At 41.4% G+C, this 288,358-nt stretch overlaps 1 protein-coding gene across 2 annotated transcripts; it reads left to right on the top strand.

Moving 5' to 3' along the window:
- The first annotated feature begins 56,785 nt into the window (after nt 1-56,785).
- slit3 (slit homolog 3 (Drosophila)) lies at nt 56,786-276,209 on the top strand. 2 transcript variants are annotated; one of them, XM_036568481.1, is made up of 36 exons: nt 56,786-57,614; nt 72,262-72,333; nt 75,639-75,710; nt 79,878-79,949; nt 165,131-165,202; nt 176,244-176,315; nt 193,400-193,471; nt 197,000-197,163; nt 197,847-197,991; nt 203,266-203,337; nt 204,207-204,278; nt 207,900-207,971; nt 210,952-211,095; nt 212,256-212,419; nt 216,893-217,043; nt 220,565-220,639; nt 221,341-221,484; nt 225,137-225,280; nt 231,295-231,458; nt 234,393-234,528; nt 236,087-236,155; nt 236,402-236,473; nt 238,848-238,919; nt 241,013-241,084; nt 242,519-242,682; nt 243,379-243,503; nt 246,844-246,941; nt 248,432-248,571; nt 252,589-252,682; nt 253,527-253,664; nt 257,083-257,326; nt 261,118-261,248; nt 272,536-272,690; nt 273,210-273,498; nt 274,003-274,208; nt 274,954-276,209. In XM_036568481.1, the coding sequence occupies exons 1-36, from the start codon at nt 57,421-57,423 to the stop codon at nt 275,193-275,195; spliced, it is 4,584 nt and encodes a 1,527-aa protein (XP_036424374.1). In that variant the 5' UTR covers nt 56,786-57,420; the 3' UTR covers nt 275,196-276,209. The 2 variants fall into 2 exon arrangements, with proteins under 2 accessions (XP_036424374.1, XP_036424375.1); XM_036568482.1 differs by lacking the exons at nt 56,786-57,614; nt 72,262-72,333; nt 75,639-75,710; nt 79,878-79,949; nt 165,131-165,202 and adding an exon at nt 175,556-176,094.
- Nucleotides 276,210-288,358: the final 12,149 nt, after the last annotated feature.

Raw genomic sequence — 288,358 nt, 5'->3', positions numbered from 1 at the left:
CTTTTAAAGTGTGTAGTTCTAGAGGCCTGGAGACAGTTTGGTGATTTCCTTGCTCAAACACACCTGATTCAACTGGGCTTTTAATTAGCAGCTTTGGTAGGTGTGTTTGTGTTTGAACAGGGAAATTAGCAAACTGTGCTCTCCTCCAGTCCCCGAGGACACAGGAGCTGGACTCCGGCTACAAAAAAACAGAATGGTTTTGAGAAGAAAACACTTTTGTTGCTAATAAGATTGTATTTTGAGTGTTTTTCTTGTAGAAGTATTAGAAGAAGTATTTTTGGAAAGTTGTATCACTTAAAAGAACTTACAGATGTTTATGCCTAATAACAGACTTTCAACAGGCAAGAACATTACAAATGATTATGGGTAGTGATAGAAAAACAGTCACTGGCTCAAAATGGGAGAGATTTTAACTCAGTTTCCAGTTCTCTAAATCAAATTAAGCATTAATATCACTTGCTGGATAAGAGTGAGAAACCTCTTAAAACAAACGTTGACTAGAAATGGCTTCTACACATCTGAAAAGGACAGCCTCTGTCTAGTTACTGTAAATAGGGCAATGGTAAATACTACATTATATCCTTGTTTAAAGGGGACTTTTACAAAAAAAAGCATTATTCAATCACTGAAACATAAACAAAGTCATTCAGAGTGGTATGATATGAAATAATTGTAAACTTACCGACTACAATGATGGTCACTAGTTTTTCTTCCGATGCCTTGCATGTATCTCTCTGCCAAGATTGTATTTTTGAAAATATGTTTTAGGCAAAGACTTTATTCAAAACTATTATAAAACAATATCTCAGGCATCATATTCATAGCCATTTCATGTAACCTTATGTGAGGCAGAGGCATTAAACACTTTGGGTGTCTGGTAGGCCTGGGTGATGTAATCGGATATCTTCGGTGATTTACAAAAAATCTGATGACAGTGCTTAACAGGCAATAATCGCTGTGTTAGGAAACTGAATAGAGAGGATTAATTTACCATTAACCAGCTTTCTAAATATCTTGGGAGAGAGAGAGCTTTACCTAGCTCATGGCTCTTCCCATTTTAGTTATTTTACTTTAAGTTTAGCTTGAGTGCTTGGAAAAAATGCCGACTTGCTTTAAAACCTCGGCCCAATCCCATTTCTTCTTTTTACCCCTACCCCTTGTTTTCGAGTGTCACCATAACCCCTTGGAACTGAGTTGCCCTACAAAATGGGACAACCCTCAAAAAAAAAGAACACTGCTTCATTAATAGGCTACTAGCAGTGCTCTGGAACGTTAGGTAACCTGGCCCATCTTCAGCGATAGCAGAGAAGGGAAAAGTTCAGCAACGTTGCCGCTGGGCTTTAGTTACATTTAGAGCATCATATGCTTTCAAACAGGGGTATAAAACAATTATTTATTATCGCCCGCCGCTAATTCTTTGGTGATACGAAGCTGAAGTTACCACCAAGAAGCTATTCACCAGCTTCTTGTTCAAATTTTTCTGTTCCACCTTAAATGGTGCAGAATTTACATTCTGGTGCTTCAGGCATCAGAACTGCTGGACTATTTCGCGTTAAGGTGGAACGGGAAAGTTAGCTAGCTAGCTACTGAGACATGCTATTAGCGATTTTTTATGCTTGCTATGAAGAAAACAACCATAATACAAGATAATACAATGGTTATCGGATTTTTTTAACGGAGAAAATACATTTGTGGGTTTCTGTGGTCGTCGCCATCTTGCCGGTTTTTCTTTTTTTCTCATAACACTCTCTTTGGAGTGTGTCTCTGAAAAACCTCTGTTTGGAGGGCCATGTAGCCCTAACACTTCGCCCTACCCCTCTCTCTCAACAAAAATTGGGACACCCTATCCCTAGACGTGAACGCACAAAACAGAGGGCTAAGGGCTAAGTGGTGGGTCAAGGGGTGAAATGGGATTGGGCCTTCATCTTGCTCCAGTATGACTCGCTGTAGTAAAACAACTGAGCTGAGAGACTGGGTATTACCCTAGAGAAGCTAAGCTAGCTCTGACCCAGGAACTTGTGAGTGAAAGTGCCTCTGATCTCTGTCTATGCCCAGGAATCAGAAAAAGTTAACAAATAATATTAACCTATTTTGTATTATTAAAACATTAGTGTGAATGTATATGTCTGTGTGTTTGCCCTGTGATGCACTGGCGACCTGTCCAGGGTGTTGCCTTCTGCCCAGTGACCTCTGAGATAGGCTCCAGCAGCCTCCACGACCCAGGAGGATAAGCGGCACAGATTGTGTGTGTGTGTGTGTATATGTGTGTGTATGTTTATGTGTATGTGTATCAAAACATTGGGTTATTATGAGGCCTTTAAAACCAGTTAGACTGAATTCCCCGCTGTCTCTGCTGCGCATTTCTTAAGCCCTGTACAGACTGGATTAGATTTACATGGGAAGATGGGGTAATTTAGTACTGCCTTCACTCTAGAAAAGAGTAGAAAACATAAAAACACTTTATTTAGCCATTATTTTTTTTTACCCTCACCATCTTGCTATCTTAAGTGAACACAGTGCATCATTAGCATCAACATTGGTTTAGGAATTCACAACAAACAGTGAACTTCACTGCATCAAATCAAACTTTTTCTCTTATTTTACATGTTCTGAGTTGTACACCTGAGGAAGGACAGTAACCTTACATATAAGCTTGGTTTTAGCCACAGAAAAATAAGCACTTCTTCAAGTGCCTCCATACTTTAGAATCTCTGTTTCCACAGGAAATAATAGCATTTTTACTGACATGTTGACTCGCAGAGGACTAACTTGACCTGAGGTTATTTCTACAGCTCGTATTACGGGAAGTAAAAGGTGCTAGAACCTTTACTGAAGTGGGAGCGCACAGTCTGGAAAAATTGACTCACATGGCTCATTCAAATAGGAATAAAATTACAGAGAAACACCAGTAAAAATGACATTATCTCACCTCCCCATGTAAAAAATAATCCCCTCCGAATAGAGTGTGATTTACTGTCTGAGAAAAATTTGCAATGTTTTCTGTACAACAGTGCCCTGCTGGTTCAGATAAGTTAAGTTCTGAAAATTCTGAAAATATAATACTAAGTGTTTTTTCAAAGGCATCTATAGCTGAATTCCAGATTGACTCTACGGAAAACACCTCTTTTTTTTAATATAAAGCATGTGTGAATGGGTTTGGAAATCACTTGCAGTCTGAAGTAGCAAATCTTAGTATTTGACTTCTGGTGGGGAATTTCTGAAGCATCTTAAAGGAATTGTCTTCAAGGATAAGTTCATATATTATAAAGAAGAGGCAAATAATTGGCTTTAAAAGAGAATCATGACATTCAGTTAAACAGCACCACATATTTCAACAGTTAACTGCTTTCAAGAGGTTAAGCTCTTAGTCTGCCTAGCCACCTAACTGAGGAGATTAACCCATGATGTTATATTTCAAATATGTGCTTTGCTTCTTGGAGACAGAGATTGAGCCATTGAGGGGGAGTTACCAAATGTTAAATCGTGGTTCTCCACAAATTCTGTCTCCTGGCAATGAGATGTATTTCAACATAAGCCTTCCATGCGTGCTTGACTCTCGTCTCCAGTTTGTGTCTGTGGTTTCTGGGTTATTGATGTTGGAGAGGTAAATTGTGGGCCATTCCTTTGGAAGCCATGCATTTTGACACGGCGAGTGGAGCTGTGGGCCCATTTCACATCTCCCATAGCTTCACACTCACACACTACGGCGATGAATTAGAGCCCAACCTGCAAAACAAATGAGAGCAACCAGAAACAAGAGCCTGTCATTTTGCAGCCCACTGAAACCACAAGTGCAGTCATCTCCAGACAAGACCAGCTTGTTAAGAAATTGTTGTCCTCATTTTAAAATCAGCATGCGTTCTTATGCTTTCGAAAGAAAATAATAATCAAATGGACTATGGTATATAATCATAATAATAAGTTTCAGACCAAGAAACAGGCCAGCTGGAGGCCTTTGAAATAAACATATGGTTATAATTTTTCAACCCTGTCTTTTTTTTTTTTTTTAATTGTTGTTTTTTACTTCTTCATCTTCTGCTTATTCAACAACAATATATCTTTGGGATTGTAAATTATAATATACTAACCAACTTTACCGAGCAATCGTAACCCCGTTTCCAAAAAAGTTGGGATGCTGTGCAAAATGTAAATAAAAACAAAATGCAATGATGTGTCAATCTTTTAAACACTATATGTAATTGAAAATAGTACAAAGACAACGTATCAAACATTGATACTGGGAATTTAAATATATGCCCCTATTGAATTTGATGCCTGCAACACGATTCAAAAAAGTTGGCACAGGGGCAACAAAAGACTGGTAAAGTTTTGTAATGTTAAAAAAAAAACACCTGGTTCTTTTGCAACAGATCAGTAACATGGCTAGGTATAGGGATTTCATTATCTATGGTACATAATATCATTAAAATATTTAGAGAATCCAGAAAAATCTCTGCATGCAACAGATAAGGCTGAAAAACAGTATTGGCTGGCTGTAATCTTCGGGCCCTCAGGCAGCACTGCATGATTCTGTAGCGGAAATCACTGCAAAGGGCTCAGCATCACTTCTGAAAACCACTGTCTGTGAACAACGTTCATCGCTGCCTCCACAAATGCAAGTTAAAACTCTACCATGCAAAGTTGAAACCATATATTAACAGGAAAAAGAAACACTGCTGCCTTCTCTGGGCCCAAGCTCATTTAAGATTGACTAAGGCGAAGCAGAAAAGTGTCCTGTAGTCCAACAAATCAAAATATGAAATTCTTTTTGGAAATCATGGATGTTGCATCCTCTGGGCTAAAGAAGAAAGGGACCATACGGCTGCATTAGTTCACATGACATGGGTGACTATGGCACATCTATGAAGGCACCATTAATGTTGAATGATATAAACAGATTTTGGAGCAACATTTGCTGCCATCCAGACAACGTCTTTGTGAGTGACACAACACAGTAGTAAACATGACCGCGTCCCAATTGTTTTGAAATGTGTTGCTGGCACCAAATTTAAAATGGGCATATGTTTTTCAAAAACAATCACATTTCTCAGTTTCAACATTTGCAATGTTGGCTTTGTAGTATTTTCCATTAAATACAGGGTTTGAATGATTTGCACATCATTGCATTCTGTTTTTACTGCAGAAGGAAAATGTTTACACTATATATGAATATTCTTACTTAGGTAGTCTGGAATTTAGAATGGAAAAGAAAATGTATTGGAAGACAACCAGAAACTGTGTAATTCAAAACAATAAATTGGCAGCCCTAGCACATTTAAATGAAAGAGCTTGATGTAGTATATAAGCATTGTTTGTGTTTTGAAATGTGCTGTCTGTACAGTCCGTATGCCAAAAGTAAGCTGCAAAAATACTGTTTTCAATTAGTTATTTTGGTTAACTTACAGCAAGCAATGCATTTACATACATCTGCCTATTCAGCCTATTACAGTTTAACCCCATCTATTCATGTTAACATTATAAGTGCAGATACAGAGCATCCAATTAGAATAGAGTTAATTTACCTATATCAGTTTTAAAGACCTAGAGACAAAACAGCCTGTTTAATTGTAAGGGATAAAGAGAGGTTGGAAAATGATCATGTATTATAAATAATGAATGTTTTTGTCACCGAAAAAAAATGAACAAATGTCAAATGTGGACCTCAAGGAAAAAAATTCAAAACACGAAAAATGTACGATATGAGCCCTTTAAAGGAGTTCCCCAGCTTTTTCAGCCTGATCTCTCTTGCATTTGTAGCATAGGGTCAAATATGTGAAACATACTTTTAATAGACGCTAACTGGCAGAGACTCCAGCAACTACCTATTAGATTCTGTTAGACGTATCTGAGCATGATATCGTATTTGAGCATGATAGCTTATTTTGAGTGTGCATCTTAAATGAAGTGCTTCTATTAAACCTCATTTTATAGCTTAGTAGCTTTTAAAGAAAAAATGGACTGTATTGGACCAGTATTGGACTGGTGTCAGCCAATACTTGTGTTATTGATTACTCCAGATGTTAAAAGAGTACAGACTAAAGGAATTTTTTTTGGGGGGGTGGGGTTTATAGCAGGGCGTACCCTAGTTTGTGGGACAATCCTACACCAAACATTTAACAAGGTATCCCAGACGTGTATTCTCATTGCAAGATCACGTCTGGCCCTGTGAGACTAAGGCCCTGTTTGTGAAAGACTGAGGACTAAAAACACAAAACAATATACAAATAAAGAAGGTAGAGACTTTTCAGATTGAGTTTTTAAAAATATGCTTTATAATATTTCACTATATTTTGTTGCTAAAACACTTCAAAAGTACAGAATTTAAAAGGAAAATAAGAATGTAATAAATTATGTACAACAGATTGCTGCTATCATCAGGGACAGAGTTAGTGTTTCTAAGCATATAACTGACCTGGGGCCCCTGGACGCACATTTTTAAATTAGTTGAGACTCTGGGCTCCTGAGTGGCACAGCCGTCTACACTGCAAAAATATCTTGGAAAGTGAAATCATCTAAAGTCAATATAGCCAATATTTCTCTTTTTGAGTTTGCTATAAGAATATTATGAGATGATTTAATTATTTCTAGATATATGTTTTACATAAGTAATTACTTTAAGTGAAATGGTCTCAACACCACAGACAGACAGATAATTTGGCTTATTTTAATAAATATGTTTTAAACAAGCAAAATTATTTGCCAGTATAGTGAGATATTGTGGTACAGATTAATATAGAAGTAATGACTAATAAGATTACTTCTCCCAGGAAGTAATAAGTAAAGTAATCCCATTGCATTAATTATTAACCTGTAATGGAATATGTTTTTGAGTAATTACCCCAATGCTGAAGCTATCTCTACTATTATTAATTCCAGCGTTGTGTATGCTTTGGGAGGGTAGCAACAAACTTTTTGTGTTTCTCTGCTGTACTTGGACAACTTTATTTGTTTTTGCCTCTCAGCACACAGAAAATCACACTAAAGAACCTCAACTCCAAAATGTAGATTATTGGTTAATTGCTTTGTTCATAACAGTCTGCCTTTATTATGCTGTGTCATCATGTAACAACGTGTAATAGTCCAGTATAACAATAAGTAAGGGGTGGGGCTACATTGCAACTACTGAAAACAATTGCTACAGTTGTAAATAGCAGCTAATATACATTTTCATGGGGCCCGTGGCCCATGACGGCCGTAGGCTTTTGCCTACCTTTGCCTAGTGCAAGGACCACCCCTGGCAGTCGGTACAAAATTTTGTGTCTCTATTTTTATGTGGTTTTTTTTTAGTTTTTTACAGAATTTGAAATCCCAGTAAAAATGAAATGAATTAATGAATGAATGCCAGTGAATAAATGAAAATGAATAGAGCTATTGAAATGTTTCAAAATTACAGAAAAAAACAACAAAGTTAAGAACATTTTTTCCTTCTCCTGTAAAGTTACCATTTTTGAGATATTAAGTTTTGTCACATCAGCTACAATATATTTGTCTTCTCATTAGGTGAGGATGTGGCATTAGGCTAACTTTCTAGCAGGCCAAATCAAGCATCCTATTTCGGTCAACTTTGGGCAGCCCTAAACAAGTGGGGCACCTCCAAGAATCAAAATGAACAGCCCATAAATTCAATGTAAAATGTTAAAGAGTAATAAATAAGTAATGACTACCTGTTCACAGTCTTTTCAAATAGAGATGAAAAGTGAAATATACTATGTTTAACAGTCTACCTCTGTATATTCATCAGTTGGCCAACAGAGGGCAGTACAGGCAAGCGAAACCAGCGACAGTTCTATAACGTTAAACCAAAGAGGCAGTGTAGACGTTATTCATTTCATCAGTTAGCTTGGATTTATGAAAGAAAAAGAAGTCAGGAATATGGCTAAGAATGCCCCATTGATTTTCATACACTGTGACAGGCACAGACTGGAACTCATTCTGTCCTCCTGAATATTTCTGTTTTCTGTGTGAGAGCATGCCAGGTCCAGTGCGTCAAAAGAAACGCGGCTGCATTTGAAGTTCAACTAAAAACGAAGGAACCTGGACTAATGCACTCCAGGGCTGGTTCCAGCTCACACACATGGTTCTGCACTGGTTCACACACGCTCACATACACACATAAATAACACTCGGCCTCCTGCAGTCACTCCAACATAAACACTAACCAGAGTGAGATGCATGTTGGGTCGGTTGTCATTGTTAATATGTATATTTCCTCTTCATATTTGGTTCCGTCAGAGTTTTGTCATAACGTTTGCCCATGCTCATAACTGTTGGCCCCTGGGAGCTTTAGGGTTGGTCGGCTGGTGCCAAGCTGGGAACGCAATGCAAGTAAACAATGAGCTCATGCGTCCTCGGGGTGGCCATTCTGCTTGACTGCTTGGCGCGGCTATATTGGAGCGCAGTGGGCTATGTATTCTTCCTCCTTACCAGGGCATGGTCCATGGTCCGCATCCAGCTGCATCCTCTTGCAGGTACGGTTGAAATGAAAAACAGAGAGAGGGAGATAAAGAAGTGGCGTGCATATCTTAGGCCTTCACGCTTGATCCCCTTACCCCAGTGATGGAATCAGGGTGCATATCTTGTCCTGATAAGGAGCCTGTGTGAATGAAAGAAGTGCCTGAGTGGCAAAGCAAGTAAAAACAAGTGTGTATGCCACCGCAAACTCACCCTCAAGTGTAGGTTTTGGTACTGTAATGAAGTATTGCTTCAAGTACAAAGAAAAGTAGGTATCAAAAAACTATTATAGAATTCACAGCTATTTAAAAAAAGACAGTTTTCACACAAGTTGGTGCTTTATTTTTCAGCTGTTCTTGGCCACAGCTACGTAACCAGAGTTGTCTTTTCTCCTACAGCTCGTTCAATACCCAGCTCATGTCTCCTCATCTCTCACTGGCTGCATCCAGAAACTTTTGCTACTGCTCCTGTGCTCCCCATCCATTCCTACTGCTGCCATCCTATCCAAGAAGAATGTGGAGGGATCCAGGAGGGAAGCAGTAGGAATGGAGAGAACAAACAGAAACTGGAGAAATGGGAAAGCTGACTCCTTCCGGCGTCAATACAGTTGATGTTGACTACTGATGAACTAAGACTCACATTGTTTGCTACAAAGCATGCACCCAATACAGCTGCACAGAGCCAGACAATTTACATCTGTGTGTTTTTCTACTCTGGATCTTTTTATTTTACATCAAGTACAAAGTACACAACACAAAAAATATATAAACACAAACGTAACACAGAATTTAAAGATGGATTGCTCAGTGTTTGTTGTCCTTTCTGGTCATGTCTGTGGTGAATCTCTAAAAGTCTTCCTGGGTAGCATACACTCGTGTTTCCCTTGGCTTAAAGCCACTTCGGCAGGTATTTTAAGCAGCTTCTGTTGTCTCCTCCGGCATTCAGACATATTCATGTATTCATTATTCCTGCCCCCGCCCTCTTCATTAAGAGTCCTTAGCAAAAATATCAGGGAATATAATCCAGGGAAAACTTGCTGAAGAATACACAACCTAAAACTAAATGTAAATATTTCCTGAACATGCTACAGTATTGAGTAAGAATAAATGAATAAATTGCACTTTTGAGGTACCGAGTTCTCTGTAGAATAGCAGTGAAACTTCTTAATACATCCACATCTATCAGCATAGGAAGTGAAGTTTGTTAGATGCTATTATTCCTTTTTGGGGGTTTCCTGGGGGGTCTGAAATAAAAAAGCTGAAGCCCAAAAAGAGGTGTGAGCAACAATTAAGCAGTTAAGCAGAGTGTGTCATATAACGTGCTGTACAATAAAAACAGGCAATTTCAAACAGAAGTAAAAATAATTTAATGAAACCAATGAATAATAAATGAGTGAATAAAACAATAAAATGGAGTAACAGATAAAAAGACAAGACAGACCAACAAATCACGATTCTGCAGACCTTAAAAACACTCAAATGCCTGAAAGAGTAGATATGTTTATAAACTGCAGTTAAAATCGTTTATTGCAGGGGATGATCTTACTAAAAAATGATAGGCTGTTTTATAATTTGGAGAAAAAGCCAGATAGCCTTTTACTCTCAGCCAAGACTGTGGAATAATTAAGAGTAACTAGATAGATCTTAAAGCTCTAGAGGTGTAAAGTGGACAGAGGAGGTCAGAAACTTGGTGCTATGGATTTGAAAACAAATAATAAAACTTTAAACTCTACTCTGTATGAGACTGGTAACCAGTGGAGGGAGGCCAGAACAGGAGAGTTGCTAACCCTTTTTCTGGTACCAGTCAGAAGCCTAGCAGCTGCATTTTAGTCCAGCTGTAGGCCAGACAGGTTTGACTGACATCGACTGAGTCCCAAGTTGAGGGAATTACAATAATCAATATGTGAGGAGATAAAAGGATGAATCACAGTTTTCAGGTCAGTGAAGGGCAAAATGCATTTTCGTTTAGCAGTAGCTGTTAGTTGGAAAAGCTACTCTCACAGCTTAGAGCAGAGAGAAAGGACACTGCAAGATTTTCTGCTTAGCTGTATATGTTATTTAGTGGTTGCCTCAATTTGTTAGCTACAGCTTTTGTAGAGTCAGGATTCCCCAAAAAAGGAATTAAGAACTAAATATGAATAACTAAAACATTCCAGATTAAAATGTACATTTATTTCTTCACAAATTCACAAGGTATGTTTGTTGTTTGGTTGTTACCCAATTTTCTCCCAGTTTAGTCACTGCCAGTTCACACTCTACTTGGGTCTCTAGCATAATGCTCCAAGGTGAGGGCCAACACATGCTTCCTTCCTCTGAGCCACGCAAAGCCTGCCACTAACCACATCATCGGACAGCTGAACGTGCTGAGAGCACTCACAGCCCAATTCTGTCAGTTAACAGATGCTCGCGATTGGATAGTTTGTTTTTGGGAGAAACAAACTTAGTTTAGTCTCAGAGATAACATAAAATAAAGAGCAGCACAATACAGTCAGATTAAAGCCAAAAAGTTTATATATCTTTTATGTTCATTAAAGTTTCATCATACCAACTGTCTTTGTAGTTTACATGGACATACATTAACAACAAAGCAAGAGTAGTTAGCTTCAGGGTGGGCTGAAACCATAACAACAAACAAAAAGCAAAACTAGCCACCCTGCGATACTCCCTTCTCTAATCATAAACAGAACAAAGTACAAACCTCTTCTCTCATTGCCTAGATGTAAAACAGAAGAAACTGAGGTATCAAAAATAAACAGCATCCATTCCTACAACCCCTGTAAATTTTAGTTAAGACTAACCAAGCTGATTGAGCCATATAGCACATGGGCCATCCCAAAACTGGAAGATGTCAACTGGGACAAAAAGATACAGAGCAGTGAAAAAAAAAGCAAGACCAGATCACAATTATCACATCACATCTTATGTTTAAATGTAACTTAGATGGATCAATGAAGAATACGTCCTGGAATGTAAATGTAGTTATGTTATAACTGAAGTTTGGGGGAGGAACATGCCTGAAACCCCTTCTTCTTCCAATCTAACGCCCTATAAATTCACATCCTCACCTTTCGTTTCTGTGACAAAGTGTTCACAATTCCCACCACCACCCCATCCTCTCCCTGTTCCTCAGTCCTACATCAGTCTTACTCCAGCTATGAGGGGGGTCTGGCCTTCTAGCTGCAGGCAGAAGCTGCCCAGAACCCCAGACCAAGTTCTCAGAGTTCTCCCCCTCCCTCAATCAGTCTTCTCTCATACTACCACCACCATGTTGAAGGCATGGTCTGAACTCACAAACAATAGTATTACCCTGAATGATAGAGGGAGGGGGAGTCAGGGCCAGATATACTCTCCTATACTCTCTAGTTTGGGCTAGCTGTCTCCTGATGATAGGATACAACCTTTGACAGTTTTGCTTAGACAGTTATCAGTTGAAAATAGGCCCACTCCAAAAAAGTTCAACTCCATATAACTGTAACTGAGTGTCTGTAACTAAAGGGTAAAGGCTCCAGTGCACATCAGCACCAAACCAGAAAAGGCTGGTAATATCTGTGGAATGGTGTATGTCAAGCCATGAGGCCCCACTGTTTCTGGATCAGACCGCATTGATCAGCTGCTAATCCTGGGAAATGGTGGGTCACATTTGCCTAGCTGTTCTTCCTAGTTACTAGTCGTTCTGCAGCAATCTCTGTTGAGAGATGGTGGTCGTCACTCAGGGCCGAAGAGAGCCAGTTGTGGTCTGTTTGCAACCAAAGGGGATCAAATCCCCCTCTTGCTTGCTTGCCAGCAGGGTTTTTGCTTATATACGGCAAGTTGCACGTTTATTACCTTGACTAATTGTATGATGGATGTTCAGTGTCGCAATCAGTGTCTGTGTCCAGATTTAGCTTGAAGGGAAATGTGGCTTTTACGTTATTATACCGCAGCTTGGCAGCTGTAATGATTATGCCGCTCCTAATCATAACTCTCATATACTGTACGAGCTGCCCCCTAAAACCAGAAAAAGGAAATTGAGAAAAAATGCAAATGAAAGAAAAGGATATTTGAACATCATGGATGGATGATATAAATGTTTTAACCAGTCCCATGTACCGTATGAATAAAGTGTGTCCGCTTTTATTTCAGCCTCATAAACATCTAAATTGAAAATAAATTGAAGCTGTTCTGATGGTGTTTAAAGGCTGGACGGTCAGTTGCGACACGGTATATTCATTTGGTGGAGGAAATAGCCATGTTGGAGTGTTGGGCAAGTTTGTGCGAATGAGGCCAGCCGTTTATGAAAGAATTCAGTCATTTCTGCTGTGGTTTGGGTCCTGCTCATATTTTACAGGATTTTTAGGGCACAAATAATCGAAAGCGGCTGCCTGCACACTTTTTTTCCTTTCAGAAACCCAGAGTCATAAGCGTCAGAGACATTTCTCAGAGAGCGGCGTTTGACCTTAGCCACCCTGACAACAGTGCTGTGAAAATGGGTTTGCTGAGCGCGGGCTTGCTGAAAGCCCAAAACGCTGTCCTCTACTGTTCCCCCAATGCATCTGGAGTCGGGCATGCTAATGCCAGGTACCCTCGGAGGCTTTAGTCCTGCGAGACCAGAGGGGCTTGTTAAGAGAGCGGGAGACATTTAGCATGGGCTGGGGAATAAACCTGTATCAAAATGTAATGGGCCAGGTTGTAAAAGTATTAAATAGTACACGATTTAGCCAGGGGGTACCTTGGCCGACCCTGGAATGAGTGCGTGCGGCCATGCGTTGTTAACTGTTTCAATGAGCAGTCAGGCTTGCTGTAATCACAACCGTGTGGGTTTCATAGTCCCAGCTGAAACACCATGCCACATGTAGCTCTCACTTTCTCCCCAATTCCTCTCCTGCATTACACAGTGTCTGCACATGAAGTAATGCAACATAGCAGGACTGATATGTCTCATAAGGGTGGCCCTCGTGGTGTTACTGTGTCAAGTCTACGATAAATATGATGAGGTATTGCATACGCCATCTAGTACAGGCCTATTTTTAGGTGTAACTGGACCTGGCTCAAGAACTTCCCATTCTTCTGAACATGGCTCCCCCAGGACACCCTGCTGAGAGCGGTGATGGCTATTTACACATCCTAATGGTGCGTGGACTGGGCCCTGATGAGTCACTCTCAACTACAGCACTGAAGTCACTCCCTTCACTTAATGCAATAGTTCAGCAAAAAAACGAATTTATACTTCAAATGTCGTCGGTCAGCCAAGACATGCCTGGTGTCCAGCATTTGTTTCTTTAGTTGTGCACTGGTGTTACAAGGCGAATGTACCTGCAGTACTGTAAAAAGTAAGAATTCACTCTTTTGATTGCTTCATTTCCAGTGAAAATGGCCATCAAGTACAAGTTATTCCATTTTCAGTGTCAGGACCAAAGCAGAAAACATGTATTTAACAGAATATTACACAGAAGCCTCACTAGCTAAATGTTTTCAGTATTTAGTGTGTCCACCCTTTGCTTTAATTACAGCTTCCACTCTTTTCAGGAGACTTTCAGTTCTGCAAAGAAATCTGCAGGGATATTTTTCCACACCTTCAAAGTTCAGTGTTAGAGGTTGGTTGCATTTTTTAGCTTCTCTTTATCCAATAAACTCAAACACATTCAATGATAAATTCTTTTTTTTGTATTTCCTTTTTTCAGCAATGGCTTTTCTCAGTTTCTCAGTGATTTCTGAAATATCTCCTGAAATATGAACATCTGAAACTGCACGTCTCTACCATCGCATGCTTGAATCGTACCACAGCCATTTGTTAAATAATCTCAGATAGATTTGCAAATGCAGCTTCTGACATGGTATAACCAGAAACAGTGGTTGAAATATGAACGGGATAACTCATAACGCTCACCATGTTGGCTGTATTACAGGATGTCTCACTCAGGGGTAATCACCTTGTCGATTAAGACCTTAGAGTTAAAAGCCCCACTTGTTGTGGAGATATGCCCATGAGTAGTAGCCAGATCAACCTACATTTTTTACATTATTCGAGCCAAACTATTAACTACTTTTTGTCAAATTGTACCAGTGATTTCAAACATGTTCTTGAATTGTTATTATGGCTGTCATTTCTGGGGTTATAGTTCTCTCCCTACTTAAAGAGATAGAAGCCTGACCTTGTATGACTGAAAAAAAAAACAGCCGAAGTTCTTTGCAAAGTTTGCCGCAGAGTGGAGACTTTCCAATAAGGACATCTGTATCATATACCGCTGTCTAACAAAACATCTAAAGTAGTACTAAAACAGTAGTAGGCACTTGAAGCTTGAACTTTGTCCTTCCTTTTGTCCATTTTAGAAATAACAGTGTCAGAAACCACATACACAAGTGCATTTCAAGGTTCACAACTGTACATGCTTTGGGGTAAATGTGTGATAATTTAGGCCTACAGTTTGCATGATGTGCATTAATGGCTATCAGCTTCCATTACTTGTTAGCTACATTAGTCTTGCAGCTCCAGTCCGAAACTGAAGGAGCGAACTTCAGATACCAAACATGTCTAATCAGATACAATCCCTGTCAGATGCTTTCGGAATTCTTAGCCGCTAAGAAATGTTTCCACATAGCCTTGATTTAAAGAGAGGCCACAGAGACAAAGGTTTACTCTAAGCACTGAGGTCACTCACTCAGGCCAGTCTGTGTTTTTTTATAAGTGCTTAAACTTACACCAACATCAGGTTGAGTGACCTCATTCTTTACTCACTTTCTGTCTTCTTGCTGTAGTCTTAGCATGCTCCTATCAGCTGGGCCTGCCAGGACGCCCTGGAACACTTCTGCTTCTCACACTCGTAAAGATTATGTTTACCAAAACACTCCACTTAAGCAAGTGTACAGTTCATTAATTATAACACAGAGGCCAACCACATCAGTATTCCCATACTAAGCACATGTGTATAAATGGAAAAGGAGAAAATAAATACACATATAAATCCGTTCCAAGTGTAACGGGGTCAAACTGCACGGCTCTGCCAGTGTTTTGTGTGCAGTGGTTGGAGCAAAAGCAGTGGAGAGGTTGCATTGAAGATTTATAGCTGTGCCCTTGTCTAGTTACACCCATCCAGTTGGTTGAATGGATAAATGCATGCTACTTTTATGATAGAAAAATTCAAAGAAAAACATACTAACCACTCCTGAGCTTAAAATTGTCAAAGGCTGCTCAGCATTATTAGAAATAGAAAAGCCATTTGTCACAACATGCTTGTTTTCTGACAGTTTGCATCATGCAAACAGGAAGAAATAGGAAAGAAATTTGGATTTCTGATGCGAAAGCTGCCTTTTCCTCCCTCATTTCTTGTTACAAGGACGTTACAAGCAGCCTGAATCATCTGTCATAATACATATTTATCCTCAGAGTAAAATGTGAATTATTTCTTAGCTGTGAGTGCTGCCTCGCTTCGGATGCATTCCACAGACATGGCGTATCCTTGACTTATAGGCCATTACTTTTTAACATGCTTTATTATTGTACAGGCTCAGCTGCTGATTTAAAGCACTCTCATTTTAAAGATACATTTATGCTCCCTGATGTGAGATTAGTTTCCTTATGTTCTTTATCTTTTATAGGGCAATTTAGGCAAAGAGCAGTGCCCTACAGCGTGCTAAACTTAGTCTCTTACCTGGAATTGAAACCAATAAACCTCTGTTAGCTGCAAAATCTGAGGCATTTGCATTAGTGTCGAACCTCCCAGTCAATGGAGTATATATAAACTTCCCACAGGCCAGGCTACAGCCTGTATGATTATCATATCTGCTTTTTCCTGCTTTTTCCTGACAACACAGATACGACAAGAGTGGCTCCTAGACGCCATCGGCTCCGCTGATGCTGCACGATAGAACAGACTGGAGATTAAAAAGAAAAAAGAAGGAGGCGTTCGCCTAATGTTCAGAATTAATATATACAGTGGGGTCCAAAGGTGTAAGACCACTTTGAAAATCTAGGATTGTTTTCATTTAATCCTGCAAATAACAAAAAAAACAGATATTTTTAAAAATTTAAAACAAAGAGTTGTAAAAGGAAAGAGAAATAGTCAGAATTCTGCACTATATCAAGGTCACTATTAAAAATGTTAGCAAATTTGTGATCGTGACAATGATCACAAGACCAGGCTTTTTATTTTACTGTTCTGTTTTAAAACATTAGGTTATGAAAAGGTACACAATTGGACCTTAAAACCACTGTTGTACCTTTGAGGGTACATTTACATAGTTTGAACCTTGATGAATTGACTTGAAACTTGACTTGCACTCACATGAAGAGATCTCTTCCGTATAAAGAAGGTTTAGTTGTGCTTGGTTTTGTAGTGGAGCTGAACTATCATCATCTTCATTATCATCATCACTGATGTTCACTTTCTTCCTCCTCCTCCTCCTCTGCCTGGCAGGACAGCTCAGTTCCCCTGACTGAACTCCACAGGACTCAGCAGGGAGATCCCACCACAGACTCTCTCTCTTTCTCTCTCTCTCTGTTGTGGTCAGATGCCTGGCAGTGATAGACACCAGCTCGTTGAAAGAGCCGCTTCTGTTCCACGACACCTCCAACAAAAAAGTTCTTTCCTCTGCTGGTGATTGTTGCTAAGTAGCGGGCAGGATAAACATCCTCAGTGGCATTTGTGGGCAGAGCAGCTGACAGCGGTGTGTGCGGCACTGATGAAGGAGATTCACACAGTGGTGGAGATAAGAGCAGAGAGAGCCCTCTGCCCACTGATAAGAGGCCTCTGTTTGCTGCTGTTGCCGTGTCCTGGTCTCTTTGATGCACCCAGGATGCTGATTTATTTTCCCTGCTCTAAAGTCATCTATCCACTGTCACCCAGCCACCTCTGTTTACCCCGTTGCTATCACAGCTGTTGTTGTTGTTGTTGTCGTTGTTGTCTTGCATTTTAAAAGCTCCACATTGTGAATGAATGCATACTTCAAGATTCTTATAAGATTACGAGTGCTGGCATGCACTGCCTCAGTATTCCAGAGCAGAATCCAGTCTGTGTTATAAGAGGTGTGATGGCTTTTCATCATTTTTCCTTATAAGCTAGCATTTTCAAATGCTGAAAACAGCAAAAGTGACAGTATTGTAGCATGCACTGCTTTTAAAGAAGATACAGCTTTTGCACAAGACATTTTGCTTTATTAAAGGACTGTAGATGCCCACAGCCACACCGTACAATAAGCAAGGCCTTTGGCTAACAGCTTGCTCTATACTCAGCACTCACGTCTGCACTCTCTCGCTTCCAGCTCTCAACTGACACCCAGATCCTGTCTGTTCTGACACACAGACCACTGAAGGCGAACAAGCCCACATTAAAAGTCTTTATCAGAATAAACCCAGAGAATAACTGCAGGAGAACAATATCCAACAAAACATGCAGAACACTTCTCAAACACACTACAGTATATTCAAAATATATATATATATATATATATATATATATATATATATATATATATATATATATATATATATATCAGTGCTGGAGCGGGTAATCAGGAAAGTCAGGAGAATTCCCGGGGAGCCAGTAGCATTTGGGGCTGGTGACTGTGAGCTAATGTATACACTCATGCATACACTCACACACTCAAGCCCAAGAACAAATTATAAGTGTTATATCTAAGTGTATATCTGTAGGAATTTAGGGGTTAAACCAGCAGCCCCCACCTCAAGTGGTACAGCCCCGGTAATTGAGTCTCGTACAATGAATGGAGGAAACTGAAGTTAGCTTCCTGTTCTCGTTTCCCATTCCATCTTAAATGATGCAGCAGTTACGTTAAGATGCCTGTATGGGCACTAGCATGTAAATGCTACACTATTTAAGGTGGAATGGAAATTCAAATAGGAGCTACTATTACTCTCGAGAAGTTAGCTTATCAAAGTGAAAACACATCCTCTACAGGGAACAAACATAATAATGGTATTGTCCTGCAAATTTAAGTGCATAATTTATTTTCATTTGATATTAAAATAAAACAAAATAATAATAATAATAATAATAATAATAATAATAATAACTTTTGCACAGGCCACATTTTATGTTTTTTCCCCCGAATATGTTCAATTTGGTGAATAATCAGTGATTTAGCATTAAAATGTGCAGAAGTGTGTTCCCTGTGGAGGATGTGGCAACTTATTTTCACTTAGAAAATCAGCAAAAAGTAATTTGAACAAACTTTTGCATGCAGCTGTATAACCAGGTTGAGGCGTGTAGCACTAGGTGGTAATGATCAAAGTCAACATCATGATATTTTTTAAATATGTTTAATGGTATCATGTTCTCCAGCAAGGAAACTTACTGTTTATTTAGTCTTTGAAATGTTCTTTCAATGTGAGAGACACAACAGAGAACATACATTGCAATCATCTGCGTTTTTTGTTATGATAATATCGCTGACACTGAAAATCAGCATCGTTATCGGACAGTACCAGTGTACTTGTATCTCCAAGCACCATCAACACATGTTAATATTTATCACAATATTTATGAAAAAAAAAACCACTGTCTATTCATTTCCTTCATACAATCAGTCAGTGGGGACCAACACCACTGTTTACTTCATAAATGCATCATAAGTGCCATGCTTTCCTCAGCGTGGTGCTTCTGATCTTCAGTATGTCGTGCAGATTTTTATGGAAGTTCATTTTTCTTCCAAATGAATTGGTCATCGGTTTGGTCTGATTTCTTATCAGTCTGAACTTTCCTATCAGTCTTTTCAAGAAAAACACAACTCCTTCTCTGCCTCACGTTAGATATTTTCCAGACAGCCTCACTGCACTCAGTGCTAAACCCTCCACCCCACCCTCGCACTCAGACCTGCCAGCTGCAATCTTTTAGGATCAGGTAATTCACGCTGGTTTACACCCAATGATAATAAAAATCATACAGTACTAAACCCAAAGCCCTGAAGGAACATACATACCACTTGTGGTCTTCAGTCTTTGCTTCGTCAGTATTTACATTAAACATATTACTTAAAGGTCTCAAAAGTATGAATCTTCTGCCACAAAAAGGATCAAACTAGTTAGTTATAGTATTTACTAATATTTTACATTGTTGCAGTCAGTGTTTGTTTAAAATCTCTGTACTACAGCTATAAGGACGTGATCATGGGATTTATGACACATCCAAACCAGGAGCATAGCTGCAGGGCTGAGGGGGCTCTGACGGCTCAAAACAAAGTCCTCTGTTAGCAATAAAAATATTCCAAAATGTAATTTGTCTTTTGCTCTTCTAATACAAGAAAAAAACTAAGAGCGCTAACTCCTTGCATTCTTATGTCTTTTTACACCTTTGCTGAGCTTTAATAGCTCCTGGCGTAAGCTACTATGTACAGGTAGTGAGCTGGGTAAGTGGTTGACTGTGTAGAAAACAAAAAGTTTTATACTCCAGAATAAAAAAATGACAAAAAATCAGTCTTCAGCCATTCATCTACACTAGTGTTGTAAAAGGTAGGACTCCAGTTAATTAGCTTATACCCAGCCTGGTATCCTGTTATGCCTTAATGCTGCACAATGCCTTGAAACAAATAGAAAAGAGGAAAAAACAGGCAAATATATGCTGCTGCGGGTCACCCTGTAAAGCCTGAAATAGGCATTTAAACATCAGATGCATCGGGTTGGATTTTGTAGGAGTTTTCTGGACAACATCAGCTATCTTTACATATGAACTAATGATGATATAATGACCATAGTAGATAATTCACTTACATCCTCAGAAGATGTGTCTTTCTCTTTGAATTCTCTGTCAATGCACTTACGATCATCAGATTTATCCACTCAGAGATGGGCTCTGAAGTGAAACTGATGTTACAAAATGCTCTTAAACATAATTACACATTTCCACCAGAGAGGTCTCCAAATCCCTAAAACATATGTAGTGTAGCTTTAAATTCAAGTTCTTCAATTATTTTGTGTTTAAAATTTTCATTTTTTTCTCTCTGGTTGTGGTGATAGGAAGTGCTTTTCTAACAAGCTACAGTGAAGTAAGCTAGTTGGTTTTCAGCTTAACTACTAGCTTACTAGCTTAATGATGGTTCTTCAAGGGTTCTTTAGTAAAGAAAATGGTTCTGTGTAGAACTATTAACACGCAAAGAACCTTTTGCATGATTAAAGATTGCATTCTTAAATGGTTCTTCAAATTGATGGAGAATATGCTGTAGATGGTTCTTTATAGAAACTTTTTGAAAAGGGCTCTATATAGCACCAAAAAGTGTGTTCATATTAAGTTAATATAAATATCCATGTTTATAGTCTGCAGCATAATTATGAGCAGCCATGGCTGAAATTGTAAGAGAATAAGTCAGCTTGCATTTAATAATAGGAATGATTATATATATATATATATATATATATATATATATATATATATATATATATATATATATATTTATATATACATAATGTGTGTGTGTGTGTGTGTGTGTGTATGTATGTCAACAAACCAACCAGGACCTAAAAAGTTTCAAATACTGGTTTATGTCAATGGTTTAAATAGGCTTGTGTAATTGTAGTTGATTTTGCACTGAAAAATTTCCATCATATAGCGGTTTAGAAAGTGGAGGTGCATTCAAATCCACCTTAATGCGGCTCTGTATCTAGAACTATCCATAGGGGGTGCCAATACCAGGCAAAAATATATATTTTTTTTTATCAAAGTGGTTTATGTGTCATATTTTCCCCACAGTAAATTGAAACTGGTCGGGTGCTGTAATATATTTGACTCTGTTTGCAAATATTATGACAAGAATGTAATTTTTTCACCTTTTCATGCTTAGAATGTATTAAATATTCCTCCTGCATGAAGATAAGCAGTTTGTATAAGCTGCATATTTGATAACATGCCAAATTCTTTTACTGCCTTTCTTTCACTCGTCCCCAAAAAATACCACAATTATTTTTTCTCCCGCTGGAATCCAAGTCGTTAATCAATCCTGGACTGCAGCCGCCGTCTCTTAGAAACCCACCGCAAAAGGAGTCTGCAATGTTTCAAGTCGTCCAAACTTCTGAAACTTTTAATGGTCAGTCTGAAGAAAGGGCTAAAGGTTTCAGTGGCCTGAATTCCACGGAATCTTTCACAGTGACTGTACAAATGGGAATATAGCAGTTACACAGCTTAAGTTTGACAGCTCAGGTCTGCAATGTTTAGTGACTGTTCATCATTATGTCAAATGAAGCTGATTAGTAATGAGGAAACCGCATGTATTGTGCAACCGTCTGATGCCTATCAGGTTCTGATTGCATCTAAAGTTTAAGTAGATCCAGAAATTATCTACTGCTAATCTGACAGATATGACAACATAGAAATATTTCTCTGAATAGAAGGTCCATAAAGAAATGTTTGCTCTATCCATGCTCTGACAAGAATTTCTGATGAGCCTTTTGAACATGATTCATTCCGATTGATTTACAAAGTAAATGTGCCAGGTGATAACATGAGTTATAAATCAAATCCGCATTTTATATGGGAGCGTCGGAATTACGTGCAACCAAAACAGCTTTGTCAACTTGAGCTTCCCAATAAACCAAGGCTTCATTCCAAAATGGTGAGAGAGATTGATGACTACACTGGAGATGGGATGGGGGAGTGCAAGAGGCTTTTTGGAATACTCCAGATTACTGGGCTGCTGGGAAGGGCCTGAGGAAACACTTTGTGTGCTAAGTGCCAGACTCCATGGCCTGTAAAACTGCTGACCTGGTCGACTTTTTCCAGGCCAGCGTGGGTAAGGAGTGGCAGGGGGGCTGGAAGAGGTGACATCCTGGCCCCAGCATGTCCCTTCATTGCAGCCCAGTGCAGGCCCAGCCTCTGTTTCCATAGGCCTTTTATCTCCTGTCCACTTCTGTCCATTGTAGTTTGAGGGAAGCTGTTTAAGTAATCTCAGACAGGGCCGAACTGCCCTAAAAACAACAGTATGGCAGATAACAAGCATCTGGACACAACAAGCTATGTGAATAATGGGCAGTCCAAGAATTCCTAAAATCTATTTTGAACAGCAGTGTTTTTAAGGAATACTACACCTAAAAATGCTAAAGTGTCTAGAAAAAGTGTCTAGCATGTTTTGTTTTAGATGTAAGTATGCCAGTCAACAAGGATGACCATGCTGGGTGACAGGCTAGACCAGCACCAGACTAGTATAAACTAGAATAAACGAGCTTAGATCAGCATGGAATTGTCTTTTAGATGGGCTATTCTACACAAAACAGTGATTTTTAAGGAATATAGAAAACCGATTCTGGACAAAAGAGTGTTCTTAGAGAACTATTAGGCCTACAAATGAGAAAATGCTAAGGCAGCTAACAATGAATCAATGCTAGTAGGAACAAATTAGCATCTGGACACAGTGATTAATTGGCACTCTTAACAAATCCTAAAACATTTTCTGGACTAAACAGTGTTTTTAGAGAAATATTAGGCCTGCAAATAAGAAAATTATAAAGCTGAAAACAGTGACTGAATGCTGTCAGGGACCAGTGAGCATTATCTCATTTGTATTTGCTGACACAGTCCTGCTAGCTTTCATTTATGTGGACCTTATTATTATTATTTTTTAGAAGGACCTTTACCATCTAAGGTTTAGCCTTTAAGCCTGTGCCTGTGTCTGGCCAGATAATAATGTCCAAATACCAATGGAGTGCCTATAAAAACATAATGTCCAAACACCAATGAGGTGCCAATAAAAACATAATGTCCAAACACCACTGAGGTGCCCATGAAAACATAACGTCCAAACACCAATGGCGTACCCATTAAGACCACAAGAGGGCAGTATAACCAGTTATGGTAAGACAACATGATACTTGCACCTAGCATACCGACCGGATCTCATCAGTGTCTGATTATCCAGAATATATCCCAGGTTTCTCCCGAAGGTAATCAGTGCTACAGCACATGACACCCTATATGCATAATCTTCTGTCAGATTACTTCATGTAATGTTTGCAAAGACCTTTGTTTTACATTTTAAAGTGATGAGCTCTTCTAACTGTGCTATAGACATTTCATAAACAAACACGCACACATATGGATCTCCTCACAATCTCATGGTCACAGACAAAGAAACAAACACAGCAAACCCTCGTCTCCTACAGTGCAGTCCAGTCGGGGGGCTAGAACTCATGATTTTGGGTTCCACCCAAATCTCAGTTAGGATAGGGTCATGCAATCTAGCGCTTCACAGAGGGAGAAAACTCCACAGGTTTACATAAAGTCTGATCCCGGGGCTTTGCCTTGTTTAGCTCCTCGCTCACAGATGTGCTCCTGCGCATCATCTTGATCGTTCCTCGACTCCGTCCACTGCACATTAGTCTACCTCAAGAAACACGATGGGGAATTTAGCAAAGTGACATAGTTTATGTTGGACCACTCTTCTGAAATTAGAGAAGCTGGACGTGACTGGGGGCAAATAACTCATGGCCAGGAGATTGCACACTGAGACAAATAAGCACTGTTTACAAAATTGCATTTTGATCCAAAGATATTCGGCGGATCCAAAAATGACAAAATCATGTCAGCTACTCTTTAAGTGAATTTATAGCGATGGCTTGCATTGCGAGTCATGCTGTATCATTATGTGGTTAGTGGTTAGGTTTATGCCCTCCAGGCAGCTGCGCCAGCCCCATTCTGTTTAAACAAAGCCTGATTTTCTCAGAGGCTGCGGCCCTCGACCTGCCCGTTCACGCAGGCCGACGCTACCAGAGGCAGCCGGCCAGAGAAGTTTAAACAGTTTAAACAAAGCTATTGTGTCTCAATGAGAGGCCATGACATGAGCCAACACTTTTCTCTGTCCATTCATCTTAAACATGACCAGCTCAAGCCCTCATGATTGTGGCCACGAGTTGAAGCATTTTTTTTCTGTTTTCTGAATGCGCCGTTCTTCTTCACCCATTTTTTATTACTCTCATTTTTCTGTTTTTTCCATGTGCTCTAAGTGTTAAAGAATGTTTTACTGCATTTAAATGCTTTGTTATTGTGCCAGGTGGACACGATTATTTTTTTATTTTATGAAAGCTGCAGTTGTCATGTCTATTTTATTTCGGCATGAATGTCTTGTGTGGCTCTGTTTTTTTTTTCACAGCAGGTTCTCAGTCCTCTCCTTTTACCACTCATTGCTCGTTAGCAGCTCGACACAGTCACAACATTTCACACACAGAGAGCCTACAGTGTACTAGTTAGTCTGATAACATACTGATTAAAAATATTGTTGTTGATTATATTGATGAAAAATATCAGAGTTGATTTCTAATCCACCATATTCTTAAAAAAGGTGGTTCTTTAGTAAGTAAGGGGTTCTATATAGAATCATGAAAACTTAAAGAATCCTTTGCATGCTTAAAGGGTTTCTTTGCATTGTGAAAGGATTCTTCAGATTGATGGAGATGGTTCTATATAGAACCATTTTGAAAAGGGTTCTATAAAGCACCAAAAAGGGTCTGACTTCGTAACAATAGGAGAACCCTTTTTGGTGCTGTATAGAACCATCTACAGCACATTCTCCATCAATGTGAAGAATGCTTTCACAATGCAAAGAACCCTTTAATCAGAGTTCTTTGAGTGTTCATGGTTCTATATAGAACTGTTTTCTTTACTAAAGAACCCTTGAAGAACCATCACTTTAAGTGTGCAGTGAAATGGCCACTAGGGGGTCTTCCTGTGTTTTCCATATTGGAAAAAATGAAACATAACACATAAAATAATGCCATAATTTTTGCACAGACCACATTTTATGTTTTAAGTTTTCTTCTAGTATGTTAATTTATGCAATCAAGCAGTAATTGTGCATTAACGTGCTATGAAAATAAAAATGTGTTGACTTATTTTCACTTAGAAAATCAATGAAAACATGTCACTTAACTTTGGTGCCCAAACTTTTGCATACAACTGTACAAACTTTAAAAAGATGCTTCTCACTTGCACATCTCATACACAAAAAATGGTTCTACAGAACCAAAAACGGTTCTCCTAAGGCATAAGTCCAAAGAACATTTGTCAGTTTTATTTTTAAGAGTGTATGATGTGTCTCTTCCTGTGCTGGCGCAGTCCTGATCCCCAGGGGTTAATATTAATGCACATATGACACACCTGATGACATGGTATGACAAGTCTACTCAAATATAATAATAAACTAGCAGAACAAAATGCTAGTAATAGAAATTACAACTTGCATTTACAACTTCCAGAACATTTATAACTAAGATGGAAACACTCCTAATATAAATGTATGTGACATGTTGTGATATAAACTGTTAAAGCAGAACAGCACTGTCAACACTGCAACTCTGTCATCTCCCCATTTTTTTTTGCTCTCTTTCCACATGGCGGTGTGAACTCTCCTCGCTGATAAGCTCCAGATGTTGTCTGCCTCAGTGAAGGTGCTGGAGTGAAATTCACTCTCCCTCCTCCCAATAAATGCCTGCTCTCCACTGACCAGGTCAGAGTGCCTTGACTGATCGTTCATTAAGAGATGGCTGAGCCAGACAAGTAAAACAGACTAATCACCTGTAGAACCGACACTTTGAAGGCATGTAATAAACCAAGTTGTGTCTGGCATACATAAAATTGTTTCTCTTAGTCTCAGTTAACATATACTGTCAAGATGCACATTTTAAATGGGCAGTGTTCTTCGTTGTAAGTATTTTTTAGTTTTAAATCTTAGAACATTTGTGTGGTTTGGTTTTAAAATCCATTTTCACATGACCATGACTTCTTTTGTTACTGTACCTTTAAGACTGGTAAATGTAGAAGAGCTCTGTTCTCATTGGCTGCCCTGTTTTTCCCCACTAACATCTTTCACTGCAATTACTCTGCAGTAGCACCACTCCTTTCCACTTCAGAGTTAATGAGTGGCTAATGTGCTGTTTACTGATTGGCTGGTCATATGTAAATGTGTTCGTGCTTGTGACATCACAACCTTGAGGAGTCCAAAAAGGGCTGTTTTTGCAGCATAGTTTCCACATATGGACTGTGTGGATTGGGGAGTGAATGGTACGTTTGCATCAAACTCATAACACAAAGCTAATATTGGATTTTCCATTATGCTTCCTCTTTAAGAAAAGAGCATAAGTGTAAAGACAAGAAACTAATATGTCTTTGCAATAAATTACGTGGTTCTGTTTTTGTTGAGTGATGGACTCGCTAACCTGTGACAGATGTTCTTGCATGGTCACTTGCCTCCTGAAGCACCTCTCCTTCAGCCTTTCCTTGTTCACACTGCTTTGCTCTCTTTCTTTTCTCCACGGCCCAGAGTTCACTGTGTCTGCAGCCATGAGATCCATCACTCCGTTCAGTTATCTTGCCTGTGGTTAGGATTGACAGCAGCTGGCTCAACCCTTCACCTAAATGCGCTCATATGTGGAGCTCTCAAACTAATGGCACAGAGGCCAAACCAATCAGTGGCCTCAGCGATGGCCTCCATGATGCCCTCCGTCGACTCACTCTCACTCTCCACTGGCAGTCCTCCAATTTTAAATGGTTTGAGCAATGTAAATCTCTGATCTCTCCTGCAGCACAAATACATATGCAAATAATAGACTTCTATCTGAGCACAGGCTATAGCAAAATTGATTCCAGAGATTTTTGACAACTTCACCTCTGAATAACTCTGATTAAGTGAGTATGCTTAACTGTAAAATATGACAAGAATGAGCCAAGAAGCTAGTATTTTTATGGTAAAGGTACCAACATACTAAGTGGGGGAAGAAGGTAAAGGATGTGGACATGTGAGCAGGAATTGCAGGTGAATATGTAGCAATTATTAATAATTTATTTTGTTTTTGTTATCATCTACTTTTGTAGAAGTTATAAAGTGATGGCACCTCCTCACTGTTACATTGCATACTGGCGAGAGACCACCCGTTGGACTTGGCACGTCAGTTCAGGTTCAGCTTTGGCAGGTAGCCTGCTTTCACGGGTCTGCCCGCTGTTTACTTTTACTCTGATAAACTTCATTTTTAGTTCAGCTGCAGCTTTGTCTCCCTCATTATTCATCATTTTGATCAGCTTAAATCAAAACTCCAAGAAACAAATAGAGTAATTCATAGTATATCTCATTCATCTCATTCGTCTTCTAAAGGAGTGCTCATAAACTACCAGAAAAATCAAGAGATAACTAAGATAACATGATCGCAAGACAATAAAACACAAAATGAACTCAACTATTACGTATTCTGTACTGGTGTTATTGCTTGCCATATAAGACCAGTGTGCCAGCTGAATACAGGAAAAGACCCAGCAAGGACAACAAGTGTGTCCAACAAGTCATATATGTACCTGAAGAAACAGCAGTTTTTCTGGTTGCCATAGCATCTCTGCATGCTTTAAATCCCTACTGTCTTCCAACAGTTCAATGCAGTTTCACTATTGCGACTATTCTCAGACCGTTCTATGCATTTTTGCACTAGGATTGGGAGGGCATTGCTCCTCCATCTTTAGTTTTGGAGGAGCAAATGACCCAGTGAGTATTTGGCACCTATGGCTGAATAAATCGAGCAGTTCTTAGCAGCGTTCCAAAGCCTAGGCTGCAGCTGAGGAAGGGCGGGTCCTTGGTTGCACTGTCCTATGAAGACTCCTCCTTAGTAGCCTATTGGTGACATGAATAGAACAGTCCTAACGAGGCTGCGTGGTGACGTCACCAGAAAGGCCTTGTCTCTTGCAATTGCGGCGCAAAACTTGTGAGGGAACTGGTGAGAGAAACGGAGCCCGTTGCACTGTGTTTGTTACTGTGGTGGCTAATACGCCAACAAGCTTCTGTAGTAAGATAAATTATATATATACAAACACTTCTGATTAAAACACAATATATGGGCAAATGCTTTAAGTAATTAATCATGTTACACTTTATAAGGTAATGAAGACAAATTCAAGGACGTGAACAACTTACATTTTAAAACAAGCTCTGCACTAATGGGTGCGTTTTCTGCCATTTTCGTGATGCTGTTTTTTCTTCGCATCGTTTGTGCACAGAGAACTGTGGGTAAGGTCTGGAAGGATACATCAGTTGCGTCCTTGAAATCACTCAGAACATAGGCTGCATTTCTAGGCTGTCTATGAAGGGTTCTTCACTTTGGCCAGCCTTCTATGAAGTACCGGCCGGGAAAGGCAGCCTACCTCGCCTGAAGCCTAGACTTTGGAATGCAACTATTGAGTGCTGATTTCAAGTTGAATGATGGGTCTTTAGATTTATCCTGGTCATACGTTGTGCATATTTTGCACAGTGTTGCAAGTTTATACTACTGTATGTCTTCAGATTTTGACATATTTTTACACTGACATAATAATTCAACATTAACCTGTTCTGGTGTCCAGCGAAACCTATTTTGAACTGTGTAACACCTAATTTGAAGTGTGATTAATGTAACTGATCCACCTCTATGTAAACCAAAGACTTAGGAGTACTTTCTATTTCTCTTAGAGTGAAGCATGCCCATCCAACCCCTTCCTTTTAGAAGAATCAGTGCTAGGACTGCTATTATGTTATATAAAATCCTTAATTTAATATGCATCAGGTTCAGCTGACATGGCACTTGCAGTAAATATGGTCATTTTTGGTACTGGAGTGGTAATCGAAAGATCTTATGTTTCATATTCAATGGAATTTTATTTCATATTCAATGGAGTTTTATTTAGTTACATTATAGCTGTTGCAAAGACAGGGTTTCTGTAGGATTCAAACATTTTTATGGTTATGACTCATGAAGGCAACCCACCAGTTGCCAGCACAACTGCAGTGTTATAGTCACTGTTATAGAGAGGTAGCACTGACTTGAGACTAACTGTTGCATCATATTGAGCTCTGACAATAGATTCAAGCAGTGAGATCTCCTCTGGTTATCTGTGGCATTAAACTCTAGACTTGAGACTTGAGCCTGTCTTTGTGAGAGTCTGGAAACAAAACAGCCAAAATTGACATTTCAGCATCAACTCTGCATCCGATTTAGAGACAATATAAAATGTTGTCTGACATTTAGTAGGGCCTTAAATAATCCATCCACTGACTGCAAGTCATGCATTTATGTGGCTTAACAGAATACAGTGGCAGTCAGGTCTTTTAGATAAGCACAGATTTTTTGATAAAAGAAAGGCTAATAGCTGTTCCAATACAGTAGCCTGGAAATCAACATTATTAGCCTTAAACAACCCTGCCTTATAGATAAGCCTTTTAAGATTTACCAAATGTTGTATTTCCAATTGTCTGCAGACACCACCTGACTTTACTGACCTAAATCTGAAACAAAACACAGCATATTCATTTCACATTCTATTACTGAATGGGATTTAAAAGCAGTTCAGTACAAAATGCATCTCTGTTTTCTGCTTTTTCCTCTGGGCTGAAAGTGCTGTGGCATCCTGCGCTGGTTAACAGCGAGTGGAAGCTGCATGCGTTCGCTTTTCATGCCACTTCTCTCCTAACTCAAACCAGGCCACCGCTCTTGCCAAAAAGCATTTTAGAAGTGGTTATGGTCCTCTGAATGGACCAGAAGTGCTGGACCTCATGGAGTCTACAGGAAGAGAGTTCTAAAATAGTCCTCAGGAGCATCTTAAAACATTTTTATTGTCATTTTAGGGAGTGTCTGTTTTTCACCATCAATGTGTTTTGGCATCCTATGTCCCTGTAACACCACTGAGCAATTAAATGGGTAAGAAAATGTTTGGGATGTTACAGGAGCAGAGAAGTAGTAGAAGAGGGCAACAGCATTGGTTGTTTACAATAGAAAACAAGTACAATAAAAAAAAATGTTCTAACCTCATTTTAATTTACACAGCTAAACAGGCAGATAAATGTAGGCCTTTTCAATGTGTCATTTAGTTGAAGCAAAGCCAGTTGAGTAGGCAGGCGGCTGTTTGTCGGGTGCCTGAGCGTCACAGTGTCTTATTCGGGAGTGGACCATTAGAGAGCTTTAATGTGGGCCCCATACTGAGAGGCTTCTGGGAACGCTCAGCAGGTGTGGCACTGATTATGATCTGACACCCCTGTTGGGGCTAACGGGAATCATACCAGGCAGTGCCATGAGACAGTCCTTGCAGCATGTTCCATATGCTCCTGCATTCTTACTACCACTCTTGCATAGTTGCTTGCCATGGTTATCCTTCACAGGCCAGTGTCGTTGGGCCTAGGTTATAAGGTTGACTGTATTTTTATTTAATCTGTGCCATTAATCAGAAGTGAGATGGATCCACATTGCCTCCTTCATCAAACTACTACTGTAAACACAGTGTACACATTCTGTATGCCACATAGGACATTAACTACTGTTTGATGGTGATCAAAATAGTTCAAAGCCTTATTCCTTTCACATACTGCATTTAACCCCCTCCACTGAGCCGTCAATCTCTCTCTGTTGTCTGCCATCAGATAAGGTCAGGCAGTTACACCCATTCTGCATATCGCAGCACAGTGGCAGTCTTTTATCCTTGTTCTTAGATTCCACACGCCAGAATCTGGAAAAGGCTAGTGTGATATACTATCACGCAGTTGCAGACACTTTGATTTTGTAGTTAAATGGCATGATATGTCACTGTCTGACCCACTGCACCACTGTAACACTGTCATATCAACTAAGAAACATCAGGAAACAAGATTCGTTTGGAAAAGATACCTCAACAAACAAAATGGGTAGAAATAGCTCCTGAATCTGTAACTCAGGCCAGATGAAGGCACTGAGAGAAGAAAGTGGTTAGTCCTGATGGATTTAAGAGCCGTTTACCCGTGATATCGCCTGTCGTTTGAGTGAGCCGAAATCAAATTTACCCATCTTATCTGTAGCGAGCTGTTTCTCTTTGATCGGATTTCAGCTGTAGTGCAGCCCCTCCCTTCTCAGGACAATAATACCACCCTTTCTGCCCCCTGGCATAATTCTGAAGTGTAACCCACCCATTCTTATGAGCTCTCGCCCTAAATCTTGCTAGGTGAACTGGCATCCCCAGCTCCCAAGCCTGACGTGCACATCTGAAAGCAATTCCAGGTCTGCGTGTGGGGGCTGCCGGATTCCAGTGAGACCCCCTCACCGGGAAAGTGGAGGGAGGTAAAGCGTTGGGAAAAGTGGGAATGGCAATTAAACAATCCCTGGCCTTTTGATGGAATTCCCGGCGGAGTTTGTCAAAGCAGGATTAATCACTAGCCTGATCCTGGTGATCCTGCATCTCTGTCTCTGCCCTCTTTTTTCTCTTTCTTTCTTTCTTTTTTTTTACAAGCTTGTGTCATTTCCTCATTAATATCCTGGGAAAGGAAATCTACAGCAGGCCTCCAAAACTTAAACATTTTCAAAGCTCAAATGGCTTTTTAATGTCTGAGTGTGATAAAGCTGTATGTCAGTCTCTTAAAGATCTCAATCAACAAATCAACCAGAAATGATTGTTCACATAAACTTGATCAAAAACCAGAAAGGACTGCATGAACAACCACAAGAAACTTCACTATTACCAGCACATGTCATTGTATTACAACCAGCAATTTAGTTTACATTAAGTCCTGGCAAATGGATAATTATAGAGATTTATATTCAGAATGACTACTTTCTTCTTTGCAAAGTTAAATACATTTTTTCCTCCACTAAGCTGAACATATTCTCCTAACTGCACTTTTGAACATATAATTTTACCCTGAAGATCCTCTATTTTATGTAACTGAAATCTAATAAACCTAAATGATAAGGTTATATTATATTCTTCTTTGCAAGTATTTTTCTGCTGTACCCTTGAAGACAATGCACATTTGTAGGTGCCAGTTTTGTCAAAGCGACAGACGGGCAAACACATATAGCTGCAAACACATGCCTGTGCTTCATCAATGGATTAATGGGGCTATGATTCAGCCAGCACTGCTGATGGTTTATTATATAAACGCTGCACAACCAGGCCTGGCACAAGAAGAGAAAGAACCACACTCGGGATGAATGCTTTACATCATGGGCTTTACAGGCTCATTTGCAGACAACGGCTTGTGGCATGACCTCAAGACAAACACGACTCCAGAGGCTCGAAAACAAGAGAGAGATTAAGAGAGAGGAGGCCCAGATAAAAAAATTACCACACAAAGGGTTGGGATGCTCAACGCCGGTCTCTAATTCCTCTATCGGACTGTTAGAATACACAAGGTTACCTTTGGGCACCTTGAACGCGTCTGTAACTTGAAGCAGGTGGTGAGAGGTAGTAGCCCAGTGCTGGGAGCCCTCACTGTCATGGTGTGGGACAGTTTAATTGGATAAAAGGGGTTGGAGATTAAAGAGGACCTGAATGGAGATCTTGCAAAGGCAGGCCCTGATTTATGAAGGCAGCAGACAGAGGTGGCAGCATGACGAATGGCCTGCGGAGGAATAGGAATGTCATTTCTCTTCTACAGGAGAATGGGTGAATTCAGAATGAGACTTTTTCAGATGGGACTGCAGAGAGGGGTTCTAGAGGACAGCAGGGCAATGTGGGTAAAGCATCAACTCTGTGTTCATGTGTCTATGGTGAAGGTGGAGAGTTTGATGTTTTATGTTTGAGCGAGGGTCTTAGTCATTGTAGGACTGCGCAAAAGAGCAGCAACTAAATGTCATTTTCAGGACATTTTCAGGACAAAAATGGCCTGACTATTTTGAATAAACAGAATAAAACAGGGCTGACCTGCAAAATCATGAGCTGATAAAATGTTTCTTTAAGTGCTTTTTCACAGAAGCGTTGATACTGTGCAAAAGTCTGAGTCCATCCTTGATTTATTTATCTTCCAACAAAACAGCCATTAATTACAAGCTATTCATTTTTCAGGAAAGGACAAGATATGAGGTAATTTGTAGAAGAAAGGGACAAAGTAAATGAAAATTAAGCAAGTGAAAACTGTCACCATCTGGTAAACAGTTCTTAAAGCTTCCATCTTAAAGAGAGAGGAGAAAATCAAACTTCAGATCTGGAAAAAATCCACAGGTGTTTCTGTTCATCCTTCCAATATGAGAAGACAAATCAATGCTATGAGTCTGAAATGATGTGTAGCTGTCAAGAAGCCCTTACTGAGAAAAGGAAATGGGCAACAAGAAAACAAATAGGCAAATAGGCTGCTGGTGTTCCAATGACAATGGACTGACCACTCCAGTGTCCAGACCTCAACATCTTTGAATGAGTTTGGGATTATGTGGATCATGAGGAACGGAAAATGCAACCAACTTAGACTAAAAACATATCTCTGAAGGTTACTTTAAAAAACTGAAAGCAAGTCTCCCGATAAGATTAAAGCTTTTATAATGGCAAAAGGTGGACACACTAAATGCTGAAAACTTGAGTCATATGCAAAAATATGGGTGCCCCTGGCCAAAATAGGTTTTGTTTATGTTAACTTGTTTTCACTTAGAAAATCAACAAAACATAGTTTCACTGTATGTTTATTTGTTGAGGCTTCTGTTTAGGTTTCTGTTCAATGTGTATGTCCAGCTTTTTTCCTCATGCTGAAAAATTAATAACTTTTACTTTATGGCAGTTTTGTCTGGAAGCTAAATGAATAAAGGATGTTTAGGTAAATACAAAGATGTGATACATATGAGACATTTGTATGACCCCATGTCCTGACATGGTATAAAAACAAATGTGGATATGTTTTGTGTGTGAGAGCATGGGGGGTGGTGGGGGGTTCAGTCTGTGTGTGAGGGCGGGTATGAAAGAGCAGAAGTTTGATCACAATCCAACATCTCCCCTCAGCTAACCCCTAATCAAATCTACACTGCGATGGTGGCCAGACTACTGCAGGTGCACACTGCTCAGTCCCACACAGAACACACACATGTTCAGTATCAGTCAAGTCAGCTCAGTGTTTGGGCTGAAGTCCTTCGACATTCCGGCCTGACAGAGCGCATTAGACTCAGCTGAACTGCTCCCATTTTTTCACCATGCCTTCCAGTCGAGGAATCTAGTGGAAACTTTTCCCTGTTTAGGTCGGACATGCGGGCGCGTGTATGACGTGTACAGTTAGTATTTGACATGTGTGTGTGTCAGTCACCATTCACGAGTGCACGTGCGTGTGTATGTGTTAGGGGATGTGTGTGTCGAGCCTAAATGGAGGTGGGGGTGGGCTGCTGTAAGGCGTCTGGCAGGCCCTGTTGGCTACATTCTTTCCCATCTGATAGAGGCCCTTATCGGCCTGAGACGGAGGTGCTGAATAGGAGATGCGTGTTGGGCTTTACAGTAACATCAACACATTCCTGCACACATTCTTCATGGCCAGTGAAAACACTGCCGGCCCGATAACAGAAGGGCAATCAAAACAACGATAAATCGCGCCGGATATAAAGCGCAGCTAACCAAAACGCCGGCGCTTCAAACAAATACTTTCCCTGCCAGTGCTAACTGCCTGTAATACCCACGGATGGAGCCATTTCAGCTCCACTGGCTGTATTGTCATGGCTCTTTGTCCCCTGGCCGCCAGCACCCTGCGTCCTGCAGCAACACCTCCAGCAAGGAGCTTCCAAACACCTGGGTGGACCATTGCACCATATGCTGCCCATCAAATGTTTAGGGACACCAAGTTGTTCTTTTTTTTCGGAATGTTTAAATACAAATTATTTGCAGTAGTTTGGACACACCCGGTCAAATCACATGTTTAGCTGATTTTCTTTAAAAAAAGTTAAAAAAAGTTATGTTAGTCCAACTAATGAAACACTTGCAGATGTAAAAGTTCAAAGAGCATTTATTAACAAAGAGCAGCTTAACAAAAGGAGTTTCAAAGCCAGCCCAGGTCAGAACAGTGAAGAGCAGAAATACTAACATGGGCAGTAATCGAAAAAAGAAGGTTAAATACTTGCATGGGTCAAAGCCAAAACAGTACCCAGTCCGAGACAAAAATTCCAAAAAGGGGAATCCAAAGACACAAAACGAGAACCAAGGAAAAGGTCATAAACACGGGAAGATCAGACATAAAAGGTAGGCAATACTTCATAAAGAACACTACAAACAGACAGGTATTGATACATAAGGTAACAGGGCACAGGTGACAACAGTTCAATAATCAGGCGATGTGGATCCTGGAAGCTGTCCATGATTGGTCGAGTCCATGGTGTGAGAGTCCAGAGAATCATGGGAATTGTAGTGTGTGGAGTCAAAAGAGGTGTGACATGAACAAACTTAATTATGGCATTTTTCTGCAAATTTTAGTGCACAATTTCTACTTATTTGCTGAGTTTAACATATTGGAAAAAATTAAATAGAAACAAAGTTAAAACTTATCAGACCACACATGGTTCCCTCCCCAAAAAATACTAAATTTTAGCAAATAAACAGTGCATTAAAATGTGCAGACATTCTCTGTAGAGGATAAGTACTTATTTTCACTTACAAAATCAACAAAACACATAATTTGACCAGGGTTGTGTAAATTTAGCATACAATGGTAAATATTTGTGGAAATATCACTCATCAGCACTTAAACTTTTCAGGTGTGTAAATAACTCTTGAGACTTCAATATGTGCATTTGGAAAATAACTGTTAATTCACTATTATAACAATTCACTATTGTAAGAATTTACTAGTATAACAATAATGAACCAAGCACCATAAGCCATTCTGTGAATTTGGTGATTATGGTGTATGTGTGTCCACACTGTGCATTGTGAAGCATATTGGTATTGTTTATTTTGGTATTAGTGTAGAATATGAACTTTCTGTGTGTTCCTTTGTTTTCTATCACTGTGTAAAAGAAGCATGAGGCTTCCTTCATTATTAGATGCACTGTGATTTTTATCCGAGTGACCGTGAGCTCACTCAGACCACAATTTGGATTAGTAAGAGCTTATTATTTGCTGGTTTTATCAGACTTCTGAAAAGATGCTTCTGTGACTTATATTCCTATCCGTGTGTTTGCTTATCCAAAATGTACATATTTTAAAATGATGGTTCTTTAGTAAAGGAAAGGATTCTTCAGTAAAGTTAATGGTTCAATATAGAACCACAATCAGTCAAAGAACCTTTTCCATGGGTTCTTTGCATCATGAAAGGGTTCCTCAAATTGATGGAGAATGTGCTGTAGATGGTTCTATATAGAGATATGTATTTGTCTCTTACTTAACTGAACAATTACAGTGAAAGTCAAACGTTAGAAAAGAAAGCACACACTCAGCCAGTGTTCCTCCCTGCATTGCACGGCCAGCTAATCAATGATGACTTTTACATTCTATTTTTTGTGGAAAACTGGCATCCCTGATGGTTGGAAATTGACGAGGTATGGATTTAGAGTTTTTCGACTAAAGACATTTAATCAATCAGCGTAGCCTCTGAAATATGTGCTTTCCTTGAGGTGCTGTGTCACTGTGTGCTCATTGTGGTTGGCGCTTAACCTAAGGCAACAATCAGGGCTTGCAGAACAACAAAGTGGCCCCAGCAATGAATTTTGTAAAACACCAGAGAAACGGTTGTAGGGCATTTTCCTTGAGTCATGGTGCAGCAATTTAGCCATTTAGCTGATTAAATTACTTTGACTTTTCTCCTCTGAGGCCTGAACTCTTAATGCGAAGACTAAGAGCCACTGGCTTAAAGAAAACATTACAGTCAAAACTGTCTGTTTTGACTCAGATTCGGAAGTCATTTTGAGGAGTTCTTTATAAGCACTACACATGTTGTCAGAAAAGTTAGTTTCTTAAACTGTCTTCAGCTTTTGCCAAAGGTCTCATATTTTTTTTCAGTCTCTCTGGCCTCAGTTTCCCAGCAGCAATATAACCTAGGCATTCAGAGCCATAGCAATGGAATCAGGATGAAATAGGGGACCACGTTTCAGAGGCAAACAAGTTTCTTAGAAGGTTGCTATCAAACTGTCATAGATGTACTACAGGCCGAATGTTTGGATGCATCATTGAAATAAAAAAATATTTTTTTTCAGGAGATCAGCAGACAGCAATGTATTTACTTACATAGAACAGAGGTGTTTAATGAAACATCTGCAGCAACAGTGTATAACGAACAGATTTGTAGTTTATTGTGAGTTTTATTGCAATTCTAATCATCTCCACCTGATTCCCCCATTCTGAAGGCTTGAACTTGAACAGGTGGGTTAAATTAGGACTCAGTAAGTAGAAACTGGACAATATGAGAGTCTCTATAAGCTATGAAAGCTTTTCACATGCTTTCTTCATTTGCACACTTGCTCTTTTTAGTGCAGCAGTGAAATTGACGATACTTGTCATTACTACTGTCCCTCTATTTTTCACTGTGGGAAGCTTTCATTTCCTTATTCCATCATGTCACATTAAGAACATTTGCTGTTAGGCCACTTTGGCCAGTTACAGAGTGTCTGCAGAATGTTGGGTAAATTGTTCCAATTTGACTTCATGTACCACATATTAAATGGTGTAGAAGTTCACCATCCATCTCCATATTTTTTAACCTATTCTAGTGATCTCATGCTGTGTGTCAAAACTCTGAGTAAACACCAAGCTAAACCATAGCTAAAGAAGAGTCATAGTAAGACTGACCATTTACTGTCACTATTTCTCATCAGCATGCAGGTCAAAACTGTAAATAAACAATACAAAACTTGTTCGGTGCCTGTATTCTTAATTATACATTGTACATAGTTGTGAACATTGCCATACACATTGCTGTGCTATATTGTAGGTAGAAGTTAGCATGGCTGCTAATGTATCTATTAGCTTATACCAACTGTAAACAAACCATTTTTTTCTCTTTTGTAAACTAACTTAACATTGTTTTTAACATCATCATTGTTAATATATAAACTGTAATATGTAAGATGTTTCACATGGGTGCAAGGAGACTACTTTCAGATCGTGTACTCATGTCTGCCTCGTTATGATTTTTCTGCAGAACCCCCGGAAAACCCGGAAGTGAAAACCAGAAGTGACGTTACCGTGCATTTTGACCAGAAACTAATTTTACAAATAAGCTTGTTAAACTAAAGATTAGTTATTTAGGTCCCTTTTTTACTTAAGACAAAAATATAGATGACAACAAATTGTTAAGTACAAGAAAGAAAAAGGAAAAATTCAAAGATTAACTAAATGACTTAAGGGCATCACACCTATCTTACCTAATGTCACTGGTGATACATTCACAGACTTTATCTTTGCCCCCTTGACCTCATTAAAATTTGCCTTTAGTGCAGTTCAGCTGTGTACATGTATGTATGTGTGTCACTGTTTAAAATAAGCACAATGCTGCCTTTGTTGTCGGATGTATGGTGATAGTTTCTGAGTAAGCGTGCTCATACATCCAGAATGGAATAAAACCACTAAGTGCTTTTTATTGATTTATCAGTAAAACAAAGGCAAATAAAGCATGAACTGTATTCCTATGTATATGTTTGCTTACTCATAGTGCTCATAATGAAAAGAAATAGCTAGATCATGCTTTTCACATATCAAACAGCATTTAAAAAAGTTATTTAAGCAGAACAGTAGATGAAAGGGCAGAAATAGATTCTTTTGGGCTTTGGCCTTAAGGGGTTAATGAAGTGCAGGAGGCCTGTGCTGCTCTTGCGTTTCCTGTGCGCTCTGCTCTGCGCAGTGCCACGCTGGTAATGTGGATGATTGGGGAAAAAGCTCTGTGGCAGGAGAGGGCAAGCTTATCTCTGATCCGCCATCTCCCATCCCCGCCTCTCTCACTTCAAAGCCCCATAATGAGAAGCACCTGTCCTCGTTGGGCCGGAGGAAGTCTTTAGTGAGAGAGGGAGATGGAGATAAAGAAAGGGAAATGCAGAGAACTAGGAGCTTTATATGGGGCTCAGTGGCTGGACGGGGCCTTGGCGGGATGGGGTGGCTCAGAGAGCGCGTGCAGCCCCAGCTGAGGCCCAGCATAGACTCAGCGGAGGACCGTCTTGCATTAGCTCAGCCTGGCTCTGGCTCAGGCTCCCACTGAGCTCTCTGATCCCCCCGTTCAGTCCGTGAGGGGCATGCGTTATCTGCGGCTAATCTCCACAAACTCACTCTCTCCTGCTTTCTCTCTGATCTCCCGCTCTAATCAAAAACAACTCGCCCTTCCACTCAGCTGTTTTCTTTCCCTCAGACAGAGATTATAAAGGAAACATGAATCTCGCAGGGATATAATATGAATTTCATCATATTTACTATCATAATATTCCTCATTTAGGATTTAATCACTGAATAGCATTCAGTAGCATACATGGCAAGTTACACTGCACCTTATCTTGTGGAAATTAGTGTTTGAAGTGAGGTAGTACTCAGCAGGAGGAAGTATTACGCTTTGCTGCTTGCCGTACAGTACATTTTCTTGCATACTGACACTTCTCATAAGCTCCTAATAGTCTGGTTTACTCTGCCAAATCATATTCTCTGACGTGCAGTCTCCTCAGCAAAAAGTAGTGTAATATCTTTAAAAATTGTGCTCGCTAAACTCTATTACCCAGTGTGCTTGTTACCTCAATCGACTTCTAGTGTTTCCTACAGCACATTTACCTCTCTTGCTATCTTTGTCTTTGTTTTGTGTTAATGACTACCCTACTAAATAAAGTACATTTTCTATCTTTGGCTACAAAACAGCCTCCATGGAAGTAGCAGAGGAACAAGATCTGCAAACGGCAGTTATGTACCTTTTTTAAGTATGAACTGGCCTTTTTTAACAATTTTCTAACTTTTTTTAAAACAGTTTTCTGACTGGAATTTCTTAATATTTTAAAGTTAATGTATGCTGTTTTCACTAAATACGACTTACAGTTTCATTCTGTTTAAACGTTTTCCTAGTCTGCCCTCACCTCTTCCCCCGCCACCTCCCAGGTCCGCTCACCAAGAACTGCAAAAACAAGAGCCAATGGTATTTCACTTACATTAAACCTGCATAAGTTAGCAGAACTCAAAATATTTACCTCTAAGTTCATAATATCAAAAGTGAGAAGTCTAAAGAACTCATGGTTAGTTATACTCATAATTTCATAATACGTAAATTATTCACACAATCTAATTATCTCAATGTTATTAAACAACTCAAAGTAATTACAGCTCAAGATTATATGAGTGACTGCACAAATATTTTGTGGCAACTTGTTGCCTTAAAGATATATTTCACCCATTTTTCTAAATTTCTGCATAATTAAATTGTTAAGATGTAAACAAAGTCATTCAGAACAGTTTAATGTGAAATGCTCTATTCTAGAGGAACTTGCCAAGTCAAAAAATTTCACAGCGGTGGTGACAGGAACCAGATGTCTGAAGAGTCTAATGCCTCTAAAAGAAAAACTTATTACATGAAATGGTTATGAATAAACTATCTACATTACACTGTATACACTCTATTTCTTAAAAATCCATTCACCATGGAGGGGTTTTAAAGCAAAATAGTCCCCAAAGAAAACTTTTTTTTAATATTTATCACAATTTTACTGTTATCAACATTACATGTCAAACTCTGAATAAACATGTAGGTTCACTGGTCATTTTGGGTACTAAATAAAATGTCTATATTTGAATTGTAGACATTGCTTTGTAGATCCCCATTTCCTCATAACACCACTGTAAAGAAATCTCAGTTTGTAAGTTTCTTTACATTGAACCATTTCACATCAAACCACTCAGCACTACTTGAACATTGATATGTAAGAAAACATTTGGACTACTCCATAAGTAACAAACCATCAAAACTCTATGTCGACCAGTGCCAAGCCAAAACAGAGGTTTTCCAAATAATCATTCTTTCAAAGGTTCTTTACGGAACCAAAAATAGTTCTTCTGTGGAGGAACAAGTTTAATCTGATGTCACGCTAAAGCCAGTTTGGTCTAATACAAGACGCTAAACTCAGTGCAGCTCACATGAAATAATAACTCTGTAATGAGATATTGTGGCGTTGACATGTAAGGAGATGCGGGAGACGCCATTATTTTTGCTATGAGAGGTGCTGTTTTATTGAAACCAAGCAGAAAATGCGCATAATACCGCTAACCCAACAGGGGAAGGTCACCATGAGCCGTATACCTCCTCTCTACATTAGACCCTCAACCCACCTAACTAAAGGTACCCCTAAGACAATGACACTCAATAAACCCATACACTCGCCTTCACCCAACAAACAACAACAGCAACAAGTGTGCCTTTAAGGACGGGAGGCATATTATAGATCCAGTCTGCAAACTGGAGCAAGCTGCACCAATATGTTGATTTGTAGTATGTCTGTTGTTGTCCACTGTGATTAGATGGTCACTGATGTTTAGAATTTACCCACCTTTTTTAACATTACATTCCTACATTTTTTTGGACAACAGAACATCGACACAGAAATGTATCAGCACCTGTTTTTTTCCACATTAAGCACTGGTGAAATTAATGACAACATGCTAAAATCACCTTTCTCTGAGTATGTATTTGAGACTGGTGTGCGTTTTTTTTATTTTACACATTAATTATTTCCTGCTCTGGCTTTTCTTGCTCTACATCCTTGTTGAAGGGGAGAGAACATGAGTGACAGAGAAACAGATAGAGGGAGAAGGAGAGAAATGGAGAGAAATTACAACCCAGCATTAGGGCAAAGAATGGTGCCCTCCTGCTTTGATCTGTGTAAACGCTGTGGTTATCAGCTCCCATGACCGGGCAGTTTAAGCTAAGCAAGAACCCAGACTGCCATGGTCCTGCAGCTTGGAACTACTATAATGCTGCATTTAATGCATCATTTTCAAAGAACTGAAGAGTCTAATGGACAGAGTAATTGTTTTGCATGGCATGTAACCCCTTAACCCCTTAAACTGTGGACTCATTCAGCTATTAATCATAAGACTTCAGTAGCCGTTGTAAATTCTAATGACTATGAAGCTAATATGTAGGTTATGTAGTTATGAGGGTGAAAAATTGAAACATGGCAAAATATGTGGGTCCTTTGGTGTTTAAGGGGTTAAAGGGCAAGAATATTATTCAGTTATTATTAAGACTTCAGTACCTTTTAATGACTATTATGATTTTTTAGTAACTACCATTAAACTAACTTACGTGAATGAGAAATGTAAGTGTGGGTCAACATACAGGTACTTGCAATATGAATCTAGGCCTTCAGAAGAATGATTTCTGAGGTGGGAACAATTTTCTGAGGAAAAACATAACTCTAGGCCTTCTGGAAGTCCGAAAAACACCATATGGCAAAAAGGTAAGTGGACAACACTGCTAATTATTGAATTTGGAAGTTTCAGCCACACCCACTGCTAAAGGGTGTATAAAATTAAGCACATAGCTTTGCAATGTCCTTAGACAAACATTGGCATTGAATAGGTCATTCTGAAGAGCTCAGTGACTTCAACCGTGGCGCTATCATAAGATGCCATCTTTGCCAGTCAGTTTGTGAAATTTCTGCCCTGCTAAATTTGCCCCTGTCAACTGTAAGTGCCATTATTGTGAAATGGAAGCATCTAGGAGCAACAACAGTTCAGCCACAAAGCACTAGACCATGCAAATTCACAAAGTGACAATTATATACTTCTAACTTTGTGGCATCAGCTTGACAAAAGCCTGTTCCTGTTGAAGCATCACTGTGCCCCTGTGCAAAGCTAGGTCCACAAAGACATGGTTTGGTGAGTTTGGTGTGAAGAAACTTCAGTGGCTTGCAAAGAACCCTGACCTCAATCCCACTGACCACCTTTGGGATGAATTGGAAGGTTGATTGCAAGTCAGGCCTTCTCGTCCAACATCAGAAATGCTCTTTTGACTGATTGGGCACAAATTCCCACAGACACACTCCAAAATCTTGTGAAAAGCCTTCCAAGAAGAGTGGAGGCTGTTATAGCCACAAAGGGATCAACTGCATGTTAACGCCCATGTTTTTGGAATGAGTTGCCCAACAAGCTCATATAGGTGTGATGTCCATATAGTTTTGGCCATACAGTGTACATCGCTGATTGTGAACATGAGCAGTAGTCTACATAGATTACAGTCACTTGTTAGAAATTAAGAATAGCAGCAGCGGCTTAAAACTAGATAGATGCTACTGCAAGTTTAAAGAAATAAAATAATTGAAAAGAAACATGAGGGAGTGAAAGAATGGTCAAAACCTTTAAACGCTGTGAAAAAATCATGCTGTTACACAAAGCAGTCAGTAGCCTCTTGTTATTTTTTCCGCCTGCCCAGCACTAGCCTTCTGTTCATGTCCCACTGTGTCGCTGATTTATCATCTTCTGGATGTGCAGTGATGTTGGTTCGTTAAAGCCTTCACTTCTTCCAGCGTCATGGGGCAGCGCCCCGCGCTCAGACCGTGCTGGTGGAGGATGGCCAAGACACATTAACATGACACTAACCTTGACCAGACTGCACTGTAAATCACTGATGTCATCACACATGGGGGTTCCAGCATGTAATACAGCAGCGACTGCACACGCCGCAGCAGTTACATGAACAGTAATGTACCGTAATTCAGGGGATTTGCTTGCGCTGTGTGACAAACATGTCTGAATGTGTCTGACTTTAACACACGATTAAATGAGTTGTTAAAGCCAGAATTCCATTCTGACATAGCAGACCTCCCAGAGGTGTTATTACACATTTAATATTTACATAAGTGAACGTTTTGACTTTAACATACAGGAGGAAACGCAGCCGCCAGGGAGGAGGTGAGGTGTTTTTTCTTGGCATGAACATCATTTATGATGAAGACCTTTTACTTTACAGACTGCTCCCATCAGCAGAGCAGTCTTATCTGAGCAGCTGGTGATAAGATAGCTAATCTAAGGCGAGCAGAACAGTGGGCTGGCTCCTTCTTCACGGCTACAGCAGCTTCACCCTTGTCACTCTGACCCACTTCTGGTGCCATCGCCGTGGCGTGTGTTTCCGAGGCCTCCCCGATAAGCGTGGGAGGCTAATTGCTGCTGCCGGTCACCGTGCCTGAGTCTGCTGTGGATGTGTGCGCTGTGTAAATACACAAAATACCAGCCCCACACTCCATCACTGCCCACTACATACATAAACTCACCGGCTAGTTAAACACATTTAAAATGTCGAGCGGGTAAATGGGCCCAAGCAACAGAGTCTTATAAAGGCATTTCGGAGACATTTCCCAAATGCTCTCACAGCAATGCTGCAAGATATGGCTCTTTCACTGAACCTGATGCTCCTGGCTGGACTTAGTCAAGAGAAGTCAAGGGCTACAAATACAGATCCTGTCAGCCTGATCTGCTTAGTCTACAGCTGTGGTACTTTTTCCCAGGCAACAGTTTTTTGTTTTTCCCTGTTTCTAACGTCCCTCAGGAAAGACTTCATAATTCATGTGCTGTATTCAGACTTAGTAAAACGTTAAACAGTGCAGTGCAAGTGGTCTTTGTGCATGTGGGCACATATAGTACTGTGCAAAAGTCACAGACCACCCTGCATTTATTTAATTTACAGTCACAATGGCCATTAAGTACGAATGATTCATTTTTCAGGAGAAATTTCTGAGGGGATTAGACATACGATAACTCAAAACTGGAATTTAAAAATGATAAAAAGATGAAGAGAAAATGAGATGCAAGACCTGATAGACCACCAAAACTGTCCTCATCAGATAAACAGTACTTCAAACTTTGAGAGATAGGTGGTAATTAAGCTTTTGAGCCGGATTTTGCTTCAGAAAAAAATTCCACAGGTTTTTCTGTCCATCCTTCCACTGTGAGAAGACAACTCAATGCTGTGGGTCTGGAAAGACGTGTAGCTGTTACTGAGAAAAGAAAATAGACCTAAAGGGGGGGAGAATTTGCAAATTGAAGAGGCTGCTGGTGTTCTTAGAAAAATGACCACCCCAGAGTCCAGACCTCAAAATCACTGAATGTGTTTGGGAAGTAGAAAATGCAACCAACTTCTCAACTTTGAGAAAGACTCAACTTTGGAGATGTGGAAAAATATCCCTGCAGATTTCCTTGAAAAACTGAAAGCAAGTCTCCTGAAAAGAATGGAAGCTGTAAAAAAGAAAAAATTTGATATTACATTTAGTTGTTGAAGCTTCTGTGAAATTTTCTATTAAATATTTGCTTTCTGCTTTTTTCTGGTGCTAAAAAAATAAGTTGTACCGAATGGCCTGTGGGGAAAAAAATGAACAAATAGTCAGTTAATGTTTTAAATAACAACAAAATTATGAACTCCACAACTTAATTGTATTTACCATCTCAAGGTATAATGTCTCTTTATGTTTGATCTCCTTGAGCTCCTCATTATCTAGAAAACAATAGCAAATAGAAAAACAATAGCTAAGTTAGCCTAATTAGTTACAGTAGCCCAGTAGCCCTATCCATAGAGAGTACTAAGTAAAAGGCAACATACCTTTAGGCTAGCAACAATAGAGAAGTTTTATTTGTAGAAGTTTTATTTTGCACCATATTGGTTAAAAATTATAATTAATGTAAAAAGGCCCAGCAAATATTTGTGAAATACTGCTATAAAAATTCAAAGTGCACTACTAAATAAAGGTAAAGTATTATAGCCTATTAAATAATAAATAAATGAAGAAATGTCAATCAATTCAAAAGCCCATTGCCTGACAGACAGACATGAGGCTGAGGTCTCATTGTAAAAATATCATGCAGTCCATTGTCATAGAATCTTAACTGACGTACTGAAAGATTGTGCTGGGCATTTTGCACAGCACGGCTCCTTGTTTTGGTGAAAACCTCATTTACCCTCACCACGATTAGCTCCCACATGACTTCAAGTCCTCTCCGCAGTCTCAGTCAGGCATCACTCAGTGCAGTGCTGTGGGGAGTAATGCTCTTTAAGCCATCAAGGCCTCTCAGTAGAGTTGCACATGGTGCTGTTATTTCAGGTCCGTGTGAGTGACAGTGCAGGACTAAAGCGGAGGCTCAGGTCTCCGGAGGATTTGAGTCCCTCAGTGGCTCGGCCATCAAACTGGCCGGGGCCTGAGTGGAGCTGGCAGGTCTAACATGGAAAGAACCACTTTGCACTGACCCCTCATTCAACTTGGACATAGTGACATGTGGAAACGCGGTATTAGGCCCTCCGTTTCCATTCTGTCCTGCCCACTCTGTCCCACTGTCACTCCTTTGCTCAGTTGATGGAAGAAACAAGATAGAATGAATGCATGAATGAAATAATGAAAGAAAGAAAGAAAGAAACAAAGAGAAAGAAAGAAAGAAAGAAAGAAAGAAAGAAAGAAAGAAAGAAAGAAAGAAAAGGGCAAAAAGGTAAGAGATGTTGTAATGTTTCCAGTCATGCTTGTCATGTTTAAGGTCCTGCTCAGACCTCACAAACATGATCCAGCTCTTCCCCATCCAACTTGAATAAAACTCCTGCGAGAGCTCGAAACTGCGAGAGGAGAATTTATTTTCATTATAAATCATTCAAATTGATTGAAGGTGGTGGTACCACTCTGGAGGTTGGGAGAAGGGGAGGATCCTGGCAGCACAGCCAGTCTATTCTCAGAGTGTTTGTTGATGCACTTTAAATCCAACCGTAATGCATCCCGACAAGCCAAGGCTGCCATAGATAATCATTTCCTTCGCTTTACCACCACATCCAGGATGCCTCCCATATCACACAAGCCCTTTCGCCGTCAAAGGCCGAGAGTGAACTGCAGCAGTAGCAAAATATACCGTAGCCTGCAACAACCATTTGGGCAGGTGGAGTAAATTAATGAAATGAGACCTGTGGATCTCACCAACAATAATCAAAAGCATATAGCCCAATCTAGGTCTGCGGGGCTCATTTTATAGGCCACATTTTGAGCACCCGCAGAGAATTGGCACATTTAACATCTCATGGAATCCTGTCAAATTCCTATTTCCACATTTCATCCTGCAACACTAGCACCATTGTTAAAGCGCAGCGTTCGGTGGTAATCGCCATTAGAGTTTCCAAAGAAAGTTGCAAAAGTGCTGAGATCTCCACGCGGTGTCTCGAAGTAGGCCAAGCGATCCAGTCCAATCAGCCTCAAGACTATTGCTCCAGTGAAGCACAATTGTGGTTTTATGGACTGGAGTGCTTCCCTATTCATTTGATTCACCACACAGCACAGCGTTTGCTCAGCTCAGCCCTTTCCTGTCCTCCGTTTTCCTCTTCTTTGTACAGTGGAGCCGCTGTAAACATAATAAGGCCTGATTTAGCGAAGGCCTCGGTGCCCATGTCAGACCGCGGCCGACTTGCTTACTGAGGGATAGAGTTCCCACTGCCAGTCAGCCTGGAACATTGTTTTCCTTGGGCCAGGGCCACTCGGGGCATTTCCACCCCATTCAAAGCAAACAGCACCACAGCTGCTAAACTCGCTCATCAATGAGTGCGCTCTTGGCATTCGACCTTCACCTTGCAGGGTCCTCCTCATAAAGCCCAGCATTTCTAATTTTCTCATGTTGACAAAAGTCCATGCGAGAAAAGGAGGTCATTGTTTGGCCTTGTTGAGTCTCCGTGTGATTTCACCCTCTCTGCGTCGTGAGGCTTTCTCCACCAACCTCTCTCGACTTCCCAAAGAGACCCCCTACCCTTTTTGCCCCTGTGCCATTCTCTCACAGACAAAAATCACTTTGTCAGGTCGGGTTAATTAAAATGCCTTGCTGGAGATTTTGAACTTTGCTGTTTTCAATGTCTAGCTAAGCACACCCCCCACTCCGTCCCCCAGAAAAACTTCAAGTTTCTTTGATTTAAATCTGTGAAACCCTCCGAGGGTCCACTTGTGTTGCAGTTGGCTTGCATTTGCCTCCCTGAGACCAGTGGGGGAGAACGGAGAGGCCGGCCAAGCGCGAAAGTGACAGACTTAGCAGAGGTTTGACAATTAATAAAAATTTCTAGTCAGCCAGACTTTCAGAGGTGAGAAAAAAAGAGACGGAGAGGCACTCACAGCTCTGTGTGGAGATGGACGGTGGCCAGAACGAGGTCAGCCTTGTCGACCGCAGCCTCGTGAAGACTGAAGGCTGCAATGTCTACGGGGTCTGGCTGTGATGGCTACGAATGACTCTCTAACGGCCAATCGCTAACGGCAGCTCCCGGCCAAACTGTTTCAGCAGAGCGAGCTGGATCGCAAGTTTCCGAGATTCGTCCCAGCGGAGGCCCATGATGAATGCTCATAGGACATCCTAATGTAAATAGCTCAGAGCTGTGAGCTGGAGGTGGAGGGCAGTGCAGATGGCCTGCATGTGCTGGCCCCAATCAACGGTCTGATTTCAGAGGTTAGTGTTAATTACAGATTATTGCTGAACCGTAAATGCATCCAGGGTAGACCAGTCGGGCCGGGGAGACTCAGAATCGTTTGTGATGGCTCCATTCCGTGTTTGTGCTTGTCCGTCAGCCGTGCCGAATTACAGAGAGTGCTGTGAAAATTCAGGTTCTCCTGGTTTGTTGTTGTTTTTGGCCATCTGAAGGTGAGCGGTGGTGAAAAAAGGCACTGCAGAGCTCAGAACTTCTCTCTTTTTCTGCATATAGTGTGCGCAAGTGGTCACGGAGTCAACCCATTGCAGAGCAACAGTGCACATCACTCAAAACCCTGGAACCGAAGCACTAACACCCCGGGAGGGTGTTACAGTAAGTTTATCCCACTGTGCTGGAGAATAGAACCTGACCACACCGGCATCACTCCTGTCTCTCTGCGTACAGATTAAATCCTGGCCCTTGGAAAAATTGTGGCAAAGGAGCAAGCAGCCGGCTGCCCCATGCAGCCGTTTGTATTTAGGTGCATGATAACTCCCTAGTAAATTGGATCATCAATCATCCGGCCGTACCGGGAAACAAAAGTCTTACATTGTAATGTCAGGGTTAGCCCCACATATGGAACTGTTTATAGCCTAATCCTGATAGAAGCATGGGGAGCGCAAGGGCACAAGATAAACCCCCACCCCAACAGAAAAAACATGAGCAATCATATCCACCACTCCATCATCATATAAACCTTCCCACCATAGTAATGTGCCCAGCTAATTGTTCTACCTACAGCAGGAAAGCGAATATAGTTTGGTGATGGCAATTATAGGTGCCTTCAGTCATTAGTTTATATTAAAGTTGTTACAATGCCAATTTTGACTCTGATACTGATGCCAAGTATCACCATGCTCAATATCACAATGGTATTAACAATATTAACGATAATTAAAATTTCTACAATCAAATACAATATAGTAATTCCGCACACTGTGTTTATATACTGTATATTAAATTACATGGTTGAAATGGGTTATACAGTGTTGAATGTTTCTAGGAGCAGAGTGTGGAATGGTAATAAATAAAATTGGGTAACACTTTAAGAAAGGGCAGTATTTATTAGATTGCACGACACCTACAAAAGGCTTTCATGAGAACTGACATAACCCTATATAAACATTTATGAAGGCTTATTCCAACAAGCATTAGTTGTCATAAGACTTACTGATGTGAAATGACATCAACATTGACAAAAGCAGCCTTCATGAAAACTGATGTTTGTTAGAATGAGCCTTTATAAATGTTCATACAGGTTTATGCCTTTGTAGGTGTTATGTAGCCCTACAAATGCTGCCCTTTAGTAGTGTTACCTTAAATTCTTTATCTACATGTTTTTTGTGGGGCCCTCAGGGCCTTCTAGGCCTTCAGAGAAGACCTAATGATTTCTGTGACCTAAACTTAAGGTAGATAATTCAGTGGAATTATGCTTTTGCTTGTGTTATAGTACTACTTGTGTATTTTTATGTTTTGGAAGGAAACACAAGGGTTAAATTCTTGAAATGGCCCATGATAAATTGGCCAATCACGGAAGCGAGATCTGCTATTGGTTGGTCTACAGAAAGAGTGACTGTGAAACTGCTACAATGCAGGCAAGTATGTCTGTCACAATCTTCGATTAGAAAATGGAATGTCTTTAACAAGCTTCTAATGTCTGTGTGTCATCTAGAATGGGCAAAATGTTCATGCAAATCTCCGTTAGCTTGGCGCTAACAAACAACTAGAATCCCAAAAGGATGCTGGTAAAAACATTACTGTAAAGATTTGTTTTTCCTCATGTTTTGGTCAAGTTTTCAGACTTATGGCTCAACTTCAAGGCCTAGCTCGAATAGTGATGGTTCACCACTGCATTCTAGACATCCTAATGTGTCACAAGTCAAGTTAGCATGTGCAGTTTGCTTCGTCTATAGACCAAATACAACATTAAAGTAGTATTAGCCTGTTTAAATAAAGAATCAAAAGTATCAGAAATTAGAGTGTTGAACTGTTTACCATGTTTTACTACTGACAGAACACTGAACTTTTGATACATCCTGCAACACTGGTTTCTATGGCTATTATTACTGGTCTACAAAATGCAGGCCACTGACAAAGCGACTGGCCCTGCATGCCAAATGTACTGTTCAACACATGATAAACATGCCTCCCCAAATGGCTGCGCCTGCCAGGCGGGAGCAGAGAAAGAGAGAGTGAGAGATTCTGCAGGAATGCACGTGTCTAGAGGCTGGACATCAAACAGAGCAAGCCCCGGCATCAGAGCCAGAGCAGAGGTCAAGCCCGTTAAAGAAGCCGCCTCAGGTTGACCATAACCGATGGTGTCCGGAGGGGCTCCTGCAAATGGAATGCAAGCTTGTAGAATTACAAATAAATCAAACTACAAGGGCTGTGGCAACATCTGGCCATGGAGTTTGCTTTTTTTCTTTCTTTTATACATTTGTTCGCCATAACCAAAGGGGAGGACAAACATCGAAAATAGCCCACTTTGCACACCCGCAAAGATCTGCCACTTATTTTTGGACTGCCCTTGAGCTGAAAAAGGACGGGACACATTGAGCCAAGTGGTTCTAGCCGGCTGAAACTGTCCCAGGGGTCTTTGTGACAATGTGTGTCCAGGGAGGCTGGGGGCTGTTTTTTGCCAGAATTTTTTCCCTTCAACCACAACTCTCCACCTCCTCCAAAGCTTCTTTCCCCCACCCCCTGCCTGCCCCTCTCTTTACAAGCCGGGACAATGTGCTGGTAATTAACAGTTCTCTGTGGCAGTGGCGGCTCGTGGGCACACATGGCCCTGGCTTTGGTGGGTCTGGAGCCTTTCAGACCAGAAGCCTTCATGGAATCCTGTATCCAGAACATTGCAGAGGAAGGCCTCATTTCACTTATCACTTCACTTCAGAGGTGCTACAGATCCTGGAAAGAAAGGGTTCTTCAAGGGTTCTTTAATAAAGCCAATGATTCTACAGTTGTATGCAACAGTTTGAACACAATCCTGGACAAATTACATGTTTTGTTGATTTTTTAAGTGAGAATAAGTTAATATATCCGCTGGGAACAGATTTAAATGTGGCATTTTTCTGCAAATATTAGTGCATGATTTCTATTTATTTGCTGACTTTGATACATTGGGGGAAAAATAAAATATAAAATATAAATTGTGTCATAACTTTATTTATTTATTTATTTATTTTATTTTTTTTACATGTTAAATTAAGCAAATAAATAGTTATTGAACATTCAAATGTGCAGAAGTGTGTTCTCTATTGAGAATGTTCATTTTTTTATGTAGAAACTCAACAAAACACGTAAATTAACCAGGGGTGCCAAAGTTTTTGCATGTACAGAACAATTCGAATGCTTCCATGACCCACTGCCATTCAGAAAATTGTTCCCTTTTTATGTGTGCCAATTATTGCACAGTTGCCTTCAAAACTGTAGGAGGTTAATTATCAAAATCTTTATTGGGCCTCTTATAATTATTATCATATGTAAAATCCATGTTTGTATCCATTTTTTCACTTTTAAAAATGCTTCCATATAGCACCAAAAAAAGGGTTCCACTATTGTTATTGCTAAAAGTCAAAGAACCCTTTTTGCTATCAGTGTAAACAACAATACAAGCCTATCCTGTGAAAAACAGGTTATTTCCAATTCATGTTCCAATTGGCTAACACTTGTAGGAACCCCTGTGGCAGCAAACTAGAATCAAATAATGTGCACTGCCAACTGTTGGTTCAGTAAGGAGGAAGAAATCAGTCGAAATCTACAGGCCGTAAAACAAATGTCGCAGTGGCATTTTACGTTCGAAGACTGATTTTCCCAGCCGGGCCTGAGCACAAAGGGAGAAATCATTTTCCGCCCCGGGAAAATGAGAAATCCGTTTCTGTTCTCAGTTACCGAGCCACATAACAGAACGACAATCCTCGACACACACAAACTGACACAGAGAGAGAATATATGGGCTGAGAGGAAATCTATATGAGACAGCTCTCCCACTTGCTCTTGCAGCAAAGAGATAGGCTGAAAGATTGACGTAACTGCTGGAAAAGTTTGAATTTCTCTTTATGTTTGAAGCGCTCCGTTAAAAAGGGCCTCTCATGTCTAATGCTATGCTAATGGCTCTTTTTCTCAGACAGGTCTTTGGCCAGGCTGCTCTCTGCGCTGCCCCGGGCCCCTGTCCGCCCCGGTCATGCCAAGTTTCCCCACGTAGCCTTCTGCCCACTCACCTCCCATAGGGTGTGGGACGCCCAGCACTGAGAGCTGGGTTTAACGTTGACCTGCTGAACCGATAAAACTCACTCTTTCGTGCTATTCGTTTCAATTACTCTAACAGGGCATTTTATAGGTTGGAAAGAACAAGTAAATGTGGACAATACAATGTCTGGTAAATGATTATGATTCACCAAAGGCTGCAATGGACGTTTCCAACTCTGTTAGTCAGAGTGACCGAGGCCTAGCAGAATGGCTTTATTATGGTGGTGAGGATGGCTTCTTTCTTAGTTTCTTTCTTTCTTTCTTTCTTTCTTGCTTGCTGTCTTTCTTTCCTTCTTTCTTGCTTGCTTGCTGTCTTTCTTTCTTTCTTTCTCGTTCTAGAAGGGATGTTTCCCTCCATTTACGCAAGTACAATTGTGATTGATTTATATTTCTTTCTTTGTTTATTTGACTGTTTTCAAATGATCACACTTTTACTTTAACTCAAACTGTTTGTGAGTAAACAAAACGACACTTCAAAAAAACCCAAAAAGGTACTATATAGGGCTCTTTAGTTTGATGCCATAGAAGAATCACTTTTGGTTTCCTAAACAAACTTTTAGCAAAGTCCTTTAAAGGGGAATTCCACCCATTTCTCCCCATATTTTTAAATTCCATTCATGGTGGAGAGGTACATGCAGGGCATTGTAAGGCAAAAAAAAAAAGAAAAACATAATTTTTTACCACTGTTTACACTATTTTACCATGATCAACATTACATATTAAAATTCAGATGATGCGTGTAGGTTCACTGGTGGTTTAGGATAGTAAATAAAATGACTATATTTGTGTTGTAGATGTTTCTGTCAAAGAAATCTGAGTTGGCAAGTTTCTCTACACTATTTCACACCAAACCAATCTGAATAACTTTGTTTAGATCTCAAGCACTGAATTATGAAGAAATTTTGGTGGAATTCCCCTTCAAAAAACAGTTTCTTACTGAGATGTGTGATTGAGGAAACTTTTTAAAGTATAAAGAACATCCACATATTATAAATGTTCTATACCAATGAAAGGCTTTTTACTAGAACCCTTGAACCAAGTCAAGAACAATTAAGGAACCGTAATTTTTTAAAAGAATACTTTTTCTGTAAGTTCACTTTAACCATTCACATTAATTCATTTTAATGAACTGAATTAGTTTAAATTAGTTACTAAGTCATATCTTGTGATTAATTTCATTCAGCATAGGGCCTGATTTACTTTTGTTCACATCTTGGCACTTTAGCATTTATTTCAGCCCAAATATCTCATGAAAAAGGAAGAGTGGCCCCTAACACACTCCCTGTGTTAATAGATGCTGGGTGTTGTAAAAGGTTCCACTACAGTTCTGTTGGTAGTGTTTTCTGCAGTAATTTTGACCTGACACTTTTCAAGACTCAAGATATTATTTGCAAGGCTGCTTTAACTTGTACTTAAGTCATATTTATCCTCACTAAAATTATACTTTTACTCAAGTGTGGATTTTGTTAACCTACCTCTGGTGTTGATGTTCTAGCATGTTCTGTCTGGGGACCACTTCCTCACTCCTGACAGCAGAAGAAGAACAGAGACAACTAAATTGTTCAGGCTGTAATGAAGACACATCTTTATTGAGCACAGGAACTGGGCTGTGCTATGGCTCGATCGTGCCCGAGAGTGTGGCACGGCTGTTCAGAGGTCAGGCCTGGTTGCTGGATCTGACACATGTTGAGCAGCGCCCCTCCTGGCATGTTCATTCTCCACACCGCGGCGCAGGTGGAGCCGGGCATTCCTCACTCCTAACGTAGACAAGTGAAAAGAATAAAAGCACTCGGTGAAGCCAGCACATCAGCCTTATTGACACCCGCTCTGGATTTATGAGGCCGTGGTCATGTGTGTGGGTTAGAGAAAGCGTGAAGCACATGGTTCACAGCTTAGCCTCACTCTTCTACCGGCAACGTTTAAAGACAACAGCTTACTGCAGGGAAGAGCGGCTGGAGCTTCCAGATGGAGCTACAGCTTCCAGAGAGAGAGAGAGAGAGAGAGAGAGAGAGAAAAGAGAAAGACTGAAGGAGAGAGATACACTGAAAGAAAAGAGAAAGAAAGAGAGAGGGACTGAAAGAGGGAGAGGGAGACTAAGGGGGGAGCAGAGAAAGAGAACAAGAAACTGATGGACAGAAAGAGAAAGAGAGCGCAAAAGACTGAAGGAGGAGAAAAAGAAAAAGAGTAATGAGGGAGAAATGGGAGAGAAAAAATGTGCAAAAGATTCAAGGATAGAGAAAGAGAGAGAGAGAGAGAAAAAGAGACTTAAGAAAAAAGAAAAATGAAAAAGAGACTGAAAAAAGGAGAAAGAGAGACACTGAAAAAGGTACAGAGAGCAAGAGGCTGAAGAAAAAGGAGAGAGATTGAAGGAGAGATAGACAGAGGGAGAGAGAGAAAGGCTAATGGAGAAAGAGAGACAGGGAGACTAAGTAGAGAGCAGAGAGAGAGAACAACATAGTGAAGGATAGAGAGAGAAAAGAGAGGGCAACAGATCGAGGGAGGGATAGGGGAAACATTCAAGGAGAGAAAGAAAGAAAGACACTTAAGAAAAAGGAGAAAGACAGAAGGAGAGAGAGTAAACGAAAAGAAAAGACAAGACTGAAGGAGGGCGAGAGAGCAGGAGACTGAAGAAAAAAGAGAAAGACTAGAGAGAGAGACAGAGGGAGAGAGAGCAAGAAACTGAAGGATAGAGATAGAAAAGAGAGGGCAACAGTCTGAGGGAGAGATGGAGGCAAAAGATTCAAGGAGAGAAAGACAGAAAGACTTAAGAAAAAGTGAAAGACTGAATGAGAGAGACAGACTGAAAGAAATGAGAACGTAAGAGAGAGACTGAAGGAAGGAGAGAGCAGGAGACTGAAGAAAAAATAGAAAGACTGAAGGAGAGAGAGATAGAGGTAGCCTAAAGGAGAAAAAGAAGGAAAGAGAGAGAGAGAGAGAGAGAGAGAGAGAGAGAGAGAGAACAGAAAAGTCCTGAAGGTCCAAACTTGTGCTTGTATTTGTTTGCTTCTATAGAGATAATGTAAGTGAATTAGTCTGGCAGGCGGCTGCTGATTCAGTCTGTCCAGCATGTTAAGCGTGTCTCCTCTGAGAGCCGTACAGGGAGAGACAGGCACTGTCTAATGAAGCCATTTCCATCCAATCAATCTCTTCTGAGCTTCTGAGCTAAATCAGTCAGTTTCTTCCACTTCCCAGTTTTTATTATCAGCTTTCTCCATCACACTGAATTGATCTGTGAGAACACTGAAGCTTTTCTGGAGATTAAAAACCTTCATCCACTGTGTTTGAGAACATCTGCCACATGTAAATGGTATATAGACATGTACCCTGTTGGCTGTGCGGAGTACCACACCGTGCTTATCTTTGTATCAGTCTCAAAATCGCTTGTTTACTCTCTGACCAGACGGGGGCACTGCAACTGCAAAATGCAGCCCACCGGGGGAAACGAGTGGAGAGGGGCAGAGAGAGGACTCAATCACCACAACAGAACTTTGCCTTGAATAGCTGTTTATGGTTGCAAATAAAAAGGGATTCGTCTTGTTTATTATGACACGTATTATGGTCTCATGTGAAGAAAGCAGCCTGCTTATTAAATATGGTTATTAACATAGTGAATTAAAGTGAACATGTGGCCCTCATATGAAGAAAATGTGCTAATTATGGAGAAATAAGGACCCACAAAGAGTCATAGAGGCAATATGATAATTCTCAACATTTTTCTCTATATGTGCCCAAAATTTGGCTAATAAACAAAATATTCTCTCTTTCAAACTTAAGCTATCAGATATTTCTCATGCACTGAATTGTTTTCATTCATATTTCCACATAAGTGAAAAACAGGCCTATTACGTCAACATTTTTGCTGCCAAACAAGCAATTCACGTGTGTTGGTGCATTTTATTGTTATAGAATTTGAATTAAGCAAATGCAGCGCATCACCTTTCACTGTATCTGAGTCTCTGATTAAGAAAAACAGGGTGTATCCAGAAAAGTGCCCGAGCACCAACTACAGCCATCCCAAACTTCTCAGCGCCTCGGAGAGCCCAAATGTGGGTGAATGACATCAGCAGAGCAGTGAGCCAGTAAGAGTGTGGCTCCGGGTTTGGGGGGCTGGAAACTCGCTGGAGAACTTCTCGCCTGAAAGCCCCGCAAAGCGCTGCAACTTTTGGGCTCGTGTTCTTCTGCTGAACTTCTGTGAACGAGGAGGATTTCTGAGAGAACCGAGCGGAGGGATTGTGAGGAGGGCGAGTGGAGCTCTATCAGGACGTGTGCTGTCTTTCTTTTTTTCTTTTTGGAAACTTTTTAGGCTAAAAAAGAGAGCAGGAGTATCACGAGAGCCTTTATGAGAGAATTCTCACAGTGATGTGCACATGGACATTTACGCACGCGCCTGTTTGGTTGGTCCGGTGCGGACGCGGCTAAATGGAAGTTTAACTTTGGATGACTTTGGCTTTGCACACTTTCGGCAGGAGTTTGTAAAGTTGACGCCGCTTGTCGCGCGCGCCCGGCTCTGAGAGGCTCCAGCTGGACACTCAAACTCTGCGCGTTGCACTTCTCTGGCTTAAAACGAGCGGAGGATATATTTCACAGCTGTCAGGAATTTCCTCTTTTTTCCAGTCTTTTTTGTTTGTTTGTTTGTTTGTTTGTTGACCCGCGAGCTCGTTTACGTGTTGCGGATAGGATGCGAGCGCGCGCGCAGCAGAAGCGCTGGCCGGCCGGTGGCGGAGTGCTCGCGCTGCTCTGCGCGCTGCTGCTAACCGTCGCAGCCGTGCGCGGCTGCCCGGCCAAGTGCAGCTGCTCGGGATCGCACGTGGAGTGCCAGCAGCAGGGCTTCCGGTCAGTGCCGAGAGGAATCCCGAGGAACGCGGAGCGACTGTGAGTATTCCAGGATGGATTCGTTTTAGTAGTGGGCGCGTGCGGTGAAAAACACTAGCTCTGGCACGAGCTACCTGCATGCGTTGTTGTAGACTGCTGGACAGGCAATTGATTGCCACGCAGGGTCAGCAAACTGAGGTTAGAAAGGTAGTCTCCAGTAGTAATAGCAGACTGCTCTCTGTTACATGTAGCTTGTAATGTGTGATGTAACCAGTCACACTTGCTGAATATGCACAAAATTTAGAACCTCCGTTCCATACAGAACAACTTCAATGGTTCTTTGCATGGTGAAATGGTGCTACACATTGGTGGAGAATGTGTTGTACATGGTTCTATACAGAACCTTTTAGAAAAAGGCTCCATATAGCACCAAAAAGCGTTTTTCTATTGTTACATCAAACTTGCATCCTCTTCTGAAGCCCTGCTAGAACTTGCAAACATGCAGATTCAAACTGACAGCATCTCTGCTTTTGCTCTGTCACAGTCAAATCGAGCAAGCACCCTCGAGTTTACACTTTTGCTGCAAGGAGACGCATCAGCACTGACATTTCAGAGTCATGAACCAGACAGGCTTTATGTTCCTCTGCTTTCTCTGACATTAGGAACGTGCCACGGCTGAATTATGCATTTCTCATTTTGGCTTTGAGAACCATCAGTGTTCAAAAAGTAGGCTGCTCGTATTTGCTGAACGCTGAGTGTCTTGAGGCATACATTCATTTAAATTTTTTGGGTTTAGATCCAGCATATCAGTTACCGCACAGCTTTGAGTGATTGTGTTAATTGGTGTAGGGAATAGAGGCATGCACTCATTAGGATGATTAATGGAGGTGTAGGGTGTGTGTGTGTACCTTGGCACCTTGGGTAGAGGAACAAACTGTAAGCGCGTTTAGGGGCACACGCTCTGGCAGCACACGGGATTTCATTCGTTTTCTTCTCACAAGCCGCAGGGCTGGTGTGTGTTTGAGAAATGTTTGGTTTCTGGGTTAAAAATATGCTCGGCCACAGTGCCACCTACGCATGGACGTGTAAGGCAACCCATAACATGCCTTAAGTAACCAACTCAAGGAGCATTGGGTTACCATATGGCTTAGATAGAACAACGGCGATCGGCTGTTTGCTCTGGTTGTGGTAGGACAGCAAAAATGCACAGGCGTTGGCTGGAGTGTTACTTGACCCTTGCGACCTTTCTAACCGAGAGCTTTTCTTGGGGAAGAGAGTGCATTTAGGTGAGCCGTTAATACCCTGCAGAAAAAAAATACTCTTTGTATGAAGTTGATTTAATTATGCCACAGATTTCCATTCAAATAGACCTGTGCTGGACTTTCCCAGAGGAAATTTTAAATCTTGCTGATATGTAGATCTTCAGTGGCTTGGGAGACTTCATGGTTCCTTAGGAGAAGTATTATTAGATTAAAAGTAGAGGTGAGACATTTCTGGCCCAAAGTAAAAAATTGTAATAGTTACTCAAAGCATCAGAACTGAGAAGTGTTGGATGAAAAACGTCTGTAGTTCAGATGCAGATAAACATGAACGTTATTATATTAGCAAATCTGAGCACAGTGTGTGATTTTACTGAGATATGAACTGCAGCAGGAGGCTTAAAAGTCTCCTTTGTCTTTCCATCCGATCTCTTTGCCATTTAGGTGAACACTAAAAACACTACAGAGATGTCTTTTTTGATTTTTCTTTGATGTGTAGTTACCTCAGCAAACAATTAAAGTTCAGTTCATTTTGGACGCTGTGTGTTTTTCCAGTGTACTGCCTCAGATTTGTCCCTCTGTAAAGAGCCGCAGATGGTGAAGAACAGCAATTCTTGCTCATTCTTAGCTGAGTATTTCATCATTGACTGTGTAGGCAAATTATTGATGCAGGATTAAGCAAGTTTGTCGCCAGAACTAAGCCATAATTCCTTCTGTAACGCATGTTTTCAGGACCAGTTAAAGTTCAGATGCTGCTGGCCCTGTGTCTCTGGGGTGCGCTTAACACACTGCCACTGTTCTCATAACACCCCGGAGTGTTGATTTAAGTGTAATGGGCGCACTGCCGCCCCATGCAAGGCTTTCGTCCCGCCAGTTCGAAACTCAAGTAACCACAAAAACAATGAACGAAGGAGACTGTTTGACTCACAAACTGGAAATATCACATTTTATAATTACATTTTATATTGAGATAACAAGATCCGTTATTGTTGGCTCTGCTCTCTTTGATTGATAGGAATAATAAGGCGTAATTAAATTTCTACATTTTGAGTGACACATCCCTCCTAATAAACGAGTATTCGCTGTGAATTCTTCTCTCTCCTTGACAGCTTGTATGATTTTTCACTCATTCGTTAGTTCTCACTCTTAAATACGCACATACACACACTCTCTGTCACTTTCTCACTCTCACACACTCTCTTGCACATGCACACACTCACACACACGCTCAAACTCTCAGCTCTGGCTTGGGCACTCTGAAGCGTTTAACAGCGCCTTCTCTCCAGCAGAGTTTTCGCAGTGGCCAGCCACTCTTGCACTTCACACTTCAGGAACAATGTGGCACATTGTGGCTGGTGTAGCACGCTCTCTGTCTCCTGAAAAGAGAAGGAGAGGAAGAGAGGGAGAGAAAGAATGGCAGCATTTTCTACCCCCTGTACTCCCTGTCTGCCTCAATTAGGCAACATGGGAATAGGCAAGATCTGCATCATTTCTTAAGCACTGTTTAGACTGGAGTTCTGTAATGTAATTTGTAAAGCATTTGATTGGCTGATTTGTAAAGGATAAAATACCTGTGTGATTTTTCCAAATTATCAGTCTGCATTGAAATGTTATAACTCATATAGACTCACACTCAATAACAATAACAACACAGAGCAAAGCCATGGCTACTAGCCGGTTTTGTTATTCCCTTAGTATGAGGCTAATGTGAATTGTCCTACTATTACTCAGGGAGCTTTGAACAGCCCATAACAAAAAGCCATTCAGTCTGGAATTGTTACTGTTTGACTTCACATACAAAATTACAAAATTACATGCATTGAAGATTTGCACTTGATTAAAATCTCCTAATCACTTAAATTATACACTACAAGAATGATATTTTTGGAAGTGTCAATATATTGTCCGTAGCTAATATATCTATATTTCTTATAATAAGATTATTGTATAATTATGATGAGGTCAGTTAATCTATTTCTAGACATTTTTGCAGATTTTAAGTAGTGAAATCCAAGTGAAATGATCTTATTCTACTGGCAGATAGTTTTGCTCATTTCAGGAACTAATGCCTGAAGGAAGTAAACTGATCTGTCAGCTCACCTGATATGATTACTTAAAATAAGAAAAAAATGCAACTGATTTAATAACCCAATAAAATAAGATATTAAATATATTTTATGCATTCAAGACTTTTCACTTCCTGAAATATAGTTTTTTGCAGAGTAGTATCTCCCCAGGTAATACTAATCCAGCTCAAGCTGGTCTTTACTTTAACATTGTGCAGGTTCCGTAGAGGCCTGGGAAAGCCACACTGCTGCTCATGTACAGCCTTAAATGGGCACCTGTTTGCTCACTGTCTCAGGTGTCTGGGCTGTTTTGGTTATGAGTAAGCACAGCGGAGGGCCAGTCAGCATGTGTGTTTGTTGTGTTGGGGTTTGAGCTAACACTCAGCGGGTCTGGAGGTTGGTTTGCGGTCTCCGGTGCCCTGCTGACCTTTATAAGCATAAGAGCAGCACATGTGAAATTTGGGTAAATGTCTGTGGAGCTGGCTGCCAGGCGGTTGGCTGCTGGGCACAGGCTTCAGGGAAACATCAGCCACCCAACCTCTGTAAAAGTGCAAAAAATAAAACTTTTACATGAATGGAAAACATTTAAGGTGCTTAGTTTTAGCCAACACTTCAAAGCCCAGCACTGGCAGAGAGGGCTGTACGCCTTCAGCTTAGGGCAAGGATAGCGGTGAGTCCAAGTCACGAACGTCCTAGATGGGGTCCCACCAAAAAGTAGGGCCACTGACATCTGTTCAGCTTCCAAGTGTGTGTCATGCTTTAAAGCAAGGCTAGAAAGGAGTCGTTGCAGGTTTACAAGCTTTTGTCACCATAGTAACACAGCAAGGATCCTTGTTTGGCCAAAAATACCAATAGTGCTTTTTCAACACTATAATATGGTAAACAATTCAATACCATTAGTAACGTGAGCATTTTGTATTTTATGTTAAACGCTACAATTGTTATGCAATATTGTATGTCCTTGTCTCTATGTTGAATGAAGCCATGCTTAAATTAACTGAGTTACTTATTTGATTTATATGAAGAGTATTATATAGCTAAAACGGGAGATTGAATTTGCTGCAACAGTTTGAATATTTTTTTCAGTCTAGTATACATTGGCTGTTAAAACCATGATTAAAACTATTTTGCTATACTATCACTTGGGCATCAAGCATCTTGACACTATGCTTGGTATCGTTATCAAAGCCAAATTCTGATATCGTGACAACCCATGCCTTATATTGTCCAGTATAGTTTTGGCTGAGAGCAACTGGATGTGATAGTGTTTATTCCAATCTCAGAAATATGAATAAATCTTTGCATGTTTCATGCCTTTGTCACTGTGATGTAAGCAGAATCAGGGGCCCAAACACTGGGTTGCAGTTAGCAACCCAGTAAACAGAAGGAACAAGCCAGAACTCCTTATTAATCAAACAGGATTGCAGCGCCTGTGGCGTTTGCATCCTGAAAGTAACTGTCCCTCTGGATCCAGGAGTCGGCCTTTTTGAGCTTTGATGAGATTTACATGAGCCACCCGTTGAACCAGGAGCTGGCCTGGTTTTAAACAAGCCTCCCGCTGAATAAACAGAAGCTGTGGAGGTCTGGCGGAGCAGCTATTCTTAAATATGGTCAGGACACTCAGGATTTATTTTGCTTCTGCTGTCCCCCCCCTACAATGACGTCCATAGAGGTATGCCGCTCCTGGCGGCCTTTATTGGTTCCTGTTGGTGTCTCTTGGTTTTGCACTTGGCTGCATCAGTGCTCCACGGGTGCTGTGTTATGGATGGGTCCTCTGTGGCCTGGCTGTCATGTTGACTTTAGCAGAGAAGCATCGGAAATGCCCATGTCACCTCTCAGCCGCTCGCTCCTGTTGTAATTTAAGAAGTCATACACTGTGCGAGAGCAAACACTGAGCCGCCTGAGCTATCAGCTGCCAGCGCTTTGAAAATAAACGTTCTTGAGAGCAAACAGACACAAAGGAAATATGAAATAATTCATTTTTGTCTGCTCTGCTTAGCGTGAAGTGAGCGTCCTTCGGCCCGGGAACGCATCCAGACGGCGCGGTAATGAAAATATTTACTAAACAAAAGCCTCCCTGAGACAGACCCCACCAGCACAGCCCAGAAACAGAGAAGAGCAGCACGGCCTTTTACTGGCACCTTCACTCTCTCCCTCTCCATCTGCCAAAGACTCTGATGACGTTGCTGCTTTTGTCTTTGGAATCAGTTAAGCTCTGATCTGTCATAGCAGTGATTTAGAGGGAGTCCTGCACTCCAGCGTTTCTCAGAAATGCTGAGAGTAGTCATCAGTAACTGAATTGAGCAAACAGTTGGGTATTACTCAATAGATTTGGTTTGGATTCAAATGTCAGAATCTCGCTCGTACAAAGTTGCAGTCAGTTGTACTTCATAGGTAACTGCATGACTTTGTTTAAACACTGGTCCTGGTATCTTACACTACCCATCAAAAGTTTAGGGACACAGTGTTTCAAAATATTTTTAACTAATAAGTCTATTGTCTGTCTTGGTTTGCAGTAACAATATATTTAATAGCAGTTACATCCTTCCATTTTTTCCTTACAACAGTAAAACTGAAGGAATAGCTAACAAAGCCCTTCCTCTGGAACAGTCCTGCATCTCACATGTTTAGTCCACTGCAAAATATACCCAAAGTATTAACTAATAGCTGTTTCATGTTAACAAAACCTTTGTGGTACACATCCAATGCTAGATATTGGAAGAAAATGCTGGCTCAGATATCAGCGGGAGAAAAAGAATTCAATAAATCCAGTCCTGTAACAAATCTGTCCTGAAATTGCCCTTAGTAAAACTATGTTGTGATGTTGTAAGTTGTGTAGCTGTGTAGCCTTTTGTATTGTCATCTTAAGCACCCTAGGCAAATTTTGTGTGTCTGTTTTTGGTATTTTGGTCAATCTTGATTACAATTACATAGTATTTACTTGAGACAATCACACATGCTTTTTTATTCTGAGGGACCCTAGATATGATAGTTTGATATCGTTTTTAATCAATGTACTTAGTGACTTCAGATTTTGTATTTATTGATATTATTTTTTTATGAACACGTCTGTTTAGAAAGTGTTAGACTAGAGTGTCTGTAAATAATTTAGACAATAATTTAGATGGCTTATTATTTTGAAAAGTTTGTTTAATAGTTTAGAGCATGATGGGCATCTTTTCTCCTCTTGGATCCATGTTTAGTGCTATAACTCTGAAAGCTGGCAAAGCAGGCCTTATAATAGTTTCCTCAGACCCAACATAAATACTTTTGAAATGAATTTTACTATTTATATTGATGTGGATATTTACTATCAGCTGTTTATGATACTTGAAGTCACTGGAAATTGAAGTTGATTATTAGTTTCTTTATTATTATTGTTATTAATTATTGTTAGTTTAGTAAATGTTATTATGAGCTGTTGGATTGAAACAGACCCAGTCTTACTGGAACACAGCCTGCTGTCACCTAAGTGGAATGCTTATATTAAAAATAGCTCTATTTTAAATGTAATAGTTTTTAAACAAAAATATTGGATAAATTTCAGTTCTGGCCAGTGAAGATTTTAAATATCAGTATCTGTATCAGGAAAGAAAAGGTGGTATCATGCCATCTCCACTTTCCAGGTATTGTTTCTTACTTAATTGAAAAGTAACACTGAAATTTAAACATTGTATGAGAAATTTCATAAGAAAGACAAAGTTTCCTCATTGCATGTTGTTCAGGTGATACTGCACATCATAGTACAAGGAAAACTGAAACCTGCCAGTGCAGACACATCACTGATACAGTGTAGGACAGAGAGGTTGGCAGTGGACACTCCTCTTCAGGCCTGCATGGGTCTAACAGGGATGTGTGGTGACCACATGGCAGTCGGCTCCTGGCTCCAAGGAGATGAAAGACAAGCAGGCCATCTTTTATTCCTCTGACGCATACATGGTGAGGCAACAAAGCGCTCCATTTGATCTTGCACAAGTGCAAACGAAAGCTGAATGCCTTCCAGTGAACTAACAGGGGCCGTAATGCAGAGTGTGCTGGGAAATCTGCGGTAGGGACGGCACAGTGGGCCATGTTACATTGTGGAACGTAGCAAAATATCTGATAAGAGTCATATAAAAACACAGCAGCACACACCCTACGTAACCCCACAGCTCCTGTGTCCACTTTGTGATTGTTTTTTTAATGATCACTGGCACTGTTATGCCTCGTGGAATCAGCCCAGTGAAGGAGACGTGGATTAATTGATACAGTCATTCAGCAGGGCTGTAGTAGACAGCGGAAATTACAGTATCCAAGCACTGACAATTACAGCAGCGAACCCTTGTTAATCTAAATGCAAAGGCAGACATGTTTTCCTAGCAGTTATGCTCGCACTTGTAATTAATCAGTGGAGATGAGCAATTTAATTTGCTTTTATTGATAATTTCACTACCTGTTCATTTTAGGATGACTCACCTCAGCAGTATGTGTTCAGAATATTAATATGTAGTGGAGGAAAGCTTAGGCTGCAGTACAGTATGACACAATTTTGCTGTGCAAGGGGATGATTCAGTATTTCAAATGTTAATATGGCGTTATACATTTCCCCTCAGTAATATACAACCAATTTGACTGATGTATCAGCAACTAATTTAATGTTTCTTTTTAAACTCACAACCACAATCAGGTGAATGATAAACCTTTATGAGCTAATGAAAGCTAGAGATGTGTGTTCTGACTAATTTTGGGATTGGAGTATCTGTAAGAGATATGTCCAGTTAGCTGCAAGGAAAGAAAAAGCAAGGACAAACAGTTGAAAGAAATGACTAGCACTGTAGGCTCACTTTTTAGATGGCAACACTGTTGTTAGGAGGCTAAAATTAGAAAGCATGTTTTATTCTTCAAAAATAGCCGAGGGAAATCCATGGGATTTGATGAGTAGCTGCCTCTACAGATGAGCTAATGAGCTAGCACTACAGCTAGTACAACACTGGATGCTAATAAGGACTCATCATCTTCTTCATGAGGTATTTTCTCCTTAGTGGACAATGTGTCAACATTAGTTTGTCAGAGAAATACATTTTCACTATTTCTGGACCTGGCTAACTTGAGGTAAAGTAGTTAGCAAAAACGCCATGCCAGAGTTGGACGAAGCTGCGTTTTTCGGTCACGTCTTTAACAACACATCCTCAACGCTCAAAAAGCAAAGCAGTCCTGTTTACATATAAAATTGCTAAATTGTTAGCATGTTTATTGAAACGCAGCAAAACCTGAGTAGTGATTTCAGTACTAAAATGATTAGCTTGACACAAAATGAGGACAAAAGGACATTTCATTGCAAAGTTTACAAAATTTTTGTATATTGCCTTTAGAATTGACGCTGTATTCAGAATCAATGTACTGTTGCACCCCTAACAAATATGTGATGCTTGTTGAGTTGAGTTTACTCAACAATACTTTAAAGAAATATGATAGCCTTGAATCAATTTAGCAGTCTTAAAGATGCAATAAGGAAAATGTAAGTAAGCCGGTGGAACTGAAAAGACCAGACCAAATGAAATTCCTAAAATGATTTGAATGAACTCAACTGTGCATGTTTTACAGTGTGGTTAGGTTGCATCTTGCCAGCATGTGAATATTCCAGAGATGAAATCCACCCGTCAGAACAGTCCAAGCCCAAGCTCAAGACGAGGAACTCAATTAAGATTCCAAACAGCGTTCCGAAGCTTTGCAGAGGAAATGGAGCATACCTATCTGCTTTTGCGGACCAGACGAATTGGCTTTAAGGAAAATAACAGGAGATTAGGACAGGAAACGTATTGTGAAGCGAAACGTCGTATGCAGAGCGACGAGGCCTCTTTATGTGTTTTCAGAAACATTCTTCTCCCATGACTTTGAGGGTTTAGCGGACCTCGTGAACTAATCACCTGCCGCGTCACTATTGCAACAGTGAGCTTTGTGATGCAGTCAAAATATCCTCCAGCGCATTGCAGGGCTGCTTCCTTTTGTATAGTTCTGCTCTGAAGCACTCCTGTGAGATTTAAAGCAGACTTTAGCCTTGCACTGTGCAGACTTGTGATGGCTTGGAGCGGGTGGGCCAGTTTAATGCCCCCTGTGTGTGGGTGTGAGGCCCGGGGGGATGCATTGTTAAAGCGGAGCACCTGCCGTTTGGATTGTCACTTTATCCCTGCAAGAAATTAACACAAACAATGGCCAGCGGGGGGGCTGCTCTATCTGTGACCTCCACCTTGTCAGTGTGACCGCAGGCTTAATTGAGTTTCAGAGGCAACATTTCTCACTTAACTCCCTGAGCTGTTAGCACATACTGGAGCGTAGTGGCAGGAAGAAAGATGGCTGGATTAAAGGAGAGGTGAGGAGGGCAGAGCGGAAAAGGAGGCAAGAAAGATAGAGTTAGTATGATCACTTTTAACCAGACAGATGCTGAGAGATTAATGATATAGGTCAAAAATATTTCTATAATTTCTATAAAACAAAACACAAATAAATTTAAAAAAAGCTAGACTGATGATTATAAGTCTTGGCTGAACTGTCTACTTACGGTTAACAGGTGTGATCACAGCAAGAGTTCATGTGAGAAAGCAGTAAAAAGTGAATGAGAAATTTCTCAATGGGCCCTGAGTCAATTTCTCTATTTATCATCATAAAACGATTGTCCAGTGTGTTTCTGCTAGGTCACTCAGCTCATCAAGAAGAAATTTGCTGGTCATTCCAGAAACTGGAGAGCTTTCAGTTACCATATTAATGGAAAATGAATCTATGTAGCCCCAAAAAGAGCTTTTCTATTGTTACAATCTTGACATCATAACAATAGCACAACCTTTTTGGTGCTATATAGAACCATTTTCAAAAAGCTTCTACGTAGAACCATATACAGCACATTCTGAAGAACCATTTCACCATGCAAAGAACCATTTAATCATAATATGGTTCTATATTGAACTCATGGTTCTGTATAGAACCATTGCCTTTACTAAAGAACCCTTGAAGAACCATCTTTTTTAAGTGTGTAGAAGTAAAGCTTTAGGGCTGCAGAGTTCTAAAGCTTTCGTCAGCTAACAGACGTCCACTTTGGCTACCACTGCACTGCGTGATGGGGGGAGAAGGAGGCCAATCATAAATAATTGGCCTCACCCAGAGAGAGCGAGGCCAGCTATGCTGTTTTGGACTCCAAGCCACAGATGGCTGTGATCCTCCGATGATCAGGCCAACTTTTAAATGCCTTTGTATTTTAACTTAATTTAAACTTTAGTCTACCAGAACTTAATTTGTGTTGTCCTTTACTTTAGTGTCAGTTTTTATTGTCTATGTTTACAGGCTTGTGTTTTTCATAGTGTGTCTTGATTTTCCTGTGTTGTGGAACGGATTTTATTGTCATTATATAAGTACAACAGTATTTTGTTTGCAGCAGAATATCTGTTTTTCAAGTATGGTGCTTAGTGTTAATCAGTAATGCAGAACATTAATCATACTAGCTAAGCTCAAGAGATCTAATAGCTAATCCTAGAGGACACTTTGCAATAATGCAGTAATACAGACTGAATAAAAGACATAATACCACAGCCAAAATAAGGCCTGGGCATGTATTAATGTGGTATAGAAGTGAAGCTGTAGAACTGAGCTCAGTATTACAGATTACAGAATTTATTGTGACCCTTCAAGTTTTTTCAAGTATAGCATTATAATTGTTAATAGTTAACAATCCTTGTTTTTATCTATGCCTCGCATGTTAAAGCCCATATTGAAAGAAGAGGCATAGATTTAAGCCAGCAAAAGTACAATAGAAGTGATAGTTGTATAAGAGCAAAGAAAGCATATGAAAGAGCAAGAGCATATGTGGCTGTCTTTTCAGTGCCTCTCCGCTATAATATGTCTACAATATGGCTCATATTAGTGCTCCTGATGTGCGTTTTGTGGTGCGGGGGAAGTCTTTTGAAATTCAATACGTCCTTAAATCAGATTTATAAATGTTTATGTATGTTATGAGAAACACACTCGCTGGAGGTAGGCTTGTGTGTGCGTGTGTGTTCTGGAGTTTTAATCCTACCAGTGTGGAATACAGTAACTTCAGTAAACAGTGTTTAGAGGAAGTTAGTTAGTGTGTATTGGCGTATACACACATTATCTGCAGAGTATACATTTGTAGAGTCAGTGTGTACAGGGTAACAGCCTGGAAACAAGATAACTGATGGAGTCCTGTGGTGCATCGATCAGTTTGGTATAATGTGGCCGTTCAGATGCGTCGGGAATGGTTTTCCCAAACAGAGCTGTCTCTGTGCAATCTGTCTCTCTTATGCTGGAGGCATGCTTTGTGTTTAGCCTCATGTGCTGCGCTGCTGCAGTAATGCACGCTGGGCCTTCTGTAATCCCCGAACAAAGACATTAAAGTGAAATTTGGAGAAATCTGCTACCTGCTTTATGTCCTGTAATCTAAAACAAAGACGAGCGAGAAAGTGATGTGATGTTGTACCGTAGATCTTTTCAAATGATTTCTGTTGTATGACAGGCAAACAGGCTGTTATATTTTTGCTTAAATGTACATTTGAGGGAATTTGAGGTGTAACAATTTGTTGTATCATATTGTCGAAACAAGGCTCTTAATTTGAAGTGCCACAGGCCTCGAGCAATACATCCAACAGCCTGGAGCAAATAAGGTTATAAAATACTGCTTATTTTGTGTGAGCTATAATGAAAAATTTAAATAAGTGAACTCACAGAGATGTCAAACCATCCTTACTCTGTGAAAGTGCTCGCTTTTTACCTCAAAAACTTGATAGACAGAAGGAAAAAAACATGCCTCTGGTAAACAAGCTTAGAAAAGCAGCTAGCATATTAGCTCAAGTTATTAGCGCATTAGAAAATCAACTCAAAGATTCCCCCTGAAATCCTTAAATTCTTGTTTTTTGGGAGTAGTTTGTCTTCCTGTTAAGTCACAGTGCTGTCCAATGATGTGTGTAAAATATGCAGTGGCGCTTCACAGGTCTCGGAGGAAGCCTGTGCTAGCTTTGCCCTCCTAGCAGTGGTGGTATCGTGTGACTCGGGGTGGAATTAGATATGACAAAATTGGGGAGAAAATTGGGGTTACAGTGCTGATGGCTAATAAAAGGTAGTCCAAAAAGTTACAGTGTGCCAATCTGCCAAATTATAGTGACCACTGCTAGTATCTCAAACCTGTCTGCTCGTTATAGACGTCATCCATGTGAAAAATCGGTGTAAAAAGTGCAATTCAGTTCAGTGCTGTGATTGTTGAGCTGAGACAACTTCTGTATCACATTTAATTTAGTTTTATTTAGTGGACCAGTCTGAACCACCAAGTTTCAAGTACGGTACCTTTACAGTCTTGAATGTTCTAATAAATTGAAAATGGGCACCCAGGACAGGTTTTCAGGCACTCTTAAGATTTGTTGTATGGGAAAATGCTTTGATATGAGACACCACTGTATAGAATGGTAATGAGCTGTGCATTGTGTGATTGTTATAGCCCCTAGTATGAATGCATGTATGGGATTATTTAAAGGCTCAGTGGCTGCAGTAGTGTAGGTGCAGGGCAGACAGCGAGGGCTGGTTTCTCCGTCCTCTGAGGTCCAGGCCTCCACATTAGGGCACTAATGCGCCCTGGCAGACGCTGGCCTTCAAAGCAGCAGCCCTGTGGGCATCTGGAGCAGGTACTGAGTTAGGCCTGCTGGACTGCAGCCAGCCAGGAACTTTCACATTCATGCTGACTCCTTACTGAACACAAGCATTTTAACATTTTCTATTTGAATATTCACATTTGTAAACTAACTGTATTCAATTAATTCCAAAAAGAAAAAAATACAATGATTATGAATAAGAAACAGAGACACTGGAGGGTTAAAGCTCATTTATTGTGTACTGTTAGCTTAAGATGTGATCTGTACCTGATTATTCAGTTGATTTAGTGAGTGTGTTTTTGTGATTTAGCACACCGTACAGAACATGTTCTACAGAGCACTAGAACTTACACTGTCACAGTTTTGATATATGAAATTATCAGTTATACTCCCTCTCTCTCTCTCCCTCTCTCTGTCTCTTCTGTCTCTATTTCTCTCTCTTATTTTTTGTCTCCCTTTCTTTGTTTCGTTCTTTTCCTCTTTTTTCCGTCTTTATCTCTCTCGTTCTTTCTCTTTCTCCTTTCATCACTCTCTTTTTTTATATTTCTTTCTCTTCTTCCTTAAGTCTTTCTGTCTCTTACTTTTCTCTCTCTCTTTCACTTTTTCTCTTTCGCTTTCTCTCTTTTTCTTATGCTCTGTTTCTCTTTCTCTGTCTCTTGCTCATCTCTCTCTCTCTATCTTTATCTCTCGCTCTTCCTTTCTCTCTTTCTCTTTCCGTCTTTCTCTTTTTTCTTTTTTCTCTGCTCTTTAACTCTTTCTCATGTCTCTCGCTCTTACTTTCCAACTCTTTCTCTTGCTCTCTCTTTCTTTCTCTTTCTCTCTCTCACTTATTATTCTCTTTTTTCTCTTTTTCTTTCTCTCCCTTTCTGTCTCTCTCTCTCTGTCTCTCTCTCTCTCTGTCTCTCTCTCTCTCTCTCTGTGCTCTCTGTGTGTGTGTAGAGAGTATTAGAGAGGAGATCTTTTAAGGAAATTGTGCAACTGTTTTATTGCTGTTGTAAAATCTGGATCTGGAGTTTAATTGTTTCAGTGATATTGAAGACTTTTAATGGTGCTGTGAAGATATTTTTGCACTTTGGTAGAGAGAGCATTGACCTTTGTTTGTCCATGGAGTTGACATAGCTGAGGTTTAGAGCTGGGTGATACTGATAAATTTCAGTGTCCTCATATTTTTTCAAATATATCACAATATAACAGTATCAGATGATAACTAGGTGTGTATTAATGAAGTTAATGAGAGTATTTTTCATGAGTACTGGTATGCTATGCTAAAAGAATGTCCTAAACACCTGACAGAGCATGTTTAGATTGGATAGTTATACTGTGGATACCAAAGAGGACATTAAACACTATTGTTAACGTGAACCAGAGAGAAAGGAAATTTACTGTTTATTTCATTTTATGGAATTTAAACTCACTTTTAAAACAATATACTGTCAGTTAATATGATGAGTAAAGCACAGAGTACAATTAAAAAACTAAACACTACTAGGCAATAGATGCCACTTTTTTTATTGGGATTAACTTATGGATATAATGGTTATTATGTACCATTTATAGTGCTATATATAGTTAAAACTGAAAACCAGTATCACAGTATGTGGATATCACGATATAGCAGTATAGATGATATTTCACTCAGCTGTACTTGAAGTATGTTATGTTTGGAGCTTATGAACTAAAGTTCATCATAGTTCATATGGTGAATGAATAAATGTCTTATTAAAAAATCAAACACACTCTCTCTGTCTAACAGGGACCTGGACAGGAATAACATCACTCGGATCACCAAGGTGGACTTTTCTGGGCTCAAGAACCTCCGAGTTTTGTAAGTAACCCCTCAGCGTCTCTCCCGCTGAAAAGTCCTTTTCAATCCCAAAAGCCCCCCCTTCACCTCTCTGTTGTCTTAGCAGTCAAAGCCATCAAAGTGTTTCAGTTGTGGAGCAGAGAGGATTACTGTAAGACACGAGTCATAATAAAACACACAGACACTTAATCTGAGTAAATCCGACATATTTAACATGACCCCTCTGACTGAGCAGAGCAGTGAAGTCACTGGCTCATGTTCAGTCAACCTTCAAACTCGCTCAGAAGTTTGAGGAACATGGAAGTGTATTCTTCACAGAGCGGCCGCGCTGAACGAAAATAAACAGATGGCGGTCGGCCTCTCCGGGCCGCGCGGCCTGCTCGAGTTCAGCTAGCGAGCTGCGCACTGCCAGAACAAGTGTGTTAGGAGCTTAATGACTGTAATCATGGAGTCCTCTGTACTGTTTACCTCCCGAGGAAGAGCCTGTAAAGAGAGAAAGGCGTGCAGATAAAAATAAACGAGTCAAAAAAAGGAAAATAACCAAGTGGGTGGTGAGAAGCGGAGGCGGTGGCCAGTGGGTTTCATGGTGTGTGCCACATAAGAATGCGTGATATGATAAAGATAAATTATGTCACTATACGATTTTCTGAGCATATTATAGATGTCGTCAGTACTTAAAGAACATCAATCAATGGTGTGTGTTCCAGTAGCCTCGTTCTACAGGCCAAGATATAATCAAATAAAACGTGTTTCCTTATTACTTTGTTATCAAATTAACAAAGACATTGTTGGCTCTCTGTTGTGACTCTGTGATGAGCTGTTAGAGAGCAATGAGAGGCAATAAGGGAGGGGTACAGTGCATAGCTCAACTGAGCGACGTCCTCTAAAACAAGTGGAAACTACATTTTATGGCTAATGTGAAAAGGGTTTAAAATAGGTTTAACAGGGGCTCCCAAGTAGTAAAGCTGTTAAAAATCTCGTCCAGTTAATAGAACCTAAGGCATGCTCAAAAAAATATTTTTTACATGAACTTAATCGAACTATGGAGCTTATTTCCACACAATTAAAGCAATTCAACATGTTTTTCTATAATTGGCTAAACCTAATCTGCTCTCACATCTCCACCTCAACTAATTAAAGTTCATTGAACTTGATTTACTAGTGTTGATTTAACTTATGTTGGTCCAACTTATCTTACTACAGTTTGTTTATAAGTGGTTACTATAGTGCCCAGTCAGTTTAGAGCCTCACTCAGCAGTAGAAAATATGATAACACCAACAATAACAAGGCTAGGAATTAACTCACATGAAAGCAAATACCCAAGAAAAGCCTAGGAGGAAAACAACGCAGAGATGATGAGTAAAACAATAGAAAATACATGCCTGATATGCAAACAGATGGAGCCAGGAACCAATGAAATCTTTGTATACAAGAAATAATCAAAGACGTTCGACTAATTCAAAATAGTTGAGTAATGTGGGTTACATCCTGTTTTAAGTACAACAGACTTAACTTATTTCAGTGTGCGTCTGGTGATACCATGTGGAAATCCCTTGAGAACACAATTCATTCTCTTTATGTGACTTGATAGGCTTTGGCTGATTTAATGGGATAATTACATTCTTTCAGCACTATTACTTTAAGTACATTTTTTAAAAAATGAGTCAGTTAAATTAATATCCACTTGATTTGTTTTCTTAATAACACAAGAGCCTGTCTTATATTTTTGAAGCAAGTGGAATTGATCCTGCCTAATTGGATTGAATAAAAAAGTACTCATTATTTTATACTATTTTGCATGTTTTTTAGAGTTCAAATGAAAAATGAAATATCGTGATACTTAGTTCGTACCAAAAAAATGTCTTCAAGATCGTGATATATTTTTTCCATATTGCCCACCCCCAGAGCCTTACAATGAAAACCCCAAAGCGGGCCGCCCTTTTGCCCCTAGTAACCTGCACCGGACCCCTTTATCTCTCCGGAGTGCTGGTACTGTGATCCCCTCCATCTGATAACATAAGACAAGCCTCCCCACACACCTCAGCACACCGAAAGCGCAGCTCACGGACACCCTATCTCACTCTCATGGCTCGATCCTTAAGGAAACGCCAGCTGCGCTGACCTGAGCTATCCTATAAGCCTCACGTCTAGTTAGTGCTTAGGGCAAGAACAACAGAGAGTACATTTCAAATGCCATGCGCGCTACTTCAGCCTCCAGTGGAGATAGCTTTTGCTCTCTTCCTCAGCTCTGTGAAATCATAGGTGTTTGCCTGTGCCCCATATGTTTCTATAGAACACTTCAAAAAACATTGAGTGAAAAGCGAAGAAAAAAGAACAGCTATTATTCCCCACCACACACCAAAGCCCATCTGGAGGGGATTGAATAAGATTACTTTTAATGCCAATACATAAACCAGCATGGGACTGATCCCCCCATTTGTATGAATAAGCCAGATTGTTATTCAGTCCTAGATTGATGTAAGGCATAGGCTATAGGATATGTTTGTTATCAGCAAAGAATGTGATTGTTGCAAATGATTCAACACAGGCTCTGCCTATCTGGAGCAAAAGCCAACTAGTTTGCGTTTTTGGCTTCACCGTGCTGGATCTGGGTTAGAAAATCTGTGGTATTCTCATACTGCGTCTTATCCAAAGCCTCTCTGTAGTGCATAGCCAAGTGTGTCATCTCTTTTGGACAAAAAAAAATGACAAAGCATGGATTAATGGCAGTAATACAGACCCATGTACAAACATTTGCTTTAAAAGGCAATTTATGGCCCTGACAGAGCTGCCAAAGCAGAGTTCCACATTACAGGCCCCGGATATTTTAGTCCAGTCATTCCATTTTTTTTCTTTGGCCTGTATCATCTAGCACTGGAGTATCCGTCAGTGGCAGTCTGGTTGGCTTCCCATGAATGTCACTGCATGTTGGCTCTAATTCAGAGAGACACAACTCTAAACATGAAATGTCCACAGAGATGTAGTCCCTTTGTAATGCATCTGGAAAACCTTAGGGGCCCTGAAACGTGTTCAGAGCAGAGGGGAGAGCCGAATGTACCCACTAGGACCTCACAGGCATGTCCAACACGAACGCCGTCCTTCCGGGGGCCGACCACACGCTCTGGAGAATCAGAGAGGGAAATCGTCTCTGGTTTTAATGTATCAAAATCAGCTAATCGTTAACTGTTGTGACATGATGAATTCACGTTGGGGGAGGCTCCACTTCGGAGTTTGCTTTAACCAATCAGGCTGAGTAATCAGTGTCAGGGAGTAGTTGTGGCAGTGAATCTGATCAGATAATGAAGCTGTGCTTCTTTCTCCACAGGCATTTGGAGAACAATCAGATCAGTGTGATTGAGAGAGGAGCTTTTCAGGACCTCAAGCAGCTGGAAAGATTGTAAGTATCAGCACCATAAAACGTTAATATACAGTACTGTACAAAAGTTCAGAACACTAACATTAGAATAAACATGGGAGTAAATAATTAAACATTACATTGTGACTTTATGTCTGTCAGTGTTCTTAGATGAACTATTGTATTTACAGTCATCCATCAATACCTAGTTTCTCTAATCAATTCCTCATTAAGTTAAATAAGTGCTGCTGATGAACCAAACCTGTTCTTCTAACTGTATTGTTCTAACCTAAAAGCAAGAGATACTGTAGTTGTGTTTATCGTTATGTATGTTATATCATGTTTGCACTGGCAAAAAACACACTTAGTGCCAAGATTGTCACGGCTGTCTAACACTCTTGCACAGTACACTGTCTGCAAAAAGAATGGGGGACCCATTGCCTTCTTTTGAAATCTTTTTTTCAAAGGCAATTTTCAATATTTTTTTCAATTAAGGCAAGACACTACAGGCAAAAATGAATGAATAATAAATTACATCTATAACAACTCTTCTCTTAAACTGTAATCTTAAAAATATCAAAACTCTTCATGAATGTGTTTTTTTTCCAGCGTGTTTCCTCAGTTCTTTCCAAAAGTCCAACTTTCCAAAAGTAAACAACCTTAATGAAGACTTTTCATGTCATGTTTTCTTTCTTGTTTGCCTATTTCCTTTGAAATACTGCATGCTTTGTGAGATATCACCTCCTAGTGCGTTTCTAAGGCCTGTTCTTTAAAAACATCTTCTCTTAAAAAAATAGTTTTCTCTACATTAAGTGTGTAGAGTACCTGCATTCATTACATTTTACCTGTTCTTTTCTGAAGGTTAATACAGAATGTGAGATTTTTTAAATATGCAAATTTAAGCATATTTAATTAGATAACATCGCATTTTCATGTCTAAATGTTATGGATTTTTTTGGAAAACGTCTAATACAAAAATACTTATCTTAGTAAAATACTGAATCTTAGTAATTGGCAAGGATTCATCTGGAGTGTCTTGCATATAACAGCTTTCTAATTCATTTTACATTAAACCTGCCCATTTATCATAAACAGCTAGGTGTCCCCAAATTTTAAAGGCAAGTGTGTCTCTTTTCAACTCTTTTCATTCCACCATCTAGTGAAGACAGATCTTTCAGGCATGTTAGCATGTGCGTGTGACTCGTTGTGCAGAGAGTTCATTTTTATGACCACTAACTTTGTCTGTCTCACTCTAAAAGACACCTCAGATGGTTGAAAGGAGCTTTTAAAAATCTGAAGGTGACTTCAAAAACTTCAATTTCATGGGCTGCAGGTTGCCATCCTCATTTGCTCCCTGCCATGAGACAGACATCCATTTGTCCTTCGCTGGTGAGAATCTTAACACCTCTGAGCAAAGTTGACCAGTGGGTTAAGGCAAACAAGCAGGCCATTGCTATATATGGGCAAGGTCAGGCACAGACTGCACAGCTGGCTGAGGACTGACTTTGTCAGAGACTCTGAGTTTGTGTGTGAATTGTTTGAGTTTTTTCTCTTGTCTGTGAAGATGTGTGTGGTTCTGTCGGAATTTGACCAAATCCGCTGCCCGATGACAGCGTGTTAAGAAAAGAAAAGCAAATTTAGAGGCCATCTGCCTTCACTGGTGTGAGACGATATGTGTGTGTTTGTTACCACCCCTGAAAACTTTTAGTCAACATCTGCCTCATAGGGCTTGTATTTGCCAGGGTCTTATGCTGTGCATTCCTCTGCCTGTCACTCACATTAGGAATTTCACAGTGTTTTAGCCCTGCTTGTCCCCAGTGACCCAGTACGACCAGTGTGACTGTGACTCAGCCTCATGCCCAACATGCCCATTTATATTCCCTTCAGTGCTGGGGTGGTCACTCAAAAAAGTACACCATTATAAATGAGTAATATATCTCTCAATTCTCATTTCCTGGGAAAAGTAATCTCACCATGTCGTTGCTTTACATCTATGTTACTCTATACCTATAAAAATCTCTACTAAATGTCAAGTAGATGGAAAAAACCTGGTAATCATTTTAGGACCATATTTAGAAAGAAACAGCCAATCACAGTAAACATCATTTAAACGGCCTGTCACTATCCCTGCCTTTGAACAAGACTCGGTCAGTTACACTTGATTAAAATTAACAGCTGAAGTTACACAGTCAGCTAAAGCAGGTAGATCATATGCAAATTGCACACAAGGACCATCATGGATAATAATATATTAATATTACAAACTATATAATAGATATTTAATACTTCTTTTTTTAAAAATAAGATTAATTGCATGTATAACCACACATACTCTGTTTTTTACACTGCTGTTGTTAATTTACGGAAACAGAATGTAAATTCACTAAAACAAATGATCGCCTTTATTTCACAGACATTTGCATTTACTTTAATGGTGATTACTGCTATTATTATAGTAAAATACTGTATGTGAGAATAACAAGCTGAACTAGTGTAACGGCTTTTCTACAGTAAAAGGCGGTATTTCTAAGAAATTAAATGATTGGAATTTTACAGATTTTTACCATCGTTGAGAAAAATGACTTTTACTGTTAATTATCTTTTTTTTTCACTATGTACGACATGGTCCTTAGGGTCTAATTGTATACCTTAAATTAAATTTAAAGATCTACTACCTTCTCTTTCCAAGGGGAAAGGTGCATATTTTTATATGTTCTGAACTTTTTCAAGCAGAAAAATAAAATTAAAAAGCAAGACGTGACTTAAAACCTTAAAACAAAGAAATGCAGTGGAATATGGTACAATTATGTTCCTGAATAAAGGTGTTGAAAACGTACCCTTGAGGATATCACCGCAGTAACAGCTTTTATACCCAAAAAAGTACAGTTTACAGTCCCTTGCTTGCTCAAGATGATAGTTCATGACAAACATGTATAGATTTTCAGCTTTGTTAAATCATTGTCTCCTCATTTAAAAATAAGCACAGTGACAGCATTTAGAGATTCCATTACTTAATATGAAGACTAGCCTAAAAGGCAGAATTAGCGATTTTTCTTCTTCATAAAGGGGTTATTCATATGGACGTCTCTGCCTTGTATATCACTGGGTAATAATATGTTGGTAAAGTGCTGCAGAAGCAGTGTTAATCTCTCCTTTTTAGAACATAATCTGTTAGAAAGACCAAAACCAAGGGAAGAGACATTTCTAAGAGCTTGAGGTTTTTAGATTGCATATTCTTCACATGATGCCCAAAATAGAGCAGGCTCTCATTTATGGGACATAACTACAGTTCAGCAAGGGGCAAAAGTCTAGACTGAGCGGGCCTAATTTCAGTCTATGAGTCTGACATCAAAGCTTTGCAAAACAGCATCAAATTTGTCTTCTGCTGCTAAAAACTCTACAGCTACAAAAAAAGCAAGCTGCTGTCTCTTCTGGGTAAGACTGGCTAGGGAGTCGAGGCTATCAGCTCTAACTGATCGTGACTCTCGGGGCTCTGTGCTGAAAGCTGATACTGCTCGGAGAATCCCTTTCCTCAGCGCCTGCTGATGTCATGAAGGTGAATGGAGTAAAACAGAGGGAGATGACAGAAGCGCTCCTCCACCACATGCCTTCAGCCTGGCCCGTGACCCATGGGGTCACCATTATCCCCTCATCCTCTGATTAAAACCCTCTGCTCCCATGGTTAAGGGTCAGCCCATGAAAGCCCTCAGCCAGTCTGGGGAGGCTCATGCGAGGGATAACAGCCTTTAACAGCTTTCTGTGGGAGATAACCTAGGCCATCTTCAGAGGAAGTCAACGTCTTTCCCAGCGGCCAAGGCACAGCTGTAACCCTTGACCCCAGGACACCGTCTCCATGTTCCTGGGCCCGATGGTCAGGTCGACCTGGCCGATTGCCCTAATCAGAAAGATTGATTGGCTTCTTTGTGTGCTGTTCGTGTTTGCCCTGTCTTACCATCAATCTCTGTTCTCTGTGCCAGGACAGATGTTTGCGTGCGTCAGCTTTCTGTCAACGTGTAAAGTCAAACAGTCCTAAGCTCTGTCTCTCTGCCTCGCACGCTCATGTTCCACTATCTCTCCAACGAGCATGCTTTAATGTTCGTCTTGCATTTCACTGCTCCTCTTGTGACTGGGGTTGTTTTGACCACTCTAATTCTCGTCCTTCCCCTGCCCTCTCTCTCTCTCTCTCTCTCTCTCTCTCTTTCCTCACAGGCGTCTGAACCGGAACCGGCTGCAGGTTCTGCCGGAGCTGCTGTTCCAGTCCACACCCAAGCTGGGTCGTCTGTAAGTCCCTGTGCTTCTCTTTGATATCCCAGCTCGGAAAAAAAGAAAACGTGGAAAAAAATGAGCAGTCAAACTTTCCCCGCTGTTTTAATTTTGATCATTGTCCTGGAAGGGAGCTTGGTCAAATATTTGGCTTTCCCCAAAAAACGCTGTTTAAAGAGGACACTGTCAGCGCGGCGTCGTGCGCCGTGTTATTCCTCCTCCAGATGTGGCTCTTTTATATGGGCCGAGGGCCTGGGCCGGCGTAAGGTGACACAGCCTGCGCTCTGTGCTCCTGACAGTGAGGTGAAGGTGTGCTACGGGGAATGTTTTCCTTGGACAGACTGGATTCCTGTTCCCGAATATCGTTTCCCTGCTCCGGCTTTGAGATGGGGGCCAGGCCACGGAGCCTTTTCTGGCCTAGCTGCTGGGGAAGGCTTCATTTATGAGTTTACAGTCTTAGTGAAACAAGCCCTCTCAGGTTAGCCTCGAGTCGGACCAGGGGTTAAGCTTTATTAGTGTTGATTTTGGGGTGCTCTGTGCAAGGAGAGGTAAATGTGACACGGACAGGAGCCACTCTGGGGCTTTTTAACGTCTCGTGTAACCTCACTGCACGGCTTCTGAATGGTTTCCACAAGGCCGGCAGAGGTTAAGCTGTCGCTCCTGGGAAGATCCAGCAGATGTGTTCGCACGCCACAGAGCTTGATTTTTGCACTGATGTTTGATACATGGCTGATGGCAGCTATTAGGACGTAGTTTACAGACGTGAAATTCTCCTTTTATGTCAGCCACGGCTCACGGAGCAGACTTTAATATTTCCTCGCTGGATATCCGAGCCTTCGCAGAAACAATCAGCAGGAATGATGGTTTCATTTCCTCCCCGTTGCCAGCAGTTTCATAAAAGCATTATTGGCAATGATATCCTTATTTATCACAACTTAATAAGCGTTCTCTTGGGTCGTAGACAGTTGCGAAGGAGTGGAAAAGATGAGGGAAAGCCAGACATACACACTAAATCCACCATTCTTATCCCCTCACCATCATTTTAAATTATAGTGTTTGATATTTTTTTCCCCTTTTCTTTGGCATTTGTTAAATCTAAACTAGAGTCTCGGTAATAAGGGTTGTGCAGGGCGGGGGTGGCTTATGGTGAGGCTTGTAACCTTGCCTTGTCAGAATTGGTTATACTCAGTGATGATAGTGTGATATGAATGGCCTCACCCCTAACCCTCCCATTAAAAGCCTCAGGTCTGGCCAGCTGGACATAGCAGTCTGAGCACGTCCCACTCTGGTTAGGGCTAGCCAGACCTAGACCTGCCCTGACCAAAAGGGTGGAAACACTGACAGGGGTCAGGGAAAGGTAACGAGTGCTTTCACTCTGAGGAAGACCCAGCAGGGAAGGGTGTGCTTACTTGAATATGCAGACATCCATGTTCATCTTAGTTTTTTTTTATATTCAGACATTCCAATAAGACGTAACCACAGAGAATGTTGTGTAACTCTGAGGTTGTTCTGTAGGTCAAATGGTATAAAATCCAAAGATAAATCACTAAGTCGGTTGAATAAGTGGCTTCAGATCTCCTCTTATGCTAGATAGCTGCACTTAAAGGGATGTTTCAGCTGAAAACTAGCATTTAATATGCTATATGTTATATAATGTAGTATGCTATAGTGCAGCATTGCACCCCTCAGTCTCATCAATTTGACAGAATTCATTATTTTGTACCATTTTTGTGTTCCAATATTGTTCTCTTACTACAGTACCCAGCATGCATTACGCAAGTACATCACACAACCATTAGGGAACAATGCGAAGCAAATCCAGACTCCTAGCCACTGATGTAAAGGCTAAATATCAGCATTGCTAACCTTAAAATTTTTCTTTGTTAAAGGAACAAATCAATTGTAGCACTTCTGAGCTTTCAAATTTGACTTCCACCTTCAAGATGCATCATTAGAAGTGGGGTGTCCTAGACTTAAACTAGGACTACCACTGGAGGATGTGAGCAGGCATGTTTACAACAAAAATGATGGGGTACATTTTCCATTTTGCCCAGAAAGTCCCTTTAATAAACAAATGTTAAACCATCTGTCTCATTGGCATATTCAAATACTATCGGTTTAAAAAGTGCTGATATTTGCACAGCCAAACTGGTCAAAATGCCTGGCTGGGACAGAGATGATTTAAGGGTAAAGAGCCTGGAAGGATGATAGCGAAAGCAGAGAGGCTGCGGGCAGAGCAGACATGACCCCACTGTGGCAGGCCCAGGTGTGGGGAGACGGACCGGGCCGTGTGGGTCTGTGGGCCAGTGGCTGAAAGCAGAGCGGGCGGGCACGGGTGCTGCTGTAAAAGGGCCGTGATGAGGGACGTAGGCCGTTTGTGGTCAGTGATCTGTGTGTGTGTGTGTGTAGCCCTACACTGCCTGGAAGGAAAGAATGTGGTTGCAGTTACAGACCTTACCCTGCTGCTCCGTGTGGGCCAAGAAACATGCACGCACTCACAAACACGGACACACACACTCATGCAATCCGAGGGGATGGTTTGATTCAGCTTCCTCCTCCCTCTCCCCACTCTCCAATCTCCATGCCGATGGATAATGGAAAGCAAATGAAGAATTAGAGAGAGGCCATGAATATGCCTGCTCCTATTTATTAATGGTGGCGCTGAGTGGGCCTCCATATTAAGTCCGCTTCCTGTGCACAGTCGGGCCCCAGCATTAAAGCAGAGGGTATTTTTCTCAGTGATAGCCACGGAGCTCCACCACTCCCTGCCATTACGCTGAGCTCAGATTGCATGTGATTGGTGTGATTTAGGGGAAAATGGGGAGCACAGTGCAGGATATCGCTTCTCTCTCGGCCAATTCTGGGCTCTTTCTCTCTCTCTTTAATTTTCTGAAGACAATAATGCTGGCAGAGGCACGCTGTTGGTCTGTCAGGGTGTGATGGTGGCCTGTCATGACCGCTTTGATGGATCAGGCCTGCAGTTTGCCTGACGCCTGCCACGGGTGTAAAAGGCTGGGGCCAGGCCAGGCTCCCCTCTGGCTCGTGTGTGCCTCTCCTTCTGAGAATGTGCAGAATTGTTTGCCCACGGTTTGTTTATGCATCATGAAGCACTCCTTTGTTTTGCGCTCCGCACCCCCACTTTGCTGAGTTTGTTTTCTTTTCACAGCACTTATTTATTAGAAGCAAATCACCCTCCTCACATGAGGCACCGTGTTCTGCTCCCGATAGCCTGATGTGCTGGAGCTCTGAGCTCCAGATGGGAGGCAGCCCTGGCCCTGGCCCTCGCAGCCCAACAAACCCAAACCGTGACGCTCCAGCCTACATCACAAATGTGTGACTCCAGCGCTTTCTGAGACAGCTCTGACGCAGCTGGTTGGCTAGCGCAGTGAAGCGCTTGGCAACGCTTTCCAAAACTCTTCCGTGCAACTGTAGTTTTTACTCAGTCCCCTGTAATATGCATTGTAATTACCTCTTAACACACTCTTGTAACTTTAGGGCAATAACCAGATGCGCCGATGGCACTAGCATTTGCATGATAATTACGGTAATTGTACATTGCTGTGTAAAGTGGTGCATTTTTTTGCAGGCCGCAATAGCTGGCTAATAGTTCAGCGTGTCTCCAGCGTATAAACCATGGAGCTGTGGCTCAGCGCTGGAGCAGCGGCCCACTGATTGTTTTCAGAGAAACGAAGCCTCCCAGAATCCAGCCAAGCTTCTTCCAAAATAGGGCTGGGCTCAGCCAGTTTCAAAAGGCCAGACAGCTTTGTGATTTACTCCAAAGACATATTTAGATAAATATAAGCTACAAAGACTTCGGAGCACTGACGGAGAGCCAGCTCCATCCGGAGAGCTCAACAGAAAAGCTGAACTTGTTTTTTTCTTTAATAGCGCTGGTTTTCTCAGCAGTGAGCAGCCTTGTTTGCATGCAGCGGGGGAGTTGGAAAACACTCAGGGCAATGCAGGTAGAGAGTGGGAGATGTGCTGTCCCACAGGAGCAGATCAAACGGCGAAATCTAACACTCTCAATTAAGCTCCAGCAGGAACACTGTCAATTAGCAAGACCTCGTCCCCCCCCCGACATTCACGCAGGTGTTCATCGCTAGCTGCTTAACTTTGTCAGATTGTGGAAAACCAAGTCTGTATAGACCGAAACGTACATTATCCGCCCTTCTTTTCCCCACCATCCCCCAAGATTCTGCTCGCATGTGCAGAATTTTTTTGTTTCCGCTGACAGAAGGCAGGAATAAATAAAGCTGTTTACACGTACACAAGTTTGATGTTTTGGCACGAGATGGCTGTTTCTTCACCTTCTCACAGAGCTCACGCGCATAGAGAGAAAATCAGTGTTAAAGGCTGCATGCAGATGTGAGCGGCCAGGTTAGAAAGCCAAGTTTTGTAATGCTTTAACAACAGAAACACCTCGGCCTGCAGTTAACAGCTGAAGGCAAACTGCACCGGAACATTGCCAGGGTTTTGGCCATATATTTTATAGAGCAAAGAATTTATGTGTATGTAGTGTGCACTGAAATAGCAAGCAACACATGGAAGCAATTTAGGTTTCCAAATAAAGGTAAAGCATTTAAGGTAGAGTGTTTAGGTAGTACATTTGAATATCATTAATATCTCTTGCTTGTTTTATTTCAGTTGGCAGGAATGTGTGTGCAGATGAGCCTGGTCTCAGACCAATCTGTAAAAAAGTTGGAATTTTTCTGTGCGTGTGTACTTTGCGTCAGGTTTTGGAACAAGATGTAATCTCATCCAGCATTGTCTTTGTGTACAAGGGGGGTCCTATGCACCAAGAGTGATGAAACATAGTGGAAAAAGTAGTTTTTTCAGTGTGGTTGTCTTTTTTTCTCTTCCATTAAGGGTTGCTGGCCCAGATTTTGTTATACATTCCTCAAATATGTTAAATCGTATCCTCTGTCTGAACTTTCTGGAAGATTTGATGGGCTTCTGTAGTTCTTTTTGAGCTGTAGGAAGCTGGGTGGAGGTGGCCGCTCTCTGTTATGTATGGATAGACAGGACAGGACGGCTGTAGGTTGCGTTTTGGTGGCCTCTGGGAACATGTTTTGCTTTATTTATGAGTGGGATTGGAGCGTATATAAATCTGAAGCATGGTGTGGGGCCCACAGAGCCACCCAGTGTTCTAAACGCTGCACTGCTCATAGAGCTGGACCTCCACGTTTGCATACTAACGTCCTACAGTGCAGTGCTGTGAGTTCTCATGTGAGGGCTACACAAGCCCAAAGACCTATCTGAGAGAGAGCAAAAACATGTAAGAGACAAAAGGAAGGAGGGAAGAAAAAGCTCTCACGGGTCATCGGATTTCTCAGGCTAAACCAGTGATTTAATTTGTTTAAGCAAAGTCTGATTGTTACAAATTAACTGGACATTTTTTATCACTCTTGTAATTACTTACCCAGATGCTCATTTTCAAACACACATCTGCGCTCGGCCAAACAGTTATTATCAGAGATAGACATCTAGTTCTGTGGAGTCACTGGAGCCTTTTTTATGACTTTTCTACCATTTAAATAGAAGTCAATTTAACTTCCCTTTTTGGAAACTTCATAAGACTTGTTCAGTGCCACATGCAGTTTTTCATCACTTGCACTTTTACAGTACTGTGTAAAAGTCAGAGATCGCTCTTCATTTATATAATCTCCGGTCAAAACAGCCATTAAGAACAAGTTATTACTTTTTTAACATTAGAAAAAAATCTGAAAATGTATATTTAACAGAGAATTTCACAGAAACATCAACAACGAAATAGAATATCGTTTTTTCAGTTTTTAGTGTGTCCACACTTTGCCTTCATTACAGCTTCCATTCTTTTTGGGAGACTTGCTCAGTTTTTTAAGAAATCTGCAGGGACATTTTCTGCTTCCCACAATCAAAGTACTCCCAGACACATTCCGTGTTGTGGAGCTCTGGACTCTGGGATGGTCAGTTCATTGTCAGATCTGAAGGAAGAGTGGAGATTGATTAGTTCTGTCTCTCAAAGATGAAAGCTTTAAGTGCTGTTTATCTGATGGTGGTAGTTTTGGTGGTCTACCAGGTCTTGCACAGTTGTTAGAAGTCCAGTTTTCTCTGTATCTTTTAACTCTAGTTTTAGAAACTCCTGTTTTTTTCCTGACTTTCCCTTTTCTAATGCTATTTTATATCTAACCTCCATAGAAATATTCATATATATATATGGTACATTTGTAACATTATTTTTAGCTGTCTAGAAAGGGTAAAAACACAAAGCACTATTTTTGTCAGAGCAGGTAGGCCTATGGTGCGTTATTTGGTTGGTAAATATTGGGCTATGGTAATTACATCCAAGAAAAGGGGATTTCATTACATGAAGTGTTTCAGCCTCAGGAAGCAGATGGGGTGTGTTTACAAAGATCAGTTTGGAGGTTGGATGTCAGTTCTTTGAAGAAAAGAGAGCTTATGCTGATCTACATGTTTGAACAGTATGTTCAGTAACAGTCTGAGGCGCTACAGATCATCATCTAAGAGACAGAAAGGGCTGAAAAGGACAAAAGAGTAAAATTTCCCCTTTCAATCTTCCTCTATCTCACTGTAGTACCTGAATACTGTGTGGATCTACAGCATTTTTGTAGTGGATAAGTGGGATTGTGGAAATGCCTGCAGTGGCTTCTGTGGAGAGAGAGAGGCTGGTTTGAGAGAGGTTCATGTCTCGGGGAGTATATTAAAAGCACAGTAATGTCCCTAATGCTCCATTAAAGGATTATCTTCAAGCGTGGGATTTTAGCCGGGTACCCCTTTCCAGAGGTTGTACAATGACATTATATGTAGGAACAAAAATGAACAGTGCTTACAAATCGGAAAAAAGTCTTTTGTGTCTCTGTGTTGAATAGATGTCGGTGTAGCAGTGTTATAAGGTACGTAGAGAGGTGGTTTGGTGTGCAGATAGCAGCACTTGTTCTGAAAGCTGTTTACAGTGAGTGCATTTGAGTCAGACCCTGCTCAGAAATACAGTGGACTGAGGCTTCTGAGACAGAGGGGTGGGGGTGGCAATCTGCAGATAGAGTGTCCCCTGTCCCCTTCAGGGCCAAGAGAGAGCTGAGGCCTAATGCAGCGTGTTGATTGAGGGCGCCTGTAATTTGGAAAATAGTTCGGGGCCATTATGCACCAGGGTGTTTATCACAGGTGGTTCCCATGACAACCAGTCAAGATCGTAATTGGATTTAAATGGGCAGAACTGCTTGCACATGTTTCAGAGGGCCAGGAGGAATGCACTGTAATTGACGTGCGACGAACTTTCTCTATCTGTGTCATTCTATCCTCTCTCTCTCTCTCTCGACCAAGCACTTAGTCCAGTGTTTTGTCATCACAGTGGATTTTTTATCACCTAAACACAGAGCAGTCCAGAGTAAGAGGTAGATCCAATCAGTTCAGAAGAGGTCAGTAATACGTTGCACCGTGGCTCTGGAATGGTGGGGTAAAACTGTAGTTTATTCATGTTTGACACGCTGCATGGCAGTCTCTGTATCTAAAGCATGCATGCTGTAAACCCCTGCTCAGCATGGAAAGGGCTGAACAGGTTGAAGGCTGAACGTAGCATTGCAATTGTAACGTTAAACCTTCTAATTCAGGCACCGAGACACATTTAGAGGAGCGAACAAGGATTGTGTATGTTGAACTTCGGAGTCAAGGTTTTGTTTAGGTTTAGGATTTCCTGAGGATTGGTAAACCGTTCAACCTATCCCACTCTCCAGCAACCTTACTGGAACTCTTGGCCACGCTGATTGTTTTTGCAAGTGTGAACTAAGCACAAAAGTGAGAGTCAGGAATGTGCTTTTTGCGTATGAAATTGCGCATCTAGGAACAAGGCAAGAAAAACAAACAAAGCCATGTTAGACCTGCAGCACTCGCCCCTGACTGGTTTGCCCTGCCAGCAGTGCTGTTGCCCTTCACTCAAGGCTGAGGAGGAATTCTGACAGGCCAGCACATTTGCAGTGTGCTGCTATGTTTGCAAGAACATCTTGAGTCCGAGGCGCTCAGTGCCTGGATATCACCGTCTTCTCTTGGAAGGCTGATTTATACTTCTGTGAAGACGTGCATATGTATTTGCATAGCGATGCAAAGAAGAGATTTATGGATGATCAAAGCTCACAGAGGCACAAACGCACACACTTCCAAAATCTCAACTACACATCATGCATAACTGCGGTTTGGACAACAGAAAAATTTTAATAAAAAAACAAGATTCTGTTTTTTTCACATACACTTTTGTCATTCTTTTTTCTCATTTCTACTAATATGCACTTTCCTAGTATTGAATACAGATTGCTGTTTCTAGCTTTCTTCTTCATTTTCTGTACATTCTTTACACAAACCTATGTGAACATTTGTGCACAATGCCCACAACAGAGGTCTGCTACACAATTGGGGCCCAACAAAATATCAGATTTTGGGCTGGGTTTGAGCCAACTTTTCCCATTCGACACATCAGGCTCAGATGATGTTTTTTGTACACACTCTTAAAAGTAAAGGTGACGGAAAGAGTTCTTTGTGTGATGCCATAGAAGCACCTTTGGTTCCCTAAAAACCTTTCAATGGATGGTTCTTCAGAAAACCCCTTTTGTAAATGAGAAGTGTGATTGAATAACATTTTTAAAGTTTAAAGAACTTGCATATGATGTCATGTTTTAGGAAGAGCTCTTAAATTAGTAACAAATGTTTACATTGTGTGAATGTTCTTTACATTAATAAATCTTTTTCTTCAGGGAACCAAAAGTAGTTCTACTGTAGCAACGTGCAAAAACTCTTGCAGAATAACTCCAGAGTTTGAGGAGCAGGTGAACATACCCCTGAATTTTTGGCCCAGGGAGAAGCACTCACAGTGCTGGTGTACTAGATGGTCATCATAATCACTGTCCTCTCCAACCACCATCGTCCATCTGCAGACCCAGAGAATCAACAGCAGTTCAAGTCCTGCAGTTTCAGACGTGAAGCATGTATGATTATGGGCAGGCTGTAGTTTTAGGTTTGCGCCCTGTAGCAGTTGGAGTTACTTAGGCATCTATCTTTTGTAACTATTATTGTCTTGCTATGTCAAGGTAGACAACTTTATTATGAACTATTATTATATTCTTATAGCTCATTTTATTCACCATCATCAACATGTTATGTTGACATGTTATGATGTAAATACACATTATACATGTTACATACACGTTAATGAGCCACTCATGCCCTGAAACTGCAAGACTGAAAGTGAAATGCTAGAACTGCTGCTGCCTTTTCAGGTCTGCAAATCAGGATGCATCTCACTCCACCAGCAGGCCTGTGGTCAGGTGCCAGGTCTCTTTTTGTCATTTTTCAACTAGAACAAAGTGACACAGTTCAGCAAGCCACTCCGCAATGGTAAGCTGACTGCGGTGAAAGTACGATTATGGGCACGTTAGTCAGCGCCCTGGCCACCCGGCATGGGCCGCGTGGAAAGGACGGTTTACGGCTGGGGCAGCATGTAGAGCGAGACACTCTGGTCACTTTATGAGAGAGAGAGGGAGAGAGAAAGCTGGCTGTTAAGGTTCACTTCCAGACTGCCCTGCCTTTAGTGCGCACACAGTTGTCACTTAGCTAATTACAGCTTCTTTTTATGGCCCGAATCCTTGCCCACAGCCAGTCTCCTTCAGGCAACAATGGGAAGGTTGTGGGACTAAGTGGAAACAGGCCCCTCTTCTCGGCTTCTTCGTTGTTGTTTTTCGCTTTTATCTTCCTGTGCGTCTCCAGAAAGAGAGTTCAGATATTCAAGCCTCTATTAGTCATTCCGGCCACCGCATGGTGAGGAGTTACTTGGCTGAACTCTGGAGCTGGGTGGTTGGATGTTATGCATCCAGAATGCATGGCTCGGCACTCCCAGGCGGCCGCTTGAATATGCATGGCTCATTGCTATAGATACCGACGTACATGGGAACTGCAGCATGTCTTCATGAAATGAAAAGCTGGGAAATATGCGGATAAATTGTTACATTATGTCTTTTTTTTTCCTCTCCCGGTCTTGGCTTCGTTTCGCTCGGCACGGCGTATCAAACTGTGTCCCAGAAGGAGTTCATCTTAGATTGTGATGTATGTGTGTGCAATTGTGTGTGTGTGGTAATTTTTTTTTTGTTATTATTGGGAAGAACAGGATGAGCTTTGTGAATGAGTGCGCGTGATGTGCTTTCAGTGTTTACTTATGGATGGATAGGGACTGGTCGAATTAAAGAAACAGAAGAAAGAGCTGAGTTTGTGGACCAGCTGGTCTGGCTGTAATGAAATGATCAATGCTGTCATACTCATGAGACTGGCCATGTTATATGTTGCGCTCGCTGGCCTTTGTCAAAGAAATGATTTGACGAAAAATCCAATTTACACAATTTACCCCATATGTAGTTGATCGGCCAAGACATGTTTGGAGTCCAAATTTTGCTTCTTTGGTTTAGAACTGGAGCAGCAGGCTAGCATTGCTAATAAACACTAGAACTCAATAGTCACCCAAATAGCTCAAACTGTTTTTGTAAAAATGCATCACCAAAACATCTTTCAACCACTCAGACTGCATCCAGGTCTTCAATAAGACAATGAACAAGCCTCTTTAGACAAGGTTCTGTATTCACTAAACATCTCAAGAGTAGGAGTGCTGATCTGGAACCAGTATTTCTGACAATGTATATAATAAATACAGATGAATCTGATCCAAGATTGATGCTGCTTTGTGAATACCAGCCCTACTGTTGTCTGAAATGGTTGCCCGTAGTGGTGAAGGTTCTTTTGTGTAGTTTGTAGCTTGTTGTTGTAGTAAGGATGTGGTTTGAGCAGGTTGAGAAAAGTTTTGGGGATTTATTTTCACAGAAACAATTTGGGCTGTTTTGGTGACTATTGAATTCTAGTGTTTGTTAGCAATGTTAGCTTGTGTTAAACTAAGGAAGCAAAATTTGGACTGCAAAATGTCTCAGCAGATCAACTACATCTGGAGTAAGTGGAAAATTGGGCAAATTAGATTTTTTGCCGACGTATTCCTATAACGCTTTTTACAGATATTTCATTACAAGGATTTCTGCTCGAGGGCACTACTTAATACAACAGACATTGTAAAACAACACCAGAGCATTATGTGTGTTCATCTGTCCAGCCAAGCTCACACAGGTGACCCTGTGATTTCTGCCCAGGAAAACAAAATGGGAGCTCATTCACATTCAACGGCCAGAAAAGCCCAGGGATTAATGGAGTTTACCGCGTTGGTCTACACTTTGCGGCCAAACAATGTGAGAATCACTTCGGGGTGACAGCCACATACGAAGCAGGCCTGAGGGCCCAGGGTCCACTATAGTTTATTATAGCATGGGTCGCTGAGGCAGCAGACTTCACATCGCTTCGCACGGAAGGAATAACAGAAACAGAATAACACAGGCCTATATTAGCTGCGGGAATCTTTATCAACAGTGGCTTAGAGCAATATACATACAACATGGACGGAAAACACAGTGGGACGAGGGGGAAATGAACAGAATCCGTGTAGAGGTGGATAATCCCCACCGCAGCTGTGACGCCAAAGCCAAGATCATTCTCACACTCAAATGACCGCTGCTGCCTTGTGGGCTCCAAGCAGAAAAACAGGAGAATTGCATTTCTGGCAAAAGCGTTTGGTTTAAGAGGACCACATTTAAGAACGACAACATTGCTTTCGTGAGGGAGCGAATGAGAGAAAGTGGAAGGGAATGAGAAACACAACACGTCGCGTTACGTGCCAGTGCCATGTCCAATCCAGTATACGTCTTATTTACAGAGGCCAGCACTGTATCACGCCAAGGAAGTAATGGGAAAAACACACTAGTCAGTTGTGGAAAAGGTTCAGCAGAATCCTTTGCACCCAGAGACTCTGAGCAGGGGGGCATGTGCTACCACAAAGAATAGGCTGCCAGGGGAATGCAGCGTTCCAGAACGACTTGTCTCTTATTTGACTTGGGCACACATGACCACATTATTTTTTCTCCTATTCTTTTTTTCTTCACTCAAACGATTTTTGAAAATTGGATTTACTTGTAGCTATTAATCACAGAGAGGGGGGGGCAGTAATGTGAAGGGGAAACAGAGTTTGCTAATTTCCAATTCCCTCTGATGGCAGCGCTGTAACCTTACAAGCCAAAGAAAATGGGTTTTAGGCATCATTTGATTTTTCTATAAGCCATGAGGAAGTATTGTTCTGGGAGCTCCTTTCACAGGCCACACCCACTGAGGATGATAATTGGTAGAGGCTTGCAATGGAGAGAAACTGTGCGATCTGTGACAGTACATTACAGAGTCCAGTGTGAACTGAGGGCAAGCTGGATGAGCAACCCATTTCACTCACTTTGGAGTGAAAGGACAGGTAGTCAAAACCATTCCAATTCACGCCATTTTCCCTCTACCCCAAATGTAGTCATTATCTCTAAAATGGACACAAAGATGAACAAAATTCAGGCAATTCAGGTTTTGAAATGGCCACAACTGCTGCTTTTTGTTAGCCATGCGGTGTGCAGTGCTGTGCAAAAGTCAGAAACCAACCATTTATTTAGTTTCCAGACAAAATGGCCATTAATAAAAATGATCAATTTTTCAGGAGATATTTCTGAGGATGTTATATGTAAGATAATCCACAAAAGGAAGACGAAAGTCAAAGATAATTAAGCTAAAAAACAGGAGTTTCAAAATATATATAAAAGGTAAAGAGAAACTAGGACTCCTAATAACTGTGCAAGACCTGCTGGAACACAAAAACTGTCACCATCAGATAAACAGTACTTAAAGAGGAACTCCACTGATTTAGCAAAATTACTTAATCGTTTAATGGTTTAGATGTAAACAAAATCATTCAGAGTGGTTTGGTGTGAACTGCGCCTTTCTAGAGAAATTTACTAGGATTCAGACGTCCGAAGCATTTAATAGCTCCAAAAGCTACATCCCGTTAAGTTATTACACAAAATGGTTATGAATGTGTTGCTTAATACCTGAGACACCGATTTGTGATAGTTTTGTTATAAAGTTTTGGCCTAAAACGTATCTTAGTGTAAACTATAGCAGATAAAATGGTGATATTTGTAGTGTAGACATAACAACATCTGGTTCCTAATACTACAATGGTGAACAATTTTGACTCAGCAAGTTTCTCTAGAAAGGTACATTTCACACCAAACCACTCAGAATAATTTGTTTATATCTAAACCTTTAAACGATTAAGTAATTTTGTAAAATCGGTGGAGTTTTAAAACTTCCATCTTTCAGAGAGAGAACTTCAGGCTCCACTCTTGCTTCTGATTCTGTGTATTTTTTAAATGTATGTTTTTTTTATTTTGAAAATGAATAACTTGTACTCAGTGGATGTTTTGATTGGAAATGAACTAATATCACATGGTCTTTTGCACAGTACAGTGATTCACTCATTTTAGTGTCTAAAGCACAGCAAATTAAAGCACTAGTTCAGTTCCAGTATACACAGTTTTACCTGTACCCCAAATGTGGCCATTATCTGTAAAAGAATAAACAAGTATGAACAAAAATCAGGTTTCAATATGGCCACAACTACTGCTTTTTCTTAGCCATGCAAGGTAATTTTGTCCAAAGCCACTTCAGCAAATGTATTTGAAATGTATTAACTACTCAGAATGGTTTGAGGCAAGTATGTGATGATTTAGACTTAGTCTTAACTGAAGAACTACATTTGGCTCAAGGAGAAAGCAGTTTGGCAATGTTTTGCCAAACTATCACTTTACATTAGAAGCAGAAGCTGATCCTGGTTTGGGGGAAAAGACCTTTGATTGAAGGGGTGTGCATACCTTACAACTGCCCCTGCCATAGTGTTATCTTCCTCCTAAGACCCCCCTAAACCCGAAAAGTATGTGCATGAGAGTTTTATTAGGTGAAGTTCAGCGTTGAGTAACTGTGGTGTGAGGAAAGTGTACAGCCCCCCACCCTACTGATGGGGCGTCCTGTGACCCGAACATCATGCGTGTCACTCCACATCCCCACCCAAATATTTACAGTGCTATCTAAAGGTGGGGGTCAATTACGCTCTGTTTTTCCTCCCCTTTAATCCTCGCAGTGTTGGCCAGTGGAGGCTTTGACGTGTACACTTTTCGCTCATTTAGTGTGTTCGTGCTCCTCTGAGTTTTTCTCCTGAATGGGTGAAGGCATTTTTTGAATCGCTCCCATTTTTACCAGCAATGCGTCGGCTCTGACTCACATAAAGGAGCATGTGAGATTGATTAAAGCGCCTTTGTAGCCTCGTCCGGCCTTGTCCGCAACAACTCTCATATGGTCGTACTGTTTTACGAAAGGTGTCTGGGCACTGTCATTTGAGTGGATGTTTGTGAATGTGTGCATGTGGAAAGTGTGTGTGTGTGTGTGTGTGTGTGTGTGTGTGTGTGCTTTTGTTTTCACACATTTTCAGAACATGTAGGAAAACCCGAAAAAACAGGATTATCTGTTTAGTTTATTAAAACTGTGAAGTATTTCTTTTTGGTTACAAAGGTAAAGGTTAGGACTAGGTTTAGGGCTGAGCTTAAAAATACTTTGCAGAAGTCAGACCACGCTTCATTCGATTTTCCATTCAAAATTGCTATTAAGTTTTTAAAAAAGTCGTTTATCTTTCAAAAACTCTACCATTTGCTTTTCCACCAGCTTCCATTCTTCTCTTAGGAAACAGAAGAAATCCGCAGGGATATTTTTCCACACCTCCAAAGTTCAGTCTTGGAAGTTCGTTGCATTTTCTGCTTCTCACAATCCAAATAATCCCAAACATATTCATTGTTGTTGAGGTCTGTACTCAAGTCAGTCCACTGTTACGAGAACAACAGCAGCTTCTTTGTTTGATTTGCAAATTTTCTTCTTTTTTGTCTGTTTCCTTTTCTTAGTAACAGCTTCCTGACAGCTACACATCCTTTCAGTCTCATAGCTTTGTGTTGTCTTCTCACAGTGGAAGGATGGAAGCAAGATTGGAACTTCATTTTCTGCTTTGTACAGATCTACTTTGTTTGTACTTTTGTACTGTTTATGTGACGGTGACATTTTTTTGTGGTCTTCCAGGTTTGTTAAGAATACAGTTTTCTCTATGTCTTTAAAAGAATTTACTTTAATTTGGAAACCCCTGTTTTTTAGCCTTATTTTCCATTGACTTCTTTTTTTATCATTACAATGAATAACTTGTGCTTAATGACTTTTTTAATTTCAAATTAAGTGTGTTCTCTGACTTTTGCATAGATGTGTTTATATAATAAATGGGGTATGTGTATGACTTCATGTCCAGACAAGGTATAAAAATAAATGTGTGTGTGTGTGTGTGTGTGTGTGTGTGTGAGTGTGAACACCTTTGCGGAGTTTGGAGAACGCAGTCCATGTGTCTTTAATGGCGCGTGGAAGAGTGTCTGGGCCGCAGGCTCTATAATCATGGCTGACCCTGATCCCTGAAAGTGTTTTCACTTCTTGTGGTTCAGCTGACCTGTAAAAACGCAGACGCGGCTCGTCCGTTAGACCCCATGCATTTGTTTCTGTTTGGAATTCTGTAAGTATTAATAATTGCCCTCGATTAGCGCCAGCCGCTAGCCATTTGTGATGTGTATTTGCTCTGCGGGAATGGACCTGGCCTTTTGCTTGTCTCAGTGCTTGGTCACCTTGGTCTTCACTGCTTCCTGTGGCCTCTGCCATTAACCCTTTAGATTCTGGGGCTGCTAATTGACTCCATGCTCTGCTGGTGAGGGTCTCCTAACAAAGTCTAAACATGGCGCCTGCGAGCCGGCTGGTGCACGTGTGTCTGATTCATTTCCAGGATCTGTGTGAGTTGGACTGCTACATGTGAGCGCTGAGAGTTATAGGCTCTGCTGAGATTTTCAGAGCTAAGTAGTGGCAAAGGCTTTTTACCCTGGTTTTTTAACAGCATGCCAATGGAGCAGTAGATGGAGGGTTTGGGGGGCCCTTGTTTCTCCACCCTTAAAATCAGACAGATGCTCAGGTCATGAATTGTTTAATCCTGCTTGAGGACTTCAGCCCTTGCACTAATAGGCTTCTTAATGGTTCTTAACTTTGGGCAAGTAGTTCTAGGAAAAGCCTTTTATTGGTACAGAAGCTTTACATTATGTGGAGGTTCTTCAAAGTTATGTTCTCCACTCTCACATCTTATTTACAAAATTGGTCCTTTAAAGAACCATCCACTGGAAGGTTTTTTTAAGGAACAAACAAATGGTTCTTCTTTATCATCGCTCCAGAGAACCTTTCTGGTAACTGTGGCTGCAGAAGCCACTGTTGGAGATCCATCCTCACTCTTGAAGCCCACAAAGGGCTCTTTGTGTGTTGCCTAAAGAACCATGTTTGAAAAAGAGATTTGTCAGTGTTAAGAACCTTTTAAAGGTTTAAAGAACATTCACATATGTAAAAGTCCAATACCAATTTAGGAGATTTTCCTAGAGCTCATCTCATTTACAAAAATAGTTCTCTTAGGGACCATTCATTGAAACGTTCTTTAGGGAAACAAAAATGGTTCTTTAATGGCGTCACGCTACATTTTTGTGACTTTTATTTTGAAGAGTGGCAGCCAAAGCCACTTTTGGAAGTCCATCTTTACTCTTAAAAAATTAGGTGCCACAAGTTCTCCCTGTGTTCGCTAAAGATCCATGTTTGAAAAAGAGATCTGTCAATGTGAAGAACCTTCATATTCATAATGTTCCATACCAATTTAAGGGGTTTTCCTAGAACCTCTATGCTAACTTCGCAAAGGTTCTTCACACTCACACATCTCATTTACAAAAACAGTTCTCCTAAGAACCATTCTTAGAAACATTCTTTAGCACCTTTATTTGTTAAGAGAGCTCCTCTGGAGTCAGGCATGTCGTTCTGGATTGAAGAGCTCTGCGGGACACTGCTTCACAGGAAGTGGGAGCTAAGGGCGTACAGACACTTGGGGAGGTGGGAGCCATGTAGTGCAATAACAGTGACAGACACAAAGGCAGAGGGGTGGCGAGCGACGCCCCGTCCCAGTGACTCACTATACTGCAAACCGCACTGGGCAGAAAGCAGGCCTCCTCAGGATAAACAAGTCAAATTACATGGTGTGATGCCTCAGATTTTGAGCATAGCTGAGCAAAGGCTTCTCTGATTCTAATTATGACATTCATTAACGAATTAACACCAGAATTACTGGAATAGGGACTCTATTTCTGACATAGCCCCCCAATCAGCTTTGATTCTATGGCCAGCAGACTGCTCCAGTTCTTCTTGCCCCAACACCGTCAGCATCTGCGGGAATTCAGCAACATGTGGAGAAGACTTGAGACCGTAGCACATTTGCCCTGTGAGTGATTTGGATTCCAGTTGGAGGTCCCAGCAGCTTTATTTATGTCTAACACTGGTAATAGGTAGCAGATTAGTGCAATAAACCACTAGTTTGATCTCACACCAACACAAGGCATTTGCAGTCTCTCATCACATTCTAAGACAGTGTGATGGCTCTGCACTAGAAGCTGGAAAATTAATTTTGCAGTGTGAAGATATATTTAAAGTCCCTTTGTATCCTGAGAAAATTCTGCGCTCTAATCACTAAGCAGTGTAATGTGGCGAAGTTGATGTCTCGAGCAAACCAAAGCAGCGCCATAAATCTCCAGAGAAGAATCTGTATGGCTGTAAATATGTCAGCCCCATACATTTCTGCACGCTCTTTGTGTGAAGTGTCTCCCATGGCCCCGGGATACTCAAACATGGTTGCCAGGGGAACCCAGAAGAACGCTTAGCTTGCGCTTGGTTGTTGGCTCTGGTGGCTAAAACCATCGCCTCATTTTTATGATGACTCGTCCACTTCATAATTTGCTGCAGCATTCCAGAGCTGGAGGAATGGCTCATAAATTCGTTTCCCCATTTTTGTAAAGCTTATGGGGGGCATTCTTCTAATTCTGCAGCGAATGGCCTCCTGCGGCGCATTGGACATTCAGCAAATGCTTTTGGAGGAAGCCAGGTTTGCGAGGGCATTAACTCCAGCACTGTGTGACATCATTTGCTTAGCTTAGCCTGAAATATGGCATAGCCGGTCATCTGCCTTGTTATTTTATAGCTAAGCGTATACCAGTCGAAGAGAACTAGGCGGCTTTTGTTTGTAAGGATGTTTTCACAGAGGTCGAGTAGTGTTTTTCATTTTCGCAATGGATAATTTACTGACATGGAGATGAAGTGCCGTGCTCGAGCCGTTTGATTGGCACTTGTGGCCACTGGACGTAAACGCTTGAATAGGTGGAGTGGTAGCGCATGTGTTTTACGGAGTGCCAGTCCTCATTTGAAGCTCAAGGCCTCATTACCTTCAATTAGCCTTCTGAGTGGCCTGGGCCAGTCTGCTCGCAGATGAGATACATCACAGGCTAGAGCCTATAGCACTTCAATCCATCAGGCCACGAACCATTTCTCACTCGCAGAGCCCATTAGCAGGCGCGGAGAGTGACTGCAGCTATAAGTACTTATCCGCAAGAATTATTCTACCTGATGCTAATACTTTGTCCTTCACACACACATGCATATCTACAGACACACAGACATTAATCACCTGAAAAAATGCCTTGGGTTCCAGCAATAACCAAACACTGACCTTAAGTAGCACAGGCCCGCTTCACAGTAAATGAGACCACTCAGGCCGGAAGAGCTTTTGGCTGCAGAGATGAAAGGCCCTTTGGGGAGCCTTTATTAATGAAATTTGCTGAGTGAAAGCTGAGTTGCCCCAGCCAGGCCCCGCCAGCCCCTCACCTGCTCAGACTCACTCCTGGCCCAAGGTCACAGAGCCACAGCCCAGCAACACTTCCACCCATCCTCACCTCCATTACACACACACATATGCTAACACACATGACCACGGACACAAACCTCGCTCATCAAAATGTAATCCTACACCGCTCACTCAAGCCCGGCAGTAAAAGCAGAGCTAGCTTCATTGTTTAAGTGGGGAACTGATAGTTGTAATCCAATATTTGGAACCATGCATCCTTTTTATCTCCATGTCCTGACTGATTATGCTCAATTCTGCTGGCCTCCAGAAAAAAATGAATACTGAGAAATAAAGAACAGGTTGCCTCCTTTAAAAATGCTTATACATTTCTGGTTAAAAATAACAATAATAAATATAGCATAATTTACCTTTGTTTAAAGGGCCCATATCTTCCGTCTGCTTATGATGTTTGTGTGGGTTTATATACCCAAAACAGCCATAATACATTTTTACTTGACTGTTTTCCAACCTCTTTTTACCCCTTAGAATTAAACACTGCTTTTGTTGCTGTTTGAAAGCGGACCTCCAGTGTTTCAAAAGTTCTGCGTAATTAAATGTTTAAGACATAGACAAAGCCATAACTTCTTAGATGCCTTAAAGGGAAATTCCACCAATTTTATGTAAACAAAGTCAGAGATGTAAAATGCTGTCCTAGAGAGACTCACTGAGTCAGAATTGTTTACAGTGGTGGTGATAACCAGATGTCCGAAGCATTTCATACCTCTAAAAGCTGCAACACAGAATGTTATTACATGAAATAGTTACCAATACACTGCCTGATGCCTGAAACATTGTTTTACGATAGTTTTGAGATAAGCTTTGGCCTAAAATGTGTATTTTTAAAATGCATATATGGCGCTGTAAGGCACAATAGATTAGAAGGTTCATTGGCCACTTTGGATAGTAAATAAAATTGCTATATTTGCATTGTAGACACTGTGATTCCATCATTACTACTGTAAAGAAGTCAGTGAGTTTCTCTACAATAAACCATTTCACATATACATATATATTTATATACATATATATATATATATATATATATATATATATATATGTATATATGTATATAAATGAGCTCTTTTCTGATTGGCTGCCTTATATTGTGCCTCATTCAAAGAGCAATTCAGGCAGAAATGTGGGCTATATTTGCAGCTTAGTTTCCATATATTGACTGTATGGAGGTAAGTTTTGGTAAGTTTTGAAACAATATTTCTATACTACCTCTAGCTATTTTAATGCAAAAAAAAACATACAAGAAAAATCCTAACATGAAAACATTTAACATAAAAATCAATTCTTATGCACATTAAACCAACATTCAAGCAAATTATGCTAGTTCTGTTTGATTTTTTTAAATATACTCCAAAACAGTTTAGCCAGGAACTTGAGGATCACTCTGTTTTTCCAGCTGATGTGGAAGTCCATAACGCCCTGGTGGTAATGCTTGGATTTTCCTGCAGAGCAGGAACTAGATTGCACTCACATGCGCCCCAAGCAGTGGGAGACTATAAAAGCATTTGGTTATAAATATATCCTATAATCAGAAAGGGCAATTATCCTGGAAGCCTAATTATCTAAATCATAACTTGCAGTTTGTTGTAGTGACAGTCACTACGTTCGTGAAGTGGCACACGGCCCCGCTTACTGTTATGCTAATTGTGTTTGGTTTTGTTTTATTCATTCGGTGAAAGATGCAAAACATCACAAGCTGTTTGGAAGTCTCCAGCGGCTTCCCTTCTGCAGCATGCACAATTCATGACCACCGCACTCACCGAGGCTTTTTCCGCTTGTGTGAACTCCCTGTAAAGGTCAGCGTGTGCCAAGCGCGCCCCCTCTCTCTGTGGGCAGGTGTGGTCTCAATTGGCTAGTGGTGCTAGACAAATGCGTGAGGGCAATTAGAAACCTAATACCCGGCACATGAAACTTTCTCAGAATCTTAGCGTGTGGTTCAGTACATTCGCTTTGTACTGTTTTCATGAACCATGGGACACTAAGCCAGAAAAAAATCATATTACCTTGTGTAGAATGTATTAAATAGCCTGACTAGCTTGTATAATTGTTTTCTTCATAGTCTGAGGCAAGTATATAATGTATATACTCCATTGTTAGCAACATTAGCCTTGTAGCTCCAGCGCAAAACTAAAGAAGCATGCTTCCAGTACTAAGCATGTCCTGGCTGACTATGTCTGAGGTTTCGGGAGAAACTGTGTACATTTTTCACCAAACTGCTTCTTTAACCACATCAGGTTTTGCCTCCTACTCTGAGTGGATGTTGTCGGTTATTGAACATGAAGTGCTTTTAGAGATGCAGCCATAAAGCCTGTACTCTGACTCTGCTATTTAAGGCAGGGATGACAAAACATCTCCTGCTCTCCCTCTGGAAGCGTGACCGTTCCGCCAAAGCGGCCGACAAGCTGGCAGTGCTGAAAGCTAAACAGGGCCATTGGAAATGGAGCTCCAGGTGCCGTACCTTGGGCCTCCTCTGCTTGGCCCCGGGAGGGCTGTGGAGGAGAGCAGAGCTGTTGAAAAGTCCCAGGAGGTGAATTTCCTCAAAGGGGCGTGGGTCAGCCATGCAGAAAGGCTGGAGTGCTGTTTTAGGAGCAGGGTCAAGCACAGGCGCTGGGAGATTTGACAGTGAGTAAAATAGGAGCCCCACAGAGGCCGTTCTCAGCCGTGACCCACAGAGACATTTGTATAGAATCTGAGTCTGTATGTGTGTGTTTGTGTGAACATTTACTTGTTTTCATACATTTTCAGGACAAAAATACCCTGAGATTATGGTTAGGTGCAGAAAATTATGTTTAGGTAATTGCCAATATGTGTTATATGTTAACTTACCAGTCAAAACAGCCATTAAGTATCGGAGTTGTGGAAAAATATCCAGATTTCTTTGAAAAACTGAAAGCAAGTCTATTGAAAAGAAAGGAAGCTGTAGTAAAGGCTGGATACACTACATTTAGTTGTTGAGTCTTCTGTGTAATTTTGTGTTAAATATTTTCTGCTGTTTTCCTGACACTGAAAAATGAACAACTAACAACCCTTAAATGATTTAGTGCAATAAAACCCTTAAATAACCTAAGAATAGCTCAGCCAGTTTGCATTGAAGTCCTTGTCGTTACTGAATAATGAGCCTTAGTCTGTAATAATCCTGAGATTTTAAGGGGTTAATGGCTGTTTTGACTGGAAATGAAATAACTGAAAAAATAAATCTTAAGCGGCTGAGCATATTGTTTAAAACCTTTTATCTTGGCAATAAGTGTGTTTGTACTTGTAAAGACTTGCAATATTGAATATTGAAAATTGAATAATTGCATATAAATATAAATACAAGAAAAAAGTTACAAGAATTTCTTATTAAGGAAAAAGTAGTTGATCTTCTGAGCTAGTTTAAGGACAAAGTTTGGTTTGAGATGTCTCCTGGACACCTCTAGCCATTGCAGAGATTTGTTAAATTCCATCACCAGCATGCTTGATTTAACATAATGAAGTATTGATTGGCCAAACCAGGAACTGGATGCTAACTACAAATAAAACTTGGAAATGGTTAATTGCCCAGATAAAAAGCTTTATAACCCTAAAACCTTTGCATAGTACTGTATGTATCATACAAATGTGCAGCCACATGTCCTGATATTGTGTAGAAGTAGGTTTATGTGTGCAGCATGTGTGTTTTAGACACGATTGAGTTGAGTTGTCCCATTTTGTTGCACGTGGCCGGCCAGACAATGTACGGTGCGAGAGAAAGAGAGGCTGTCTTTAGCGTGTTTACTTCTGGCTCTGGTGGAAGCTACTTGTGGTTGTTAAGTTGTGAAATGTTTGCGCGAGAGGAGCTTTTTTGGTTTTGCTGTTGTGTTATTTTGGGAATCCTTTGTGTATTTTACCAGGTGAGCACTGCTATTGTCCACACCCTCAATTACTGTCTGTCACTGCACTGGAGCTCACTTCACTGTAAACACTTCTGATTCTGCGGAGAAGCTAAAATGTGTGCCAAACACAAACACACACACACATACACACACACAGACACACGCACACATGCACTTATTGCAAACGTCCTGTCTCTATTTTACTCAGGCTGTGAGAAACTTCATCCTCTTCCCAGCCAAACCCATCTCCCTTGACATTTGTTTCCAATCAAAACTCCAATTCCGTGTTTTTTCCAGTTCAGAACCCTGCAATAATAGAGTTAACCTTTTGATACGTTTCCCCCGCCCTCACCAGCTCTGGCTTAATGCTGAACCTTACCTGACATCAGCTCCTGCTAACCAATTTACTCAGCTCTAAGCCTGCTGTATTACTCTTGAAGGGCACTGCTCCGGCTCTTTCCTGTCCTTTGTGTCTTTCTTTTGACCGGCTCTTTGATAAGTGACATTGTTGTCCTCCAATTATGCCTTCCCAGTAGCCAAAGAGTCATTTGGAAGAAAAGGTTCGGTCAAATTTCGGATTTGAGGACTAATTTCCGATTCTAAGGGGGTTTTCCGTTTCCCGTCTCAGAGTCTTCCACTGTAACCTGTGCTGTAATCAGTCTTTAAGGACTGAATGGCTTGGCATCACTGTGTCACATTCAAGTCTTCATATTTATAAAGTGGCTCTAGGAGAAGGATGGTTTTAATTATTCCAATAACTTTTATCGGCATCGCTGTCAGCCGAGCACACCGTGCGGCTGGGTCACTTGTGGTCAGGCGTATGCATTTGGATGGCTATAAATTTGACCAAACGTAATCCAAACCCCCCCAATTAATTTCCTCCCGGAGTATAACTGTCAGGGAGGATTAATCTGATGTTCCGCCGTGCCGTTGTGAGTTTAAAATATGCTGTTTTCATTCCGGCTGGCTGCTGATTTACAGGGACTTCCTGTTCGTTTGTTCGAAACTGTGCTGTTTGTTATATGGACGTTAGGGATGGGATGATTATCCATTTTAATGGTAAACTGCAATATAAAATGCTGATATTAATCAATTCAAATTTTGATAATCCCGTTTAACTGTGTACGATTACGATCTTTTTAAAAAGTCGAAAAAATGATGGAATAGCCAATTGCTACAGTCTCCCTGCAAAGGTTGTAGTTGATTTTCTGTCATTATAAAGAAATATAAGAGATTCAATACAGATCTATCAGTATACTAGACACAGTGAAATTATTTCAATGTGTATTAGTGCAACATTTAAACATTTTAAGTTTTGGTTAGTGATAAAGTTTTCATCCCCTCCCATCCCTAATAAAGGCTTTGCATTGGCTGTGCTGGTGTGACTGCTATTAAGAAGCTGAAGACCATGTTCGTTTTATAGCCTCATTGTTTTGGAACATGAGGAACAGGGATGTTTTTGTGTCTCTGTCTTTGGGCTCAGTGGGCATGAGGTGGCTGTGGTCCAGAGACGGACAAAGCCCTGCAGGCTAAACGCGTTGTGCTAGGAGGTCTCAGTGTGTGGGATTTTGGGGTAAATGAAGGCTCGGCCGCCTTCAGCTGCTGAAATATGGTGCCCTGTGGCTTCAGGGAAAGACGCTGTACTTCGTTTAGAAGCTTCCAGATGACAAGGCTGTGTGTTTAGCTCTGCAAAAGTACAAGCTATCCTCATTTGACTTCTAGCATGTGTGTAAATGTGTGTGTGAATTCATGCATGTGCCGTATCTGAGGGGCTATGTATAAAGAAATGAAGCTCCTTGCCCCTTAGAACCAGCAATAACGAAAGCATTGCTGGGATAATTTGATATTAATTATTTCATATTGAAACAAATGGAGAAACTATGGAGGAAAGAGTTTATGTTGAGTTTGATCAGTTGGTATGTCTTGCTTTCTAGAAAGAATACCCATTTAGCTAGCCACTGCGAGTGTGTTAGAACAAAATTGGCAGTTAATGTTCTCCTCCAAGTGTGTTGAACTTTTCAAGTGATGTTGCAGTAGCAGCAGTTTAAAAGGATGTAGTGGCGCTTCACATGTTTCAGAGGTTGGGAAGCACATACTAGCCTTCACTCTCCCAGCTGGGTAGCATGATGTGAAGGGGAAGACCTATTTAGCAGGTTGGAATTAACAACTGAATTGGAAAGAAAAATGAGAAAAAAGAATAAAAAAGGAAAGAAAATCTAGTCTCAAATCTGTTGATGCAGAATGAAAACTGAATGTAAATGTAGTTGATGAAATGCTTTGTAATTTATTATGTAATTATGCAGTGTATTGTTGATGTCAGAACAAAACATTGGATCTCCAAGAAGGTAACTTTACAGGAGAACGAAAAAAAGCATTCTTAACTTGCAATGATAGTTAATGTAAACGAGTTTTTTTCAAGTATTTTTTGGACCATTTCTGTTGGTTTTAACACCAAAGGGTAAAAAGAAAAATTGAACACAGGACAAATGATAATAATAATAGTGTGGCATTTTCACCATCTGAAAGATCATGTTTGGTAGGGGTGCGGGAAAAAATGTATTCTTAGATGCATCGCAATGCAAACGTGAACGATTCTGAATCGATTCACAAATGTCAAAAATCAATTTTCTAAATATTTAATTTATAACGTAATGTTGACGGAACGCAAAAGGCGGAACTTGGACGTGCGGAAGTGCAGCGCCCGGACAGCCTGTGGCGGCACATAAGAAAAACACAACTGGATGATCGAGAAATCCGACCGGTTCCCTCTGCATTAAAAGCCAGGTTAGGTCAAGAGTCAAATCCAAATGACAAGAGCCAATCAAACCACCTTGGGAGCCACAACATCTAATGTCCAGTATGTCTCAGTATGTGATAATGTCCTAGTGTCGACTAAACAATATAAACGAGAGCGCAGATTTACTTGGCCCTGTTTTGAGCTTTAGCTACAGCCGCTTTCCTCCCATCTCCGCCAGAAAACTTTTCCTCAGAAGTTGATCAGTTAAACGTCTCTCAACATTCGACTGTTTTACAAGGCTGAAGTCGCTTCTTATTCTCCAGCTTCTTGTTCAAATTTACCCGTTCCACCTTAAATTCTAACTGAGGCGCCGAATGTAAATGCGGCACCATTTAAGGTGGAATGGGAGAATTCGAAAGAGAAGCGACTTCAGCTTCACCACTTTTTAGTGTTTGACAGTCTCTCGTTGCAGATTTAACGTACCAGGAAACCAACTGCAGTGCTTATGAATGCGAATAACGCATCACTGCTATGTGACCTGCAGTCTGCGCGCTGAAACAGGGCTTTCGCGCTATGTTTCACACATCCCGTCTTAAAGATACTTTATTGACACAGCGATCCCCCCCGTCTCGAGACCAAAACCGAAGTTATAAAATCACTAAAGAAAACGGGTAGAATAGCTGTAACATGTGCTGCGTGGACATCCATCACCACTGGATCTTATTTCACCGTAACTGCGCATTTTATCGCAGATGAGTAGCAGCAGCTTCTCGTGCTCCAAACAAGAGCAGTGAATGAGAGTCTTCTACTTCAGTTGCCACATCACTTCCATTTGTTTTATTAAAAAAGATACTGGAAGTAAATTCGTTATGGATCATTACAAATACTTTGCTTTAAAAGTACCAAGTCACTTTAAATAACAACACTGAGTTACTTAGTCACTTTGAAATGTATATTGTCTTAATATACTGTGTATATTAACTGTATATTTTGTGTATATTTAATATACTTCAGTTGGTTTTTCTTGTATTTTTATTTTTACTTATTTAGTTTCTGTAGAGTGATTAACTGAGCCTCACCACAAGCATTTCAATGCATAAATGTCCTGACATGTTGTGCAAGTGACACATAAACTTGAAACTTGAACTCGAAACTTGAGCTCACACAGTGAGAAAATATAAATGCTATATAGAAAAAAAAGATGCATCAAGAAGCATCGATAATCATTTTATAATCGCATCGCGGCCCTCTCAATCGTAATCGAATCGAATCGTGAGGTGCCTAGAGATTCCCACCCCTAATGTTTGGTGTACAGTATGTTATCAGCTATACGTGTGTTCAAATTCAGTGATTGATGTCTGAACTGAAAAAGAAACATTGCTATTCTGTCATTTATTAATGTGTGAGTAAATGTGCTTTTCCCTCTGTGAGTGGATGTGTGTTAGTGGACTGCTCCACTGGCCACACTGAGCATCTGAGCATGTTCATTAACTCAGCAGTTCAGCCTCTCCTCCAGTCTTTTAACAGCATACAGCATATCCTCTCTCCTCTCTCTCCCTCTTTCTTCCTCCCTCACTCACTCTCTCTGCAGTAATCACAGCTCTGTGCAGGTCATAATGGAGGGGTAGTGTAGGGAGGAACACTGCGGTCCTGCGCTGGACTCCCCAGCCCGGCCCGGCCCGTAATGCTCACTTAACTCTGCAAACCCCATGTGCTTCTACACACAAACACAGAGCCTGGCAGACACACATGCACGTACTCACACACACAAAGGCCCAAATAAGGAAACACACACATGCAAAGACCAACAGTAACACACCCCTCATCTGCAGCTGCATATAAATGCATATACATAAAGATACAGTCACTTAACTATTACCTAACATACAGTACACTGCCCATGCACTCAAAAACAGAAGTGCTCAGTGTGCTGTAACACTTATACACACACACATGCACACTTACGTAGACTAACAATGAGATGCCCCTCATTTACAGCACAGTACGGTGCTAAAGTCAGTGACCGTTCTAGTCAAACGGGCCATTAAATACAAGTGATCAGTGTTTAGTGTGGTCATCTTTTGCCTTTATTATAGCTGTCCATTCTTCACAGTAGAAGGATGGACAGAAACACTTGTGGATGTTTTCACATCTGAAGCAAGAGTAGAGTTTGATTTTCTCCTCTTTCTCATAACAAAAGCTTTAAATACTGTTTATCTGATGGGGACAGTTGTAGTGGTCTACCAGGTCTTGCATGGTTATTAGGGGTCCCATTTTCTCTTTTTTTAAAACATTTTTGCTTCTAGTTTTGGAAACTCCTGTTTTTTCTCTAATTTTCCTTTGGCTTTCCTCTTCTATATGTAAGTGGATTATCTTCTATCTAATCTCCTCAGAGAAACTTGTACTTAATGACTGTTTGGGTGTAAATTCAGTACAGTACACACTGTACTGTATTTACAGTACTGTACATACTTATATACATAAACACAGTCATTTACATATTAAATAACATGCAAAGCTCATAAATGCAAACATAAAGGTGATTGAAAGCCACACAGCAAGAAAAGACAGGACGCGTGTACAGCTTAAGTACACACACACTCGCCCACTGCTTCCTCCGCTGAAGACCGCATGCTGAGAGGGCCTCTGATTGGATAGCCTCCTCTTGGCTCCAAATCAGAGCCAGGGGACAGGCAGGGTGACCGGCAGCGGAGTTCAGGATCTCAGAGAGAACAGGAATGCTCTGTTTTACACATACTCTGAGAAAAAGGACAAAATTCAGTACAAACGGCTGCAGTAAATCTGCAGCAGGAAACGCAGCCGTAGTGGCCAGGATTAGCCCTGGGTTTGCTAGTGGCTTAGTGGACGCTGCCTTTGGAAGCTGTCTTGGTGCTGTCGTTGGAAGGCATCTGCATCTAAGACTACATGGCACATTACTGTCTTTGTTAAAGGATCTATCGAAGAAAAGGTTCTGGATTATGTCAATATGAAAATCAAATTTACACAGCTTTCCACTTACCCAGAAGACATGTTTGTTTCTCTGGAGCTATAAGGCTAATGTAGCTAGCAGCTAATAGAGGCTTATATCCCACAGTTAGCATCACAGGCACCAACCAGCATTGAGTTGTTAGGTAATCTCCAATAGGTCCCATTCACACCAGACATGAACATATGTCTTGGATGAGCTGACAGTGGACAGCGCTAAACAGAGTTATGAACAGGGTCCAGAGCGTCTTGGACATGCATTCACTTAAGCCACCTGTGGATGTGGTCAGGGAATAACAAAATAATGCGTATAACAAAATAATGTTGTCTTGACAAGTCCGCAACAGCATTGAAAGGTCTTCTAATCGACTGAGTCATCACAGCAGAGATGAAAAGAGCTGTGTAGCTTCTTTCTTTGTCTCCTTTTTGTCTCCTGAGACTTTTTGCTATAGCATATAGAGCTCCAATTGATCTACAAAATGATATGAATATTGTTTATCTGCGTGATGCTTATGACACAATATTTATGGACGTTTTGAGGTGGTTTTCTGAGAATGACTCATGATGATATAGGCATGAAGTTTGCATGATGCCCATTGATGATTTCTTTTTCTTGCTAGCAACAAATTAGCTTCGTACCTCATTTTTTGTTGCACTACAACACTTCGTTCATGAGAGAGAATAGAAATGGAAAGAACAGAGACAGAGAGAAAGAAAACAATGACACACAGGCAGGGCAGAGCTTTCTGCTGTCCGGTTTCCTGCATGCCACGTCTGACATGTCTTCCTCTGGCTGCTGTGGAAACGCAGGCAGGTCCGCAAGCATCTGCGTCTGATTCACTTAGGCCCGAAACACACCTGCTACTCATCAGCCCAGGCTAATAGAGAGTGGTCAATCAGGCTTCATTTAATATCATCTGGCTGTAGCTCTGTAATGACTGACACTGGTCTTCTCCATATGTCTGAAACCTCAGTTTAAAGCCTCCGTCTCACTTCTCCTCCTAACGAATCTGAGTCATCTGCGGCCCAGAAGAGTGAGATGATGGAACAGGAGATAATATTGTCATCAAGAGATGAGAAGTGATGAAAAGGTTATGAAAACCAGCCAGTGATTCTCATTTCCCCCAACCGTGGCAGGAATGTTAATACCAGCATGGATTTTTACCTGGTTCCTGCAGTTTAGCGCTGACTAAATGCTCCAAACGCTCAAGGGACAACCATAGGAGCTCAGCATGATGGAAGCCAATAACAGCACAAGCAAAAAAGGGCCTGCATGCTGTGAGGGAGAGTTATTGGATCCTCAGAAAGGCATTCGATTGAACTTTACTCTTAACACCCTTTTGTTCGAGGCTTTGCGTCCACCCTCCAGTGACGGCAGGGTGCTTGTTACACAGCTAGAGGACAAATCCGCAAGCTAGAGGACGGGCGGCTTCATGTCTGCAGCTGTGTCCACGCTAGGACCTGAAAGAAGGACCTGTATGTATACTGAAGAGGGGAAAACAACATTGCCCGTTGAAGGGTGGGGGAAGTTAAGTGGCTCCTTTGGTGGCTGCCTTTTTTAGGTTTCTTCTTCTCTCCCACTTGTTTGTTTTTGGGCTTTGGTGCTATAGAGAGGCTGGCAGGCCTGTTTGAGTTTTCCCAGCTCTAATGAGTCGGGGGAAAAAAGGCCGTCTCAGGGCCCGGCAAAAAGAGCTGCTCACCTTGCCACTCAACCCTGCAAAAATGTGCATTGTTTCTTTGCCCCCCAAAAGTGTCTGGCCCTCAATGGCTGGGCTTTTAATCTTCGAGTAAACATGCCCCCCGTGCAAATGATTTTTTCCAGGGAGGAGAGGCGCGCGAGAGAGGGAAAGAGCAGGAAACCTATGCAGAGATAGAGATGAGGGGGGTGGGCAGAAGACAGAAAAAGCAGGAGAGAGATAAAGAAAAAAAGAGAAAAAGAGAGAAAGAGAGAGAAAGAAAAGAGGGATAGAGAGGGTAGAAAAGGAAAGGGAGAGAAAGAAAGTGAGAGAGGGAAATGGAAAGACAGAGAGAGAGAGCCTTGACAAGGAGAAGGGAGAGACAGAAAGATAGAGACAAACAGAGTGTAAGAGAGAAAAGGAGAAGGAGAGAGGGAGAAAGATAGAGAACAGGAGAGATAGAGTGAGAGAGACAAGGAAAAAGAAGGAGAGAGAGATTGATAGCGAGAAGGACATAGTAGGGAAGAACAGGGAGGGAGGGAAAATAGAAATGGAGGGCGGAGAAGGAATGGAGAGAACGAGCAAACAGAGGGAAAAAGAAAGAAAAGGAGACAGAGTAAGCAGTAGAGAGAATAAGTGAGTGACAGACAGAGGAAAATAAAAAAGGAAAAGGAGTAATAGAAGATGAGAGATTGATATAAAAGGACTGAGAGAAAGATAGAACTTGGAGATAGGAAAAGAGAAAGAGAGAAGGGGAGAAAAGAGAAGGAGAGAGAGAAATAGGAGAAAGTAATAGGAAAAAAGAAAGAGAGAGGGAGAAAAGAGAAGGAGAGAGATAGAAATGGGAGAAAGGGATAGGAAGAGAGAAAGGGAGAAAAGAGAAGAAGAGAGAAATATAAAAGGAGGGTGGGGAAGAAAAGTAGAAAAGAAAGAGAGAGTGAGGGGGAGGGCAGGAAAAGAAAGCGAGAGAAACTGATTGATATAGAAGGAGGAGAGGGGAGAACAGGAGGCAGAGGGAGAGAGAATAAACCAATGAGAGAAAAAATGAGAATGAGAAAGACAGAGAAAGTGAGCAAGTGACACAGAGAGAGAAAGATAGAAAGGGAGAGAGAACAAAAGAGAAGGAGAGAAAAGAGAAGGAGAGATGAAAACAGACACAGATAGGAAGAGAGAGAAAGAGGGGAAGAGATGAGAGAGGGAGAAAATGAGGGGGAGAGAGAAAAAGAAAGAATGGGAGAAAGTGAGCAAGTGACATAGAAAGAAAGGGAGAAAGAATGATAGAAAAGGAGAGAGATAAAAATAGAAATAGAGGTTGAGAGAGAGGTAGAAAAGGATTGAGGGGAAGAGAGAGAGAGCGAGTGAGAGAGAAAGAGAATGGAAGAGGGAACAACATTGAGAGAGAAAGAGAAAAGGGGTGAGAGAGGGAGAGAATGAGCAGGAGACAGAGAGAGAGAGCCATTGCACTTGCTTGGTCCACTAAACCTTTCGGCCTCATTGCGGTGGGCATGCCTCAACAGTGACTGACTGCGTCTCATAAATACTGATTGTGTTAAAGCAGTGTGGCCCAGGTGTGTTTATTGTGGCAGTAAGCCTGCAGAGCAGAACCCTGTTGTTTTGCTCCGGTATCGATTTGCCTCATACAAAACATGCACACACTGCGGTTAGGTCACAAAAAACGGCCGAGTCTGTGTGAGGGAGCGTGGCACAGTGAGCTCCTCTGATGTATGATCCGTTTTCCTTTAATGCACTAAGCAGCCACACATACACACGCCTTTCCTTTCATAACCTCCAGAGTGTGAGGGAAAATAAGGGCAGCCTTTTTGTGTCTCATTATTCATCTGCTCTAATACACCCAGTGACATGAAGTCCTTGAAAAGACACATGCAATGAACTTCCATTATCTCTGATACTATTGTGAGTCAGAGGCATGTGTAAGTGCATGTGGTTTTGTGTGCAGTGCTTGTATGTGCAAATAATGCAGTAGTGCTGGGTTGGAGAGCTGCTGAGTCGTCAGTGTTTGGTACAGTGGTGGAGCAGGGCGGAGGCAGTGGGTGGCCTGACAGTGCTCTTCCATTGACCTCAGCTGCAGCATTTTCTGCCAGTAACCTGCAGGACTGTTGTCCTTTTGACCAGCACCTGCAGCTATTTTCAGCATGCTAGTGGTCAGGAAAGATCGAATGACTGAGATAAAGAGAATTGCTGGCATTGTTCTGCTATGATTTGCTCACCTGAAGACAGTTTTTCCCCCTCACACCAAGCGTAGTAAATCAGCCAAGACATGTTTGGTGTCCAAAGTTTGCTTCTTTAACTGCATGCTGGAGCTATGAGGCTACTGAGGCTAATTGATGCTGATAGCCTTGCAATATGCAAATCCTCATGCACTTCCCTCAAATCAGGCCCAATTCCAGAAGAATCACTGAGGGTGCATCAGAAATAAATAGAGGTATTCAAAAATATGATTGTATGACCAAAAATAAAAGTACACTACTACGTAAATGTTAGCACAAGTTCAAAAAGGACCAGTGGTGTAATGGAAGAGTGGTGCTTCTCATGAATAACCCAATATAATAGTATAGTATAGAAACACTGGTGCAAATCTATGTTTGTAAGCCTACTTGCCAGCTACATTTGAATAATCTCCATGACATTAGCGAACATACAGTATGCTAATGACAGCAGATGCTAACAACAGCACAATACACTGTTTTCAGTGATCACATGCAGGTTTTAGGCTTGATCAGCTGTATGCTATGATTAATCTTTCATACTACAGTCCCTGAGCTGCTCCATGTATCTAAAAAGTTTTCTGCAGTGGTTTTTGTTAGGAGTCAGGCAGCCTGTCTATATGTTATTTCACCTGTTAAGGCTGCAATGCATGTGTTTACACCCCTGTGGAACTGGGCCTGCCTCAAATCATGTCAGTTTGTTAATAGACTTGCTTATGTGGTTTCTGATACCCTGTGACGTTCTGTTCTCTAAAACGGGCAAAATTGCAATGCATAGCTAAAACCAATAGAAGGAACAATCTTGAGAATAGCTTAATTTTTTGTACTTTTGCCATTTTGAGAGAAAAAATATGTAAATTTGACTTTTTTTGGCTGAACTATCTCTACAAAGCAGTATTATTTGTGCTATATTTTAAGGGTGGGCGATAGGGCAAAAAATAACATCACAATACTTTTTTCACAATGTTGGTCACGACATTTCATTTTACTCAAGTTTGAATATACAAAAACAAATCCAGTGGTGCCACAATGAAAAATATCACTTAATGCTTTAAATAATAAGTGTCATTATATTTCCCACCTCTACTGTGGTTCATATTCTAGATCTGCAGACAGGAAGTAGTGGTGTGACATGTCCATAGAAGGCTGAGCTTTGAGAAGCCCAGGAAGAAGCCGTTCGCAGAATGTGGTATCATGGGAAGTGTCAAAGGTTTTAACATGAACTGTACCAGCTTTTAGAAAGCTCAGAGGTTTTAGGATGCAGTGGGATTCTGGGATTTGGGGCTGGATTGTGTGGATGGGTTGTGCCCAGCGGTGCGTGGCGTAGGCAGCTGACCCCAGGTGCCCTGCAGGTGTGCTGGGGACGGGCTGACTGGAATGTGGCCCCACGCTGAGAGATTCCCATCAGCCACGGCATTCCACACCCAGCTAGAGGGACAAAGGCCACTTCTGTGTGAAGCTGAGGTGGGACGCTCCTGGTTGAAGCCCCCTACCCACCTTGACTGACTGTAGATTATTGGTCTGCGCTGAGGAGAGACAGGGGCATTTCCCCTCAGCCCTGTTTCCACAACAGTCAAAGTGGAAACAGGTGTCTTCTTTCACGGAGCGCTGTGTGGCATCTGAAAGGCAAGCGATGATCCGTGACCTTTTTTTTGGTCGACTGTCGAAAGCTATTTGTTGGCGCTAGCTATGCTAACAGCGCGCCTAAAGCTAACAGGGTCCGAAGACAGAAGTACAATGGAATACGATATTATCTTGAGCAAATTCCTCACCAATTATAAATAACTGCACGCAGCTACGAGGTTACGGGACTCCGAGGGGAAACTATATGTAATTTATGTATTTGTGTGTCAGAGTTATTTATGCTATCTCTAATGAGATTATCATACCGGGTGTTTCTGTTCTGCTGTCATACAGAGCAGCAGGACAGCATGAGGCTGAGGCACACTGGTGCATCCAGCCAAAAAGATGAGCTGCCCAGCTTTTCAAGCACGGCTCAAGTGGCCCCTTGTCTCCTGTTAAAATTAGTGGCTGCTCTCTTCTTGCCAAGAGTGCGCTCATTCAAATAGCATTTGCGTATTCATTCTGGAGTTGTCCTTCTGTAAAATGATTTGAGAGGTGTTCTGCATGAAAAAAAAAGAAAAGAAAGAAATCTCCCACGGTGGCAACGCTGGCCTGAATTAAAAGCAAGTGGATCTCGGAAACTATGCTTCACTCCTTTTTTTCGCAAGTCCTCGGTATTCTCCTGAAAGGTCAGGAGTCTGTGGAGCAGGATTTTGCCGTTCCGGTCATGCAGATTGCATCTGGCTTTAAAACAGCAGGAAGTCTGCCTGCTAAGCAGCATTTGATTCGGTCAGGTAGGAGTGACGCCCCCTCCGTATCCAGAATGCAGATCACGTCTCCTAAGGCAGCACAGGAGCCTTTCGCTTCGTCATTTCTGTTTGACTGGGCTGACTTGGAGCCATTTTCCTTCGCCAGAGTTTCTTATTTAAGTGGCGAGGCAGCCTTGTTCAATTTGCCCTCGAGCAGTGTGAATGCCTGCTGTGCCACCCGTACACCTCTCCTCCAACAACAAAAGAGTTCAAAGGAATGCGAGCAATGTGGGTTAGGGCATTGTTTTACAGCTGCTTGCGCTCGTATCCCCACTGTTTGTGGAAAAAGGAAAAAAGGAACATAAACCAGAAGTGGTTGGTAGGGGGGGAACAGCCAGAACATTCATTAAGTTAATGAATAAACCATGATGTATTTGTGAAGCACATGCGTGATCTTGCAGAGGAGTGTAAATAATAAATAGGCCTCCCTCAAGGCCTCGAAGCAGACACTGAAAGCTTGTCGTTAAATACAAACACATATCGTGAAGGCAGAGAGAGCAGTCGCCTAGTCATGAGTAATCGCAGGGTCTCGTTGCCAGATCCCCTAATTTTAACGCAAAATCTAAACATTGGGGTTTTTCCAGAATGGATTTGGATTTGTGTGCAATATGTAGGAGATACCCACACATGATCTCCCGTTATTTCTCCAAGGGCTCCGTTTAAATATTAGCTTTGTGCAAAAACAAACGCGGTGTCGGAGAAACAGGCCCCCTGTTGACTGCGGAGATGGGCGGCTTTGTAAAGACGCAAATATTTTGGCGGATGGTTTATTTTCCTGTGAGAAAATAAATACGGCGCGGTGTTGCTACGGTGAGCAGCCCTGGGTGAAGCGCGCTGGCAGCAGACCCAGCGGCTGGAACAAAAACACCATGAGAGTTTTTCATTACTTCAGGGGTGGGAAGGGGAGAATGAGTGTGTCTTGACCGGAGCACGGTACTGAATCACACCGCCGGAGCACTCGCATTGAATGCTAATAGGCAGCAGGAACCCATAAAGGTGTTAGACTCGCAGCCCTTCCAAGAGGGTTAATGGTTTCATGCTTAGAGGTGTAATATGTATACCACGGTGGTCATATGGCATCAGAATTTGATATATTGCATGGTGAGTCTGCCTGTGTAGTCACTCCCTATCGTTTCAGTCTCCCCCTGTCAAATGCGTTCCCATTGTCTGGTTAATGTTCCGTTTTCCTCCAAATAAACTATTGTTACTCAGGGGCCCTGCAGACATCTCTGTTCCCACAAATCAGCTTGTCTATTTCTCACCCAGAACCACCATCATTGCCAGTTTTGCAGGTGCCACTACAGCCCAGCCAGGGCATTAGTCATTACAACCAGTTCTAAAGTGTCAGCTAGCACATTTATTTTTTATTGTGACAGGATATCAGTGCCAATTTTCTGCCTGTGGTAAGTCATTTTTCCACCCTTTTGTGGTTGACCGAGTGAACTGGTTTTGTGCAAAAGACAGAGATGGAGCCTAACATTAACAATCTGGGCAATTAAAAATGGAGAATAAGCTATCTTTGGCTTGTTGCATTGTTAGAAGCTTGAGAGAATCAGGGGTTTTACCATGTTTCGGTTATTTAAATGTACTTTAACCGCAGTCTGGAGAGAACTATTGTCTGACCAGGGTGAGTCAGATCAAAATACCAGCATGAACGTCTCCCATAATACTGTTATCTATCCAAAAACATTAAGGGTTTTTCAAAACATGCCTCTCAAACATTCAGTTTTTTCCATCCCCTTCGCACACTAGTTTTGTGTCTTGAGAATATTATGTGATTCAGTTTCCCTGACTTGGACTGTTTCCATGGCACCTGGTTCTTTGGAAAGGACCTCTGCATATAGATAGTTAATCACAATAGGGGTCTTACTGAGAGAGATGTGATTTAATAGAAATTCTAGCCAGGGTAAACGTTCAAATCGATACAATTAAAGCTTAATTTGACCCTGGATTACCTTTAAAGTCAGTCAGCTGAACACCACACAGTTTGCCACTTTGAGATGACTATAAAAAGCCTTTGCTGTTCTGGCTGAGGCACGGCCTAGCATACAGCACTGCCCAGGAGCGTACCTAGGATAAAAATTTTAGTGATGTCGACACTGTAGAAATGTGACCTAGTTCACACTTGATGCTAAAAGAGGAGAAACGCCTGCTCTGAGGGTTTTTGGTGGACCGTGGTTTAGTTCTTTGGTGGTCAAGTATGAGTGTCAAAATAAACTGAACTAAAGAAAAAGTTTATTAGGTCTGCACCAAACAAGTTATGTGTTAAAGGAGCCTAGAATGCAAGCTGTTTCACAGTAGGCTGTGCTTTGCCAACACATTACCGGGCCGCTGTTTCCACAGTGAATGTCATAATGATGATACAAGAAAAAAACACAAAGCTTTGGAAACTACCAAGGTCCAGACCTCATGTCCTCATAGCTTGTTACAGCCATTGTGCTGCTCTAAATTTAAAGACATTACATTCCAGTTGGTAACCAGCTTAGCTCTTAGCAGTTAATCATTAGCTAGCCGCATTAGCTTCTGGCTTTATTAAGGGTATAAAGCATGGAAGGGAGGCTCCTTTCTGAGTTATATCAGCCTTTTGAACTTCATGATGGAGAGCAGATGTTAGCCACGAAACATAAATACAGCATTTCGAGTTTAGTAGTGTCTACATTGATAAGATATACAGCCCGCACAGGGATATCGTGAGAGCTCTGTGTGAAAAAGTTGGCAAAAGACAAAATCTTGTTCTAATCCAAAATGCTTTGTTCCCAGTAGAGCCTTATTGATTTATTCAAGCCCAAGATAGGAGTTGAAGAGGGTGCATAGTTCGATAACAGATCTTGCAGACAATAAATGCCTTTAAACTTTCACTAAATCTGTTCGTTTGAATTATGCTCCACAGATTCATGTTGCACGATGCCTCATGCTATCTGTGCTCTGTGCTCCTGAGCCTTTGTGTGCACAAACACATCCTGCTAGCTCGAGGATGTGTGTGCGAATCCTTTGGGATGGATGTGTGCTTAGGTGCCGGCATGCACACGCTAGATCCTCTTCCATCAACACGTTTCTGCGTGCTCTTTGGAAACACTGATTACATTTGCAGATTGGACATCTTGGCTTCGCTTCTCAGTCTAAGCAAAGCTGACCATTCAAAGACTTCAACCAGTGAAGAAAAACATTTGACTATACAAGCAAAGATCTGTTTTACATTCCTGTAATTAAATGTCAACGGTCATAAACAGATAGATCAGATTGGATTGACTTTTTTATGGTATTTGAGAGCACATAGATTTGGCATAAAATTATCTAAGAAATAGAATGTAACGTGTGAAATACCTTATGTTGGGCATAAAATGAGATGGACATTTTTGTTTTGCAAGTACAGTACTGGGAAAAAAAGAAGGGGCCCTTCATGGATTGAATTTCTACAAGTCAACACATAAATATAATAGCATATTTTTCATTGTTTAGTGTGTCCATACTTTGCTTTTCTTACAGCTTCCTGTCTTTATTGAGAGTCTTGCTTTCAGGTTTTCTAAAAATTTGCAGAGATATTATTCCACACCTCCGAAGTTCAGTCATACAATTTGCTTGAATTTCCTGTTTATCGCAATCCAAGTAATCCTAAGCACATTCAATGTTATTGAGGTCTGGACTCTGGAGTGGCTAGTCCATTGTTCTGAGAACACCAGCTTGATTTGCACATACTTTTTTATTCCTTATTCTCAGTAACGGCTTCTTGAAAGCTACAAATCATTTCAGAGCCGTAGCGTTAAGTTGTCCTCTCACAGTGGAAGAATGTACAGAAACACCTGTGGATCTTTTCAGATCTGAAGCATGAATGGAACTTGACTTTCTTTCATCTCTCAAAGAAGAAAGCTTATCTGATGGCTTATCTTTTCCCTTCCTTATGCAAGTGAATTATTTTATATCTAATCTCTTCAGAAATATCTCATTAAAAAAGAATAACTTGCACTCTATGGCCATTTTGACTAGAAATTACACAATTGAAGGACTGTTTAATACTCAATACAGCACAAGTGTGAGCTCACTAAGGACTGCATAGGCAGTTAAGAAGCCCCTCTTATCTCTGGGAGTGTACATTAGCCCGTTGTTTAATGAGAATGGCTGGAAGTGAGATTTGACTGACGGGGGGAAGATAATAGAGCAGGAGGGGCTTTGAAGCTGCACTGACGGCTGCCTGACGAGTGTCTTTGCTCTGTGTTGGTGACCCTTGACCTTCCAGGCCCAGCTCAGGCATAGCTGAGCGTCACTGGGCGACCTGTTGCCAGAGACACTCTCTGGTATTCGTATGAATGAGAACAAACGGGTTTGACCCTCAGCCAAAGGATTATGCTGGGTTTCGTGACTAATGTTAGGTTAGATTTTACTGCCTTAATCTGCGGTTAAGTGGTTCATGGTCTGCGGAACATTTCTACCAGGGTTTGTTTATCTTATCCGTTAGATACCACCCAAAATGATATTTCCTTGACTGGCATGGGCTTAATTAATCTTCAGTTCAACCAACAACAAAGAAAAACCTACTTTGAGCCGTAACAACCTTGTTCAGATGTTTTGCATTTAGGAGGCTGAGCGTGCCGCTCGAATCATGTTTGTTTTTCTTCTTTACCTGATCGAATTTGTTTGTTTAGACAGTCAGCATGTGAGCATTTACTGAAATGGCCATAGTGGAATGGGAACATGGGTTGAAATTGAAAGGATCTGTGTGATTTTTTCTATGTTTGGATTTTGGGATAGGATATCATGTATGTTTTTAGATGGTGGGGGGAGTCTGTATTTGACAGGCTGTCAGCCACAGTGTGGCATTGCTGAGGTACAGCACTGACAGTGACTGCTTACAATCTCTTATTCATTTCATGGGGGAAGTTCCCCTCATTCTGTCAATTCCATGTTGTGTCATCTGATATATCATAGTTTTGCTTTAGCTGGAGCCCTGTGTCAGCCTGATGTTGATAAGAGGCTCTCAGCAGCAGTAGCTATGGCAGTTCAGATCGATGGCTGAAACTTACTGCAGCATCTTCAGCCCCTGACGCCTCAGCCGGCTGAGAGCCGATAGAAATGTCTACCACTGCGCCGACACATGTAGCACAGGGATCTTTGGGACTACTTGGTGTGCTGCTTGGCTGACTGACAGTCAGTTTGATGGCAACAGCTAATCAGCAGCCCTGGTGATCTCTGTTCATCTACTCTTTTAAAAATAAAAGTACCAAAATCGAGTTATGAAATAACCAAAGTCTAGGAGCAGGATCCTGCCTTCCAATCTATCATCCTAAGAATGTCCATCTCTCTTCTTTTTCCTGTGAAAAAGTTTTCATACCCTTCCATGACTGCATCTCTGTTCATCAAAGAGGGGGTCGGGGCCTTCTAGGTCAAAGAAGAAGCTGCCCAGAATTCCAGCCCAGGTTCTCAAGAGTTCTTGCCCCTCATACAGTCTCTTCTACTACAACCATATGTTGAAAGCATGGTCTGAACTAGCTAAATGGATCTTGGCTTCAACATACGGCTCTAGGAAAAATCTTTGAAAGCTTACATTATGTGGAGGTTCTTAAACTTTAAAAGCCTCTTCGTACTCACACGTCTTACAGCAGTGGGTCGTCAAACAAGTAGCAATTGTAAGAGTCTTCAAGGAATCAAAAGAAGCTCTTCCAAAAGTGGCCCCTTACTTTTTAAGAGTCTGCTCATCTCCTACAGCTTTTTTCCTGGAACAACGGTTTAGCTTCCGTTTTTCCTTCCTTTGCCCCCTGCTTTTACATCTCCAGGTGAGCACCTCCAACATGTGTTTGAGCTGTAGCTTATAGCCGCTTTGATTACAGCAGCAGAGGCTGTGCTCATGTGTGCATTGGGGCTGGAAACGGCATGCCTGGGGGACCGCTGCTGAATGCGCCCATCTTTGACAAGCAGACATGCTTATAATGACAAGTAGATTTACATAATTGCCTTTCCAGATCCAGGGGAAGGAGAGCTGCTGTGCAAAACCTACAGTGGCAGGGTTAGGGAATTAAGCTTCTCTCTCGAAACTCTGCAGAGTGATCAGCAGCACCTGGCCGGCTGGCCGGTAACATGGCCTCACCTGCAGCCCACTGTGATTCTTCCAAGCAGGGAGATGGGAGAATGCACCCACTTAATTAAGAATTTTAATGAGCTTAATCACTTGTTCTTGGAAGCACGCAGTCCTCTGCCTGGCTCTCATTAAATCCACCATAATCACCATGGCCCAGCATCTACATGGCAGTGCCTTCCTGCATCTTTCATCTCTTAATAAGGGGATAACACATGGAAATTGATTCATCTCCTTTCGCGCCGTGAAGTATTAAGCAGATTATTATTGTTGTGATAATTACTTCACTGTACCACTTGCACTTCTTTCTCATAGCAAGTTTTGATAGATGTGAACCCCCCCTTACTACTACTTAATGATAATGAGATACATCCCATGTGTAATTTAATAAAAGATAGCAGAGAATTTCTCCCCACAAGATATGAAACAAACGGTTAAATGTTTTTTTTGTTCAATGTTTAATTAGATGTATTGATGTTTTATTCAATTGAAAGAAAGAGGAATCGTTGGGATCCCTTATCAACATTCCATATTGCTATGCATACCACAGAAATGGGCCAGTGGAAATGAACAAAAGCTGTGACCTATTTTGATACATAAACCATGGTTGCTCAATTATGTGGTGTTTATTTCCTTTCTTGTAAACATATCAACTTTTTTGGCTTTCGGAGATCGGTGGGTTTGATATTTCCCACAGAAAAGAGAGAGCATATTTCACTCTGCAGTTTTTGTGGAGTTCGTTTGGGTTATATTTGTACTTGATGTGTATCAAATGGAGACAATGTATACCTTATTCTGAGATCTGAAAAATCCCCCACACACACACTTTTTAAGTGATGGGACGGCCCCTTGCAGCCTAATGTTTCACTGGCAGGCGCAGGCTGGTGGCAGACGAGGACGTTTTGAGTGGGAGCAGGCTACTTTGATTCCTAAACACCTTGTCTGGGAGCGTGCTGCTCCTGTCACATCTCAGCAGCTGCTGCTTGTTCACACCACTCTGTGGCTCAGAAGCTGACCTCCCTGGGTCCAGCCAGCAACGCCACACCTGAGCGGCGCTCCATATCCAGCCAGGAGGGCCGGCTGATTTGTTATGTGTGAGAATAGAATCAGAGACAGCTTATTTCCGTAGCGCTATTCTCAGCCCCAGTCACTGGCCGGGAACAGCTCCTTACATTGCCCTGAACGGCCCTCCAATAAGGCTTGTGGGACCGCTCACTGTAAAATGCATATGTAGCTGAACATTTCAACGTATGGTTCCATTTCTCTTTTGTCACTCCTCAGGGCTCCTCACGATTTGCGAGGTTTTGTCTGGCATGCTGACATTAGTCACTGTTTCAGGTCTGTTGCAAAACATGCCAGGAGCATGATGAAATATTTGTGTTGAATTTTTTTTTTCTTACATTGAAATGCTCAAGTGTATATCAAGGAATGAGAAACATATGGGCCCTAAAACGTACTCAGAAACAAATGTTCGCTTTAAGCTGTCGCGGGGTACCTACTTTTATGGGGTAATAATTTACAAAATAATGGGAGCTGGGTGCTAATATTTGGCATTTCGTACTAAAACAACTCAGGGTAACACCTGAGGCAACAGCAGTGGAATTTACAAAGGTGAGCTAGAGGACCACCCAGGGATAGAAGCTGCACCTGTGTGAAGGTGCTTATGCTGGCCAGATGGATAAGAAGTACCTGGATGAATCTCTAATCCTGCATCAAACACCTCTGCTGTCTGACATGTTCTCTAACTCTGTTGAGTTGATCCAGACACATCCTCGACCACCCTAGTCCACTTTTAAAAGCTAATTCTGAAGTTCTTCCAGGAGTCTGGTGCCACCTAATTCTACGCAGACAGGGATGTTGGTGGGACATGCCCAAGCAGGGAGTCTGCAGATGGGAGCCACTTTTGATTGCTTCCAACTCCAAGAGCCGTTGACCCCTGACCCGGAGCGGAAGGTCTTTGGTGCTCTTCCAGTCACCATTCCATCCCCAGAGGCAGGGACAACAGAGCCACTTGTCAGTGTGGATGGGTCAGGTCTGAGCGTGTGGGGTTAAAGAAACTTACAGCTGCTTGGCTTTGGCTTTTGATCTTAGCCACGGGTGTCAAAGACAGGGGTGTTCCTGGGTCTTATCAGGGTCTCTTGTCTGGTTTCGATGTACCAGACCAACAACAAAAGCGTGGTCTTCTTGTGTTCTGCAAACCAGGAGGGTCATATTGCTGGCACACTTAGCTCCCTCGTTTATGAGTTCTCATTTAAATGTTGCCACTGAGTCTGGGTTTACGTCAACGCCTTATCAAAGAGGGCTGCAAAATATGAAAAATGTGAGTCGTGTTTACAACAATATTTGCAGCCTGATACATATGGTGGTGTTTACAGACTGTCTGGGAGGCATACATCAAAGGAATGAGTATTATTTAACTTTGCAGTTTTAGAATCGCCCTAATAGAGCTGCTCTGCCAAGCTGCTGAGATGCTTGGAGACACCGTCCCCGATTAGCCGTTCCCATTTGATCTTACGATTTTTTAAACAGGGAAGACAAGCAAGCATAATTTCTAAATTGAAAAAATTTATCCAGAAGCAAGACAGCAAAAAGACTTACATGAACATGACTCCTCAGCACATTGTGAAGAAGTGCTTTTGAGAATTTTTTGAGAATAACTACGTTATAGGTGATGAAATGAAATGAAGTATTACTGAAGTAGGTGCAAACCCCTGTAAAAATCATGAGAATGTGAATTTGAAGTTGAAATGCTTGTCCTGGTGGACAGTCATCTCTCCCTAGAACACTGTAATTGGACATTTGTCAGCACTAATGTGTCAATTACTTGCTTTCACCTCACTCCGAGCTCTCAACGGGTGAATTACGTATGAACCCAGAGATTAACTTTCTGAGTGGAGATAACCTGGGAGATTTGAGTCAAGAAGGGAACTCTGTTGCCCCTGAAAGAAAACCTTGAGACACATCACCCACATAGTGAGTAACATGTGTTCGGGAGCACTGCCAAAAACAACACGTCTCTAAACTATGTGGTGCCCCTGGGAGCGTGTTAGAGGAACAGAGGTGAAGGAGGGAAACTGAGCCCTCTGTATGCTTCATAATTACTGCAGAACTCCACTATTTTCCTCAGCCGTAATAAGTTTAGTGCCAGTGGATGATCCAATGGCTTACCCTCCATTGCCCTTATCCCTGTCAACCCCACTATTCTCAGTGAAAAGTTGAGAAATAGAGCACTAAAGGAGCTTCTGTAAGTTGTTTAGCTTTGTTGGCTTCCCTAGAATTCCTTTCGTCTTGCAGTTTACGTGCATGTTGGCTCAGTCCGCTCTTCCTCAACCTGCTTAGCCGGCTACTGTGCAGGCTACTCTGCTTGATGCAGTACCTGTGTAAGAAACTGGAGAGCTCTGTTCTTACTGGTGCTTAATTGAGAGAGCTTGGAGGTATACTGGCCCTGTCACTTCAGATAACTCAAGCTGGGCAATCCCAGAACCCAGCTGCACTGCTCTGCCCATCTTTTCTCTCTTTCTCTCTCTCTCTCTTCCTTAGGGGGTATTCTTGGGTATAGGCCCTCTGAATAGGGCCCATAAATGCTGTGCAGCAGCTTGCATCCAGATGTTATTCAGCCAAAGGCACTTGACAAGTCCCATCAGTCTGCTCTCGTTTTGATTAAGGGTGCTCTGCAGTCCAGCAGCAAAATCAGACCATCTCTCATTGCCCCTATCTTCTCCTTCACCTTCACTATCTGTGCTCTGATGGACGATTAATGTAAGGCCATCTCCTAGCCCCACCTTTGTCATTACTTCGTGTGCTCAAACAGTCCACCTTCATGCTGAATTAAGACAAATGAGATGCCATGTAAATAGGCCCCCGTTCAACTGGGCTGGGTGGACAGGGCGACTCTCTGTCCCTGCTGGAATCCTCATTTCCTGATCCTGTAATGCTAATCAGAGCTAGCCTGGTCTTGATAATGGGCACTGATCATTTCAAAATGGCTGGAACTAATGTGGACCAGAACAATTGGTAATCCACTACTCAATAGAGGGAAAGGTACTTCATTCAGAGCTCTGATGTATTTTCCCTTGTTGCTGTAGTTTGGACAAAAAAAAGTAATAATCCAAATGTTTCAAAGATCGGGAGGTATTGAGAAAGCAAAGCATTCGGGCATTTTGATTGAGCAGGCGGTTCTCATTTCATGTACAATAGAGAACATCTGTGGCTAGGTTACAGCACAAATACCACCCTCCCCCCATCCAACCTTGTACCAACTCCCCCTCCAGCTAACCACCACTGATGTCCCTTTTCAAATTTCTTTTCCTTTTTTGAACATAATCATGATTAAGTGGCATGTTATATGTGAAATTAACATAGATATCAGATATTTTTCCATATTTGAGCACATATGGAGGCAGCTCATCTGAAGTACTGTGGAAAAGACATTTTGCACAATGAGCTAGATTCCCCCTGCCAGATTTCATTGTTTTACCTTTAGGAATACCTTTTTCCTTTTATGTGCTCTCTTTTTAATGTTCTGTATTACAAAGATGTAAATCCTGCTCTGGCAACCTGTTTGCTCTGTCCAACAGGGATTACCCGTGCGCACTACTGCACATTGCCTGAGTGGGTTTAAAGAGTGAAATTCTTCGGCAGGAGCTGTCCGTCTCATTCCCCTTTTTTCTGAACACTCATGAAGCTGTGTTTCAGAAGCATACTGCTCAGTCTTGGCTTTATACATTTGCATTTCTTCCCCAAATGCCTTAATTCATCCCTCCTTGAAATTCTTTTGATGGTTTCGCTGCAAACCTCTCCATTCACCCCATTTCAATTACCCCAGTGTTGTGGGTAGAAGCGAATCACGCCACTGCCCCCCTCTTTCACAAACCGCCAGAAAGGTTGCTGATTAGGCTGTCTGTCTCACTGTAAGCAGGATCAAAAGATGAAGGTTTGAAAGAACCCCACAATAATGTTGGCTTTCTTTTTTAATGGAGAACCAAGCAAATCCCCACTGATCCATCATCATCTGATTTCCGTCCCCCAAACCAGGATTAGCAATGCCGAAGAGAATAGGTCTAACTGGCTGGGGGAGGGGGGCACTCCCTTACTAAAATATTAACACGTCACCACTGCTAAGCTTTTGCTATTGATGGTGATTAGGAGCAGGTGTTGGTGTGCAACTTGAGAAAACAGAGGGCCTGCCACTGCATGGCCGCAACCCTTACCACATGATGGAGGGCTGCTCAGTTGATTTATGGCCCTGAGACCCCAGTGTTTTCACAGCATACTCAGCCAGATAACATATATCAAAGGCAAAGCAACAAAGGCCATGAAGATGACCAGGCCTGGGCCTCATGAAATGTACTGAACTTTTCAGGACCATCCAAAAGACCATGAAGAAGGAGTCTTTTGAATGGTGCCTTTGCTTGTTGTTCAAATCATAATATGCTACAAAGCAAAACTGCAACAAGCAACAAACCTGGAGTAATTAGAACTGACCAGAATTTTTTCACAAATTCAATTAGCAGTGGCCTTGATTACAGGGTCTTATTACTCTAGCCCAGCACTTCTTGTCTCACTAAGGCCCACCACCTTTTAAGAAGCTTTGGCTTTGGCTTGATTAATTACTCCATAATACTCAAGAAAACAAAAATCAGCCCTGTGTAAATGTTTTTTAATCAGCAGTGGACTTCAACTCGCAATTAAAAGCCCTTCACCTCCAAGCGCATTTCTCCTTCCCCTACACTGAAATGCTAGCTGGTTGCTCAGAGAGTCACGTGGGATGGTTTATTGTCCAGGTGCTATTGCCTCTATCCTGCTGCATTTAAACCTGTGTGGAAGATTGGAAGAAACTGTTGCTTTGCTTCTGTAAGAAGTAGTCATTTTTTTCCAAGCGCAGATATATTTTTATGAATGCCATGGCAGGCCCACCCCCAAGCCTATATAGCGTGTCTCTCCTGTCAAGAAAGCTAGAGTAAAGCTGGTTCGACCAGATGATTAAAGCACTGGATCATGTCATTTGTTTGCTGGGCTCTCTGGGGGAGCTTTTGAAACACTCGCGGCTGTCACATCCCCTTGTCCCGGTGCCCAAGGCTCGGAGCCCAGGGGAGCATGTCTGAGAATCTGCCTCCAGGGGGCTCAATCTACTGGCAGCATTCCGCACATACCCTCAGCTGTCAGAAGAGTGTTTCCCAATTCCTCCACTGTCACTACTGGCCTCCTGAAGGACAGCCAAGGGAGGAAACCACAAGTTCCGCTCTGTAAGACAATTGGACAACTAACAATCACGGACATGTTTATATTCATGATTCCCTAGGTAGGTTTCTTACTAGCAAATTCTGTTACTCCTTTTTTCCAAAAAATGTACTGTGTGTGATGTATCTGTGTCATGCGAACTTGAACTAAAATAGATTAAATGGAAAATGTTCAGAGTATATCACCAGTAAATGTGTTATTATTGAGACATCCCTATGCTGGTCTGAAGAATCTCTAACTGGTTCTAGTTTGATTGGATAGCGGGGCTACGATGGAGGGCGTGTTTAGGTTTGCGCTGATGAATTGAAGCCACCTTCGTCTGTAAATGAATGTATTTACCTTCGGAGTTGGCCTAATGAGCAGGAGAAGGGCCTGGAGACGTGCTGACGTCTACAGTAATTCAAACAGCCTGGCTGCTAGGGAAAGCAGCCACACGCTCATGAAGGGAGCTCAGTTAGACCCTGTATCACAACAGCACTACAATACAGTGCCAGGAGTAGACAACTTTCGAAAGAGTAAACAGCAGTCTACCATTTCGAGTCATGCAGCCTATATGCCAAGATCAGCGTGCAGATCTACAAACCAAGAACCAAGTTGCTTCATCAAAGGAACACTTTTGACGGAAATCAAGCATTTGTTCCACATTTTTCGTCCTTCATGCAAAGAGAAAATAAAGCTTCTCGAGAATAAAGCTCGGAAATTTCTATTTGGGACAATTAGCTGTGCTAATGAGGCCCTCCATTTGTTTGCTACTATGTGTGCATAATTTACAGGTCATTAATTCTTGACTATGTGGATCAGATTGTGTAGTAAATGTAAGCCTTTTGATGTCAGCGTCTTGATAAAACGTTGCCACTTGGCTTGTTTGGAATGGAAATTACAAATTATTTCTCAACATGCATTACACACTTCTTTCCCGTCAGGTCCCTGAAGTCACTGCCAGAATGATTATTTTACCAGTGTGCACTTTTTTTGTACTGTATGAAGCAGTTTGGATGCAGACATAATGAGGGCAGGACATGTAGAAAGATGGAAGCCCAGGAACTTTAATGATGGTATAATACCCTATTGAAGCCTCTTGTGTGCCGTATAGTTAATAGATGTAAAACCCTTTTTTTTGCGCAGTTTTGTTTCTGCTAGGCCACTCATGCTTCTGTGTGCCAAAGGGACATGCCCTGCCCGCCAGCGCATCATGACCTTCCTGCTTTAAAAAGTATGGCATCAGAGGTTGCGCAGAAGTTAAGCACATAAAGTGTCCAGAAGGGACAGATCGGCCACTGTTGTAATTCATGAGCAGACCTCGGTGCGTGCCACGTCAGGCTTTTGGGGAGAATACGGATGAGGAAGCCAGTCACTTTGGGATCGGCCCCAGTCACTGCTTGTTTTTAGCAGCCATCTCCATCAGATTAACAGGTTTAGCCATTCTGCTTGTTTTGCAAGCTGTGGTTCTAAAAGGAGAAATATATTCTTTTAATGAGCCTTGACTAGCGTGCGCCCTCACTCTCAGCTGCTTACAGAGCACTCTCCTTGGATTGGACAGCTTGTTTTGCTTCCCCGTTGCCTGCGCCCCCCTGGTGTGTCTGGCTTGAGTGGAGGAACGGTGCCAGACCTCAGCCAGGTACTCCACAGGGAAGAGAGAGTGAGGCCTGGCGTCTCAGTCTCCCTGATAAATGAGGGATGAGGGGTCTAGTGTAATCTCCCTACTACTGTCAAGTTTATGAAGATTACTTGAGGAAAGCCAATCTAGGCCCACCACATGGCTCGTGGAGACTGGGGCTGAGAGCCAAGGTACATTCTACAGCATGGGCGGCTGTCCTGTAAGCCAGTCCTGCCCCGGCTTACGATCACAGTTGCTCCTGATCAGCCTCTTGGTACCTTTGTGATTCGTTTAGACATTCAGAAAGCTCAGTGTTGCCCAGTACCCAAATGTCTGTACAGACCCCTATAGTTTAGTCTAATTGCTACTCAGGAACTCAGGATATGCTATCAAAAACTAAGCAACTGTTTACTAGTCCAGTGTTTTCTGATACTATGTTGTAGGTGTGGGGAAATATGATGATATTTAGCCCTATCATGATAAACCATGTCACATTACATCACAATATTCTTTCCTGAGCATAATATGTGTGTCATCACTACTTAAAGAATGCTGACCAAGAGCATGTTTCATTACAAAGAGAGCATAATTAAGCATGTTTAATTTAGTTATACATTTTGAAAGTATAGCCAGGCTCGGAGCAGCAGAGTAGCAACACAGGAGGCAGTGAGGGGTTAAGTGCCTTGTCTAAAGGCACAACGAGGAATACCCAGTCAATCCTAGAATTTAGACCCGTGACCTTATACACTATGCCAGGCATGTCAAACTGGGGACCTTCCGGGCCAAAAAGCTGCAGAGATTAGCGTTTGCCCTCATCTAATGCTCTGAATTCAGTTCATGAAGGCTTTGCTAATTAGTTGAATCATATGTGTTTAATGAGGCAGCCTGCTGAAGTCTGCAGTGTTTTGGCCCACCAGGACTGAAGGTTGACACATGTGCACTGTGCAAAACGTTGAATAAAAATCATTGTTTTCATACATTTTTATAGTATTTCCTGAAATGTAGCTCTGCTGGTACTTTGTTCTCCATTACAAATGATCAAATCTTAGAAAAATAAAATATTGTAATACTTGCCGTATCACCTGCCCCTACAATGTTGTTTATCAGCCTTTATTTTTAGTGCCATGATTAGTCAGATTTTAGCAACACTCCTTTACTGTTTACCTTTTATTGACCTGTGAATACATGCTAGAGTTTTGAAAGTGTATTTATGTAATAATAATCCCTTCTTAATTTTAGTTTCACAAGTGTTCTTTTCGTGTCATGCTGAGAATAATTTCACATTTGGAGATTTTTTGGATTGTGTATAGCACAAGCAATGTTTGTTGTGCTTTAGTTGTTGACAGTCATGTTGTCAAGACCACAAGACCAGCACATTTTGGGTGCCTTTGCCCCGCATCAAACATCTGTGTAATCTCACTGCTAAAGCCATAGTTATGATCAGTGTCACGCACTCTGGTTCTTCTTCAGACCCGATGACTGGGCTCGTGGTGCCACACGCACGCCTCTGGGCTCTGTGTATTCAAATCAGCTGTCTAGATAAATATTTTTGGAGCGTGGATGCAGATGCCATGGATTTCCTTCCAGAGTTTGGTGTGTGTGTTATATGTGAGGGAGCCAACTGGCCACAGGGGATGACTCGCAGATGTTTGTGAGGCTTTTTCAGAGACCTTACTCCGCCCTTTCTTTGCCCACAACTAATTCATTGCATGAATCCATTCTCATTGCAGTGTTTTCTGTGCACCAGGTGGTCCAGTTTGGACCAACGATGCTGATCAACCTCACATACGTCACTGCAATTCCACAGTGTTTCTATAGGATGTCTGTAGTCAATGGCAAGAGCCTGCAGATTGAGCAAAGACAGCACCCTGGCTAAAGCCACCTTAATTGGCTTCCGGCAACTTGATTACCTGTCGCATCTTAATTAACCTGCTGCTGGATTGAGCAGACATAATGGTTCACAGATGTTGCAACTGCGCTGACACCAAAGACTGTCCTCTGTTTCAGCGGAGAACAAACATATGGAAAGTAGCATTAATTATGCGACGATATACGTTGTCACTACGGGACCCCTATTGACGATCTCCAGAGTTCCCCAGAGGCGACGCGAGACGTTACTCATGTTGATGCTATAAAAAGACGTAATCATTCAGGCATGATCCTAGTCCACAGCTTTTGGTGTGCTGGCGAGAGAAAAGGCTTTCTATGCCACTGACACGTCAGAAGTTGTTACAGGAGGCGTTAGGAGAGCTCTTGAGTTGGCCATGTTGATATCGTCACTGAGCACAAACTGGACCAGATTGCAGCCTCTGGTCTGGGCCTGAGGAAAAGCAGAAAGCCTTTTCCTGCATTTGCCTGTGTTTGGGGACTTTAATTCAAAGAGGACAGTTTGATGAGCTAGGCTCAAAACAGACTCCAGCATTGCAGCTAAGCCCAGCATGGGACTCTTTAACATGCTGCAGTGCCAAATTACAAAGAATGATATCCAGTGCAATGATTTATTTAGCCTTATACCCCTTATAGTTCAAAGCTACCACAGGCAAAAGGGAGACAGTTATAAAACATCTGTAGCTATTGCACATGGGTTTCCCATCATCCTAAGGCTTTTCCAATTATTTTATTATCAGGTGCTCCATTCCTGTAAAAGGGGCCAAGGTCTTACTTGACCAGAGAAGTTTATAAAGATCCTGGAGGAACAGAATGAAGCAGAAGCTCCTCTGAGGCCCAGTTAGCAAAGGCCATTGCTTTTGGATTAGAACTTCAGAGGATGCCAGTAAACGTACTTAGTCTAAACTTTGACCTAACAGCTCTCAAGGGCCTAGCCAATTACGGTGGTCCGGTCCAGACATCAGAGGATCCGTGCTCTTACAGTGCTCTTAGGATGTCAAAGTGTATCACCAGGAATATTTGTCTGAGTGTCTTTACCCATTTTAAAGTCCATCTGTCTCTTTAGTTGAAGGAGTAAGCCAAGCCTATTATTGCACATCCTTTCTCATATCACGTTTGCAGATTTTCCACTTACTCAGATTGTTCTCTGGTCCGGACTTTGCCCAGAAGTCTTTAATGAAAGTTCCTTTGGCAGTGGCAGTTACTGACCACACTAACCCAGCACTAAATGTTGTAGTTTGCCTAAAGTAACATACTGCAGTTTGATTTGGGAAAAGAACAGATAGAAGAGCGTTTGTGCGTTGGGGATTGTTACACTAGTTAGTTTATTCCTGTGATATAATGAGGGACTTTCGTAGCCTAGTAAGGGAGAGAGAGCCAGTGGATGTGGCTGGAGTTGATTGTCAAATTGCTGTGATGGTGTGGCTGGGCTTGTTTCCTTTCATAAACAGCTATAATGGAAGTCATGCCTACCCTTCACTTTCTTATTGGCAGTTGGCAGAGCATCCTGTTATGTGGTCCCTCTATTGCATACACATTGCGTGCACAATTACAAATCCTCTGCCTTATTGTAATCACTTATCTTTGGTTCTAATTTGACAGCAGCCAGCTTAGTGAAGACAATCAAAGATGGAATGTTATTGTAGAATGAAAGACTGTACACAAATCTTGACTGCCTAATCGAGTTAGAGCTTTATAAACGATAGGAAACAAAAGCACAAACGGGATTGGTCAAGGTCAAGGGAACACCAAAGTAGTTCTTCCATTTTGCTCACAGATGTTAAGCAAGCTATTGCTATGTAGGACTTCTCAGTTTATGTAGATTCACGTTCGTACATCCTTGCTCCAAAGGTTTCAGTGAAAAAGATGAAAATGGAGAGGTGCTGACGTGGCGTCCTGTGCTACTTTAGAGAAGAGGTGCCTCTGTCTGATGATGACATTATCTGCTTCCTCTTCCACCCCCCTCTGGCTCTCCCGACATGTGGGACGGGGTCTTGGGGAAAGGTGTCGGACAGGTCGAGATGAGATGCTCCACTGGGACAGCAGCATTGATGAGAAACAGGAGGCTTCAAACAAACATTTTCATCCTGCCTGTCAAGGCCACCAGGGCACTGAGACATGGGGTGCAGGGATCACATCTGGCAAAGAGAGCAGTGCATAGCCCGGCCACTTTGAACATGCCTCCTTTATTCTGAGACGCCAGGAGATGTCTCGTAAAAGGACTGTGATTGAAGTGGGGGAAATTTACATTTAATTTACATTAATATAATTTTGTTTTGCACAAATGTAACATGTATCTTGCAAAGATACACACTGCATCTCCATTATTTGTTCATTATGCAGGAAAATGAAACTCGTTCTGGTTACCTTATTTCCATGACAGTTCTGGTTTTCTGAAGTGCATCCTATATTGTTTTTTGTTCTTTGTTGGCAAAGAATGAGTGGCCTCCCTAAGCCTGTTTAAAGAACAGCCTTAAGAGCAGCTTTAAAGATGGAAAGTAATGCTGAAATCCTATAGCGTGGTGCTTAATTAAACAAACGTGCCTTTGCTGTGCAGCCAGGCCTTGCTGAATTTACTTTTGTAATGTTATACAGACCGGCTTCCAAACCCAGTGCCTTACAAAGCACGCTCGGTTTGATTATTATTATTAAGTGCATATTTGCAACATGTTTGTGGTTCCCTAGTTCTTTCTTTGTCCATACTTGACCCTCTTTTTTTATTTTATCTATAGTTTTTAGGAATTTGCTGCCTTTTTCTTTTATGTGTAGGATAGATTTACGTCATGCTTGACATTGAGAACTGTTTTATATGAACCTCGTATTTTCTTTTAGAACTCCTTTATATGACCCACTCTTTTTTTCTTTTTGTTATAAGGCTTAAATCTTTCCTCTCTAAAGCTTTCTTGCTGCATCCCATCCTCAGAGCTCGAAGTCTGGGGATACTGCAGCTTTCCGCTGTGCCCTAGAAGAATTCCATAGATCCTTTTGTTATATTGAAGATTTAAAACAAAGCATACTGATTGAATCAATGTGAAATTGACCAGTGACAGATGGAGGGCTGATATTAAACTGGGCAGAACCTCCCCTAATCCGGTATGCCTGTCCCTACCTCTTCCCCCACGAGACCATAAAAGCATCTCAGCAGCAGATAAATCAGCCAGCCCAGCAGGCCAGCACTCTCCCAGCTCCTCATCACCCAAATATTGTTTGGCATGAGAAAGCCACTTGGACAAGTGGTCTGAATAAAAACTGAAATGGTGCCGTGAATCTTAATTGCTGCAGGTGTATGTCAGCTTGAGTTAGCAGGCCAACCTCAATAAGAGTTTGCAGCGTGAATAAATCGACCCAGTATTTCCCTGTTGCAAGCAATCAAGCTCTTCAGGGAATTTGCAGGTCAAACGTAGAGCGTTTAGGGCCTAGCAAGGAAAGTTCATGCAATGTGGTTTAATCCTGTATTCAGGTGATGCTGTGACAGCCATGCAGCTTGCACAGACACTGTGTTCAAGTCTAACTCAAGTCTAGATCTCATATTAATTTTCTTCAGTTAAAGCAGAGTGTTGTGTCCATCAGACACTTTTTTGTCAAGAAAAAGACCAACAATGGTCAAAACCCTCTCCCTCCCTTTTTAATATCCTTCGTCATAAAGCGGGCATTTTCATAGGCCCGGAGTTCTTCAAAACACACAGAGGGCTTTGAAAATCACACATAATAAAGATGCTGTGAGAGGAGAGGCTGCTGTGCTGCCAAAGAGTTTGAAAGGCCTCTTTCCGGCCAGCCCAGATGAACGTGCCTCTTCACATACTGCCTGACAGGGCCAGGCAAGCGCTGTTAAAATGCCTTCACAAGTGCTGCTGATCTCAGAACACTGGAACACTATCAGAGTTCAGTGTTATCGTCTGCTCCGCACTACAATTAGCAGCATTAGCATTCATGCAAAGCTCAGACCCATAATACACTGCAGTGTAGGAGCAAGTCACACGGGGCCTAAGGCTGGTGGGCCACTTGATTCTTATCAGGTATTAGGTTCCAACTTGAAGAAACCCCAGTGGCACAAGTTAATTTGCAGAAATTAGACTCAATAGCCCTGAGCGCTGGCATTTACTGACAGACACACATGCTAGTGTGTAATTGGAGGAAGTGGAGGCAAGTCAGAGGACTTGAGCAAGCATTTGTAGCTTTCCTACAGTGCCCCTGTGTACCTCTGTTCAACAGGTATATTAGAATTGATTTCCTACACGTGTATAAAATGTCCAGGTGAGCAGGAACCTGTGTGGCAATACAAAAGACATTTGTTTGAGAATATGTGTACCTTTTCATTTGGTAACCAAGTAAACAACCTTCCCAAAGAGGCCTTTCAATAGTTGGCCTTCAGAGTTCCCTCCACTCTGAGTTTGATTAAGGATAACAGAGAGCACAGTCTCCGGCACACAGCCTCAGCCATCACCTTAAGTACACCAGCTGGGTGCTATCCTGCACACATCAAACAGCGAGGGAAACAGGTCACAGGATGTGTTTATGGGTGTTCCGTCGGGCAGCTGCACCACGCACAGCCGTTGCCTTGACTACTGGCATTGACAGCACGGAGAGCTGGGATAGCGGACCGAATTTTGGCAGATGGAGAAGCACCGGCATGAAGGCAGGTTCGTGAGCCTGGCTAATTTGTTCAAAGGATCAGCTGATCGATGATTGGATTTAATTAGGTTTTGTTCTAGGCAGAGCTCCTAAGTCTTCCAGCTCCTTTGACGCTGCCGATAAATCCACAGACCTGTTTTTCATTACAGCTCCATGCCGGTGTCTCTACCTTGAGGGACTTCAGAGGCAAAGAGAAAAGCAGCTCCTCTTGCTGAGATCCCACTGCTTGGAATCATGTGGCCAGGCCTCTGATGAGCGTGAGTGCGTGTTAATACAGTCCAGGCAAAGCTTGTCTATCATTGTGGGCTTCCTCTGCCGAGCGGAAGGCTCAGCCTGTGTGTTCCTGCCATGGCCCTGAGAGACCATCAGCCCAGGAATTTGTGTGCTCTCCACCATGTGCCTCAATGCCATTAGCAGAACTCATTATGCTAATATACTCCCCACGTCTAGACTGTGGGGCCTGGATTAGCACACATCCGCGGGTCCGTTCATCTCCGCAGCCGAGAGGATGGAGGCTGCCCCTGCTCCTGGATTTCACACCCTCATGCAGTGCGCTTATCTCTTCTATTGATTCCCGGATGCCCGCAGTCCTTGCAGTTTGGGATCGCAGATAACTTCATGGCACACTAACCATGCCCTCCGCACTCCATTTCCACTAAGTCAAACCAGCTTTCACTCTCCATTAAGACAACAAAGAACCTAGTTGCACCAGTGTGGAGGATGAGCAGAGTAAGGCAGGGGTTGAGTCTGAGTCCAGACTACGTGCTTGCAGGCAGGGGGCCAGGGCGCCACCATCTCCACCGGAGACGACCGCAGTGCAGCCTTCCAGCTGCCTGGAATGTAAACACCTTGACACGTTTTGCACTGGAGAAGGAAATCAGGGGCTGGAACTGAAAACTGAAGCATGCCTTTGTGTTCCTAATGCCCTCTCTGATTTTGTTGTGTTGGGTGTTTTGTTTCAGTCGCGGGCACTGATAACATCTTTTGGAACCTCTCCAGCTCAAATGCCTTCTTTAGCTCTCTCATTCTCTCTCTCTCTTGCTCTCCTCACCCCTCCCCATGTGCATTTTGGGAAAATGGTTGCAGGTCCACACTTTCTTCTCCTGCTGAGCTCCCCTCGGCCCTTTTAATGTGCTGTGAGGAAAACTAATGACTGAGGCTTTATGTATGATCACCATAATTTACCAAAGTCACATCCACTGGGGATGCTGCTTCGCATAATGCTGCACTATTCTTACCGGTGCCATCCATCAATGCACTTGGCAGCTTTTGGTGTATTGCTCTCTACATTACAGTGGAGAAGTGCAGTCCCTGAGCCAGGCTAAATGACAGGAGTGGGGACCCAGGGACGGAGCATCCAGGTATCAGCATTAAAAGCGATAGTTTGGCAAAAAATCACAATGTCACAGTGTTCCTCTGACCCCAGATGTTGTCAGTCAACCAAGATTTGCCTTTTGTCCAAAGTTTGCTTCTTTAGTTTTGTACTGGAGACACTATATCTCACCAATAAGCATCATATAAACTGCATGCCTAAAGCAAAACTGTATCAAGATGTTAAGAAGTCTCAAATAAACATACTTTCTGTACAACTGTCCATCTTTAAAAATGGACAAAGTACAGACAAAATTCCAAACTATCTCTTTCTCTAGGATGAAGTTTAGCTAGATGAAGAACATAATTATAATGGGATTTGCATTTGCAGAGGCCTGTCAGGACTTTTCTTGACCTGTTTCAGTGGTGGCATCTTGACTGAAGTGGACACTGCTGAACTATTCACATAAAGTATCGTTCTTTGTCTCTGTCTCTTTCTCTTTATCTCTTTTTCTCATTCTCCATGTTTTCCTTTCTCTCTCATGCACCTACCCACACAGCCCTGAGCTCATTAAACTGTTTGTCCTGAGCACCTAGCGGGGGCTCTTTCCTCTGACCGGTGGAGCTGGCGCCACTGCTACAGGAGCCTCCTGCTCATTTAGTGGCCACACACACACAGCAGAGCTCTGCTGACCTCACACAGAGGTCACTAGCGGAGAGAAACACCACACTCCTCAGCGGCCCTTTGGCAAAGTCTCACAAGCGACATCTGAGGGGTTTGGCTGTAAATCCCTCACCCGGTCTAATGGAGGGAAACCCCCACCCACATACACACACACGCTCGGACACACAGCCTTTGCACCTGAGCACTCCACCAGGCATGCCACCCACTCTCTGGAAAGCCACAGGCCCGTGCCACATAACGGCCTGCAGCCGGGCGAAACCGGCAGGACATTAACACCCTGCTGGCAGAGGGCATTGATTTATTTATTTCGCTTTCCAGTAAAAACTCAGTGTTGTTTGAATTGGCTTCTCAGGCTCTCAGGTCTGCTTCCAGGGCAGATTACTCATCCTTTGGAGAGAAAGAGTGACCTGTGGCGGTTTGTTTCAGCAGCACGGGGACAGGCTGACAGGGTGATTGATGGAGCGACGAGGCCTGGACAATGGGGCGGCGGTGGGGAAAGGGTTTTGAACCATGTCGTGTAAGCATTGAGAGGATTTACCAACAGGATAATGGCTCCATGTTCAGAATGCTGCAGATGACTGCTGTCAGAAAGGTTACCACCCTTTTCTCCCTTGTTTTCTTAGCTTGTTCTGCTCCATAAAATAATCAGCACACTGTCGCAGCCTGTAATTTAGCTAATGTGTAGCTTAAGGGCAAAGGTGACCCTCCCAGCCAATCAGAGTGGTGACTTTGGGTGCTGGGTTAAATCAGTTAAGGTGTTCTGGCTTGCCTGAGGTCCTCAGTGAAATACAACATGTGTCGTAAACATAGCAGACATTGTGGTATATGCACAAATGTTTACACATACTCGCACACATTTTGTGGCATATGGGCCGAGATGCTCACACATACATATGCACACCCTCATATACTCGCCAGACAGAAGGCACCACACAGCACAGATCATCTCAATCATTGGAGACCCACTGACTCTAATCTCGCTCCTAATGAGACAAGGCCGAATGGCTCAATTTTCCAATGGCCTGGAAAGACTATGAAAATGAGCCGAGTGTTTCTCTGGCACAATCTCTCATTATATTTGCTGGGCAGGAGAGCAAGTGAGAGAGAGTGAGAGAGAGAGAGAGAGGGAAAGGTGGGGGGGACAGCTAGGAAAGAAGCACACAGTCTTGCAGGGACAGCACGACAGCGTGCCTGTTAGCATGCTGCCATTTTAATCACATCTTGTCATGGTTCATTTTTCCTTGAATATAAAGTCGCTCTCCCAAACAAACATAAGGAAATAAATAAATAAATAAAAACAGGTTCATAATTGGCAGGACGGAGAACACCAGGCAGATATAATCAGTCCATTGGCCACCCTAGTCACATTCAGACACTGCCTTATTAGTACAGTCTCCATAGTTAACAGTGTTACTAAAACAAGGCAGGTTTTCATCACGACCAGTAAAATGACTAACATTGTGTTCTAAAAGAAATATGAAAACCTATAACGCAAGCTTCACTCGCAATCAAAGGAATTCTGATGTTGAAAGCATTGTCGGACTATTACAGTACATCCCAGGACTTTAGAATAAGCCCAGCAATCTGGCGCCTTTGAAATATGAGAACACATGATCAAATGTTTGGCAGCTGTGTTGCCTAGATCACAGAGAAACAAATTAGTTTAATGGTTTTGAGGTTGAAGTTTACAATGTTGTGTAATAAAACTAGCAACCTCACACTGCAAGATGCAGTCGTGGTTGAAAGGTTTATCCAGCTATGTGCACAGACACATATGCTGACATAGAACCAGCTGTGACCAGTGACCAGATGAGAACATTAGGATATAATATATAAAGCAGTCATTTAAAGCACCTGTATCTTAGAACCACTTCGTCAAAATAAAAGAGTTTAAAGTAGACATTGTTACAGTTCCAAAGTATACTATTCACTCCCCGGTCCATACAGTCCATATGTAAACTAAGCTGCACAAACATCCAGTTTTGAATGTATTGCTTTTGGGATGTTTTGTGACTTATTTACATATATACACCTACTCTGCTTACAGCAGTTCAGCTCTGTCTGTTCACATTGAAGTTAAAGAAGTGTTTAAGGCCAAACTGCTGTTTAATTTTAAGGGTCTAGGGCATATGTGTGAAGCTCCAGCCCTGGTGGGCTAAAGCATTGCAGGCTTCAGCACACTGCCTCATCAAACATACCTGATTCAGCTCATCAGCTAATTAGCAAGGCCTTCATGAACTGAATTCAGTGCATTAGATTAGGGTGAACGCTGATCTCCGCTGGCCCAGAAGGTACTGAGTTTGACATACCTGGTCTAAGGGATACAGAGAGGTGGCAAAATGGTCATGTAAAATGATTTTTTTGGTACATAAACCCACACAAATTTTATAGGCAGGCCTCAGAGCAAAAAATAAAATACAAGAAAAGGGTAGGAAGTGGCCCCTTTTAGATTGCATCATGTTGTTATAATGAGCTATTTTAAACGCATTGCAAGAAAACAGGTTTATCATTGCCCATCTATATAAGCAATGGCCACTAGAACATTATGTAGTTATTGAGCAGAGATAAGCTGGACTGTACTCCAGTTCCACTGTTTAACTGGCCTTCATCCAAACCAATCCTGCACTGGCAGCTGAGGTGGTGCATTAGTGAAAATGGCCAAAAATTGGCTGACTGGTGCTCTCCAGCCAAGACAGAAGGTCTTTTGGAGGAGATTGACTCTTTTGTGAGGAATTAGAAGAGCTAATCCTCTGGTTTGGCTTAATCAGCAGTCTCTATGGCACCACTAGGAGAGTGTCCAACTCATCTCTCTCTCAGCAGCCATTGTACAAACCTGCGAGAGCTCATAGATGTCTGTGAATGTGACTCTTTTACTCTTTCCCTTATTAGCCGGTTTTGCTGCGATTCAGGGATGTCGGAATGGGTGTAGTTTGTGGAAGATGTAATTGGGGGGATGATCAATGCTGTATTCTCATAAATGTCAGGAGAGTTCTGGGATCACTTGTGCTAATGTTGTCTTACGAAAGAGTCAGTATGTGGCTGTAATGCGGTGATGAGTATTAGGAGTTGTATTAGTCTGGTCTATGGTAAATCTGTCCGTCAGGCTGCCTCTCTCTGTCATCATAGTGCAGATGAGTGAATGGCTCTTGGCAGAGGGTGCTTTCCCACATGTGCTTTCCAGACTGGCCACACTGCGATTTCAGGGAAGATAACGTTCATAGTGCAGACGGCATCGCTCAGCCGGCTCGCTGCCAGTCAGCCTTCATTGATACGCACACCAACAGAGGGCCGTGGGGCCTCTCGATGAAAACAATTAAATAATCATAATACCACAGGCAGACTGTGCGATGAAGGCTTAGCGAAGCCTATCATCCTTAACACCCCTGACACGTTGTCATAAGAACGCTTGCGTTCGCCCTTTGGGCGTTCAGCGCAGAAATGAATTCATACCTTGATAATAGGCTTATCATAGCAATTTTGTCAAACATGATTTACTCTCACAAAAGATGTGAGGGATTTATTCCACTCATTCACAAAGCTCCAAAGAATACCCCTCAATTCTTCCCCCTAGTCTTCTTCAATAGCCTGGAATATCTGGCAATATTTGCTACAGAAAATTGAAAAAAGAAAAGGAGGGGCTTCTAGCGTTTGGGGGCTATGGAGCTCATCAGCGGAGCCGCACTCAGGGTTCGTGAAGGAGGAGGGAGCATTCCTTAACATTGAGCAGATGCCAGCACTTCTAGCCCTCTCCAAACTGTAACCATGTGATGAGGAGGGAGAAAGAGGGAGGTGGAGGACAAACCTTCCAGATGAGGTGATGGTAGTGATTCACAGCTCTCTGTGGGGCTGTAGGTCACGTCTGTCAGGCAGGTCCAGGCCAGGATAATGGGAGCCTCATGAGGAGAGGTGATAGGATAATGAATAGGTTGATCAGGTCTTCAGCTTCATGGCAGGTCTTGCCGTTGGAGAGCCAGTGCTGTAGGGGAGTGGGCTGGTGGAAACTATTACACCCTCCTAGGTTTCCCATGGCATATACACCTTCAAATGCCTCTTCTTATGTTTTGTTTAATTATTTCTCACTCAGCGCTCAGTGAAAGAAAGAAATTCTGTCGAAAACTTGAAAAAATGGAGTTCTGTCAAAACTTTCAGTTGATGCCACATTTGGGAAAAGATAAAAAACATCCTTGGCATATCAGAAGCCTCTTGGTGAGCAGTTAGGGCTACTCCAGGGAATCAGACGAGACTCTTTCACAAGGATAAGGTTTGTGAGGTTGCTAGGCCTAGGGCTATTTCAGGGGTGAGTACTCTTTAACTCATTATGGGTGTCAGGAAAGTTTTAGCTCCACCTTCCAGTGATCAACAAAGAGTAGCCCTTGCTCACATCTTGCAGTGATCTGCTGGTTTGAAACCGCTCCGAGGTGGCCCCTCAGCACCAGTTACCATGTACACCCTTGTACATCACCCTGAGATGAAAGCGCTGGCAAGGGTCGGGCTTTGTAACCCCAAAATATTACCACTTGAACAGCACCTATTGTTCCCGCAAGAGTTTTCATTCAGAGGCGATTAGTAGCACATGCAAGAGGGCCTGCATTAACTGAGTGCCATGCACCGACTTCATTACGCGAGCCACGGCAGTCGTAGGCCAAGCGAGCGAATGTGTCATTTCCTACGCTTACCTCATAGATTTACTGGAGTGCTCGTCTGTAATTGCCTATAAATATGTCCAGTCGGGCCGGGGAAAACAAGAGTCATTTGGGTATTATTGCTCTTCGGAATGTTATGATTCTTGTAACCCTTAATGTTAACCATCTCTGTTTGTGCAGCCTGGGGTATTACTGTCACCTCCCGCAGCAGCAAAATGATCTCCCTCCACCACATCAATGGGCCTCTCCAGCATATAATCCATCCATCCATCCATTCCTGTGTGTTTCATTATCATTTCAAAGTGGCTTTAAAAAAACGACGCTTCGGGCTCGGACCCGCTGCCAAACTTGGCTAGAGTTAAACGACTGGAAGACCCCAATTACCTCAGGTTTAAACTGCCGCTTTTGTTTTAATTATTGACTACCAAACACCCCCCCAATTACCACACACACTAATGCACAGGTCAACTCTGCAAAAGCCAGGCAGCGATGGCAGGCAAGAGAACTCAGCTAGCCAGCTCGTTTATAGCGACAGGCCAATTACTAGCTCCATATCAGAGCCTCCTGCGCCCAGCAGTTACATAAAAAAATAAACTTATTTATGCTCATGTATTAAATATGAGACTAGAAAGAGAGAGTGGAAGAAGAACGAGAGGCTCTGTAAAAATGATATAAAAACTCGGCGAAGGTTTGTTCTTTTATTTATAAGCATCAGCTGCTTCACATTTCCTAAATTGAATGGCCAAACACATGAGAGGCAGAAACTCAAAACAGATTGTGTTACGGGGCGGAGCCTTGCGGTGCTTAGGAGAATGAACACAAAGACATGGATTTCAAGGTTGCGGTGTCTGTTTCAGATCTGCCACACTTAACTTGCTGGAAAGTGTTCTTAACAAATTCTGTGGTGTGAAGGGACTACAAAGGATGGAACCAAACAGCCAGCTAATGTCTGACTAATGCAAACTTCCTGATTTGATCTCTGATTTGTCTGTTGTTTAATCCAAAATTTTTACGGCGGAATCTGAGCGATGGCGTGCCAGTAATTGACTCCGTTTCACACCCTGTGAGGCCTGTCTGCTATGCAGCATCAGAGTGTGTGGCTCAAGTAGTGCCAGTGAGTTCTTAATGGCAGTCAGAAGCGCTTGATTTACATCGGTGCTAAATAAGCGTGATCCAGACATTAAGGGCGCATTCTTTTATGTGAAAGCTTTGGTTTTAATCATGCTTCGCCATTGATGTGGCTGTATGATTAAAATGTTTACCCAGCACTGCCACATGGGCTAGACATTTTTGTCAATAGTTCATGCTGATAGAGTTTGAGAAGCGTGCTGCTTGCATGCGCTCATGATGGAATTCTCCCATAAAGAAACCAGTGCGAGTAGTCTGAAAACTCCTGTTAACTGTTAACAGGGAAACCTCAAGGAGCGGATTAACGGAACACTTTTTCTCAACTGGGCTTTTGTGCTGTCGTATGTGAGGTACTTTTTCTCCCAATCGGAGAACAGTAGCTGTAGAAGGGGGGAATCTGGCCTTGTAAACGGTGTGGTGAGATCGTCTTGGCTGAAACCGTCATGAGCTAGCAGAGCTGCGGTTGACCAAGCAGCAGGAAAGGAAGAGAGAAACCTCCCTTCTTTTTTTTTTGTCTTGTTGGACGACATGAGACCTCTCTGGTTCTTCGCTGTCTGTCAGCTCTCAGAGCGTAAACAGAGCCCCATTTTGACTCTGTGGCGGCCATGTTGTTTTCGCGCTATTATAGACACGCTTGTCTTCGTGAGGTTATTCTCGGTGGACGTTCACTTTCAGGGTGGGTGTGTACGCATGCGTGTATGTGTGTGAGAGCGCAGCATGTGTGAAGAGACATGGAACGAGATTTGTCTTGGCCAAAATTGAAATTAAATGAGGCGTTTTAATGACTTTGTTAGCAAAACTCCACAAAGCCATCTGGCAAGGGGCAGGCAGTCCTGGAGGCACTACAGAGGGAGGCTATTCAAAGTGCCTCAAGGAAAAATCAGGATACGGGGAAATGTCTGCAGATGTAAATTTAAATTAATGGGCACTCTTTCAGACTGCTGTTCTTGAATGTGGAGAGTGAAGACTAAGTAGATAAAGTAAAGACAAAGTAAGATCAAGCAGCACCACAGAAGGGAGAAAATATGCCATGCAGTCATAGGAGTGAGTGTTACATAATTACAAAGCTTATTGGCTAGTCTTAATACTTTCTTAACATAGACAACATGTCATTTCTGTATAATGTCATCTGCACTGGTTATAACTATAAACTCCTTGGGAAGACCACCAGCATCAAATTACGTCCTATAGGTAGTAACGGTATAATTGCTCTGTGAGAAGAGAACTCAATGCTGAATGGTGTGAAAGTGTGCAACCAACTTCTAAGACTGAATTTTGGAGTAGTGGGGAAAAAAAAAGCTGAAAGCAAGTCAAATATGATCACATCTTTCAACACTGTAGAAATACTCTTGTATAGCTGCAATCCTGTAGATTTACGTGTCTGTCTATGTTGTATGGTTGTCAGTAAGCATCTGGAAGGCTTCTACATATGGTATGTGGAAGGTTTCCACATGTCATCAGTGTCATATCAAGACCTGTATGAAAAAGTGAGCTGCACTTTACTTTGTATGAACATTTCAAGATAAAAGGACCAATAACAATGGCCGAAAGTTTGAATATATATAAATTCTCATTACATTATACCTAGTTGGAGTCTCCTAATGTATCCATGTTGGAGATAAAAAGTTTATCGTGACAGTCATGCACCAAGTAACTTCTGCGGCACTATGATAAACCCTTAATGAATCTTTAAATCATTCAACACTCAGCATTGCTTCGGTCTTTTCTAGGATAATGTGTTCATCCATGCTGAAGGGTTGTCAGTAAGCATCTGGGGGGGCTCCTAGCTGTTTGGGCTTTCTGTGTTCAGGGGAGTGTGAGGAGAGAGTGTGAGGGGACAGATGGCAGTACAGGGGCCTGGTGGAGCTGGAGAGTGTGTGTTGAGGGCTCCTGGCTGGGAGGTGAGCTTTGACCTTTGTGGCACAGCAGGAAGTTGGTGTTCTGATCACAGATAACCTTGAGCTTCAACTAGAACCCTCAAGGGGGCTGACACCAAGGGGACGTGTGCTCCATCTGCCACAGCACCAGCATGCTTCAGAGACTGATTATAAATCAAAGGGTCTCCCATATTTATGTATTTATAGCTATTCTCTATGGGCACGCATGAAGTATTCATTGCCCTCCAGAGTCGCTGTTCTGTAGTTCAGGCCGCTACAATCCCATGTGTGAACACAAAGCGCACTGCGTGCCCTCCCACATAGAGTTGCATACCCTCTGTGCCCTTTCATTATTTACTTATGTATACAGACACTCCTTTCTCATTATTTATACACTCAAATTACCCTGCCGCCCCAGGTTCATTATTCAAACGCAACGGTTGCCCACTGGAGCTGGATTACAACAGAGCGGGCCTATTCCTTTAGCAGTCAAGGAAAGCATAATTCCCTGAGCAGTGTAATCACTGGCTCTCTCCTCCACTCTCCCTTTCTCTCCTCTTTAAAAAGCCTGGCCCTGAGGCTATGATTAACTTAATTCCCATATTTGCTCACCGTGAGAAAACGTATATAAAAGCTCACTCTCGGCCTGGTCAGAGCAGAGCACAGCCCCCACCAGCCAAGCTGCTTTCTCTCGCCCACAGCACGACCAGATGTCCTTCAGGAGCCTGGACCAGCAGTAAAACAGAACCTGTATCTCCTTTAGTGTCTCACACTGGGGATGCAATAAGAGTCAGTGTATTGTAGATAATCTACTAGAACTGCAGAAAAAGGAAGAGTGAAATGCTGCTCAGCATTCAGGCTGCCATATACAGTGGATGGAGAAGAGCCATCAGAGGATGCTGCTAGCTAATATTAGCTAACGTCTAGCCTAGATGTGAGGGTCATGTGTGATAATTTATCATTTTTGTTTAGTAAAAAGCATTAGAGTTTTATTCAAGATGATATTTAAGATAATGCAAAGATCCAGGTACTACGTCAGGTTGTCAAACTCGTTCCTTGGTGGGCCACTACTCCGCAGAGATTAGTGCTTTCCTGCGTTTAACAGGCCAGAAACATACTTAATGCTTGTACTTAAACGTACTTAAAGTTTGCAAATGCAAATGACAACACCTGGCCAACTCTTTGCAAACACACAGCCCTGCTGTGTAAGCTCAACTCAAGGGGGCGATAGAGGACAAACCTGATCATCTCTGAACAGGATCTACTGTTAGTCTAATAGCCATAACAACTGAAAATGTTGACAGTAGAGGAGTGTGTAGTGCTTTTCTTGTTCTATTGAAATGAGGAGACGATGATGTATCATATGCTTATACGAAACCAGTTCTGTCAAAATGCTGCTTAGTCATGACAGTTGACTAAATAAAAGTATACTGATGGAACAAGATCACTCGTCTAATGAAAACCATGCTAAAATCATCACAGCTCTCAGAATCTGATCTCACGCCAATCCAGGCCCTCATGAACCACTTTCATCAGTCTGATAGGAAACAAACTACTGTTTATCAAGCTGAATGTTAGTAGCAAGCAACTGTCCTCTCTGCACAGGAATTAGTAAAGAGCCTCTCAGAGCAAGATATAGTTACCAAACTGGGTAAAAAGGTTCACGCTATCCCATTTTTGAGAAATATTGAAGAATTGTGTTTGAAGCCATTAGTAAGTAAACAAGTAAACAAGACATCCTCAGTGTTTGACCACCTGTGTACCATGTTATTTAAAGCAATTTTTTGTCTTTGTTGCGCACAAATACTTCATGATTGGTTGTGTCAGTCAAAGTACCTTTTCTTATCAAAGTTGTCAGTTCTCGAAACGTACGTAGTCTGGCTTGCAAGACTGTATTTCAGCCAGACCACATATGTCAACTAATAAAGTATTTTATTCTTTGTGTTTAGAAGAAAAAAATGGTTTCTGTTCTCTCCTCCTGTCTACTCACTACTATTTTTACCTCCGCTATATTTCAGGCACTGTCCTTGACTAGTTAACTGCTGCTCACAGTGTTGACTGGTAGATTTATTAGTCGACTAGTCCATGCGACCCTTATGTAGCTTGCACCTGCATTGCCTTCTAGCATGTTTCTGGCCTAGCAATTCATATAGGCCTTGCTAGTTAGCTGATGAGCTGAATCAAGTTGGTTTAATAAAGTAGTATGCTCAACTCTGCAGTGCTGTGACCTGCCAGGACTCGAGCCTGAGACATGTACCTACTGTATAATGTAAGAATATGGAATGCAGTGTTAGAATTGAGACATAGCCAAGCCTCTCTATTGATAGTTGGGCTAATGCTACTTTTGTAGCTGCTCATGATTTGTGGCTGTTGAACTGCTTTGGGGACACTTAGATACTTGTTGTAACGTTCCTACAGTAGGTCCCCATGGCCCAGCCCCTCTGCCCCCGGAAAGTTAGAATATGTAGGAGCTAATGGGGTCTCAGGAAGGTGGAAATGTGGCCCGAGGGCCTGCAGCCGGCACGAAGGATGCTGATTTATGATCCCGCACGTAAAAGCGCTCAGCAGTGCCACGCTGCAGCTGAACCCAATTTCAGCCCAGGCCTGGGTGTTAACAAGGGCAGACAAGCCGTTTAGCACGGCTTCGACACCACCGGTGGCTGTTGTTCCTCCCCTCTGATCTGCATACGCAATTCCACAGATTCCCTGCACACATACCACGACTGCGCTGAGACAGGTCACTGAGCGACTTTCTTTCTTTTTTTTCCTAAAGCAGGGGGCAAAGTGTTAAAATCATTGACTTGTTCCTTGCCGACAAATAAATCAGCTCTACTTTCCCCAAACCCCAAACCCCAACAGACAGGCTGTTTGTGAGCCCCCTGGGGGGCTGTTCCTTTAGCTCTGGAAAGGATGCTGGTGTTTATTTAAATACGGCTTCATCAGTGGGCCCTAATAAATCAACCTGACCCTTATGATGCTGTAATCAGTGAGATCACATCCCCACTAAGAGGTAGAGTGCAGCATCCACAAAAATATTCCACTTTTATTGCAGAAAACATGAGTGCAGACCAAATGCTGGACTAATGATACCACTACGCTATATACACACACTGCTACACAACTGCACACACTGATCAACCACAGACTGTGAAATCAGAGCCTAGAACGCAGCGTTGGAGGGCAATAGGATACATGTTACGGAATTGCACACTGGATACACAAAAAAATAACTGTAATCAATTACAGTTATGAAAATAGACAGAAATCAGATTACAGAGAAGGCATGTTTGAAATGTAAGGTGATTACTTTCTAAGATTACACTGAAACGTTTCATCGGAAAAGAAACAGCACAAGATTTTCTAGCAAGAGGAAATGTAAACGGAAGAAAATTAAAAATAACAGTGAAATGAGACACACTGATGCTAACCATGACCTCTAGCAGAAAGGCCTCCATCTGATGGAAATACAGCCAGTGCTTTTTGCTTTATGGTTCAATACATGGAATTTTAAATGGGAAAACTAATGGAATGCAGTCTTCTACATTGCAGTTCTAAGCAAGTAGCCAACATGTCTTTTGGAAGCAAAAAAAATTTAAAGTATCCTTCTCAGCCAACTTTAAATGTGAACGCTGTCATAGTTAAATGTCATACAGTATTCTCTTGTCAAACTCTTCTGGATGAAGGATGGGTCTTATATGGCAGGGGCACGCTGTCACAGTGAAGTGCTGAGATATTTTCATCAGTTACAACAAAACAAACCTCAGGAAAAAAGTACAGGACACCAAAATGACAAGGTTTGCCAGTTTCCTTACATTTTTGCAATGTTTAAATGTTACATGTATTTATTGACATTTAGATAGTCTTCAGCAAACCCAGAGAACTTCTATGCTTTATAAAAGAACGAGTAATGATCTATTCTCTGTTCAGAGTAGATTTCCTCTTCATCACAGCAGTAATGGAGGGCTCCAGTCAGACTCCAGTCAGTGAGGTTTCAGCCAAGCTCATACTAAGGCTGACCAAACAGGGAGATCCACATCACCCAAGGTTATATTTCATCAGTGCTGTAGAGGAGCTGTGTGGTGTGTGATACCTTTTGGTTTATATGTTTAGTTGCTCAGGGTCCAGGTAGAGCGCCTAGCCTTTCTTTCCACTCCACATTCTTCTCTCATATGGCGACAGTCAGGGAATGGTAAGTTATTGTTGGAATGCATCGAGTTGGAAAGAGATAGTGTTGGCCCATGAGCGCTGCTTTGAAAACAAGCAACAAACCAGATATAACAGGAAAGAGAAAGCAGTGATGCAACGATAGCATATCTCGGGACAGACCCCCGGACAGACGGGAGCTGAAGAAGAAAAAAACAAAGATGGAGGTAGAGGAAATGTGCTGTTTACACTGCTGTTTTCAAAAGCAAAAGCTCAGATTCACCTTTCAGAAGTTTGGAATCAGTGTTTTCAGTAATATAAAGCAGCTTTTCTTGCAGGTGGTGGCTGCATGAATAAAATGATTATAAAGTGACGCTAGTGCCATATAGTTTAATATGTTTCCAACTTGTAGAAAAATGAAAAAAAAAAAAAATAGATGATTAAAAAAATAGATGAGCTGTAGATGATTCCATAACTGATAACGCTGTATAACAATGAGATCGAAAGTACAATAACATTAATGTCAGAATGCCTTATATTTCAAAGGTGGTGATCAAATCTTGAGGTAGGTGACTCCACAACTATATTCAAAAGTATATGCAAAATATTTGACGATACTGCATAGATGACATTGTTTTAAATGTTGCAGATAGATAGATAGATAGATAGATAGATAGATAGATCGATAGATAGATAGATACCAGTCAAAAGTTTGAACACTCCTGCTCATAGAAGAGCTTTTTTTCCTTCTTCCTCAATTATTTTCACAATATTCCTTTTTAGAATAAAACTGAAGACTTCAAAACTACAAAATAGTTCATATAGAATGACTCCAGTAAGAATTACTGACCTTCAAACAAATATGTTGTTTAGACCCTGCCCTCCCTCATCACAGCACCACATTTCATTGGCTGAAATACATTAACAAAGACAGACATTCCAGTACTTAACTTTTAATATAGCGAACATAGCGAATGATATAATGAGTGTGCTTCAAACTCCAAATTTCACTAAAATCTTACATGAAAACTAGACATTTAAAATATATATATATTGTTAAAAAAAATTTTGGACATATATAGATAGTTGAATATTTCAATTTTGAAACTGTTAAGCGGATGAACAGACAGACAGATAGAAAAACAACAAAAAAAGCACCCTCATTAAGTCTCAGGACTGGGAAATATTAGGAAGTCAGCAGATTTAAAAGTTTACAAATACTTACTTGGACATGCAGGAGAATATTTAGATAGCTTGCGGTAGAACTTAATGACATTTAAAAAACATGTAAGCAAATATGTACAGTTCTGGTTGAGATAATGGGCAGAAAAACAACACTATGTGTAATTTAAAAAGTTAATTGCACACTATTTTTTACCAGTAATCAAGTGGCCATGTTACATGTTACACATATATTGTAAGTGTCATATACGTTATAGTTCACATGACAAAAGATTCTAACCTTTTCAATGGTAGTATGTGTGCTTTGTCAAATGCGGGGAAGCGGACAGTCAGTGAAGGGCCTGTGAGGTGATGTTGAATGCAGCCTGAGAGGCAGCAGTAGCAGTAATGGGCGTGAGTAGAGCTGCTGAAGCGTGCCTAGAGCCCCGCTGCCTCACACAACACTGAGTGATGCAGATACAATCAGCAGGCCAAATAGGAAGCGGCAGGGAGTGACGTGTGGGATAATGCCCCTCGACTAGGTGTGGAGGCCCATTAGATTTCCTCACCTCGTACAACAATGGAGATTGGAGGGAGCGGGCCAGATGTGGGAGGGCCAGCTGGGCAGTTTGATTTTGAGTTTTTAGTCGTTGGAATGGCTGGTCTGAGTGTGTGTGGCTCCACGTGCCTCCACTTTCACAGGAAAAAGCGACATGCAGCAGGCAGCGCTGCTGATTTGATTAGGGGAAGGGGGACGGGGGCACTGGGGGTAAATTGAGTTTCGACACTAATCTCAGGAAGCAGTTTACACACCACAGCTAGACAACTGAGGCAACATTTGGGCGCCTATAACGGAAACAACACCCAGCATGGCAATTTCTGTCACCCACCACCTCATCTGTATGTGTGTGTGTGTGGATGAACCTGTCACGAATGAAATGAGCCAGCCGTACATGCCGCACATCTCAATCCAATATGATATCATATGATAGGAATCTCCTCAGCTCTGTCACTCTTTCATACTCGCCTCCTGGTGGAGCACAGCGACCTACACAGCACTAGCATGGCCCAGCGGTGCTTGGATATTTTAATTCTGGGCTGGGCAATGAGGCGTTCTTCCCTGCCGATATCTTATTTCCAGCGGCCCGATAGTGGACAGACAGCAGCATCTTTGTCTATGGGTAAATTGGTGAGGAAATGAGAGGGCTTCTCCTGCCATCCCCCCGCTGCTATCCTATTATCCCCATCCAGTAGAGGCCGAGCAGAAAGGACACAGCCACTCTGGGAGACCAGAACTAGCACAAAAAAGGCAAAAGCACAAAAAAAAACTTACAAGCAGCACACAAAATAGGTTTGTTGGAAGAGTTTGTCTTGTTGTCCTTGACGCTGAGGTTGCTATCATCATTTTGTCTCTGAAACACTTCAGAGAAAACACTAAAAACACTTGTAACTTTTAATAGTCAATGTAAAAAGTTCTGTTGGTATGTGAAAATCATGAAATTTTCACACAATGTAAAGTCCAGCTGAGTTTTCAAATCATGTAAAAAGAAGTTAAAATGACAAACATGGAGATATACAAGCTTTTGTCCTAACATGACTTAGACTGTAGACTAAAATTTTATTTTACTTTGAATGAGTCTATAACTTAGTGTGTTTGTTTTATTGAAACAAACAATGAAACATTTCATTTTGTCACCAAAATGATCATAACACTACCAAAACTTTACAGTAGTGACTGTTTAAGTAGTGAATTTTAGCTAATTTTGAGCATTCAAAAATGCTTGTCAGTGCATGACTAGCAAACACAGCTTTGAAGAGTTCTACAGATGTAAAAAAGTATAATATTTTTCATTAAAACATAAAAATGTTTACTTTATTGCACACAATATGTGATTTGGTGGTGACAATTCTTAATGTTACACTCTGATTTTCAATGTATTTCTATATATAAAAATCTGAAGGAAAATACGAAGAGTAATAACAAATAAAAGAAAAATTATTGTACTAATTTATTGTCAGGGACAGTGCCTATTAATGAACAATGTCAATAGGACTGTAAATTTGTTAATGTTAGCCCAAGGGGCTAATTTTCCTAGTCTCTGGCCAGTTGTTACATTAATATTTAAAGTTGGACTTTCCTATTAACTGTTATAGCATGTTTGTTTCCAGCGACACTGTTTTCATTTTTGGGTGTCACAAACTGACTTTTATCCCTTTTGGGAAGTTGTATGTGCTTTACTAAGGTGTGTCACCCTTTGGTTTGCTGTATTTGCGCTGGAGCCTCCTGCAGACGGCCTCACATGTCCTGCTTCTCTCCAGTGTGTGTGGTTAGCAGAGCAGTTCCAGGCTCCACGGCAGATACCAGTCATCATAATTGCCACTCTCTCGTTGGCCCTTCTGTGCGTTAATGTGCTCGCATGTAAACATGTGGGGAAATATTATGGCTCTCAGGGCGCTGAGCCTGCTCTCGGCCTTCTGAAGCGCTCTGCCAGCCCACGAAGAGATGAACTTATTGATTGGTTGGCTTGAATAGGTTGAGAGAAGCCAGGGGGCTCCATCTTGTGGTTGAGGAGGCGCCTGCAGTTTGTATACATCACCTCTCCTTCTCTCTCTCTCTGTCTGGCTGTTCTATCCATTTCCAACTCCACTCTAGCATCTCTGACCCCGATTTTTTTGTTAGAAGACAGATACAGGGGTCAAGAAACTTTTGCATAAAACAGGAAATAAATTTCATTCTTTCATTCTTGACCTCAGAGCGAATGCTTGTTTGAAATGACACACGTGGTTGAAAGTTTAAGTGGGCCTAGTATGGAACCCTAAATAGGAAATAGGAAGTAGCCTGGAAAAGCTTACAGTAACAGCGCAGGTCTTTTTCCACCACATTAGAGCCTGAGGCAATTATTCCTAAATGAGAACCTGCGTGTTTGTCTTTCTCCATTACGGGCCTATGTTTGGGTGGCCGCTGTTGGAAAAGTAGAGTGGGGATTTTCTAACATGCGATAAAAGCACCGAGGGCTGATTGGGGCCTCCTGGGTCTCAGCCCCGAGTTCTCTCCTCAGGTTGTTTTTTTTACTCCCCTTTCCTTTCTCTGGATGCAATTAGACTTTTCTCAGGTTAGGTTACATGTTAATTACCTTGCTGTGTTGACCTTCGTAGACTCGCATGTAGAGTAATTACAGAGCTAGAAAAACTCTTTTGACACTGGAGGCCCACTTTTACTTGGCTCTGCTGGTGCTGTGGCCAGTTGGATCATGGTCGGTTCGAATTTGGTGAAGTCCTCCAAGTAGTCCAACCACACCTCCACATTTTCAAGGTCTCTTTATTAGATTTAGGTGCAGTACTACTGGGTACAATGGATTACACCATGTCATTTTAACGTAAACCACGTTATTATACATATTATACGGAATACATTCCAAGACTTTGGGCCAGAGGAGTTGGGCCGCATGCATGCCAACATTGGACAAAATGTATCAGCATGTGTAATTGGAACCCGTTGTGTGCTACTGTGTTTTATACTACTTATTACTGGATTGTAAAAAAATCCAAATTTGGGCCAAATCAAGGTTGGCCCAGCGTAAGAGCTTATTCTTGGTTTGTTTAATCAGACTAACAATAAAGGATGGCTTGAACTTACTAGTAGATTGTAATGAAAACAAAATAAAAATCTGTGAATTTTCAGCTTTATTAGATCATATTCTTCATATATCATATTAAATGTGACAACAGCTGATTAATAACATTATTAAAGGAGAAATTAGATTCAAATGCAAGAAGAGGTGGTACATTAAAGGGTTCAAATACACCATTTATGCTCAAATACACCATTTATGCAGAACCATTGTTGATTCCACCCTTTTATGCTAATGCCTTAGAACAGGGAAGGCCCTCTGATTTGTGATACCAAGACAGATTCGGTCATTTCTGTAACAGAACACCAGCAGATGTTATCCTGGTATAGATTAACTTGGTCATCACTGTTTCACAGGTGGGCGTTCGCTCCTGGTGATCGTCCTGAAAGCAACGATCAGGCACAGAAATTGAATTGCATGGCAAATGCATCCATCATTAGTCTCCATTGACAAGGTGCAGGTTGCATTGCAGGTTTAGCTTGGCCACAGAGGGCTGCGGCTCTTCCACACACACAGCTAGTTTTGGCTCTTATTCAATTAGCCTGACGTTAGCCATTTACTGAGTCTAACTGGATTACTCTCATTATAAAGAGATTAGGCTTATTTGCCAACCAAGCAGCAAGCAAACCGCCCTCCGTCTATGCGGTCTCCAACACACCACATTCTGGGAAGTTGTTTACAGAATGTGATTTCTCCAGATGCTTCAGAAGTGTTCGATAGAGCTGTTTGAAATGGGCCATGGCGTGTGCTATCGGGTGGCTTCCTCTTGTTGTTTGTGATCGTGTCGATCAAAGGACGGCGGCTTGTTTTTTTCGCTTCAAAGGTGGCATGTCCACCCGTGCTGTTCTCTACACAGAGACGAGAAGAGAGGCGGAGTGACAGCGGGGGGCCGGGAAACAGAGGTGATGTGGGTGGTTGTGGACAGGCCATGGTCATTCAGAATACACAAACAGAATGGCACACACACTCGCACTCATAAACACACACAAGCACGGTCTCTTTTTCACCCACGCCGAGTGTGTCACCGTACAGGACAGTGGTGTATTGTTTCTGAGCAATCACACTGTCTGCTCACCCGCCTACCTCAGCATGCTTGCTCTTTTCAGAGGCTTTCCTGAGACTGCCTCTTCATAGTGCATCAGAGAGAGCCTTCAGAGATTAGTTCGTACAACCACTGTGTAGAACTTGGCAGTTTATACCACATAGTCGCCTTATGGCTGTGGAGTTACTGACCTCTTGGATAGTGAATTTGCTAACCTGGGTAATAAGGATGCTTTATTGGTTAATAATAATCTGCAGTGACCATAGTACGTCTTTAGTTACACTAATGTTGTCATTCAGCCATTATCTCAACTAGAGCAATACATACATGTCAGGGGTATATACATTGGGGCCTCAGGGGAGGGGCCTAGGCCCTTTCACTTGGAAGCCATATCCTCCCCAGCTGTCTGAGTGTTAAAGTAAAAAAATTGCCTGAGTAAAGTGTCTGAGTAAAAAAATTGCCCTGATGCCAATGAAAATGTTATACATTGCAATTTATAACGCAGGATGAATCCAAAGGAGCTGAGTTGCTGCATACTCAAAGATTTTTTTTACACCTTAAATAAAAGAAAGAGGCTGGCTGCTCTCGTTAAGTCTTCACCAGTTTTCAGCAGATGCAATTGGTCAAGTATCACTGCTGTTTTACACAAATTCAGCAATAAGGAGGGGCACTCTAGACAAAGACTGGCATCTGCCTAGGGCCCCTATGAGCCAAGGGTCCCATGTTGATGTTCAATAACCTGTTCCAAAGGTATATCTATATCGCTGCTGTCGGAACAAAACTTCATATCTCCGTTTTTGCCATTTTTCTATTTTTGGCATGATTTCAAAATGCCTGTTGTCCTTTACACTAAGTGTAAATTTCATGATGATTGGACGAAAAAAAACAGCACAAAAATGCTTGGAAAAAAGTCTGGTACCAATGACTTACATTAAAAGAAAGTAGGTTTTTTCCTTCTCCTGTAAAGTTACCATTTTGGAGATATGGGATTTTGCTCCAACAGAAGTAATAGATTGATATTATATTATATATAATATTAATAAAATGGAAGTTTTATTATGGCAGTGACAATATTAGTTTAGTAGTTACTGATTTATAGTATTTATTGAGTAATAAGTGTTAAAGTTACTAACTGAAGAGTAAGTCAGCATCTCAGTCTGTCTGTATCTCTCTCTCTCTCTCTCTCTCTCTGCACACACACAGCATCCTGTAGAAACCCCACCAAATCACACACATGCTCTCGCCGCACTACCACCTGCACCTGCACAACCAGGCTACGAGTTAATTGGACAGCATGGCTCCTGGTCTCCCTGGCAACCGTGACCTGCCGCGAGATGAATTGAAACTCTGCAGATGCACACAACACCTTACCCCCACCCACCCCCAAGCCAATCTCTTAATCTCTTCAGTATTATTTATGGCTGCTGAGGGGGCCCAGATGTGAACAGAGAGACGGAGAGCGCGCTGAGCTCAGGCGTCCGGCCCACTCCTTTTAAATGCTCCTCAAATCCCATTGTCTGATTAGCAGGTTCATCCTTTCAACCACGTTTTTTCCCCCCGTTTTCTTGAGGCTTTTAGCTTGTAGGAGCTTTTGCTGGCGAAGACTGATACAAGGTATCGTACACAATCTCTCTGCCCCCATCTTTCTGAAGCGTTCCTATCTCGAAAGCACTCTGGCGTATCAGACAGGCCGACGGATCTGCTGTCCGTGTGCACTCTTGTCATGCCTTATAACTGACATTTTATTGCCACTATAAATGTTCCTAAAAGCCCACTCTGTCGCTCAGGCCCCCGTCCAGGGGAAGAGACGCCGCAGAAGAAAGAGAATTAAACCAAATGACAGAAGAGGAATAAAAGTGAATTAACCAATAACAAATCACCCTGTGTGCCCAACCTCTCCAACTATTCCTCTTTTTTTTCCCCACTGCCTCCAACTCATCTAAATTTGTTCGACATTTCTTGGGACAGGAGCCAAAAAGGCTTTTATAACCATAAAGGGTATGGATCAGGGTAAATCACATTAAGCTGTCCAATTTAATTAAAGTATCGACAAAACATAATAGATACTTACACTGGGAAAAAACTATTTCCATTTATAATTTCCATACACGGACGCTTTCTTGGGAGCGGTAGAGGAATGTTGAAGCTAGAGCAGAGAGCTTTAAGCACCCAAGGGAGCATTTGAGCCCATTTACCATGATTTAGAAGCTGCCTCCTTCTCTTTTTTTCTTGCCCTCTGCTACCAGCAGAAAAAAACGCAGGGCAGCGTAATGAAGCGAATGACTGTCCCAGTTTAGCCTGCGTCAGCTCTCAGGATGATCAATACTGGAATATTTTTATTCATAAAGCACTGAGTTAATTAAATCAAGGAGTCTTTGGGCTAGATGTAAGACACTAAGCAAGGGCACCGAGTTAAACGGCTGGAGCAGAATACAAAGCCAAATGCCGCCAAGCTTTGATCGGGACAAGAGAAACTAATGTGTGGGATGTTCGCTCTCTCTCTCTCTCTCTCTCTCTCTCTCTCTCTCTCTCTCTCTCTCTCTGTGTCTCTCTGTCTCTCTCTCTCTCTGTGTCTCTCTGTCTCCTTCTCTGCCTCTCTCTCTCTGTCTGTCTCTCTCTCTCTCTCTCTCTCTCTCACTCTCTCTCTTTCTGTCTCTTCCCCTCTCTTTCTCTCTCTTTTTCTATGTCTCTCTGTCTCTTCCTCTCTCTCTCTCTCTTTCTTCTCTCTCTCTTTCTCTCTCTCTCTCTCTGTCTGATTCTCCCTTGATTTTATTCTCCCACTCTTTTTCTCTCTTTCATTCTCCCTCTCTCTTTCCCTCTGTTTCTCTTTCCCTTTTGCTCTTTCTCGTTTTCATTCTCTCCCTTACTCTTTTCTTTTTCATTCCCTCTTTCATTTTCCTTTCATTTTCTCCTTCTTTCTCCGTCTTTCTCTGCTCCTCTTCTGTCTCTCTTTCTTTCTCGCTTTTTCTTTTTCTCTCTTTCTCTTTCTCTCTATCTCTTTATTTCTCTGTCATTCTCTCTCTTTCATTTTTTCCCCCTCTCTGCCTCAATCTCTCTACTTTTCTCTATACCCTCTCTCTCTTTCCGTCCATCCTTTCTTTCTTTCTTTCTTTTTTCTTTTTTCATCATTATCTGTTTTCTCTCTTACTTTCTCTCTTTCATTCTCTGTCTTTTGATTCGCCCTACTTTATTCTTTTTCTTTCTCTCTTTGTCTTTTGTCATTCTGTTTCTTTTTCTCTCTTTCTCTCTGTTTCTCTCTCTCTTCACCTTTACCTTTGTGTTTTTTATCCTCTCTCTGTCCCTCTCTTCCTTTCTTTTTTCCTCTATTTTTAATGCTCTCTCTCATTTTTCTCTTAGTTTTTCTCTCTTCCCCCCTCTCTATCTCTCTCATTTTTCTCCTTCTCTCTCCCCCCTCTCTGTCTCTGTCTCTCTCTCTCTCTCTCTCTCTCTCTCTCTCTCTCTCTCTCCCTCTCCTTCTCCTCTGTATCCTCTCCTAGGCATTATTCAAATCTCAGTAGTTTCATTGGCATTGCTTTCTCTGCAAGGTTGAGCATAGTTAGTGTAGCTCAGCTTATTTCTCCCCAGCGCCTTCATTTAAGCCCTCATCTGCCTGCTGCCTTTTACACGTCCAAATGTAGTGCAAGTTGTACTATTTGAGTTTAACAAGCCGACGAGTATTAACCTACACCGCCATGCTGTCTTTTCCATCAAGCCTGACGGAGGGCAGTAACCTCCAGCTAAAGAGCTGTAACACGATGATGCTGCGCTGCTCTTCATGAAGAACGGAGCTTCATATCCAAAGCCAGCATGTGGTTCTTCGCTGGTTCCCTGCCACCTGCCAGATTATAACATTTGCCTCCACTTCTTCTCTGTTTTGGAGATATATTTCAGCAGAGAAACCGCAATCATAACTCGAATTAATGGAGAACGTGGGCTGACTCTGCAGGCTGGCGTTTTACTGAGAGACAGAGAGAGAGAGAGAGTCAGAGAGTCAGTTACCATTCCTCAAAGAGATAGCAACTTATGGCTTCTGTTTTCTCTCTACCCCTCATGTGAGCCAATGAAAACGTTCCTCTATTCTCTGCTTTAATTAAGAGCTACAGTCATCCAGAAAGCCAATTACACTTTAGAGTCTTTCAAGGCCAGGAATCCATAGTGGTTTAATTTGCCTCCATTTTTAAAAGCCGCCATAAACCAAGATGGAGACCTCCACTAACTGCGGGAGAATCCTACACCGCTGTCCTCCGCCCATCATAGCCATAAGCAGGGCTGTAAAGGGCTGAAATACGAGCCGGCGAAGGGGTCAGTATTTATTATGCACCTTTCTATATATCTTTATCGAATAAGCGTTAAATGAATTGCTGCCCCGGTGTAGGAGTGTCCTGACAATATCACAGCAGAGGAGGATGAGGATTGACAGAGAGAGAGTAAGAGCGAAAGAGAGAGATGAATGAGAGAGAGAGAGAGAGAGCAGTCAGATGCATCAGCTGGAATGGGAATGCGCAGAGATTGCAGTGGGGAGAAGTCGTCCATTGAAGGCATCTTCGGTTTCATAAAACAAAGCGCTTATGGAGCCCTCAGGGGGTCCTCTTTCCCCTCTGGTTCTGGCTGTGTCTTTAATGAAAGAAATCAGAAATGTGCATCTCATAACCCATGCACCCTGTGTCTGTGTAAGTATGTACTTGTTTTTGTACATTTTCAGGACACAAATCTCATACACCTTTTTTTTTGAAAGGGTAGAATAGAGAGGTCTTGTTGCATGATGCACAATACATATGTACAGCACTGAGAAAAACTCTTTGTTTTCTTGTATTATTTTTGATACATTTTCTGTCAAAACAGCCATTAAATACATGTTTTTTTGTTAAATGTCCAATGAAAATAAGTGAAGATTTTCCAAAAGTGGAGTTCAAAAAATGTTTAAAGGTTGTGGAGAAAATGGGGCTCAAAACAACCATGCAAGACCTGGTAGACCACCAAACCTGCCCCCATCAGATAACCAGTACTTGAAGCTGTCTTCTTTGAGAGAGAGGAGAAAATCAAGCTCCACTCTCACTTCAGATTTGAAAAAATCCACAGATGTTTCTGTCCATCCTTCCGCTGTGAGAAGACAACTCAACATGAGTCTGAAAGGATGTAGCTGACAAGAAGCCATTACTGAGAAAAGGAAATAGGCAAAAAAGAAGAAAATTTGGAATTGAAACAAAGAAGCTGCTAGTTTTCTTAGAACAGTGGAGAAAATCATTGTTATCTCGACTTGGTGATTTTTCTTTCTCCTGTTTAGTCACAGCCAAGATACATTTTCTGCTTTTTCCCTGAAACTAAAAAATTAACTTGTACTGTTAATTTTTAACTTGGCTGTTTTGACTAGAAATTAAATAAGTGAAGGGTGGTCTTTGATTTTCTGTATGAGATATGTATCTGACCCCACATCCTGACATTGTACAAAAACAAGTCTTCATGTGTGAGAGGGCACAGTGCCTGACCGGGCTCAGCCGCTGTCTTAACCCTGTCGGTTCTTCAAGCCATCTCTAGCGCCTGATTCCCCTTGACACACTGATGAAAAACAAATATGTCTGAAATCCCGAGCCTGTGGTGCTTTTGTAATTCTTTGGGCCTGTCTGTATGTCCTGGGCTCCTCATTCTGTAACCCACCGTGCTGGACAGCACCATGTATATGGCCTCTAGCGCACACCCATGAAAAACTCTCAGTTTACGCTCTGTCAGTGGGAGCTGCCCTTCCCTGAAGCTGTGAACGCTCCTTAGATGTAATATGAAGGCAATGTGATTGGCCTCCGTTATGAAGGCCTGCTTTAAATTAATAATGTAATGCAATATTCCTGATAGGAATGGCCGCGGGTCTTCCGTAACCTCTCACCTGCATGTGCTGGAGGGCTGGGGTGGACAGTGAGGTTTAGCTGTGATGTATAGATGTTGATGTGAGAAAGGTACAGTGAGCATATGGTACAGAATAGGAGCTTGTAGTGAGCATCTAAGTACAGCTGGGACAAGACAATGTGTGTACAAACGGGGGGAGGCAGAGGGCTGTAGAGTGTGGACAAGTTGGTTATAGTGAGTTACAGTTAGAGTGTATGGGTGTCTGGAAAGCAGATATCAAATAGGAGTAAGAAATTTGATTTCAGTGCATGCAACAAGACCACAAGGGGTGCGAAATTACTAGGATTAGGCATTTTCAGTACTTATCATTAAGCAAAAAGTAATTTTTGGATTTGGATTTGGGATTTGGAGACCTCTCTGGTGGAAATGTGTAACTGCACGCAATGTGCGGATGTTGGTTCTGCTTCAGAACCCTTCCCTGAACATGATTTGGATGATTGCGGGTGTGTTCAAGACAACTTCAGCCAAAACTTGATGTGCCTTCTGAGGATGTAAGTGAACTTGACACCTTAAACATTGAGCGGGATCTCCTTTTTGAAGCTGTACATGTGACATTAGCATGTGAAGACATATGATGTTGTTTGAAAAACCTTTACATTGTCTCTCGCAGAAGTGCATGGACAGCGTATTTTAACATGTTTTTTCCTCCTGACTTTAACAAAAAACACTTATGTAGTGCAGCTTTAAACTTTCAAATGTCATGTCAACACAGCCAATGATGGCCAAGAAAGGCAAATAAGTGTCACAAGCAGCCACTGTATTAAAAACTACTCAAAGTCAACGTGAATCAAAAATCACAGCACATTTTCCGTAATTCTTGGTGAAACATGGCATCAAGGTGGGTCTCTGAGTTAGCTGAGTATTTTGCTCAGTGATTGGTTCAGGTGGTGGGAGAGGGAGATGAATCATAATATAATTGGTTAATATAATTTTATGATGTAATCAAAACGCAGATGACATTTTTAGACTGTGCAAGACTCACTACACTTCAGTGAAGGATTGCAAGAGAACAAGATTTTTGTCTTTTAGGTAGAATGGTATGATGAATCATGCTTAGCATGACCAGAGACATGAGATTTGACGTTAGCAAAATGTCAAAGATAGCTCCACAGGACTTTCTATGGCAAGTGTATAGGCATGGTTTTGGGTGTACAGGTGATGTATTTAGGTGGAACAGAGTTATAAGGAGTGTGTAGGTGCACAGTGAGTTCTCCATTGTGAACAGAGACCAGTGACAGGTTTCAGTGCCTCTGACAGGATCTCCCACCCTAGATTCAATTTGGCATGCAGATAACAGGCCTGCCAAAACCAAGACCAGCAAGCAGGACGCGCTTGATAGATAGCAGGAGAGGCACGGACAAGGCAGGAGACGAATCAGCAGCCCAGTCTACAGCCTCTGCTGCAGTGAGCTCTTGATAAGCTGGAGAGAGACTGATGCTTGTTTTGACTTTGCAACATTAGAAGACTTGCATTGGAAGCAGAGAGAGAGACAGTGATTTGATCTGTGGAAAAAATTCTGGAGGCAGCTTTCAGTATTCTGTCTGTCCCTGTTACAGTAATACACTCTTTATACTTGCTCGTCTTTGACAATCATACTTTGCCTCTGCGCCTTTCGCTCCATTTCCTGCGGAGAGAGGAAGAAAACATCGGGAAGAAAACGCAGGGCAAATAATCCAGCTCTAAAACGCTTTATTCCATTTTTCAAGGAAACAGATAAAGGATGACATTTGTGAAGTGTGATAAGAAAAAGAATTGACCAAAACACATCCTGAATATTTCCCAAGCTCTTCTTGCGTGCGGCTTGTGTATGTGCTGTGCGCTGGAGGACGGATTCTCCTTGCACTCCCGCTCCGTTATCCTTGTGTGTTGTACAGCTTTTATCAGTAATATGTTTTGCCGCTGCCAGGTTGTCTGGACATGGGAGGCTTTAATGGAATCAATAGGAGATTTATGGCAGCCGTCCTGTGAGTCAGGAGGAGGAGGGCGAAAGGAAAATAAAATTAATGAAATTTGCAAGCAGATTGTCAGAGAAGGGAGACGGATGCGCTCCCCCCTGCACACATGTTATCTGCATGTGAGAGATTCAGCAACGTCCTCTTTTAGTTTGAAGCTGACCTCTGCAGGCCGCAGCGCCGAATGATCTTGTGTAGGCCTACGCGCAACCATGAATAGTTCATGGAGTATGAATATTGAATAGAGCCACGAGGAAAATGTTTACATTGGCTCTTTGCACTTTATTTAGAAGTCTGACCAAAGAAGATGAATACTGTGCGTGTCGCTATTTTTCCTGGCACAAAGATTCACTCTCATAAACCTTCATTATCTCTTTACAGCCACAGCTTCGAGTTTCCAGTCGTTATTCATTAAGCGTCACCTAATGCAGCTTATTGCTGTGGCGTGTTCCCTGCTCGCCTACAAGTTCATCTCACTGTCACTCTGCAAAAGGAGCTGCGAGTTGTTCGCCGCCGCAGAGAGTGATAGTTCCTCATAACTGCTCTTATTTGGCTGGGACAATTTGCCTTTTTGTCAGAATGATGGGAGGGAAAAATTCCACTGAGTAAACAAAACAATAAAACATTTATTAGCCGTGGAAGTGCAGTGCTGCGCTCTTGGCGCTTAGATTGGATAGTGAGATCTAGGGCTGGCTTGTTGTGTCCTGTGCCCTGGACTAGAATTGGCTAGTAGCATCTTGCAGTTTGGGTTTGGAATGGCTAGTAGCATCACATGTCTTGTGCTACAGTTGGCTAGTTGCTTTATGTTTTCTGTGTTTGGATTGGCTAGTAGCATTATAAGCCCTGTGCTAGGAATGGTGGGTGGTATCACATATCTTATGCTAAGATTGGCTAGTAGCATCACATCTTCTTCACTTGGATTGGATAGTAGCATCATATCTCCACTGCTAGAAGTGGCTAGTAGCATCCTGTGTCCTGGACTGGAATTGGCTAGTAGCGGTCTGGGCCAAGATGGGCTAGAAACATTTGCTCTCCTTTGCTAGGATTGGCTAGTAGCGCTAGGATTTCTATTAGCATCACATCCTTTGCCTCAAAATTGGATATTAACGTCACAACTCTTGCCTTAAGATTGTCTATTAGCATCACATCTCTTGCCTCAAAACTAGAGTTATAAGGAGTGTGTAGGCGCACAGGGAGTTCTCCATTGTGAATTAGCATCACATCTCTTGCCTTAGGATTGGCTATTAGCATCACATCTCCTGCCTGAATACTGGGTATTAGCATCTCCTGCACTAGCGATGACTAGGAACATCACATGTCCTATGCTAGGACTGGCTAGTAGATTTTTAAAATTCTGGTAGGTAAAAGTGACCACAAGTATGCTCTCTTTTCTTCCACACACTTGTCTCTATGTCTGCTTTGCATTTGTACCATGAAAGTCAGCAGGCGAGTATGTGGAGGCCACAGTGAGGCACGTTTGCTCAGGCTTATTTCGTTTCTCTGTAGCCATTATGGCTAATGCAGTTTGCCTCCACAGTGCATGGAGCTCAAAGCGTTTTTGAGGGAAGCATACACAAAAGAGCACGCTGTTCACATCAAGACGACCTAAGCACTTGCAAACAAAGACAGGCAATCCAAGAAAACACAAGGCTATTGAACATGTCAGAACCAATCAAAAGCAGCCAGAGCCCCAAACCCTATGTTCTCTCCATGCAGAGCATAACAGAGTTATTAAGATTTTTTTTTTTTGCACTAATAAAAGTTGATTGATTCCTAAAAAACACGTCCATATCCAGTTTTAGTGGGAAGCAGGGAGGAGGGGGAAGCTGATAAATGCTGTTTGTATAATGCTCCTAAGAGGAAATTGCTGGCAGTCCGATAGGTGATGCATGATTAGGGAGAACGCAGGGAGCCTGGCAGAAGGCCTCCGAGTGTTTGGAGCCGTGCCTGATTGTTTATCAGTGAAATTGGTTGTAGCAAGGGCAGGCGTTTTGACCCAAGCTCAGAGCTCTCCATGTTGTGTGTTGCAGGCATGACTGCGAGGCAGACGCTCCGATTAGCTGGCCAGATATTCCATATCTCATTTGTTTCCTCTCTGGCCAGTAATTGCATTCTGGTTTTCAAATTATATTTGCTGGCATGAGCCTACAAACAAACAAGCTTAATAAAGTTAAGCAAAACCATTGTGACATGTCAAAAATCATTTGGCTCATAACCGCGCTTAAAAAAACGACGACAAATAAATAAATAAAAACTGCTGGCCATTAATATGCTGATGTCTTTGTGTAGAGATGGTTGTTTTTTTTTCTTTCTTCCAGCTTACATTCTCATGTTACATAAACTAAATGTAATTTCTCTATTTTTTTTTCCTGAGAATAATAAAAGGCTCGTGGAGTATGCTCCGAAGGAAATGTTTTAGAAATGTTTTACATTAAAGGCACACACACGCGCACATTCACGGTGATGGAGGGCCAAAAGAAAAAAGGAAGATGTGACATTTATGGTCTGTTGAACAATTTGGTTTTGGACTTCAAAGCGGAGTCATATCATTCAGAGAGGCTGGAGCGTCTCAATGCCCATCTGGCCTCAGATGCTTCTTCTGAAATGTGAAGTGGCTTCAAACATTCTCCTAACATTTCATCTCTCTCTCTCTCTCTCTCTCTCTCTCCAGGGACCTCAGTGAGAACCAGATTCAGGCCATTCCTCGTAAGGCTTTCCGCGGAATCACAAACGTCAAGAACCTGTAAGTACAGTGCTGCTTGCGCTTTCGTCTAAACAGCTGTCACCCTAAAAAAGATTTAAAGTCTCGCTCCATTATGCCAGAATAAATGAAAAACTTGTCCACTCTATTTAGCACAGGCTGTGAAGTATTACACTATCTACCCAATAGAAAGGGAACAAATTTTCCCCAAGAGCTGCAGCTGTGGTCTGTGTCCTTTGGCTCATTTGTCTTAATACTTGATAAGCTTAGCAATCATGAGAAATCAATTAATCAGTATAGCTCAATAAGATAGATGTCCTCAGGATATTGCAGTGAGTAATGTTCCCCAACCACTCGCAATTACACTAATGGACTTTGACAAATTTATGCTCTCAATAGCACACCTAGGAACCGTTCTTACCATTTTGTTCATGGCGTGTTGTGCAGCTAGTGCCCTAGTTCAGACGATGCCTTTACAGACTCTCTCAAATGCACATCTTTTTTCATTGTTGTCTATGAAGCAACAACAGTCAGCACAACAATTACCAGGATCAAAATGTGAAAAAAGGGTTACTGTTTATTAATATTTGTGTCAGTTTTGAAATATTAGTCAGTCAATTGGTTAGTCTGCCACGAGACACAGCATGCCTGAATGACCCCCTAATTCTGTGGTTGCTTAACCCATCAACTGTTTTTCGATCAGCTAATCCCTCTAGTATGCTATTCCAAGTTCCATGTATGCTACAAGCAATTTATCCTTTCACAGCGCAGCTAAACAATAGAAGTCATGCTGCCTCCAACACTTCCTGTAGTGTCTTGAAATCTGTCGAAATGACTGCATTATCAGATGAACATTATCGAGCCTCATTGAGCGCCTTTTTTTCAAGTAAATGACACATCAAAAGTCCGCATTTGCTTTTCTTCCTAATGGACATTGACAACTTTATTGACTAATCGTTGCAGCCCTGTAGACAACCAACAAATTGACCAAAAATGGACACAAAGCACGCACAGATGGGCCCTATCTAGAGCCAAACCATGCTCTTTGACCTAGAGAAGAAATATCCATGTTCAAAAGCTCAGCACTTCTCCTGCGTGGAAGGAGTGGAGGCTCTGGAAGCCAACATCCTTCGTCTCTTGCCTACAACAATAAACGGCACATTCCCCAGCTCCAGTGTGCATCTCCAGGTCAGGGCTGGAGCCCAAGCCCAGCTTATCGATAATTCGTCCTAATGAATGGGAGAGTGCGATTGTTAAGGTTACAATTAATGGGCCACTTGCTCTGTTTGTAGTTAAAGATCAGCCGTGGTATGCGGCCTCGGCTGCTGTGCGCATTCCCAGGCTTGGGTGTGCGGTGCAGTTCTGGAAGGTTTCCTGCTTTATCTGATGGAAGTCGTGTTCAAGAGGCAGTTCAAGGGTCAGTTCAGTCCTGCTGTGTGCTGGAAGCCTGTACTTGGTGTCATGAAGCAGACTTCTTCCTGCTTCTCCAGCCTCAGTGCTGCATATTAGGATGTTTATTTTTTCTTATTAAGGACATCCCAATCTGATCTGTATCAGGATGGAACCAATTGATGCATATTTTATGGATCAGTATCAACAATGTTAAACTCAATCCAGTTCCAATTCTTAGTTAAGGCTATTTTTTCTCATTGAGTGGAGTTTTATTTGTGCCACTGTAATAGAGGTGACATGAGGACATTATAAACGACGTGCAGCAGGGAGGCACATTTTCAGAAGCTAACAGCAGTTGAGGGACTACTTTAATGGGGGAAATAGCCACTTGTATTACCTGCAAAGGTAGTGGTTAAGCTAGCCACCTTTCATCAAAACACGGTTAAACTAGCCTCACACAAAATGTGCACTTAGTAGTAAGACTAACAGTGCGTTCAAATCCAAGAGAAAGCAATGCTTCACTTACGCTAGTGCAGACTGAGATAAGAAAGTTATGCATTTAAGACACCATGAAGTGGTCATTTTGAAAAAGTAGCGCATAAACATTCAGTGGAGACTTTATTATGAGTTTGACAATCGTAAATCACACTCAGGAGAGAATCAACAGGACAGCCACATTAACAGCAAATCGCCAAAAGCCTACTCATTTAGGAAATCTGTCTGCTAATTTATTTTCCCTCAACAAAAACCACATCCCTTAAATGAAACGAACACAGAATGGTCATGCAAACCCTCCTATGTTAATCACTGTTCTTATGGGGTGTGTAATGCAGCAACACACGAGATACAGCTATACTTCGATTCACAGCATGCCACTCTAGAAGCATGTGCAAAATAATAGGTTTAGTGGGGCATGATGATTGGTTAGAGGGATATTACCCCACTAAATGACCCCCTGACTCTGTGTCTGCATTATGCACATACTAAAAATAAAGTGATGTTATTATAGCTAATTCATGTGGCCTAGTATATGTTACTTAAATTGAATTGTTTTTACTAACTATAATGTTTGCATGCAGCTGTATTATATACAAGAATATAAATATCAGATACTCAACAATTAAAGACTTGGACTGAGATTGGGGGCAAAAAAACTTGATCAGAACATAGTATTTGTTATTATAGGAGTAGGACTGTGTACTTAGATCTAGAGATATAGCCTGTCTGGGGAGTTTGACAGCCTAAACAGTCCCAGCTCTGTGCTGGTATTGACAGTTTGAGTTTAGAGAAACTGACTGGTTTCATATTAGGAGAATAGAGGAAAGCGATTCCCCACTGTCTGAGATTCATGGGTAAGACGATCGTTTTCATTAGCTGATGGTGAGCTTGTGCAAGGTAATTGCATTTGTGTGTGTGTGTGTGTGTGTGTGTGTGTGTGTGAGAGAGAGAGTGTGTGTGTGTGAGCGAGCCCTGGTCTGGTCAGATTCAGTTAACAAAGTGTCACTCCCAACTCTGACCTCGCTGACCTCCGTCAAATGATTCCTTGCCTGCAGGCGCATCCTCACTCATCTACATGAGTCAACGGGTCTCTGCGGGCATACATGCAGACACACTCTCTCGCTTCAGCAGGCGACTAAAGACTGCAGTCAGTCCACACACACACACACATATGTATTTCACAAAATCCCTCCTTCTGTTACATTTTGTCCACAAGACAGTTGTCACTCAGAAGTCAATTCTGATTGGATGTAGTGTGGGTGGAAGAGCTTGTCTTTCACTGAACATCATGTGTATAGATACACATGGGTGGCCAGAAGTTTTAGATGACTTTTAAAGATGTAGTTTAATGAAAAAAATATAATTTACACAGATATACTCCAAATATAGTGGATCAGCAAAGACATACCGATGGCCAATTTATTGCCTATCATGCATAGTAGCTAATGTAGGCTAATGTAGTTATCATCCGAGCTATATGACTTGCCTCAAATCATGTTTTAAGTAAATAACATGGTTAATAGACTAGTATCTCACATTATATGATATACTGTGATCTGTAAAAATAGAGAACAGTGCATAATGTAACTGCAAACAGAAAAACAGATAGCATCTTGAAGAGCGAATTTTGCTAATTTCTTTAGATACATATTAGCCTCCATTACTTGTTAGCTACATTAGCCATGTGGCTCCAGTGCAGAAATACAGAAGCAAAACCTTGGACACTAGGCATATCTTGGCTGATGGACTACATTTCTGTTAATGGGGAGACTGTGTAAATTTGATTTTTTGCTGGGCTAAGCAAAGGTAGGTTAGCACGTTTTTCTAATAGCAGCTCAGGAAGGAGAGGAGAGAGGAATTAAAGAGGAGTTAGAGGAAAGAGAGAGTTGTATCCCACTTACTACTCCCACCCACTAACCCCCCCTCAATACACAGCAAGGTGACTCCTGATTTAATTCCTGAAATAGTCCAGCCTTTGGTTTTTTTAACTGGGGAGCGGAGAATAAAAAGCGGACCGGCTCTGGTCCAGGGGAGCATTGATTTTCTCAAATGCTTTCTGTGTCTTAATGCCCTCCTGGTATACTAGCATATAGTGGCCAACAGCGACTGTGGAAGCAGAGTTGATTCTCTTTCTCTGTCTCTCTCTCTCTCTCTCTCTCTCTCTCTCTCTTTCTTTCTCTCTCTCTCTCTCTCATAACCTTCTTTGCATCTCCTCAGCCCCTAGGATGCTTGAGTCAGCATCCTAGGTCCTCTCTTCACCGAGTGGCCATCTGGCTAATGTGGCCGTCAAGATGCCTTTTGCGGCTAACGAGCTTGCATGGAGCGCTCTACATTTACCCCAAGATGGTATCTTTGTCTGTGTTTACAGTCGTACAGTCAGTCTTTCTGCACATCTGCCCGAGGCACTATACTAGTTTAACCCCTTAAATGGCCAGGGCCCATGGGCGGGCCCAAAGTTTCATTACAACTTCTGTAACCTAAGAATAGCTCAACTAGCCCCTGTAGTTACTGAATAATAAGCCTTAGTATGTAATAAGCCTGGGATTTTAAGGATTTAAGTCAGTCTGCAAACTGAAAGCGAGCTGCGTTCAGATTTAACTGCTACAACAAAAGCAGCCCCAAGTATTTCGTCATATGCAGCGCAGTGAAGTGATAATAGGCAGAAAGCTGTGTGATGAGCACTATGTCACTATTATATGTGTGTCCTTGCTGTATGGAGAGCATTGCATTATGTTTTCTGTGAGTTTGTGATTAATAGTGAACGAGGCCCTGGTGCATCCATCCCATTGACATTGTTATTCATAGAGTGCGAATGGAGCATAGAGCCGCATGAATTGCCTGCTCGCCGTGGGCTGAGGATGCTCTATCACCTGCAGCAGAGGTGTGATTGAGAGAGCCCTGGTGGAGAAAAGAACGCATGGGTATAACTCAAGCAATGGCAGAGTCCGCCTTATTAAATCTCCATGTACACACACACACAAGCGCCCACATGTGCCTTTTTGTGCCATTATATGAAGCGTTCATCTGGGTGCTCATAAAGAACAAAAAAGGCCCTCAGTGCCCTACCCAGAATGCTGTGCTAGTAATGTGTCTATGTGTGGTGTGTGTGTGCATGTGTATGTGTGAAGGTGGGGGTGTTAGGGTGAGTTACGAGCAAAAGGGTGAGGGGCAGTCATGGCCGGCTTTACGAGCGGCCACACCTGCTGGATGTGTCACTGCGGATGGCTCGGCTCAGCATTTTACACACTGCTACACACTCCACACACTCGCCACAGGGAGCCGAACACTAGAATCTCACTCTTCTCCTACCCCACCATGATAAAAGCAACAGAATGCAGCTTGTACATTGTACTATGGATGTGCTGATCAAGTTCTTTTGCCCAGATCCAAGTCATTTAGTTCTGAATCTGCCAATATCAGTGTGATCCAATACATTTATTTTGCACATAGCACAGCCATTTTTTATACAAATTCAAATTTATACAATTTTCCACCTATCCCAGATATAGTTGATCAGTCAAGAAATGTTTGACTTGAAAAAGTTGTTTCTTTCACTCAGCATTGGAGCTACAAGGCTAATGTTGGTAACAAACACTAGAAGTCAGTAGTCACCCAGATATTTTCTGTAAATACATTTTTCTGTAAATAAACTTTTCTTAAACTGCATCCAGGTCTTCATTAAGTCACACAGACTGTGGTTCAAAGTGGTTCAGGATGCAGTATGACTTACTGTGAATAATAAAAATGAACAGAACTTCTCCGTGTGGCTAAACACAGTAAGCCAACTGTTCTAACTACCTCACAGATTCTGACTCCCCTTCGTATGTTTGCGTCACGTATAGCATATGGAAGCTAGATGCAATATCTGTTGCTTCTTTTTATAAACGTATATTTTTAGTTTGAACATCTCAGGAATGACCATTTTTTAACTACATGTGAAGTTTTGTTCATTTTTATAGTTTTTTTATAGACACAGTAAGTCAAAGTACGTCCTAAATCACATGATCCTAATGAAGAGCTGGATCCAGTTTGAGCAGGTTAAGAGGCGTTTTGAGGATGTATGCTGATGTATGGGTGGCTGTTGATTTCTAATGTTTGTTAGTGACGTTAGCCTCATAGCTCCAGCGCTAAAATAAAGAAGCAAAATTTGGACCCCAAACTTGTCTTGACTGATGCACTACATCTAGCATAAGTGGAAAAATGTATACATTTGATTTTTTTAACAAACTATGCATTTAAAGGTAAATGATTCCAGTTTAGTTAAAGGGGAATTCCACTGATTTTTCTAAATTCCTGCATAATTCAAAAATAATTTCTTCAGGGATTATTTTGTCCAAGACCAACCTTCTTGTATCCTTCCACCATGAATGGATTAAAATAAACTGATTAAAATACATTCTAGAGCAAAAACCTTTTACAAAGCTACTGTAAAACGATGTCTCAGACATCAGGAGGTGTATTCATCACCATTTCATATAATAACTGTGTGAGGTAGCTTTTAGAGGCATTAAACCTTACAGACGTCTGGTTCCTATCACAAACGCTGTTAACAGTTTTGGCTCAGTAAGTTTCTGTAGAATGAAGCATTTTACATCAAACCACTCTGAATGTTTTTGTGGTCATGTTAACCATTTCATTGTGCAGAAATTTGAAAAATCGGTGGAATTCCACTTTAAGATATGTTAATTTCTGGATGACCTGAAAATATTGTTTTGAATATGCCAGGCCTGCTTCCATATTTAAAACACAGCTTCAAGTGTACTAACCTCACACTCCCATTGTATGTGCGTCTAGTTCAACCATGTGTTGATGAAACGCGGATAGCTTAACTGCAGATGGGGCACTGATCTCACATCTAACCCATTCATTTCAGAGGAGCTGCTGGGCTGTTTTCTTTTTTCCTCTTCTCTTCTCAACTTCTTGTTAATTTCCAAAACTCTGCCTCATCATGTGCGTACTGTCCTTTTACATCACCTCTATGACAGTGGCGTAATGGTGTAAAATGGCCATGATTAAAAATTTTGATTGGGATTAATACAGCCAATAGCAAATTGTTCAAATGTGCTTTGATTGGCTCTTTTGTATTGGATTGGGACATTCCTACATAGAAACCAGATCTGGAAGTCTGAACAGAACGCCAGATATTGCTCTGCTTCATGACTTCAGCCCTGCCTCGCTAGCCTTCAGAATCAGCCATGCTGCACGAGGGCTGAGGTCTCATCTCCGTTTTGCTGCCTCTGCTGATGGACGTTGATGGCGGCAGCCCCGAATGAGTTAGGAGGTGCCGGACTGCTGGTTAGCATCAGGAATCTTTGACAGATTGATGGTGGGGTGCTGGGAGCGGGGGCCCGGGACGGCTTCCTCTCTCGCCCCCTCTCTCGACCCTCTCCAGATGGGCCACTGGCAATGCAGGAGCATCAAACTGCCAATACGGCTCATGCCTGCGATGATTAAAGGCCAATGTAATTAGAGTGAAGGAAATTAAATTTGGGACTTCCATTCCCACCATGTCCCACCTCACACACAGACACTGTACATCCATACACATATGTACACACACCAGGCCATCAGCCACGCATGTGTGAACGATGATTATTATCTTTGTTAAATATGGAAATGGCCTTGTATTACTCTTGTGAGCATTTTGGCCTTATTCCAGAAAACGATGACACCGGAGTATTACAACAGTTTCTTAGATAAACGCTCTTGAATGTTTCTTTACTTGGGTATATATACAATACAGTACTGTGCAAAGTCAGAGACCACCCTTCATGTGTTTAGTTTTTAGTCAAAATGCACAAAATGCAATGCATTAAGTTCATTATTTTTCAGAATCAGATAAAAAGTGAAAAACATATTTAACAGAAAAACTAAATATATTTAAAATATATTTTTTCAGTGTTTAGTGTACACCGTTAGAAACAAAGGTGCTGTGCAGGTACATTTTTTGTGCATCAAGGTACAATGTAAATGTACCCTCAAAGGTAAAACAGTGGTTTTAAGGTCCAACTGTGCACCTTAAATGAGTTTTTCTCAGGTGAAAAGTATGCATTTGTACTTTTTCATAACCTAATGTTTTAAAACAAAACAGTAAAATGAAAAGCCTGGAGACGAGACGAGACGGGGTGTGTGGCGTCAATACAACTTAGAAAATATTATATATTATGGTACAATTATGTTCCCTGGCTAAAGGTACCGAGATTTACCCTTGAGGGTTCCACCCCAGTGACATGTGGGGTACTGCCCCAGTGACAGTTTCGTACCTTTTTTTTCTGAGAGTGTAACAGCCCTTTGCTTTTATTACAGCTTCCATTCTTTTCAGGAGTCTTGCTTTCAGTTTTTCAAAGAAATCTGCACAGAGATTTTTGGCACATCTCCAAAGTTCAGTCTTAGAAGTTGGTTTTCTGCTTCAACCCAAGTAATGCCTATTACAAATTTACACTCATCTGTCTATAAACCTTAATCCACACCTCAGATGTCCAGTTTGGTGCACATTTCTAGTGCAAATTTCTTCTTTTTGTCTGTTTCCTTTTCTCAGTAACAGCTTCTTGACTGCTACACATCCTTTCAGGCTCATAGTGTTGAGTTGTTTTCTCACAGTGGCAGGATTTACACCTGGGGATTTTTCACATCTGGAGCAAGAGTGGAGTTTGATTTCATCTCTCTAAGCTGAAAGTACTGTTTATCTGATGGGGACAGTTTTGGTGGTCTACCAGGTCTGGCATGGTTGTTATGAGTCCCATTTTCTCTATAACTTTTAGGGATTATTTGAACTCCAGTTTTGGAAGCTCTGTTTTTGTTTCACTTTTTTCATTTGACTTCCCTTTTACTTGTGCATGTGTATTATTTTCATAATGTCATAAATGAATGATGGTCAGACTTTTGCACGGTTCTGTATGACTCTAAAACACTTTTACCCTATGTGGAGGTTCTTTAAACCATAAAAGGTTGCACATCTCATTTATAAAAAGGGTTCTTTAATAAATAGTCCATTGAAAAGCACTTTAGGTAACCAAAAGTGGTTCTTCTGTGGCATCACTCGAGGACTCTCTTTGGCACCTTTATGTTTAAGCGTGTTAAGAGTGGTGTTATAGGGAGATACAACAGATGCCATTCACTCCAAGCCGGCAGTCTTCATGCAAGGCCTTGAAGACTGGCTTGAGGGTCTTCATAGACTCAGTTAAAGACCACTGCTCTAAGTCAAGTGTCTTTTGATGTGCAATTTCAGACGCTCATTTTACTCAAGTGGGGCGATTACCTAGAAGTATCGGTCTGCCCTGAATGGAATTATAGCAGACATTACGGCAGACTGCTGTTTTAATTCAGCTCCTACTTATTTCATTTTCACCGTGATAGATAACGTTCTTGTCGTAAGTGGTACCATTTGAATCGTCTCTGAGAAACTCGTGCCGTCCCCTCTTCTCTTATAGAGACAGATGGGCATCTTTTCAGGGGAAAAAAGAAGGAGAATGAAAGCAGGAAGGAGTGGTATTGGGGGGGCACTGTTCTGTTTTATTACCCCTATCTCTAAAGAGGCAAAGGCACTGGGTCTATAGCAGGTCAGATGTCACTGTTGCCTTTGAGCTGAATAAATGACTCAGGAAAAGCATTCAGAAGACTCGTTTTTTTTGTCTCAAACTATCCATTTCGTCTTTTTTGGCTGGAGACGAGGGGCTGGGTGATCATCCAGAGGGGGTTGAGGGGGGGGTGAACACTTAGGCCTGCAAATTAAAGTAAAAGGAAAGAGAAGGGAAGAGGAACGAGTGTGCGAGTCCAGCGTCGTGACCCAGTCTGATTTACCAACCCCCCTCTCCTTTAATGAAATTGTTTCAGTGACAGAGCCGGTAAAAGCTCGTAATGGATTGGGTGCTCTAATGTAATGAAATTACTCCCTTTCTGACTTAAAAAAAAGAAAGTGAAAGAGAGGGGGAGGATGGATGGAGAGAACGAGGGAGAGGGAGGAGAGAGTGGGGGAGAAAATGCAATTAATATTTACAGAGAGTTGACAGACGGGGTGGGCTGCACTATAGCCAGCCTGCTGTTCACTCTCCTTCTGTCTCACTGTCTTTCTACTTCTCTCTCTCTCCCTCTCTCCCTCTTTCTTTCTCCTGCATCCCATGCTCTCTCCCTCTTTCCTTCTCCTCCTTCTCCCTCTTTATCCCTGCCTTCTTTCTTTTTCTTCTACTTGTCTCTCTTCCTTCTTTTACTTTTTTGCCCCATTCCTTCTTACAGCAGGATAAATAGAGCAGCATGATGACTCTCCTTCTGTCTCACTGTCTTTCCACATCTCTCTCTCTTTCACACTCTCTCTCTCTTTTCACTACTTTCTCCTTTTCTCCCTCTCTCTATCTTCCTTATTCCTCTTTTACTTCTCCTTCCTTCTCTTTGCCATTCTTTCTTTGTCCCACTTTTACTTTTTTGACCCATTCCCTCTTACAGCAGGACAAATAGAGCACTCTCCTTCTCTCTGTCTTTCTACATCTCTCTCTTTCTCTTTTTCCTTCTCTCTCTGTCTTTTCTCTATGCGAAGTCCCTCTCTTTTTTCTCTATCTACCTTTCTTTCTCTTTCCTTTCCTCTTTTCCCCTTGTTCCTACCCTCTTGCAGCCATTTAAATGGCTCTTTCTGTCTAATGCTCTCTCTCTCACTCTTTCTTTCTACTACTTTCCCCTTTCATCTCCTCTCCATCTGTCTTCTGTCTTTTCCCCTCTAGTCCCTCCATCTATGTTTCTGTCAATATATTCCCTCTTTTACCTTTTTGCCCCATGCTGTCATAGAGCACTGTCTTTCTACTGGCTCTCTGCCTCTCTGTCTCTCTCTTTCTCTCTCTCTCTCTCTCGGTTCCTCTCTTTCTCGCTTTACCTTTTTGCCCCCATACCTTCTTAGAGCAGGATAAATAGAGTGTGGTGATAAGATGAGGAGAGAGAGAAAGATAAGAACGAGAGAGGTAGAGAGAGAGGGGAGGGGGGTATGGTGGGCTGTAGCCACAGACAGGCCACTTCTAGTCATTTGGTCCTTGTCCCTGACTGCGGGGAGGAGAGTGGAGGTGAGAGCTCAGCTGTGTGTGTGTGCGTGTACCTCCCTCCTGCAGCCCCCCCCACGCTCCTCCACCCCCTCCTCCCCTCTCCCTCACTCCCCCTCTCCCCCACCCGCTTGTCTGCAGACCTGCTGCTGACTCCTGTCTCTCATCTGCAGGCAACTGGACAGCAACCACATCAGCTGCATCGAAGATGGAGCCTTCCGAGCCCTGCGCGATCTGGAGATCCTGTAAGTCCCCCTCCCTTCTTCACTCCTCTCTTCCCTTCATCTCTTCTCCTCTCTCCTCTCATCTCTTGTCTTTATCCCTCCTCTCTTCTTTTATCCTCTCCTTTTCTCTTCTCACTTCTTGCTCTCTGTCTGTGGCTATGCGTGTAGTGTTTGTGCGTGCACGTTTAGCCCTGACCGCTCTCGAAGGACAAAGTGTGTTGCATTTGAAAGTGCAGTCTACCTGCGGCGCAGTGGCAGCGCCGGAGTCACCCTGGCCAATCTGTTGCCGCCGCCTGCGCGTCTGTGCGTGAGAGAAAAGAGAGCCGTAATGACTGTGCGACAGTGAAAGTTGCTCGTTTGTCATCCCGTGCTGCATCGTGCTTGCATTGTCGCCTCCGCTGAAGATGTTATGTGCTCCTGTTGACTTTTCTCTTGTCGTATCTGTGTGCATAGTGTACTTCTTTGCTAAAAAGAAAAGTGAGGCTCTACTCCTGTTAGTGCATGTGTAGTGCAGTTTTCCTACTTCAAATCCTGAGTTGTAGTCACTCAGATGCTGAGCATTGACGGTTAGCATCAGTTCTCCCTGTTGCACTGCTAATATGCTAACAGTGCTGCTAGCATGGAACTTCTCAGTCTATGAGCTTATCATCATTGAACCAAAAAAGTCTCCAAAATGGTAACATTACAAGAGAAAGCAAAACGTTCTTAACTTTAAATGAGTTAACGTGAAAAGATTTCATACAAGAGCCATTTTTGGAGTATTTCTATTGGTCCATTCTTCATGAATGCAGTGTTCTAATCATGTAGAAAAACTTACATTTTTTGTGCGGGGTGGTGTGTTAATGACCTCATCACATAACCTTTATAACCTCAGTCACCTTCAAAACTCAGAATCTTTCCTATTGTATGCTGTGAATAAATCCTTGCATAGGGCTGCTGCTTAGCCAAGCATAAGGACAAAACAGCAAAGAACTGTGCAGTAAGATGGAAGATTGCATGTTAAAAGCCACAGCATGTGAGATAGAGAGAGAGAGAGGGGGCGAGAGAACAGTAGGCAGTGAACGCCGCAGCCCCATCCATCAGGCCAGTGGCATAGTGCTAAGTGCCAGCCTCATCCCCCAAACGAGCAGCCCTCAGTGGACGGGGGGGAGTCCAGCCTCCGTGTCCATTTATCCCCAGCAATAGAGCAGACAGCAGCACGATGGCACAGCACTACATCACTATTAGGCTGCGAGAAGTTTTTGAGGCGTTATTGAGGAGCAACAGAATTAGGAGAGACTGAGTGGAGACGGGACGAGAGGGAGGGAGAGCGAGAGACCTGACCTAAGACTGTCTCTCCTTTTGAGGGCTGTAAGACTATTAGTGATTGAAGTAATTTACTGCGTCTGCTATATTGATCTATAATCAATGATTGTTTTGATAAGTACATGAGTAATTGGTTTAAAAAAATAAGCACAAGCTATAAAATTGGACAGCACCAAAACCATGAATAGTCTTTCAAAGCTACTACAATGCCTTAATGCCAAAGAATAAACTTGGAGGCCTTCAAAAAGGCCACTATATGGAAAAAATGCATACGTAGGTGTGTCTTCTGTAAGCAAAACCTGTGGAAGAATTTAATACCTGCATTATTATCAACTGCTAAATGCCAACTCATAGAGAAGTTACCTTTAAATCTGTGATATTTAGACGTTCAATCAATTCATCATGACAGGCCCTCTTATTTTGTCCTCAGTCCCACACTCAAAGCATAAAATGACCTGATCAGTGAAAAAAAAAACAGCAGTACATGAGCAGAAAAGTGCGAGTGAGTCAGGAATCAATTTTCATTAATAATACAGAATATCCTCCGATTCCACCAAAGCCCATTACCAAATGCTTAGCCATGGAGAACAGGAGAATATGAATACGTGCCGCTCCCCTGCTGATTGAGCCGTACATACAGTGCGTATCGGTGAGGGGGGTGGAATATATCGCTTAGCCAATCATGATGTGTTAACCAAGTGCATTGTAATCACTATCCTCCACGCTATATAGCCTTTATGCATAATTTCAGGCTCTCCTGGCCCGCAGTCGCCTCTGACATCTACTTAAGCGAATGCTGGGAAGTGTGGTGCTGGGGACACTTCTTTGAGCGTGTCATATATCTAGTTTAGCGGTGTTGGAAATGAGGGACGGCTCGTGCCGGTGCACAACGTTCAGAGTTTTATCTTCGAGATTAATGCAGCGGTGTATCTCTCTGAGGAAGCTTAATGAGTCCTTCCTTTGCCCTATGCCATGAGCGCAGCTCTAGTGCAGCTAAAGCTAACCTACCCTAAAGATAGAGTTATCTACAGGCTGGCCTTAGCCGATATATTAAAGGCCTTATTCAGAAACAATTCAGAAATAGCAAGGCGTTTGGGAGACGTCTTGCGTTAATATTAATATGCGGGATGAACAGGTTCTGTTGTGGTGATAAATAGGTGTTTTTAAATGTTTCCAGCCTAATCTCTAGTCTCTAATCTGCCACATACGTAGCATACTGTTGATTGCAGTGGGCAATCATTTTGACATATTCCCTGTAAAAATAAAGAACCTGTTCACTCAAATAGCTAAGAATAAAAGCCAATGGGTAGCTGTCAAATGCTACAGATGAGGAAGATAGAAATTAGGTTGAAAACCACTGGAATAAGTATAATAATGAATGTGGCTTTTTGTCTATTATATTACATCTTTCTGGCATCTAGAGCAGCATTAATCTATGATATACAAAAATGGAAAAAGATATAATAACGCTAAGCTAATACAAGAACCCACTGCTGATGAGTATATGAGTTTCAGAGGCCATGAACTGCTTGAACTCACAGTGAACTTCATCAGAAGGGTCATGTTAGCCATGCAAAGGGTCTCCTTTGAAATGTGAGGCCTGAAAGGCTAAACACTTCCAACTAATCACAGCCATCATTAAAGATCTGGTTAAATAGATGACGCACTGCAGCACAATCCAGGCATTTCACAAGGCCTTTGTACTGAGGTGCCGGAGAGCGAGCCGTGTGATCATTCAAAAACGACAAACAGCACACCGAGCCAGGCCGCTTTAAAGATGCTAAGCAGTCGTGAGTTGATCAGAAGAGAGCCCTGATCAAGCGGGAGCGGCACTTGTCAAATCTCTTCTCGGCTGGCGGGGCCCACACCCAGCGCCCGCACGTGATTTAACGCCTGCCAAGCCACACAAAATAAATGATTGGCTCTTTCTGGTGATGAATTGTAATGTATATTTAACATAACTGCGCTAATGACTGAACTAATGACTTCAAAGCTATCTCGGACCAAACCCCCACCCCACACCCCACCATAAGACATGCCTTGCATCCTAATGAGGTGGAGAAAGTGCTGTGGCCAGCACAGTGATGAGTATAATACTTCATCTGCAGGGAGAGAGCCTTCCAGAGGCTTAACCTATGTAAGAGGGAGCAGCTATGTCGATAATTATTCATTACGTATTGGTCTACGAATAGATGAGCAGATTCATATTATGCTGAATTTCACGTTGCACCAATTTTTGGATTTTCTGATATGTTCTTAAATATAAGGTTCCTAAATGCTTCCAGGTTTGGATGTACAGTTCTACAATGAATGTTATTTGATACAGAACATCTGCATCACTCAGATCTAGATCTTTAAACTAAAACATCTTCACACATTACATATGTAATTTATGAATATGGTTCTTTAAAGAACTGTCCATTGAAAGGCTGTTTAAAGTAGTGCTTCTCATGCCAGTCCTCAGAGACCCCCAGTCGGTGCAGATTTTTGCTCCACCCAATCTCAACACATAGGAATAAAGTAAAAATATGGTCTTTCTGGGGATCCCTGAGGATCGGCTTGATAATCACTGCTTTAGGGACCCGAAAGTTGTTCTTCATCACTCCAGAGAACCTTTTTCAACACCTTTATATTCAAAAATGTAGATTTGGAATCTTGTGTTATATGCAATCTAAAAAATAAAGTTCTTTGCGCAATGCCATAGAAGAACCGCTTTTGACTCCCTTTTGATGCGTTCTTTGAAGAACCGTTTTCGTAAATGAAATTTTAGTTTAGTTTAGGTTTAAAGCACCTCCACATAGTGTAAAGGTTCTAGGAAGAACCCTTACATTGGCAAAGAAACTGTTCAGCATATGAAGGTTCTTTAAACCTTTAAAAGGTCCTTCACAATAGCAAATCTCTTCTATAAACATTTTTATAGGGAACCAAAAGTGGCTGTGGTGTTGCTCAAAGAACCTTTTGTGGTACCTTTTTTTAAAGAATGCTCTTCCACATTTCCCATTACATCCAATTATTCACCCTGTAAAAATTGTTCTTCAAGGGTTCTTTAGTAAAGGATATATACAGTATATAGAACTGCAGAAATTCAAAGATTCATTTGAATGCATGTGGTGTTTGGTTCTTTCAAGAACCTTTTAAAAATGATTTTACATGTAGTGCCAAAAATGGCATTGCATTGTTACTTGTGTTGCTACAAGTGATAGAACCCTTTTTTGGTACTATGTATAACCTTTTTTTTGCTAGTAGTACAGGTATGTTAATGATTTTTTTTGTCAGAAAATCAAAATTCATGTTTCTGTTCCCCTTCCTGCTGAGTGCTTCTGAATGAATGACCATGCTCTTTATCTATGCCCTTCCGACCCTGAATGAAAAATGATTTGACCATCTCAAATGGTCAAAAACCACAAAAATTATAGACCTATTTGGCAATGTAAAATATGCTGGGTCAGAACAGGATAGGGGCAATGCAAGACCTTCCTAGCGTTTACTTTACAAACAACAGGCCTGTAACACAGAAATTGACTTACAGACTTTTATGCAAAATATTAATATTTGGCATTATTATAGGCTTGTTATTTCAGAGAAAGAGGGCCTGACAGCACTGACAGCAGTGGAATATGAAACAGAGTTGAATATGAAACAGAGGGAGTATATTTTGTTGCTAGTGATGTTATTATATAGGATTATGATGAGCTTGTAATGGACATGTTATTAGAAACTGTAGTCATTACTCTGCTATATTGAGCTCTATTGCTGATGTGCTTTCTGCATGTGTGTACATCTTCATGTCACTTTTAGAGGCCAAAGACGTTAAAAGACTGGGCTTTTTTAAGAAGAGAAATGACAGCATTTCTAGTGCTGTGGGTAACTGCCCCCAGGTTTCCGCCCTGCTTGTACACACGCACACATGCACACGCACTTGCGCGCACACTCACCACTCTGCAGAGCTCTGGGACCGCTGCATATTTTATAAGCACTTTTGTACAGAAAACTCTGGCTCTGAATCAAATGTCAAATCATGTGAATTTTTTTGCCAGGCTGTGTCATTTTTTATGAGGAGGAAAGTGCAGAGACGTTTCCACACCCGTATGCTGAAGGTGACTTTCCCCCCTCCACCACCACGCATTGATAAGAGGCACCAAATTTTCACATTACAGTGATCCTCCGCGTCCTGCCAAATGCTGTCATTTGTCAACGTGTGTGCGATGCATTTTCTTGACAGCTTGGCATGGTGCGCCCTGTTCAAACCAGGGTGAGTTTATTGTGATAGCGCGGGCTCCGGGCCCAACGGGACGTCTCTAAGTCCTGAGCAGCTCCACACCATGCGTCATATTCACCAAAGGCATTCCTCTGCTTTTGATTCCGCAGATGCACTCTGAACTGTGAGTGTACTTTAACGATGTTTTCACCCTCTTTGTTTAGAGCTCGCTCACACGCACACCAAATTATGCCAAGCAGGGTGGCCTGCTCTTTCTGTCATTCTCCAAGAATTTGAAGTATACCACTGAGGATTGTTAAAGCAAATTGTTGCAGTTGTAAGAAAAGCTTGCATCCCTGAAACTTTATAGGAGTTCTTAAATAGGAATTTGACTAATTTTTTTTGTAAGTTCTGCATAATTCAGTGGTCAAGCCGTAAACAGGGTCATTCAGAGTGGTTTGACATGAAGTGGTGCATTGTAGAGAACATATCGCTGTTGTTGGAGCAAAAGCTTGTATCTCCAAAAACCTACTCCACTTCTAATGTAAGTCAATGGAACCAGACCTTTTTTCCAAGTCATTTTGGGTCATTTCTTTTGGTCCATTCATCATGATTTACACACAGCATAAAGGACAATGGGTCCTTTCAAATTATGCCAAAAACTGAAAAATGACAAAATTGGAGATGTGAGGTTTTGTTCCAACAGCAGCGCTATTGATTTTACAATGGTGGTGATAGGGACCAGGGTTATCAGATAAAGCCCTTTAATTTGCTATCCAACCTACATGAGTTTTTATATGTAATGTTGATGATGGTAAAATAGCAGTAAATCTGAACAAGAAAGATGTTCTATTTGGTACTGTTTTGCTTTACAACACTCTGCATGTAAATCTCCATCATGACTGAATTTTAAAGATTCATTCCAGACCAAAACGTTATCTCAAAATTGTCATCAAACAGAGTTATCAGACAGTGTATTAATAACCGTTTCAGGTAACAGCTTTCTGTGAAGTCTTATATGGTGAATATCTGGTTCCTATCACCACCACTGTGAACAATTCTGACTCAGCGAGATTCTCTAGAACTGAGCATTTCACATCAACCACACTGAATGACTTGGTTTACATCTTAATGATCTAATTATGCTGAAATTTTGAAAAGCCAGAGTAACTCCCCTTTAACAGAACATTATGTAGTGTATAAAATGTAATGTAAGAGCGCAATGTAAAAACTTGCTTTTCAAAATCTCTGTTGGTCATCACAAAATGTTCACACACTGTGAAGGGCAGCAGAAAAAAATGGAAAAAATGGAGTTACAAAGTTTTGTGTGTGAACGTCTGCAGGCGTGGAGATTAATGCTGGTGAGAAAAATGCCCAGCCGTTGACCTCTCAAAGCTGACGTGTGGTGATGAGGAGAAGCTATCGCGTTTCTGTGGTCGTGCTGAAGTCTTGGACCGTTCTGGGGACAGACAAGTAGGCGTTAGATCGAAACCTAAATGCATTAGCCATGAAGTGTGCTGTGTTTCTGATGGAGAGGCCAGAAAAATATGATGCTCTGTTATTCAGGTTTGGCTGTTTTCGTTTGTTTTGTTTTTTTTTCACTCCAGAAAAGCCTCAGAGTGTGACCTTTTGAATGCTCTCCCAGGCAACAGCGGAAGTGGACCTTGCTCTTTTTTCTTTTTTTTGGTCCTGCGCCCTTTTATCCTAATCATTTCTAACCTCAGAGCCCATGTAAAAAACATTAGGCCTGTTCTGCTCTGCCTAATGCCCTCTCCGCTGGTAGTTAGAGAGTGATGGCCCCACTGCGGTTAAAGGAGAGGGAGAGAGAGGAAGAGGGGAAGAGAGAGACGGAGAGGGTGAGAGAGAGAGAGAGAGAGAGGAGCCGGGATTCGTCGCAAATCAGATATTCCATGCATCTTTAATTTCTAACACCAGTTCGCCTCCCACAGGACAAATCAATCTTACTTTCTGCCTGGCCTGATTGAAAGGTTGCCTTTCAGTCAATAGAAGGCTTTATGTGACAGACAACAGGCAGGCGAGTGGCGGGAGCAGGCCGGTGGCTAAATGAGGGAATGGATTAGAGGAGCGGGGGTGGGGGTGGGTGGGGGGTTGCTGAGGGAGGGGTAGACCCGTCATTAGCTCCCAAACAGCACTTTCCTGCACAGGAAATTGCCTTGCCAACACTCGCGCTCGTGTTGCCTTATCTTTGCTCAGTCTGCGCCAAAGCATGGGTGGGAGGGGAGGGGGTGATGATGGTGGTGGACCGGCAGCATCTCAGCAGTCGGACCCCTGTGCACAATTAATCATTCGCTCCTGGGCGGCCAGCAAGAGCTGGGGGGGTGGGGGAGAGCGAGGGAGGGAACAGCTTAGATTCAATCTGTCCTCATTTAAGCTGTAATGGCCTCATCAAGGGCCGGAGCAGCACGTCTGTCTTTGCTGTAGTACCTGTTCCTCTACCAACATGAATGCACCGCTCACCCTCCTACAGCCCTTCCTCCATATTCCATAGGATGGATTTTCTGCAGCCTGGAATCTTTAAACTAGACTTATTATTTAGTTATGAATGCTCTAGTGTTTTCAGTGTTACCTCTACCTGCCACATCTGTAGCATACGGTCAGTAATAATTTCTCTGTGCTTAGAAAAGAGCATTAAACTTGTTGAGTCAGAACATGTTTATAATAGAAGCCAATAGTGGCAGGTACTTCATCCTCTCCTCAATAGCTTCTATTATAAGTGTGACTCAAGTCAACAAGGTCTTTGTCCTCTTGTTAGGTACAGAAATGGGTTGATATTAGTGTCCATGGGAAACAACCTAAAGATGCAGCAGTTAGGGATTTAAAGATTAAAAAAGGTAGGAGTATTCCTCTGAGGTGTGTTGTCCACAAATTGCACAGTAATTACAATGTAAATACTATGTAAGGTAGTTAGGAAAGTGAGGAATGGAATTAGACATATTGATAGGCCCATGGGAGTTAAGAGTTTAAGCTTTAGGCTTATTGTTCAGCTATTAATCTTAAAGGAATAAGTGTTTTTCAGTGTAATCTCTATTTGCAACACGTGGTATTCGGTCAGTTACCCCAGACAGTACTTTCCCTGTGCTTGGAAAAAAGCATTAAACCTGTTGAGTCAAAACACATTTAATAACAATCAAAATTTCTGTTCCTGGTAGTCAGCTGTGCTACAGATACCTCAGATGGAGATTAGGGTGGAAAACTTTTTTCCTTTAAGACTTATTATGCAATAACTACATCAAGTCACCCAGTCACTACAATGTAACTGCTATGTAAGGTATGTAGTTATGAAAGTGTGGAATGAAGTCCACAGAGGTCCATAGAGTTTAAGGGGTTAAACTCCTGGCTTATTATTCAGTCATTAATCTTTAAGGAATTTGCCAGTGTTTTTTAAAGTAATCTCTTTCTACCACATCTGTAGCACATGGTCAGTTACCACAGACAGTAAATTTCCTGTGCTTAGAAAGAGCTTTAAACCTGTTGAGTTAAAACACACTTATAATAGAAGCCAATGGACAGGCACTTGAGCATCTTCCCAGGTTTGGCTTCTGTTATAAATGTGAATCAATTCAACAGGTTTTTGTTCTCTTGGTAGGTACAGGAAAGTGTGGTGAAATCAACTTAGGAGTATTCCTTTAAATCTTAATATACAAAAACTACTACAAATAACTATGTAATTACAATGTAACTACGATCTAAAGTATGTAATTACAATAGACATCCATAGATTTAAAGAGGTGAAACTCCAGGCTTATTACTCACTTCAGTCATTAATCTAAATCTTGGTTATTAATCTTTCTAGCTACAGTAAAACTAACAAGTTACATAGTTATAAGAGTGTGAGCCCACATAGAGGGCTTTGCACTTTAAAGGGTTGAAGCATGCCTATTGAATGAGAACCGGGGCTTTTCTTTTCTTTTTTTTCATTTTGAAATGCCAAGAGTGAGTGTTGTTTCAGTTTTTTTCCGTTAATAAGCCTGCACTTAGACGCAAACCACATGCGCAGGATTTTGCGCGGCGGATCATGTTATTTCTCTGTTTACTCTCACCCTGGTTTATTTGAATTAGCGCAGTGACATCTGATTGCGGCTTTGCGCTGTTGCTGAACCCTCGACGCTTAGCAAAACAAAGGCAAACATTTCCATCCCCGGCCGGACGGATTCCGTCACGCCGCAACAAGTAAAGGAGCCCGGGCCCTCATAATGAAATTAGCTTCCATCTGGAGTCACTCCGCTCATTCAGTTTGGCTTAAAGGGCCGACACGGGCGCACACACCGCACCGCCACTCTGGGCACACACCCGCCGTTGTGCAGCGGCAGCAGTGGCGGCTCGTTTGGAGCCATGGCAACATTCTGGAAATGTCACCTCGCGTCTCAGACACTGCATCCTTATCCCCTGCTCATTAACCCTCTGAGGGGCATTAAAGGCAGTCTCCCTGCACACATATACTCACTCACATTAGGACTGAGTACAATGATGGTGAAGAGGATGATAATCCCCCTGTGTGCCCATCAGAAGGAAGGGGGTTCTTTAACCCTTAGAAATCTTGAGTTATTACTGCTTTTTGCTGCACTATTTAAACATAGATATGTAATTACATAGGTATTACATAGTTATATCATGACAATGATGGTTTGTTTGCAAAATGAGATAACAATAATAATCAATAGCATCAATGTTCTACAAGTGAGAAATGAATAAACAAAGTAGGAATAGGCATTAAGACTATTGGACCATGTAAGATGTAGAAGAGCTAATGAAAATCAACAGCATGAAACTGCAGCTGAGAGAATTGTTTTAGTTTGTTATATTGGCAAAAAACATTGAAACTATGCTTAAATATAGACTAATGAGCCTTAGAACTTCAGGGGAGTTTAACTAGATCTCTAAATTATTGGGAACAATTTCAAACCTTTTAAAAAGGCCCACAGACAGCTGTAAAAGTCTAGCTGACACTAAGAGCTTAAGAGATTTTACAAACATACAAACACAAATATGGCATCAATCAAAAGTTTTAAAATCCATGATTCTGATTGCATTTCTACAAGTAAGAAACAATAGTAAGACTCTATTTGAAAGTTACCTAATAGGAGCTTTATAACACATGCATAAAATTTTAATAACATATTTATAAGACATTACAGAAAAGATCTATTATTTCAGAAAAATGCTTCATCACAGTGTCATCACTTTATGTCAGTACAATGTCATTTACCTCTTTAAACATGAGATTACAAGCATAAGCTGTCTATAAATATTCCGGTATTACTTTATGAATATGTTATTCACTGATTATATCTGTATTTTGAAGCCCCTGTGTAGGTAGCCTTTAAATAAAATGTTACCCAAATAATCAATATAAAAATTAAGGCTAAAATAATTGTGATTATTCACATGGTTTTGTGTAGTTTATTGCAGTTAACCTAATTTGTCTTATTTGCTCAAATTTCACCCTAAAGGGTGAAGGAATTTATTGTTGTGAAATGTACGGTGTTGTGTGTGTATGTGCAGAAGTTGTATTTTAGGCTGCCTATTGTTGTCTTTCTCGTTATATGGTCATGTCTGTCACACCTGTCACTTGTCATGTATAAACTGAGTCTAATCTTGGCATCAGTCCAGCTATAAATCTGTGACAGTCCATTGTCTTACGGGCTGGCTGGCTGTCTGGAACCTGTGCGCACAATGAATAAACTTCATTTGTCCAGACAACAGACCTAGTTCCCTGGTTCGTTGGGGTTTAGATTCTATCAAGGGTGATATTTTCCATTATAAAGGCAGTTTTTCTGTTATAGCTATATGACTGGACAAAATAGGCTCCATCAGAATGTATTTCTTTCAATAATTTGCAGATTTAATCTTATTTTCACTTGAAGGTTTCAGATGAAACTGAACGTGAAAATGATATGAATGCAAAACAGACCATAAAAACAGGCTGAATGCAGTTTCCAATTTTCATCACTGACATCCAGTGAGAGCAACAGCAGCTGCACGTTCCAGCTCCTCTTGCTCTCAGACTGCTACATTGTATCTTGTTTTGAGGAGAATTGGAGATATCTAGTTTGCTGCTTGTTCAGCAGTTTATCTAGTTCTCCCAGTAACACTGTCCAGCTTCGTCTAGCCATTGTGATTTAAAGGCTGTATTTGTATAAGATGTGTTAATGGCATATTAAAATGTGCTAATAGTGTTAAAAAATTAGTGGTGTTAGTAGTTATTAACATGTTAACTGTGACACCACTGATACAATACAACTTATTGCTGGCAATAACTGCGACTTCTAATGCTGCGTTTACATGTTGGCAGTTGATGGATGACAGCAAACCCAATATTCTGTTGTTTTTAGTGTTCTGCTGACTGCAGCGCTAAGTGGACCACTCTGTCGAGAGTTCAGTTTTCCCAACTTTTGCCGACTGCTGCGGCGGTGGAACGAATCAGAGATTTTTCTGGAAACACAAGCGCTGAAGCCCAGGTGCACCCGTCAAAGATCCAGTCAAAATATCAAAACTTAAATTTCGACAAAAACCACAATTAGAAACATTAAAAACACACCGTCTCCCACGCACAAGCAGCAATGCCACCGTTCCATGAGCCGTCACCAATCCTGCTATGAGGCATGAAATTATGGTTTTCAGTGGCAATATGTAAATGCTACATAAGGGTTAAACATGCACCCTTCACCTTTTATGGCCGGTCTGTATTGTATGAGAGAAAGTGGGCCAGTCCGAGACCCGTGGGAAACTTCACCTTTGGACAAAACAAGTGACTCTTGACCTTCTTCCTTTGAGGGAAGTCAACAGGGTATACATGTGAACACAGAACAGTGGTGGTCCGCCCTCACCCAGCCACAAGCACACGCACAAAGGAGGACCAGTGCACTATCATGTCGCATTGCGTGTCTCTGTGGCTTGTCTCAGCTGTGTGCATGTGTGTGTGTGTCAGCAGTGAAGGGATGGCTGCAGAGGGCTCTGGTGCTCTCTCTCTCTCTCTTTCTTTCTCTCCCTCTCTCTCTCTCTCTCCCTGTCCCCCCAGTAGCCCCTGCTTCCACCCCCTCTCTTATTTCACCCTCCTTCAAAAGGGAAGTGTCCCGGACCCTTTCCAAACCTCCTCTAATGAGAAATGCTGAGGGCCCTCCAGACCCCAGCCCCAGCCTTTCTGCGACTGTGGGAAAGCTTTCTTGACATAGCCGAGAAAGGAAAAGAAGGAACAGAAAAAGAAAGAAGGTGTCCCATCTAGACGGTCCCAGCGTCCAGGCGAGGCTAGGTGAATGAGTGGCTAATAGCTACTCAATCCCATTGACCGCTGCGTCAATAAAGCCTTAAATAAAATCATAAAGTTACATTGTTAAGCTTCGGCAGCGTGTTATTAGTGAGGAGCCAGTATCGATTTGATTCGGTTTAAGCTTGAATGCACATTCTCAGGTGACACGGAGGATCCATCAGTTCTTCCCTGCAGCGGTCGGCTTTCCCCTTCAAAATTTTGATTCATAATCGGCCTCTGGGAGACACTTAGGAGAGACTCTGTCACCCACAGTATTTCACAGAGTGGCAGAGACCACTCTTCATTTATTTAATATCCAGTCAAAGCGGCAATTATGTATTAGTGTTATTAATAATCATTAAGTCATTACTTTTTCAGTAAAAGAAAAAAAATGAAAGCATTTAGTTAACAGAAAATTACACAGAAACCTAAACAACTAAATAGAATTTAATGTTTTTCACTATTTAGTATGTTCATGCTTTGCATTTACTACAACATTTTCATTATTTTGGGTGGGTTTGCACCCACCTGGGTGGATATTTTTCCACACTTCCAATGTTCAGTCTTAGAAGTTGGTTGCATTTTCTGCTTCTCACAGTCCACATAATCCCAAACATATTCAGTGATGTTGAGGTCTGGACTCTGAGATGGTCAGTCTATTGTTCTGAGAACCCCAGCTTCTTTGTTGATTTGCAAATTCCTTTTGTCTATGTCCTTTTCTCAGTAAGAGCTTCTTAACAGCTACACATTCTTTCAGACTCATAGCATTGAGTTGTCTTCTCACAGTGGAAGGATGGACAGAAACACCTGTGGATTTTTTCAGATCTGAGGCGAGAGTAGAGCTTGATTTTCTCCTCTCTCTCAAAGATGATGGTGACAGTTTTAGTGGTCTACTGGGTATTGCACGCTTGAAGTCTCATTGTCTCTATAGCTTTTAATATGATTTTGAATTCCAGTTTTGGAAAATTGTCACTTATTTTCCTTTGACTTTCCCCTTCCTTATGCATGTGGATTACTTTATAGCTAATCTCCTCAGAAATATCTCCTGAAAATAACTCATTTGTACTTAATGGCCACCTTTACTAGAAAGCAAATGAATAAAGGGTGGCCTTGGATTTTTCCACAGTGCTGTATATTACACATCCCAAATATAGATAAGAGATAAGCACATGTGTATTGTGCTCATTTGCCCAGAACTGAAGCATGTATATGCCATTAGCATTGCATTTTTAGTCAGCGGAGCCATTTAGAGATTCATGAAATAAGATTTTTGTGATAGACATTGTGTAAAGCCATTGTCCACTCTGACAGATTCTGTAATACCTGCCTAGACTTACTCTCATTACTGCTTGGACATGTGGTCAAGATTTCCCAAACTACGCCTTGGAGGATGAAAATCCATATACGATTATTTTTAACCAGGTTTTTTATAGCTGGAAACTGGACGGTTGAAATATAGATGAGTTAGAGAGCATTCCCTCTATTAGCACAACCCGTTAGGTGCACTTTGGGGCGGGTGGGGTGAGGGGGTAAGGGGGGCTGTCTTGTTTTTTTTTTTTTGTTTTTTTCTCGCATTACTCTCCAACTGCATATATCCATTCCTCTGTACTTTTTCTGTGTAATAGCTAAAGTTACTGGGGAAACTTCTTTTGTGCTTTTGCTTGCTCACCTCAGTCTATCACTGCTCAAAAAATAAATAACACTGTCCCGAAGGAGCTCAGAGGATGGTAGATAAGTGCCGGTCCTTCATGCGCAGAGGCAACTTCTTTTCACCCCGCAGATGGTCTGGTATTACAGGCTTTTACCAGGGCGTTCCTCCTTAGGTTCTTGCCTCCGAAACTCTGCAAGGAAATGGCAGCGGCCTTGAGGAGCAGATCATGTTCTCCTTTTTGGGACAAGAGAGTTTTCGCTCAGCCTCTTGCAAGGGTGATTCCTCCTCCCTGTGTGTAATATTTTTGTGGAATAACAATAATTTTCCATGCCATTGAGATGTTTTTTTCTCTCTCTCTTTCTTTCCCTCTGTCTTAATAAAGTGTTCCCCCACAGATCCACGCCAAAACAAATATTAAGATTGTCATTAAACGCTCCGCAAGAATTTGATGTTTTGGAGGGATTCTCTTTTTCTCGTATTTGTGCAGTTCTTTTTGTCTGTTGGGTCTTTAAGCGTGGCTGTTGCTGAGGATGGGGATTTTCCACAGCTGGAGTTATGAGTCGGCTCGCAGAAATACTGAAACGTATTATCCTGTGGTCATATCCATCTTCCTCCCTTGTTTATGAGGAGGTTTAGATTGAATTAGCTGCTTGTGAGTGAAAAGTGAAGTACTGGGCTTGGTGGGCTCACTAGCGCACTGAGTTGGCGTCACGTCTCGCGCCGCAATGCTTCCCCAAGCAGGCCCGAACTGTAAAACTAGAGTCTTTTACTGAGGAGCTTTCCCAGCACTGTGTGCCCCTCAAAACCCTTTATTGAGCAGCATGGTCCGACCCCAATTTTTGGCTGTAAGCTGAGCAGCTTCACCAGCTTGACCATACAGGAATTAGACTCTAAATAATTAAGGTGCCAAAAAGAGTTTTTTTGGGAAAGAGAAGAACCAGTTTTGGTTCTCTAAAGAGCTTTTCAGGGGATGATTTCTTGAAGAATTGGCAGTGAGCAGAGTTAGTGAGTTAGTAGCTTGATAGCTGATCTAGACTATTTTAATACCGGTGTAACTCACATTATTAAAGAATTATTTTGGATAGTACATATACAGTGTCATATAAGAACATTCATAGGCTTAACTCTTGCCACTAAAATGTTAATAAACTAATTGTATGCCATTTTAAACATATCAGCTTAAATCATGTCTCTGTATGGCCTTGTGCATATATGTAGGTTGATGTTGCCTGCTTTCAGTTAGTGGCTAGCATAAGTGAAGAAGTAAAAACAGACAACATTAACAAAAAAAAAATGGAAGACAAATGAAAATGATACCTAGGCCCAATCCCATTTCTTATTTTTACTAATTCATTTTAATTAATTTTACTAATATTTTTTCAAATTATTTTATTATCGCTCACCCCTAATTCTTTGGTGATGTGAAGCTGCAGTCAGCTATTCGCCAGCTTCTTATTCAGATTTTCCCATTCCACCTTAAATGGAGCAGCAGTTACATGCTGTCGCCTCAGGCATCAGAACAGCTGTACCATTTAATGTGGAACGGGAAATTTAGCTAGGTAGCTACCGAGACGTCAACATACTAGTTAGCGATTTTTATGCTTGTTATGAAGAAAAGGGCCATGCATAAGCATAGCAAAGCACACCATACTATATCAATGAGTCCTTGGACAGGACTCCTAAAGCTATATTCACCTAGCGCTGTAACAGGTTTAACTTGTGAGTCACTCTGGATAAGAACATCTGCCATGTAAAATGTGATGACAGCTATATAAAATATGGTTAATCACCATTGGGGGTGCTGTTGCCCAAAATATTGTGTGTGGTATGTGGAGAGAAGCTAGCAAATGAGGCTATGAAGCTGTCCAGATTATCATTCTTCAACAAAGCCAAACCATAGGCTGATCACCTGAGTTGCTTCACCACCCCCTTCCAGTCTGTGAAAACTACTGTGGGCTGCTGTTTGGTCCATGCTGTTAAAAAGGTTGGGAACACTTGTTTTAAATAATCTCCTCCTAATGTAAAGGGCCAGTAAAAATGATTTTTCCCTAGAAGAACTAGACATAGGAGCCATCATTATAGTCTCAATTGAGAAGTCCCAGGCCCTCAGAGGGAAGGACAGGGTACAGGATGGGTTTGGACCTTGCAAGCGTGGGACGGCTTTATTACAAGATTAAGGTGGCTAACTAACGCTAATGAGGAGGGCTGCTGCTCTGGCAGGAAGCAGAAGAGCCTGCTGGCCATGCTTACAGCTGCACACGCCGACCATGATTCTTTAAAGCCGATTACACGCTGCTGTGGACACACACCGATCATGCATTATATGCAGCACAGCAGCGCTGAGAATCTCACACACACACACGCACACATACACATAATGCATTAGCAGGGCAGCGGAGTGGAGGATTAGTCCAAATTATGCTGATCTAATTTTAGGATTTTGTTTAGTTTAAAGATAACATCTTCATATCTTTCCCAGCTCCTCCTAATCTACTGAGCCGTAGTCAATACAGACATACAACAAATCTGCCTTGATACTTCCTTTAGCAAAACTCTTGATTTGTGCCTTTGTTTCCAACACTTCTTCTTCCACTAAAACGTGCTCCCGCTACTCAGTCTTTGTGTGAAGCTGCATCGGATCAATACAATTGTCTGATCTTCTCTGTCTGTGTTCTGCCTTCCAGCACTCTCAACAACAACAACATCACCCTCATCCCGCTGTCCAGCTTCAACCACATGCCCAAGCTGCGCACTCTGTGAGTATTAGGGTTTTCTTTGGGTTAGCGGGGGGAAAAGACATCACTCAGAAGCTGCATGTCTGCTGTGGTGTAACCACCACATGCTGGGTCATTACTCTGTTATAGCTGCAAGGCAGAGTCTATTCTGAAAGATTTCTGCCAAAAGCTTCTTAAAATACATGAAGGACATAATAGTTACTGTTGGGGTTCATAGAGAAATCCACACATGCATATATGCTGTCAAAAGTTTGGGGACACCTCGCTTTCTGTTGAGATTTTCATTGGGGGTTCTTTTCTCAGTTGTTCTTTCTCAGAAAAAATTGAACTTTCTATGTATAATGTCATGTTATTACAGTCCAACAAAGTTTTTTGATGTCCCCAAACTTTTGACTGGTGCTGTAAATATACACACAGACAGTCAAGCACTGAATCTTTCATCTAGCTCTGGGATTTGGTGCTCAGCGTGCATCATGTAGTCTTCAGGGATCTGTTTGCGCAGGAGTTAGATGAGTTTGGTGAGACGACTCGGACGAGCCCGTGTCGCTACACCACTTTTCCACCACTGGACTCAAACCACAATCGATACGAATAATTCCAAAGCGACCAAACCAGGCCTGTATGGATCCCATCTGTGGCTGCGTCTGCGTTTTAGCAGGGGATCAAGCTAGCTTTTCTTACGATTAGCATGTGGTGGAGCACCAGGCTCCAGAAGACATAAATAAAGTGGGGATGTCAGCGGTAAACGCTAGATGTGCTCTAACATTCAGGGGGCTGTCTTTATACCCCGGGCCCCTAAACCCCCTGGACTGAGGCGCTCTGTGGCTGTCTAGAGGCTGGAAGCCTTCTACAGCCCTCCGGAGCCCTAGCTCCTCTCTCATTCTCCAGAGGCCTCTGGCTCCATCAGTGGTCAGCTCCCCGGTCAGGAAGTCTGGCCACGGTCCCATCCGTCAGGGCCTTCAGACAGGCCTGCCCCCTCGCGCTGGATTGAATTTGCTGACGCTGGGCTGGCAGGGCGCGCCTCTCCCTCAGCCGTATTGAATTATCCACAGCAGAGGCCGCCCCTACTACCCCGGTTCCTTTGTATTGAATTTTCGGCCCTCTAATATCCCTGAGATCCTGGTATTGAATTTGTCGCTCGTAAAAAACAACTTATTAAATCAAATGTTTAGAGATGTCTGTAATCCCTTTAGCAGGACGGGGATGGGGGGTGGCTCCAGGTCTCTGATGAAATAGTTCAGCTTACCTCCTCCTCCTTTTCCTCCCTCCACTACCCCTCCATCCCTTTGTCCTCTCCTCCCCTCCTCCAGACCTGCTATCTTCGTGCAGCAACCATTCAATTAGATCAAATGATATCACCCCATGGCGCTTGCCATTCAATAACTCAGCCAAATAAAAAGAGCGAGGAGACTCCCGCCGCTAGACGAGGAGTCATTTTCCACGGACACCGGTCGATACGCTAGGTGTGCTGAGCTACCCTTTTGTGGGCTTTTTTTGCGCTCGCCTCACCTCACGTCCACCTCAGACCACTAGGGACCCCGGTGTCCTCGTCCCTCCATCTCCGTAATCCCGCTCGTCCATAATTAATCCGCAACAACAAGGAAGCAGTAAACTGGATTTATAATGGGAAAGGCTCCATGAGCACCCTTGTCCCCGCTGTTATCCTCAATGAGCAATTTCGTAGCCCCCCTAGCTGGATTCTACCTTATTATTTCACTTGCAGGCCTTTGTAAAGGGTACAGCCGCCCTTTGTGATTTGCTGACGCCACTCTTTCCATGCCTCTCGTCCCCCTCCCCACTGCGTAATGATCCGTGAGAGGTAGATATTAAGCTGGGTGTCTGCATTGGGAGCGATGCCATATTGGTGGAGACCTTGACAAAATGAAGGTGTTGGCAGAAGGGAGCACTTTCACCCAGGGAGTCGTGGGTGTTCTGCCATGGTCACAAACAAATCACTGAGTTACGTTGATCCTGTTAATTCATTTTAACCCTTAGAGTCTAGAATTATCGTTGATTTGCTGTGCATTCTATTTGCAATACTTATCTATTCATTGTATTTATGTAATTACCTTAGTCACGGGTCGGCAACATGTGGCTCTGGAGCCACATGCGACTCTTTTACTGCCCTGTTGCTGCTCTACAGCAGAATTCGATTTTTAGGTAAAAGTAAAATAATCCTCCTTTGCAGTAGAATAAAGCTCTGCTGATCGTTCTAACACAGTTTTAACAATAAATGGTCTGAAGTCAGTTTGTCGTTTGCCAGCTTCTCGTTTGAATTTTCACGTCCCACCTTAAATGGTGCAGCAGTTACATTCTGGCACCTCAGGCACCATTTAAGGTGGAACAGGAAAGTTCGAACGAGAAGCTGGCGAATGAAAAGCTGACTTCAGCCTTATGAAAATCACATGTTGAGAGACATTTTACAAGAAACTATTCTACTTTTGTGGAAATGTTTCCTGCTGGAGATGTGCGAAAAGCAGCTATAGCTGAGCTTTTGAGCTTTTGTTGAAAGGACAAAATGGCTCTTCTTAACATTTAGGTTGCCAACCCCTGACCTAAGTAGTTACATAGTTAGTTACATATGACCTTTGTTAATTTACATTCAGTGTTGAAAGATTTGAATCTGCTCTTCTATCTTTTTTCCAATTTTTTTGATGTGATCAAATTAAAATCATATTAAAATATCTCCTCTTCTTCTTACAAACACAAACACATGGTACCAACTGAAAGTTTAGAATCTGCATTTTTGACAGTAGGCACGAGTGAGAAATAAATTAGTTTCAAATCACAGTAATAGTGATAAATGACATAGAGATTCCTTACATTTCTCGACTGAAGAGTGACTGAACAACAATTTGTCATTGTGATTAGTGAAGCTATGTCATATTTTCTTTGGCTTCATCACGATTATGTTAACAGACCAACGAGAACACATTCCAACTGAGAGTGAATTGGTGTATTAAAATGCAGGGCTCAGTGTGCGTTAGCATTAGAGAACTGTATTTCAGTCATTACCCGCTGCTCACTGATCCCTCGGTCTCCAGATAGATGGCCCCAGAAATAAGAATCTCCTCTGAGGCGTTTCACATCTTTATCTGTTTTTATCTGACTTACATTTATATTCTCTCTCTTTCATTTATATTCTCTCTCTTTCATTTCAATCTCTCTCTCCATCATTCTGTCCCTCTCTTATCCATCTCTTTTATCCATCTGCATCTCTACCTCTCCTTCTCTCTCTTTAACCTATCCATCTCCCTCTCGCTCTCTTCATCACTCCCGATGTCTGTCTCTCTTTTCTCATCTGTCCCTCTCTCCTTCTCAATCTCTTTTTCCGTCTCTATTTCTTTATCTGTCTGCATGTCCCTTCTGTCTATTCATCTACCTATCTCTCTCTGTTCTCTCTCTCTCTTTATCTTTCTGTCTCTCTCTCATCCATCTTTTTATCCATCTACCTGTCTCTCCATTTATCACTCTCTTCCTTCTCTCTCTCTCTCTCTCACTCTCTCTCTCTCTCTCTCTCTCTATCTATCTGTATCTCTCTCTTTCCAGTCGTCTGCACTCCAACAACCTGCACTGCGACTGCCACCTGTCCTGGCTCTCTGATTGGCTGCGGCAAAGGAGGGGGTTGGCCCACTTTACTCAGTGCATGTCGCCTGCCCACATGAGAGGGCTCAGTGTCCCTGATGTGCAGAAGAGAGAGTTCGTCTGTACAGGTGCAGCACACACACACACACACACACACACACACACACGCACAACATCATTGAGGGTGAACGAAAACTGCTGTTTAGCAGTCAATAATCTTCACACTCTCTGAAATTATTGCTTGCCTTGCACTATCCTGGAATGTACATTAAACTATGCATAATGTGCCTTCATTAGCATCAGAGCAGGATAAATGTAAGCAAATATGTCTTTCCTTGCAATGTTGTGAGCGTTCTAATAGACCTCATCGTTTAATTGGTGAAAATATTCACGTCCAAGTCTTGTTAATTAAGCCCCCTTTGCTTCCCCCTTCTAATTAATCAACTGAGGAATATACGCTAAATCACTAAACAACACTGTACAACTCTCTAAGAAAAAAAGTCATTTCTTAATTATGCTGCAAGGAAAAACAATAAAACGACAGAAGCTCAGTGCATTCCGATTATGTTACTTTATTGGCTGCAAGAATGAGCTTTCTGCACATATGTTACTCATTTGTGCAAATGTCATGTCGACTTGTCATTCTTATGACTCGCTTTCTGATGCAGCTGTTTGTTATGTGTTCAGTTCCGTAATGGAACTCTATTATCTCTATGTTACACATTTCCCCTGTTTTTCTTGCTGTGTTTATCACTGAATTAGATCTTTCTTGAACTTTTGCTGATTTTCCGCATGTTTCCTGGCCCGCCAGGCCCCACTCAGTCAGAGCCAAGGTCCTGCGCTCCTCAAGCGTCCGTCTGTCCTGCCAGCTGCTCCTGCAACAACAACATCGTGGACTGCAGGAAAAAAGGCCTGACCGAAATCCCGGCCAACCTGCCCGAGGGCATCGTGGAAATGTGAGTCATCCCATCGGTCACACTCACACCATTGACCTCCCACCTTTCATTTTTCATGCCTCTGTATCTCTGTCTCTGTGTCCTTATCTCGCCTTCCTTCTGGGGTGGACAATGTGGCGATATGTTATCAGGACAAATTACATCACAATATGCTTTGAGTATCATTAGTACTTCTTGAATAATGGAAACCTAGATCGAAACTAGTTTTAGAGAACCTGTGAACAACAACAACCAGTGTGTAGTACTACTACATAGTAACAAGAAGTTGATGGGACGTCAGCAATTTATGTCATTATCTCATTTCATTCATTTAATTTTCATTTGTAGCTGTTGGCAAAGCAAGTGTTTAACACTGTTGCTCACCATGCAGCTGACCGGGTTTGATTCCTCACTCCAGAAAGAACTTTGGAGAACTTAATGTTGAGTTTAAAAAGTTCTGCTTAGAATGTGCTAGTTTTCTCTGTACCACTTTAGAATAAGACCACCATTATAAAGCATTTATGGATAAAGAATTTAAAATGAGTTTGTTAATGGTGATCAGGTCATGAACACTTTAAAAAAGCATTAATAAGCTGTTATAACACATTAATAAAAAGGGCAATAGTGAGCTGTTCTATCTAATGAAAATGAATATGTGATGAAGCTGACAGGTTTAATGCTGACTAAATATCACTAAATAAAACTAAGTACTGTGTGTCATGTCCTCAAGTGTCCTTATATAAGTACACGTAGTTCCTTCACACTCTTATCTCATTCTCTCTCTCTCTTTCTCTTGATCTCTTTGTCTCTCGCCCCCTCTCTCTCTCCCAGTGTGGTAAATACATAAAGCCTCTCTGATATTACAAGGTGTTCAGCTCTCCGTCTCTCCTCCTGTCGCATAGCGAAGGCCCATTAGCGCTGCAGTTCGCAGCCTCATTAGCAGCAGTGTCAGAGCTCTGCTGGAGCTAGGGGCACCTCTGTCTTGGGCTGCTGGGGGTCCTCCAGTTTTTTTCCTCATGAGCTCACCACAATTATACAGACAGCCAAGGAGCCAGAGTCAGGCAAATGAGATCACGCCTGAGCCCCGTTCTAATCTGCAGCGCCGCAGTGGCCTTAACTCAATCACATGCGCAGGCTGGCGACGTCCTCCGCTCTGATCCACTGTAGACCACAGCACTGCATATGCTGAACTGCATGCAGGCAGTGATACAGGAAAGCATTATGTACTATCGCTGTTATAACAAAACCTCATATCTACAACATCTTTAGACACAAGAAGGAAAAATAATGAAGGGTTTCATTCAAACACGCATTATAGAAAACATACAAGAATTTTCTTGAATACAAGAAATATCAGTGCTATATTATAATTAATACCACCTTTATTAGAGAAATTAAAATGTGTTTTCCGTTATACTTCAGCTGATATTCTTTTTGTTATATCTCAGTCTGTTACAAATGGATACACAATATTTTAGAATAAAACTCTTCAGATGTTCTTAAAGTCAATCTGAAGTTAAAATTGTTTTTTTTGTATGTTGTTAGTTAATGTCTGCGATCGTATTGAAATTGATTCATTCATTTTATTATTTCATTGTATCATCATTTTTAAAACCTTTCTTTAAAACCTTTAAAACATCATCTTCTCAGTTTTAATGACATCACAATGCGCCAGCTGGTGAGGAAAACGATATTAACCTATACACTGCAAAAAAAGTAAAATGATCTGAAATCTATTGAAATTATAAGATTTTCTAGCTTATTTCTAGACACTTTCACTTTAAGTAATATATATATATATATAGTAATTACTATACTGTCAGAAAATTTGTCTTAAAACAAGTAAAACGTGTCTTGAAATAAGTAAATAATCTTATATTAAGCTAACAACTATCTGCAGAATGATATATTTCTTATACCTCTAATATTTTGTAAGACATAAATGATTCTATTCAAATAATATGTTAGGATATGTATGTCATACAGCAGGCATTCTCAGGAATCTGTGTGTAACCTCTTAATTTGGGCAGTGGCATGTCAGACAGCTAAGTATGATGTATAATTATTCCAAATAGATAATCTAACATAAACATTTAGGTGAACATTAGATGTCAATGGGGTAACAGTTTACTTGAACCCTGCTACATAACATTGACACAATCATGACTTAAACATATCATGGCAGATATGCTGTGATGAGTTGTTGTAACACATTTTGTTCAGTAATGTAACAGTGTCATGTCACCATTACCGGTAACTTTCATTGTATATGATTGATGTCATAAAAGCTTATGTCACATGCTAAATTTTGCTCTGTGCTCTAGTTTGACATCAAACATTGTGACATCTGCCATGACAACGGTAATGGTAACATGTCATTGTTGTGTTAGTGAACATAATCGGTCAAGACAACTTGATACAGCACCTAACATGTGCCTTTACATGGTTATAGCATGGTTTTGTCAGTGTTTTGGAGCAGGGTTCAAACAAAATGTTAGCATTCAGTGGATTTTTTGTCATTTGAGACATAACAGTAGTGAGCAAACAAGCTAATCATATATATATTTTTGTTTTGGACGCTCATGAACTCTTTTTGTACTGGAGCCCATAAGATCCCACTTACACAACTAGTTATTTTGTTCTCTCCACTCTTATTCAAAATAAAGAAAGAGTACTATGTGTGTCGAAAGCTTTATTAGAAAGAGTTGTATTATACGCAAAAAGAATGATATCAACGGATATCATTGTCCTTACAATGCAGCGTATAATCTAGACATACACACGACAATCACTAGACTCTACAGCACTAGTGGAGGTGGAGGTGGTGTATATATGTGTGTAACTCTTGCCACAGGCTGATTGGGTTTCCGCTGGCTTCAGAGTATCTCAGCGCCTCCTCAGAGCGGGTATTTGATATACATATCGATCGTCAGGCCCTTGTTTGTACTAAAGGACAGGTGCGTAATTGCCCTGATATGTGCCGTTCCTCGTCCCGCTCCTTCTGCCAATAGTGTATGACCTTTGCATAATAAACGGCTACCTCGGGCTGGATACATTACTCCAGCAGTGCCTGTGGCCAGAAACAAATAGCACTAATTAAATGATGTATAGGCCGAACGGTGCCGGGGGTTTATACTCATTTCAGCAGGGACCCATTTCCAGTGGCAGCTGCCAGGGCTGAGTCACAGTGAGCTCCAGAGCAGATTGAAAACTCAAAACCATCTCCTCTCAATCTGCAGCATGGCTATCAAATCACTGGATGGCTCTCTCAGTAATTCCCCCTGCAGGAGCTCTAACTACCATACAGAAATGAGCCTAGAGAGTGTGTGTGTGTGTGTGTGTGTGTATGTGTGTGGGTGTGTGTGTATGTGTGTGTGTGTGCATGTGTTGTGAGTTTGTGGGGTGTGTGTGTACATAGATTCCAACTATGTGGCACTTGGCCATTGACTTCCTAAAACTCATGTTAGAGGGTGCGATACCCCTCCAATCCTAGCACTAAACCCATGGTAGCCATGGTAGTGAAATTGTTCAGAACAGTCTAAAATAGCCGTGATTTTACTGGAAAACCTGTAGAGCTTTTAAGCATGCAGGGATGCTACAGCAACCAGAAAACCTGCTGTTTTCTATATACATGCATTTGGCTGGCTCTTGCTCTCTTAGACCAATAGCCTAACATGCTGCTCTTCTGGCACACTGCAGAAATTGTATCTTGGCAAGTGAAATGTTCTGAAATCTAGTTGATGTATCTCATATTTCTCATGTTGAGACTTTCATAAGAATATTGTTTTTAAGTCATCGTTTTACTTGTTTTCAGTAATTTTATCAAGTATAATTATCTCACTATATTGGTAGATAATTTTGCTTCATTTGAAAAGTATACTTGAAACAAGCAAAATATGTGGCAATACAGTGAGATAATTTTACTTTATAAAATAGTTTTAAAGGCTTATAATAATTTGAAAATGAGAAATATTAGATATATTAACTACATTTAAGATTTTTTTTTATTGCATTTTATTATTAGAATTTATAATTGATATAATTGATAATGAAATGGAGTGGCATGGTGGTGCAGTGGGTAGCACTGTCGTCTAACAGCAAGAAGGGTTTGATTCCCATCCAGGCGACCAGGGTCCTTTCTGTGTGCATGTTCTCCCCGTGTCTGCGTGGGTTTCCTCCCCACAGTCCGAAGACAGGCAGCCAGGCCAATTGGACATGCTATATTGCCCCTAGGTATGAATGTGTGATTGTATATGTCTGTGTGTCTGCCTTGTGATGGACTGGTGACCTGTCCAGGGTGCTTCCTGCCTTCCACCCAATGACCGCTGGGAGAGGCTCTAGCACCCCCTCGACCCAGAAGGATAAGCCACTTAGAAAATATGTGCGATAATGAAACTATCATTTCAATGAATTCAGAGCACATTTTTGCCTTATGATCTGCTCATAATATTACGAGAGACAACACTAGTGCAAAAAAAATAATGATTCCTGCTGCTTTACATTAACATTAACAATGTGTTCCCTAAAGCCGTCAAAGCTTGAAGTCCCTTTTGTAGCCAAGATGGCGAGTGATGAGGGAGATGAAGCTACAGCTGAACTAAAAACTGTGCTGTTTATTAGAGTAAAGGTGCGCAGCGTGGCCACCTGCCAAATCTGAACCTGAACTGATGTGCCAAGTTCAACAGTCCCTTCCTTACATGCACAGAGAGCTGACATCACTATACACCTTCTACAGAAGTGTATGATAACAAAAACTGAATAATGATTAATAATTGTACAATATTAATCTGCAGTGCTCATATTTCCACATCTTTTATTGGATTAGGACAGAAATTCAAAACACTCAGCATGCATGTGTGTGTTTGTGTGTGTTCAGCCTGGTGTGTGTGTGTCTCTATGCAGTCATCTCTCCAGTGGCGAGGATGGATTGCAGAGAGTGAAAGGGACAGTGGTGGTCAGGGGAAGGGAGGGAGGGGCAGCGAGCGCTCCAGCCGGACCCATTTCTCACACAGACTAATGACTCTGTCCATGACTTACTGTGGCCTTGCCATGCTCCACATCACCGGGGCAACACGCCACCACACACACACACACACACACACACACACACACACTCACGCATGTACACACAGGCGTAAACACACATACACAGATTGCGATGGAGCGCGGAGAGAGTTTACTCTGATAACACGTGCTGTACTCTGTGTATCGCTGTACATGAACATGATGTTGATTTAGTTTTGTTGGACAGTGTGTAACGGCTGCATGTAACATATTATCTTGTTTCTTCTGCAGTCGTCTGGAGCAAAACCTGATTAAGAGCATTCCGCCAGGAGCTTTCTCTCCATATAAGAAGCTGAAGAGGATGTGAGTATTAGCCTCTGTTTCCAGAAACATTATTACAACCATTCAAAGCTCGTTCATGAAGAGCCATGCAAAGTTCTGCTCTAAGCACACTGCAGATCCATCAGGTCTGTTCTCAGGTTCAGTCACTGTCTTCATGTTCTACCTACCTCAATTGCACGCTCATTCTCAATTCATTTGAATGTACTGATACTAGGCATTGTTGTTTTTATCTGTCTAATCTATCAAATTTTATCTATTCATAAACTTAAGATTTTTGAAGAAGGATAACATGCTATCAAAAAGAGACATTTCTGTTGGTATTCCAATAGATATATTTCTGAGTATCCCTTAACTTAAAGCACAAAAAATAATCTTTGTTGAAGAAAATATTGTTAAATTTGTTTATATATTATTGTTATGCTGTTTCCAAACCCAACCCATCCCCCCATTTCTCTACACTGCAGTAGCTTACTACCAGCTACTAGAACAGCACCACATGGATTGCACCACATTTGAGAGTTTATTAGAAAGATTTGGAATATAAATTTGACACTGTTGATCTTAAATACCAACAGTATTTATTTATTTTAGCTAACAGCTTACTACACAGTCCAGACAATTTAAGCAAGTAAACTACGTCAGTGCAGGCATGTTCTGTAGCTCTAAACAAGTTTCCTGTTGTCAGTATATGAGTATATATACTAGTATATTTCAGTATTCACTTATTCAGGCCATGCAAAACTAAGCTGCTACACGTCACCCAATGAGTCACTTTGTACAGAAGTACTGAGAAAGCTTGTGTTTACATTCGAAAAATGTGAATTAACCATTTAAATAGCATGGTTTTAAGTGCATGTCTCTAATGTTTGTACCATCTGTGTTTTTTTCAGAGATCTGAGTAAGAATCAAATCTCAGATATCGCAGATGATGCCTTCAGTGGCCTCCGTTCCCTCACCTCACTGTAAGTGTGTGTGTCAGTAATAAACACACACATACACACACAAATACGGTCCCAGTGAAAAGTTTGGACACACCTGATTAGGCCTAAACACTTATGCTGAAATGCCTGAGATGTATTTCTAAATGGTGAAGTTGATGCTTTTGTTTTCAATACAAAAAGTTTAAATTTATATGTATGTTCTTCAGTCCTATTAGAAAAGCATCTCAGGTGGCTCCTCATGAAGCTGCTTGAGTGAATACCAAGAGTGTATAAGCAAGGCAAAGTGCAACTACTTTCAAGAATCTAAAATAGAAGATGGATTTGATCTGATTTGTTACTTTGTGTAGTCTCATCTGTATCGATTTAAAGTTTCACTCTTATTCTAAAAGGTGAAAACTAGTAAAAATAAGCAGGTATATCCAAACTTTTGACCGGTACTGCACTTTCATACACAAACCCACTGACACCCACTCACCTGCACGAATCAAAATCATGTTCTTTTTCACACTTCAACACTTCATAATCAGTGCCTTTGGTCAGAAACGCGCTGCTGCAGTTTTGGCTCTGGATTAACCCGCGGCGCTGGAGGCTGACAGTGACGCGACAGCTGTCAGCTGAGAGAAATAAATTAGCGTGAAGGGTGACACAACAGCGGCAACACACAGTACAAATAGTCTCCATCTATGCATGTGTGCGTTTGTATGTGTGCTGACATCTGCTGTGGTGTGAACACACAAGAAGGCTTTCATTTACATCACCTGAACATTTCTGAAAGAGACAGTAGCTCCGTCCTGTGCATATTAATTCCATTAGATCCATCTCCCTGCGCCCAGCCCGCACAGCTGGGCCAATGACAGGCCTCAGCCTCGCAGCACTCAGCTCATTTACACATGCTGCAATTAAAGAGCCACTCACACGCAATGGCAACAGAACAATAGGGCACATGAGATGGCAGGCACACTCATAATAAAGGAATAATCCAGCATTCTTTCAACCTAATCTCTGTCTGCTGCATCTGCAGCATATGGTTGATTACCACAGACAATCATTTCCCTTCACTTAGAAAAGAACAGAAAACCTGTTAAGTCAAAACACACTTATAAGAGAAGGCAATGGGCAGGTGCTTCATCTTGAGTGTTTTGAGTAAATAGGTTTTTTGTTCTTTTGTAAGTACAGGGGAACGGGTGGAAATTATTGTCTGTGCCTATCAACCCATGAGGTACATATTCAGAAGATGAAGATTAGGGCTGTTTGGTGGGATCAGAAATCAAATCTGATTTGATTTTACCCCATTTGTTTGTCAAATGTACAAATATATTTCAATGTTAAATAAATGATTACAAATTCTGCTTATTTTACAAAAAAGATGAATAGGTACAGTCATATGCAAAGGTTGTACACCCCTGGTTAAATTACATGTTGTGTTTTCTAAGTGAAAACAAGTTCCTCTACAGGGAACGAACTCAAATATGGCATTTTTCTGCTAATTTTAAGGCACCATTTCTATTTATTTGCTGAGTTCAACATACTGGAAAAAATAAAATGTAAAATATACAATGTCCCATAACATAACTTTGTGCCATAACCACATATGATCTTTTTTATGCTAAATTCAGCAAATAAACAGTAATTGTGCATTAAAATGTGTAGAAGTGTCTTCTCTGTAGACAATGTATTAACTTAGTTTCACTTAGAAAATCAACAAAACATGTCATTTAAGCACATAAGTGTAATAGGATATATAGCTGCGCTCAATGGCTATGTAGCAGCGTAGCCAAGCAGCTTAGCCACGCTACCTTATAAATATTACATGATTATTAGCTTACTGTACTACTTACTGTACTACAAAGCATCTGAAGCAGATCATTTGGTCACTTTACACAACATATTTCTGGTCATTTGCATTATTCAGCTTGTAACACTTATTCAGAGTTACTGGATTGTTAAAATCCATTGTATGTTTGCAAAAATCTCCATACAATTTTAAACACCATGCAACTGCAGTTAAAGGCTAAATAATTAGTTCATGAAAATTCTATATAAATCATTATTATTTTGTTCATAGTCAGTGCTCTTTTCTCCATTTGGTACTTATGTGTGATAATGTTGTTCACTAATTGGCCTGCAGTGTACAAGGAGTCACAGTACAAGCTTTAACCATTCAGATTTACATGTTCTATAATTGAATGTGCTTTTTTGTCACCGGATTTAATGAATATTTAAATGTGGACTCTTATTTTGACAGCTCCAATAAAGATTAGGTTGAAGAAGTACTGGAGTATTCACACTGTGGGGACAAAGGCCACAAAAATTATGAGCTGAAAACAGATCAAATAAATACATTCATTCATCAAAAGTTTGGGGACATCTAGCTTTTCAAAATGTATTCTCTGAAATGGGCATTTTTTTCTTTTGTCAGTTTGCAATGACTTAACACAGTAAATACTGACTAGGTTGTATTTATACATGAATATTTGTGTCAGCATAAGTGAGAATGCTATCTTGGTGACAGTGCTGTCTCATCAGCACTCAAACCTCCCAGCTATTTAAACCTACTTTAGGCAAAAAGCGAGTGCTTTTAACAGTAGCTTGACAACAACAACTGTCAAGTAATTGTTAAGGCAAAATATAGTCCGTGATGAACGTTGCAGGATGTGCCCAAAGCTTCACAGCGCTCTACCTACAAACGTTGCCCAGCTTAGATGAGAAGAAATAGCTTTCCAACATTTTTGCGATATGCCCACAGCTTTGAGTAAAAAGCTGTTTTGGAGTAAAAAATGTCTATTATCTGTTAAATTATCTGCTCAATCAAATGTAAAGATGCAATAAATTCAGAAAATCCAGTACACATCTGTTTGTTGCTGTAGTAGTGTGATATAGCGGTGTGTGCGGAGAGCTGGTTTGTGACGGAGGAGCAGCATGTAGCTCTTCTTGTCACAGCAGGTTTTAATCACAGAATTTTTAGGTCGTTATAGAAACAAAGTTCTGCTGCAAACTGAAATGTTAGCTTTGGGTGGTTGAATTGAAAGTTGATGTACAATAAATAATAAAAAAAGTGAAACTTTTTGCTGTTTTACTGAAGCGTAAAATCATCAAGAGTCCTCTCTTCTAGATTTTTTCAGACATAAGCACTCAAATTCTTATAGCATTCTTCAATCTCTAATAATCAATCTGTTGGGGCTTTCTTATGGACTTCATAATCTAAACAGTATTTATTGCTGATTTAAGGAACTATTAACAATATTCTTATGCATTTCTATAGAATATGTGAAAGCTACTCTTTGGGCTATTTTAAAACACTATAAAACATTCACTCGCACATGAATTCTTCTGATATAAACTGACTGTAAACAAACTCTTAATCACACAATTGTACATCTTTATAATAAATGTAGACAAGGCCTGAAAAAGGTTTAGGGGACACACTGTGTTAAGTAGTTGCTTTATGGTAAGCAACGATTTGCAGATGTTTTTTGTTATTTAATTTTAAAATGTGAAAAGTACGCAAAAATCTAACTTCTGTACAAGGCAAGGTGTACCCAAACCTTTGATGAGCAGTGTACACACGCACACACAAACTCAGTGATCGTATTGACGTGATTTACTGCCCTTTCTTTGGGCTGCATCTGTTCCTGCCTGCAGGGTCCTGTATGGAAACAAAATTGCAGAGATACCCAAGGGGCTGTTTGATGGCCTGGTCTCCCTGCAACTGCTGTGAGTACTGTTCCCTCTGTAAATGTGTGTGTGTGTTTGCGTGTTTGTGTGTGTACTGACGCATGCTCACCACTGGAGGAAGAGCTATTTCATTTCTCCCACCTTTCCCCATTAAAAGAACTCAAGCAAAAAAGAACAAAAAGAAAAGAGCATCTTGAAGCCCGAAACCTCTTCCAGCTCTCAAATGGACCATTTAGACGACTCGTTGGAGGAAGACGTAGCAAGACTTCTCTCTGTTTTCTTCTCTCTTTTTCAGGGGTGTGCCTAACATCATTAGCATTTAAATTGGACGTGATTACGAGGCATATCTCTCACACCTAGTTATATTGATGTAGACACAGAAACATTGCTCAAACATAATGCCTGTGTTTAGTGGTCTAATTTGAGGAAATCTGTGGGCTTTAATGGGCCTGTTTGTGCTGCCTCTAATGATTTGTGGAGATGGGGAAATTTTGATAGTCCGGCAGCTTCCTCGCTCCCACGTCAATGGATCCGAATCAAGCCGAGCAAGCGCACGTCAGCAAGTTATTATCGGGCCTAAAGCGTGCTGGCTCCGGTGGCACAGCACTGCACTTTCCAACGTTTGCCTTGTCAACTGCCTTAATGAGTCAAATTACCTATGTTTTTACCAATTACAGTTTTCTCCCTCTAATGGGTTTAGTTAGTAAGTGCCCTTCCGAAGGAACGCCTTAACAGCATTCCGAAAGGCAGCCACAAGCCTTCGTGGATGTTGTTTTTGAGCCACTTTGTTGTGAATGGGGTTCCTTTGTTTTGCCTCTTTTTTGAAATCCCCAAACCTAATTAGTTCTCCCTGTGAGCAGGCTAACGATGCGTGCGCTCGCTCCGAGACAAAAGCTCATTAGAATGGCTTTCAGTAATTAAGCACAGGCCCTGCGTTAGTCAATTGTCAGGCGAGCTAAGCAAGAGAGACACAGAGGTGGCAGGGTGGGGACGAGGAAGAGGAGGGCCAACTCCAGAACAGCACTGTACTACTCCAGGGCATCAAAAAGAAAGCAAGAATGCAAAGAGCCATTGATATGAAGCACCACTCTTGCACTACACTCCTGGTGCCTTTTTCCGCTGTGGTCACTCTAGCTGAAGTATGGTGAACGAGTAAACATTTCTCAAGGCCATCATCATACAGCAGTGGCAGCACACTGAAAAAAATGAACTGAATTTAGTTGATTCACGTGTGTACATCATTTCATTTGATTTGAAGAAATAAATGACATTAGCGCAACTATTGCCAAAGACAAGATTGCGCAATATTTTAATCATACACATCTGAATCAAGTATAGACATGCTATGTATCACCTTTTCTAGTGCAACATTGAATGTCTCTTGCATTAGAAAAGGATAAAAGAAGGGAAAACAGGAATGTAGCCTCACTCATGTACTAAACTATGTGTAGTACTCATAAAATTAAGTATTCAGACCTTTGACATTTACAAGGACTGTGTTATCATCTATTTATACTCATTGCATTAATTAAGAAAGTATTTACAAAAACGTACATCATTTATAGGGTACTTCATGTTGGGAGGTGGCTGTCTCAAACCCTAACCCCTAAATTTCAACTAGTGAAAATACTACTTTTTTATATTTTTATTTTTTATTTATTTTTTAAAGTGAAGTTGAAATATTTAGATTTATCATGAGTTTAATTTTTAACTTAAAACCTTTTCATGTCAAATCCAAAGTACAAAGAGTTTTAGTCCTTAGAGCCTTACTTCAGCCTCACCCCTGCATTTTAGAGCAGGAAGTGAGACTGCATCCCTGTCCCTCATGGCCACATGGTGAGCAGTTAGATCCCATTGTTTTGAATTAAATGTATGCCAAAGTCTGAAAATCATTGTGTGACCTTATTAATTGTCACTATAGAAACACATTTTCTGCAATTGAGGCTTTTTTGTGTTTTACTGAAAAAAAAATATGATTTTACGTGTGTAGAATTGTTCAAAGGTGTGTTTGCTAGCCATGTGCCAGCTAGCATTTCTGACTTATGCTAAAAATTGGCCGTTTCTTTTCAATGATGCACAAAAAAGCTATTTAAGTGCTAAGAGCTCCCCTTGTGGAGAACCTTTAGCCTGAAAAGTGTGAGTGAATGAGTTACAAATGAGGTCCATGTGGCTTAAAACTACAAAGACAAACATGCAAACAACAATCCAAAGATTTCTGATTGTACTGGGCTGTACTGTTTCTCATCTAAGCAATATTGCCCACTATATGTTTGAAATCAAATGCTGTGACTAAAGGTGAAAACACTGTGTTTTTTGCATTATTAAAATCTCAGCAAACCAAAACATTGCCTGTGATTTTCTGATGTTTACGGAAATAACTTATGACACAGGGTTGTGCATTTCTAAGTCCTGTTCAGCATTCTGATGGCATCTGGATCAGGAAGGAGACGCCATCATGAATTTACAGCATTTCTGATGCTGTTCAAGGCGCAGAAGTGAGACATAAAACCAGTCAGAGTGAGTGGCGCGCTTTTCAGTCAGGCAAAGGAAAAATAAAATGTTTGCGTCCTTAAAGTTGTGAAAGACTGGGGGAAAAAGTCAGGAAAAAGAGGCCTTGGAGGTGCTAGACTGACTCAAAGACTGGACTGTTTCACTCAGCATGGGCAGCAACTCTCTATCTACTGATCTCCAGATCTGGACCTCAGTGCATCCAAAGGAATTATCTAAAAATAGAGTTAAATAAAGCAAACTTCACTTTTTGTATTTGTTTAGAAGCAAGTTTCAAATATGTAAGCATAAAGGTTAAGTGTTTAAATCAAAATGCCTTTGAGATTAAGAAAAACACATTAGATTACATGTGTCCAAACTTTTGACTGGCACTTCATAACCCAACTCTGAAGAGAATACAATGTATGATGACAGATTGGAATGTAGGATCCATTGATATAATGTATCCAGACTCCACACAGTTCACTGTTTATTGTTGTTTGAAGGCTAAATCCTCTTTTTGCCCACCCAGGCTGCTCAACGCCAACAAAATCAACTGTCTGAGGGTGAACACCTTCAAAGACCTGCAGAGCCTTAATCTGCTTTCTCTCTATGACAACAAGCTCCAGACCATCAGCAAAGGCCTGTTTACACCGCTGCGCTCCATCAAGACCCTGTAAGTTGTCTCTCTCTCTCTCTTTCTCTCTCTCTCACACACACACACACACACAAATGCACGCCTCGGTCCACTTCAGCACACTCCAGTCTCTAAGCAACCACTGCTTATCAAATTTTACCTACACATTTCCCACCCTGCAATCACTTGGTCACCTTGTTTTTTTTTAATCAGGAAAGTTAATTAGCTGCTAATAGAGTGGCAAATAATTACGCTATTAATACCCCACTCATGATTTTGCTGTTGAAATACTGGGGCATTTATCAGAGCCAAAACTTTACACTCTAAGTAGTTGAAGAAGTTTGGACCTGAAATGACTCCCTCTCGCACTAACTTGCATTAATTGATTTATTATCGTCTGTAATGCCCTGTAGCAGTGGTTCCCAACCCCTGCACTGCATTGTTGTTCTCCCTACTCTGACACACTTAATCTAAACAATCAGCTTATTAACAAGCCCTTTCTGTGTTAAAGTGGTTTGTGAGTAGGGAAAACACTAATACGTTTAGAGTAGGGGCCTGGAAATCACCTATAGTAAAACTTTGTATCTTAGCAGAACTTTATAGAAGAAAAAAACTTTCTTAACTTTAATGTACATGAAATCTTCACATTAAAAAAAGGTAAGTTTTTTTCGTTAAAATTGAACATAAAATATGGTCACTCTGCAAGTCACCCTGTAAAGCCTGAAATAATATTTTAAAAGTCAGTGGTGCCGTGACGGATTTTGCGGGAGTTTTTCAGATCATGTTATGCATGTTTACATATTAACATCACACACCAGACTCACAAAGCAGCTCCAGCTCAATGTTTGAGTCTCAAATGCAGAATCAACATTATGCTGATGAAGATATGATGACAGTAGTAGATCAGAGTAGAGTTCTCTTTGATTCCACATATGGCCTGCAATTACACATTTCCACAAGAGAGGTCTCCAAAACCCTAAAATGAACATAGTGTAGCTTTAATATGACAAGATTTCATTCTAAGTCATTTTGTACCATATCTTATAGGGTTAAGCTGTTGTTTTCAAAAATAAAAACTAAAACAAACTTCAGGTGTGAGCTTTTGATATGACAGGTACAGTATACTGTACATCACTACCTCTCCATTCCACATTTCACTTTTTTTCTTTCTCCTTCACCTGATCTGCTGACCTCTTCAGGCACCTTGCTCAGAATCCCTTCATGTGTGACTGCCACCTGAAGTGGCTGGCTGACTACCTGTTTGATAATCCTATCGAGACCAGCGGGGCACGCTGCAGTCACCCTCGACGCCTAGCCAACAAGCGCATCAGCCAGATCAAGGGCAAGAAGTTCCGCTGCACAGGTAGAGTCCCCCTCACACACGAGAACGATTTTCAGGGTTCACAGACCCCAACAGCATGCACACATTCGGTAAAACCTACTTGTGCGTTCAAGGATAAGATGAAAGGCTAACAGGCTAACAGTGCACACCCCACATAGAGATCACTACTGTAGCACAGTGGCGGGCTCACGAACAGAGCTAAGCCAATCAATACTGAATGAATTAACAGTTTATTAGGTACACCTACACTCTACATACGCTCACTGGACAATATATCAGAAACAATAACCACATATAGCTGCACTATTTATCAGCACCCTCTACATTGTTCATTCATGGAAAGGGAACACTGTAGACCAGATGTTATTTGTATTCTCAACACAACATGGTAGTGGCATGATAGTGAGTGTTGTGCTGGTTTGAGCGGTGTTGCTTAGCTCTTACTCATCTTAGTATCACTGCATTGAGAAAAGACCACCAACTAAACATATTTGGCCAAGCCACTTTAGGCTTGTACTCTAATAATTCTTACAGTGAACAAACAAAACTTTAATGGTTCATTACAATTATTAGTCTCACTTTTTTGGATAGTTCACTACAGTCCCCTATAGATTGTCTACAGATGTTTAAAGTGTTAATAAACTATCTGTTGAAACTCTGGTGATTCTGAACAGTGGTGGGGTTAGGGCTAGGGCTAGGACCAGGGTGAGGGTTGGGTTTAGGTTTGCGTTGAGGTTAAGGTTAGGGTTAGGACTAGAGCCAGGTTTAGAGTTAAAGAAAATTACGGTCAATTTAGTAGATATTTAGTGGAATGTAACTTGAAAATTAAGTAAATTAAGTATCTACAAAGCATCTATAGTGGACTATACAAATAAAATGTTACCCAATTATTTATATGGCAATTAATCATCAGCTAAAATTTAATAATTGTGATAGGCCAAGCCAAGTGCACTGAAAAAGATGAGCTATATTCTCTAACTGTAAACCTACAAGGATTACTGAGAAGGTGTTTCCAATAAAGTGGCCAGTAAATGTACACAAAAAAGTAAGTTCCTAAAAAAGTTACCAGTTATATTTTCAGGCTATAGTCAGTAATTGTAAACCTACAAAGTGCACCTACAGTTGTATGCAAAAGTTTGAACACCCTTGGTCAAATCACACATTTGTTGATATTCTAAGTGTAACTAAGTTAACACATCCTCTACGGAGAACACATTTCTGCACACTTTAATGCACAATTGGTGTAAAGATGCTGAATTACATATATTGGTAAAAAACCTACGATGTGGCCTGTGCAAAGGTTATAGCACATTTTGAATGTTATGTTTTTATTGTTTAACCATGTTGAAATCAGCAATAAACAGAAATTGTGCACTAAAATTTGCAGAAAATGCCATATTTAAGTTTGCTCGTGTTAGGTACATACAGTTAGTATTCTGCGCGTGTGACGAGTGTGTGTTTATTCTCCTTGGAGAGGGAGCTGTGTGGCATCCTCAGGCCTGGAGCAGTTCTACATACACACTGCCAGGCTTCAGAGTGCTCATGGGAACATCACCAGGAGGCACGCTGCAATACAAATCCAGCAGAATGCATTGAAACAGAGCATCAGGATCCGCGGATCGCTGTTATGATGAACTAGCCATAACTAAGGAGTCAGTGAGTGTTAGCTTGCGGGGGGCCTTCAGGCTGCTCGGCCTCGTGAAGTGTGCGGCCGCTGCTTGCTTTGATATTAACCCATGGATTTCCCTAATTACAGCCCTGCCTATGTCCGTACAACAACACAGTAACAAGCACAGCAGGAGAGCCCGAACACACGCTGGCTGCTCCCACGGCCGCCAAACACTGCTGAAACCCACTGTGTCTGTGTGTGTTTGGTTTTGGTTAAAAATGCCCTGACTATGTAAGAAAACCAGAGAAAAACAGAGCTAACCAACAAGGTCAGGAGCAACACAATGGTCCCGACAATGCAGAGTGCTTTTTTACAAAAGGTTCATGTTTCATTTGTTTAAAACTAAAATGTCAAAACCATTTACTTTTGATTACTGAAGTTAAGCTAAGGGTAAGGTTTAGGTGTAGGCCTCAAATTATGAAAATTATTGCTGTCATAAGAAAATGTTGTGATGCCACATCATTTTTTTCCTTTTTACCTCTTGCAGAGGATTAATATACATTTTGAATTGCAAACATTTCTACATTAACTGATATTAAAGGGTCATTCTGGCCTAAAACCGCATTTAGTATGTTATGTGATATTCTGTAGTGCAGCATTACTTCTATTGCTGGTTCTCTCTTCTTTTTGATTTAATCAAATTGACATTCTCTCACTACAATACCCAGCATGCATTACACAAACCCTGAAATCCTGACCACTAGCATAACCAATGTTGAAGAGGCTAATGAGTACAGCCATAACCGTCCTGTTAGCTATTCGGTATCCTTCTGCATTAGCCAGCTAGTGGGGGAAAAATTCTCAATTATCTGCCCCAAAGCAGTTGTGGTTTTTAAGAGTTCCTTCCACCTTCAAGATACATCATCAGAAGGGGGGGTTTCTAGACTTTAAACAGGAAAATCTCGCTTTACAGACTATTGTGGTGGAGGAGGTCCCTTTAAGTCAAGAATGTTTTACTTATATATAATACAAAATATATAAAATAAACTAATATAAAATAACTCCTTTTGGAGATTAGATTTGTTCTTCTGACAGCAATGAAATGCATAATACCTATGAGACATATGTTTGACCCCACATCCCGACAAGTGCACAGTAGCAGAGGGCTTTGCTCCACTCCTTTTCTCCTGTGCAGTGTCTTACTGTCCGTGTATCTGTCCTGTCTGTCTGTCTGTCCGTCTGTGCGCTTGTGTTATGGGGGTTGAGCTGTTGTACCGATAACAGCACAATGGGAGAAAGTGGCGGGGCTGCCCACCCTCATGCATGGTGGCCCGGCTTTTTCCGGGCAGCTTCCTGCTCTGTTCCTCCTCCTGGCTGCTCCTCCTCCTCCTCCTCCTCCTCTCTCCCTGCCTCTCTCCGCTCCACTCCGCTCCTCCACTCTGGCCCCGGGCCCACCCCGGCCCCCGGCCCCTGGTGCAGCTGTCTCTTGTGCTTGATCTAACCATGTGCCGCCGCCTACACTCGCCTCACATGGTTCCGTCAAGCACCAGGGACCGTTGGACACACTCGCACGCAGCATGGCATTCTGGGATAGCGCGTGGCAGCCACCCCTTGAAGAGGAACGAGTCGATTTCGGAGCAGCGGAAACGGCGATGAAAGTATCTACTGTGTCCATCAGTCACTTGCTATGAAAAGAGCTACGCTACTGTTCAAAAGTTTGGAATCACTTGTTTTCATTTTTGCTAATTTTTTCAAGAATAAGTTAATCAATGTAGATTGAAATTTTATAAACAAGATTACAAAATGCATATTTAGACTGTTCATTCAATATTATACATACATACAATACTAAAGTTTTTTGGAAACAGCACAAAGTTATTAACGAACAAATAATATACGGTAATAACTTTTAGTAATTTCTTATCAAGTTATCTGCAGATTTTCTTTGTGTTTTGGTATTAACTTTCCTATAACTTCATTCATAAGACTACACAGCTTTCTCACTTATTGTGGGATAACCTACAGCTCTGTTAGTCATCTTGAACATCATCAAAAATTTTCATATTCAAATTGTTTAAAACATATTGATTGACGCTTTGCAAATATGTGGGATTCTGGATATTAATTAAGTAAATTATACAGCATGATAACATTGAGATACGTAGCATCGACTGGACCTGGCTTGTAATTCACTCACTCATGTTTAGCAGGCTGAAGATTCTCCACCAGGGGGTGCTGCTAACACTCCAGTGGCCTTTGGTGCTTCATAAGGGTGGTGCTCTATGTTAACAGTGTGTATGCATGTTTTGGAATCTACACCTCTTTTGGGAGTTTTCTGCAAATTATTTGTAGTAGTAGAGTACTCATACATACGAAATTGCTTTTATATGATCGAAAACATTGATTCCAGACTTTTAAACAGTAACGTGTGGGGGGGGCTCCTGGTCTGTGAGCCTGTAGGGCAGTGAAACAGAGGCGTGGAGTAAGATAAACAGTGCCCGTGGAGAGACGTCCGTGATGGGAAGCAGATATATCGTGCAGAGCCAGATCCTACTGCTCCCCAGAAACCGCCTGTGTTTTCCTGTCAAAACACACATCTCTGGAGCAGACCTCCAGCAAAAGTGACCTCCTGCTGTTCAGGCTGCTTTATCTGCACATGCAGCCACCCTTCAGAAGATGAATGTTTGTTTAGGAGCAGGCATGAGTGGGCGTTTGTGTTTGTGTGCCGGTTTATGTATGTGGGGGGGAAGCAATTTGTTAGTGTGGTGCAGTGTTTACACATATATTTCCTTAAATATATGTGTAAATAAGCTGTTTTGACAGTCTTTTGCTCTCTCTCTCTCTCTCTCTGTCTCTCTCTCTCTGTCTCTCCCTGTGGTGGCCAGGTTCGGAAGACTACCGCAGCCGCCTGACCGGCGAGTGTTTCCAGGACCTGGTGTGTCCTGAGCGTTGTCGCTGTGAGGGGACGGTGGTGGACTGCTCCAACCTCAAACTGACCAGCATCCCTCCTCACCTGCCTGAACACACAACTGACCTGTAAGAGAGCACATATACACAATAACAATGCCTACATAATATTTATTTAGCTTACACAATCCTACACATACACATATGTATGTCCCAATTGCTGAACAGGCATTCAGCACAAAGCTTAATCTCCATAGTATGGCATTGCCAATAGAATGGGACGCTCTGGTGCAGCTGTACATGAGCCAATGCCCAGTGTCAACTGTCCCTCAGAGGGGTATAAAGCACCCTAGCATTAGCTTGTGAAGCAGATGAACCTCTATTGCTACTTTTGGGATGAGTTGGAGTGCTCTGGGTTTTAGAAGAAACATTAGTTTCTACAAACTTTTGGACATATAGCATATACAGCCATACACATATACAAAGCATGCATACACTGTCTCAAATGCTCACCATACTACATACTTCTTCACCTGTCCTAACACAGTACAGAGTTAATTCATCTTTAGCCTTATTTCAGGTGGATTAGTTTTACCTGGGAAGGTGCTGTAATTAAAGTGATTACATATGAGATCCATGATTTTATTCCAGTATGAATCTGCAAAGTACAGTCATATGCAAAAGACTGAACACCCATGTATTACATTATGTTTTGTTGATTTTCTAAGAGAAAAAAAAGTTAGCACATCCTCTTCAAGGAACATTTTCTGCAATTTTTAGTGCGCAATTTCAATTAACATATTTAAAAAAAAATAAAACAGAAAAGTATAACTTTTCCAAAGACAACATTTTATGTTCTTTTTTCAATATGTTGAATTATTAAACTTTTTGCATAAGACTATAGGTAGATTTTTAGGTCTGACAGTTATAATTGTGGTGCGAATGACCTGAACACAGTAAAAGTTGTCCTGTTCCAACTGACATCATTGTAGTCTAATAACAATTTATGCTAATAGCAACAGTTCACTTTGGCTATTATACCACTAAAATTGAGCCTCACCCCACAATCAAAATTAAGTGCACAGTCTCCTCACCTTTCCAGTGTCTTGTTTTCTGTTTCGTTCTCGCTGCAATGCTTGCCATGCGCTGTGTTGTTATTGTTATTGAGTGAATGGCCTTTCAGTTGTCTTTATGTGGTAATATGAGGAATTTAAACATGTACTTTATCACATAAGAACTGACCAGTCATCACTTACAACCTCCTCCACTTAAACAAATCCAGCTCTGCTCTTACTTCTTATCCTTCTTCAGCTTCCATCCATTCTCTTCCTCCTCTCTCTTCCTGCCCATCCCTCTCTCTGGCCCGCTTGTGCATGTCCTCCTCTCTCACCAGCCTCCAGTCTCCTGCTGAGCGGTGGTGAATGAATGCCACAGGCTTTTCCCAGGCTTTTGGCCTCGCGCTGCTGTAGGCCTGTTCCCCAGACACCGCTCGCCCTTCTGCTCACGTGTAGAGGACACGTCACTCTCCCTCCGCAGTGCCATCAGCTCCGCTCATCCATCACACTCACACACTTCGCCCTCCCTGTCTCCCTCGCTGTCCTCTCCCCCACTTCTTCTTGTGTCTTATGTCTTGTGTCTGAATTTGTGTAGGGTAGCATTGTCTCAAACTGAATGCTAAAGTTTTACACAAAATGGCAATGACAAATTACTGAGTGGTAACACATTGAATAGCCTTTATACAAACAGCGGCCAACTGTAAATTCAAAAAAAAAGTTGAAGGACTCTATGATGTAGTGGTTTCAGGTGGTGCATCATACTGCAGAGGCCTATGATGGCTCCGCCCCTCCACTACATGCAGCTGCAGCTGCTATAATATGCAACATTATATTTTATACATTTTAAGTAGATGGGTATCAACCCTTTGAATTCAAGTTGTTAGCTTTTGTTTTGCTGTACTTTTCAAATATCATTATATGATTACGCATTTAATTACATAGTTATGGAAGAGATTCTGTTTCAGTTTACATTCTGTGTTGACAGGTTCAAATCTTCACGTCTCATTTTTTCATTTTGTTTCAGCGTCAACAAATTGGGTCACCCCTTTTGGTCGACAAGTTTGGCCACCCCTGGTCAAATTACATGTTTTGTTGATCTTCCAAATGAAAATAAGTTAACACATCCTCAAGAGAGAAAACACTTTGGCTCATGTTAGTGTACAATTACTGTTTATTTGCTGACTTTAACATACTGGGGAAGAAATATGGCCTGTGCAAAAGTATGTTTTATTTTTATCCAATTTGTTAAACTGACACATTTAAAATGATACATTTTGAGTGAAAGGGGGGAGCATTTCTTTAGAACCTGGGGTGTTTAAATTTTGCATTCGACTTTAAGCATAAAAGATGTTTTTTACTTTTTAACAAATTCAGAATACAATAAAATATCTCCTCTTCTACTTATAAACCTGAATGGTGTATTGATTGAAAGTGTAGACTGCATTTCTGAAAGAACCTCTACCTTTGTTTCAATGAGCTACAAGTTAGAAATAATTGATGTCACTCTAGAATTCTCCATTTAAAACACAGCATCTCTCTCTCTCGCGGCTCTGCAGCTGTGGTGGGCATCCCAGTCCAGAGCTAGCATATGTATGGAGCTAGCGGTTAGCAGCAGGCCCTTTCCTTCTGCATGTATGCAGATCTTCCCCGCTCGCTTGGTGTCCTCACAGTTCTTCACATCCCCCCTTCATACAGCCTCCCACTGCACTGCGATTCTGCTCTAATGATGTGAAAGCCCCTTCCCCTTCTTGTCTTTCTTTTTTCTGCCTTTTTCTCTTCCGTTCCCTCTGTGAGAAGTTTTTGTTCTCTTTTTGTTCTTGTCTTTCTTTCTCTCTGCTGCGCTCTATCATGCTGTCCCTCTGTGAGGAACTCTTAGGGAGTCTTTTCCTCAGCAGTGTAAAACCCAGCCAAGTGCTGGTGTCATACACGCGATACAGACTCCCCCAACACACACTCCCATAACACCACACTGCTGCTGGATTAGTGGGGCCAGAATGCTAATCATGGAATCTATAGAGCCTCGTCTCTCTTTGTCTCCGAGCCCTTACATGCTCCAGTGAGGCTCACTCCATCTCTCTCTCTCTCTCGCTCTCTTTTAGTGTGACTTTATCTCCCTCCCACCCTGTGTTATGAGTCATCTTCTCACTGGTAAACCATTAACCTCTCTCTCTCTCCCTCTCTCTCTCTCTCCCCCTCTCTCTCTCTCTTCCCCTCTCCCTCTCTCTCTCTCTCTCTCTCTCTCTCTCTCTCTGTTTTCTTCTTTTCCTTCTCTTTCTTTATCTGTATCTCTCTCCAATTTTCTCATTGTCTTTCTTTTTCTCTCTCTATCTCTGTCTTGCTTTCTTTCTTTTTCTTTTTCTTTTTTCTTCTTTTCCTTCTTCCTTTTCTTCTTTTCTCTCCCTCTCTGTCTCTCTCTCTTCCTTTTTCTCTCATTGTCTCTCTTTTCTCTTTCTAACTCTTTTTTTTCCCCTCTTTCTCTTTTCTCTCTTTGCATCACTCCTCTCTCTCTCTGTCTTTTTCTCTTTCTGTCTCTCCCTATTTGTTCTCTCTCTCTCTCTCTCTCTCTCTCTCTCTCTCTCTCTCTCTGTTCTCCAGGCGCCTGAACGACAATGAGATCTCATCGCTGGACGCCACGGGGGCCTTTAAGAAGCTCCCAAACCTGCGGAAAATGTACGACCACGTTCATTCCCCCATTTCCTTTTTAAGAGCAGAGGGTTGCAGGATGCCGTTTGGGGCGTCTGACTGTGAGCTTTATGTCAACAACTTTATACGTGATGAGCTGCATAGGCGTCAGGCAGAGAGAAAGCGATAGAATATTCTGCCGAAATGGTGCGAGGGCACAGTGGGATTTACTGTCTGGCAATATTTGCCACCCACTCTGAAGATGGGGAAAGTGGTGGTCGCTTGCAAAAGAGGACCAGTGATTTATCAGGCATGAAATTGCTTACGATCTAGCACTGTCGGACTAGTTATAAATGGGCAACCTCTAAAAGTCCCCCCACCTCACGTTTTACTGAAGCACAGATTACCGTCAGCTAGTGAATTACTGAAGCACCGCAGAGATAGCACAGGGTCAGAAATCATAAAAACGTGTTTAGGATGCCATTAAAACAGATTCTAACTTGTGATTATGAATGAGGAACATGTTAAACATATTTAGTGATAAGCCAGTGATGTTCTCTTCAATTTTGCCATTTTGCAAAATAATCCCGTGGCTTTATGTGGCTTAGTAGACGTGGAATCATGGGAAGACTTGGCAAATAACAAATGTAAAACAAATAAAAGTGGTTGACATGAACATGTTGATATCTTCAGAGTCAGGAGGCTGTAGGAGTTGAGAAGGATGAATTCCGCTTCTTGTTTTGTTCCAGAAACCTGAGTAACAACAAGCTGCGAGACATCCGGGAGGGGGCTTTCGACGGGGCCGGGGGTGTCCTGGAGCTGCTGCTGACCGGAAACAAGCTGCAGGCCGTCCAGGGTCGCATGTTCAAAGGGCTGACCGGCCTCAAGACCCTGTGAGTCCCATTCCTAAAAATCATGTGTTAATTAATGACACACTGTGATGTAAACTATTAGATACCTGCCAAACTTTACACTGAATGTAATAGATCATATTAAATCTAACCCTAAATCTAATTCTAATCTTAACTTTAACCTCGACCTAGAGCCTAAACTTAATCCTAAACCCAACACAGAACCTAATCTGTTGATAACCAACTTTACGAACAGTTTGAGTTTCTGTAGATCATCTGTAGAGGATTATCAAAATGAAGTGTGATCTCCAATATAATATCCAAATCTCTAAAAACTGTCCTGAAAACGAGACATAAAGATTCATTTCTGAAATAAACCAACAGTTCTATACCAACTGTCCTGCTAAACAGACATAAACATAGTTTTATTAATCTCCAAAATAATCCAATAATCTGTACCTACTGTCTTGCTAACCAGACACAACCATAGTCTTATTAATCTCCAAAATAACCCAATAATCTGTACCTACTGTCCTGCTAACCACATGCTAAAACATAAACATAATTTTATTAATAGCCAAAATAATACAATAATTATATGCCAACTATCCTGCTAACAACATATAAACATAGTTTTATTAATCCTAAATAAATCAGTAGTTCTTTGCCCACTAGCTTGAAGTGCATAGCCTGGAAGATAGCAGGTTGCACATTGTATTATTTGATAAGAAACAGCAGCCTTTCAACATTCATCCCCTTGTTTGAATAAATAAATGAACAGTGTTGCTAACAAAGTTGCTGGTGTGATCTGAGTGATCTACCAGCTGAAAGAAACATGTCTTTTTTCACAGATCTACTGAGTACAAAGCAAATTCACTTCAACATTTCCTTGTTAAAATGTCCCCCTCTCACTTCCCAGCACGGCCGCCGCTCCATCTAGCCTACGCAACCAAAAAAGAAAAAGCATCTAATCTGTTTACCTGGAGCTAACGGGCTTTGGTTTCAGTATAAAAACACACAAGGGGGCGTAAAACCACATTCGTGGTCACTGTTCCCCACACGCACATACACACACATTCTCAGATTGTGCACTTCGCTAATTGTTCACCCAGGCGTTCGGTAAAACATACAGTCTGGAAAATTCTTTCCGTAGGATGACGATGCCCGTATGGTCAGCAAAGCAAACTTTACTCATCAGATCCAATTGAGAAGTCAACCACACGAAGCAAAAGCAGTGCAGCTGTCGTAATGAGAAGCCCACTGCACCATCAAAGATGCTAACACAATGCCTATTCTGGAGTCTGGTCGTTAGAAAGGGCCTTGCTAAGCTCTGCTGTCTGGATAATTAGCCAAATTGGAGAGAGAGGAGTGCGTAGGAGCAAATGAATGGAATCATGGTCCGGCAGTATTGAATTTCGTGGCTTTTAAATCCCGGGAACATGGCGCCCAAATTGAGTTTGCCTGTCTCAGGTCCCTGCTTGTCAAGGTCTAATGCCAAATTTGCTGCTTTCACGTTTTCGTCCCAGCAGCCTCTGGTTTGCATTTAGCCCATTTGAGTAGCTGGGCTCCTTTTAGAGACCCTGATTACTTTGGCCGTTCGCCTTTTCACGGCACACCACACACACACACACACACACACACACGCATACTTGTTTTAATACAGTGTCAGGACATTGACTCATCTATTGATGCTGTTGTACCAAAACCTCCATTATTTTAAATATTTATTTGTTTATATGATTGATATTGTCAGTGTAAACATTTCATGACAAATTCTTAATCAGAATAAAATCTTGTTACAGTTAAGTAAGTTAAAAACATTTTTCCTTTTACTCTATAGTTACTACTGTGTCTGATCCACTCGTACCAGCACAACACACACTAACACACCACCACCACATCAGTGTTACTGCAGTGCTGAGAATGATCCACCACCCAAATAGTACCTGCTCAGTGAGGGTCCATGGGGGTCCTAACCACTGAAGAACAGGGTAAAAGGGGGCTAACCAAGTACACAGAGAAACAGATGGACTACAGTCTGTAATTGTAGAACTACAAAGTGCACCTATATAGTAAGTGGAGCTGATAAAATGGACAATGAGCATAGAAACAAGGAGGTGGTCATAATGTTATGCCTGATCAGTGTATAAAACTTGCATTAACTAAAAAAAACTTACATTAATAAAAAAAATGCACATTATAATATACGAAAACGTGCATTCACACACGCACACACCAACACACACACATATTCTGTATAAAGCTGAACAGAGAGCATATCCTCTTCTGTCTGCTCATAGTGAGGGAGCAGATGTACATAGTTGACAAAGGACAGTGCCCAGATCACTACACACACACACACACACACATCCATATCTCTGTGCTGCAGCAGTGAGCAGAGCCGCTGGCTGGCTTCTGATGTTCTGAAGCTACAGCAGAGCCAGAGTGGTCACTGAGGTTTTTACCTGCTCTCTCAGCTGCCCAGTCCAGCAGCAGGTGGCTTCAGCTCCCATTCTCATACAAACACACGCATACACACACCCATGTACAGTCCTGGTGGGCATAGCTCCTACACTATCTCACTCTAACAGAGTGGGATCTTGGTATGATGGCTTTAATACAGACACCAGTGCACCAGACTGTCAGACAGGGATCTCTTAATCCCAAGGCTGACTCAAAAAATGTGGCTAGTTATGCCGTCTCTATGGTGCTATTGCCACAAAATAAATAATGTATCTAATATCGTCTCACAAACTTACTTTTTGAACAAGAAAACACATTTATGCAAATATAAATTCAATTCAATATATGTTACATCAGCAGTGTTTTCTCATTACTCTGGTTAACCAAAACAGTAACACGTTCTTACTGATCAGAATGAGCTCATGTTCACAGTACATCCAACAATAAAGAAAGCCTTGTGCACCTTTTATACAGTGATAGAAAGCACGATAGCACACAAAAATCTCCAATTCTACATGCTGATGTGTTTCATGCTCACACTGTATCTCTGCTGGTGGAAGATTTAAACAAGTTTCAGAATGGATCACCTACAAGACGCTGATTTTGAAGTTATAGGAAGGATGAACACAAGTCATGACACCAGTCATAGCTCATTGAAACAAGCAGAGAAATTCTGTTGAGAATGTGCAGATTCTAAAATTTCAATCCACACCACATTTTTGTGCAAAGCCAAAGCACACTGTAAGCTTATAGGTAGGTCCTATAGATGTTTAGTGTTGGATTGCGCAGCTCTGGATGCTGCTGAGCTGATGGCAGTGATTAGCTTCTCTTGTTCAATATAGATGTGCCTGACAGAAGCCCTGCTCTAGACCATCTCCTCTTTGCTCACACATGGTTACATCAGAGTACGTTCTCAACAGACAATGGACTGTAATTTTCTTGCACAGCCACGAGCTGGTGACTGTTGATGGTCGTTGTTCTTATTGAATTCAATGGCAAGCCTGCAATTGTAATCACTTATATAGTTATGTAACTGTGTGATGTAAACCTAATACACAGAAAACTGACAATAATAAATCTAGACTAAGTGTTAAATGAAGAGTCCAAACAACATTCCCTTTGGGCTTCCCACCAGCCTCCACATTCTTCTGAATACACTCCTCCACACATGTTCCTGTCTGGTAGCTGTCCGAGTGAGCGGGGCTGTAACGCTTTGTGTTGGTTTCTGCAGGATGCTGAGGAGCAACCAGATCGCCTGTGTGGACAACTCCACCTTCACTGGCCTCAGCTCTGTCCGTCTGCTCTCCCTCTATGACAACCGCATCTCCACGATCGCCCCAGGAGCCTTCAACACTCTACACTCGCTCTCCACCATGTGAGTGCACACACACACACTTGGACATGTTATTAAAGACAATGTCTGAAATTTAACCTAAGCCATTATGATGTAGAGTTTTCATAATTTTCGCACAACTTTTACACCATTTGAAATTGCCAGCATTGAATTTGCCTTTTATATAGTGTGAAAATTTCATGATGAATGGATCTATTAGTGGTCTGGAATCCAAGTAATTCTGCTATTAGTGGTCCAGAATTACTTGGAGTAAAATCTTTTCACAGTAACGTACATTAAAGTAAAGAATATTTTTATGACAGCAGTGATATGCTTTATTGAATATGTAATAAAGTTACAAATCTAAAGTCATGAGATCTGGGTAATGCTTTCTTTTACAGTCCCTTAAACTCTAGGTCAGGGGTGCTCAATCCAGGTCCTGGAGAGCTGCCACCCTGGAGAGTTCAGATGCAGCACACACCTGGTTCTAATATTCAGAAGCTCCTGAAGGTCTTTATTACCTGGACCAGGTTTGTTAGCTCAGGGCTGGAGCTAAACTATGCAGGGTGGTAGATCTCCAGGACCAGGATTGGGCACCTCTGTTCTAGGTGTTAACCGGGTAGGTGTGAGATACAAACTCTGAAGTTTATTTTGAAGGTAATTTTGCATAATATGAAGGTAGGTTCTGAGATATTTGAACTAAATTACACTGAAGTGCTAAACAGCATCTAGATATTAACTTAGTAAGTGTGTGGTAATCATTTTAGATACAGTAATAATAGGTACCAACACAGTCTAACTACCTTACATCATACAGGTTCTAGCTATTAAGCTGATAAAGGGTAAACATAAACTAAATTTCAATGTAATTTCACACATTTAAGCAAGAAAGTAAATCAGAAGCACCTCCAAGTACTAGGCACTTATTTTTTTCAGGCCAGATTCAAGTACATCAATTTATACTGTGTAATTACTCTGTACTTTTTACCTAAAATAAATGCACAGCACTGTGGGGTTTGTACCTCATACTTACCCAGTTAATGTCTAGAACCTGTTTAGTACTTTGAAGTTTGTAATTTACACTTACCTGGTTTATACCTGAACCCAGAAGGGACTATAAAAGAAAGCAGTCATTTTTTACAAGTCATCGTTTATTAAACTGTGCTAAATAACTGGTCGTTAATCTAAGTCTTGCTGTCAAAACGTTTACAGTCTTTAAACTTGAATAACGTAACAAACGTTTGTGATATCAATATGTATCATGTGCATGCATCAAACATTAACCTAGAAAACTGAGCTGATAGAAAAAAAATCATTTTCATTTTGAATATTTAATACTGAATATCTCTGCAACTGAAACAGAATTTTGTGCTGAATGAGAACGTTGGGAAATTACTAGATGATAGTGTAATATATCACCAAGTTACCTTCAAAAATAAACAGATATGAAGGCCTGGAGATCTGGAGTCACCAGACCCCTCTCCAGCACAGATTGGTGATTTTCCTACCCAAATACATCTGATTCAAATCAGCAGTAAATTACCAGGTTACAGCAGGAAAATGACTCTGCTGGACTCCAGCCCTCCAGGACCGCAGTAGGCCACCTTTGGTTTAAGCATTGGCCTTATCTTTGGGAGATTGCAAAATCGATTCTCAGGGATGCCGTAGACATCTGTGGCCAGGAGCAACTTTTACCAAGGATGGCAAAAGGGCGGCACTGAGTTTCGGCATGGTGGCAATATGACAATGTAAGTAGAGTAGGGGGGGCGAGTTTGAACAGTTGTTCCAACCATCACCAACTCACTATCCCCTTAAAGGCAAAGCAGTAAAGAAGAGACATACTCGAAATTAGAAAGTGCGAGCTTGGGGATTGTGATGTGAGGAAGGGTAGAGAGAATTTACACCGTTGTTCTGCCGCTTGTCGATTGCTAATTCACTCTTCCCTTTAAGGCAAAGCAGTACAAAGGAGTCATACTGCCTATGATAATGCACAACTGGGGTGATGTTGGTGGTTGCAGTGAGAGTTGTTCCATCTGTCCTCTTAAAGGTGCAAACACCCACCCGACAGCAAGAGGGAGGCCAATGACATGGCAGAAATTTTGGCATGGTATCTGGGGTGGCCACCTCAGCCACCCCTTTAAAACTGTATATGGCCAGAGAGTGTAATTGATGTCTCTCTGGGTGGGTAGGATGGCCCTCCCGCTCCCCATCACTCAGCACAATGCTAGCCAACGTAAGCATTTTGTCACTGTTGGAGGAAAACCTCTTATCTCCTTTTTTTTTGGAGATATGGAGTTTTGCTCCAACAGCAATGATTTGTCAACTGATGTAACAGAATTTGTAGTTAGTATTCTCCTCTCAATGAGTTCAGGTTTTCAGTGACGTTGTGGTACCAGCAGTTTGAAAAGACTCCAAGGTGCAGCACGTATCTTAGAGGAAACAAGCATTAGCCTTTAGCTTCCCAAGCTCATGGATGCAAGTGGGCATAACTAAATTGGGAAGAGAAAATTAGTAAAAAGATTAATAAATTAACAAAAAATGTACATGCCACTTTTAAGTCTTAAGAGGTTAAGACTTTAACACACTTAGATATCCAAATCTACTGTACTAGTGCTGTTTATCAAACACAACATTAGTGTTAACCAGCAGCAGAACTGTCTTTGGATGGCACGTATGTGTCAGTCGGTCAGTCATTCAGCTCATAACTGAAAATGTCCAAACTACAGTTTTCCTTAGCGAGTGTTCGGTCAGTACGGGGTTAAAAGCTGCTTTCTGTGGTGCACTAGTGCACAGGAAAGTCAAAGGCAGTGGATCTGGTCACACATGCAGCACCAATCATTCCGCTATTATAATCCCATAGAAAGAAAGGCTGAGCATGTGGTGTAATCAAACTGTGCTATGCTTTTCTTGTGCATTATTGTTTGCAGATGCTTTTCCAAATTCTGAGCTTGTTTTCTTTGTCTCTCAGCACTTTCTCTCAAACGACTGATGTCAGTATTTTGGTTTGGCCGCCTTCAAGCATGACGAATGACATAAAAAGAACAAAAAGAGGGGCTGCTTTCTTCGCTAGAAAACAGATCCAAATATTCTGTGAGGGCGATGTCCAAAACGTTTCAGTCTTATAAAATGATAAAACACTACCACACTGACGTCTTTGAGCTCGGACACAGTTATACTCAGTTATTTCTGAAACGGCGCCAACATAACGTTTCTAGTTTTACCACATGAAGCAAATTAGGAACAATTTCTGAATGACGTTCAGAATTGCAAACATGAGTTTTATGAGTTTTATAGCGTTTTGAACTGAAATCAGCAGAACGATGCGATGTAGCACATTTGAAGGCGCCGCGGGGCTGGAGGAAAGAGATAATGCAGAGTAATCAGCAGAAAAATAACAAACAGACGGAGGCAGCAAAATGCTCTGAATTATTCAGGCTGCCTTCAGGTAACGTTTCTTTAAATGTGGACTTGATGTGAATTATGGTGTGTAGCAGCTGCATTTTGTGCATCTGTGAGTGTGTGTGTGTGTCTGTGTGTGTGTGTGCGTGTGTGTGTAGGTGTTCAGTTTTTTAATGTAAAACAAGTGTATGAACACAAAGATGCGCTTTGACTCACTGCGGATTGTGTGTGTGTGTGTGTATGTGTGTGTTTACGAGTGAGTCAGTGGCCTACGGACGATTCAGCATTAAACTGAATGAACAGCAGTTATGAATGAATACCTCCCTCTGTCTCTCTCTATCTTACTCTCTCACTCTCTGTATCTCTGTTTAACTCACTTTCTGTCTCTCTCTCTCTCTCTCTTTCTCTCTCTTTCTCTCTCTCTACACACACACACACACACACACACACACAGGGACTCCAGAAATGTAGAAATCTTTTTGGAATGTTTATTAACAAAGGAAATTCTGCCCTGCATGCATTGGTTGGTGTTTTCCTTTAGATTGTTTGCATCATTCTACAGAATTCTGCATGCAGGCCTTCTGTTGGATGCTTGTTTGCATCGTGTGCTCTAGGGCGGTGTTGCCCAGAGTGAACTGGTGTGTTCCTGACATCTGGGCCTTTTCTATATATTTCACTCTCTGTCTCCGTTTTGCTTCACTTTTTTACTCGTTTCACTCTTTCATCTATCTCTCTCTATTACACTCTGTCTCTGTCTCTCTCTCTCTCTCTCTTTTTCCTCTCTCTGTATTTTTAGCAGCTCAGTGTTGGAGTGGATCCGTCTACGTCAGCTGCAGAGTAATTAGAGAGCTGGCATGAGAGAGAGAGAGAGAGAGAGAGAGAGAGAGAGATGTCCAGCTGTTCTTTCACAGTGCTGGTGCATAAAGTGTTTTGGCCAGCCTGTCCCTCCACCCTCAGGCCACTCCTGTACATGAACTTGAACGTTAGCAGTGCTTTCAATGCTAGCTGAAAGGTTATTGGACCAGAGGGAACACACACAGAGGTCACAGGTTATTCCTCTGTTGCTCCGATTGGTGATTAGCACAATAGAAACAGCTATTTGCTTTCTTTTTTTGTAGTGGCTCATTATTAGTGTTAGCTCATTACTGGTGAATTGTTCCAGGCTGTCCCAAGGCTTTTGTTTATTTTCTCTGTGCTTTCTCCATCTGCCTTTAGCACTGGAGAAAGACAGCATGGGCTTCTCTCTCTCTCTTTCTCTCTCTCTCTCTCTCTCTCTCTCTTTCTCCTTCTCTTTGCACTTTCTCTGAAGATAATGAACCCATTTGATGCTTTGTTGTTTATGGAGCGCCGTGTGAATAATTAAAGGCAAACACATGGCGGGTCGGTGCGGGTATTACCGGGTGCCGCTGCCTGCATTCTCTGGGACATCAGTTGGCAGTGCATCGGAAGGTCAACCCACTTAATTAATCTATGCTGTGGGCTATAGAAAAGGATCGGCTCGTCTCAGACACTCCATTTGCTGCTCCTGACTGGAGCAGCAGTCCTGGGCCACCTCCAACAGAGGCTCTGTAACAGTATCAGTCAGCCACGCCCAGTCACCAGACCCCGTCAGCCGCTGCGCTCACCACCCTGCTGACTCATTGCTGGTGACGCCTTCCGCTCAAGGCCAAACTTTCGTGATTTAGGTCCCTGCTCCACTAGGTGAACTTTCCGAGCTCCGAGAGGATACATGAAAAATGGGTCAGTAACTTGGTTGTGAAGGCTCCACTCCTGTGGTCCATTTAGCAGACTGGGGGGATAGATTTAAGAGCCTGCCTGAGCCCAGATGTGATAAAATGTGTCTCTGTCTAGTGTTCCTCCCACGCCTTATGTTCAGCTCTGTGGCTGAACAAAAGTCAAAAATACCTTTATCGCAAAGTTACTGGTACTAATGTGAAAAATAAAGGTCAGCTGTAAAAACACGTGTCAAATGTGTTAACAATCACAATATTTCTGATAGGGCCACAATTACTAAAAAGTTGATTAGCCAACAACCAAGGTGTGAAATACAGGGGGTCCTAGGGGTCCAGTACCTCCTTATTTAACCTCTTGGACCCCCTGAATGTCTCAAAATCAAAATTCTGGGGAGTCTCTGAAAATAAACTTACTATGACATTATGTTTTCATTGTTTGGCTGCTTCACCCAAAATTGCTGAGCTTCTGTCTTTGGTATTCTTGACTAGCTAAAGATGCAGCACTAAAGGTACTTGAAGGCAGGTTGCTTTAAATGTTTGTTTGTTTGTTTGTTTTTTCCGCTAGCTGGCTAATGCAGAAGGAGCCAGACAACTAACTTACTACTCGGAAGCTGAATATCACGCCTGTATTTATCAGCCTCTACATGAGTGCATTTCTTCACATCTGTAGGTGGGATTCTCAGTGGTTTGTGCAATGCAAGCTGGGTATTGTAGTGAGAGAACGCTGACAGACAAAAAAGCAGAAAGGATACAAATTTGTATTACATAACGTGACAACTAACATTACATGCTAGTTTTAGGTCAGAATGCCCCTTTAAGAATGTCCCTTTTCTAAGTCATATAAAGTCACAGTGACAAAACAGCTTCCACCTGAATGCTTATATTACATTCTAATGGCCTGAATCTGTTCTTCTGTGTGTGCAGTAACCTGCTGTCCAATCCTTACGTGTGTGACTGTCACCTGGCATGGCTGGGTCAGTGGCTAAAGAAGACGCGAGTGGTCAGTGGAAATCCTCGGTGCCAGAAACCTGCCTTTCTGAAGGAGATTCCCATACAGGACGTGGCTGCACCAGACTTTACATGCGATGGTATACACACGTTTCTCAACATGTTCTCTAAGCTTTAACACCTAAATATCTCAGTTTAAGTGCAAAAACATAGGGGAATTTATCCTTTTATATATGCATGCAAGCATGCAGTCATCCATTCATGTGTCTGTCCATTTACAACATCTGAATGGCTGAAATCCATCCCGCATGAAGACACTTATGACGGTCATTAATGAATCAAGACCCAGCAGACTTTACAATGGGTTAGTTTAGCTACTGAGTCCTATAGCCCCATGTTTTATGCAGTGCCTGTTAAAAGTTTTGGCTGGTTGTGATGAGCATGTTTTCTTCATCAGTTTGCAATAACTTAACACATTAAAGACTGTGCAGGTTTATTTTGTGGTAAAAATGATATAAATACATAAATATTTGTGACAGTGCTGCCTTGGGAACAATGCCAAAACCCCCGCATTTCATCTCCTTGGTGTGTCAGCACTCATCAGCACTCAAACCTTTTAGCTGGTTTAATCCCCTTTGGACCAAAAGGGTTTCAATAAGCCCTTTTAATGGTAGTTTGAAAAAGAGAGGCAATGTTTTTTAACAAAGTCTACTTTTCATATACTTTTCTAGACACTTTGATGAAAGTATGTGTGAGTTTCACAACATGTACCGAAGTATTAGTAAAGAGCTGTTTTGTGTTAATAAAAGCATTTACAGCTCTTTTTCTTACTTATGTGACCTATTCATGGGCGGCACGGTGGTGTAGTGGATAGCACTGTCACCTCACAGCATGAAGGGCCTGGGTTCGGTCCTTTCTGCATGTTTTCCCCATGTCTGTGTCGGTTTCCTCCCATGCAGTCAGGCCATTTGGACATGCTAAATTGCTCCTAGGTGTGAATGTATGTGTCTGTGTATCTGCCCTGTGATGGACTGGCGGCCTGTCCAGGGCTCAAGCTCCCCCCCGCGACCCAGGGGGATAAGAGGCTTTGGTCACCCCGTGCTCCATTTCCACACGCTTCCCTTGCCTTCATTCCCATCTCACGCCCAGCCTCCTGTACTGAGAGGGCATCAGGAGTCCAAATCAAATCTCAAGGCCTCTGCGTTATCGCACTTCAGCTGGCTTTTGGAGGGAAACAGCAGCTATTTCCCTGCAGTCGCGAAGCGGAGGGGTTAGTGAGCCCCTGCAGCGCTGCCGTAAATTTAAACTGAGAAGAGGAAATGTGGTTTGGCTTCCGTCTGGCTGAAGTCTCTGCTAGAGCAGGGCCTCGCCATCAAAGCCCAAGTGTTTTGGGGAGAGCGGCTCTTTTGCTGCTTAAGAGCTTCTGGGAGTAGGCTGAGGAAAGCCTGCTCAGACACAGAGAGCAAGCACTTTGAAATAAAGAGGCTCAAAGCAGAGGCTCTGGAAGAGAGCCTTTAGTTAGCATTATATATATGTTCAGAACTAGCTTTGTGTTGCCTGCTTTCACCCAGATGCACTGTGAAGTCCACGCTGTGCTCTTCCTCACAGCTGGGGTGATCGAGAGGGTCACTGAGTTTTCAAGCCCTTTTCCTGCCTCTCGAAAGACTCTGTATTTGTCACCACAACATCAGACTATTTTTGGAGCTCCGAAATTACACTCAGGAGTAACAAAATAAAACTAAATTGATTTACGGGAAGACATTTTCAGCAGCTTGGAGAAGCCCAATCAGCAGAGGAAAATAACACTGTCGCTTCAAGCCCTCCCCTCCCTCTCTTTTTCTTGCTCTCTATCCTCTTTTTTTCTCTCTCACTCACTCTCCCTCCCCTAAATCCTTGTCTCTCTTTTTCCTTTCTTTCACTCTCACCTCTGTCTCTCTCTTTCTCTCTCACTCCTTCTCTTTCTTTTTCACTCACTCTCTCTTTATTATTCTTCTTTGCTCTCTTTCTCTATTTTTCTCTCGTTCTCTCTCTCTCCTCTGTTGCTTTTTTCTTTCTCTCTCTCTCTATCTCTTTTTATTTCTCTCTCCCCTCTCTTCCCTTTTCTCACTCTCTATCCTCTCTCTCTTTCTCCGTTCTTTCTCTCCTTCATTCTCTCTCTCACTCTGTGTTTTTCTCTACCTCTCTCTTTCACTCTCTCTCTCTCTCTCTCTCTCTCTCTCTATCAGGCTGTTATTGTTGGAGTGTTGCTGTGGCTCCACTGCCTCTCATTAATGTCTTAATTCTCTGTTGCTTTTTAATCTGGAGTGTAATTCAGGCTCCTTTGCAGATAGGATCTCGCGGGTGGGGAATGAAAGCAGGCGGAGGGAGGCAGTAAGGGCTGCCTGAGGAAAACGGACGCCCGTGCTGGCCAAGAACAATATTTAGTGGACAATCATTAACTCCTGTGTGCTGTTTTACTTATTAGGAGCAAGTGTTTTGGGTAATGATGGTTATATCCCTGCAGCAGCTGGTCACTGGGCTATTTTGGGACGGCCGCTGCTCAAATCAGTTTTGGACCAGTTGCCACACACGCACACACACACCAGCGCACCTGTGGTTTTCACCGCTGCTGTGTTCTTTTTCTCTCTCTTTCCTTCTCTTTTCCCCGTCCCTCATTCTCTCCTTTTTAAAGAATTCATGAATGTCTATATTAAACCTGTGTTAGAGACCCTCGCTCACTTTCCTCTTTGTGTGGGCGATATCTCAGTAAAGAAGCATTAAATATGAAACTCTTTCTCCCCCACTTTTTCTCTCTCTCTTATTCTCTTTCTCCTTATGTCTTCCTCTTTATCTCTCCCTTCTCTTTATCTCTGTTTGGCTGTTCATCTCTCTCTCAGTTCAGTTCAGTGTAAAAGTCCCTTATTAGCTTGAATAATATATGAATGTTCTAAATGTACATATAGATATTTCATTAGTTATTTACAAGATTAATAGCTATTTTTTCTTTCCTTCATTTTAAACAAATGATAAATTGATGATTTGCCTTACTGGTTATCCCTCAGGTTACAACAAGGTCTCTCTCTCCCTTTATTCAGGTGTAGAGGAGAATGCCTGTTTGCCATCAGTCCCTCGCTGTCCAGAGCCTTGCACATGCTCAGATACAGTGGTGCGCTGCAGCAACCGCGGACTGCGCTCTCTGCCCAAGGGCATCCCCAAGGACACCACAGAGCTGTGAGCCACTCTCTCTCTCTCTCTTTGTCTCTCTCTCTCTCTCCCTCTCTGTCTCTCTCTCCTGTTGCTCATGTCATTCTGTCATCTTTGTTTCACTATTTTCCAACACATTTCTGACACGTTGGCTATTGAGTCCCATTAGCCAGCGGTGATTCCAGGAATTAGTTTGTCACGAGCGATACATTTTTTCCCCTGTCATCTGAGGCATTACACCAATGTCACATCAAAACAGAGCTGTCCATTTCTGCTCTGGCTGTGGCTGATCAGAGTCTGAGTCATGCTGAACTTAAAGAAAAGGCCATCAAAACAACTGCTTTACGCCTTAGAAGTATGTTAACCTTAGGGTTGTTTTTCCATACAGGGATTAAGCCTGGATTTGGTGACACTAGTCCTGGATTTGGTGACAGTTTATTTTGAGTGGTCATTTTAGATGAAACAAACACTCAACAAACTCTGAGTAACTTGTCAAAAACATATGAGGGTTAGGATTAGGTTTTGGGTTGAGGTCGAGGTTAGGGTTGGGATTAGGGCCAGGGTTAGGGTTAGGTTTTTGGTAAGGCTGGGTAAGGTTAGGTTTTGTAATGGAAGTAACATATTAACAACATCTACTTAATGTAAGTAAAGTATCAACAGAACATCTACAAGATATTTACTTCAGTGTATTCAGATGCTTCACTACTGCTACTCCACTGATGTTTTAGATGTCTTACTGATGATCTATTAAGAGTTTATTAATCATCTACAAAGGACCACACCAAAGTAAAGTGTTACCAACGTAGCTACATAATTAATTACGTAATGACTTGTAATAATGTAGTAATAATGTAGTAATAAAATAATAAATAAATGTAATTAATGTTTTTTTCTTTCTGCAAAACAACATAACTCATTTGATTCAAATCATTATAAAATATGCTCACTTCTGCTTACAAACACAAAGGTTTGGATGCCAAACTTTCAGCAGAGTTGTTTTTCACTGTTGAGTACTATGTTCTAGATACTTATACATAACGGTAGAACTTGCTGGCCTTTCCAAGCTTGTTTAGTACCACATATAAGTGAGTGTGAGGCTTTTAAGACAGGCTACACCACATTATCTAATGTTACTTTACATTGTTATTACATTGTTGTGTTATTTTACATGACCTGACCTGACGTTGTGTCACGTTGTGATGTGTTATGTTACATTGTGTTATGCTGCGTTATGTTGCGCTGCATTGTGTTATGCTGTTTTATATTGCATTGCATTAATATTTGAAATAGTACATACTGGATGGGTGCTCACAGTGGTTGAACTTACTGGCCTCTCCTAGCTTGTTTAGTACAGCATTGAAAAGAACATGTTTTTTTTCATGTTTGCATACATTGTGGCTAATTGCCAACCTCTAAACCTTGAGCTTTTCATGGATTTTGATCATGGAGTCTATCTAAATTCAATCCAGCAAAAACGTTTTATTTTCACTTGTTATTTCTTTAGCACACTCACTGAAAGTCTGATGCTGTTGAGTGAATGGTGCGAATGTGGCAGTATATAAACATGTTTGTCTCTATATCCCAGATATCTGGAAGGCAACCAGCTCACATCAGTGCCCAAGGAGCTGTCCAGTCTGAAACAACTCTTGCTTGTGTATGTATTTCCATCCTTTCATAGCTCAGCTCAATCACTTTAATTTCCTTCTTCTCCAAACCCAGTTATTGCAGTGCTGTGGGCAGATGCTAATTTTGTTAAGTAGAGGTTGGCATTTCAGAAGACGTTACACTGTGTTAAAGTCCAGTATGGGTTGCATGTTTCGTTTGAGGTTTGAAGTGGATGTTTGTCAGAGATTTGTTGGTGCATAAGGTTAATTGTGTGTGTGTTTGTGATGCCCTGCAGAGACCTGAGTAATAACAGTATCAGCTCTCTGACTCCACTCATCTTCAGCAACATGACTCAGCTCTCCACACTGTGAGTCTACCGCACACTGCTACCTCCCACACTACTGACAACAACCACAGCAGTGCAGCTTCTCTCTGTGTATCAATTATGTCTGATTGTGTTAGTGTGGTTTGTGCACTTTCACAAAAGTGAAATCATCTGTCAAAATTACTCATTTGGTATTTATATACACTACTGTTCAAACGTTCGGAATCTTACATGCAAACACAATACATGCACAAAATGGTGCTGATGTGATGCTCGGACTATGTAACTTTATATAGTTTGTGGGAAAAATGAAGAAGGATTAGATGTGTCTATGAAAGTTAAACAGCATGTAAATTGTTCTGTAATAGCTGTGAAAGTTCTTTCACCTTGAGAAAAAAGTTGTAATAAAATGAGGGTTTAGACCACCTCACATTTCTCGTATGTCTCGAAGCAAACAACTTGACGAGAGGTTTTCAGAAATAGGCAGTTATAGTTTACTGTTCATCATTAACTTTTTATACTTATCAAAAATATTTGAAAATACATTCTCCTCTGTAGTTTATATCTATATACAATCTATATTGTGTAATTTATTATTGAATGAAACAGCAGGTACTAGAAGTAACAAGTGATTCCAAACTTTTGAACAGTAGTGTACAACAGTAACTTATGCAGTAGCTATATATCACTACAAAATCTTGTCTTCAAAATGATAACTTTACAAGAGAAGGAAAATACACTTTACTGTACTTACTTTTAATGTAAGTCAATGGAACCAATGTAAGTCAATGGAACCAAACTTTTTTCCAAGTAATTTTGGTCTATTTTTTTTGGTTCATTCATCATGCCATTTACACACAAAGTAAAGGGCAATAGGTATTTTTAAACTATGTCAAAAACTGAAAAACAAAAAAAGGAGATACAAGGTTTTGTTCCGACAGCAGTGATATGTAATTTTACTCTGTAGATAGTAGATTTTAGGTGTTTTACTTAATACTTAAGGTTTTTGGGGGAACATCAATGGTTTGTTAAATGATAAATGTAAATGTATTTATCTGTTTACAGTAATTTTCCATTATGTGCCTCAATATTTGATCACTACTTTTGAAATACAAGTGATTTTGAATGTTATTTTGTATGTTAAAGGTGCCATAGAGTGCATTTATTCAGTATTTTACAACTCATTTACAACTCCATGATTTGGCTCTAAAATGAAACAGTGAATTATCATGATGGCTTGCACAGAAGCAGCATGTCGAAAAAGACACATTCAGAAAAATAAAAGGAACCTCCACGTAAATAAGCTAGGTCATCGTACAGAGTTGGCTGTGCTAGTTACTTGGAACTCTACCTGTACTAGCTACTTGCTTTCAGTCTTGACAAAAAGTAAATTAAAGTTGTTAGCTCGCTATGAAACTTTCAATTTAAGATGACCTGGCTTCAGTTGTCAAAATGTGGATAAAATCTCACAGCATGGCTACTTACAGGTTGCTGTTGGGGTTGTGATGCTATTAAAGTTGAAACAGCCTCTCTGTCTCTTCAGTGTGAAACAGTGAGCAAAGGCTGCTCGATATTGTCCAAGGTTTGAGAAACTGCCCTGAGTAAAAAGTGCAAAACTAATAATGTTGAATTAAAGTTGTTAAAGATGTGAGAGCTGAAGTTGGCTTGCTATTCACCAGCTCGATTTGCAAAATTTCCGTTCCACCTTAAATGGTGTCACAGTTACATTCTGGCACTGTATATTCTGGTGCATGCAAAGGCTGTAGCATTTAAGGTGCAACAGAACTTTTAATAAGAACTTGGCAAATAGGAAGCCAACTTCAGCCTCATTTAAATATTGGCATCACCCATGTCTGTTGACATTTCTTTTCCTTGGCAAGGGTATGAAAAGTGCTGACATCCCCTTTACAGCCTGGAACGGTACAATTTCTGCACATGATGTGCCATTTTCATTGTTGTTGCTCCCTTGTCGTTGTTTCATTCTTCACAATACCTGCTAGGGTAGAACATGGGCAGGTGTATGTGAATTTTTGGTGGCATAAGTATTAATGAGTCAAGACTGTTATGTAACAGTTTGTAATTTTGGAATTGGCCCATTTGAGGTTCACGGTATGTCAGTTCCATGTACTGAACTCTCCTTATTTAACTACACCAATGTAAATACAGTTTTCTATTCTATGATTTTACAGCTTTTTCAGTTATTTTAGAATCATCTACAGGCCTTTCATATGCCAATATCCAACTAATTTACTTAATCATAAACCTGCAAAATTATAGGATTAGAATATTACAATAAATTAATATATTTATCTGCAACAGAATTAAGAACATTGACTCCAAAACATTTAAATGGTGATTCCAAGCTTTTGAATTGCAGTGTAAGTGACTCTCTCTCACTCACTCTCTCTTTCTGCAGTATTCTGAGTTATAATCAGATCCGCTGTGTGCCAGTGCATGCATTTGATGGACTGCGCTCTCTGCGTTTGCTGTAAGTCCACTTCCTGTTTCCACACACACACACGCACACACGCACACACACACTCTCAGGCTCAGCCCCTCAGCCAGGATTAAAAACTCCAGTTTAGGAAGTGGCTGTGAAACAGAACAGGTTTGAGAGGGAAAATGCCTGTCTGGCCTCAGCAGGTCCTCCTCTTTGTAGACAGAGAAAGACAGCCATTGTATTTTCCTTTCTTCTCCACTCCCACCACTTATAAGCCACAGCCCTGAAGCCCTGAAGCCCGCCATACTGCCATTCTGGGCAGGCTTTGGCAATTTGACAATATTATTATCATAGCGTCAGCAGTTCTGACCAGCGATATTATTATGGTGTTGAGGCTGCTTTGCCGCTTCATTGCAAGTTTAACAATGCAAAAGAAGCCGTCCACAAATCAGACTCTGATACAACAAAGCATTAACGGAGTATTCACGAAAAGGACAAAGTATAAGCACGAGACTTCGAGTGAAAGTCACAAATAAAATCACAAAATTTATCACAAAGTACAATATTAGGTTTCGCACAGTGGAGAAAGTTTCTTTCAAAGATATTTAGACTCAGTGGCCACTACAGCTATTCAACACCATAATGTGACCAAATGTTAAGGCCTACAGATTCCAAATTAGGCCTAAAGACTATGGGATATTTTAATAAGCACCTTTTTTGTGTTAGCATATCTATCCATCAGTCAGCACATCTGTAGTCGGCACATCATTCTCACTTGGTCATTTCCCAGAATGCCCCAGGGGGCACAAACTCCGGCCTCAGTGGTGCAGTATCTGTCCGAGCACAGGGTCAGATTGCTGTTAGACTGACACCTGACCCAATTGTGTCACACCCGTAGTCAAGCTACATGCTGAAGATTTAGTACTGAACACTCAAATGCATATCGGGAGCTATAATGATTCAAAAACAGTGTATTCACAACATGGAGCACTATTATATTATGTTTGGGATTTTAAAACGATATTTGGCTGCTTTAGGGCCCAGAACTTGCCTTCAGCTGCACACGCTTTCACTCTGGACCGTAAAATTGCTTGTGTTTTAGTAATACCCCCCAAGTCGTCCAACAATTTGTGAGGGGATTCCCTCGCTGAAAATGCTGCAGTAAGTTAATCAGTGTATGGCTAGTGCAGGTTTTGACAACATAAATGTTGTCTGAAAAGCACACGTAGGTTTTAACTATGTTCAAATCATCTCAGATTTCTATTTTTTTTTATTATTTTTAGCAGTTGCATTTAAACAATCCTGAAATCAAGGAATGCTGCAGCTTCCTCAGCACCCCTACCTCCCACATCTCTGCCTTACAGTGAATTCTCAGTGCAAATTTTAACTTTCTGTAAGACATGAGGTTAAAGTGGGCTGGAGTGGAGCTCTGGTTTATCATTTCTAATACACTCTTTGAGAAATTCATTTAACCATTCAGTGTGATAAACTGCGCCAACAGGCACCCTCTGCACATCTGCCCCCATCTGACCCCTCCCCTTCTAATGTCCCATGATTTTTGGTGATGCAGCACATCATCCTCCTTCACAATCATGCAGTTCTGTTCTAAATTAGCTAGACTTTTTTGCCTATTCAGAGAAGATTTTCACCAGATAGCCAAAGCAAATGTTCATACATTAGGCCTGTTTCATGTGACTCGTTTTTTATTCAGTTTGATAGCCAATTTGTGCAATTATGTTGACTTCTTTGCCAACTAGCTGTTGAGTGCTTTATACACTCAACAGGCGCACTAGCACCTAGTTAGCTCGGTATAGCTGTATAACTATAACTATAGACACTACCGTTAATTACAATGATAATTACATTGATAATTACATTGATACCATGACATAAGTGCTGAAAACTCCATATAATAACACATGAATTTAACAATCTTGTTCCCATGTTGTTGGCACGCATGAAAAAAATAGATGGAATCCCAGTTTAACCCCTGCTCGGGACATAGGCAAAATGGCCAAAGCTAATTCGTGCCGCACCATTCTCTCTCTCCCTGATTCGTCTTTGTAGTGGGCGAAACAATGAGACCATCGTGAAGCGTTGCATGTGCTTGTTTTCAATTTCTCCTCTTTCTTCTCCTCCAGAACCCTCCACGGAAACGACCTTTCAACTATTCCAGAGGGAGCCTTCAACCACTTGACGTCTCTGTCTCATCTGTAAGTGTGTGTGTGTGTGTGTGTGTGTGAGCCTCTCTCTCTTTCTCTCTCTCTCTCTCTATTCCCTCCCTATTAATGACAGGCTTCCAGCGTCAGACTTGCAGACTCACTCAGCTTTTTATGATCTGTAGAGGTTTGACTTCATTACCGGGTGCAACCTGGGCCCACTAAGAGAGAGAGAGAGAGAGAGAGAGAGAGAAAGAGCAGTTTTCCTAAAGAGCCGCCCCAAGCTTAGAGCTCTGAGACAGGGCCCCACAGGAAATCTTTGTAAATTTTATTATAGCTAAAAGGCATCCATCAATGAGGGCTTATGACTTGTTTTGTTTTTTTTCTCTCGCTCTCTCTCGCTCTCGCTCTCTCGCTTTCCCCCGGCTGTAGTTCCTGCTGCCAGTTTTAAGTGGAGTTACTGTAGAGCCGCTGTGAAAGGAACTGTCACAGAAAGGTTGCTCTTTAGGGATAAGGGCCCTCTGTTTGATTAGAGACAGAATAGAAGGAAGTGCAGTTGATTTGGCTGTAGCAGATGAAGAGGTTGCCTTTGTGCCGTTGAGTAGGATGTACAAGTGTGTGTGTGTGTGTGTGTGTTTGACTAGAGTTTGTGTGTGTGTCTTTATGTTCCTGAGCTCCTCCGTACCGGTTTGTAGGACTAATCCTCTGTCTTCAGTGTGTGTTGGTTTCTTTATGTACATGTACAACAGAATGCCCATGACAAGGCAGAGTGCTTTTTGTAAATGCTGTGTTTCATTTTTTTAACTGAAAGAGTGTACTGTTGCTGTCCAAAGAAAAACAAGTATCTCCAAAATAGTAACTTTACAGGAGAAGGCAAACACACTCTTACCTTTCAATGTAAGTTAAGGTAAAGAGATTTTATTCCAAGTGATTTTAAAGCGTTTCTATCGGGCCATTCATCATGAAATTTATGTCAGTGTAAAGGACAACTGGTCTGGTGATATGATGTAGAAAAATAAAAATAGACAAAAATGGAGATACATGGTTCTCTTTGGACAGCGACAATATGTATGTATGTATAATACATAAGGGACATTGTTATTACATATTAGCACTTACATATCGCTGCTGTCAGAATAAAACCTTGTATCTCCAAAATGGTAACTTTACAGGAGAAGGAAAAAACATACTTTACTTTTAATGTAAGTCAATGGAACCAGATGTTTTTCCAAGTCATTTTGGGCTGTTTCTTTTGGTCCATTCATCATCAAATTTACAGACAATGTTATGAGCAACAGGCATTTTTAAATTATGCCAAAAACTGAAAAAATGACAATACAAAAATGGAGATACAAGTTTTTGTTCCAACAGCAGCAATATATAAAAATATAAGACATAAATGAGTCCACGTCCTGACATTGTATATATACAAATATGTGTGTGTGTGCACATATGTGTGTGTGTGTGTGTGTGTGTGTGTGTGTGTAGGGCTCTGGGTGCTAACCCACTGTACTGTGATTGTGAGCTCCGCTGGCTCTCCCAGTGGGTGAAGGCTGGCTTTAAGGAGCCTGGTATTGCCCGCTGTACTGGACCACCGGACATGGCTGACCGCCTGCTGCTGACCACCCCCCTTAACCGCTTCCAGTGCAAAGGTGAACCTCTCTCTCTTTGTCTTGCTCTCTCTCTTTACCTGACAGAGAACCCAAGTGCTTTTAGGTTTGAACCGCAAAACCCTTAAAAGCCAATTAGCACTGCTGGGAGATCGATTTGAGCTTAAGGAAGAGATTAGGGGGATTTTTATTTATTTGGATAGAGCAGGACCTAAAATTTGACTTAGGAATGGCCTCTGTGACCCAGTCAGAGTGTAGCCTGTTAACCCTGTCCTACCTAATATGGCATTGACAAGTCTTTGTGGTTGCCCCCTTTAACTCATTAAAATCTACCCCAGAGTAGTTAGCCTCCATGCATTGGGCAGTAAAATGGATCAGCAATTCTTTGTGCTCCTGTATTCTTTCTGTCACGGTATAAAAGACCATGCTGCCTTTGTTGTTGGATGCATAGTTTCTGAGAGAATATGTTCTTACATTCAGAATGAAATTCACATCGTTAGGGCTTATTATCGATTTGTTTATCAGAAACAAAAAAAAGACAAACAAAGAATTCTACATATTTTAGCTTGGGTCATATTCTTTACAACAGCACTGGAGAATCACATATTTAAAGGAAGTAAAAATAATAGTAATAATAAATACTTTTTTGCCTCAACATTAAAAAGTTAGTGTCAGCGTCTCTTCCTCTCAGATCATCACTCACTCTCTCTTACTGTTCACTCTCTGCATTTCTCGCAGGCCCTGTGGATTTGAATCTGATGTCCAAGTGCGCCCCCTGTCTGGCTGGCCCGTGTCAGAACAACGGCACGTGCGTTAGTGATGTCACCGGGTCTTACCACTGCACCTGCCCCTTCGGCTACAAGGTGAGAAGATCATACCCTCTATGCATTCTGCAGAGAAACCTCAGCCGTTTAGTGCTGCTCAGCCTTACTGCGCTTACTGTACAGCCCTTTGAGCTGTGCATCTCTTTATGAGAGTGCAAGAGGATTTTCTCATCAATCTTCCTGAGCTTACTCAATATATTGGAAGCTCCTCTACTCATGCATACACAGTGCTCTCAGTGATCAATGGAGAATGAGTCCGAGGCCGGGAGTGCACATTTAGAGTACTAATCAGGATGTTTTTCTTGCTAAATTAAACGTGTCAGCCGGCTCTACTTATCATCACTGCTGTAAGAAAATGGCACGTCTCCAAGATGGAAACTTTATAGGAGAAGGAAAAACATTCCGAACTTTATTGTATGTTAATGAGATTTTATTCTCAGATCATTTCTGCTAGTTAATTCTTCATAAAATGTTCAAACAATTTAAAGAGCAGCTGACATGGTGTAAAAATGAACGAAACACGAGGTTTTGCTTTGACAGCAACAATATGCATATCATTAAAACATTAAAAATGTCGTTAAAAATGTTCCTGTCCACCTAGCACTAACTCCATATGGAGAACAGTTGCTATACAGCCGGACTATAGAAACTGAAAGGAAAGACACTGGAGCACTGTGGGAAATGTCTCCCAGTATAATAGGTCAACAAAACTATTATCTATCACTATCATATTACTGTCAGTAATTACATAATAGTTACAGATCTATTCATCAGTAGTACAGTTTGATCTATGAACCATTGACTTAGTGGCATACAAATAATCAATAATCTTGAATTGTACAAATCTAACCATTAATTAGAGTTTGTTAATAGTGATTAAGATATTGATACTAAAATAATATATTGCTTAAAATATTAAGGATCACTTAGGTGCATATAATTATAGTTATTAAATAATAATAATTATTAATAATGTCTAACTGTCATGATCTTTTCCTTAATAGTTAATCATTACTAAGTGGTTAATATATACTTTTCAACAACGTTAATAATCTTGAATTGGGCTCCTCTTGTGACTTTATAATGTAATAATATTATATTACTTAATTCACTTAAATATACTACATTTATGAAAAGCATTTATATTCCTTTAAAAAAATGAGCGTGTCACTAAGTGAATGATTAGTAATTTAAATTGTAGCACTTACTAATGCAGAAGTAACAATTATGCACAGCGTTATGCAAAAGTTTAGTGCCCCTGGTCAAATTGCATGTTTTAATGAACAATATCTGCACATTTTAATACAGAATTACTGTTTATTTGTTATTATATAGTGGTAACCCTGGGTCTAGTGACACATATGAAGTGGTATAAAGCAATAGTGTTGCAGTGTTGTATTGTGTCCATATCGGGCAGCCCTGGTGCGTGTGTGTCTGTGTATGTGTGTGTGTGTGTGTGTGTGTGTGTGTGTCCTGACTGCAGCATGAAATCATTAGGCTTTTGTTTGGTTATGGGCTTCCTGTCAGTGTTCCTCTGCAGTGGAACAGATAAGAGCTTAACCTCACGCCCTCTACAACACAAAACCAATGGCCCCTCTTTTAATTAAAATCTCTGCACCCAAGGTCAGCTCAGGTGTGTGTGTGTCTGTGTGTATCTATGCGAGTCTCTTCTATTAGGTTTCGACAGCTTTCACTTGGTTAGACCTTCTCTCCTTCTCTCTTCCTTCCTCTGGGTCTAGATTAATTAAAAGGTGTGAGGAGAATCAAATGCTAATGCTATAGAGAGAGAGAGAGAGAGAGAGAGCTGTGAGTGGTGGAAAGGAAATAAGCATAGCGGTAGCGGAAGCGTTTGTTTGAAATTGAAATGGGCAGATAGAAAGCGAGAGCCGCAGAGTGTTAAACAGATCTGGATCCATTACTCAACCCCCATAAACACAATTTTCCCATTCTGCGCCAGGATGTGGGACAGAGAAACACAAACCAGGCCTTTGAACTGACAGAGCTACTGTTTCTCTGCCTTTTTCAGAAGTGTATCCAAAACAACATGCTTAGAAATCATGGAAAATTCATTCAGAGAAATGTACAGCGTTCTGTGCTTAAAAATGGTGCCAGAAAGGGCTGGACCAATGCCATGGAAGAACCACTTTTGGTTCCATAAAGAAATGTTCTTTAAAGCGTAAGTTCCCAATCACTGGGCCCCAGCATCATTTGGGACTGGGCCTCACAAGTGCAGCATTGAACAAGGAGAGTTACTGCTGACATTTATCAGCGTTACTAATATAATTAAAATGAATATAATGGTATTTTTATTTCAGACTTAATTCTCGTGCATAAACTAATTTTATGTAACATTATATCTACCTACGTCACGTGTCTGTATGGCCTTGTGCATGCGGGTAGGTTGCTGTCGGCTGCTTTTAGGTGATGGCTAGTTCATTTTTGAATGAACTGACAACATTTACAGACCTTTTTGTTAATGGGGCTGCAAAACAGAAAGAACAAGAAAAAAAATGAAACCGCGAAAATACATCATTCAATCAAAAATATGATGACAGCTATGTAAAATAGGGATTTTTCACCACTGGGGCTTCTAATGTGCCAAGTTCATTATGTGTGGTTTGTGGAGAAAAGCTAGCAAATGAGGCAATGAAGCTGACCAATTACCTCACCATTTAGAGACAAAACATTTTCCTTGACAACAGCAAAATACTAATCACGTGTGTGCCCCCACACCACCCCAAGCACTCCCTTGTAATCCATCAAACCTTCGCGGGCTGCAGTTTAGGCTCCTTGTTATAACATTTGGGAAGCCTTAAGATCTCTTATTGGAAATGGAATGTGTGTGAACCATCTTTTTTTAAAGAAACTTTGTCCTCTTTTCCTCATTAACATCTGCTCTCAGAGCAGTTGAGCTGTGTATATGTCCACACTGGTCATAGCAGAAAATGTTGGCAAGTAAAATTTCTGTACGTCACTGTGTAAAAGAGGCTCGATGCTGCCTTTATTTTTGGATGCACTGTGATTCTGCGTATCTGAATGTGTGCTCACCTTCAGAACAGTTTTAAGTAATATGTAGCAATAAAAGGCAAAGTTTGAAATGCATTTCTGTGCATTTGCTTGCTCGAAGTGGTATTTTAAATCACAAACAAAAATTATTATTACTCTGCAATGCAAATCCAGGTGGATCTAGTGCCAGTTTCTACATTTAATAAATGTTTATGTGTAGCATCAGTATCAGCATCAGCAAATATGTATATGAAAAATAATAATAATCAGCATCAATTCCCATATTGGTGCATTCTTAACACAAATGCCTAAAAATGAACAGTGTACAGAGTCACAAACGCCACTGAGCCCTCTCCATATTCTTTTCTTTCAGGGCCGGAACTGTGAGATAGCCGCCAATGCCTGCCTCAGCCAGCCCTGCAGCAACGGAGGCACGTGCCACCTAACACCTGGTCAGGAGGGCCACTTCAGGTACATTCTAGCATGATGTCACTGGTCAAAAATCATCTCCATTCTGGGGATCTGTGAAATACAGACTCTGACAATAGCATCTACTAAATGCATCAGGTTTTGATTATTTGTGCAGGGAGCGCTTTAAAAACCAGGAGTCAGACAGATTCGTTTTATGTCCCTGTAAATTTCCTGCCTTCAGATGCTCTCTGCCTCCTAAATCACCTTGTAACATTTAAACACATGCGGCTTTGCCCTTTACATTCGATTACTGGAGGGCTGCGGCCTCTGCTGGGCCAGACAAACAACAAATAAGCCTGCATCAGGTTCCACTTGACATTACAAAAAAGCAATGAAACGGCCCTGGAGATGCAATTGGCTGCAGCGGGGTCAGGGTTTGTGTTTGTGGTATAGGTTGGTGTCAGTGGTTGGAGAGGTAAGTATGATATATGGGCTCTGATGTAGCCACTGCCCTTTGAGGCAGAGAGAGACATCTCTGAGAGCCTTGGGCGGGGGCAGGGCGGGCGTGGGCACTGGCGGGCGCCGGTGGGCGTGGGTGCTGGTTAACGGGTGAGATAAGTGTTATTGGTCTCTCCCAGTGAGTCGCCATGGAGAACGAGCTTTATCAAACACTCAGTTTGCTTTGAAGCCTCGGCGGCTGGTGGCACTGAGCCACAATGTAGACAGCAGGCAAAGCAGCTCAGCACGAGGATATTCCACAGTTAGCCAGATAACTCAGGCCAAAAATGAGCACTGCCCAACAGAAATCCTCCTCTTACATACTACATCAAACTCTTTCATCTGAAAAAGTGAGAAAAAAATTCCTTTGTCAATGATATGAGACCTTTAAAGGTTTTGGTATTGATATTGGTCCTGACTCCTAAAAGGTGGGTCAGGAATTGTAAGTGTGGACCCTCATATGGGCCCTAAGAGTTAAATGCATCACTAAATATGTGCGTTTTAAGATTCTTTTTAAAAGTGATAAAATTATAAATAGATGTCAGGTAGAAGACCTTCAGTTGGTCACTGGGCTGTCTCAGGACCCTTGTTCTGTCCACATCCGCACTTCATTAATGTAGCATATTGCTTGGGTGGCGTTTAGAGTGCTAAACAATGGGAGATGAAAGTGATTGTGATTGTGAAATGTGATTCTAACACTAACATATGTAAAATGATCTCTGTTCTGATCGGATGTTCTGTATTGTGTGTCATTCAAAACACAAACTGGTCTGAAACACTTCTTGTAAATGGGCAGAGCTAAACAGATGTAGACTGAAAAGACAGTTGATTTTAGTGACAACAACTGTAAACTCAAAACAGGCTGTTCTGCAGCTTAGTCTCTATATAAGGATTGTATGGACTGAAACTTAAGCAGTGTTTATGTACTACTCCAAAGTCTTTCATTAAAAAAAAAGAAAAGGTAATTCTGTTTTGCACAATATGGGCCCTTTATAGTAGTACAGCAAATAGCAATGATAACAGCAGTGTCTCTGTTCTCTCCCGCTCTCTAGCTGTGTGTGTCTGCCTGGTTTTGAGGGTCAGCGGTGTGAGGTAAATCCCAACGACTGTGAAGACAACGACTGTGAGAATAACTCCACCTGCGTCGACGGCATCAACAACTACACCTGTATCTGCCCCCCCAACTACAGAGGTCAGTCCATGCTGTAGCAGTGGTTGTGTCTTTGATGGCTTGCAGTCATTAAGGCTCAATGTATAGCAACAACAGATCAGCTGCAGCTTTTGGCTCAAATTCTTTTAGCTCAGATTACTTTGTTCCAAAGGTAAAACGTGTCCCTGCTGTTGTTGTCTTGTTAGCTTTTTTAGTTATACTGCAGTGAAGCTGTTACTCTTGCTGTTATCCACTGGCACCTTATACAGTTGAGGTGGCTTTAAAAAAACACTGGAAGCAAAAATTGCAAGAGGGCAAAGTCTTGTGAAACAAAACAGTGAGTCTGTCTGACATAAGCACTGATTCAGCAAGTTCAGAGTACAGGCAATTTCAAAAAGGGTTGCCATTACTTTCATATAAATGCCTGAGACGAAAAGAGAGGAGAACAGAGAAGAAGAAAATAAAAGAGAATAGAGGAGAACAGAACAGAAGGAAAAAGAGGAAAACAGAAGAAAAAAGAACAGGAGGAAAGAGAAGAGAAGAGAAGAAAAGAGAAGAGAAGAGAAGAAAAGAAGAGAAGAGAGAGAAGAGAAGAGAAGAGAAGAGAAGAGAAGAGAAGAGAAGAGAAGAGAGATGCAGCTGTTTCAGTAAGCCCTGTTATTACTGCAGTCATTCTAATTGCAGCCTCTCCTGGGAGCGGGTGCGGAGTGTGGGCGTGGGTGTGTGTGTGTGTGTGTGCCCAGTTTGGTACCAGTTTTGTCCGAGAAGCCAAAGCTGTACGTTTGCCCTCCACACAGCTGCTGGCTGGCTCTGTGTGAAGCTGAGCCGAGAGGCAGATGAAGAGGGAAAGCCCCAGTGCAAGCCACCAATTAGAACTTCTAAACAAACTGATTTAACCCTTCCTCAGACATCACTTAGCCTGCTCTGTCTGTGCAGTTCCACTCCCACTCTAACCCTCAGAGGTCTTTCATTTTGCTGTACTATTTAAATATAATTGCATAATTACATAATTAATTATGTACTCCATTACGTCATGAATTACATTTATATTGGATTTGCAAATCAAATATTGCTATGGCTTGTAAACAGCTTTTTCAGACACTTTTTGGGTTGGAAAAAGGAAAATGCATCAGGTTGCAACAATTTCTGGGCAAGTTCTGGTTCCGAATTCAAATCAGAATAATATATTTTCTCTTGTTCTTGCAAACACTGATGTGGTATAAATTGAAAAATTAGAATCTGTGCCTTTGATAGAATTGTCCCTCTTATTTCACTGAGCTTTGAGAGAAAATAATATAGAATTATTATTTTTATTATCGGTGGTGGAGTTAACTGTGTATTTATGTGGGAATGAACAAAAAGAATGAAGGAATATCAGCTTGAAGAGAACATCCTCTTCTCACACATATTTTCCCAGTTTTTTTTTGGGTGGTGGGGGGTATAAAGTGAATATGGTGCTTCACTTTATCTCCTGACAATCTATCATGCAGTGCAGTAATAACCTGTCCAGCTCTGCCAGGCTGGCATGACTAAAGCAGGCTCAGAATAGGTCCAGCCAGTGTTCAGCATTTGCACTCATGCTCTTTAGAAGGGATCAAAAAGGTCCCAGACAGGCACAGTTCTGGACACAGAACAGGTCAGAATAACCCAGCGGAGCACTCTCTCCATCCTCCTGTGTGAAGCCTGCAGATATGACACTGTAGGAAAAGGTCAAGCTTTCCTCCACATGCCCACCTCTATTTCTCTTGCTGTACTCTTGAGTAGCTCTGCTCCTGTTAGCAGCCTTATGAGCTTCTTTCCACATCATACTGAATCTTCAAACCAAAAACCAAAATAATAATGATCAAGGATATATATATATATATATATATATAGTTTTCCTTGTTATTGTCTACTGAAGCTCCAAGGATAACATAGCTAATAAGTAATGAAAGCTTCACCAAATAGCTTCATACCAAAGATCATCCTCTAAACATTTGTTATTACACAAATATATGAGTTGTTCAGTAATCTCAAATAGACTTGCTTATGTGGTTTTTGAATCTGTATGACTGTTATCTATAAAAATAGATACATGTATGGGCAAATTTAAGGTTTCATGGTGGCTGCTATTACTGTTTCTAGCTTTAGCTTAGTTTACGTCCATTTTTTAGACTATCCTAGCGTAAGCAAGCCTATTTGAGCTTACCTTGACAGCTTAATTTGAGGCTAGCATGTGATGATTGGCATGCAGTTTGCACAGTGCTAATTGGTGCAGCTATGAGCTTTCAATACTTGCTAGCTAAATAAGCCTTGTAGCTCCAAAGAAAAAACCAAAGAAGCAAACTTGGGACATTAAGCATATCTTGGCTGATTGACTATACTTGGTGTAAGTGAAGAATTGTGAAAATTTGATTTTTGGATGAACCGCTTTAAATTTCCCTCAGTTTTCCAAAAAGACATCCAGATTTGATTAAGAACCCACAGCCCCAGTCCTTTGCCAGGCTGCAGACACAGATGCTGAGGTGTGTGGAGGAAATGGCAGCGGCCCGCAGCCTGCATACAGCCCGAAGACTTCCAGCCAAACCCCCACAGCTGCTGAGCTGCCGGGCTGCTGGGCTTTGGCGGTGGGGGGGGTTTGAGGAAGCAGAATTTGGCAACCACAGCCATGGCCTGGAGAGACTGCATCTGTTTCTGTGTGTCTGAGTGGCACTGTTGTAGGCCTGTGCACTTGAACTGCATGGTCTGAAGGCCTTCAGTTCGGAGGTGCTGGAATAGAGGGCTTAGTATATGTCTCTATGTGGGCGCGTGAGGGGGCTGAAATGTCCAGCAGCAGGTGGACAGGGACACAGACCGTATTGAAGCCTCTAGATGGCAGTGATTTAGTGCTCTCAGATGGATCCTGTAGAGCTGTGTGGGCCAGTTCTGCAATTGCCAACTCTCAGACACGTGTTTTCGCTTGACACCGGACATCCCCCAAAAAATCCAAACACCAGCGTACAGTGTGAGGAGTGAAAATGTCAGTGGATCTCAGAGGAGCCGTCAAACGCAGGCTGTGTTCTATCAAAGCCGACCCACTCTCCATGCAACTGCTAGCCCCTTTTACACAGTACCACATTTGAGCTCTTTAGTATGTGGTAAGCCTGTGATGAGAGTGTAAAGCAGAGCTGCACAATGTATTATTTGTTAATCATTATATGGTCGTATGCAAAAGCACCCCTGGTTAAATTCTATGTTTTTGTTGATTTCTTAACACATATTCTACACAGAACACACTTCTGCACATTTTAATGCACACTTACAGTTTTTTATCTGAATTTAACATATTGTAAAACATAAAATGAGGCCTGTGCAAAAGTTTCATTGTTTCCAGCATGTTAAACTCAAATAAATAGAAATTGTGCATTACATTTGCAGAAAAATGCCATAGTTAAGTTCCCAGTAGACAATGTGTTAGAAAATCGACAAAATATGTCATTTGTCATTCAAACTTTTACATACGACTGTAGCAGTATTGGCTTATGCAATACTTTCAAAGAAGGATACAAATGAGCCCCAGTCACAGTGTTCTGTATGCTGTGGGCATCCTGACCAATCACAGTTCTAAATGAGTGCTTCTATGGATAATTGAAAAATGAAGGTGTTCATTAGGGCTGGCTGGAAAGCATTTTACAGACTTTAAATACCAGAGAACCCGGACAGTTTCATGATGTATTAATACTGTGTACAGTGTAGCCTACATTAGGAGCATTATACCCACATATTTGAGACGATTCATCAAATTTGTTGTGCCTCTGTTGTATACCCACCTCTTCTCGCATGTAACTAATGCATGACTGTTGAAATTATTCAGGCCAGCCAGAGCATTCATGTAATCCAACAAAAGTAAATTATTTTGGACAAGATAATGCAATCTTTAACTATGTAAAGTTATTGATTCACCAATATGTTTTCAGTATTTCTGAAGTGTATTGTATTTGGAATAGAAAGTGATAAAATCGCAATACTTGTATTTTGTCCATATTGAGCAGCTCTCATGTAAAGCAGATGTCTTACAGTAAATTTTTTTGTGTGTTTTAGGGGACCTGTGTGAGGAAGTGGTGGAACCCTGCCTGCCTGGCTTTGACCCCTGCCAGCATGACTCAAAGTGTGTGCCTCTCATCAAGGGCTATAGGTGAGTGTGTTTGCTCCAAAGAGACCCATCACATGTGACCTCTCGGTGAAAGATCAGAGTTCAAAAAAGAGGCAAGCGCAAGCTCTCCCTTACATACAGTGTATACATACTGTCAGTGGCATAAGATCTCTCTTAACTCCATTTTATCCATTTCATATGCCACCTGCCATTTACACTTTTTGGACAGTTTTATAATGATTATTGGACCAATATAAAATTTGAAAAGCAAGTTCAAGTTTTTTTGTTACATTAACAGTTGTGGTAACCCTAACATACCTAACATGTCTTCAGTGATTTCACATTCCGAGGCTTTGGCTTTGTCCCCTTTAACTCATAAAAATCTGCCCTTAGAGTAGCTGAGCTTCATGTCCACACTATGATAGTAAAACAGTACAGCAAGTGGAATTGAATTTGATACTGTGTTTTCTATCACTATATAAAAGAATTTCCATGTTATCTTTATCGTAGGATGCACTATGACGTTTGATTTTATGTGGCAATGTTGAGTGATGACTGTAAATCCCCATCCTAAAGACAACGCTAATAATACATTGTATTCTCATTAGTCAACCAGGTAGTTTTAAATTTAAATTAAATGAAACATTTGAACATGTTTTCTGTCTGTAAGCAGCTAAATGTGATTGCAGTGGTTAAATCGAGTAGCTGCTCCCATCTGTGTGAACCAGTCATAAACATTACAGACACCCTGTGGCAAAATGACATCACACCTACATTACACCTCCTAAAGCAAAATGAATCCTACTTCCTAATCATTTAGCTCATAAATATCATTCTTTGACTGAGCACTTTAAAGCTGTGTATGTTCACTGTGTGCGTGTCGTAGGTGTGAGTGTTTGCCGGGATATGTGGGACAGCACTGTGAGCAGGACTACAACGACTGTCTGGAGAACAAGTGCCAGCACGGGGCAGAATGTGTGGATGCCATCAACGGTTATACCTGTGTGTGCAAGGATGGCTTTAGGTGAGACACTTACATCCTCACATATCATCTCTATCATATCAAAACCTCATAAGTACGTTTTTTACACCATGTGAAAATGGTGCATGAACATTAATAGGGTTGTCAAAGTTAGCTCATTAATAACATGTTAACTTTATTATTACCAGCACAAGTTTTTAAAACTCTTTAATGCAGAGCTTCCAAGTTTGAATCATTGCATCATATGTAGTAGTGCAAGCTAAAGCCCAGCTGCTTGCATTCTGTATAATGCTGTGATAAAGTCTGCAGTTGTAGCCATCTCATTGAAATACAGCTTTTAAATGGCTTTTGAGGCAACATTTTCAACACCTTTGGCAGATTATGCTTGTGTAGTGTTTGCCAGCGATTCATCAGTGTGGATAAGTCAGTGAGCAGCAAACTAACAAAAGCAACAGCAAAGTGGAAAACTACAGTTTCTCTTCAGAGCCTCCACTGTAACAAGAGCTGTATAAAGAACTTGTGAAAAAATCACTCGCTGTATATCGTCACTGTCCACAGAAAAACATGTATCGCCAAAATATTATCTTCATAGGAGAAGGCAAAAATGTTTATAACTTTTAATACAAGTTAATGGAAATAGGTTTTATTTCAAATTATTTTGGAGCTTTTCTATTGGTCCATCCATCATAAAAATTTCACACTATATAAAGTAGTGCTGCTGTGTTCAAAGTATTTCGAAAAACAAAAATAGACATACATGTTTTTATTCAGACAATGATATTCAATATATACGATATATACAGTCATTGGTTAGAACATACAGCCACTGTTGGTCTCACTGGATGTCGGTACCATTTACAGTTACCACCTCAGAGATACAAGATGCGTTGTGGGCAGATACACCTGCACAGATAATTTTGATAGTTTACAAAATGTTTGCCCATAGAATATGAGCATTACTCTGTTCACTGGGTTAGCTCAATCACAGTTCTACACACACAGAGGCAAACACAGACTCCAGGTTGCTGAGCTACAGATGGTGCTTTATTATACGGCACTGCGCTGTCTCTACTGAGGCAAATAGCAGATGAATCTCCATGTGGCTAATTATAATGCTATAAGTGTGGGACTGCCCTGTGGATCCGAGTGAGTGAGTGAGCGTGTTTATGTGTGTGTGTACACGTGCATATGTGTGTTTGCCGCAATCGGTGCCAGCGAGCAGCAGGACGGCACAACACATCAGTTTCAGAGAGGCCTGATCTCCTGTGGGTGCTGCAGCAGCCAGATGAACAATAGCTCTCTCTGCTGCGCTCAGCTCCTCACCCAGCCGCGGCTGCTAATTAAGTGTTAGTGGCTTGAGCTCTGCGTTAATTTGGTGTCCCACCCACCCTGGCACTCTATCAGCGTAACACCATTTTCATCTTCGCAACAACATAAAAAAGCCGTGTTAATCTTTGAGAGAAATTAGAGCGAGGAGGGAGAGATCTGAATCAGAGGCCGGCAACAATGTGGCTTTGATGTTCAGCCACTCAGAAAAAAAAAGGCTCGTTTAGCAATCTGATCAACAGCTTCCTTTAACCCTTTGAAGTCTGGAGTTATCACTGTAATTTTGCTGTACTATTTAAAAATAACTACATAATTACATAAATAATTACGTACTTAGATAGAGGTTCGATATACATGTCGTGTCGGCAGGTTCGAGTCTGTACTTTCCAACTTTCCATTTGATTCACTGTTAAAAATGACAAAAATATGGCAATATAAATAAAGTCAAGCAAAGTCAAGGCAAAGTTTATATAGCGCTTTTTATAACAGACATCATGAAGCAGCATTACAAAAAATCCATATCCAAGCCGCAGTGAGCAAGTCAAGGGCGACAATAGCGAGGCAAAACTTCCTAACAGCAAGAGGAAGAAACCTTGATAGGAACCAAGACTCAAAAGAGGAACCCATCCTCCTCTGAACGACAATAACACAATAAGAGCAATATGAACAGAGGAATTTACAATTAATATTCCACTGTAAGACTGTATGCACAACAGTAACCTCATCAAATTAGAGCTATAATAAAATATCTCCTCTTCTACTTACAGTCATAAATGTGATTGTGAGTTGTATACACAGTGCTGCAGTGCTTTCTGTTGTCATTCTTTTTCTATGCTCTACAGCAGGGGTACCCACACTTTATGTCTTAGGAGGCCAAAGTGCAATGTTTGTGGTGGGCCAATGGCCAAAAAGACAAAACAATATGTAATTAAAGGGGCTAGGTAGGTTTTAAATATTTTTAATATTAGACTATATTGTTAGTAAAATATTTCAAAAAATACAATATTAAAGGAAAACAAAAGTGTAATAAGTTATATATGTATCATTCTATTGAACTGGTTTAAAGTCAGAATTCAAAAGCCATGTTGGACTTTTAACTGACTTGGTCTTTAGACTAAAATCTTTTTGCTTTGAGTGACTTTATACCTTAGTTATGCTTATTTTCTTAAAATAAATGATTGAACAGTCCATTTTGTCACTAACAAAACAATCATAACACTACTAAAATTTTGATCATAGCTCAAAAACGCTGGGCAGTTTGTGACTAGCAAACACAGCTTTGAACAGTTGTACACACAGAAAGTCATTATATTTCTCATTACATTTACTTAACTGCAGAAAATGTGTTTCAGTAGTGACAGTTCCTGATGTTACACACTGATTTTCAGACACATTTACTTCAAAACAGTGGGATCTGACTGCTCACCATGTGGCCATGAGGGACAGTGATACAGTCTCACTTCCTGCTCTGAAATACAGGGGTGTGGCTAAAACAAGGCCCCGCCTACAGACTACAACTCTGTGTTTCGGTAGTGACATTAAAACATGGGACAGCATTTTTTTAATAGTTCCTTTATTTATCCTATTATACATCTGAATCTTTCAACTTCAAAATCAAAGAGGATCTTTTAAAAACATACAATTAGTTGTTTTCTTTACATATTTTTCTTTGCTGTGGGACCGCAGTTTGAACTTATTCAGTAGAATGGTCCATGTATAGTATAACAATGTTTTTTCTCATTGCGTGAGATGGTGGGCTTTTTGGCAACTCAATTGTATCCATTATATTATTTTAATCTCTCATTCTTTAACCGCTATTGTTATTTTAATAGCATTAATTTGCCTTATAGTGGCTTAATTGAATTAAGCTTATATTGTCTTCCTTTCTTCACACATCTTAAAAAGTCTTTAAGCCCAGATTTTGACCCTGCAATTATAGAGTATTAAGGGGAAATAGTGTGTGTGTTCACATTACGTTGATTAATACACGTATGTTGGGGTGGGGGTCCCTTAAAAGGCACAGTATACCTACCTATCCGTATACCACTACACCACTGCCTGTGAGTGAGAAATATCCTTCTTTTGTTGTAACTGGCACTGAATACGTATGCTTCTCTCTCTCTCTCTCTGTCAGTGGCCTGTTCTGCGAGAACCCTCCTCCTATGATCCTGCTGCAGAAGACTAGCCCATGTGATCAGTCAGACTGTCAGAACGGTGCGCAGTGTGTGATGGTGGAGGGTGAGCCTTGGTGTCGCTGTCTGCCTGGCTTCTTCGGCAACAAGTGCCAGAAAATGCTCACTGCGCACTTCCTGGGCAAAGACGCATTCACAGAGCTCCGCGGGACAAAGATCCTGCCTTCCACTCATATATCCCTCCAGGTATGACATCACCTCCTCACACCCTGCAGTATTATCAACACATCTCTGAGCAGTTCTGACATGGCTTGAGATTGCCTTTTCGGCTATGTTCACATTAGAAGCCTCATTGTTTAATTACAAATTTTTTCCTGATATGATCTTTCTAACATGATGGCTCTAACACAAGTCCTGAGGTGACCGCATACCCACATGCTAATCAATAATATCATGCAAATGAACCACATATCATAAACAACAAACAATGTAGCAGAACAAGCCCTCATTGTGAAGATAATTAGCTCTGAAAAGCTCTCAGCTCTTCATTACTAGTGTGAGACAAAGGTGAAAAGGGGTCAGATGCTTTTGCACTGTTTGCTGGTGCTAACTTCAAGCTCAGCACTGCAGCCACGATAACAGTGAAAGACAGCCCAAGTGCAGTTAAAATAGGACTGAGCATTCTCATTAAGGTAGCATAGCTGCAAATCAGATATGTATCCGATCTAGAACCACATATGAAAGTGGCTCAGATCTGATTTGAAAAGATCAGATTTGCATGTCCGCACAGCTCTTAAAACATCAGATCTGTGTCACATTAAGGCAAAACGCTGGATTTGTGCCACTTCAGTCTGGTAATGTGAACACAGCCTTAGATCTAAGATTATATTCACATTACAGGCCTTTTTGTTCAAATCAGATTTTTGTGTTTACACAGCTCAAATCAGATCAGTTTCACTTTTCAGATTTTCACTTTAAACCTGCAATGTGAACTCCTTTATGTGAACTTATAACCTAATTCATCAAGGAATTTGTGAGCCTTTTGTGAGTCCTTTAGTCTCTCCCCTGCCCTGATTCAACTCAAGGCTCTGTAATTAGCAGACAAGTTATACTGAGTGTTTAACTGTGGAGTGCAGAGGTACTCCAGGGCTGGGAATAGGAGACACGGCTGTAGACCGAATACATCAGCAGATTAAGGTCAGTCACCAGCATATGTCTCAAACTCTCAGCTTACTGAATTGTTCTGCAGACAGATAACGTCAAACATCCCCCTGTGAGAACAATCCACAACATCCTCCTCCTCCGTATCCCCTATAAACACACTGATGTGGGCAGTCTTCTCTGTCAGCTCTGCTTTCCGGTGGGCCTTGCTGAGCAAGACATCCCCAGCCCTCTCCATAAACACTGCTCAGATCTCACCTAGCGTAGCCACAGAAAGCGATCTGCCTTCCTAACATCTGTTCCCGGCCTTTCATCGGCCACAGCTCTCAATCCAGCCCTGCTGACATTATTAGAATGTCACCCTTTGTCCACTTGCATGAATAATGCCTCGCCGAAGGACATATATTATGGTAATGAAAGTTGAGCCAGGTCTGTTATCGGCCGCAATCAGGAGCGCCTGCGTCACGGCCGGTTCGCATCTCTGCTACAAATGAGCCGCTCTCTGACGGGGCAGCCTAATGTTAATTAAAGGAGGAGGAGCTAAAAATAGCCCCTGTATTCTTTATCTCTCTGCAGAGGTGAGAGCCAATGACTTTCAGATTTATAGGAGAGCTGGCAGCATCAGACGGGGAACATAGTAAATCAGGAGGCTACAGAAAACAGATGCGTCTGGAAAGACTCTTAATTTGTAAATGCTGCTTTTTAATTATATTTTATTTGGTTTTGACACGTTGATGGTTGACAGTAAAATTATGCAGACAGGCTCAGGGAGACACAGGCATGACCCGAAATACAGAGCATTCTGGATAAAGTAGGTAGGTACATTGCTGTGCAAAAGTCAGAGACCACCCTTTATTTACTTAATTTCCAGTTATTCATTTTTCAGCATCTGGAAAAGAAGGAAAAAGGACATATTTAACAGAAAATTACACAGAAACTTCAACAACTAATTTTTTTTCTGTATTTAGTGTGTTTACTCTTTATTACAGCCTCAAATGTTTTCGAAACACTTTCAGTTTCTTAATGAAATCTGAATATTTTTCCACACCTCCACAGTTCAGTCTTGGTTGCATTTTCTGCTGCTCATGATCCAAATCACACATCAATTTGGGAAGTTTCCAGGCCAAAGTACTGCTTAGATTAGCGTTTACCCTTATTTGACGCTCTGAATTCAGTTCATGAAGGCCTTGCTAATAAGCTGATGAGCTGAATCAGGTGTGTTTAATGAGGCAGTGTGCTGAAGTCTGTGAGGACTGGATCCTGACGTGTGTGATCCATGTAATCCCAAACACATTCAGTGATATTGAGATCTGGACTCTGGGGTGGTCAAGCCATTGTTCTGAGAACACCAGCAGGTCCTTTGTTCAATTATGAAAATTTTCTTCCTTTTTGTCTATTTCCTTTTCTTAGTAAGGGCTTCTTGACAGCTACACATCCTTTCACACCCATAGCTCTGAGTTGGCTTCTTACAGTGCAAGGATGAAAAGAATAACCAGTTGATTTTGAGTTCTGAGCAGAGCTGTTTTTTCCTTTTTTCTGTTTTTTTCTTTGACGTTTCCCTTCCTTATGCAAGTGTATTATCATATAACTAATGACCTCAGAAATAATTCCTGAAAAAATTGTACTTAATGGCTGTTTTGACTGGAAATTAGGTAAATGAATGGCGGTCCCTGGCTTTTGCATAGTACTGTAGGTAGATAGATAGAAAGTCAGGCAGGTGAGGCCCAGTTTCCCAAAAGCATCTTAATAATTGAAATCACCTTAAATAGAAGAGAGAGTGTTCAGTGTCAGACTTGTGCTACCATTTAAGAATAGTCTTTGTGCTAAGGTGCTTTTGGGACACCCAGGTCAGATGGGTAGATTGCACAGAAGTATAAGAACAAATACACATTAACAAATGAATATTTCACAGACTAGAAAATAAGAAATCGTTATTTAACCATTAGAAGTCAAGAGCTGTTTTCATTTTAATGTACTATTTGAATGTAAGCGCATGTTCCTTTACATATTTACCAAAAAATTTACAATTGATTTACATTCTGTATTGAAAGATTTGAGTCCTCACTTCCAGCTATTTCTGTTGTTTTGATGAAAAGAAATGACAAAACAAGACTGTACACACAACAATAACTTTTCATCACATTCAAATCATAATAAAATATCTTCTCTTCTGCTTACAAACACAAATCCTGTATTGATTGAAAGTTTTGATTCTGCGCTTTCAACAGAATTTCCTCTCTTGTTTCAATGAGCTATGAGCGATAAGTAAATAGTATAAAAGTACAGCAAGCTTTTCTTATCCCGGGTCAATAAGGGTGATTCCTAGGGGTTCCTGTTCTCCAAACACGATTTTAAAGGAGACCAATAACTTGAGAATCAAATTGTGTTTGTAAACAAATGGGAAAAAGGGAGTTCATGGCTTGAGCTTTACAGTCATGTAGCAAAGTGACCAAATGATGCTTTTCGAGGCTTCGGTCATGTAGTAGGTTTATTTTCTTGTGAAACATGTCTTGAGTTGAAATTCAGCACTAGCACTTGTCTGGCATGTGGTCACGCTAGCTGCTCATATGGCTCCAGGCTACTGGGCGAGAGTGAAAGGGCTCTGCTGGGGCTCATTTGAAGCAGAGTGGGGCTTCCACACTTCATAAACCCTGTTTGACTCACTTCTCTCTTTCTTTCTTTCTTTCTTTCTGCTTCTCTCTCTCTCTCACTCTCCCCATGTGTGATTGGAGCACTAGTGGCAGCCTCAGGTTGTTTGCAGGTGTCCTGTTTGATATGATTGACTGAGCTTTAAGAGCTAAGCCCTGCAGTCCTTCTCCAGTTCAGTGTGGATGTCAATTGGAAACTTACTGTGCTCTCTCTGTCTGTATATATAGGTAGCTACTGATAAGGACAATGGCATGCTGCTGTATAAAGAGGATCACGACCCTCTGGCTCTTGAGCTCTATCAAGGCCACATTCGGCTGATGTACGATATTGCCAAGTACCCTCCAACCACCGTGTACAGGTAAGAATACACACAAACACACAGACAGTGGCATTCAAAACTTTGGATTTATTCTTCTGTGGTTCGGAATGAACTTTTTTAATGATATAAAAGCAATTTGTTAGCTGATAAATGCATAAAATGATTCGAAGTTGTGTGTAACATCACAAGTGTCAGGTAATTAGTAGAAAGCTATGAATTTAAAAGCTGTATAACATCAAGAATTAAGTTAAGATAAAATCAATATCCAGAAATGGCTCATATTTTGGAAGTAGTGATCAAATCACACAGATAACATAATTAAACAAACCTCAAAAAAAGGTGGGACAGTTTATGAGATGCTAATAAAAAGAGAACGCATTGATTAGTAAATGCTGTTTAACCTGTATAGAAAACAAACAAGCACAATATTTAATGTTTTACTTTCTGAACTTTTTTTTGTTTGTTTGTTGTTTCTCTTTCTGTAAATAGACACTCATTACAAATTTGGGACAATTACAAAGTTGCGACAGGAGGATCACCCTATCTTTTAAAAGCACTTTAATATCACTTTCTTTCAACTGTGCTAATCATTTGGGGACTGAATTAGATTAGGATCCAGTTTTGAAGGCATAATTTTTTGCCATTCTTCTGTTACACTAGTCTTTAGCTCTGCAACTACACTTTGTTGTTGTATTTGGGCTTCATAATGCACCACACATTTTCAATGGGAACAGGTCTGGACTGCCGTCTAGCACCCACACTCTCTGATTACGCAGCAGAATGTGCCTTGCTGTTGTCATGTTAATAGTATCTTTATTTATAGAGCACTTTTCATGCCAGTGGCAGCTCAAAGTGTTTTACAGACAGGTGATAAAGCCTGATAGTAAAAGAAGAAACTATGAGTATTCATTTAAAAATCATATAAGACAGTGACACAGATCAAATTAAAGGGATAAATACTAAAGAGCGGTAGAGTTTTAATTAAATGCAAAGTGTGCACTGAGCTTGACTGTCTGATAAAAGGTGGAATTGAGTTCCACAGTTTAGAAGCATAATAACTGAAAGAGGCCTCTCCACGTTTTCTGTATTGTTAACCATCGCTGGAAAATCATCATCTGGAAGGCAGCACATATATGTATATCATTCAGTGTTCATGCCTGCACAGATGAGCGAGTTGCCCTTGCTGCGGGTACTAATACATCTTCATTATATGACAGACCCTGGCTTTTGAACTTTATGCTGGTAATAATCTGGATGGTCCTTCTCTTCTTTGGACCAAAAAACAACAACGTCCATTATTTTCATAAATAGATTGACTCATCCATAATACACATTTTTACTGAGTATATATATATATATATATATATATATATATATATATATATATATATATATATATATATGTTTCATGATGTATTTTATAATGTATGGACCAAAGAAATAGCCCAAAATGAATTGAAAAAAGTCTGGTTCCATTAACATACATTAAAAGTGAAGTATGTTTCCTTCATTGTCCTGTAAAGTTATAATTTTGGAGATACAAGGTTTTATTCCGACAGCAGCGAAATACATTTTTTTTTACATATTTGCACAATAGCCCAGCTTTGCCTAAAGGTCTGCTTATTTGGAGTACAATAAAAACAGCATTAAATGCATGCAGGCACAATTTTTATAACAGTTTTTATGGTTCTAATATCAATGTGCATCCCTACTGTGTAAGTCATTAGTGTATATAAAATGCCATAATAACAAAGTGATTCTTAACTATTAAACAGTAGTGTATGTACTGCATGCAGACCCACACCATTCATACACATATACAGTCAGCAATGATGACATACTCATGCAGAAACTAAACATTCACATTCCATTTTAAAGTATTTCATTACATGAAACACAAACAGACTCATTAATCTGCCCTAAAGATGTTGGCTCGTACAAAGCAGACCCTACCACACACATATAGACTCCTTTAGAGAACAGCTTCAGGCCAAACACATGTGACTGCTACCTTTTGCCCTCAGTCCCAGAAAAGCCTAATCCCTAAAGCCAGGGTTTACATGACCTCCTTCTGGCCCTCATCATGCGTCTTTCTTCTCTCTCTCTCTCCCTCTCTCTCTCTCTCTCTCTTTCTTTCTCTCTCAGTTCTCATGCATGCACTGCAGTTTGGGCGTCTGTGCCTCATCCACTGTGACTGCTCTGCTCAGTGGAGCCCCACAAATAAGCTCTTAATGTCAGCTAGGCTTTTATAGCTACCTGTGGGCCCTTTTTTAAGCACTTGGAATTGTTCCCAATGATTTAGAGATCTGGTTGAGCTCCACTGAAGTTCTAATGTTCATTAGTCTGTTTTTAAGTAATCTTTGCTGCAGTTTCTTACTGCTGGCATTCATTAATCCTCCTGGGTGCTCCATGCCTTTTCTTACATTTAGTTCAACTCGTCTCATACATTTGTTTGCATTTAATTTTGTTTTCTCCGAGGTCCACTTATGATGATGTTTATGGGTTTATGTACCAAGACACTCATAGTTTATTGTACATGACTATTTTCCAACTTCATCACCTCTCCCTTAAACAGGCTGTTTTTGTTTCTGTGCTTTTCATAATGCAATGAATAGACATCACATTATAATAAGCATAGACATAGAAGTCTATGTAAATGAGGTGTGTTCTGATTGGTTGCCTTTATTGTGCTTCATCCCAAAAGCAAAGGCTGAAAAACTCCTTATAACCTCACCATAAGTGGGTAGAACTAAATTGCTGTAGGCTGAATTGGTGGATATACTGAATGTAAATGCATTGTTTTTATGACATCACAAAAACAGTGAGTTCAGAACAGGCTGCATTAGTTTCCATTAGCTGTATAGACTGAACAGCTTAGTTTCCATTGGCCACATAGACTGAATTATGGACTAGAAACAAATAGAAAGAATACAGAATGTGAATAAAAACATAATTAACATACATATATATATATATATATATATATATAAAATGTGAATTGAGTGTTCTGTAAAACTACATTCATAGCTGTAGATGCCTCAGAGTAAATAACAGAGGTTTACTGGCAGTCATCACAGTCTACTGATCCTACCTCTGTTTAATGCTCTGCTACACTTCAACAGCTCGTTTGTCAACGCTGTGTAAGGATGGTAATTTTGAAAAATGAGTGAGCTACGCTCTGTTTCTCTGATGACTTAGACAAACTAAGCTTGGGCAAGATGGCACACCTGGGCAGTAGAAGTTCTGTATAACTGTAAGGGCCCATGCACAAGTACTCTGCAGCAATTTTCCTTCTTGAAGTTCATCATTCGAAAGATGCCAAAGGTGGATTTAAAGGTGATCGATCATGGTGCATTCTGACAGTAAGAATGCCTCAACCTCCTTTATTTCACCCAGCATCTAGTGAACTGGCAGTAGTGACAGTAGTATGTTCCTGTGTAATAGGAGGCAGCAGAGGCGAGCTGCTTTGAGCCAGGCTCTCAGGCCCTGCCCACCAGATAGCTTATTATTGATCCAGACCGTATCTCTCTCTCCCTCTCTTAACTTCTGCCACCGGCTAGGGTCCAATCGATCGCTCTGTCGGGCGTGTCACAGCATGTAAAAATAACATTTCATCCAGGATTCTCGCCACTGTGCAGTATAATAGCCTAATGTGTACTAAGATGAGATTCTTCCAAGGTTACTACAACCAATGGCATGCAGTTATGGTATTATAGTGGCTTCTAATTTGCACTTGTCAGTGATATCCAGCATAGTTTATCAATGACCAGGACATATAAGGGACCAGTCAAAAGTCACACCTACTCAAAGAAAGCCTTTTATACCACATTTTGAAATAATAGAGGTATTGCTATTATTATCAGAGCTCATTTACATACATCAGATTATGAGTTAGAAAATGTTTTGTTACATAAAACCTCATAACATCATAAGGAGACGATTAGTTGACAAGTCAAATGTAGAATTCAATCTCTTATATTTTAGATTCCTTAGATTCCTCTTTGTCTTGATGACAGCTCAGCATTCTCTCAAGCACCTTCATTAGAAACCACCTGGGATGCTTTCTAATAGGCTTGAAGTTCCAACATAATAATATTTTAAATCAAATCTCTTTAAGATGAAAAACTCTATTGGAATTGGAACTGTACATGTTCCTGCATTGACAGACTTCCTGAATCTTTCCTCGCCGAGACTTCGTAGTGAAACTTGATGAACTCTGCTCTGCTTCTGAGCACAGCTGTGTTCTGGATGCTGATTTGTGCAGCCCCAGTCAGGATGCGTCATGGCTGCCTTATTTTGCATGCTCAGCCTCTCATTAGGCTGTTTTTCCGCCAGTGACGTAGCACTTTCTGTGGCTTTGGAATGCCTCAAGGCCATTGTCTCTGGGCATGCAGGGAGATAGTGCTGGGGTGAATAAGAGGGGACAAGAAGGGGGGCAGTTCTCTCTGACTGCGAGGTAGAATTGCCCCTGTCCACCTTCATTAGGCTGATATGAGCCACAGCGCGTGCCCCAGCCAGGCCAGTGCGTTCCTGAGGTCTCCATGTCATGGTTAGTGCCAACGGCATGCAACCAGAGCTGACAAGGCCCATCCAGGGCCTGCTGCTCAATTTGTAACCTCGTCCCACCCCGGAACACTGGGCTACGGGTGAGCGCTGCGGGCTCTCAGATGGAGAGCATGGCTGCGGTGAGAGCATTCCAAAGCTCCGGTTCAGCAGCTCTCCGTGGGCGATCGACTTCAAATGCAGGACGAGGTCATGAAGCATCAATGAAGTGAGGATCAGAGGAGAGCGCAGTGTCTGCTCCTGTTTCTGGCTGCCTGCAGGGTTAAAGCGATGGCCAAAAATCCTAATTTACTCAATTTTCTCCTTATCCTGAATGTAGTCGCTCAGTCAAGGCATGTTTGGTGTCCATGGATTGCTTAGGAGCTACAAGGATAATGTATCTAAGTACCGAAAGCTTATAGTCACTAGGTTAGCATAATGCAAACTGCATGCACGAACCATCACACATTCATTCCAAACCTGGTGACATTTTAGTGAAGGGCTGTGTTCATAAGGCTACATGACACCTACATACAGTTATATGCAAAAGTATGGGCGCCCCTGGTCATATTACATGTTTTTTTGTTTTTCTAAGTGAAAATTAGTAAATATAACCTCTACAGAGAACATTCTTTTCCACACTTTAAAGCATAATTACTGCTTATTTGCTAGACTTTAATATATTGAACATAATAAAACAGAAAATCTCACATTTTATGTTTTTTTTTTTCCAATCTGTTAAACTCAGCAAATAAAAACAAATTGTTCACTAAAATTTGCAGAAAAATGCCATATTGAAATGTGTTCCCCTGTACAGAACATGCTCACTTATTTTCACTTGGAAAACCAACAAAACGTGTCCCCAAACTTTTGCATAAGACTGTAAACCTTTCGGAAAAACTGACATATACCTACATAAACATAGACAAACGCTTATTCCAGTTATTAAGGTTGCGGTTATCAACATTGCTGTCAAGTTAACAACTTCATGTCATGTTAGATGACACTGTTTTATTTTCTGGGTGACAGATTTTGTGGCTCTCATTGCGGATAATAAGCTTGCCAAGTCAGGCTGGTTGAACAAATGTGAGCATTCTCTGTGGCTCTTAGTTAAAATGTGTTTCATTTTACCATCTGTAAGATTTGAGCTGTGTCACATTACCAGCATTATGTCATATATTCTAAGCTACAAAGGCAGTTGTTATAATGTGACATGTCATTTCATCCATGACAACCAAAAGTCAGGAAAAATCAGTGCCATCTGATGTCACCTTATGTCAACTTGACATCAAAATTGACAAAAGCAGCCTGTATGACAGATGACACCTATTAGAATAAGGTTTTATAAATGCTTATGTAGGTTTATACCAGCTGTCACAACAAACTTATGTAGGTGTCATGTAGCCCTAGGAAGACTACAGAGTTACTATTCATCTCAAATGGATGTGCTTATATGGTTCCTGACATCTAGAAAATCCTTTTTTATAGATGTCAATAAGACATACAGTGTCAAAAACCACAAAAGCAAGTCCATTTAAGATTACTTAACAACTTACGTATAGTTTGCACAATGCTATAAGTGACTATAAACTTTCCCCTTACTTGTTAGCCTTGCAGCTGTAACACAAAACTAAAGAAGAAAACTCAAGACACCAACATCTTGGCTGATTGATGATATTTGTGGTAAAGGGAAAAGTTGTGTAAATTTGATTTTTGGCTGAACCTCTGCTCTAACTGAGCTAGAACAGTAGAAGGAGCGCAGAGCTTACCCACCCTGCTCGAGCCAGAAGAGAACAAGGGGAAATGGTGGAAGCTTGTTTTCGTGAGAATTGGGACTGAGGGAAGGAATGATGAGAAAACTATGGGGATAAAAAAGGAGGAGAGGAGCGAGGGAGGTCCGAAGAGAGAAAGTGAGTGAGGAAAGACAGATCAGGCCCCGGAGAGAATGATGGAGAGTTGGCGGAGGGTGAAGGACACTTATCTCCGCAGAGTGATCTTGGCGGATGGGAGGGAAGGAGAGAACGATGTGTGCACTGAGCAGGAGAAGAGAGAAGGGAGGGACCAGGCCCTTAACTAGGAGTAAAGGATCATTAGCATCAGATGAATGCCCGGGTCCGCACTGCCTGCTAATGCTCTGCCCTTTCCCAAATGCCACGCTAATCTCTCTATTAGTTTAAGCGGCCGCGTGGGCAGTCCTTCAGCGGAGAGCGGTGGTTTTGTGGAAACATCACAGAAAATTGAAAGAGAATGCTAGAATTGCAGCTCTCGCTACCCCCTCCGCCCACGCAGCATGGGCTCGGAGTCCTGCCCCACGCCTAACCCAACAGAAAGCGGCCAGTGTTTGTCATGTCAACTGGCTCTGGAGCCGAGCGCGGCCAGGGTGATGGGGGGTCAGGGCGTGTTTTTATTGGTTGTTTTCCTTCCTTCACCCAGGATTAGCACTCAGTTCCTGCATGACTGAAGCTTCGGGCCCGAGGAAAAACAGCAGCCTTTCAGAGGTGCTGCCAAAAGAAGCCAAGCAACTTTTGTGCAGCTGAGGTGAGCAGGGATGGGCTGCTGGAGGATGCAGTGGAGCTGTAGCTGAGGATCCTGGGTGGGGGGAGTAAGGCCAACATTGGAGTCTTGGATTGGAAGGCTTGAGCTTGGAGTAGGGCTTTGGATTAAAAGCCTAGGGCCTAGAACTCTAGAGCAGAGGTGCTCAATCCTAGTCCGTGGTCTACTGCCCTGTTTCAATACACCTGGCTCTAATGTTCCTGGAAGTAACTGGATCAGGTTTGTTGGATTAAGGTTGGAAGTAAACTCTCCAGGGTAGTAGATCAACAGGACCAGCCCTTTGCTAGATTAAGATCTTAGAATCTTAAATCAGATAGATTAGAGCAGATCAGATCAGCAGGGGTGCAAATCTATGAGTCAAGCCACGTGCCAGAACCAAATCATGGGGCATCCAAAAGCCTTTGCAGGGCCAGGAAATGGGTACAGCTCATCCACAATAACAAAATAAAAATGAACAGCTAATATGGGGCAAAAAACCAGGGGACATCTGTCCAAAGGAGTTACACATTCAGGAGAGTCAACAACAGCGCCACAATTGCCACAAATCACCAACAGCCCACTCATTTAGGAAATCTGCCTAAAAATGTATCGTCCCAGAGCGCATCTTTAAAATGCAGCCAATACAAAGGTACGCATGTAAACCCACCCATATTCATCAATGTAGCCTTTTATATGAGGTGGTGTTGGTTTGATGCTGTAGAAGCATAATAGTGGATTTAGTGGGGCGTGATCATTGTTTGTGATGTATTTCTCCAACGACTGACCCTCTGACACCTTATTTTGATACACCTATTTGTGCAGTTGTGGCACATAGACAAAAAGAAACACTAAACTTTTTTTATATTTGTGTTTGAAAGTTTACTGCTGATACTGATACGGCTGAATCAGATCAAAGCATCACAATTCACTAATGCATTTTTACTCTCCCCCCTGACAGGCATCTCTAGGCTGAGTGGTCAGTTTGTCTGGGTCTTTGTGGCTGCAACACTGCAGTTTAACCAAAAGTTCAATGGAAAACACAACAAAGTCTGAGGAACACATGCCCACTCAGTTATACGCAAAAATATTGAATACATCATTTGGAGGATTCTGTGCTAGATTTAGCCATTTCCTTTCTAGGGGAAAGGATGCCTATCGTAATCAGTCTCCCTGTGGCGCTGAATTGCTTCCCCCCAACTCTGTCTCTGTTCACCAAACAAGCTTGTAGCGTAGCGCTCCACTGCCATAGAGGCGTAATTGAGCTTACAGCTGCAATCCATAACTGCATCGACTGCCTGTGTAACATCAACTTCAGCCGGTCTGGTGAGACCCTGCTGTAAGCAAATGATAGTGCCGGGTAATTGAATTTGGAAAACGTAAATATGTCTACAGGTTCACTGATTTTAGATAACTTTCCCAAGATGAAGGCTCCGGTAATTGTGGCTAACTTTGTGTATGTGTCGTTTATAATGTGGTTTCACAGAGGGGGAAAAACCGAGTATTTTATTTTCAGCTGACAGGAAATTGACTTCCCCCTGCGCAAGAAAAGGACACGAGGCCGCTGAAATCTTCGACGGCTTTGTGTTTGTTTTTATGGAGCCCCATAATGGGGCGCTTGAAGCTAATACGCAGGCTAGGCACACATCAAAGATACGCTACCCTGCTTCCCTGCCCCCCTCCAAAAATATTATGACCTCTGGAAAATTTCTTTCTGTCAAAATGCAGACAAAAGGCCAATATTGGGCAGCGTTTCCAGCCTGTGGAGACTAGCTTGGTCTCTGCTGCCCCCAAGTGGTGTGGTGGTTTTAAAGCAAAGGGGCTTAAAGCCTCTTGTCAGCATTTGTACAACAGCCTTGATGTACTGAGAGGATTAGAGTCGGATTAAGTGTATTTTCATTCTTTGAGATATGGCAGCGTCTCTTTATTCTATTCAGTAATATGTAGACCTCCTCCTTCCTCTTCCGCTCTCCGCTTGGCTAGCATATGGAACCTCAGGCTGCTTTTAAGGAAAGGCGTCTGTCAAAGGCAAAGACATGGGAAAAATGTCATTAAACTGTAATAAAGCCAGACATCCATGGTGGTATATATATGTATATATCAAATGGACAGGCGGGAGACTTTTTGGGGGGTCTTGCAAACAGACCGTTGTGTTGCAAGGAGCATGTTTTGAAACCCAGAATTGAATTATGACGGTGTAATACAAACCGCACATTGGGCCTGTATTGAGCCAAGACCTCAATAAGGCTTGGCCAAGGGCTGGGCCATGTGTCTGAGGACACTAATCTATGTCTACACCTATAGCCTCAGCATTTCTGCAGTGGAAACGCCAGGGCAGCGCCAGCTTAAATATGAGAGCCCCAGCCACAAGGCACAAGTAAGCTCAATGCAATGCTGGCCTGTTTGCTTTATGTATCTGATCGGTTTTTCTCTGCCTTGTGTTTTTCCTATGTGGGATGTCTGTGGCCAGTTGTTGGGTACAGAGGACATAGAACAGGACCACCTATGGTCAAGAATGGTGAGGTATGAGAAGCCAAGGCCTTGTTCCAGAATTCGCACCCCATTAGTTTGAGTTGTTAATTCGACGTTTGAGCAAACTGACCTGCAGTGCGTTTAGTGAAAGTGTCCGATTCACACGGTGGAGAGAGACAGCTTTTGACACGTTATGCCAGCGTGATGTTTTTGGATGCGCTCTCCACTTTTCTTAGTGAGAAGAGAAATTGGCAGAGGAATGCAAAGCAAAGAGAGGAAGAGCTTGTTTTGGGTAGAGGAGGAGAACAAGCCATAACACTCCATTATCCACAATCTCTCTCTTTCTTTCTTTTCCTCTCTTTCTCTCTCTCTCTCAGTCTCTCTCTGCCAAACCACTGTCTCTAGCTGTCTGTAGCAGCCTGTGTTCTCTCCAGGAATAACTGCTCCTCTAGAGTACGTGGGTCTCTCTAGCCAAACTCGACCTGCTTTCTCAAGGTCTGATGTCAGTTCACACGGGGTTTACGTGGGGTCACGACCCTGTACACTAATGTATCACCTTAGACAAAACACAATTACCCAGCAGTCAGCAGGGTTCAGTGGAGCTGCTTGTTCTGGATGCAGCAGTGTGGGAAGCTGGAAAAGATAAAGGCCTTTAGGAGCTCCAGGGTGCAAGCACAGTATGTGGGCCCAGTCATAGCAGTCCAGCTGAGCTGACAGGAGCTCACTGTCATGTTTGTGGGCAGTCATCACTCTGTGATCCTTTAACATGAGCTAGCAAAAAGGAATCGCTCTCCTGAGTTCACCAAAACACTCCAAGCCTTTCACCTCAATATGCTCTCCCTCCAGTGGCCTCAGTGTGTGGTTGTGTGTGTACGACAGAGAAAGTTTCAGTTCCATTCACCACGCGAGAGAACAAATTCTCAGCCAACACAAGCTCCTCTCACGCTGTTCTTCCCTTCAGTGCCAAACCAGAGCTTATAAAAACTACACCTGGCTGAGGCATTGCCTTTACTTTACTGAAGGATAAAGAGATATTTCATACCATACATTTCTATGTCATTTTGGAGTCAGATGAGGGGCTCAGTTGACCTGTTCATGCCCACCACAAATAGGTTCTTTTGCAGCACCTGTAGAGAAGTTGGACGAGCTTAACAGAGAGTTGTCAAAAATTCTAGACAGTGTAATTATTTTTGTCAAAATACCGACCTCATTAATTTCAAATGCTCTTTATTTTGTATGTGTATGGCAGGTTACACTGATTTATCCTAGCAGTGTGATCTGTGATGTAATTGAGCTAACATAAGCATGGTGGAAAATTCATTGTGTCATTACTGTTTTCCAACTGTCTAGTTTTATTTAGCTACAATCTCCTAGCTAAATAAAGTCACACAGCATTTTAAACAGGGCACTCAACATTTTGTTGTAATTTATGTTTTTTTTTTTTTGTAGGGACGTAAAGATTCACAAAATTCAGATTCAATTCAATGCGATACCGTATCTCAATTCAGTACATTTTTTGATACAGCAAAAATAAGGAGTAGCTGAAAATGTGTTATGTTAATATGTTAACGTTCCAGTTTTCGGTTTATCACAATTATATTTATGTGTTTAGCAGATGCTCATTTTCAGAGTGACTTACAATGCAACCCTTTAATGCATAAATGATTTTAAAAATTCTGTCTCGTTTGGTTGTAGGTTGCTGAATTCTGACATTCTAGTTGTCATGTAAAGTAATTAAATAATTAATCTTTTTTCTTTGTGTGTGTCTTTGTGTGTGTGTTAGTGTGGAGTCAGTGAATGATGGCTTCTTCCACTCAGTCGAACTGCTGATCCAGAATCAGACACTTAGTCTGGTGGTGGACAAAGGAGCCCCCAAGAGTCTGGGCAGGCTGCCCCGGCCGCCCGCAGTGGAGTTCAACACCAAGCTTTTTGTTGGAGGTCAGAGCCAAGCACAAACACACTCAGACACATCCCCCATTAAAGTTTAAAGCAAATTATAAAGGTGTACTAAACATGTACTTTAACATGTTTAGTGTCTGATGTTTGCTTCTTTAGTTTTGCACTCGTCCAATGCAACTAACAAGCATTAGAAGCTAATACATTGACAGATAGCATCATGTAAACACTGTGCCTAAATCATCACACTTGCCTTAAATCACGTTAAGTTGTTAAGTAATCTCAAATAGACTTGCTTATGTGGTTTCTGACACTGTATGGCGCACTATTATCTATAAAAATGGACAAAAGTATGTTGCATTGCTAAAAGCAGTAGCTGCAGCTTTCTTGAAGCCTGATTATTGTCCAAACAGACATATCTAGACAGTTTCAGGCTTTTGAAGTTGACTTTACTCAACAATCTCTAATTTTATCTTAGCAATTTTATCTTATTGCACTTTTTGTTAAAAAACAAACAGCATGTATTTTTATACCTATGGTCGGTATGATTGGTTGTTTCAGGTGTGCCCTCTGCGGTCGGCTCGTTGGGCTTGCGTTCTGGGCCTGACCGCCAGTCTCCATCCTTCAACGGCTGCATCCATAACGTGCGGATAAATGGTGAGCTGCAGGAGCTGGGCAGTGGGCTAGCTGGCACGGCGGGCATTCTTCCTGGCTGCCACTCCTGCAGTGTGTGTGCTCAGGGAGCGTGCAGGCAGAGGGGTGAGGCGGGAGTGACCTGCGAGTGTCCAACCAGCAGCAGTGGCCCACTGTGTGACCAGCAAAGCACCATCAACCCTTGCCAGAGCAGCAGGTATGGACACCAGATACACACACGCACATTCTCTTTATGTCTTGCTTACCATTAGAGCCTGTTTTCATGCTTTCTGGGGGGATTTTTTCCCCCAATAAGTTATTGTTTGAAAACTAGTTGGCAGTCTACATTTTCAGTAACACTACACTAATACACAGACTATCAAAAGGGGAAGTTTTTAAAGTGATTTGATACAAATGTCTTCATTGTCATTTTTTTTTTTAACGTTGCAGGAACAACTGACAATACAACCCTGGAAATAATGCTATACCCCACACATTTTATCTCCTTGTCACCAGCACTCAAACCCCTTAGGTGTTTAAATCAGCTTTGGGGCAAAAAATTTTCAATATGTGCTTTGAGCAAAAAGAAGAGGTGAAAAAGTAAACTGTCAGGTCATCACATACAAAACATACTGAGCAGACAACCTCAAAGCAGACTAAACCATGCAACACAGGCAAGAATTTGCATATGACCCCTCTCTCTCTCTCTCTCTATCTGCAGGTGCGTGCATGGCCTGTGTGTGGCTAAGGGCTCATCCTATAGCTGTAAGTGTGCTCAGGGTTACTCAGGCCAGTACTGTGAGAGGAGAGAGGAGCCGCTGGCCTGCAGAGGGCAGCACTGTGTACATGGAGAGTGCAGGGTGGACGAGAGTGGAGCAGCGGCATGCCACTGCCAGCCTGGCTACACGGGCCCCAACTGTGATACAGGTGAGATCATCCACTACAAACCATATTTCGCAGGATTTCACTGCAGATTATATACTACACATGAAAACAATCAGAAATCCAACTGAGCGTGCTCTCACTGTTTCTCTGAACACTCGAGACTAGACTATAGGCACATTAAGCATATATGTGCTAGAAGCACATTTAACACAGTGATAATTCACAGTCTTTAAGGGCCAAGCAGTGTTGACTTTCCACCCTCTCTTAAATGGGAGAGAAATGGGAGTAATGATACACTGACATTTCAGGGGCACCAATTCTATCTATCAGATGAGACAAAAATGGATCCATTTCACAGAGCATAATGGATTTTATTATGTAGTTTCTGACACTGTATGACATTCATATACCTATAAAGGATATTACTATTGAATGACCCTCTACGTTTGGTGTAAGTTTTCCAGTTTACTAAGAAATCCTGCATAGTGCTCAGTGAAATACACTGATAGATGTGAGGCCCAGATGTGGTTATCCAGGCTAAAGTTATAACGTGGTTATACAGGCTAACAAAAGACTATAGGCTATACCTATTAAGGAGTTAATAATAGTCAGTATGCTGAAAACAGTTGAATTATTAACATTTCCCTTAAGCTAAATGTATCAGTTCTTATCCTTGTTGCTCATTTTGTGATAGTGATGTACCATGTTTCTTCTATTTTTTATGATTCCACATTTGACTTTTCTAGTTCAGTGAATGACATTTGTGTTTCTCCTCTCGTTCTCGCAGAGCTGACCTGTCATGGGGAGACAATCCGGGAGTATCTGAAGCGTCACAATGGCCACAAGACGTGCACATCCACCAGTAGGGTGCCCAGGGTAGAGTGCCAACGCGTCTGCCACCCGGGTCTCTGCTGCACGCCCACCAAAAGCCGCCGACGGAAAGTCACCTTCAAGTGCACCGATGGAACCTCCTTCTCTGAAGAGTTGGAGACGACCTTGGAGTGCGGCTGTTCGAAATGCCCCTCATAATGATCCCCATCGTATCCCCCCCAACCCTCAGCCGGGAGGAGAAATAGGGAGAGAAGAAAATATATTGTAAAATAAATAAAAAACAAATAGAACTTATTTTTATTAAGGGATTTTTTTCTAAAGAGGAAGAGACTGTTTTTATGATGTTTCTTATATGTGTAATATGAAAAGTTTTGTATCTGAACAAAAATCACACACACACAACAGATTAACATTCCTGAAAATATATGAATTTATATATATATATAAATATATGTGTATAAATCTATATAAATGTACAACCTAACTAAAAGATTAATTTGGTTTGTTTATTGCATGTCTGTGTGAGTGTGCGAGGGGAGTTTTCGGGACACTTTAAGAGTTAAAACATGAATCAAAACGTGCCCATACTGCCAATCAGGAGAGCATTTGAGGAACCTCAGACGTGAAGAGGATCGCAATAATGTGCTCCGCTGGTGAAACAGGAACTTTTTTTTACCAGTGCCTCTTACCCAGCATGCCTTGTAAAGGACTCCATAAGGCTCACCTGCAGAGCTAATGGAACGGCTAACGGGATTGGAACTTCTTATCTCCAGAGCTCTGAACTGGTCTCTTTTTTGCGCTTCAGTTCCTTATGGTTGTTTTTTGTTGTTGTCTACATGTTGTCCCATCAGAGAGAGAGGGATCAGTAGTGTTTTTAGAAGGATGGCTCTGGATCACTGGTCATACATCAGAGTTAAATGTATTTCTCGCATAACTGCATGGAAGTATATATGATTGAATGTGAACTCGTGCTCTGTGGTCAAGCAGCGGTTAGTCCTGCTACCTGTTCGTCCTTACCTGGTACGGTTGCTCCAAACACGTCTTATCGTAGCAGTACAGACCAGCAATACAGACCGCAGTGACAGCTCTGATGGAAAGCTCTCCATACTGACGCAGTATTCCGTCATAACCGTCCCTTACTAATATATTAAACACAAATATGTTACGCCCATTACTACTGTATTTTGTATCATATACCCATTGTTGTTGTTTTTTTTTTCACAAAAAGTCAAAGTCTTACAGATGTCTGTCTTCAAAACGATATGAAATTTCCCACATAGAAAAGGATCAACATTAAATGTATGTTCTGCTATCCCAGCCCTTTTATGGAATAAAATCAGGTCTAATTATAGCTCCAAATCCTCCTCCCAGTGTTCAACACAAATGATAAATGAGCTAATGTACGATGCATTATATTAACACCTGTAAAGATAAAAACGGTAGAACTAACAGAAAGTCATTTCTGGTCGAACATGAACTAGAGAGTGATGAATAACTTACTATGAATGTTGAATTAAAACTTTTAATGAAACGTAGTTTTTTGTTTTTTGTTATTGATGTTCCAGTTATTAATGCCCAAGGACAGCTAAGTGTTTATCATATTAAGGCCTATCACTGTTCAGTTATTAATCTTAAGCCTTCTTTTTCAGTAAATATTATGCCTGTTATGCCCTTGCAGTTTTAATGAAGTATAAGGGAAGCAGTGAGATATTTTTTTGACCTTTGCAGGTTCAGAATGAAAATGAAGGCCTTCATTCATCTACATTTTGTGAATATTAAACAATTAACAACAGGGCTTGATTTAAGGGGCGATGCAAGAGGCCTCCCGCTTTCTAGTCGGAACAAATGGTAAAAATCATCCCTCTTGTTAACTCCCACCCTTTTCCACCCACTTTAGACTAAGGCTGTTCATTTAATTTCATCCATATTTGAGATTTACACACTAAGTTGCCTTAGATGTGTCCAGAGTTCTTTATGACAAACCAGTAAGCAGGGCTGTTTCTTGTTACAAGGGGTTTCTAAACAGTTTCTTAAGGGGCATCAGGGGGCACACTTGTATGTAGTCATGGGTCTATGTTTAAACTGTGAAATGTTTTCTTTACTCTTTTCATTGTAGTGGGTTAATTTTGTTAATATTAAGTTCTTGTCATGTATTCAGTTTTTATTTTTGATTCTAGTGGAATAATTTAACATGCTCAGCACTTTTTGTGTTAGCTGGGGATAATTCCATTCTGGTAAATGAAATCATATGATTGGGGTGGATGTGGGGCCCAAGTAGGGTGTTGCGTTCTCTTGTTCAGAAACTAATCCTGCAAAAACTTAAAAGAATGGTTCACTTAATCCAGAGATAGTCGATCAGCTGAGACGTGTTTGGTGTCCAGATTTGGCTTCTTTAGTTCAGCACTGGAGCTACGAGGCTAATAGATAACAAACACTATTTCTGTAAATACATCTCTCAAACCACATCCAGGTTTTTCCATAAAGGTGGTTCGGACTTGTCGATGTGGTTTGGGATGCAGTATGACTTACTATGAACTATAGAAATGAACAAAACTTCAAAGATTAGCTGACAGTTTCCATGTCCAAAATGGTCCCCTAATCACTAAACCCTACATCTGAAAATCTGCATCACCATATAGAACACTATGAGAAGAGCTTATTTACATCTGTAACAGGTCTGAAGAGAGGTCTGTGGACACAACTAAAAAGTCATAGAAAGCATTAAAAGTTCCATTTCCCATCAGAAAGCACAACCATCAGGCTTTAATCCTAATGATTCTAAAGGTCTTTTTTCAGCAGGGGAGACGTGGTAGCTGGATTTGGTAATCTTTCATTAGAGAAGTTGTGCATGAATCCTCAAACCAAACAACGCAGTGCATTATGGGTGTCCCCTATCCACTAGGGTACATTGGTTGTACACTACGTATTGCGGTGCATTGTGGAGTGCACTGGATCTTCTGCACTATGTTTTCAGACACCACTACCCTGCTAGAAAAAAATAGCATAGATAAGCATGGCTGGTCACCAGCAAAACCATCATATATTGTGTTTTGGATGCTGGCATGCTGGTCAGCAGCAATGGGAATAATATACTGGGCCACTATGCTCAAAAAAATCATAGAAACCATTAAAATATTTTGTTTCCAAAAGCCACTTATATTGTTTTGAGTTTTCATAATGAGTTGCTATGAAAGTGTAAAGGTGTTCTACAGATGCTTTACGGGAAACTAGCGGTCTATTGTAGTAATCATTAAGCCGATCCCCATTAGAAAGCACAACCATCAGGTTTTCAATCTAATGGTCTTTCTCAGCAGGGCAGCGTATGTTGTGTTTTGGATGCTGATATGCTGGTCCACCGGCATGGCCATGCAGGCTAACCAGTGAAACCAGCACTGGACCAGGATAAACCAGCTCATCTGCCTGTGTTAGTTTCGGACACAGCTAGTCATTTTAGTCAGGTGTTTTGCCGAATTCTGACTACCTTGCAGAATGTGACTTCCCTTCACCTTCACCCAGACTTATGTACTCTAGTTTACACTAATGATTTGTGTTGTTTTTTTTATATAAACATATATATATTCCGTTCGAAAATTCAAGATTTACAGTTATCAAGAAGGACCAACAGTAATCAAGAATGTAATACGTAACGTCTACGTTTTTGCCCACGTGACGTACGTGCGTGCGACGAGGAGACAGAATTCGGCACAACACCTGTTGTCTACAGTGGCTGCCAGTGGTTTTATACACGGTGAAGTTCTGTTCATATTATAGCTCTTTTTAAGCATTATATGTAGTCATACTGCGCCCTAAACCACACCGACATGTCTGCGTGACCTTAATGAAGACATAGATGAGGTTTGACCGGGTAGAGAGGTTTTGGGGATGTAGAACAGATCTGGGTGTCTATAGTTTTATATCATATATTTTATATCAAATTGGTAATATAGCTAATTGGTAGTTAGTGTTGGGGGCTGCGTACTATGCAGAGCTACACAGCGGGCTCTGTAGACTTTTTAAACAGGCAAAACAGGCAGCCTGTGATAACCAACATTAAACACTGAAAGAAGTCTGGTTTTAATAAAAGGGAATTTGAATGTGGAATCTAGTTAATTTGGCTATATCATATCACACTGATTAGGCAGTTATATTGGTAGGCTGCCTAGAGAACTAAGTTAGTTAGCTAGCTGGCTGGCTAACAAGACATAGTCTAAGTAGAAAGTGAAAATAATATTTAAAAAATGCCTCTTTCCATTCCCCATTGTTTGATCCTATTTCCTCTTAAAATTTCGTTACAGATTTGAGCAACAAACACGTCCCATTATCTGTGCACTGCAAATTTTGTATTATACTCACCTGTTAGTGTACACGCCTGTAATCTGTGTTATGCTTGTTGTAATACTTCCTGTCATCCACTAGATGGAGCAGTTCGCTTGCTTGGCTGTAGTTCTTCCTTGATGTTGGGATACTTCACTCTGCATGCTGTGGAGAGCGTCAGGTCTCCAGCAGGGGGACAGCTTCTCAGGTTTTTTTCCACACTTATGCAGGGGTCAGATACAGTAAGCAGCACTTGACAAATCACAAGCTTCATATGGCTGATAACAGGAATAGCATAGAGAATGCTAGGAGCAAACTAGATGACAGTTAATGTGAAGGTCGTTATGACTTACTAATGACTTACTAATGACTTACTAACTCCATTATCTTGGTTCATAATCCATTGGAAGAAGACAAGATGTTAATGGCATTCAGATTAAATAATGAGAGTACCCAGAACAATGGCACTATAATACCCAGCTGTATTTGAGGTTTGCCCCATGGCACATCTGCTTGTTAATTAAGACAGCTAATCTTTGCATGAGTTTGGTCCCACTGAGATTCTGTGTTTACGAAGGGACGGATCTCTCTCTCCCTTTCATGCCTTTCAAATCCTTTCAAGTCCTCTCTCATTATGTTTAGTGGCTCATCTCCGAACCCTGGCGTTCCTTCTGATACATCTCTTTGCCCTGCAGGGTGGAAAAACGGTCGAGCGCTGCCAGGGCATGTCGAGTTATTAAAAACACATAATACTTATAATTCCTCAGCTCTACACGGTATAGTCATGGATGGTAACATGGTGTTCTCTGTTGTTCTTGTAACACTGAGATGAACTGCTCAGATAGAGGATATTCAGACAGAAAAGGAAAAACACCTGAGTGCACTTATCATCTAATATTACTAGTTTATAACACTCCAGTTTAGCAATATTTTGGTTTGTAACTCCAAAAAAAAATGTAGGACCACTGGATGTTAGCAGTGTTACATGCAGGCCATGCAGAAAACAGTTTGTCATCAGGGGAGCTAACTGGTGATGCAAGGAAATGAAAATTTGTGGTTAAAATGAAATTCAAGACACACCTTTCTAAAAACCAAAACCAAACACTGAAAGATTTGCCATTTTATTTATGCTTTTGAATAGAACTACAAGGTATTTAAGAAAATACACTGTTAATATTGATAAAATCCACTTTCAATATGGACAAATAGAGCTGACAATAAATGAAAACAGTATCTATTCTTTGTACAGTATGTATTCTACAGTATGTGCCATGAAATCCAACGACCTCGACAACAGAATAGTTGGTCATTCAAGGCAATAAATTCCATTATTTAGTCAAACTTGCACTTTTGCACTGTCATTTGTGATTTTATTTATCTTTTCAAAAACCTGTGACTATAGGTGGTGTTAGCATGCTAGCGGGGACTTTTCTTTCTGCTTCTGTTGTTTTGCTGTATTCTGTGTATGGAGTGGGTGTCATGTTTTCACATGGTATCAAACCTGTAGTGGAGAAGTTCTTGGGCATTGTATGTCCTCTTCATACTCGGTACAAACAGAACCTTTAAACTGCTTGCTTCATGTCTCTCGTAAAAACAGTGAAATAGTTCCACACTGCTGACTTTTTTTTTTGCTGTTTATCTGCTGCTGCTCAAACTGATTCAACGTGCCTGTGCTCACCAGTGCAGGAGAGCGAAGCAAACAAACAGCAGTTTAAATCACTGTTTTTCATTTTGTCATTTTGTTGATTCATTAAGTATTAGATTTGACGCTTTGTTATAGTCCTATTTAATCTTAGGCTGAAAACCACACGTGTCATTTTTGGCTGAAATGTTTTAGTAGCTGAAATTTCAGTGCATCCCTAGTGGTTATACCAGTCTGCAAGCTCATCTCAAGATACATCATCCAGCTCAGTTTGCCAAACTGGGTCTGTTCCATAGCGGAGGAGAGGGTCTGTCAAAGCAACTGACATAATCAACAAACTGGCACCCTTCTTCTGAACATGTAGATCATGTACCAAAGTTATGTGCGCATGTTCCCCAGCATCCTTTGCCATACTGAAAATCTGCATTGTTATCTCTCCAAGGGGCATTAAAAGTATGTATTTCTGTGGTTAATTAGTTGGTGATGTTCTGTTTATGCATCCAGTATTAAATGAAATCTTTTCAATTGTATACATTGTCAAACTAACCATAGTTTAGAACAGCTGTGTAAAGGAAATGGTTAAATAAAGGCAAAGCAATAAAAAGTGGCACATAGAAAAGAGCAAAAGAGTGATAATTTGCAAAATATCAACACTTTTTTTTTCTATCATTTTGTTTGAAAATATCAGTTTTTAGCCTGAGACTCAGTGCAACATGTAATGCGTGAACATTGTACCCTAGCGCCTACAAAATAACCATAGAGTAGTGTGCTTTGTGCAACAGAATATGACTACTGTCACAGATTGATGCGCAAAACCATGTATCATTAGCAGACAAAATTGTTTAAAGCTGCAATGTAAGCTGCATCATTACTTAGTCAGGAGAAACAAACACACTAAAATATGGTGTCCATGCACTGCTGCAGGTTGCCCTGTAAAGCCTGAAATAATTTAGAAGTCAGAGGCATCTGGTTGGATTTTTTGGGAATTTTCCGGAAAACATCATACACTTTTATGTATTAACGTCATACATACAGACTCAAAAAGAAGGTCTAAGTCAACGTTTAGGTCTGAAATGCAAAATCAACATTATACTGATGAAGATAAAACAATAGAAGATAATTCACCAAGTTTCAGATTCGTCTGCTCAGGCAAGGGGTCTGAAACACAACCAACATTACAAAATGTTCTTTTGCACATTGCATGCAATTACAGATTTCCACCAGAGAGGTCACCAAATCCCTGAATCTCGAATAGTGTAGCTTTAAACACGGCTTTGTACCAGCGTTCAATATAAGGATGAGTAATTAGGGTTAGTGGTTAGTGGAACATTTAGAACTCAGCCATGATGTCACAGAGAAATCCAAATATGTAGGTTTTAAATGAAGGCCTGTTTCCTCTGCACTATGCCTGTATCTTGTTTTCCCAGACATTAGCATGAGCTTGGTAGGGCAGAGAGCCAGTTGATGAGATTGGAAGTGATGGTGAATTATGGCACTGACAGACAGCCTGACGCTGTGTGAAAGCTCAGTTCCCACCACACAGCTGGTTGCAGTCAGACAGAGAAAACGGGCAGATGGCGCCCAACTGCCAGCGCAGCCACCCGCACAGAGTGGCCCGCAATATGCCAAACAGATCGCATTCGAGACCAATTCGGTTTTGTGCCGTTTTCTCAACTTTGACATGGGCTTTGGTTCTGTCTGACAGAAATGCAGCAGCAGCCAGTCGGCTGCGATATGTGTCAAAACAGCTTGAAGGTCCAAGATTGTTTTAAAGGGGTCATATCCTACATTTTTCTTATTTTATTTTTTTTGATAGATTTATGATGTTTGTGTGGGTTTATGTTCCAAAATCATTTTTACACGACCATTTTCCAACCTCTCTTCATCTATTAGAATTATACAGGCTGTGTTTGGTACTGTGAGTTTAAGACTCTAAGATATGTAAATGAGTTATGTTCTGATTGACTACTCTGTATTGTGACATGTTCAGAAAGTAGCCTGAGCTGAAACACTTCTTGTAACTTCAACCTGAAGGGTGGCGTAACTGCTGTGGGCTGAGAAGGGATATATGTAAATGTGATGGGCGGAATGGACAGTAGAGTAAATGGCACATTTTAAAACTTTAACAATGTTTACATATTAAATCTAGTTGTTCAGTCTGATGTCGGAATATGTTCTGTTTGAATAATAAAATATTTCTTTTATTTATTTAAGCAGGGCTCGCATAAAAAACAAGCGAGTCTAAAGGGGGGAGAAGCGAGATGCCAGATTTTGTTTAGACACTCACGTCCATCTGCTTCAGTTTCTCATCTGCTTTTGGCTCTGGAGAAAAGGATGCCACAATCAGTGCTTTTTGGAAGACTTCACCCCATTTCTCAGAAACATCTTGCGAAAGCGAAGACTGAATGTGTTTTGATGTTCTTACAGACCACCATTGAGATTATGCACTTACTTAGTTTGTTTCATTTGCAGAATTATTGACCTATAAACTATTCCGCTCCAAACTATTTATTTTCCCATAACCACTTCTAAGCTGTGTTTACTGCTTTTGGCCTTGTGAAACACAGAGAGACTACATAAGATTTAAATGATAATACAAAGTGCTCCAGCATGGGCCTGCACTGTAAAACGCCACATTTAGATGATGTTGAAACAGATCAAAATAAGCGAGGGAAGAAGGCAAAAGCACAGCAGCGGCGACACACTTTTGCGTCCAAGTTCATGGCAGGCTGAGCCGCTGAAGTGGATGTGGATGTCCGGCTCTGTGTGTGTGGAACCTCAGCGGGGGAGTTTGGCACATGGCGTGTCTCTGGGAGATGTGTGACAGAGGCATTTTGGTAATCGTTTGGAGCAGCAGGGTCAGTATCTCTGCTGCTGCTCTGTCTTTTTGACAGCTGTGCACTTTGCAGTTGGGTAATCTCTTCCTGCACAGACATGAAGCTTGTCACATACAGGGTCACCATCCTCTTCTCTGTCCAGGAGGTGGGCAGTAACACATCACGTTTATTCCATGCATTTTAAGCTGGTCGTACCCTACACAACCTTTAACCTCTTTCTGCAGGCCCCCTAGGGGTCTTTCTGCTGGTGGAATGGAAATCGACTCAGATATTTTTAATTAATATAATCAGATAAAATATCTCTAAACTCTGTTATCAGATTAACTAGTACACTGTTGGCTCACTGTGTGTGAAATGTTGTGGCTCTGTGTTGAGCTGCTAGCGAGCATTGAGGGGTGAAAGGGGACGGGTGAGAACCCCCTATTGTGAAAACAGTTCACACCTCTTCACTAAGACGGCCGTGCTGAGATAAAACGGACCACTGCAGCTTTCTATATATTAAACAGTTATGTACAAGTGCCACAACAAAAATTGCACTTAAACACATTAAAAACTAAAACATTTAAAGTTTAGTTGAAAAATAAAATAGTTTTGTAGTAGTGGGCGCACACTACACGATAAGGCAAAAAGCATGGATAACTATAAAAGTTAAACTGGCTAAGCTAAACCAGACCTGTTTCTGCTTTTATGCACACACAAGAATTGTAGCAAAAATACAAACTGTAAATGAATGTCAGATGAGAAACGCAGAAATCACAGTGAGAGCTGGAAAAATATTCTGCTACAAACTGGAAAATTGTAAAGTAGTGACTCTTTAACCATGGCATGCATACGTGTCTTTTCCTAGCAGTCTCGTTAGCTGTTGCGTAGATCGCTCGTTCAGTTACATCACAGACCGTCTCACAGGATTTGTGAATGTTTTGAGTCATAAGAAACAAGTATGTTTGAAAGTATCAAAAGACCTCTGATCACTCCAGAGTTTAATCAAAGGCTAAAGATTGACCTCCTTTTCATGCCAGATCCTTTATTTATATGCAAGCATATTTGTGTTCCTAATTCCTTCTAGTTCCTAATTCCATTTCTGGGTTTAATTTTGTTCTGTTTTGCTGGTTGAGCACCTGGACTTCATTGATGTTGCTCAAACATCTCACTTTGGAGCTTTAACATCATATTTTACACCAAAAAGAAAAGAATAGCACTTACTCAGTTGCTACACTGATAGATGCTGGATGGACTGAGATGTTTCACTGCAGTTCTAATGGGAACTCTAAAAGACCCTAATTTTACTCAAATTGTTCTTGAAGATAGTTAGGCTCCTCTTTCTTACATTACACATCTGTACTCCAGATGTTCTCAGTTGGACTGAAGATCCTTGTTAAGCAGATTTTGGGTGTTAAATATGGATTTGCTTTCTTAGAAATAAAGCTTAACAACCCCAAACAGTCCTTTCAACAAAGCATAATACTGTTTAATTGTGGGTCAAAATCAAAGCTTCTACAAACCCAATTCCAAAAAACTTTACATCAATTTTATAATAGTCGAACAGTTTAAGAACAACATTTCAGTCCATAACGTAATTAAGTGCATGAAGAGTCATACTGATAGCCAACACTGAATGCCTATGACCTTCGACCCCCCCAGACGGCACTGCATTAAAAACTGACATGCTTCTGTAATGATTATAACCACATGAGTTTGATAATACTTTGGAAAAACCTAGTAAATACAGTTCTTCGCAAGTTAAGACTCTACTATGCAAAACAGAAGCCAGATATCAACAACACCCAGAAATGCCACTGACCTCTCTGGGCTAAAGCTCATCTGAGATGGACTGACGCAAAGTGGAAACGTGTATTGTGATCTAATGAACCTACCTTTCAAAGTACTTTTTTAGTTACGTAACTGAAGTTTGGGGGAGGAGCATGCCTAAAACACCTCCTTCTTCCAATCAAATGGCATATAAATTCACATCTGTTACGACCCCCAGTCATAGTAGCCATTCTTTGTGTCTGTCTGCCGTTATCCCAACTTGTAGTTGAGCCTTGTAGTTGAGCAAAGAAAATAAACCTGCAGTTTTCTGGTTTAAATGGGGTCCATTGTTTGGTCTGGCAGCAGATGTGGGGAGAAAGCCCAGTCTCATCAGTCTGTTACAGCCTGACCCTAGAACAGGTCATGACACAAATTCACCGTCCATTCCCATGACAAAGTTTTTGCAATTAGTTGTGAGACCCCCCACTTTCGTTCCACATCCCACCCCTTTCATCATGCACCCTCCCTGCCTCTTCAATCCCGCAACCTTCCTGGTCTCTTTCATCCTGCATCCTCCCCCACTCCTTTCTTCCCTCATCCTCATGCCTCCATCTTGTCTTAGCTACATCTCGAACCAGCTCCATCTCAGCCTGTTCTATCTCAGATCAGCCCCTGCAACCCAGCTGTGCAACTCATTTCTGACTCTACTCAAGTACAACTCCATCTTGGTTCAGCTCTAATGTGTCTCAGCTCTGCAACTCATTTCTGACTCCACTTGGCTCCATCTTGCATCAGCTCCATCTCGCGTCAGCTCCAGTACAATAAGCTCTGCAACTCATTTTTGACTCCACTCAGCTCCATCTCGGGTCGACTCTATCTCAGATCAGTTCCAATGCAACTCAGCTCTGCAACTCATGTCTGAATCAACTCTGCTACATCTCGGATCAGCCCCAGTACAAAGAGCTCTGCAACTCATTTCTGACTCAGCTCTGCTCCATCTCAGATGAGCTCCATTTCATCCTGGAGTTCTTTTGGTGGTCTGGTGTTTTAGCTGCAGGCAGAAGCTGCCCAAAACTCCAACCCTAGTTCTCAGAGATCTCCCCCTCCCTCAAACAGTCCTCCCTCATACTACCACCACATGTTGAAGGCACGGTCTGAACTCGGTAGACACTGTGGAAGAAAATGGACATTGTGTTCTCCAGGCCAAAGAAGAAAAGGACCATCCAGATTATACAGTGGTAAACATACCCATGTCCAAGTTTTTTCAAACATTTTGCAGGCATCAAATTTACAATAAGTCTATATATAAACAAAAAATTAAATAAAAGTCATCCATCTGAGAAAATATTTGTAAAGCTCTTTTTTTCTGGGCAGTTCATGTTTATTTGTTTGAAACAAATGCTAACATTATAATAAATAAAAGTAATCAAATATAATTGACAAATATATGATTTTATATGTGTGAATCACAGCCATTTCCAATGCTCTCCTGGAGAAAACACAGTATTTACAGTTACCTAATTTATTTATAATATATTTATTTATAGTTATCTAATATCTAGTTTGGCTAATTAATACATCAACAAATGAAATCAGGTAAGTAAATAGGTGTTTATTTATACTTATTTTAGTGTTATGCAGTGTTTTCACAGGCACACATACTGCAGAGGTCATTTACATGGCTGCACAGTGCTTTGTATAAAAATTGTTTATTTCTATATTCACACATTATCTCAGAAATGGCTTTAAAAACCATAATTCCAAATAAACATCATGAGTTATGCAGACTGAAAATGAACAATAGTCAAAATGTTTACTGCAATAAGAACTAAATAAAAAAAGGAACATGAGACAGAATGAAGGTCTGGTTTTAACTAAATGAACACAGGGGAGGATTAGTCATTTATTTTGTATTGCAGGGAATGCTGTTTGAGGCAGTGAAAGAGGTTTTATTCCTGTTTTTAGGTACTAAATCTTCATCTTCCCTGTTTCTCAGTAAATCCAGACCTTGAATCCAGTTTCTGGTCCTGTATTTAGTAATCACTGGTAGTTAACTGATCTGTTGATGTAACTGACTGGCCAGCTAGTGTCATACCTAACAGTGACTGCAAAATCCCAGACCAGAAACCAGATTAAAAGTCTGGATGTGAAGACTTCTTTTATGGCTGAGTAATGCAGCATTGGTAGCCTTGAACAGGGAGTCGAACACTTGTCTCCCATATGCAGTTGGTCTTGTTATCCACTTTGTGATCCAATAGCTTTGCTTCTTGTATCATGGCTTCCGTTTTGCTAATGAGGTTTACCACAGTCACACGCAAGATCGGGGGCGGAGGGGCAGTGACCTCCAAGAAACTCAACTGCCCACATAAAATATGCATTCAGATCGCTGTGGTGTGCAAGATGTGGCCTCACTTCATATCTCCAAGAAAGCATCACGAATACTTTGCAAATAGTTGATACATCTGCCAGCTGTAGCTTTCTCTTGATTTGAGGAAACTCAAGCTCTTTTGCAGGAGTGACCCCGCTGCCTTAATGGCAACACTCGCATCGTCTTGAAGTCAAGCTGAAAGTTTGAAATTGCAAAAGCCCAACGTGGCAGAGCAGCCTCAGCAAGGGTCGTGCTCACCTGCCTGCGCGTGGTTCAGTGCGAAGGAAGCTAATCACACCTCCACTAGCCACCATCTGCTCAAATCCCGCTCCTCATCCACTCAGAACCAGCCAATCTCACAGTCTAGCACACAACGCTAGGGCATTGCCACACCACGTATGCCTCATTAATCCTGAAGACCCTGGCCTGAAAAATGTACTGTCCTTGGCTG

The sequence above is a fragment of the Colossoma macropomum genome, unplaced genomic scaffold (assembly GCF_904425465.1).
Source record: "Colossoma macropomum unplaced genomic scaffold, Colossoma_macropomum, whole genome shotgun sequence".
Classification (NCBI taxonomy): domain Eukaryota; kingdom Metazoa; phylum Chordata; class Actinopteri; order Characiformes; family Serrasalmidae; genus Colossoma; species Colossoma macropomum.
This window is presented reverse-complemented; position numbering and strand designations above follow the sequence as displayed.

Coding starts and splice junctions, on each gene's coding strand:
- slit3 (XM_036568481.1), top strand. CDS start 57,421: ATGCGAGCGCGCGCGCAGCAGAAGCGCTGGCCGGCCGGTGGCGGAGTG. Junction 207,972..210,951: donor CTGGTCTCCCTGCAACTGCT/GTGAGTACTGTT, acceptor TTGCCCACCCAG/GCTGCTCAACGCCAACAAAA. Junction 217,044..220,564: donor CCTGAACACACAACTGACCT/GTAAGAGAGCAC, acceptor TCTGTTCTCCAG/GCGCCTGAACGACAATGAGA.